The sequence below is a fragment of the Cynocephalus volans genome, chromosome 2 (assembly GCF_027409185.1).
Source record: "Cynocephalus volans isolate mCynVol1 chromosome 2, mCynVol1.pri, whole genome shotgun sequence".
Classification (NCBI taxonomy): Eukaryota; Metazoa; Chordata; class Mammalia; order Dermoptera; family Cynocephalidae; genus Cynocephalus; species Cynocephalus volans.
Window position 1 is genome coordinate 193,687,217 of NC_084461.1, and position 254,080 is coordinate 193,941,296.

A 254,080-nucleotide genomic window follows, 5' to 3' on the forward strand; every position below is an offset into this window, starting at 1 on the left:
GGGGAGGTGGGTGGATTTAAAATCTTATGGAAAAGCCAGATGCAATCCAACTTGCCTCATTTCAGGTCTGTCTAGGCACCTGTAGGCTTCGGGCTTGAACACACCAGCACAGGCCCCCACCTCCCTCCGGACTTCGCAGCCTGACCCTAAACGCGCCCCCAGGGCGCTGCTAGAAACCTAGACGGAGGCGGAGTGGGGGCTTGGAGGGGGCGCGGCCGCACACATTCGTGGCGCACACCACCTGCACGCGAAAGACCCTCGTAAGGGGCTTTCTAGAAAGGAACTTCTGTTTGTCATTTTTCTTTGTGATTATTATTTTTCTGCTGGGTTTACAGTTTCTAGCAGCGATCCCAACTTAATGCGCAATGGACACCCTAAGGGGCAGGCGGGAGGTGGGGGTGGGGTGGGTGGGATGGCGGGGGAAACTTTAGCCCCCCTCTTTCCAAACTGATAGCAACTCCTCTGCTCCTCCAGACTAGAAAGTCTGTAATTGTCACTGCTGGTGAAGATATAGATGGGCGAAGGGGCTCTCAGGATTCTTTGGGGGAGGAGAGCTTCTGCTATCTTAAATCAACTGGGATTCAGACAACTTTGGGATTTAGACACCTGAAGAAGCCCGGAGGTGGCTCCAAGCCGGTGGTCTAGGACCTGATGAGGAAGCTTCCATTCTCTCCTTCCCACCAGCAGAGTATTCCCAAGGCCTGATGCGTTCTTTGGTGCCTTGGAAAAGATTCTTCAAGTCTATGACATTAGTTTTGATCTGGATTTACGAGAGCAACGAGATACTTTCCTTGGCCTGCAGCATGGTGAAATGACAAAGTCAAGGCTCAGCTCGGCTATGTGATCTTGGTCGTCCTTACTCCGACCCAGCCTCAATTATACTACCCTTAACAATGGCCAACACTTACTGAGCACCTTCTACGTCAGTTACTGGGCCAAGGCCCTTGCCTGTGCTTCTTAAAGTAAATCTCCCAACAATTCTACATTTTGGGGGAAGAAAGGTGCGCTATTACTATCCTATTTTACAAATGAGGAAGCCGAGGCACAGGTAGCTGGTAAGGCCTTTTGCCCAAGCTCACAGAGTTAGTAAAGAGTGAAGCCTGGTTCTAAACTAGGGCAGTCTGCAGCAGGCTCTAAGGTCCTAACGACCGTTTTATACTGCCCCCTGTAATCTGGGAAATAATACCTCCCTCCCAGGATTGGGGCAGAGATTAAATGAGAGAAATGTATGCCAAGCACCTGGCATGCAGTGGGCCCTGGATAAACCTTGGTTCCCTTTGCTTCTGGCTAGAATCACTTCCCTATTCTCCTGGGACTCACCTCCTTAATCCCCCCTAGTCTTTGCAGAGGGGACCTGATCCATTGCCCGGGTGTAGCGTTCCAAGAATGAAGATACAGTGTCTATTTAAAAAGCCCTTCAGATTTAAATTGAACAACCCCCCCCCCTTTAATCTGCACGCTTTTAACGGCTCACTTCATGGACATTAATTTTAATGGGACGATTATTACCCTGTTTGGAAGCCTGCCCCTCGAAATGCTGGGCTCACAAGGTGGTGCTGGGTTGGGTCCCAGCAGCTTGGATGTTTTCTGTAGCAAAGTGCAGCCTTGGCCATGGGGGCATGTCAATCAGCAGAAGGAGAAGAGAAGGGGGTGATGGAAAAGGGGGGGGAAAGGGAAGAAGACCTCTCTCTCCCTGGCACTCTGAATCTGGGAGTCCTTAATTTGCTCACACTGGAATTGTCCTGCCCCATACTACCATTTACTAACTGGAGAACTTGGCCTTGAGATGAGACTTTTTGGATCCTTCATTTCCTCAGCTGTCAAGTGGGACTAATAATAGTACCTACGTCACATAGTAAATAAAGGTAAAACCCTTAGCACAGTGCCCAGCACATTGTTAGCAATTAATAAATGTTGACTGTTAATATTTTAAAGTCGATCATGTAGTTGTTAAATTATACACTTTGAAGAATGTTGGGGACGTGTGCCTTCAAATATATATGGTTCCTCTACTGTGAATTGGTGATTATATAACTGATGTTAAGCATTGTCCAGAAAAGGCAAATTGGGGGGGAGAGTAATGTAACATTCTCCCAACATTTTGGTAAAAATCAGTTTTTGTCTTAATGTATAATTTAATAAATACTTATGTAGTGCTTACTCTGTGCCAGGCACTGTTCTAAATGCCTTAGACATATTAAGTCATTTAGTCATCTAATAACCCTGTGAGACGGGTACTTAACAGCTAAACACAGCTGTTTAACCCCAAAGTTTGTGCTGTTTAGCATTATGTCACCACTGGGGACTTGGAAAGAGGGAGGGAGGCTGTTATGGTCTGAATTGTGTCCCTTCCAAATTCATATGTTGAAGTTCTAGCCCCCAGAACCTCTGAATGTGACTATATTTGGAGACAGGGTCTTTGAAGAGGCGATTTAATTAAAGTGAGGTCATTAGGGTGGGCCCTAATTCAATATGATCGGTGTCTTTATCAGAAGAGGAAATCAGAACACAGACACACACAGGAGCAAGACTACGTGAAGACAAAGGGAAAAGACAGCCATCTGTAAGTTGAGGAGAAAGGCCTGGTCCAGATCCTTCCCTTACGACTCTCAGAAGGAACCAACTATGCCAAATCGTTAATCCTCGACTTCCAGCCTCCAGAACTGTTAGAAAATAAATTTCTGTTGTTCAAGCCACCATTCTCTGGTACTTCACTATGGCAGCCCTAGAAAACAAATATAGAGAACAATGTCCTAAACGGGAAGCTACAAGCAGATATTTCAACACCAGACTGTGGCTGCTTTTGCTGCTGGACGTGTGCTTGGACATTTTTCTGGGTTCTTGGGAAGGAATGAGTTCTAGGACTGTTTGTCTGTTTCCCTTCTTCCTCTTCTATGTCCTGCTGGAGACCTTTAGGGAGGAGGAGTTTTAGGAGATTATTTTGGAAAACATTTTACAGAAGTCTAATTGATCATTCAGAGAAAAACTTTCGCTACCAGTTACAAGGAAGGGCGACCTCTCATAAAGTGAAGAAATGTAAGGTTTTTTAATCCATGAAGGTTTTCTATGGTGTCCCAGTTGCTTAAAACTGGGCACAGAGCAGGCACTCAGCCCTAATTTGTCTTTGTCTCTTTCAAACATACACAGTGATGTATGTAGAATTGTTATAATCCTATATATATATATATATATATATATATATATATGAAATTCTTGCCCCAAATCATTCCCTTGCCTCCTACAGAAATCAATACTCAAATGTGTTGAGCAGGAAGGAGTTGGATATTTCTTTTCTTTAATTAAAACAATAATTACCCATGCTGGTGTTTGAGACCAAGTGAGCCTTACCTTATGATATTTTAATTCATATGGCTTGGTGGAGTGGTAAATGAATGAACAGCTGTTGCCTCCTCCAAACAGCTGTGTTTCCTGAAGCCATGTATTAATGCCAGGGCTAGGTTTGGTGCCAGGAGTCTGCTTGGTGAACAACAGAGTTCTTGAATGGAAGTCAGAGTTACAGCAGAGTGGTTTGACACTCTGAGCCAGAGAGACATGGGTTTGAACCCAAGCCCCACAACGCAGTAGCTGTGTACCTTGGGCATATTTTTCACCTCTCTGAGCCTCCACCTTCCCATTTGTAAAATGGGAATAATCGTCCTAGTACCTGCCTCGTTGGGTTGTTGTGAGAATTAAAAGAGTGAATTATGTTAAGTGTTTAGCAAAGTGCTTGGCACTCAATAAATATTAGTTATGCTCTTTGTTGATGTATCAGGATTATTAAGCATCCACTTAAGAAACAGAATAAGGACGCTGACCCAAACCCACTGGGAAAACAGGAGGATTCATATTTCAGTGAGTCCAATATTCAATTACTTCATATTTATTCCCAGGAAAGTCCCCTCCACCGAATAGACCCAAATCAGGACAGTTCTCATGTCTCATCTCTTTTCCTATTAACCCTCCCATACCTAAAAAGATGGGGTAACCCCTTCTCCAGGGACCTCCTAATGATTCATTTGATACCTCTCCCTTAAGGACCTTGTTGTTGTGAGTAAAGAGGGAACAGCAGATGAATGTCCACAGCAGGGGAGAAAAAAATTAACCAGCCCATAATTATAGTCTCGTCAATACTTTAAGTGTAAAGGGTAAAACCTCACTTAAATAAAACCTAATTCTTTGATTACCGGAGTCACAAGAGATAGGGTTGATTAAATCTGTATCCCTGCTGTGAAAATTCAGACATATTGTCCTTTGCTCAGACAATAATCACTTTATTGAAGGCAACTGAGCTTAGTTCAAACAAGCAATGCACTAGACTTGAAATTATACTGATGAGAGTGTAAATGAGGATAAATGCTGGAGAACAATTTGGCAGACCTAGAAAAACTGAAAATGCATATGCCCTGTGACCTGATGATTCCATTTCTAGCTATTTACACTAGACCGTGGTTCTCAACTGGGGCCAATTTTGCTCCCAAGGAGACATTTGGCAATGTCTAGAGAGACATTTTTGATTGTCAAAACTGAGGGGCATTATTGGCATCTGGTGGGTGGAAGCCAGGGATGCTGCTAAATATCCTGCAATGCACAGACAACAAAGAATTATCTTGCCCAAAATGTCAATAGTGCTGAGTGTGAGAAACCTTGTCCTAGATATATCAGTTAGTATGCATTTGGTGCAAGTAACAGAAAATCCAACTGGTAGAGCCTTAAATCATAAGAAGTTTTATTGTTTACTTGACAAGTCCAGAGTAAGGGTTTGCAAACTATAGCCCGTGGGCCAACCTGGTTGTATCAGTACGTTTGTGTTGCTATACCAGAATACTTGAGACTGGGTAATTTATAAAGAACAGAGGTTTATTTGGCTTACAATTCTGGGACAGCTGCATCTGGCACGGGCCTCAGGCTGCTTCTACTCATGGTGGAAAGCGGCAGGCAGCCAGCGGGTACAAGCAGATCACATGGCGAAAGGAAGCAAGAGAGAGAGAGGGGAGGTGTCAGGGTCGTTTAAACAACCAGCTCTCATGGGAACTAATAGAGCAAGAACTCACTCATTAATCCCCCCACTTAGGGAGAGTATTAATCCATTCATGAGGGATCCACCCCCTGTGGAATATACTAAAAAGCATATGTACTTCACAGGGCCTGGTTTCCCAAAGCCTTGCAGTTTCAAATATTGACCTTGGGGAGGACTGGGAATTTTCCTCAGGATATAAGTCTCTGGTGTAAGATAAAGATTTGTGGCACAGCAAGGTTGCTGGCTCAAGGACAGTCTACTGATTGTTATGTAAAGATACTGAGAAATTGCTGTAAGAAGGAATGTTTGCTAAGATCAAGCTTTCGTTAATTGCCTTACTGGAATGTCATCTGACTTGTTTCACTGAAAGTTACCAGCCTATATTGTTAAACTATAACCCCACCTGTGTTCTCTTCCTGTAACTTCCTGGTCTGGAAAACAAATGCAGGAAGAGAACCCCAATTCAGCATTAATTTTCCCAAGGAAGGGATCCCTCTCGCTGGAGGGTCCCAGGGAAGTTAACCACTTCGGGGTCTCTCACTGCTCAGAAGAGATGGGCTTTGAGTAATCCTTTGCATTTCCATCACCCAGGGGAAGAGGGGTGACAAATCCGTGGGGGGCTAAGCAACACAAAGCAACAACCCCCATGACTCAAACAGCTTCCAGCACTGCCACATTGGGGATCAGATTTCCACATGAGTTTTGGTGGGGACAACACATACAAACTCTATCACTGGTCTACTGCCTTGTTTTTATAACAGTTTTATTGGAACACAGTAGTGCTTATTCATCTACGTATTATATTCAGATGCTTTTGTGCTGCAACAGCAGAATCAAATAGTTGTGACAGAGACGGTAGCCTAAAATACTTACTATCTGGCTCTTTACAGAAAAAGTGTGCTGATGCTTGGTCCAGAGGAAGGCAGGCTCAGGGTTGGGTTTGGGGAGCAAATATTTCATCCAGGATCAGGCTATGCTTGTGCTTTCATTCCATCATCCTTAGCATGTTGGTTTTAGTCCTCAAGGTTAGTGCCTGATGGCAACAAGACAGCTGCCACAGCTCCAGATATCACATTCTCAGTGACAACATCCAAAGCAGAAAGAGGGAAAGAGGGGCAAAGATCTCCTTGTGCAGGTCTCTTGTTCAGGGGGAAAAAACCTTTCTTAGAAGACTCCCAGCAGACTTCCTTTTATCTCATTGGTCAGCAGTAGGTCACATGCTCACCTCCAAACCAATGGCTGGCAAAAGATAAAGTAATTGCCCATGTCCCCCAAAAGTTCATCTCCACCTGGAACCCATGAATATGACCTTATTTGGAAATAGGGTCTTTGCAGCTATAACCAAGTTAAGATGAGGTCTTACTAGGTTAGGGTGGGTCCTAATCCAATGACTGGTATCCTTATAAGAAGTGAGAAATGTGGGCACAGATATACACAGAGGGATGATGGCTACATGAAGATGGAGGCAGAGATTGGAGTTATGCTGCCTCAAGCCAATGAACACCAAAGATTGCTGGCAATTACCAGAAGGTAGAGGAAGCAAAAAAGGATGGTCCCGTAGAGACTTTGGAAGGAACATGGCTCTGCTGACATCTAGATTTGAGACTTCTAGCCTCTGGAACTGTGAGAGAATAAATTTATGTTGTTTTAAGCCACCCAGTTTGTGGTAATTTGTATGGCAGCCTAGGAAATTAATACAACATGTGTATCAGTTAGAATTAGGCTATGAATAACCAAAAACACCCCAAATCACAGTGGCTTAAATGAAATAGAAATGTACTGCCCCTTCATATATAAGAAGCCTGAGGAAGATGGTGTGCGTCTGGTGTTGCAGCTGTACAGACATCAGGGTCACAGACTCCTTAAATCTTGCTCTGCCACTAAACTTTCACACTCTCTCATGATCCAAGATGGCTGCTTGAATTCCTAACACACTTTTTTTCTTATTTTGGCAGCTGGCCAGTAAGGAAATTTGAACCCCTGACCTTGATGTTATCAGCACCATGATCTAACTGAGCTAACCAGCCAGGCCCCACCACATTTCCACACTCCCAGAACTACCAGTAATTCTTTTACTTACATTTTATTGGTCAGAACTTAGTTATGTGGCCACACCTAGCTACATGGAATGTTGGGAAATGTAGTCTTTTGGCTAGGCATCAATGTGCCTACCTAACACATATGAGAGTTCTGTTACCAAAAGAGAGGAGAAAAACAGATGTTAACAGGTAACCCCAAGGTCTCTGCCTCACCATGATTGCCTTAGACCAGAGATTGGCAAGCCATAACCTGTGGGCCAAATTTGGCCTTCCATCTGTTTGCTTGTTTGTTTTAATTTTGAACTTTTTATTGAGATAATTATAGATTCACATGAAATTTTAGAATTAATAGAGAGAGAGTCCTCCACACTTTGTCGAATTTTTCCCAATGGTAATATTTTGCAAAACTATAGTATAACATAACCAGGATACTGACATTGATACAATCCACTGATTTTATTCAGATTTCCCTTGTTTTAGTTATACCTATGTATGTGTGTGTGCACGTTTGTGTGTGTGTGTGAAGTTCTATACAATCGTATTGCCTGTGTAGGTTCATGTATCCACCACACAGTAAAGATACTGGACGATAGTTTGTTTAGCCATTATTGAAGAATATATGGCTTGTTTCCAGTTTTGGGCTTTGAAAAATAAAACTGCTATGAACATTTGTGTACAGGTTTTTGTATGAGCATAAGTTTTCATTTTTCTGGGATAACTGCCCAGGAATGCAATTGTTAGGTCATATGGTAGTTGCATGTTTTGTTTTGTAAAAAACTGCCAAATTGTTTTCCAGAGAGGCTGCACCATTTTACATTCCCACAAGCAATGTATGAGTAATCTCATTTCCTCTCCACATCTCCTCCAGCATTTGGTTTTGTCACTATTTTTTATTGTAGACATTCTGATAGGTGTATATTGATATCTGATTGCAATTTTAATTCGGTTTTGCCTAATAAATGGCTAATGATGTTGACTATCTTTTCATGTGCTTATTTGCAATCTGTATGTATGCTTTGGTGAATCCTACTTTTGTAAATAAAGTTTTATTGGAACACACTCACACCTGTTTATTTATGTATCATCTCTGTCTGCCTTTACAGCAGCAGAGTTGAGCACTTGTGACAGAAACTATATGGTCTGCATGCCTGAAATATTTACTATCTTGCTGTATTAGTCTGTTTTTGTTGTTTATAACAAAATACCTGGAACTGGGTGATTTATAAAGAAAAACAAAATTTATTGCTTACAGTTTCTGAGGCTGAGAAGTCCAAAGTCCATCTGGTGGTGGCAACAGTGACCCAAGGGTCTCACATTGCAAGATGGTGGAGGCAGAGAGAGCAGAGAGAGAGAGACAGACTCTCCTCTTCTTTTAAAGCCCTCAAAACCACACCCCTGACCACCATTGTTAATCAATTTACTACTGCACGGTCCTACAATCCAATCACCTCTTCAAGGCTCCACCTTTCAACTACCATAATAGGATTTCCCACCCTCTTAACAGTTACAGTGGGGGCCAAGTTTCCAATACATAAAACTTGGGGGACACAATTCAAGCTTTGGGTAGTTTTGGGGGGACATAATTCGATCCACTACACTTGCCCTTTTCAGAGAAATTCTGCTGATTGCTGCCTTAAACAAATCATGATTTATTCCTTGAGGCTGAGCACAAGGCTGTCCAAACAAAATCGGGGATTATTAGCAAGGTAGAAGAGAGGAAATGATGGTATCTGCAGCACCAGACAAACTCCCCCAGTGGTGCTCCAAGATGTTCACTGCAGCACTGTTTGAAATAACCAAAATTTGGAAGCAATAAAAATATCCATCAAGAGGAGAGTGGGTAAACAAAATGTGGTATATTTATATTATGAAATTCTATAATGAATTACAAGGAATGAACTAGATCTATAGATAGATGTATTTCAAAAACAGTGTTAAGTAAAATAAGGCATTTGTAAAATAAGGCAATTATTTGTACGGTTTGATACTGTTTATGTAAATTTGAAATACACACGAAACAATATTATAAATTATTCATGGACACATATTTCTTTAAAGTATGCTGGCAGGATACACATGAAATTCACGGTGGTAGTTTTGTTTTTGTCCTCGGGAACTGGAGGTAGCAATAGCACCAGGGTAGTTGACAAAGGAAACTTTGGAAAGATATACATGCATTTATTAAGAGCTGAAATGCATTTTCCATATATTTCAATTTCAGGAATTCGATGACAAGGTTTTTAATAGTAAAGATCAGCTGTACCTTTAGGTGTCATCTTTGCATTTTCCCATTTTACTTTGAGGGAAAGTACACAGATAAGGAGATCTCAGAACTCCCTGGTTTCCTGGTTATTATGGTGTGCTGAGGGGGTAGCAGACACTTATCATTTAAGCCTGCTCAGCATTCACACCCTCCCTGTAGGGAATTGTTCCCACTACTCTAATCCTGTGATTCTGATAGAGGCCACCAGCCTTAGAAGCTTCAGCATATCCTTGGCCACAGAGGGAGGCAGCTGACCCACAGTGGTCCATTACACCTCCCTGCCTCAGTGTTTGCTTGGACATGGACATATGGCCAGCTTCCTTCTTGGTGCAGAAGCAAGCCCCCTTCCAAGGTGTGGCCTTTGGAATTGTTCCTGAGAGCTCAACATATTAGTGTCTGTTTCTTCAGACCTCTCAACAAGCTTGCAAGCAATTTAACCCAGCGTGATATTCCTTTTCTGCTTATTAGAGATTCTCTCCCATACAGCTGAACTCCGACTGTTACGCAAAGAATAGGCAAATTAAAAGCTGGGGCCTTACAGAGGGTATGTTCCCAGAGCCTCTCTTAAGAAGTAAAACAGTAAGTGACTCCATGGTTGGGGACATGGCCAGAAAAGAACAGAATAACTGATTAAGTGCAATTGAATAACTCTGGCATACACTTTGATGCTCTACCCAGAACCCCTTCAGCAGTGATTCTTATTTTTTGCTGCAGGTTAGAATGACCTGGGGAGCTTTAAAATATCTGGATGCCCAGGACATACCCTAGACCATGGAAATTAGAATGTCTGGGGTAGGAGCCAGACAGCAGTATTTTTTAGAGATTCCCCAGGTGATTCCAGTGTGCAGCCAAGTTTGAGAGGCACTGTCCTTCAGGAAGGAAGGATGTATTCCTCCAGGTGCTGTGAATATTGCAAGAAGGCCACCCTCAACTGTCAGTCCCCTATAAGGATTGCCCCAGTTGAAGAAACTGCCTTACTTGACATTATATTTTATTCCAGGGCAGCTGATATCTACTGACTAACCAATAAGGTGGTATAAGACTTAGTCCTTTTGCCACAACTTGAGACAACTCTAAGGTACAGAGCTGCTTGTCACAGGGACTGCGTGGTAGCTCAGCTTCACCCTGTGCCAAATCCTGCTTCCTTCTCCTCCCTTCAATAGGTAGTAATCCCAAGGGTGTCCCTAGAAACATGTCTGCATGCCAATCTCCCATCTCAGATTCTGTTGCCTGGGAAACCCAACCTGTGACAATAACCATGTCAGATCTTCCACCTTTGTCCAAATGTAAGTCCTGACAAGGAAGCCAAAGAATAACACAGGGGAGGTCATCGATTGGCCAGCAGAGAGCACCTGATCTGAGGAAGCCCATGCAATAAGCCAACCTGACTTGCTCCCTCTGGAGGTGGGACTCCAAGCATCAGAGAGGACTTGTCAGTCAGCAGTGAGGAGCAAATGCAGCAAACACAGTTCTGCCACCTGATATTCCAGTCCTTGGGTCTGTCTTGGATCCTAGTTGTTTTCAGTTCTAACTTGATGCATGAATTCTTCCTCCATTCGTTCTTGAACGGCTGAGTTCAAGAAAGAGGGATCTTTTCAGTCTTGCCTCTACTTAACTCTTTTCCAGTCACTAACTGCTTAGATCAAGATTCCTGATCCAAGTTGCCAAGCCTCTGGCCCATTCCTTCATCTCTGAATTGCTCCAAATCCAAAGCCTTCCATTTCAGGTATACCTGTTCCCCAATGTTCATTGCAGCACTATTTAAAATAGCCAAGAGTTGGAACCAGCCCAAATGTCCATCATCAGATGAGTGGATACGGAAAATGTGGTACATCTACACAATGGAATACTACTCAGCTATAAAAACGAATGAAATACTGCCATTTGCAACAACATGGATGGACCTTGAGAGAATTATATTAAGTGAAACAAGTCAGGCACAGAAAAAGAAATACCACATGTTCTCACTTATTCGTGGGAGATAAAAATAAATAAATAAATTCACACACACACAAAAGAAAAAAAAACGGTGGGGAGAAGAAGACAGAACAATTACAATTCCTTGAAGTTGACATGACAAGCAAACAGAAAGGACATTGTTGGGTGGGAGGGGGGAGAGGGAGGAGGGAGGGAGGTTTCAGTAATGGGCCACAATAATCAACCACATTGTATATCGACAAAATATTTTTAAAAATAAATAAATAAAAATAAATGTAGTCATACTATAAAAAAAAAAAAAACAAAGCCTTCCATTTCTGTTGCTACACTGTACTGTTATTTTTCTTTTAATGCATGTGATCTGCCCTCCCAGCTAGATAGGAAACTCCTTAAGGAAGGTACAAGGAATCTTTGCATGAGGGTGTTTCAAAAAGCTCACAGAAAGATTCATATTTCTATTTTTCCACAAACTTTCTGAAGTACCCAATAAACATATGCTGATAATGTGGGGTTTGATACTAGAAATGAGAAGGAGAAAGATAAAGTTGAAGAAGAGGGGGATAGAATGTGGGGCCTATACTATTAATTAGCACTTGACATTCATTCATTCTTTCATGCCATAGATATTTACTGAACACTTTACTAAGTGCTGAATGCTGGGGCGCAGCTATTTTCCTCCACATTCCCATTCCTCTACAGAACTGTTTCTCATTCCACATGGTTCTGATGGGGTTAACAGTATAGGACATATGTGTACAGTGTCTACACAGGGCACAAATATGATCATGCCTGGCCAATCACAGTACCACAGCCACTGGATGACTCAAGATGGACCAATCAGAATCCTTCTGAGAGAGAGAGAGAGAGAGAGAGAGAGAGAGGAGAGAGGGAGGGGGGGAGAGAGAGAGAGAGAGAGAGAGAGAGAGAGAGAACCGGGAACCCCTGAAGTCTGGTTTGAGAGCCTGAGTATACTTCTATCCTTGAACTTCTCAGAGCAAAAATAAATTATCTTTTTAACTAAAGTAATTTTGAGTTGGGTTTCTCTTTCTTTCAATCTAGGAGTCTTAAGTAATATAAACCTAACCCAGTCTGGAGAAGAAAGAAGGCAGGGAAGGCTTCTTGGAGGAGGTGATCTCTAGCATGAAACCTGGTAAGAGTTCAGCAGGTGCAGGCTAGTGGGGATGAGAGTTTCAGGCAGGAGAGGGCATGACAGGGTGGAAAGCTTATAGAAACTGAGATGAGTAGAGGTTGGAGACTGAGGCGGAAAAGTGTTGAGAGATCACGCTATGAAGGTGGGCTAGAGTTAGACCTCAAAAGGTCTTACATGGCATCCGCCTTGGAGAAATCTCTAGAAAATGGACATTAAGATTCACAACACTGATACATCTTCACAGACCTCAGGCACCTTGCAGACATTCCTGACTTCATCCTCATGACAGCCTCGTGATGTCCATCTGAAAAGTGCTTTGAGGAAATTCTAAGTGGCTTAGGGTACTTTGCTGCCATTAAGTGCCCATATAAATCCCAACTTATTGGCTCAAATGTTTGATTTCCTATTTTTCTTTCCATTTGTGTGTCACCTGTAATTAGGGTCTCAAAGTGCTCAGTGCACCAAAGTGCTCAGAGTGATTTTTCCATTAAAACAGAAAGAAGATTCACCTCTTCAGCTGATTGCAGAGTGGAATAGACCAAACAACTCTTTCTATCTCCTGCATGGTCATGTGTGTTCAGATTTATGAAGTTTATAATGACACCCCTCACTTCTTTCTTAAAGGAGTAAATTAATCTTTCTCTCTTCAATTCTGTGTGTGTGTGTGTGTGTGTGTGTGGTTGCGTATACTTTTATTACTTGGAGCCTCATCAGCAACACAAATATTTATTGAGCACCTGCTATGTATGGACACAAGTCTCAGGAAAACCTGCTCTCTCTGAGCTCCATCATGTATTGATTTGTTCATTCATTCATTCATTCATTCATTCATTCATTTAACCAACCAAGATTTATCGAGCACATCCTAGGAACCAGGTTCTGTGCGAGGGGCTGAGAATACAGGATGAACAAGATAAACACGGTCCCCAACCTCAGAAAGCGCACATTCTAATGGGGAACATGGCAACAAACTATTTGCCCATTGAAGTAAGGGTCTGTTTCAGTGATAGGGAAAATTGTGTGTGGAAGTGTTATTTACATGGGGTGGCCAGGGATAACCTGTCTGGGTGGGTCACACCTGAACTGAGAGCTGAAGGGTGAAAGAGGCAGCCTCATTGAGGAGTGACACAGGAAGAGTGTTTTAGGAAGATGTAAGTATGCGCAAAGGCCCTGAGATGGAAGTGGCCTTAGCTTCTTCAGACCACTGATAGTTTTAGTGGCAAGATGTAAAATACACACCAGAACCCTCACACACTGCTGGTGGGGATGTAAAGTGGTGTAGCCACTTTGAAAAACAGGGCGGCAGGTCCTCAAATGATTAATCATGATTAAAAATGATTTAACTTAACAATTCCACTCCTAAGTATATACCCAAGTGTAAAGAAAACATACATTTACACAAAAACTTGTAAATCAATGTTCATAGAAGCATTATTCTTAACAGCCAAAAGATGGAAACAACTCAAATGTCCATCAACAGATGAATTAAAAAACAAATTTTGGCCTACCCATACAATGGAATATTATTCAGTCATAAAAAGGAATAAAGCGGTGCTCCATGTTACAACATGGATGAACCTTGAAAACATTAAGCTAAGTGAAAAAAAAAAAGCCAATCACAAGGGACTACATATTATATGATTCCATTTATATGAAATGTCCAGAATAGAAAAATCTATAGAGACAGCAAGTACAATTACAATTGCCAGGGGAGGATTGAAAGTGATGGCTCAATAGAGTGGGGTTTCTTTGGCGGATGATGAAAATGTTCTAAAATTGTAGTGATGTGACATATCTATGCATATTCTAGAAGTCATTGAATTATACACTTTAAATGGTTGAATTGTACAGTATGTGAATTATATCTCAATAAAGCTGTTTTAAAAACTATTTGTTTGTTATCTCAAGAACAGTGGAGGCACCTTGAGGTGTTTTAAATAGGGGAGTGTCCTATTTAAAGTGATCTGATTCACTTTTTCAAAAGCTCCCTGCCAGCTGTGTGATTTGTTGGCAGCAGCAAAAGTGGAGGCAGGGAGACTAGTGAGGAGATTCAATACTGGTCCAGACTCGATGATGGTGCCTTGGATTTCGGGTTGCCAGATTTAGCATGTAAAAATACAGGACAGCCAGTTAAATTTGAATTTCAGACAAGCAAGGAATATTTTTTAGTATTAGTATATCCCAAATGTAGCATAGGCTATACTTATACTAGAAAGTTATTCTTTGCTTATCTGAAATTCAAATTTTGCATGGGTACGCTTATACAAAAAAAATTCATTGTCTATTTGAAATTCATTTTTAACTGGTGTCCTGTATTTTACCTGGCAGCCCTACTTGGACTCGGATGGTGGTGGGGGGAGATGGAGAGAAGTGGACAGATTCAAGATATTTTCTGAAGGTAGAATTGTTCAAACTTGCTGACGTGAGAGGTGGGGGAGAGGGAGAATTCAGATTCCAAAGTGAGGCATCAGGACAGTGTTGTCATGTGCTGAGATGGGAAAAGCTTGGTTGGGGCTGCAAAGTAAGATGGGAAGGATAATTTGGAATAAAGAAATACAGTAGTCCCTCTTTATCCACGGTTCACTTTCCCCGGTTTTAGTTACCCATGGTCAATGCATGGTCTGAAAATATTAAATAGAAAATTCCAGGACTAAACAATTCCTAAGTTTTAAATTGTGTGCCATTCTGAGTAGTGTGCTGAAATCTCTCCCTGTCCAGCTTTGGCGGGATGTGAATCATTTGTCCAGTGGCTCCATGCTGAAGATGCTACCTGCCCTCAGTCACTTAGTAGCGGTCTGTTATCAATCGCCTGTCGTGGTATTACAGTGCTGGTGTTCAGGTCACCCTTATTTTACTTAGTGAAAGAGCAGTGATGCTGGCATATTGTTATAACTGTTCTATTTTATTATTATTGTTAATCTCTACTGTGTCTAATTTATAAATTAAACTTTATCATAGGTATGTACGTATAGGAAAAAACAGTACATATAGGGTTCGGTACTATCCACGGTTTCAGGCATCTACTGGGGGGGCGTGAAACATCTACCCTGCAGATATGGGGAGGACTACTGTACTGTTGGGGTTCTTGTTTCATAGGAGTCAGGGTCAAAGTCATGCTAAGGACAAGAATATCTTCTCTTCTTGTGAGTCCAGGCTGGGATGGCTTTGCATGCTTGCCTTGGTGCGTTGCTTCATGAGTAGACACCCAAGGAAATCAGCTCTTCCTGTCCCAGAATCTGAGCTGGAGTGTGAGCACCTGTCCTGCAGACCAAAGCCATCACCTCCACCTACTGTGCCAGCAGTGGCTGAACAAGGCATCTCTGGTGAGCATCAGGCTGGAGCTGGGATCCCAGGACACAAGCTGTTCTTTCTCTGGGGGAGGGTAACACTTTCAGAGGAAGAGACTTTGGAACCAGGCTGGGGAGATAAAGAAGTAGGGGACTTCGATAAAAGCAGGAAGGGATTGAGGAGAGAAAAAGAGGTGGGAAGGGAGTGGTGTCCATATGAGACAACCTTTTTTGAATGACTAAGTCTGTAAGTGGCAGCTGACACTGAATCCCATCTATACAACATTTTTTAAAAAATGAAATTATTGATGGGAAAGTTCTCAAGAACAAGCAAATTGTTTCTTGCTACAGATAGTTTTTCTTCTTTTTTTTCACAGAAGCTTATATTTTGCTAATATGAAAGCATAAGACAGCAACAAAGAGCAATAATGCCTATAGCAATGAATACATCAGGGTAATGTTGATATTCAAAGTGGCTTGTATCATTCTGATGTTTTTGTTCACGTTTCTAAACAATGTAATTTGAAATCCTCACCATTTCTTACACTTGTTTTCCTATTAATCTCCTGGTGTTCTTCACACATTAGTGACCCCAAATGAGGTGAGATTCTCTAGTCTCTGCTCGCAGGAGCTAAGGAGGTATCAATGGAAGTTGAAGGGAGCTTTGACTTAACTCATGGATTGTTCAAGAACGAATTACCATTGGGTTTGAAGCTACTGAATGCAATGTACACTTTTTAATACAAATCTTTATTTTTAAAAAATAGAATTTGTTACTAATAATACTTTTTAATAATTAAAAATCAAGACATTGATTTTTGGAAGATCTGGGCTAAGATCCAACAGTTAGGTAAAGCAGAGTGTTGGTTTCCTACCCTAGATAGGCATCCACTCTCCAGTTTGCTGCAGCCCACACCTGGCCCACTTGCCCCACTTTCGTTTCCTGGGGTGATTAAAGGTATTTGAGTCTGTGGTCACTTAAGTCCTTCTTTGGTAGGCTGAATAATGGTGCCCCAAAGATATCCAAGTCCTAATCCATGGAAGCTGTATCACCTTAAATGGCAAAAAGGGTTTTGCAGATGTTACTAAATTAAGGCTCTAGAGATAGGAAGATTATCCTGGATTACCAAATGGGTCCTTCTAACCACAAATATCCTTGTAAGAAGAGGCGAAGGGAGATCTGAACAGAGAGAAAGCAACGTGACCACTGAAGCAAGATGCTTTGCTACTGTCTTTGAAGACAGAGGAAAGGGCCACAAACCAAGGAATGTTATGCTAAAAGCTGGAAAAGGAAAGGGAACAGATTCCTTCCTAGAGGAAGGAAGGGAGGAAGCAGGGCCCTGACAACACCTTACTTTCAGCCCAGTGAAACTGATTTTGCACTTCTGACCCCTAGAACTGTAAGAGAGTAATTGTGTGTTGTTTTAAGCCACTTAATTTGTTACAGCAGCAATGAGACTGATACACCTTCTTATCTTGTTTATGAGAATGAAAAAAAAATTAATAATCTCTGCTCGTCTCCCACCCTAACTACTTTATTGAGACCTACCTAACTCTGAAGTAAAGAAGTTCTTGCACCTCTGTAATCCAAGGTGTAACTGTTCTGAGGGAGACAGGTGACATAGGAGGTATTTGGGGAAGGATAATGGCCATGTTTCAGCCATCTTTCTGGGGCTCCAGCAGAAGCTCAGATGGGGTTCCTAGGGGAACATACCATATATCAACAATGGGCAGAGAAGACACTGGTAGCATGGGAGACAAAAAGATTGAATTCCCAGAGTCCCCCTCCTACAATAGCCTTCTAGATGTTTTTGTTTGGCCCAGAATTCCTTCCTCCTTCTTCTGTTTTGGGGAGCTCTGCCTCTTCCCTTTCATGTGGTCCTGAAGATCCAGTCCCTGGTAACCCCCGTCTCCCCAGTCAAAAGTTGGGAATATGACTCAATTAGTTCAGACGATCCTCTGGAAGAGTGATTCTCAAACTGGATTGTACATCAGAACCACCTGGAGGGATTGTTAAAATACAGATTGCTGGGGTCACACCCTCAGAGTTTCTGATTAGTGGTCTGGGCTGAGAATTTGCATTCCAAACAAGTTCCCAGGTGTTGCTGGTCCAGCGGCCACACTCAAAGAATCTATGTTCTGGGAATTTGAATCCCAGAAGATGGAAGACGGGCCGTGAGCACATCCTACAGAGACGGTACATGAGTTTATGATGAAATCCCTGAGTCTGACCTGGTTCTTGACATTCCAAGGGGCTGGTTATTCCTCCTTTCAGTTAACTTTGTGAGCCATCCTCCAAGTTCAATTCCATTTTGCCTAGGGTAGCAAGACTTGGTGTCTGTTGGTTGCAACCAAATAACTTTAAGGGATTGAGCTTGCAAGGAACACCTGTGATATGAAAAAATTGGGGCCCATGGAATACAAGACCAATAGGGCATAGGTTAGACAGAATCTCTATATGCTGAGACCATGTTAATATGGATCATAGCCATCATTTATTGAATGCCTACTATGTCTCTCATGAATGCTATGAGTTTTACAGGCATTTTATCAGCTTTACAGTCACTCCAAAGAAGGGAAGATCTGTATCTTTTCCATTTGAGGAAATGGAGGCCCAGGAATTTACTAATGCGAAGATATAAAATCAACATAGATATTAATAGTGAGTGCTAAGCAATACTGAGAACAGGGCAATATTTTCCTTCCTCTTAGCATGTTTCTTTTTCTTTTTTTTCTATTTCATTTTATCTGGGGGACTAATGGCCCCATTTGTCTGCCTGCACTGACCCTGTAAAAATTCTTTTAAAGTGGTAAGAGGAAACACTGATCTCGACCAGCATAATAATTAAGTGTTTAAAAATTTCCAGTTTGCTTTTTGTTTTAAATGTTAGATAATCCATAAGTTGTTAAAATATCAGAATAGCCATAATTGGCTTTTGACTCTTGTTAAAATATCAGAATAGCCATAATTGGCTTTTGACTCAAGAAGACAAAGTAAATTTGACCCTTGGATTTCATATAGAAGGTATGTAGGCTGAATTGGGATGTTAGCTAAATGCTTGGGGGAGAATAGCTCATTGTTTCTATTTTTATTACAAAAAGATTACCTATGTGGCAGCAGCCATTGAAGAGCAGCTGCCATAGCTCTGCACTGCCGCATGGCTATGGGCCTCAACAAGGGCCACAAGGTGACCAAGAATGTGAGCAAGTCAAGATACAGCCGCCACCATGGTGGGTGCCTCACCAAACACACAAAGTTCCTGTGGGACATAATCCAAGGTGTGTGTGGCTTTGTCCCGTATGAGTGGCATACCTTAGAGCTGCTCAAGGTCTCCAAGGACAAGTGGGTCACTTCATCAAGGGTGGGGACACACACCTGCACCCAGAGGAGTTGTCCTGACCTCCAGGAGGAAAGCGGCTGCCAAGAACCGAGTCCCCTCCTCCTTCTGTGTATAATAAAATCTTTACAGAGAAAAAATAAAAGAACACATTTATATTGGATACTTATGCCTCATCTTACATCTTGCCGACTCACATTTCAGTCATTGCTGTAGCAACTGGCTTTGTGCACAGGTAACCTGTCCTTCCTGTTAACTGCACAGGATATCTCTTGCTTATTGCCCCAGGGCATCTCTGCGGCCTTGGTATGGGACATCAGTGGAAATCCATTTACTTGTATCCAACCTAGAAGTGGGAGGTTGTTAAAATCCTGGCTTACCCTTTCTCTAATGGGGGATGAGAGTCAGTGGATACATGCTCCCCTCTTCTGGCCTTCCCTTCCCTCTTGGGAAGACAATTCTGAGGTGTGCTCATGAGGTTCCTTAGAACATCCCAGGGGGATGAAGCCTAAATTGCCTACAGCAGGACCAACTCAAGAATGCTCTTTGGATTAGCTGTCCCTCCTTCCCTGTTTCACTCTTTTTCAATCCCTGACTCCTGTTCCTTGGAATCACTTCCCCAGGTAAGCTAGTCTCCTGCAAGCCCAGGTCTCAAGCTCTGCTTTCGAGGGGAACCCAGGCTAGGACAACATTTACTGTAGAAAATTAGAATATACAGATAAAGAAAAAGAACACTAAAATCACCCATAATCTTGCCCTCTCTAGAAGTCTTTTCTGTTCAGATTTGGGTATATATTCTTACTTTTAAAATGCATATGCATACTTTTTTTTTTAAAGGCACAACAGGGATCTACTATATATATGGTTACGTGTCCTGACTTTTTCACTGGCTACATTGTGAAAAGCTTTTCATGTGATTAATTTTTCTTCTACAATGTAATATTTAATAGCTGTAAAGTAGTTCATATATTTATTATTTATTGAGCAGCTACTATGCCCTAGGTACTGTTTCAGGTGCTGAAACAGCAAAGAACAAAATTGATCAGGCCTCTGTTCTCATGGAGCTCACATTCTAGTTATGATCAATCTTACATGCTAATGGGCATAATTTATTTAATCTATGTCCTATTATAGGCTATTTAGATTGCTTCTGATTTTCAGTACTATAATAAATGCTTTAGTGAACATACTCATAAGTATTCTTTGACCTCATCCTCAATATTCTTCTCTTAGGATAAATTCCTAGAACTGAAATTATTGGAAGAAAGGGGATTTGAGTAAATGAAGGTGCTGGGATTCCCACCTAAATCTGCCCGTCTGATTCTGGAGCCTTGATGTTAATTAACTATGCCATTAATATCATAAAATCATGATATGAATAAAAATCATGGTAGCTAGAGGCAGCCATGTGGTTTCCAGCTGGCTTAGGCATGTGGGCTGTATGTCTTAATGATTAACAGGTCAGGTCCAGAGTTAAAAAAAAAAAAAAAAAAAATTAGAGTCATGGGTCTGCAAATTATCAGCTGTGTGATTTTCAACAATTTTCTCAAATATTTATGCCTCAGTTTCCTCATCTGTTAAGTGGGGACAATAATTCTCATCTTAAAGTGTTATTTATTCAGTAAATATTTATCCAGCTCCTACTACTCACTGGCCTCCAAGCTAAGAGTTGACAATCTAGAAAGGAAGGGAGATTATTAATAAATAATCACATGAATACAAAATTACAAATTGTGTTAGGATGAGAAGCATAGGATGCTGTGAGAATGAGTAACGGAGATCTGATATTTTTTGAGTGAGGAAGATTAAGTGAGGTGTGAGTTGAGATATGAAAGATTTGTAGGAGTTAACCAGGTTAAGGTGGGGGGTAGGGGGCCTTCCCGTGGAGGGAACAACAGGTACAAAAAAAGGCCTTTTGAAGATGGAATGCCATCGTATCCCACTTTCCTTCTCACCTCACTGCCCTTGAACTTCTGGACATCTCTATCCTGAGATCTGATCTTCCGCCTTGGTTTCTCTCCTCATTTGGCTCTTAGTTTAAATGACCATCTCTCAGTTGGTTAGAGCGTAGCCTTATAACACCAAGGTCAGGATTTGGATCCCCATACAGACCGCCAAAAAAAAAAAAACATTTCCTTAGGCCTTCACTTATGATTCTTAATCCTAAATCACCGTCCCTTGCCAATCGCTTTATACCTTACCTTATTTTATTTTCTTCATAACACCTACCGCTGATTCAAAAGTTCATATTCATTTGTTTAAAGTCTCTGAATGTAAGCTCCAAGTGGGCAGAAATGTATTTATTTTCATTCTTGCAGATTTAAATGCTGAATTCTCAGTGCCCAGCACACCGAAGTCGTCCAATGCATGCTTGTTTAAAGGAACTGTGCTTGGCGCAAGGTCTGCGCTTGGCAAAAGCTACAAGCGAGAGCCGAGAAGCTGGGTGCGGAGGCGGGGCACAGACCTCAGCCTCAGGGCGCAGCAAGCAGAGCGGTCACGTGCGCACCGGGCCAGCGCAGGGAGCGTGGCGGGGCCTGGCCGTCCACCCGGAACCCAAGAGCTGCGCCTGCGTGGTTTCCGGCTGTGCCGGACACTTCCCGCGGAGGGACTGTGCCGTGGCACCCGGCGGGACCAAGGAGGACGTGGAGGCCTGGGAGCAGCGGCGATGGACGACCACAGCCTGGAGGAGTTTCGCCGGCGCTGGCAGGAGGAGCTGGCGCAGGCCCAGGCGCAGAGGAAGCGGAGGCGGCCCGAGGCTGCCGAGCGGAGGCCGCGGCGGCTAGAGGTGGCCCCCGGGCGCGGCGAGCAGGCCTCGGGGTACCTGGCGCTAGCCCAGGGTCTTCTGGAGGGCGCGGGGCGGCCCCCGGCGGCGCGGGCAACTCGGGCCGAGAGGCAGGACGCAGCGAGCCGTTCCCGCTCTCCTCCAGCCCGCGAGAGCGCGGGGGGCGGGGAGCAGCTGGTGGACCAGCTCATCCGCGACCTGGTGAGTGGCGGTCGCCCCCTGCCGAGGCTCAGGCCGGCCCCCGCCCGCGGAACAAACCCACAATGAGTTAGAAAGTAACTCTGCCTGTGTGCCGCCAGTTGTTGAAAGAAAAGAGTAGACGTACACACACCTCTGTTTGTGCATACGTAGGGTCTCTCTGGAAGCAGCCGTTCTCAACCGGGAGCGATTTTGTCTCCCATATTTGGCAGTCTGCAGACATTTTGGGGTTCCTCAGCGCGGGTGTATGTGTGCGCTAATGGACATATAGTGGGTAGAGGCCTGGGATGCTCGTGAACATCCTATAATGCAAAGGACAGCACTCACAAAAAATTCAATAAATATGAACTTGAGAAATCCCGCCCTTGGAAGATACCTAAACTTTTAACAAAGGTTGCCTTTGGAGAGGAGGACCCAGGAAATGGAAGAAATTTTAACTTTTCTCTGTATACTCTTTGTACTATTTAACTTTTTAAACTGTGCATGTATTACTTAAAAAAAAAAAATGAAGCAGAAAAAAAAAGGGAGGAGTTCTTTGGACCCTACCATTAGGATAGATAGATACTTTTTTGTGGGGCATGGGTCCCTTGGAGAATCTGGAGGAGTTTTTTTTTTGGTGGCTGGCCGGTTTGGGGATCTGAACCCATGACCTTGGTATTACAGGGCTGCACTCTGACCAGCTGAGCTAACTGGCCAGCCTTTGGAAGAGTCTTTATCCTTAAAAATAGTCCCGTTCACAAAGATGGGAGAATCAAGATCACCAGAATGAATCCATGGCCCCCAGGTTGAGTTAGGACAAGACAGCAGATTTTAATGGTTTAATTTAAATTAGGCTCCAAGGAAACCCCTACAGCTTTCAGTTGGGAATAATTCTTCAATAATGGCTAATTTTATGTAATATGTAGTTTTATTCAACTAACAATAATTACTATTTGAGTTTTTACCAAGTATCTGGTCCTGTGCTCTGCATTAATTCTAGTACATCAGTCCTGTGAGGTAATTATTATCTCTCCTTTTACAAGCGAAGACACTCAGATTTTCTGTAATTTTCCAAGGGTTACCCAGCTGATAAATTCTGGGAATTGAATTTGGATCCAGGTCTTTTGGATGCTAAATTTTACCAGGTGAAACTTGAGTTGGTATAAGAATCACCGAAGGCCTTTGTTGAAATACTGGTACAGGTTCTGACCCTCCTCTCCAGACCTGCTGAATCAACCTCCAGGGGAGAACCCTGAAAGCTGATGATTGGAATGATCAGGCAAGTTTAAGACATTGTACTCTAGTGTATGGCCTTCTTCGGTTTAAAGTCCTGATTCTCAAGGCTTTCCAGCCCCAACACTTCTGAGGGACAGTCATTGGTACCAAAAATCATGGAGAAGTAAATCAAATATAGTATTCCAAAAATGGAAGGGACGAAGGGACCTGCCTTCCAGGATCCAGGGGGCACATCTGTTAGATTTGGTGAAACGGAGAAAAGAGAGACCTGAGTCAGGAACCATTTCAGCCAAAAGGTTTATTCCACTAATATGGAGGGGAGACTGAACCAGATCAGTTCCCGCAAACTAAGGAAAGCATGGGGTTTATAAGACTTTTAGGGAGGGTTCAGACAGAGTAATGGGCAGTTTCAAAATCAGTGGTATACAAGGTGACACAGCCCTTGTGGTCAAATGACATCTGGTAGGTTTAGTCATAGGCTCTTGATTAGCCACTATCTCAGTACAAAGCATTCCAGCCCGAAGAGGAGGGGGAGAAGAGGCAAAGTTTCTTAACCTGGCTGTGCTGATGTTAAACTAGCCGTGAGGCCTAATAACATCAGAATCTAAGTTTCGTACTAGTAGGGAAAAGCCTATACTGTCTTCCCTGGAATACTTGACTGTGGTCTCTGCCCCCTTCAGAATCACCACTTTAGGTACTACTAGGCTGGCTGTACTATGAACAGCATCCAACATTCAGGCCACCTCTAATTTTTAAAAATACTTTGCAATCATCATTAACAGTACTATAAATAAAGTAATGATTCATAGTATGTTTACATACTGTCTCACTGATACTGTCTTAAGGGTTCAGAGACATTATCTTCAGTTCTCCTAACAACCCTCTCCAGTGGCTATTTTCAACCCTATTTGGTAGATGAGCATTAGGAAAGTAACTGATTTGTTAAAGGACTAGAAACCCACCCAATGTCTTCAGTCCGCTAAACAATGGTTAACGTTTATAGAAAAGGCTTGCATTCCTACATCAGTGGTTTCAAGCTCCAAAGCCCACAGGGGTCAGGCAGGTAATGCAAATGACTGAGGTAGGCTAGGCATTGCATATGTGTTTCCTAGCTCATCAGGTGATTTGTTATGCATCTTTTCCAGATTCAGTCATAGTTTTGTAACGATTTGTTTCATAGTGGCAACTGTTCTTTTTGTCATATTAAACATGTCAGGTAGTATAGGAATTGTCTGTATTAAAACATGGCCATCTTGGTCTTGTTTTCCCACTTTTTAAAGTTTTTTTTTAAAAAATCAAACTGTGTTGAAGCATACAAATCATAAATGCGCAGCTCAATGAATTTTCAAGAGTGTACACATCCAGATCATAGAACGGCATTACCAGCATTTCAGACACTGCCCCCTCCCATTCTCTTCCACCTGAGAGTAACCACTTCTCTGACTTCTAACACCACATTTTAATTTCTGTTTTTGAACTATGTATAAGTGGAATAATATAGCATATATTCTTTTGTGTCTGGGTTTTGGTGCACAGCATTATGCATGAAGTTGATTCCTTTGAATATATCACATTTATTCATCCTGTTAATGGGCATTATTGATAACTAGTTTAACAGCCAGTTTGAGGCTACCAAGAATAGTGCCGCAGTGAACATTTTGATCATCTTTTGGTACATACACACATTATCTTGGATAGTTATGTAGGAGTGGAATTGCTGGGTCATAAGGTACGTATATCTCAGCCTTAGTAGATATTGACAGTTTTCCAAAGTGGTTGTAGTGGTTTTCTCATTTGTGATAGTAACCTGAGTATGTGGAATATATTTCACTGTCGTCTTTACTGTAGATAAAACAACACCCAACTAAGATGACATGGCAACTGAACTTGACCCCAGCATGGGTGAGATGATAGTGACAAACTGGGAAATACATGCCACGGCTGGGCCAAAGGTGGTAGCCACTGCTCATGTCAGTTGGTGGTTGCCATGTAGGAATGTGGTTCTAGTGTTGAAAGGTCCTTTAGATTTTTTTTGATTGAGAATATTCATTTTTATGTGAACTCTGTCAGTTTTTGCTGCATTATACAATTACCTCAAAACTTTGGCTTAAAACAACCACCATTTATTTAGCTCACTATTTTGTATGGTGGCAGTTTGGTCTGGGCATGGGTGGGCTGACTCATGCATCTGAGGTTAGCTGCTGGTCACCTAGGCAGCTCTGCTTCTGGGGGTTGGCTGGTTGTTGGATGTGTGCATGTGCATGGGTATATGTGTGTATCTGAATTATACGTTTCATCATCCAGCAGCTTAGCCCCAGGTAGGCTTTCTCAGAGTCATGAGAGCAGCAAGCGGGCAAGCCCCAATGCCAAGTGCTTTTGAAGTCTGCCTAGATCGTGTTTGTTATTGTCACAATGGCCAAAGCATATGGTGAAGCCCAGAGTCAGTGTGGACTTACCCAAGTGCCTGGATACAGGGAGGCATGTACAAATGAGGGGTCATTACTACAACAATCTTCCCCACAAACTCTTTCCATTTTTAATTGTTGGTAACTAATACAAAAAAATAATGTTTTAGGTGCTAACACTGCAGGTTAAACAAAACCTGTCTGTGGGCTAGATCTGCCTTGAGTCACCAAGTTTGTGATCTTTGTCTTGTGCCTTCCCAAGAATCCTTGCTTGATCCATGGGTGACTCCTGAAAAGGAATATTTGGTTCCATTTGGGCCTCCTCAGAAACTCTACGAGGTTGATCCAGTTGACATGAAAGGGATATTTTTTTAAAAAATCTGATACTACTTTCTAACACCTCCCCCCGTCACCTTTCCTCCACCCTTTGACACACACTGTTATATTGGTGCATTCAATTGTATTTTTGGTGCAATTTCTTTCACTTCACAGTCAGTCTCATCGCTAGAGTGAGAACAACTAATAAGTTAGCAATCAAGAGTGAAGTTGTCTATTGATGGGTAGGTGAACAGTGCTGCCTTGGATTGTCAATGGCTGGGTATAGGCCAGATCCTTTGATGGACAAGCACAGCGGAAAAGAAAACTTAGAAATGCCTCCTTCTGAACCTCATCTTCTCTTAAAGCTTTTAATAATAGTTCTTAGAACCCATCTCTTTTTAGGTGATGAGTTGAGAGTAACTAAATTGGCACTTGACAGTCCTCTCAGTATGTGGTTAAACTAGTAAATGAGATGACACACCCCTGGTCAGAATTTCAGAGGTAGCAGGCACTTTCTCTCGTCTTGCATTCCCCTCTCACTATAAACTCAAGCTTGGAGATAGTGGAGCCACCTGAGTATAATTCCAAGTTTGCTTCTTTCTTCATTGTGGTGTTTGTGATATCCAGTTGCTTGTTCTCATTTTTATTTAGGTGGTGTTTCAGGACTCTGGGCTGTGAGCAACAAGTACCCAACTCAAACTGGCTTAGAAAACCAAAACTGGAATCTATGTTTCATGTTATTGAAAATTCCAGGTGGTAATGCTTGTTTTGGGTGCTTATGTAATGTAACCAGAAATTTCTCTCTTAAGTTCTGCTTTCCTTTTGTTGGCTTTATTCATAGGTAGGCTCTCCCCTCTTGGGGGCAAAATGACTCAGCAACTCCAATCTTACATTTTATCAGCTTTAGCAACTCTGGGGCAAAGAAAGTATCTGTTTTTTGTTTCACGCGGCAAAAGCTATATGCAGCTCAGTTCTTACTGGCCCACACTGGGTCATGTGTTAGTCTTTGAGCCAATCACTGATTCAAATGGCCAGACTTCTATCTAGTGCTTACTCCTGAAACTAAGTGTGGGGTCAGCCCCACCTAAATCATGTTGACTAAGAATGAGAGCAGGATAGTTTCCTAGAAGAAAAGAAGAGGGGATGGATATCAGGCAGGAAATAACAGCAACAACAGATGTCCACTTTAAGTGGGTGTTTGAAGTAGCACTAGCTATAGGAATACGTGTTTTCTGTTCATCCATCATATATTTATTAATCAGTTAGGTTCTGGGGTATCAGCAGTAAATAGAACAGACATAGTCCCTGTCCTCAGAGAGCCTAGAATCTTGTTTCTTTTTACTAAAAGAATGGCAATAATGGAGACAGGATAATCCCTGGTTGTTGGTTTGGGTTCTGGAGGTGGGTAGACCCCAGTTCACATTCAGGCTCTGCTACTAACCAGCTGTTTAACCTTGGGCAAGTTAACTTACTCTGCCTTATCTGTCAAATGAGGATGATGTTAGTACCTCTCTTGTGAAGAGGCAATGAAATAGGACAAGGAGCATACTTAGCATCAAGCCTTGCCTATGGTAAGTGGCCAATAAATTTAAGCTGGTACTATTATGATCATTGTATTATGTAACTTCCCCTTTCCCAAAACTTATCACTGATAAATCCCTAGCTTCCCTCCCTCTTGGACTGGGAATCCCTGGAGTGCAAGATCTGTTGTCTCACCCACTCTTTTACCCCTACCTATCCTCCTCAGTGCAGTATTCATCTACATTTGAGTTGAAGTAACATGGGCAGAATTGGTAACTGCTTGTTACCCATGGGTAACTGCTTCTAACAGCAACCTTATAAAGAGGCTCCAGGGTTGTTAGAACCCTTGTGAACATTCAAAGCATTCTTCAAGCTTAAGATTTGGGTTTTCAGATCTGCTAAAAGTTTTGATACTGCTGGCCAATATTTATTACTCACTATGTCAATATTTAACCTGTCATAGTCTGCATCTGTGTTGCCAACAAGATTGAGTTAATGGCTTAACTTTCTTCTGTTTTTAAATTAGAAACAATCAGGAAGCTCCCTAATGTGAACACTCCTGCTCTGGCTAATATGAAATGAGATGGCACATCGAATCCAATGTGAACTAATGAATTGGCTTACCTGGAATAAGTTCCCTTCCTCTTTGCTGTCTTTTGCCTTCCTTGTGAGGCTCATCTTGAATTCCATCTCCTATGTTAATTCTTCCCTGATTCCTCAGCCTAATTTTTCCCTTTCCCCCAACTAAAAAGTTCTTATTGTTAGTGCCATTCATGTTTTCATGTTATTCCTGAATTAGCAGTCTCTACTTGGGTACATTTTGAAATGGTCTCTGTGTATACTAGAACAACTTGTAACTTAGGTCATGTCTTCGATGGAAGGTTCTGCTGCTTGAAGCAGCTTGGGCTTCATTGATTTCATTCCACAAATATTCATTAAGTGGCTTCTTAGTACCAGGCACTGTGCTAGGCACTGAAGATATAGCAGTGAACAAGACAAAAAAAGTCTATGCACTTATATAACTTACATTCTGGGGCAGAGGGAGTTAGACAGTGGACAGATAATTATCAGGTAATAAATGCTCTGGAGACAAAGCAGGTAGAGGGCATAACGTGCGTCTGTGTTGGGGGAGGGTCTATAATTTTAAATAGTGCTATCCATGAAGGCCTTTCTGGGAAGATCACTTTCCATGGAAGACATATAGGAGGTGAGGGAGCAAGCATATAGAGGTCTGGGTGAAGGGATTCTAGGTTTCTAGGCAGAGACTATCAAGTGCAAAGATGCTATGGGGGCCAGGGCCAGCCAGCCTCATGGGCATGTGACCTGTGTGGTCACACCGACCCCCATGCTCAGAAGGTGCCTGCACTTGGTTTAATGCTCTGTCTTGAAATTCTTCATTTTTGACCAAGGGTCCCCACATTTTTGTTTCACACTGAGCCCCACAAATTATGTTGCTGATCCTGATGGTGGGAATGGCTTGAAGTGTTTGGGACCCTTGATGTGAAAATCTTTATTTACTCTTTACACAAACAAATGCACACCCATACCTAGTACCCCTTTGGCACCTGGAGCTTGTGAAGAGGGAGCTCCTCCTCCTCCTGCCTTCTCTCCTGGCTGCAGCATTAAGCTAAGTTTAACACTAAAAGGGGCCTTTGAAAGCACAGGCCCAGGCTGTCTTGCTTCACACTGACTTCTTTCATTGCCACACCCAGCCTCCTGGGATTCCCCCTAGCACTCGCCGCCGTCCCACCTCAAGTTCTGTGTTGGTGTTTTCTACCTCCTTCCCTTGTCAGTGTCCCTAGGGGAATTATTCCAGTAGGTGGTGAATGAGAATGTAACTTGAAGTTGTAAAGCTTATTCTCATAAAAAAATGATAAATCCCATGGGCATTTATTGTGCATCTACTATGTGCCAGGCACTGGGCTGTTTAGATTCTGTTGTGTTACAGTTCAGTTATATCGTGTAAATGCAATCAGCAAATATTTATTGAGTACCTTTTGCTCTTCCTCATAGCTAGCCATGAGGATTAGGTTAAATGTTGAGAGAAATTGGCTTTTTTGTGGACTGCTTGGGAGCTTAACCACTCTTTATAGCATTGTTTCTTTGGAGAAATGATTTCCAAGTTCTATATAGCTGACTTACTAATGAACTTGGGAATACCTTAGGGGATTATCTATATTGCCTTTTGTAGTCTCCTGTATTTATTCCATTTTACAGGATGATGATTTATGTTTATAAAAGATTTTAGCTCTTTCTTACACATTTGCTAACAGTGCCTCCCCTCACCCCCAGCACCTGGCATGGCCTTGAATTCAGATAGTGTTTTGAACATAAATTACCTTATTTTAAAAATGTATTGCTTTTCCATGTCTGAAAATGTTGTGTGCTCACTGTAGAAATATTTAAGAAATTCAGAAGAATAGTGTTGTGAGGCACCCTTCTGCAAGAATGCACTTAGACGCCACTCATGCAGAAAAGGGTAGTTTATTCACTCTGGCTGGCCAGCGACCATCTCCCAAGGAGCAACCAAGGAAGAGCGGCCTCGGGCCTTGGTGTTTTTAAAGGCAAAAACTACATCCTGGGCTGAGCCTGTGGCGCACTCAGTAGCGTGCTGCGCTAGCAGCGCGGCGACGCTCCCGCCGCGGGTTCGGATCCTATATAGGAATGACCGGTGCACTCCCTGGCTGAGCGCCGGTCACGGGGGGAAAAAAAAAAAAAAAAACTACATCCTGTTGGCACACAGGTTTGTCCAGGTGCACAAAGCAAGCTAGGGAGCTAGGTTAAGCCAAGAATGAGCCGTTAGAGCAATCAAGCACCCAACTTTTCATTGTGTATGTTCCCATGTAATAATTCACTGTGTAGGGTTCCTGTTCCCATGTAATAGTTTACTGTGTATGGCTCCTGTTTCTATGCAATGGCTTTTGTTTCTATGAGAAGGTTAACGGTTTCTCATGCAGAAGGCAGGGGTAGTCTGCAGGTCAGACGGGGTAAAATGGAGTTCCTTAGGTTAAGCAAGCAATTCTACAGAAGCAGATAGCATACTGTAGGGAGCTCTATTTTAATAGAAAGAAGGAAACAAATTTCTCAATGTCATTGCTCAGAGGCTACCACTGTTAACATGTTGGTGTACTTTTTAAAAAATTATGTATTTAAAAAATTTTTAATTGTACATATTTATAGGAGTACTGTGTGTTGTTTCAATATGTGTGTATATTGTAAAATGGTTCACTTAAAGTAGATAACATATCCACCATCTAAACATTTATCTTTTCTTTGTGATAATTACATTCAAGATCCTCTTTTCTAACTATTTAGAAATATACAATACAATATTATTAGTCAGCCTAGAATGCCAGAATTTGTTTTTCCTATCTACCTGTAACTTTGTACTAGTTAATCCACTGCTTTCCCTTCCACTTTGCCCTGCTTCCCCTCCCAGCCTCTGGTAACCATTATTCTACTCTCTACTTCTATGAGAACCACTTTTTTTTTTTTATTCCACATATGAGTGAGATCATGTGGTATTTTTGGCATACTTCTGACATCCTTTTTTCCTTTGTGTATGTAAGAATATGTATTTTGAGACAAATTGAGGATTATAAATTATTGCCTATTTATCTTAACAGTGTTTCTGACTTTATTTTTCCAACCAATTTTTTCCTTCTCAAAGATGACGCAGGTGAAACTGGAACTCATCCATTCCTGATTGAGATTGTGCATGTTGGCTCTGCTCAGCTTTTGCAGTATGGGGAAAGTTGAGATGACCTCTTTTAGAAAATAGTCTCAGTCACAGATTTACTAGAAATGTTATTACAAATCTCTTACTTGAACTGGAGGTGATTTTTTCAGTGTCTTAAAACACTGCCTAGAGAGATCTTTCGTATTCTGTTTGACCTGGAGATGTACATTGGGAACAAAAGTCTTAAGTTAGTTTCTTCACTTTTTCCTGATTTGGCTCTTAGTAATTATTCATTCTTTTATTAAACAAGGGAAGACATTAAATTTTTAACAGTAAGGCACAAAACCAATCCATTTACAGAATTAGTCTTATATTAGCACATAGGAGAACAAATCAGCCTCCCTGGCACATGGGAGAACAAATCAGCCTCCCTGGGGATGGATCTATTTGCAATTTCTCTTAGCATTTTTGGAGTAAGTCCAGTAAGCTTTGGGAAAATGTAGAATTCACTGACTTTAAATTAACAAAGTAATATGACCCCTTTGTGGGTTTTTTTTTCCTCCTTAATTGAGAAAGAGGGGATGGATTGATTTTTATATCTGCCTATGATTTAAGGTTGTGGTTTTCAACTTTTAGTGTGCATGAGGATCCCCTGAGAAAGAGGCACTTGAGGCCCACCCCTGGAAATTCAGGGCAGTAAGTATGGGTGGGACCCTGGGCTGGCTTGCTTGCTTTTTTTAAAAATACTCCACAGGTGATTTTAATGTATAATACAGGACAAGAGTCACCAGTAGTGGAGAATCAATATCTGAGCCATTGTCAAACAATTCAAAGCCAGGTTGCATGTTATCAAAAAGATGCTTTCTCTTAAATTTGAAGGAATGTAAATACTTTGAATTTATCAGTCTTCTGTAGCATAAATTTGGCCAGTCTCACATTGCTGGGTGCTATTAAATTAATGCAAAATTATTCTCTCTCTCTCTAAACATTGTTGTCACATTGATTTTTCTACGTTGGACCAAGTTTCCCTGTATTAATATTGCCACTGTCTTTGATTTCTTCCTTCTGGAAATATCTTTGTTTTTGAAATGCCAAGTTGTCTGTTTTTATGGTTTTATATTTATTTATTTTTGGCAGCTGGATAGTACAGGGATCAAACCTGGGACCTTGGTGTTATCAGCATCATATTCTAACCAACTGAGCTAACTGGCCAGCCCCATTTTTATGTTTTTAAGTCAGTATAGATATAGAGTTGGGTTAATGTGGCCCATTACTTTTTGGATGGCTGTGTGCTTCATAATAGTCTAGGTGGAAGTCTGATAGCATTTTTTAGATGACAAGGTATTTCACTGCACACTAGAAGCAAGTAGTATTTTTTTACCTACATTTATGAACTGTGGGAAGTACCAGATCAGAGTGCTTAAGACATTCTGTTGCTGTTAGGATTTACTAATGATTATTTGTCTACAGCTTTTATCCAGAATGTTGCTTCATATCCTTGTCAAATCATGCATACCTATGAAAGAATTGTGTTTTCAACCACAGGTCAGACATGCTTGTAACTCTCAATCTTTTGTAAGGTGTTCCCAAATGCTATCTTATTAATTACAACAAACCGAAGTTTGTGAATCATTTACTCAACTTTGAAGTTACTCTAGTTGGTTGCTTGGTTGGGATAATAATAATGTCACTCTCACTTATCTGCATTGCATATGCCTCCTTGAATAGAGGAGAGGGAAGGAGATTACCTAGACTAATGTTGCTGGAGTTGTGCATAAGAACCCTTGGGAATGTATTGAACACAGGACTGTCATGGGTCACATCTGTTGCTTTGGAAAAAAAAGATAGGACTTTACACAAAACAGACTCTGAGATGGGGATTTGCGGTAGGTGGATTAGTAGGTCAGCCTTTCAGAAAGGTCCCGAATTGAGGTAAGAGGGCCTGGCTTTTCCTGCCAGGCATTGCCTAATCAATGGATGCCAACTGCCCTCCAGGAGAGCATGTAACTTGGGTGAGGTGGCTCATTTGGCCAAGGGTGGTGCCTAGGAAGGGACTCAGCTGTGAGCCAGCAGCAGGCAGATTCTCATCAGGGGATATGAGTGTCTTGGGCCCAAAGGGACAACCTGTGTGACCCACCACAGCATCCACTACCAGAGCCACTGATAGAATGTCTTGCCAAATTTATTCCAAGCGTGCAGAATGAAACCACCATTTGTTCTCCTGACCTTGTGGGTCTGCATATTTCTTAAGATGTGGGCCTTCATTTAGTGCATTGTTTTTTGTTTTTTCTCTGCCATTTCCCAACCAGCAGTAGCAACTGGGAAGGTCATCTACAGGAAAGTCTGGTGCTTGATCTGTTTTGGATTGTCCAGCCTGGGGGTCTCTGATTTTTGGTGCAGTGGCCATAACACCACTGATTTGTCATTTGCAGCCTGCTGGGTTACATCCTTTGTATCTGCTGTGCACCAGAGCAAAGCTTTCTTGAGTTATTACTGTGGCATAACCTTTTAAAATTGATGATTTTTAAAAAGTCCTCTTGGAAAAGTTCTGTTGTGTGGATATTTCCAGTGTTCGGATTCCTGAGTAATTTAGCCTCTGCTCTACTGTCCCCTTTCTGCTACTGTTATAGGCTGTCATCTGCTCCTAGTATGACAAGGGGAGACAATTTTTTCTGAGTAAACAACAAGCTGGTTTAGGAGTACCATGGAATGTGGACCAAATCAACAAATATTTGTTTGAAAAAAAAAAAAGGGGGAGCTGGAGTTGCTCCAAGGAAAGAAAATAGCAATATTATCAATCATTTATTACATGCTTAGCCCTGGTACTTTTGCAAAGCTCTTTTCATGTATTATTTCATTTTATTCTTATAACATACCTATTTCATAGGATAGTTTTATCTGTTTTACAAATGAGGAAGCTCAGATGCACTTAGCCTGGTCACTTGGCTAGTAAGGTGGCAAAACTGGGCTTATCAGTTTGAATCTTTGCTCTGAGCCTCAATGCTATGCTGCATCCTGGAGGCTATGGTCGTTGGAGTCAAGGAGGATGGGGGCAGGGTTGGGATTATACTAAGATAGAGGCCCTGTCTTCCAGGATGAGAATGCTAACTGAATAGGCAAAAGACGGAAGGCTCTTGCCACCAGATGTGTGGCTTTTCTGCATCAGAATAAGTAAAAAAAGAAAATGACGTCTGGTGCCTCATCAGGGAGAGGAGTGTCAAGTCCAGAAACTAGTTCGAGAATGGGACCGAATTGCATCCTGAGTGGACTGATTAAAGAAAGGAATGCCTGACAAGTCTCTAACAGTGGAAGGCTAAATGAGCCTTCAGTTTGAATGAGTGCAGGATTTTCTTTGCTTTTGTTCTGGTTGTGTGCAGATGAGGAACATTATTTTCTTGTTTCTTTACCAAATGGGTAAAGTAGGCTTCTCCACTACACCATAGTCAAAATAATCTAAAAGAGAAAGTAGGAGGAATTCCATCGAGGTTGCAGATGATAGTCTCGGCTTGTGTGTAGCTTTCCCGGACTGGCAGTAACTCCCTCCAGTGTTGTGTTTGAGACTCAAGTGGTATCTGGGCCAAGAGAGGAAGTGATGCATCTTTTTCTTAATGAGGGAAGCTGATCAGTAGTGGGAGGGGACCTAGCCTGACACTGAACCAATGCCTTTATTTTTTTAGGCAAGGACCCCTCTGCCTTCCAATTACATTTGCAGATTTTTTCCTGTTTTTTCTTTTTTTTTTTTTTTTTTTTGGTATGGCCAACATTTCTCTCCTGATTTAACATTTTGTCCCCTCTTTGCCCACAGAGAACTGTCAACTCTTACTCTTCTTTCCTCTAGAGACCTTCTTGGCCCTTGTACTTAGCTTTGCACTGTTTTTGCAGTTGAATACCACATTTCCTTCTTATGCTCCGGATTATGTTTTAGTCTCAGACTCCTAAATGAGCAGAAACATGATTCCAGAAAAATTTTGACCCTGAATCTCAGTAGGGTCTAAATCAGTGCTCATATTCTCTTAAAAATGCTGAGACTATTTTCTATTTTGAGTCTGCAGTCTTGCAGTACATAGACTGCTGTATTTGAGTGATTTGCTTGCAACCAATAAGTCAGTGATGTCAGCCAAAGCTTATTAAAAATGAATTTTATTAAGCAAGTTCTATTGGGATAGAGTGTAGCTTTCCCTAGCTTTGCAGAGGTACATACCAAAATGGGCTTTGGCACGTGGATTTGGGAACAGGCAGAGGGGTACCTGTGCACACTTGGCTTTTTTCTGTCTCACTCTCATATTTCTTTGTGCTACCAGGATTGTCATGACAGCTTTATCTCTCAAATAAAGCCTGTTACCTCATCTCTAATTGCTTATCCAAAGGCAGGCGAGCTCTAATTTCTCTGCATTAATAAATGACACCGAAGAAGAACTGCTTTGTTTGCACTGGCTCACTCAGGTTAACCAGCGTAAGCCCCTGAGAGCATTAGGAAACCTTACGCTTCTCCAGCAGCCAAGGAGAGGTGGTGTTCGCCTCAATCAAGAGCAGCGTTCCATTTATTTACTTTTTGCTCATGTTCACGGCCCAATTCTCTTCCTGATGAAAGCACTTGAGTGACCTAGGTTGGCATTACTCCAGCTGTGGGTGCTCACTCCCCTCCGAGTTGGGGTGGTAGCAATTGTCCTGGGAGGAGGGGTGGCCTCCTGATTTCAAGGCTCACCTTCTTGGCTGCCTGCTGTTTATTTTTCCTCAGAAGCTGAGAGGCTTTCTACAGACCTTTACACTGATTCCTGTGGCATACCCCAGGATGTAAGATGGCACCCTGGCTTCTCCTTTTTGAAGCATTATAGGAAATGGTCATGTGGACTTCATAAGTAAATGTGAGGAGGTAGATTCTTGGGGGTCAGAGAATTGAAAGTGGCTGGCAAGTTCTGAATAGTTCTATGACTGTTTTGTGAAGTAGAACGCTTGCCTCTTGGGAAACAGCCTCATCTCTCTTGTAATCACCTAAGAATATATCTAGTAATTTAAAGGACCTGTAAATATGAGTTATTTTCATATATTGGAATTGTGAGCTTATTTCCTTTCTTTTTTCCTCCTCAGAATGAGATGGATGATGTGCCCTTCTTTGATATCCAACTGCCTTATGAATTGGCAATCAATATATTTCAGTATCTGAACAGGAAAGAACTGGGAAGGTGTGCACAGGTAAGCTGTCATTAACAGATGTTCAGGATTCTCCTAAATGTATGATTAAAGTATAGGAAACTCCTGGGTAACAAAAATTTACAGAATTGCAAACTTTACAGAGTTAATGGATTGGATAGCCAGTTTAGTTGAAGGAGAGCAACCTTGACCTTAAAGGATTGTGTTCCACATCACCACTTGGTGTTTATCTCTTTGTGACCGTCTACTTGAGCTCTCTACTCCCTGCCGTCTGAGTTACGGCTGACCTTGACAGTGTGCTCAAGGCTGTCGGCTCTGTGCCTTTATTGAGCTAGCCTGTGCTGTTAATGTAACACAGTTTTTAATGCAAATAAATGAGCCCTTCGTTAAATCATGCCAGTTGTTAGGTTGGTAGCTGAGTGTCAGCCCTTGGACAGAACAATGAAGTCATGTTTCAGGTGTGTAGTCCAAATTAGCCTTTAAGCACCAGAACCCCACTCAGTGAGGTGCAAGGCATGTGAGAACTGAGGCCCACTGAGGGAATTGCAGATCAGTGTCACCCGTCTCATGCTTACTCTGGGACATGCGCCTATGGCGTGGAATGGTGGAAGATATCGTTTAGGCCAAATTTCATTGTGTGTACAAATCATGGGGGAAACTTGATAACATGCAACTTTGGATTCAGGAGCTCTGGGGTGGAGCCTGATATTCTACATTTCTAACCAAGTGACACCACTGTTGCTTTGGCCATGTTTTGAGAGGCAAGGGTTTATGCTTTTGAAACTGTTCACTTATTCTTGTCTTTTTGGTTGAGACTGTATACGTGATTTTTCTTTTTTTAAAATTTTAAAATTTTTTTAGATTGACAAATAAAAATTATATATGTTTATCATGTATAACATGATACTTTGAAATATGTATACATCATGGAATGGCTCAATCAAGCTAATTAACACATGTATTACCTCACATACTTTTTATGGCAAGAAATCTACTCTCAGTGATTTTCAAGTATAGAATACATTATTAACTATAGCAAACATGTTGCCAATAGATCTCTTGAACTTATTCTTCCTATCTAACTGAAATTTTGTATCCTTTGTCCAACACCTCCCCAGTCCCCTGCTTCTAGTAACTACTATTCTATTGTTTACTTCTGTGAGTTCAAGTAAGGTCACGTATGATATTTGTCTTTCTGTGCCTGGCTTATTTCACTTAACATAAAGTCCTCTAGGTTCATCCATGCAGTTACAAATGACAGGATTTCCTTCTTTTTTTTAAGAATGAATAGTATTCCTTTGTGTATATATGCCACATTTTCTTTGTCCATTTATATGTTGATTCTGTATCTCGGTTATTGTGAATAGTGTTGCAGTGAATATGGGAGTACAGATATCTCTTTGACATACTGATTTTCTTTCCTTTGGCTATATACCCAGTAGTGGGATTGCTTGATCATATGATAGTTCTATTTTTGATTTTTTTGAGGAATCTTCATACTGTTTTCCATAATGCCTGTACTGTACTAATAAATATTACCACCAAGAGTGCACCTGTGTTCCCTTTTCTCCACGATCCTTTCCAACACTTATCTTTCACCTTTTTGTTAATAGTCATTCTAACAGGTGTGAGGTGATATCTCATTGTAATGGGTTTTAATTTGCATTTCTCTGATTAGTGATGTTGAACATTTTTTCATATACCTGTTGGCCATTTGTATGTCTTCTTTTAAGAAATGTCTGTTCAGGTCCTTTGCTCATTTTTTAATCAGGTTATTCTCTTGTTATGGAGTTGAGTTCCTTACATATTTTGGATATTACTCATTTTCATATGTATGGCTTGCAAATGTTTTCTCCCATTGTGTAGATTATCTCTTCACTCTGTGGATTATTTCCTTTGCTGTGCAGAAGCTTTTTAGTTTGACGTAATCCTATATGTCTGTTTTCGCTTTTGTTGCCTGTTTTTTGGGGGTCATGTCCAAAAAGTCATTGCCCAGACCAGTGGCATAGAGTGTTCTCCCCATGTTTTCTTCTAGTAGTTTTACAGTTTCAAGTCTTACGTTTAAGACTTTAATCCATTTTGAGTTGATTTTTGTATATGGTGTGAGATGAGGGTCTAATTTTATTCTTTTGCATGTGAATATCCAGTTTTCCCAATACTGTTTATTGAAGAGACTGTCCTCTCCACATTGTGCGTTCTTGGCACCTTTGTCGAAAATCAATTGACCATAAATGTGTGGATTTACTTCTGGGCTCTCTGTTCCATTGGTCTGTGTGTCTTTTTTTAATGCCAGTACCATGCTGTTTTGATTAGTATTGCTTTGTAGTATATTTTGAAGTCAGGTGGTGTGATGCCTCCAACATTGTTCTTTTTGCTCAAGATTGCTTTTGCTATTTGGGATATTTTGTGGTTCCATTTGAATTTTATACTTATTTTCTCTATTTCTGTGAAAAATGTCTTTGGAATTTTGATAGGGAGTGCCTTGAATCTGTAGGTCACTTTGGGTGGTATGGGTACTGTAACAATATTAATTCTTCCAATCCATGAACACAGGATATCTCTCCATTTATTTATGTCTTCAATCTCTTTCATCAATATTTTATAGTTTTCAGTGTATTAGTCTTTCACCTCCTTGGTTGAATTTATTCCTAAGTATTTTATTTTTTGTAGCTGTTGTGAATGGGTTTGTTTTCTTGATTTTTCTTTGGATAGTTCATGGTTAGTGTATAGAAACGCTACTGACTTTTCTATGTTGATTTTTTATCCTGCAGCTTTACTGAATTCATTTATTATTTCTAACAGTTTTTTGGATATAGTCTTTAGGGTTTTCTATATATAAGATCATGTCATCTGCAAACAGAGATGACATGATCTTATTTTCCTTTCTAATTTGTATGCCTTTTATTTCTTTTCCTTGCCTAATTGCTCTGGCTAAGACTTCCAGTACTGTATTGAATAAAAGTGGCAGGAGTGGGCATCTTGTCTTCTTCCTGCTTTTAGAAGAAAAACTTTCAACTTTTCACCATTGAGTATGATGTTAGCTGTGGGTTTGTCACATGTGGTCTTTATTGTGTTGAGGTACATTCCTTCTATATCTAATTTGTTAAGAGTTTTTATCATGAAAGGATGTTGAATTTTGTCAAATGCTTTTTCTGCATCTATTGAGATGATCATATGGTTTTTGTCTTTCATTCTGTTAATGCTTATTTATAGATTTACATTGATTTTTTAAAATAAGTTAAATGTATGATTGCTGACCATTTGGCTCTTCATGGACAACTGTGTTCCCTAGAAGATAGTGGAATATCTATTCTCCATAACTGCCAAAAATTTTGTTTAGAGGATACCATTTTCATCTCTGAATTCTATAATGCATTTTATAAAGGTGTCTACACCTTCAGTAGAAAGGGTTCAGTAAAATTGAGTGGTAGAAGAACTATGCATTAAAATCCAAAGCACCAGGGCTGGCCTGTGGCTCACTTGGGAGAGCATGGTGCTGACAACACCAAGTCAAGGGTTAAGATCCCCTTACTGGTCATCTTTAAAAAAAAAAAAAAAAAAATCTAAAGCACCACCAGGAATTTGAAGTTCAAAATACTAGGGCAATTTGAGAGTGGTGAAAACTGTAGCCAAATTTAGACTCTAGAGCTTGCTAGCTCTCTGGCAGTTCAGTGAAATCACACATGATACAGGACAGTTTATAGAGTTTTTGGTGTTACACTATGTCTTCTTCTTCTTTTTTTTTTTTTTTTTGGTGGCTGGCTGGCTGATATAGGGAATTGAACCCTGGACCTTGATGTTATCAGCACCATACTCTAACCAAATGAGCTAACTGGCCAGCCATACACTATTTCTTTATGAAGCATTTTGCTTAATCAAAATTATTTTTCTACGTAAATATGAACTTGAAAAGGTTTTCGGTATTCTTGATTGTCACTATATTACTTAAGTGGGGTTGCTGGCAAATATTTTTTTGATGCCGAGTGTGTGTCTTTAGGAAATGATGGGAATTACTTAAAGGCTAAAATTCACTAAAAACATTTGCTGAAGTGTAAACTGTGCCCAGAGCCTATCAGTTGCATTAAGAGTACCTATATTGTCTTTCCCCTTGGAAATTTGGTTTGTTATATTTTAACTTTACACATTGGCCCTGCTCCCATGAGTTGAAAACAAGAGTGTAGCTAAATGAGTCCAGCTTCTGGATATGAGCCTGATGCTGTTAGCTGAAGTCTTGGAACAGGGTCTAAAGCCTAGCTGCTTTACACAAAGTCAGCCTTAGACGATAAAATCTTCATTCTTGATAGTGAGCTGCTGTTTAAGGAAATCACTCTTTTAACATTGCTTTTTGCTCTCTTTCTTTGTAGAGAGCCATGTGGCTTTCACATCTGCTGTTGGTTGTCTCTTCCAAAGAGTTTATCAGTGAAAGATAGAATCTAGTGGAAGAAAAGATCCCCCTTTTGGTACAATGGGGCTGCCTTTCAGGGTAGATTGGTTATGCTGGTGAGATTATTCTGCAGGTGTGAACAGTTTAATTTGCAACACAGTAGTTCAATTGTCCACCAGAATTCTTTCTTCATCAGCCAGTTGGGTTTGTTTTTTTCATTGTTGTTAACCTAGTTTTTAGAGCACACGTATAAGAACAGAAAATATTCTTAAACAGAACTACTTTAATGTACGACTAAGAGGGCTGTGATCTATGAAGCCAGGATTTTTATAGAGCTTTTACATGAAGATGACAGTGGATGACCAGTAGTGTGTAGAATTGGCTTTGTTTCTTCAATCGTTAAATCAAAAACCACAAAGTAATAAAAATAAGTAGCATTTTCATTTGTTTCTCATGGTGGTTTTATTTTCAAAACGGAAAAAGTCCTTCTGTTGAATGGAATGTCCTGCTGCTTTATGATTTTATTTTAGAGGGGGCTCACTCTGTCTCTCTCCATCTCTCTTTTTCTCTCTTTTAATCTAGGCGCTTTGGGATTTGAGTGAAATTGGTCTGGTTATGTGGAATTGGCACCATGAACTATATGTATGCCCTTGGAGAAAACTTGTTTGCTTAGATGTTTATGCCAAATTGGTAACTGACTAACAGTAAGGAACCCTGATAAGAGAAGCCTTTTGAGATTTAATTATGCCACAAACTGCTGGAGGACTAATTTTGCTTTGACTTTGCCTACTACATTACTTTGTGATCCTTGTGTAGTTCTGGTGCTGATGTCTCTAGCTCCTTGCTATCAGTAGTTGCCCCTTGAGGGACTTAGTATCTCTGTGGGAGTGTTTCACGCTGAAATGTCTTAAAACAGTGTGGCTTTTAGCAAGCAAACTTATTTTTTGGACAGTTTACTGAACGGCTTTATCATTTTGCTATTTATAATGTTAGTTAATCCTCATTGTGCCCACAGGATTCCTGGCACTTTAAAGGATAATATTTCTAAGTGGATAACAATGATAAAATTGCTGATTTCAAAATTATAAAATTGTTCATTTTTTATGAGAAATGTAAGGCTGCTGTTATATCACAACATGAATAATTGAGGAGTGATGGTTTTTAGGTGTTTACCAACTTTCCTTTTCTTAACTTTTAAAGTAATGTAAGTTCACAGGAAGTTGCAAAAAATAGCACAGAGAGGGTCTGTGTACCCTTTTCCTGTGGTAATATCTTGCGTAATTACAGAACAATATCAAAGCCAGGAAATTGACATTGATACAATCCACAAATCTTATTCAGATTTCACCAGTTTTACATGCACTTATTTATGAATTTAGTTCCCTGGAACTTTATCATAGGTGTAGATTTTTGTGTGATCACTAACACAGTCAGCATACACAACATTCATCACAAAGATGTCTCACACTACCCCTTTATTGCCACACTGATCTCAAACTGCTGTCCCCCACCCCGGCACTAACCCCTGGCAACCACAGATTTGTTCCCCATCTCTATAATTTTGTCTTTTTTGTTTTCAGGTTTTTAACGTGTATTTCCTCATGTGTAATTTTAGAAATTTAGCTGCATAGGTAGCAGTCATTTTTTTTTTTTTTTTAAGTAAAAGGCAGAACAATGTGCATAAAGAAAGTAGTAAAGAAAAAGAAGGAAGATGCAGCAGTTAAAAACTTAAAATTTGTGATAAAATTGATGAACACGAAGTAGATGATACCAAAATAAATAAATAATTCTGGAACTAAAGCCCAATATATTAGATTATGGTATTTCAGGTTTCAAGAAAAACGTGATCTTATGCTCTTACCAGATGTCCACACAGGAGAAAGTAAAATCTGAGTGTTTAAAGCTAAAGATCTATAATCTTAATGAGGTCTTATGAGGTCTTTGAAAGTAGGGAATCCATTGTCAAGTGGGGCTGAATTGATTTTCATGGCAGAAATGACTCTGTAGACCTGTAGTTGCTGGCAGGGTTCCCTTAGTTATTAACTTTTGCCAGGAAGATAGATTTGTGGAAGTTTCCTTATATGCCCAAAACCCAGACACCCCCAGGAATTCCTTTTTATCCACCTGGTTGCAGTAGCTGCCTCCTTTAAGCAGGGGGTTAGGAAAAGGCGAAGCAACTCTAGAAAACAGATCAGGAACCAGATGAAACAAAAAGGGCAAAATATTGATAATTGTTGAACTGAGTAGTGGGCACTTGGGAGTTCTTTAGGCTGTTCACTTTGTGTGTTTGAAATTTTTTTAATTAAAAAGTTTAAAAGAAAAAAAAGCAAGAGAATTCACTTGAATAAGAAAGTTGGAGCTTCCTAGGGGCAGCACATGCCAGGAGCTGAACTGTTTATACAACCCTTGAAAATAAAAGCAATTCCATTTTTTTAAGAAGTTGAGTTTCTAAAAAGTTGTACTTATTTCATGTCATTCAGTTATTTACAGAGGGCTTACTGTGTACCAGGTGTCATTTTAGGTAGTGAGTACAGCAGTGAACAAAACAGATTTAAAGCACACTGCTTTTTAGAGAGCTTACATTATATGCAATAAACACATAATTCAATAAAGAGTATATCAAATGGTGATAAGTGCTATGGCTGAAAACAAGACAGCAGAAGTGATGTTAGGGGTGTACTTTCAAGTGGCTAGGGAAGACTTCACGGAGAAGGTGACCTTTGAGCAAAGACCGGAGGGAGGGAAGAAGGAAGCTGTGCAGGTGTCTGGCAGAGGGGAACAGCAAGTGCAAAGGCCTTGGGGCAGGTGCAGCTGAGGCTCATCTGAGGCAGAGGCCACCTCTTATGTTTGAGGAACAACAGGAAGGTCTAAGTGGGTGGGTTGTGGTATGCTGAATAATGGTCCTCCCAAATATGTTCACATCTTAATCCCTGGATCCCATGAATATGTTAACTTTCATGGTGAAAGGGCCTTTGCAGATGTGATTAAGTTAAGGATCTTGAGATGGGGTGATTATTTTGGATTATCTAGGTGGGCTCAATATAATTACAAGGCCCCTTATAAGAAGGAAGCAGGAGATCAGAGAGAAGATGCTATGTTGCTGGCTTTGAAGATGAAGGAAGGGGCCACAAGCTGAGGAATGTAGGTGACTCCTAGAAGCTGGGGAACATAAGGAAACAGAGTTTCCCCTGAAGCCTCTAGAAAGAATGCAGCCCTGACCACACCTTGATCTTAGACTTCTGGCCTCCAGACTGTAAGATAATAAACCTTAGTTTTAAGCCACTAAGTTTGTGGTAGTTTGTTAGAGCAACAATAGGAAACTAATACAGGGGTGTAGTGAGCAGAAGAGAGTAAAAGGAGATGTGGTCAGAATGTGAAAGGCATTTAATCCATTCAAGGAACTTGAAGTTTTAAAGTTTTGTTCTGAATGAGAAGCCGTTGGAGTGTTTTGAGCAGAGGAGTGACATGGTCTGACTTATATTTTAAAAGGGATCATTTTGGCTACCCTGAGGAGAACAAGCTGTAGGGGGACAAGAATGGCAGCAAGGAGACCAGTTAGAAGGCTGCTGAAATCAAGAGAAAAGAACATGGTGGTTGGGACCAGGATTGAACCAGTAGAAGTGGACAAAGTCAGGATTGCTGATTGGTTGGATGTGGGAAGAGAAAGAGACAACAGGGACTCCATGGCGTTTGGCCTGAGCAGTTGGAAGGACGAGGTTACCATTTACTGACAAGGAGAAGTCTGTATGATGAGCATGTTTGGGGGGAATATCAGTAGTTGGATGTGCGGCTGAAGATGAGTTCTTGGTTGAGCTCTGGGCTGGAGATATAAATTTGGAAGCCACCAGCACATCGATGGTATTTAAAGCCGGGAAACCAAATTAGAACATTAAAACAGTGAATTTAGGTAGAGGAGAGGTTCAAGGATTGGGCCCTGGCACACCGTAGCGATTAGAGGCTAAGAGGATGATGAGGGGCCAGCAAAGGAGGCTGAGGAGGAATTACCTGTGAGGTGGGAGGAAAGCTCAGAGTGCATAGTCCCTTGGAACCAAGGGATAAAAGTTTTCAAGGAGGAGAAAATGATCAAAGGTGTTAAATGCTGCTGTTTGTCAAGAGGAGGACTGAGAAGTGACCATTGGCAACTTGGAGGTTATTGGTGACCTTGACCAGAATCAGAGGTGTAGTGGGGGAAATGCTAATGGGTTCAAGGGCAAATGGGGAGAGAGGAAATTGAGATAATGAGTACACATAGAGCTGTCTATACATGAGGTGTTTTCAAAAAGTTCATAGAAGGATTCATATTATCTTTTAATTCCATTTTTCCACGAACTTTTTGAAGTATTCTCATATGGCATGTCCTCCTCAAGTAGAGTTGGTATGTGAACCTGTGAATATTTTCTATTTCTAATAGAAAAGTTTAGAGACTTGTCCCTGTTGTGAGCCTCACTGGTAACCTTAATCCAGGCAGAGCTAATAAAGCTAATTTTTGAGCCAAGAGCTTTTTTCCCCCCTCTTCCTTAATGCTGCAACTCACAGTGGTGCTATAAAGCAAAATGCTGGAGACACTTTTATTAGCAAGTTCTTGCAGCTGAGGCTCACTCAGTGGGGCTCTTACTGAGTAGGGCCATTCCAATTCTGGTGTATTGAAGAAAGACCATTAGACTTTGGAAAATTCAGGCTCGTAAACCTGCTAAATTTAATATAGCTTAAGAAATCAAAACAAGTAGAAAGATTTTCTCTTGGTGAGGCCCTTTAAAATTTGCTTGTGAAAGTTTAACTAGGTCTTTTCCTTCTTGATTTTTCCTTCAGAATTAAAAGAAATTCTTAAAACCTGTCATTTTTGTTCTCTAAAAGAAGAAAAAAATCACTCATCCTTTATACTTTGCTAAAGAAATTGAGGACACATTTCTTTCTTTCTTTTTTTTTTTTTGTCTTTTTCGTGACCGGCACTCAGCCAGTGAGTGCACCAGCCATTCCTATATAGGATCCGAACCGCGGCGGGAGCGTTGCCGCGCTCCCAGCGCCGCACTCTCCCGAGTGCGCCACGGGCTTGGCCCGAGGACACATTTCTGTTTTTAATACCTAATTGTAGATACAATCCTGATCCATTTTTGGAAGTAATTCTCACCTCTACTTTTTATAAGTCCCTCAAAGAGATTTTTTGTTATCCAGGACTTAAACTTTATCCTGAGTATTATTTTCTACAGATTAAGCACTGTGATCTGGGGTTAGTGATGTGAATGCTACATCAAAACATCAACTTTTTGTTCTCAGTTTTCCATCCCATAACCCTGTTGTACAAATTTCAGGCTGTGTTATTTAAAACGACTTGGCATTCCTTGAAGCTCATATGAAAATCTGTTTTCAGCTTCCAAAGTTTTTAAGGTCTAATATATTTGAGACTTTCTAAAAGTCCCACTGAAAAGTTTCTTCATTTTAAAGTGGCTGAAATTTGTATGGTTTAGTTCTCATGAAAACCCATCCAGAATGTTTAATTTAATTGGGATTTTCTAGTTTAGTACTGGATTTGTATTTTCCTGAAATGCTGATTCGGAGGCTTTGTCTATCAAAAAGTAGCCTTGTAGCTAATTTTTGGACTATAGAATTAAAGAGATTGTTCCCCTGCTTCCCCGCTTGCCCTTATAGTCAGGTGATCCAACCTGACTATAAGGGCAGGGACCAAAACTTTTCCCTATAGCTTCCCAACAATGGGGAAGAAGTTCCCAATCTCGGCATACACATGGGATGTCTCTCACATGTAAAAAATTATCTATTCGTTTGGCAGATTGAGATGGAAAGGCAAGAATTGCTGACCTTAGTGCCTAGCACGTAGTTAGTAGCCAACACATTTCTTAACCGATTGACCTATAACCCATATCAGTGTTCTATATAAAGTGAATTCTGCCGAGCCCTGAGCTTTTCAGATACTCCTTGCAAGAAGGGGTCAGGAACCAAATAAGTTCAGGAGACATAGCTTCCTATATCCCCTTCTTAGAGATATATAATACGTCAGTCTGTTAAAAGCTCTCAGAAGTCCTGCAGCAAAGAATCACGCTTTGTTTTGTTTCAGCCAGTGTTCCGTAAACCCATTTGACCATGGAATCTTTGTTTAAGTAATTTATCAATACCCGAGGAGCTGTTGTTCTACTAAACATGCTTTGGGAAGTGCTGGTCTGTGTAATGACATTATGACTACGTGTATATGATCTCTTAGCCTCTCTGAGTCTTTTGTTCATAGTTATTAATCATTTTTACAAAATTTTATGTTTTATGTTTTTTACAAAAAAGGCTCACGTATCCCAAAGATCAGAGTAAAGTTGTCCTGTGTTTAGTTAGCATTTTCTGCCTTTGACAACCCGTGAGGGTCTCTGTATATTACTCTTTATCTTCTACCTTATTTAATCCTGACTTCCAGGGGTTTGTTAGGGGATGTACTCTGCTCTGGAACTGCTTGAATTGTGGCCTGGTTCCATCACAGCTGATGTTGGTCTACCCTATCTATGCTTCATGATTGCCTAGTGCTCAGGCTTGCCCTGGCACAGATAGATGGACAGACACCACCCGGGTGTCATAGGTAGGCTCAGCTGTGGACCAATCATGCCAAGAACAAAACTATGGTGTTCTGTCTAGTCAAAACTGGAGCTCCAGTGTTATTGAGTCATTATCCCATTCTTTATTGCCTGACCACTTATGATCAGATGAGGGTTTGTTTCCCTGAGCCCTTAAGGCTAAGATGGAAAAGAGTAGACAGCGTGGTTAAGTAGACTTGTAACTGATGCTGTGGCCATGCCCAGGGTGGCTGCTTAATGGATTCATGTCAGCCGGGGAGGTGGGCTCCAGTGGTTTGCCACAGGGCTTTGTCCTCAGCCCCATCCTGGTTAACTTTAAAAAAAAAATTAAGATATGAAGGCCATAGACCATATTTTGCAGATTAATTGTGAATGGGAGAAGTAGCTAATGCAATGGATGACAGAATTGGAATTCAAAGTTGATCTGAAGCAGCTAAAATGCTGGGGTATGGAGCAGGCAGTGAGGTGGGATTTAAAATTAATAGAAAGTTTAGAATTGACATGTAAAAAAAAAAAAACGCCGTGGAAGAAAGAAGTTGGGACTTTTTTTTTCTTCTAATTGCAGTTTGTGTTTATAAAAACCCTGAAGAATGATAAACACCACATTCAGCTTACCATTGGGGGGAAGAGAATGTGGAGAGTGACAGATATGCAGGAGTTTTAAGCTTATTAGCAGCATTTTATTTCTTAGTGATTAGTGAGTCTATGGGTATTCACAATATTCTTTACACCTCTTTTGTCTGCCTTAAATATTTAATCAATTAAACAGACTCCAGAAGCTTTAGTGGACCATTAGTTGAGTATCCATGATAACATATCTACAACAAGTGAAGCAGCAAACTAATGTCTGATAAGAGTTTTCTGTTATGGCACTTGACAGCCCATATTTGGGGTATTGTTCAGTCCTAAAGAGTACCACATTTGAAGAGGTACAGCATAGATGTACAAATGTTAGGTATATTCGGAGAGTGATGGGTTTGGAAACTTGTTATATGACAAATAGTTGAAGGAAATGGATAATATTTAGACCTATGAAGAAATTACTAAGGGGAAATGTGATGGCTGTTTTCAGCTGTTTGAGGGACTGTTAGGAGTAAGAGGGAATAGATGTCTTCTTCAAAAGGGCCATAGGTGGAGTTAGTTTTCTGCAGTGGAAGGGAATACTTTCCAATAGGCACACTGCCTTGTGGTAGATCAGGCTGATTTGGGAGGCCAGCCCTCCACCAGAGCATTCCGGGATTGTTGTGACCTCCATCAGCCAGCAATGCTGGGAGGAGCTTTCTTGCAATGAGGAAATGTGCCTGGTTGATCTCCAAGACCCCTCTGAATTCTTCAGTTTCCAAACCATTGAAGACTTGAGCCAGTGTAACGTTTTGGTTCAGAAAAATGATGGAAGACTTGCTACTTATTTATGCCATGTGGTTTAACTTCTGATGCTATGCATTCCATGCAAAGTGTCCATGTCTACAGAGAAAGTGACTTAGGTGGTCTGTTTGTCACACGTGGAACAGAAGTGTAATTTAAGGAAACCAGAACTGTAATGTGCCATCAGAGTGTTATGTCGGTCAGTATTGCTTTGACATGCTTTTGGTTAAATAAGATACTTTAGTAATGATTATTTTTGGTACAGTTTGCTTGAGATGGAAAATCGGAAATTTTGAGACTGAGACAAGCTGGGTTGTTAAATTCTAATTTTCACTTTGCAAATTTTAGCCTCTTTCTGTGTGTCTTACGTCTCCTTTGTTCCTCTGTTTCTTCATTACTGCCTTCTTTTGTGTTAAATAGATATTTTCTAGTATGCCCATTTTAATTCCCTTGTTTCTTTTTTTGAATTATTTTGTTAATGGTTGCCCTAAGGATTATAATGAACATCTTAACTTAAAACAATGTAGTTTGGATTAATACCCACTTAATTCTAATAGTATACCCAAACTTTTCCAATATAGCTTCATTTTGCATATGTTGGTACAGTTGGGTGGTATTCCACAGGTCTCTGAGGCTCTGTCCATTTTTTTCATTTTTTTGGTTTTTGTTTTGTTGTTTTGGAGTTTTTTCTTTATTTTTTTTTTCCCCTGGGCTGGGTACTTTCAGCTGATCTGTCTTTAAGTTTGCTGATTTTTCTGCCAGTTAAATTTGTTGTTGAGCCCCTCTAGTGAATTTTTTGTTTCAGTTACTGTATTTTTCAACTCCAGAACTCCTATTTGGTTCTTTTTTATAATTTCTATCTCTTTGTTAATATTTTTCATTGACGTGACATTGTTCTTATATTTTCCTTTATTTCTTCAGACATGTTTTCCTTTAGTATTTTGAACACATGTATAATAGCTGATATAAAGTCTCTGTTTAGTAAGTCTGATGTCTGGACTTCTGCAGGGACATTTTCTGTTGACTGCTTTTTTTCCCTATGTATGGATTCTACTTTTCTGTTTCTTTGCACATCTCATAATTTTTCATTAAAAACTGAACATTTTAAATAATATAATGTAGCAACTCTAGAAATCAGATTCTCCTTTCTCTGCAGATTTTTTATTGCTGTTTGTTGTTGCTGCAGTTTGTTTAGTGGCTTTTCTGGACTAATTAGTTTGTATTCTTTGTCATTTGTGGCCACTGAAGTTTCTGCTCAGTTAGCTTACTGGTTAGCTAATGATTAGACAGAGATTTCCTTAAATCCATCAAATCAATAAGTCTCCCAGCCTTTGCTGAGGTGCTATCTGTATGTTGGGTTGTTACTTCACTGTTCCAGCCGTTTACAGCTCTGCCTTAGCCTTCATTTCCTGCCTGTGCAGAGCCTCACGGTCAGCCAGAATGGAGAGATCAGGTCCTTCTCAGGTCTTTCCTGGGCACATGCACATGGCATTTGAGACTCCCAGGAAGATATCAGAGCCTTTCAAAGCCCCACATGGAATCCCACTTCCCAGTTTTTCTGCTTAAGCTTTTTTGGTCAGCTTCTTGTTAACCTAAACTGGAAGTGCCACCTCAGGCAGCTGCAGTGTCAAACAGTTGTCTTTATTGTACTGGACAAATGCCCTGGAGATAGGACAGAGGAAGAGCTCAGTTAGTTCAGATAAAGACAAGCCTGGAGGGTAGAGCTTTCCAGCAAGCTGCCAGACAGGTCAAATGGTAACAGTTTTCTGGGGAATATATTTTGGAGGAGCTCAGAAACCATCTGGCCCCTCCAGTGGCAGCTAGGCTGCTGGTTTTCACAGCTACCATAGTTGCAAGGCTATTAGTTTTTAAGACTACTATGGAGCTGGAGGAGATGGGATTAGTACAAGTTAAAATGACCCAGAGGTCATTGTTCTTACTGAGACTCAGCCATTTTTCTTGAATAAAATGTATCTCATAATGTTGCAAACCTTTCATAAATTTTCAGAGTTCTGAAAAAGTTGATTGTGACTATTTTGGACAGTATTCTTGTTGCTTTTATGGAGAAGCAGATTCTCGGAGCTCTTTACTCAGTCAGCCTGAGCTTTAACTCTCTTTTGATACTTTATCAGCCAAGGCACCATGTGCAGCAAGAGCCTGCTGTGCATATGCTGTGCATTCTTACTTTGTCTCATGCTCTTTCTTCTTGTCTCTGTCTTTGATGTCTTGAAGTGGACCCAAGGGAGTGCTAAAGAGCACAGTTTACTGTAAACCAGTGGTCACCACTCTCACTTTATTAGAAGTGAGTTTCAACCTTAGGATGGGCAGAAAACTTGAGCACTTGTTCCTTCTTTACCAGAATGTGCCTCCGACCCCAGATTATGTTGACCTCCTGGATCAGTTTCTCATCTGGCCAGCAGAGTCCATCTTTTGCAATCTGGCCAACTTTTCACATTATCCCATGAAGTAAATCCATTGTTTCCCTAAATTAGGGTTGGAAAATAAAACGCTAATGGCTAAAATGGCCATTTCCTCTGGATACTGTTGGGAGTTGAAATTCAGGCCAGACATAACATTAATTTCTCTCTATCGGATCTTATAATCCTAGTTAACAGCTTGAGTTTTTTGTTAAACTTTTAAAAATATATATATGCATTTAAAATCTAAATTCTTACGTGTAATATAAATTTGGATTTCTTATACAATCAGAAGTTCTGAGTTACAGGTATTTATTTTATTATAGCCTTTCATTTCAGAGGCCATCAATCTCCAGTTCTGTAAGATGGAAATACAAGTGCTATTGGTAAAAAGTAAAGCAAGTCTGTTCTGAAAAGCCGTGTATGATTGTGTAGGTAATTACCGTGTTAAAGTTTGTATTTTTGCATTAATTATATTTGTGCATTTTTTCTCTTGTTAGATAATAATTTAACTGAGTAGTCTATAATGTGTATTACATGGTGGTACAACAATTTCGAAATCTTGAAAGATAAAGCTGGAAACATTTGCTCGTATTTTTTTTCACCTCAGAGTGTTTTGTTAATGAGACATTTTATACTGCCATAAACCCAGGGCAGTAATATAGGTGTTGATTGATTTTTGGATGGCAAGGGGCTTCTCTAATTGCAGAATTTGACATTTGTGTCACTTGTGCTGTACTAGGTGAGCAAGACGTGGAAGGTGATTGCAGAAGATGAAGTGCTGTGGTACAGGCTGTGCCAGCAGGAAGGGCACCTTCCAGAGAGCAGCATCTCTGACTATTCTTGCTGGAAGCTCATCTTCCAAGAGTGCCTCGCCAGGGAACACATGTTAAGAACCAACTGGAAGGTAGGCAGTGGCCAATATCGTTACCTGTACAAGAATACCCTACAAGGACATGGGAATCCAAGCCTTTGAATACAACCTGAAATTAATTTCCAAAAGTGAAGGGAGAGAAGGATGCTGAGCAGCCCCTTCAGCTGTGGTGACTTGTTGCCCATCTTGTTCTCCATTAAAATATCTGCTCCTATTTTCAACCACAAGATTTGGGAGCATCCTCTTGCTCTCCAGAGAGGAAGGGTGAGGTTGGGTTATCAGTGACTTCCCCTCTGATGGGTAGGGTCGTTGGAGGAGTGCCCAGTGCAGCCCCCTTTCACTTTCATCAACCCTCTGGAGGGACCAAGGAAGCAAAAGCACCACTTGCATGCAAAAGAGTAGCTGAAAATGTCATTTCCAGTAAATGTAAGAGAGATTATTAAACATTTCTAAGCACTGTCTTCTCTTCCCTCATATAACCTATTGGCTTCCTTCCATAACATTTATCACTTCAAAGTCTCTACAGAAATATTAGATCACAGCTAAGAGAATTTGCACAGGGAAGTGTTTCTATAGGAGATAACTGTCAAGAACTGTGTTACATAAAGTGGTTTGGGGCATGACACAGCAGCATTGTGGTGGCATTGTTTCTTTTCCACCTGGGAAGCTGGATATTCAGCTGCAGAGAAGGGATAGAATTATACTCTTTCCTCTCCTGTACAGGTCAATTCTAATAGACTTTGAGATTTACAAGCTTTTGCTCATTACTGATGGTGACATATTGCCTATGTGCATGTCTGTCCCTAGTCACCTCTTAACCTGATTAGTGACCAATATGCTTGATCTGGGCAACCTCACACAGTTTCTAGCAGAACTCATAAGAGCAGTGTTTTTCTAATTCAGGGTTTCTCAACCCCAGCACTAGTGACATTTAGGCCCAGATAATTCTTTGTTGTGGGGGGCTGTCCTGTGCATTGCGGGTTGTTGAGCCACATTCCTGGCCTCTACTCACTAAATGTCAGTAATATTTTCCTCCTCCCCCCAGTTGTGACAACCAAAAATGTCTCCAGGCATTGCCAGATGTTCCCTGGGGGGAAAACTTGCCCCTGGTTGAGAACCACCATTCTGAGGAGAATTAGGGTAGCTATTCTTTCTTAGGCTATTAAGAAAATGACCTAAGAAAGTCACTAAGGCAAGCCACACTGGCCCCACAGATTCTGTTTGCATTCAGATAAATAATAAAGTCATCTGGTGGGGCCTCCCAGCCCTCTTGCCTGTGTGCCTGGTTAGGTCTCTGTAATGGACATAGGTGAAAGACAGGCAGAAAAGGTTTGACAAAGAAAGCTGCTCAGGCAAACTGTGGCCAGAAAAGCAGAGGAGGGGCTGCAATTTGAAGAAAGCTTGAGAGTTGGGTGTTAATTGGGGCCTTTCTGTCCAGCAAGGAGGGATATTTCTGAGATCTGTGAGAGTGAGAGCTGGAGATATTCAGGGTCCCCTGGCTCGAATTCAGAGATGTCAGACTGTGACAGAGAAAGTAGCAGCCAAGTTTTTTTGCTTCCTCTTTGGTGATAGAGAAAGCAAGGAGGAAGGCAGGTATATCCACATTTGGTCTGGCAGAAGTGAAAGCGTTTACAGACCTCACCTCATAGTGTTTGGCACTTAATAACAGTATACAAGCTATGTAAAATTGAACAGAATTTGTGTTTATTGTTTTTGTCTAATAAGCACAAACCCCATATGTTTGGTAAGTGCTTTATAAATGGTTGTTGGCTGAGTGAACTGGAGTAGAACTGCGGGCAGAATGTGTACTTCTATTTGCAGTGTCTCAGGCACAGTTCTTGACACTATTAACAGTGAAGACTACATCACTGAAATTTTATTTTTTATTTATGTAATTTTTCTTTTTGGCAGCTGGGTGGTATGGGGATCCAAACCCTTGACCTTGGTGTTATGAGCACCACACTCTACCAAGTGAGCTAACTGGCCAGCTGAGTGAAATTTTAAATAACTGTTTCATTAAATGTAATGATGGGATTATTATTATTATAATTCTAGAATGAAAGAAAGCCTTATCAAAACATGAAAGATCATGTCAGAGAAAATTGCTTTACCTTTGTAGGCTTCCGTTTCTCATTTCTGGAGAGGGGCTAAGAGTGGCATCACTCACAGCATGTTGCAGGAATGTCTGTAGAAGTACGTCTTACACTTCTGCTGTGGAGCCTGGCCCATGCTCAGTGCTTGGGCAGAATGGGCTGTCGGAGCTCTGAGGCCTTTGCACACAGATACAGTGGTGCCATACTGTTTGTGGTCCCCTTCAGGATGGTTGGGCAGGTGATTTGGTTTGGTATCTCCTAGGTCAGTGTCCGGGGAAGCCCCAGAAGGGACCTCAGAGTTCTCAGGTATCTCCACATGGGGATGACCTGTAAATGCAAGAACTTACCTGGACCTGCAGTTAAGAGCCAATCTGGAAACGATTTGATAAACTGGTTGTGTTGGCCATAGTATTCCTTTTCCTGGTGTATGCATACACTCTTTTTAACTCTGGCATTCTAGGACGTCTCTACGACTAGAATTCCAGTGTGGGGTTAAAGCCCATGAGGGAGAGGGCAACCACCTGACAGAAATTAGTAAATTCCATAAGCACCAGGTGTTTTTCTCAAGCCCTCTTTTTCTTTCAATATGTTTTCCCTCAAAAGAGCTTTTCTGTTCCTGTAACTTTGGCTGTGGCCCTCACAGAGATGATTCCCAAATCCTTCCCTTCCCTCCCTATATCTCCATAGTAGAATAACTCCATTTGGATGTGTCCAGTTTTGTCCCTCAGCCCTTAGACTTGGCCCTCAGATAGGTTAAGGTCATTGTGCAAGTTATCTTGCATGGTTTCTGGAGTCTAGCTGCTTAATGAATGTAGATCTTCATGGAATGGCTGTCATCATCTTTTTCCTGAGAATGTAAATAATAATAACAGCAGCTACCTACCACTTGTTGAACTTTGGTGTATGTTAAGAATTGTGCTTGGCACTTACACACACTATTTCTAATTCTTCTGCTAGTCTGGCAAAGTTGAAATTCTTGATTACTTGACATTCTTGAATACCTTTAATCATGCCTGCTTTTTGGCTTAACTGTCTTTTTCTTCCTAACCTCTCACATGTAAATACTTTATATCCTTTCAGATTCCCTTTATTTTTACTTAAAAAATAATTGTTTTTTAAATATATTTTCTGAATCAATAATAAATAATCATGGTAAAGTAATTCAAAAGTCACAGAAGGGCATAAAGTGGAAAATACATCTCCCTCTCACCATGTTCCACCCACCACCTAGTTCTCTTCCTCAGGAGCAACCCATGTTTAGGCTTTAGGGTTTCCTTTAAATACTGTTTCCAAAACACCTCTGACCTCTCAATAAGAAATAATGTCATTTCTAATTATTACATGTCAGTTAAAAGAAAGAAAAAGAATTTCTTCTCTTCTCTTCCTTTTCCCCATCCTGATCTTTATGTATTTGTATGTCATTTTTCATTTTATTCTGAGAGTTCTTGTAAGAGTTTTTACAGGTAAAGTATCTTTAAAACTTTTTAATATATTTTACAAACTTCTTCAGATATCTCCCTCTACCAGCAGATACTTACCAGCCTACTGTGGATTGTAGCAATTTGTGTGCACATATTGCCTTTGTATTCTATAACCTCCTTGTGGACAGGACAGTGTCTCACACATCCCCTGCCCTCTCTCGTTCAGTGCCTTTGTGTATGTGGTAACTCATACACACTTACTAGCTTAATGTGTTGTCATCTTTGCCCTTTTGAATACCCAGATAACTTTGAATGTCGTAGATGCCGTGGAAAATTGCTATGGGATGTAGGTGAAAGCGAAATGTTTTGTCTTCTGGCTGCCCCAAGAACAGTATAAACTGCATCCCCCATTTCCTTATGCAGAATCGCAAAGGTGCCGTGAGCGAGCTGGAACACGTTCCTGATGCAGTTTTATGTGATGTGCATTCTCACGATGGCGTTGTCATTGCTGGGTAAGCAAAACTGTTTTCACTTAATGCTCTTCATCTTCATGTCTTTCATTTTTTATGTGCTGCCCTGAGTACCAGCGACCTTATCTTCCCTCAAGAGTATGTCCCTTCCTCAATGATAGCCCATGTTTAAAATGGAAAGTCTCCAGGATTCTGTTCTCTGGTATTCGAGAGCTCGGGAGCAATAGGTGAGAGCGAGTGGTGTCGCACAGATCTGTAACCCATTCATCTTAATATGTCTTTCCCAGCTTGTGAATTACTCTTGTGGCATGTTGTGTGAGATGTCATTAAGGCCAATGGTTTGTATTTTATGAAGACATAAAATAAAAGTCAAGCAAGAATAATAAGTGTTGGCACAAACAGGTTCTGTTCTGGAGGCTTTATTGTGAGGAAGGGCTGTGGCCACACATCCTTCTTCCCCACCATGTAGTACATATTAACTAATTAAGTTGTCCTGAAATGGGCTTTTTATTTGTCTCCATGGCCAAGAAATTTAATTTTTTTTTTTTTTTTTTTTTGTCGTTTTTCGTGACCGGCACTCAGCCAGTGAGTGCACCGGTCATTCCTATATAGGATCTGAACCGGCGGCGGGAGCGTCACTGCGCTCCCAGCGCCGCACTCTCCTGAGTGAGCCACGGGCCCGGCCCAAGAAATTTAATTTTAACCTCTGTAAATTCCTTTGGCTTCTGTTTGAAAAATCACTTTCATGAATTCTTCATGTTTTGCTACAGAGGTGCATTTATGTATTTCTTTAATGTACAATAAGAAGCTCAAGTTTAATTTTGGATTAGAAAGGTGTCTTGAATTACAGTCTCAAATTGTATACTTAATGCCATAAAGTAGAGGCCAGAACACTTAAACTTCTGAGTCTGGATCTACTTTGGAATGAGCCACCTCAGGGAAGTCTTGCCTGTAGGAAAATAAAAACAAAAACCAACTTTGGACTTACAAACTAGCAGTAGCTAAGTCTTTTTCTTTAAAGAAAAATCTTTCCTTAAGTCGCATTCCTCAATGAGCACCATTTAAGTTGAAATGCCAAACAGTCGGATTATTTTAATATTTTGTGATATGCAGTGCCTATTGAAAAGTATTTTTGCTTTAAACAAGATATGCCTAGGAGGAACACTTTTCTTTAGCCTCTGTTTTACAGGCTGTAATTTAGAGTTTAATGCCTTTGTTGAGAGTGCTGTAGAACTATTATTTTTAGAAAGATTAATGGACCAGAAATCTGGAATTCCATCCATCCAGTTGTATGACATTGGGCTTTTGCACCTCAATGCTAAAATGTGGGTCTAAAAGCTCATGAAATGCAAGGTCCTTTCCACCCACTAATTCTGAGAATCAGCAGTAACTCCAAAAGGTACTTGTATCACTCTAGCTTAAAGGGGTCTCCACCTAGTGTGTCAGAAGACACTGAAGGACAGAATGCTGAGACTGGACTGAAAGAATCATAAAAGAAACTAGAAACAAAGGAGAAACTTTAATCTTGAAAGCCAGTTACAAATTTCTTATCTGGATGTGGAACTCCCAAAAGGCAGGTTGACTATGAGTCCAGATGCCAGTCCTTTCCCTGCCTCTCGGTTCCCTGGAGGTCTGTTCAACATTACAGATTATGCCAGCACAAAGCAAAGCAATGGCAGAGTTTTTGGATCGATAAGATGAAACTTGATCTGTGGGTCAGAGAGGCTCCTCACGGCTCCTCTTTCTAAGAGAACCTTACATTTATAGCTGAGCATGAGATATTTCAATCTTGCTTATATGCAGAGCATCTTGTGTTTATCATTAAAATTTTATCTGGTGGTTACGATGCTTGTTTTCTGGGTCAGATCTTGAATCCCTTTTCATTTGAGACAGCGGTGTTTGTGGTTACCTCATTCCCAATCAATGTTGTATTCACCAGGCTTTGTACAGTTATGTATCTCCAAGGAGCTTCTTAAAGAGACAGTGGCCACCTCACCATTTCTTTCTCTTATACTTACCTTGTGTTTCTCTTATTTTTCTTCTTCCCCTCCTTTTTCTCTTTCTTTTACACAAGTGGCTGTTCAGAGGTTTAGTCTTACGTATCTAGAGCTAAACTATAAAACATTTTTGCATTTAAACCTATTAAATATATTTCATATCATGGATGGGTAACAAAGACTTGTGAAATGTCTTTCTTCTCCTACTTTCCAACTCTCTGTAAATGTTCCTGGTTTAGGGTGATGTTGCCTAGTCCTAGACTAATATTTATTGCAGTTAGCCTCACAATTGACCCAGTCTTGGTTCTTCTTTACTCTTCTTTTCACACAAAACCAGAGTAACCTTAAAATAGTCATTCACTCATAAACTTAACATGATGGACACTTGAGTCCCTATCATGTAAATAGATGTGGCCTCTGCTTAACAGAGCCTTGCTTTTCCAGCAGGGAAACAGACATTATTCTCAAAGCTTTTGATAGTTCACTCTTCTGTCCATGAGTTTTTGCTTTCCTTACTATCATGTGAATAATTTCCAGTTCCCTTTTCCTGATGCTCAGAGTTCTTTGAAATTTGTTTCCAACCTTCCTTTTTCCTCATTAATCTCCTCAACTATACCTTTGGTTTTTTCTACACTGTTCTATTTAGTCATCTCTGACCACATCCTTTTTTTTTTCAATTGAAACATAATTCACATACCATAAAATTCACCCTTTTAAAGTGTACAATTCAGTGATTTTTTTTTTTTTTTTTTAGTAGATGCACAAGGTGGTGCAACCAGCACCACTAATTCCAGAATGTTTTCATCACCTTGAAAAGAAACCCAGTACTCATTCTTTAAGGTCAATCCAGTCCTGTCTCTTCCCATAGGTTTCTGTAGCATCCTAGCCCAATAACCTCTCCCTCTCCCCATATCTGCTCTTCTCATAACTCCTGGAGAAGTGATTACCTGAAGCTTATAGGGCAGCTAATCATGTGGCCTCTCAGCTTCACCTGAACATTTTTGTTTTATATTGTTCTTTTACTTAGAAATCATTTTTAATTTTACAGCCATGTATTTTTTTTTCCAGTTAATTTGTAAGCATCTTTTAAAATTAAGGGTGGTATGTAATATTTCAAAGTTCTATAGTGCTTGTCTATGTTTTGTACGGAGTGAGCATTAAGATTTAATACAGGCTTCCCCTTCCCCTACCACCTGTATACTACATGTAATGTGGGAAACTGGAGAAATGCCTACTTTCTCCTGTCTGTTCTCTAATTTCTTAGTTTTTCAACTTAGAATCATAGGATTTTAAACTTGGAAGGAGCTTTAGAGATCATCTGTTCCACAACCCCATTTTGTGTAGGGTGATGGAGGCTGGGCACGCGTGTACTGCACCATCCTGCCGCGCTTCTGTAATGCCCACATGTAGAGCTGGGCACCAGAGCTGCCTGTGCCAGCCCTCATTTGCTGCTCTGAAGCCTTGTCTATCATAGCATCATGTTGCTTTTTTTGTGTGTGTGGCATGCATCTTTCTTTTCTTTTTAAAAATAGAAGTGGTTAGTAAAACCGTGTTTTTGCAAAAGTGTTAGAAAGTGGACAAGAGAAAGCCACTTAAATCCTAGCATGTAACACAACCCCTGTTATGGTTTTTGGTGTGTATGGTTTGGTTTTCAGTCTGTATTTCTATACGTATTTTTACATAATATATTTATAGCCTACATTACATTTTTGGCCTTTTCTCAAAAAAAAAAAAAAAAAAAAAAAAACTAAACTTATGAGATTTCCCCCACATGTTATTACATACTTTTCATTACTTTTTTTGATTTGTTGCAAAAACTCCTTGAAGAATTACATCTTAATTTTTTTATTCATTTCCCTAGTAGTGGATATTAAAGTTATTTCTTGTGTTTTATTATAGAATGTTATGAATATTTCATATACAGAGGTTTGCAGGTTTTTTTCCTTTCTGTACTACAAATCTTCTTTATTTAAAAATTATAATACACGTGCTAATGTAGAAACCTTAAATTCCATATAAGTGTGTAGACTAAAGAGTTAAAGTTCTTCCATTACCCTCGCATTCCTGATTATTTTCCTAGGCTAGAGTCCCATAAGTAGAATTATTGGATTTAGGGGAATGCATTTTTATGACATTTTTAGATTAAGAAATGATTTTAGAGTGCTTTCACATCCCTCAACAACTTCTCTCCAATTTAACTTTTTGGTTTGAAGTCTCCAAACCAGTCCTCCAGCCTGCTGCTGAACATACCTCCTCCCTTCTTCCCGTCAGTGCCATAAATAATGGGAGAGTTCGCGTCCCTTCTTTCCTCTCCACCTCTAACCTCCTGAGAGCTGGCTTCTGTCCCAGCCCTTCCACTGCACTGTACTCTCAGAGGTCACCAGTGACCTATTGGTCAGTGAACCAATGGCCTTTTCCTAGCCCATCCTCTTTAGCCTCTTGGCAGTGCTTGATCCTATTGACAGTACCCCTCTTGAAGTCATGGGGACCATGTATTAGGCATCTTTGCTCCCTTAGAGTCTAACACCAGTCCCAGCGCCAATAAACTAAGGAAAGTGTGTATGGAATAAAGTGTCCTCACACTCCTGTGACTCCACACTCACTGAGCTTCCTTTACGTACCACTTGCCTCCCTGGCCCTTTCTCTTGCCTTTCTGTGGTCTCAGTTGGCCGCTTAGCAGTGATATGCAGCATCCCAGAAAATACCTGAACCAGTTGTTTTCTTTGCTGATTAGATAAGAGAAAGTTCCTTTAACTGTGACTAAGCAATTCAGAAACAACATTTACTTCAGTTTTTCTGGCTAAAATCTCACATTTTTTTAACGAGAAAAATTTGTGTTCAGAAGTCACCAATCTCTACAGAATAAGCTACCTTACATTCTCTCAACATTCAGCCTTTGAGTGCATTTTTTTCTGTAATCTGTTGTCAATCCTGAAATGCTAGTGAAGTTTAGTGTATGCTTTCCTTGTATTTTAAAAAAGATGTTATGTGGAAAATTTATTGATAATAAGTGATCAGGAAATGTGTCATTTGTCTGTTTTGTGTTTTGTGGTGACAGCTCTTCGAATTTTAGAATTTTTAAAAATTATATGTTTATCATTGAGGAAAAAGAATGGAAGAAAAGGAGATATGGAAACATCCCCGTTCTGTTTTTTGACACTTGGACTGTTCTTCTCCCTGGCTGCACTCCGGAAGTTAAGACTGTTGCAAACAGATGACATCATGAGTTCAGAAAGGTTGCAGTATACACCTGAGGTGTAGGGCTAGGTGTAATTTGCCATAAGTGGTGAAGGAGAGCCATCTAGTGAAGGAGAACATCTCAGATAAAACGTGGAGTTCCTTGGAGGCCCCAGTGCCATCTCTGCTAACCATTAAGCCATTAGCTTACCAAAAGCTTTTATCAGAAGCCCAGGAGTATGGTGGTATTTTCCAATAAACTCCCTCCTCCATGTTACTTAAGATTCATAAGTCTGAAGCATTTCAGTTTGCATAAGAAAGCACACTTTCTATTCACATTAGAGGGCCATTTTTTCCTTCTAAGGTTTAAGCATCTTTACTGTGTCAAGGTTTTTTTCAGTACTCCTAAATGTTTTTCTGCCCTATTTTCTGCTGATGTGATCTGCCTTTTTAGCACACAGTTCCTGCCTTTACTAGAAGGAATAGCAACTGTGTATCCATGTTTCTCTGCCAAAGTGGTTAGAGGGAAAACTGTATCATTTAATGTAAAATATTAGCTCTTGTCTTTCCCTAAAAATATTCAGTTGACCCATACTATCTCATTCCCTTTGAGGCATGTTGTCCAAGTAGATATATAGCAAAACTGCCCACACCTCTCTCTAGCAACCATGTCAACTCTGGCTGTTGCTTCAGCTGCCAGTTATGACCTGATTCAAATTTGTTTTTATCCTTATTACCTCTGTCTACACAACCTGGACATCAGAGTTGGAAGGATTTCCAGTCTTCTGTATACATGAAGCAAAATTTGGAGCTTCCAGTTAATATATATAAAATTTGGTGTCTGCATCTCTGGGTCGTTTTTCTATTAGCACTTCAGTGGAATTTTATCATTGTTTTATAATGAAAAACTATTGGAAAAATGTTTAAACATAGTCATCTAAGGTAATATGAACTATTTGGCTTTAGTCATTTTTTTTTTCTCCACTTTTCCCAGTAATTAAAAATGTACCTTTCTATTGATTGTGTGCCATGCCAAAATATTAACAGTGGTACTGATTCGAAATAGTATATATTTGCCCTGAATTTTAAAATATTTGCTATTTAGGAATTGAAGTCCACAAGGATGGTATTTCTAATACTCTGCTAGTTTCATGTGAATGTATAGGAAACAGATATACCTATGGATTACTTTGAGGCTCTCGAGATAACAGATGCTTTGTAAATACAGATTGGTGATAAAGTTGTGTTAGATAAATGTCACCCATACTTGTACTTACTCAGGACATGCTTTTCATCTTTCTCCTTTTCAGAAAACTTCTCTTGACAGTTTTCCTTTCAACCTTGTTTTGTGTACATTTTGTGCTGCTTATTATAACATCGGGCTGTTTCCCATAAGGAATTTGATCATTACCCGTTAGGGACCCCTTTTTTAAAATACTTTTAAATTTATTTATTTATTTTCTGCTGTGAGGTATACATGCTCTTCTGGTAAATAAGTCTGAGGTAAGATATTGATAAGTATCTAGAGGAGAGCATTACATTTATTATATCTTTAATGAAGGATCTTCAGAATGTCCTTAATAAATACTGGTGAACTCATGACTGCATTTATCCATCTCTGGTTCTCTAAGGAATAATGAGAAGGGCCACAGCTACAATAACTCTGCATAATCATCATTGACTCTGGCTCTATTGATTGTGATTAACCAAGATGTATGGAAAACAGTTTTAAGTGTGTAGTGCATGTATCTCGTAAGGTCCATTAAGATGTTCATTATTTTTCAATTGATGCATCTTAAGCTCCACTTGATGTTTGTAGTAGTGCATTTCCACAGAAAGACTCTGCACCGTGGGATTGAGTTCATTTTGTTAATTGCATAATACAACACAGTCATGTTTCATAGAAAATAGTAAATACTCTTGCTTTTATTGATTTGTTATCTTTCGTATTTCTGAACAAAGTATAGAGCAAGTGAATAATTCTTAAAACCTCAGCATCTTAAGGGCATAAATGTTTATTGAAATGTAGGCACTGCATTTTGGGGGGCCTCTGCTTAATCACTCAGTAGGCTTTAAACCATTTCTGTTTTCTAGGTTTAAACCAGTAGATTCATCCATTCAGCCAACATTCACTAAGCATGGATGAATACTACACACACATCCCTTGCTGACAGGAGTTTACAGGCTGACAAGGGACGGTTACTGGCAGTTACACTAGCATCTCCCACAGTGTATTGTAAAGGAAGAGCAGAGCACCACAACAGACTGGGGTGAGGCATCTCCTATAGGCTTAGCATCAGGCTGGGTTCCTCCTGGGAAGTGACCTTTCATCTGAATCTGGAAGGATGACTAGGCCTTGGACAGGTAGAGTTTTGTATTGGGCAGAGATGCTGCCCTTTCTCACTCCTGCATCAGCAGTGGTCATTAATAATCCATTACAGTATTTATTTTTCTGATGAGTTGGATGGAGTACAGCTTCAGAATCCTTCTCAACACAGCGCTCTAGGCAGCCACTACCAACTTACTGGATTTGACACACAAATAAAACCATTTGCTGTTCCTGGTGTAAGTCCTTATAACAAGGCTCCTCTTGGCTGCTGTGGGTGCCTGATCAGAATAGAATTGTGACCTTGTTTAGGGGTAGCTGCAAGAGTATGACCCTATAGAGGGTGAAGTTTCACTAGCCATTCTATATGTTCTTCCACAGCACCTGTGAAGCAGGTATGGGAGGCTCAGATTGTATTTGCCCAGCCTCACACTCCTGCTGCCAGCATATTGAGCTTTTCTGTTGGCTTCTTGCCTTCCAGTTGAGATATAGTGATACAATTGATAGGTTAGGGGCAGGGGCTCTGTCCTGCAAGCCTGAGTCACAATATTGAAAACAATAAATTCCTTATATTGCACTTAAATGGGGATGGTTTTTAAAAGCAGTATTTGTTTAAAGATACTGTCATCTGAGGAGGCAGAGTGGCTTGTTGGCTAAGCAGCAGATTGAGAAAAACCCGGGACACATTTTGATCCCAGCTGTGCCACTAAAATGTTTCTTATGACCTTGGGTAAGTCACTTAACCCTACTTCTCAGCCTTCTTAAAACAGCCCCCCAGGTTGTTATGAAGAGCCTTGAAAAAAATTTCTTTTAGCAAATAAGAGCTGGCACTGTGGAGCAAAATGGAACCCCTGCTGGATGTTTATACAAGAGAAAAGGTTAAAGGTTGCTTTTAGCTACCGCATTTCTTCCTTCTTTTTTTCTGGTCTCTTAGTCCAAGTAAGTAGTCTGCTTATTGGAAATTTACTAGTTAATGAAAGCTCTTTGGTAGTAAATCATTCTAAATTGGCAATTGCTCTGGCTTGCCGAGCTTGAGAGATTCTATTCCCATTCTTTCAACAAAAAATCAGCTGTGGTCTCTGACCTATTTAGAGGTAAACTCAACCTTGCCAAGCAAAAAAAGACCGGGCAAGCATTCAGTTTCACTGGTACATGGCCTGGGCTGGGGCACATCCTTACTCATTTGGAAAAGGCTTCTTTCTTCCGTTTTTCTTTAGTGTTCTTACATCAGTTAATAGATTACTTGCAGTTGTACTTTACACACACACTAATTAGAGAGCCATCAACATTGGGGTCCAGAGGCTTACTGACAGTGCACCTGTCATAGTAGAGTCTTAATTGGTTGAGTGTAATTGTCATTAGACAGCAATAAAGACATCTGGAGCTCTGGAGAAAAATCAGCCTTTTTCCTATCTCCATTCAATATCTGTTCTTGCTTTTCCTGGCCAATGTTGTTAAGCACTTTTAGATCACAGTTAGGGTTTGGTCCAGGCCTCTCTGCCCCAACCAGTGTCTTCCCCACATGAAAATGTCTGTTTCTTTAGTGTGAGATCACTAGCACTGAGTCTAACTCCCATTGCTATGATTGCTTTCACTTGTGTTAGATTTTAGAGCCTGCTGCTGAGTCATCACGCATTACCTGCTGAAATAGGATATTTATTCTCTGTTCCTATCAATAAAGGAGACAGGGGGCTGGCTGGTTAGCTCAGTTGGCTAGAGTGCGGCCTTATAAACCCAAGGTCACAAATTCAGATCTCTGTACCGGCCAGCCACAAGAAAAAAAAAAAAGAGTCTTTTATATTTTACCTCTGGAGTCATTTGGCAGCAAAACTTTTGTGTTGCTATCATGCTCTTTGGCCATGAAGAACACAGTTAATGTAAATAGATATCTATGGAAAATTTCATGTTTGCAGAAGTAACTTAGCTTGTCCCATGTTTTACAGAGTTATATTTTAATCAGTTTGGAAGTAAATGCAAGAAGTCTAATGCATATTGATGTGTGCATTATTGGTGTTTTGCTAATCATTAGCACTGGAAGGTGAGCTGTGGGAATGGAAGAGGTGCCACTCAACCAGTCAGGTTGTTCCTTGTGACACCCTCCTCTCAATCACCATTTATTTATTAACAGCTGTGTGTAAGGCTCTGTGATGGAGGCTATGGCATTTCAATAGGGTCTTCTTCTCAAGGACTTCACAGTCAAGTTGAGGAGACATGATCTATACATATGGAATGTAGCAATGAACACTGATTCTTCAGATAAAGGACATAGTAGTAGAGTCAGAAAAGGCTTCATGGAGGCGGGGAGGGCCTGTGCTATAGAACTTGAAGGTTGGTAGGATGGGGCTGGGTCAGTAATTCTTAATTTGGCTGCACCTTGGAAGCACGCCTCTGGTCCCACCCCAGACAGTCAGATTTAATTAGTCTAGGGTGTCCTTGGGTATCTGGAGTTTTAAAAGCATTCCAGGTTACTCTACCGTACAGCCAAGGTTGAGCCCCACTGGCTGAGTCATGATGAGGGAAAGGCTCTGGAAAGGTGGATAATGGAGCCAAGGTTCAGATGCAAGAGTGTTTGGAAGCTTGTCTGCTAAGGAAGAGCAGAATGAGGCTGGGGAGAGTGGTGGAAGCAGGCATGTGGAGGGTTTTTGGCAGGCCCTGTAATTGAAACTTCATTCAATAAGGCGTTGAGAGTTAAGTATTTACAGAGGGATTCCTAGGTGTCAGGCTGTTCTCTTCTGGCTGTGAACAAGATCTCTCTCTCTCTCTCTCTCTCTCTCTCTCTCTCTGTCAGGGAAATGTTCCGGCTGCTTTCAAGGTAAATCGTAGTGAGGGGCCATGGTCTCCTGTGGAGGGCAGGGAGAAAGGGAGCGTTTCCAGAATGATTCAGTTGATCAGATATTTTGAAGGGCTTGGCTTGTGCAGGGTTGATTGAAGGTGGCAGAGGCTCAGAAGCAGGGAGACTGTAACAGTCAGGATGGGAGGTGAAAGGACGAGTCAACACCAGTTGATGATCCACCGGAGAGAGCTCGTTTTATTAGGCAGCACACACACATATATATAGGGCTTTAAGGGAAAGCTGATTGGTTTAAAATACAATCCCTATTTAGCATACTGCATGGGGCTTGGGGGGGAGCTGATTGGCCTGCAATTCGCGCAGGCGGGAAGGAGAATGCGGAAGAGAAGGGCAACCAGCGCCATGATGGGGTGTGGCCGAGAAGGGCTTATGTGATCAGGGTGTGATCCCTTGGGGCATTTGGGTTCTTACAGGAGGTGCTGAGGGATTTAGACCAGCGTGGCATCTCTAGGAATGAGAACAGAAAGAGCTTGGTGACCTGAACATACATAGCAGTGTGGGTGGTGGGCAAGGGAGGTATTGAAATGTCCCTCCGTTTTTGTACCAGAGATCGGGGACTGATGATACCATTGACAAAAATAAGGAATTCAGAAGCAGGCTAGTTGGTCGTTGAGCTGAAGCTTTTTAAGGAGAGAATGTGTCTAATTTTAGACGTGTGGAGGTGCAGTGTGAGTGGGACAACTTCCTTTATGGAAGAAAAGACTTACCAGGAACCTTTTAGATATTAATAGAGTGCTATTCTCCCTGGGATCCCTGCCCTCCCTCTATCCTCTTCCCCCGAAATAAGGAAAGAGATCAACAGTTTGTATTTCGTAGTTCACTTTTGTCTGGCTCTGCAGTTAAAGCACCTTTTCTTCAAGTTTTGTTGTTTATGTTGTTGCTTTGCCCCATAACTCTTCATGTAAAGGGGCTGGGAGCTGGAGCTCAGGCCACTAAAATTCTCTCTGTTCCTGTCTCTTCCCCACTGTGGCCCTAAGGGGGCACCACGAAGAACTGCATGAAGACTACCAGTGTGGTGTATGTATAGTTAACAAAACACAGAGTGCCCGAGACAGGCAGGAAGTGATACATTTCCTGCTTTGTGCACTTCTTTTCCTCAAAGTTCCTTAGCTCTCCGATCTCCCAAATTCCCTTTTTTCTTTCACTTACCTTTTCTGTATTTCTGAAAGATTTTGCTGTCTTTCTCATCCTTTCTGAATTGGCTAGTTCCTTTTACATGTAATCTAACCATAAGAATCTAATCTCACACAATCTAGAAACTTACATGTTATCTCTGTTAATTCTCTCTGTAGCTGAGCAGTGGCCTTCCTCTAGGGAGAGGACTGAGTCGTTTTGGGGGTAGCAAGTTGAGCCTGGTAGTTTTGGTGCAGCAGGATATGAGGTATGTGTGCTGGTATGGAGTTCCTCATTGAGAAGGGGGATCCAGACTGCTGCCCGGGAGCCAGTGGCCATGGTTTGGCTGGGGCAATATCAATTGCACATTGTTAGGCTTAAGGAAACTTGTGTTGTGAGCATTTCTATGTACTAGAGGATCAATGGTCAAACAGGTATAGCAGTCCAATTTTAGAAAGCACTTCTTGGGAACACTCCTACACTATTACTGGGACTGTAAATTAGTACAACCACTATGGAAAACAGTATAGAGGTTTCTCACACAACTACAGATAGATCTTCCATATGATCCAGCAATCCCTCTTCTGGGTATTTATCTAGAGGAATGGAAATCATTGTGTTGAAGGGATACCTGCACTCCCATGTTTATCGCAGCTCTGTTTACAATAGCCAAGATATGGAACCAACCTAAATGTCCATCAGTGGATGATTGGATAAGGAAACTGTGATATACATAAGCCATGGAATACTACTCTGCCATAAAAGAATGAAATACTCCCATTTGCAACAACATGGATGAGCCTAGAGAAACTTATTGAGTGAAATAAGCAAAGCACAGAGGGATAAATACCTCATTTGCTCACTTATATGTGGGAGCTAAGAGAGAAAGAAGGAAGAAAAGAAAGACCACAGTAGCAACGTGATCCAACAGAGGGAGGGAACATTCCTAGGGCTACAAAGTGGAGTTGAGGGGAGAGGGGGAAGGGGAGGGAGGTTGGTGGATAATTGGGTGGGGACAAAGGGTACAAAAGTAATTTCTGGTGATGGGTATGCCCCCAGTAGGAATCTGGCCCTCACATCATGGACGGAGGGGTGACAGTTATCTTTGTATCTCATGAATATTCATAATAAATAAATTTTAAAGGAAAAAAGAAAGCACTTCTCTCCTATTTGGCCCTTTATACCACAGGCACAGTCTCCAAGCACTGTCCTGTAGGTAGGGAGCCGAGTTCTTCAACCTAGGAAATTGGTGTGGCAGAATGACCTGTGGGTTATGTAATGTATGTATTTACTGTAGATTAACAATTTGAGGGAAATACTGCCACATGTAGTAAATGAAGCTCTCGTGAATCAACATATTCTTAGTTTCTTTACCTCACCTGAGATTGTTCTTCTATAGCTACTTCATTAAGATGTCATGTCATAGACTTCAGTGATTAAATAGATCTCAGAGGTTATCCTGTTCAACTCTACAAAGAAATCCTGAAGGAACTATGGCTGGGACCTCAGGAAGACTGTGAACCCCCCTTAAAATTGCCTGCAATCTATGTTTGTATGGGGACATCATGAGGCACTTGAAAGCATTTCTAACCACTCCACCCCCAGGACACACAGTTGCTTTACACATGGAATGAAACCCTCTGTAGTAGATGTTAAGAAACTTAGCTTGAATACTTCAATGGCAGGCAGCACCCCATCTCAGCATCTGGTCATTCCATCATCCTAGGGGCCTTGCCTCTGAGCAGGTCTGGCTCTGCATCAGCTTTGTTGGAGAGAGCCGTTTGCTGGAGTGGCAGTAGTAGGAGGAGAGAGTGAGTACTCCTATTTTCTAAGAGAGCAAGACCAGGGAGTGTCTTGCATTTAAGCAAGAGTTTTTCACAAGAAGGCAGCATTGTCTGGCTGCTAAAGGCAAGATTTAATTGTTTCAGCAAATCAATTAGTCTTTAGGGACTTTAATCAGTCAAATCTGATGCATGGATGAGCTATTAGAAAGCTTGTGCCTGTAAGACTAGTAGTTCTTAATATTTCTGCAGCATCTCTGTCTTTGTGTGTGTGTGTGTGTGTGTGTGTGTGTGTGTGTAAATAGTGCTGCTTATACACATTTCTGCTAGTGATCCCTTTAATGGGAGAACTCAGGGTAGCAGATTGGCTATAACAATGTAAAAGGAAAGGAAAGGCATTCTTGATACCCCATTCCTTCTAATTGTTTTCTCATTTGAAATTGTCACCATGTGAAACTGTTCACAGCCTTCTGTCATCTAGTTGACGTTCTCTCCTGTCGGAGTTACTCATCTAAACAGTGCCACAGGAGTGGTTCCACCTAGACCAAATCTTACTACTCTGTTGTTTTAATTAAGCTCCTCTCATTTTCTGCACCACAGCCCTGCTCTTCAATCCCTTTTTGGAACCAAGTGTGTCCTTCTTTTCCAGATATACGTCAGGGGATGTGAGGGTGTGGGACACCCGCACCTGGGACTATGTAGCCCCCTTCCTGGAATCAGAGTATGAGGACGACGATGAACCTGGAATGCAGCCATATGTCTCCTTTGTGAGGATAAACAGCTCGCTGGCGGTAGCAGCTTATGAGGACGGTAAGTAACTGCAATCCTCCTCCCTATTAAGGAAAAAAAAAGCCTTTCAAAAATTAAGCAGCTGTGGCTGGCTCCCCCCTGTAATCCCTCCATACGTACATGTGGGCACACACACATGTTCACACACGTACACTCACTCTTGCCTTTATGTGAAGGAGTTGGCCAGTAACCCTCAATGCATTAGAAGGCATTGGAACATAGCACCCATTAAAACTGGTGTTTAATTCATATTGGAACTGTCAGGCTGGGTGTTAGTGCCAGACACGAGGCTGGCCAAATTATCTTAAGCAAATAACTTGTTTGGTGTAAAATATTAAGTATTTTTGGCTTACTTTTCCTTTAGCCTCTGCTCAGTCCAAAAGGAATAGTGAAAAGGGGATAGATGTAGATAATCTATTGACAAATATGAAAATAGAAAAAATAAAAATCAGTGCCTACCCTTTCCTGGCACTTACATCCCATTCAAGATAATTGATAGTAATATGTTGTCCCTCTGACACTGAAAGAATTCTTTTTGTGTGTGAGCAACTGTGAATGTGCATAAATAGGTAAGAATAGTGTAAAATTAGTTTTACCAAGTAAAGAAACACTTGACAGTTTATAGCTAATAGGAATAATAACTTTAATGGCCGTGATGTCCTATATGACTACCTCTCATGCTCCTGACCTCCATGATGTTGTAAAGTTTGAATCTCCAAAAGTTTTGTTTTCCCCATTTGCCTCAAAATTGAACCACACCTATTTCAGAATGTTAGCGTTCATGTCATAGCACTATTGCAAATCTTCAGAGTCAGTGTAACATTATCGGTTGGCTCAGGGGGACAAAACTATAATTAAGTAGCTAATGGGGAATTTTATACCCATATGCCACTTAAAAGTAAAAATTAGGGCTGAAATCTTGAAAGTATTTTTACCTTATTACTTTAACCATGTGAACTATGTTCTTTTGGCTTGATGGTAGTAGACACCATTGATGGATTATTTTCTTTTCAGCCTATAGGAGTTCAGCTAAGCTGTTTCTGTGGTATAATTATTAATATTTTATGTATGTTTATTGAGATTCTGGGTAAGTAGCCTAAGAGCAGCTTGAGCGTGTTTGCTACTTTCCAAATTAGTGAGTTTTTTCTTTTTCCAAAACACCTATGCAAAGGTTGCAGTACTTTTAAGTTAGAACCATACAGTTTTAGAATCATCTCATAGCCTCCCCCCACACATGCACATGCACATACACATTCTTCTACAAATGGGGAAACTGAGGTCCAAAGAAGCCAGCTAAATAATTTGCTTGAGGTAGAAGTCAGTAGTGAATCCAGAACTATGATTGCGTCTCTGGACCATGCTGTGATTGTAGTCCTGTTCATGTAACACTACACATAGAGGCTCTTGTAGAAATGTGCACCTGATTAATTTGCAACCCTGTGACTTGTATCTTGTAGCTTGAAAATACAGCTTGAGGTGATGTGGAAGTGTCCTGCTGGTTTTACATTGTTGGTTAGAACCATCTGTGTTGCCCTCATTCCTATTGTACAGAAATACAAGGGTACTTCAAAAAGTTCATGGAAAAATAGAATTAAAAGGATACGAATCTTTTCATGAACTTTTTCAAGTATCTTCATATTGAAGAACAATGTAGTTATGATAAAGTATCTACGTTCCTTGGTAAATATTTGGCAAATGATTGCCAAAATATATTTTAAATACATGATTTTTAAAAATTTCATGGTTAAAATTCAGAGCAGAAATGTATATAAAATGTAAAAGAAAATGTATCAAAAAAGAAGTTGAAGTGTTCTTCTCTGTTCCCCCGTTTCTAGGTCCTCTCACATTTTATGTATAGGTTCTACTTTATATACTTTTCTGCACCTTGCTTTTTTTCACCTAATGACATACCTTGGTGACCTTCCATATTAGCACTTATAGGTAAACTTTACTCTTTTTGATGCCTGTGTAATATTGCATTATATAGCTGAACTATATTTATTAGGGCCCTTATTGATGCACATTTGAGTTGTTTGTTTTGTTAAAAACAGTGCTGCAAGCAGTGTCATTGAACAAATATCATGATGGATTTGTGCAAGTATATCCATGGGCTAAATTATTAGTAATTGGTGGGTGAAGGCTATGAATGCTTTATGTTTTGATAAATATTGCCAGATTGCCCTCCAAAAAGGTTTCACCAGTTTATAGTCTTACCAAACATATGAGGGTACTTCAGAAAGTTCATGGAAAAATAGAATTGAAATAAAATACAAATCTTTCCCTGAGCTTTTTGCAGTACCCTGGTATATGACAGTGGCTGTTTTGTAATGCATCTGGTAGGTAAAAATGGTATTGTTGTTTACCTTTCTTTAATTATAAGTATATATTAATATCTTTTCATTGTGTTTTTAGTTGTTTCTATTTCTTCCTCTGCAAATTTCTTGTTCCTGTCTTTTCCCATTTTTCTTTTGGGTTGTTATCTTTTCTGGTTGAAAGGAAAGGGCTAAGGAAATAACCCTTGACATATGTATTCAGATATTTTTTCAGTTCATCATTTATTATTCAATCGACTTTTTTATGGCTTGTTTTTCTAGAAAGTGGTTTTAATTTTCATTCCATTTTAATTTTTATATCCAAGTAAGCTGGTTTTATTTCGTAATTTGATATTTTTGACTAAGTAGTATGTTTTTAGAGTTCAAAGATGAAAATAATATAAACAGTTATACATTGGGAAGTCTTGCTTCCACTCACTTCTGTTCACTACATTCTAAAGTAAGTATGTTTTAGTCTCTTATATAACCTTCTAGTACTTCAGTATTACAAATACTAGCAAATATGAATATCTATTCTTATTCCTACCCCCCCCACTTTTTTTTTTAACAAAAGGTAGCATACTACTTAACATTATTCCAAATTTGTTTTTTTTATTTAATAACATAAGTTGAAAGATTGTCCCTGTTGGTGTAGAGAGAGTTTCCTCCCTTTTCACACCTGCATAGTATTCCATTGTGTGCAAATACTATGGTTTATTGAAAAACAATTGTGTTGTGTCTGGTGTTTTGCTATTACAAGCAGTGTTGTAGTGAAAAACCTTGTACAGATGACATTTCATGTGAGTACAGGAGGGGTAGTTTTCTGTAAAAGGGATTTCTGGGACAAAGGGTAAATGCAAAAAGGGGTTATACTGTTTTGTACTCTTATCAGCAAGGTATGAGGGTGTGCCTATTTCCCCATGGTTTTACCAGCAAAGAATGTTTCAAACTTTTTGGTGTTTGTTAATTTTCATAGGTAAGAAATGGTATCTGAATGTGGTTTTAATTTATATTTCTTTTAGTGTGAGAATGGTTGAATTTTTTTCATATGAATACCTCCTACTTGTAGTTATTTTTCTTCTGTTACTGTTATAGCTTATTTTTTAGATTTAAATCTTGATAAATATAGAGTTCATCCTAGATTAGCATGATCTGAGTATATATTTTTTTTCCAGCAGCTCTCATCAGAGAGCTCATCTCTACCTCACTGGTTTGAGGTGCTGCCTTTATAAGCTTTTAGATATGAAACTCTTTTTGTATTTGGGTCTTTTTCTGGACTTCCTGTTCTGTTTCAGTCAATCTATGTGGTAGTTTACATTTACATCATTAAGTTTGTCAGTCTTGTCGTTTGGGTTTCACATCATGTGTGGAAAGATGATTACTGTAAGTTAGGTAAAATCTGTAGTATGGTACTTCCAAGGCTACAGTGTTTACATTGATGTCTTTGATATGTACCAAGTTCATTTTGGTATTAAGGGCTATTTCTTTTATAAGAGCTCTTGTGTTTTCTTGCTCTTCTCTCATACCGAGCTTGTTTTATCAGTCTGGTTGGGTTGTAAACTATTTCTGTGATAAACAGCAACTTCTCATTCTTTCCCCAGACCTCAGGTGGCATTGTCTTTGGTCTCACTTCAGTCTAACAGATTGGCAGGATGATATTTATACCAACATATTCATGAATAGCTACTTCTGGGCAGAGACAGATTCAAATTATCAAATGCACATTTTTATATAGCTCCTTTCCAAGAGCAGCTAACTAGCACTTCTTAGGCAAAAACATGGCAAAAAGGAAATTTACCTTTTGGGATCTGCTGTATAAAATTTGTGACAGTGCCCCACAGAAAAGAAGAATAAGATAATAAAATGAGTTAATGAGCTTCAGCTCTCTGGTTATGCCAAAGTGAAGCTCTGTAGCCGTTGAGACCACCTTGATGTTCTACACACATTATTCTCCATAGAAGGAATCATATCCAGAGGGGGAGATGGAAACTGCTTTGGGAGAAAGTAAGTCATCCCTACATCATTTTCAGCCTCCTTGCCTTGTGGGAACTCTGTACACACACCTGGGGTGTTGAGATTTGGCAAAGGTGATCCACAGTTGTGATTTTTTGAATTCCAACCCATTGGCCTCATATTTCTTCTGCCTTGTTTCCGATTGTCAGCGCTGGCCGTCCTCCAGTTTGATTTTACCACTAATTGTGCTGTGCGTTACCGTACCGAAATGAATCAAATCAAAATGCTTTTCCTGGAGCATTAGATAAAGCAGGCGAAGGTTCTGAGTAATGAGCAGATGCTGCTAATGCAGGGACAGCGGAGACCTTGCCAGGACTCCATCTGCTCCATGCTTGCCTGCCTTTGGCCTCGAGCCACGGCATTAGGGAATGGCAGTGTGCTCGAAACCCACTCCCTACTCGCAGAGTTGGTCTTGAAAGCTCACTCTCTGGTCAGAAATGAGATTACACACTTCTTAGGTGCAAAGAAGTTCTTATTTGTCCCCCTTACGTGGGGAGAGACAAGACCCCGTACATATTAGCATGTAGAAACCTAGATGGGACAGCCAACAGTCCTCTTTATATGGTGCCATCAAGCAAGGCAAGTGGCTTATCCACTTCTGCAGCACTCCCAGTGCAATTGTCTGAACACACACACAATCCATTGTCCAGGACTGCCTGCTCTGGGCTGAAGTGACTATGATTTCTCATTTACTGACGTATTAACAATGGATGGGAGTGGGTCTCTCCGAGCTTCTTTTTAGTAGTGAACAGTAGGACCATGTTTTAGTTAGATGGCTGTGGAGACTAGGTGCTTCTGAAGTTTTATTTATAGTTTTATGTTTGATAAAAATCAGTTCTTTGATAGCTTTGCTTATGTTTCTTGTTTGTATGTTGATGATGACATTTGGATGTAAGGACATGACCTTCAAATGCATATACAGTTTGCCCCTCCTCCCTTTGATTAACATTGAAGTTTTAGAAGTGGATTATTAACATGCTGAAGCATTACTTGGGTGATGGTTAGGAAAATTGACTATAGACTATGGAGAATTTTGTTTTTTCCCAAGGCCTTTCTAATACCTTTACCCACCCTTAGGTCTAGGAGTCTTCTTATTCGGACACTGGGCAAACAAAACAAAATGAAACAACTTTCTTACAAAAACAAAAAAATACCAGATGTAGTCTTTTTAAAAGATAGGGTACATTTACAAGTTTAGACAATGTTCTTAATGGTAAGAATGCTCACATTTTAAAGATATCCAGAGGAGAATTTAAAACTTTAAATGCAGAGTTCTGAACTGAGGTGGTTTTGGTGTTTAGGAAGTCTTTGTTAGAGCATTGAACTTTAAAGTTGACTACCACCTGGCATATTCTAGGGTGTTAGTTTTTGTTTCATAGACAAGTCATAGAGACTATATTATGTGATGGAGCCAAATAAAAATGTTCTTTTAAAGATTTTTCTATTCAGTGAGAAGAGCTTGAAGTTATACTTATATATGCTTTGGACTGAATATCCATTATAACTGAATAATGGGGCAGTATTCCTCAAATGGGAGTCCACAGATATGATCTTGGGTGGGGATTTGTGAGGTCTCTAGAAAAATTTTTTTTAATCTGTGTTTTTATTTTTATGGTAATCTAAAAAAAGATAATCTAGATCTTTTGACCTCGTAACTGAACTGTGGTGTGAGATCTTAGTATCTGAATTTGTATTTTGTGTTTACAGGCTATTGGTACCAAGTGAGCACCTACATGCCTGTGTTGACCTTGTAATGGATTGTTTTTTATGCTGAGGGACCCACAGATGAATTCTTAGGGATTTGTAAACTCTAAAATTTCAGAAACACTGGAAAGGAAGGTTTTCATGCTAGTAGGCACAGACTAGCAAATGACTAATATCTAGGATAACTATCAATTTTTGGAATTACTAGTGAAAATAATTTGAAATAATTTTTCTCATGCAGAAAAAATGTGGCACATTGAATTTATGATAGAAGATTTAATCCTTTGGTTTATTGGGGGTGGTTTTACTGAAAACTGATTTTTAATAATACTCATTATGGTGCATAAATTCAAAGTTCTGTTCTGACATTACAGTTGAAGCTAAAAACTGAAAGGAGCAATAAATAGCACAAGGTAACTTTTGGGAGATAGTTTAGTCTAGAGAAATAAATTGTCCAAGTTCTAAAATGTACCTAATGACACCTGAGCATGGATTTGCTTTTTGAGGAAGATAAATCAAATTTTAAGTGAGAGAGTTTAATTTTCCTTTCAATACTTGCAATTTTGGTTGTAGCGTTTATTTCATTCTAAACACTAGGGCTTTATTAAAAGCAGAAATAAGTACATTTGTGGAATAAATGTATTTTTGTTTTGAAAGCAAAATGCATCTGCTTGCCTGCATTTTCATTCAAAAAACTACTAGGCCAGCCCAAGTGGAGTAGGAAGGTAGCCAGTGGGAACAGGGTCAGCATGGAGAGGAAGTAGGGAAGCAACAGCCTGGCTAGGAGTTTGGCAGCATGTAGGAGATTGAGCAGGTGAGTGTACTGAAGATTATGGGAGCCAGTTTTCTCACTATGGGAGAAGGAAGGGACAAGTATGGAAAGGGGATAGCCAGAATGAATTCTGTGGGACTGGATTGGAATAGGAGGCATCCATGTGGAGTTTATGGCTTTCAATATAGATAGAGAAGTAAATAGAGTTGTATATGTTTGTATGTATATGTGTTCATGTATGTCCTAGCTTTGTTTGCCGAAAAGGGATGGAAGCAGCAACAGCCCAGTAGCAATGAGCACACCTAGTGCCCAGCTCTTGAAAATATCACTCTTCACTGAAATGAACCAGGACTGCTTGGAGAAATGGCTGACTCCAGGGCTGGATCAGGGAAAGAATAAAATAAGCTTGGACATCTGATGTACCAGGAAGTAAAGAGGTGCTTAAGAATGATGGTGACATGTCAGAAGAACACCAAAGCTATCTTGAAGCTGCTGCCACTGGCCTAAGCTGGGACAAATCTGAATGCCCAAGTGTAACATTAGACTATCTGTGCTTTCAGTTTTCTCATTCTCATTTGGTATTTGGTAACTCAAAACTGGCTGCAGTTTTGCCATAATCTAAATCTTTATGTAGGTTTTTTACCCACTGCTTTTTGTTTGAGCCGTTTATTACGTTTATTGCGAGGGAATTAACTGGTTAGTATGGTTTCAAGGTCTTTTGAGTGACTGTCACATGTTGCACACAGGTATTGATAATGCTGTATCCTACAGATATGAACAATCAATTATGTTAAAATAAAAATTTTTTTTTAATTTAAAAGAAGATTTTTTGAGGACTTATAATGGGATTACCAAATGCTGCCTAATGTCATCACTGGAATTTTCACTGTAAATCTGAGAAGACGATTGCAGTGTGACTATTGAAAACATTTGTAAAATACAAGTTAATATACTTCTTTTAGTGACAGCCTTTCAAATTATTATTTTTTAAAATCTTTTTATTAAAAAATCAAAACATACAAATATGGAGTAAATAGCATGATAACCCTTAAGTTAAAGGAAAAGAAACACTGTATTATCTGGCAAATAGTTTGGGAGAAGGGCCATAAGGAAATAGCAGTATTCAATAGTTAACAGCATTATTTTTAAATTACATGTTGCTAAATATTATATAGTTATGTCACTTAACATGTGGGTGGAAATGTTTTTTATGATATACATATTTTCCTTTTGGCGATAAACAGTATTTTAAAGAGAGAAGGAACAAGGAGCATAAGACTTACTGAATGCCTGGTCTGGGTCAGGCCACATGCTGGGCTGTCCCGCACCTATCTGATCCAGTGGAGGAGGTGGCAGTGTCATCGGCTACTTTGAAGTTTAATTCACCAGAATGTGAAAGGGCCTATTCATTGTGGCTCCCACATATGCAATACTGCTATTTCTGTATGGCCCTTCTCCCAAAACATTTGCTAGATAATATAGTGTTTCTTTTCCTTTAACTTAAGAATTTTTTGGCTATAGTGATTGAGAGAAGAAAGTTCTGAAAGAATGCAGGTTTAAAAAAAGAATCTGAGTTTTTATTTTGTACATTAGAATTAAATATTGACTATAAAATCATGCAGATTATGATTGGAAAACATATTTCATCATTAATTAGATTACTTATAAAGATGTGTATATAAATTATAACTTTTTAATATAGTATTACACGTAGAAAAAATTCTTATAAGATGTGTATACAAATTATAACTTTTTAATGTAGTATTACATGTAGAAAAAATTCAAATAGTATCAAGGAGTATATAGCAAAAAATAAATCCTCTTTTTTTCACCTACAGCCACCTGGTCTCCTGATATCCTGGTATCCTAAGTCTTCTCCCTAGAGGCATCTATAGTACAGTGTCTGGTGTACTCTTCCAGATATATTCTGTATTCTGTTTCTATCACTCAGTTATATTGTATGGGAAAATTGGCTGGAATCAGTGGCTGCATGCACAGTGATATGTCTTTCACATTTTCTCCTTCTTGGTGCTTTCCCTTATAGAAGAGCTGGTCCACATTCTTGGCTTCTCCATCGATCTGTTTTTCCTTTGACTTTGTTATTTTTAAATTCTTTTATTTAATCACATTACCATAGTCTTACAATATACTATTTGCCTCCTTTTCAATTTGCTGTCTCTTCATTTTGATTCTCCTTTTTCAAATGTTCTTTCCTTTCTGCTTTAATCTTGATAGCTACTAATATGTTCAGCCTTACTTCCTCTCTTCTTGACTCAGTTTCTGCTTTGGTGATCTCATGTCTGGTTGCTGCTTTGCTTATGCCCTAATTAGCCACTTCATTGGTCAGTAAGCCCAGTTATATTCTTTTACTTGTCATCTAAAATACAGTTTCCAGAATGTTTCCTATTCGTGTTTTGCTGCCTCAGGCAAGTGTTCAGCTTTAGAGCTATGGTCAGCTGGAGTGTTGAGGGTGACATGCAGCAGCATCCAGGTGAAGAGTGAACCTCACTCAGCCCCATTTTTTTTAAGCCCCTCCATGATTTCACCCTTCTTTTGGCCCGTGTTTGCACTGTTATTAATCTTCCACTGATGCCTCTTCCATAAGAACAAAACTTCTTTTGTCCCTTTAAACTTTATGCTACTGTACTTCTCTGGCCTGCATTTCAGAGTGATGCTGTGTGGACCTAATGAATGCAGAGGTACGTGTTTATTGAGTGCTGTGGGTGTATTTTACGTTTTTGTTAAAATGCTTTTTCCCTTATTGCAGAATTTCTTTTGACTCCTCCTTAATAACTCTGATAGGCAAGTGTTTATTTATGTGGTGGAAAGTGAGATTGCCAACTGTCTTTATAAACAGTCAGTTTCATTCAGTGTCTCTGAACACAGTTAATTGATCCTGCCTGCTTAACTATTATGAAGCTGATACCAAGCTTCAGGTGTTTATTGTGCAAGCTTAAAATGATAGGAGCTCATGGCTAAAATAAGTTCTAATCAGGAGATCGCTAAAGGCCCCGAGACAAATTCTGTAGTTCAAGTGACCAGTGTATGACTATCTAAACTATTAACCTGTTATAAATTTTATGGAGCACAGAAAAGATCAAAGGGGAGGGGCAATACCAATTGTGTTTTTTTCCAAAACCAATTCAGTGGTTATTTACCTTTCATGTAATTAACATAATTACCATTATGCTAAAAAGTAATTTTGGGAAGTTCTGCCTTGAGCTCTTATGACTCCACAGAGACAGTTTTAGTTGGGACTTATCTTTTTGATGGAAGCCTAATTGCAATTTTGGCTTTGTGCACACAAACAGAAGCAGCTAATTGTTTAGGCAAATAGCAGATTAATTTAAATATGCATCCCTAATAAAACAAAAATGGTATCCATTATGGTCCTTGTTCCCATGACGAGGAATATAAATATTCCATGCAAGTACCATTAGATGGAGGTCTTAAGGATTGTCGACATTATTTCACAGTGGTAGCACTTTCCAGATATCGAGTAATCTTTACAAAAGCTAACATAAATCAGTTTAAACTCATTTAGATCCCATTTCTACTATGAGCAGTTTCATTACCACACTCTGGCTGGCCTCCTTTGGGAGGTGGGAGGGGTGTGCTGTGAACTGGCATAGGTGCCCATCCACAGCTGCTGAGCAGGCTTTATGACTCTTCAAAACCCTGGCCATCGTTACTCATGTCATTGTTAATGACTGTTCCTGGTCTAGGATGAACTCAGAGTTCCTTCAGCCCGGCTGCTACCTGTCAAGGTGGAGGGTCCTGAGCCCAGGGAGCAGATGGGACTATCTACTTTATTGAGCTGATGGCCCTCACTTGTGTTCTTCCAGATTTTTCGAGAGACTCAATTTCTTCTTTTGTCTGCATCCTTTTCGTATTTATCGTGTTGGAACAGTAATGTTGTAATCCAGCATTATCTCAGAATTAAACATTTTTTATTCAGCTATTGAGGTTTTGTCAGGGAGAAAGAAAGAAACCGACCTGCTCTACTTTCTGTTTTCCTGGCATGGGGCAAAATCCATAAGCTCCATCTCTTAGGGATCATGCCTGGTGCAGGGAATGGCAACAAAGGCCTGCTTTTAAAGTCGCTGCTAAGAAACTGCTCAGAACCTCCCTTTGCATTTGCTGAGAATTGTTCTTTTGTTTTACTTTGACCTGATATTCAAGATAAATGTAGTAGACATCTTTTGGGATGTTTTCTTGCTCTGAGGCTCTTCCCCAGCCCTCCAGAGCTGGCATGTTCATAGTATTTGAGTTAGTCTTTGACCTCAGCTGCTTGGGCAAGAGATGGTGTTTTAGTCAGTTTTCTGTTGTTTATAACAGAATACTTGAAACAGGGTAATTTATAAAGAAACGGAATTTATTTCTTACAGTTTTGGAGGGAAGTCCAAAGTCGAAGGGGTATATCTGGTGAGGGCCTTCTTGGTGGGGACTCTCTACAGAGTCCCATGTCAACACAGGGTTTCACATAGCAAGGGGTGGGCAGAAGCTTGCATTAACATGCTCACTTGCTCTCCTTTATAAAGCTACTAGTGCCCCTCCCGTGATAACCCACTCATTCATTAACCCATTAACACATGAGTGTGTTAATCTATTCATGAAGGCATGGTCCTCATGATCCAATCACCTCTCAAAGGTGCCCCACCTCTCAACACTGCCACATCAGGAATCAAGCTTCCACATGAGCTTTGGAGGGGACAACCATTAAGACCGCAGCGTATGAGGATCCCCTTCCTGGGGGAAGGTAATTCACAGACCGGGACTCAGACTTTGTTGTGTGCTTGGAGTAGGAGACCTTATGGAGTGTGAATGGCCACTTTGTCCATGTACTCAGAGATGAGACAAAGCTGGTGTGTAGAGAAAGAAGAACGAAGCAGTTGCAGAGAGAAGCAAAGACAAGATCTATGGTGTACCCTAGAGACATGCACTGCCTTGGTTCTGAATGTCTGGTTCTGATTCTGACCCTTTATAATCTCCAGCTGTACCTCCTGCCCTTGGGCTCCATGAAATAGCTCCATTCCTTTCCAGTCAGTTTCCCATTTGTGTTTAAGACAGTTTCAGTGAGTTTTCTGTTTCTTACAACCAAAAACATTTGCTGAAACGTACGACAAGCATTCAGCAAACCTTTATTGATGTTTAGCCATGTTCAGCACTCTGAATTCACTCCTGTGGGGAATACAGAAGGAAAAGGACACAATCTTGCCTCTAAGTCCACATGGTGTCAGGAGCCCAATCCATTTTATTGCTGGGTCTGCAGTATGATAAAACTTGGTCTTTCAAATGAATTCACATCAGATTTTTAAAAATCATACCTATTTGAGAAGTGAACTTTTTGGCTCTGACAGTCTTGTCTACTTCTTCCTTAATAGTCTTTCAATGAATGTGGACCCAGTTTGACTTGAAATATCTGGAAAAGTTAGCTGCTCCTTTTTTGGGATTTTAAAATAGTGTGACAGCATCACAAAAATTAATCTTATCCATCGTTCCATTGCACTTTGTATATATTTCTCTGTTGTGGGTTTTTTTTTTTTTTAGTTATTAAAATGTTTCTCTTCAGTGTGTATTTTGTAAGAACAGGGGTCATATCCTTTCATTCCTTACATGCTCCCAAACAAGATGCTTGGTAGATGCCACTGGAATGTCAGCTGCATGCAGTCAGGGACTTTTTTATTTTATCTTACTCAGTGTGGTATCCCCGGTGCTTAGAATACTGCCTTGGTACAGAGCAGGAGCTCAATAAATAATTGTTGAACATATTATTGCATTGATTCCTTTTTGGCTAAATAATGGTTAACATGCATGATAATTAGCTACAACATTATAGAATAGTCTTATAATTCTAGTATTCATTGTGCAAGTCCCTGCAGTTTTGAGATTGAAAAAGTAGCCATGACAAACTATCTTAACTGATAAATTGACCATTTATAAATTTAGTTTTCCATCCTTCCCTGTTAGCTGCTGTGTCTATTCCTGTTTATCCTACCACGTGCTTTTGGGTCACATATCCAACAATACAGTTCAAAGTATAATTGCAAACCTTACAGAAGCTGCAGGATTCAATATTTTTGTTTAAAGTAGATATTGGAAGAACACCAGAAGTGGCAATTATGTGGGTAAATAGAAATGGCTTCTTTTTCTTATTATTTAAATCTCTTTAAAAGATAATTGCCTGCTTATGCAAAAATAATAACAGTGTTTGTAGGGTTTATAACATATGTAGAAATACAGAGTAGGACAACTTTAGCACAAAGGCTGGGAGGGAAGAAATGGAAGTGTGCTGCTGTAAAGTTCTGATACTGTGTGGGTGAAGTGGTATGATACCACCTGAAAGTACATTAAAGAGGTATGTTAAAATCCCGGGCCGAGCCCGTGGCGCACTCGCGAGAGTGCAGCACTGGGAGCGCGGCAACGCTCCCGCCGCGGGTTCGGGTCCTATATAGGAATGGCCGGTGCACTCACTGGCTGAGTGCCGGTCACGAAAAAGACAAAAAAAAAAAAAAAAAAATCCTAAAGCAGCCACTAAAATAGCATAACAAAGAGTATTGGCTAATAAGCCAACAAAGGAATTAAAATGGAGTAAACACATATTCAATTGACCCAAATAGTCAATCCAAAGAAAAAAGAGGGGAAAGAAGTAGCAAAAAATAGATGGGACAAATAGAAAACAAATAGCAAAATGGCAGATTAAACCCAACCTTATCAATAATCACATTAAATATAGTCTAAACACTCCAGTTAAAACCAAGACCAAATATAAGCTGTGTACAAGAAATCTATTTTAGATATAAAGACACAAGGCAAAGTGAGAGGATGGAAAAAGATCTTCCTGCCAACGCTAATCAAAAGAAAGCCGAGTGGCTGTGTCAGTATCAGACAAAGTGTATTTCAGAGCAAAGATTATAATCAGGGATAAAGAGAGACGTTGCATATGATAAGGGGTCAGTTTGTCAAGAGGACATAACAATCCTAAATGTTTAGGTACCTACAAGTGGTGATTAATGACTGCAAATGACACCGGCCCCACTGACAAGTGAGGACCTGAGCAAGTGAGACTCTTCCTAATTGAAGTAGAGGAAACTGAAAAAGATGACGACACAACAGACATTCAGAAGAGAAGGATTTGACCATTAAATTGATGGAGCCCTAGAGTATTTTTTTCCAAAAGGAACCTTCTTAGCATAGCTCTGTGAAACTCAACCTTGTGGTGAAGGGTATTTTACTGCATACAGTTCTGTTGAAAAATGATGCCAGCAAAACAACTACTTGATTAGTAATGAAAAATGTGTTTATAGATAAACTCCATGTGTGCTTAGAGTAAGTTGTGGTTAAATAGTTTCCATGCTTGGCAGAACACGGGGTGAGCTTGGTGGTGTACATCAGTTACTCATCGAGCTTATAGTTATTTTATACACTTGTAAATGCAGCCGCTCATCCTGCACTTTTCTAGCTGAATTCCAGCCCAACCACATCATGTACCAAGTGGCTTTGGACCAGTTGTGTCCAACATGGCGCCTCTGTTACTCCTCTTCTGTGAGATGAGTCTAATGATACTCTTCCCAAGATGGAAGTGAGCACTCAGCAAGAGGAGACAGATGAAAGGGTCAGAACCTCCAAAAGCTCTACGCAAACAGCAGTTTTTATCTCTTTACTGTTTACTGTGATGTCTCAAAGAATGCAACCACATACAATGTGTAGTATTTAGAGGAGGCACATGTTGAGACAAGACATCTCAGAGAGGGAGATCCTGTCTCCTAAATAATGTGTAGAGCCAGTAGCATTTTCTGCAGCCTATCTTTTCCTTCTGAGTCAGAATGGAAGGAATTTGCCAAGATATTTGCCAGGGGTATGTTGTAGAGACTTTTGTGATCTGCTTATCTCCCAAGTTTATCATAATTCTTAGAAGAGTACTTACTCTGTGTTTTACATTTGAAGCCACATTTAACTTGAAGAAGGCTGTATTTTTGTTTGTAATTGCTTATTTAGCCTACTGACAGTTTGAAAGTCTTTCAGAGTAGCGCAAATGTTTTATTTCTTCTAACTCTATATTTATTTAGTGCTGAATGATACTTTATAGTCAGATCCTAAATTCAAACATGTTTAAAGACAGTACAAGGCAAGAAAAAAGATAGGAAGATGGATTGCAAAGGGAAGAAAAGTGAAAAGCTCTATCTGTTCTAGGTAAGGAAGTTATAAGAAATAGGACTGGATTTATGGATGAGCAGTAGTGAGGACGTTTGCATTATTGATAAATATGCTTTATAACATGGCAGGCACTATAGAACACATAAAAATAAAAAGAATGGCACATCTTTAGCACTTTATATGGTTGATCTCCTTTCATCCTCCCAACAGTCCTGTGCAGTAGGTGATGTTACCTGCAGTTTTACAAATGAGGAAATAGGCCCACAGCTGTTAAGTTAGTCCCCCAAGTCCTTCAGCTAGCAAGGGGTAAAGCTGGATTTGAACTCAAATACAAATACATAACCACAGGCTGTGTTATCTCCACAGTTATTTCAAGATGAATTTTGAAAAATAAAATCAGTTGAAATTGTAACATAGCATTATCCAGCCTAATGTAAAAAGTGATTATTTTCTTGGGTAAATCTTTGAGAGGAAAGAAGTAGCTTAGTGGGTGGGAATGATAAAAAGAAATTATTTGGTGAGGAAAGAATCATCAATGGCATTTCAAATAGAGAAAAGTTTATATTTCTGATAGAAAAGTATAAGTTCCAGTACACCACCGGTTCTCAATCTCGAGCATATATCCCCAGAGTTTCTGGTGCCTGAGAATTTGCATTTCTTACAAGTCATCAGGTAATGCTGATGCTGCTGGTCTGGGGGACCACTTTGGAGATCACTGCTGTGGACAATTCAAGAAAAGGGTGACATGGTCAGTGTGTGTGTAAGAGGAATTGATCTGGGTAGCAACATTCAAGGTGCTGGGGAGAAAGGCTTTTAGTAAAATCAGCATTTTTTTTTTTTTTTTTTTTAATTTTATTTTGTCGATATACATTGTAGCTGATTAATGCTCCCCATCACCAAAACCTCCCTCCCTTCTCCCTCCCCCCCTCCCCCCCAACCATGTCCTTTCTGTTTGTTTGTTGTATCAACTTCAAATAATTGTGGTTGTTATATCTTCTTCCCCCCCCCCCCCCGGTTTGTGTGTGTATGTGTGTATGTGTGTGTGTGAATTTATATATTAATTTTTAGCTCCCACCAATAAGTGAGAACATGTGGTATTTCTCTGTAAAATCAGCATTTTTAACAAGTGTTTTAGAGCTGTGCAGCTGCTAACAGCAGCTGGAAGAGGGTGGTGGTATAGAAGGATGTACAATACTTGTAAGAACCCTTACAGTGTAGGTTATGACCATTTTGGGGGGAATGCTATCATCTAGAACAGTGCCTGGCGTATAATAGATGTGCAGTAATTATTTGTTGCATGAACAAAGGGATAAATAGAAGAATGGATTAAGAACTCCACATATTGAAACTGCTTGGCAATTAATATATGTACTCCCATTCTTCTTAGGTCACTCTCATGAACCATTTTCTTAATTTATCTTTTCAGCAAAGATAATTTTTGGAAAATGTTACAGAATACACAAGGAGATATACAATAAATTTCCCTCCTACACTTGTTCCTTTTTCTGGGTTTCTTTCCTTAGAGGCCAATCATTGTTAATGGTTTCTTGTGTATCCTCCTGGGATATTCCGTGTGTGTGTGCGTGTAAATTTTTTAAACACAAAAGTGATATTAAACACTATGCCACTATTCCATAGGTTACATATAAGGCTGACTCTCTCTTTTTTAGCTGCTCGTGTTATTCCAAATTCCAAACTTTGGAGGTGCCATTATTTAAGCAGTTCTCTGATGATAGACATTTAGATAGCTTCTAATCTTTTGACATAATTAAAAACACTACGGTGACTGTCCTTGTACATACTTTTTTGTGGAGAGAGACTTCCTCTTCCTTTTCGGGTCTCACCTGGTGACTCTCCTGTGTCAGTGCAGTTAACTGGGCAGTGGGCCATCAGCACAGTGGCTGTGGCTGCTGCTGTGGTGGCAGTGGCTGTGGTGGACCACCCACACAGAAGTGTTTTCAGCTTTCTCCAGCCTTCTGCTGGGTGGTGGGGGCTGCCCCTCTTTGTGTATATGAGTAAATATACAGTTGGATTAAAGAGGATGTACATTTGTAATTTGATAAATATAATCAAATTGCCTCCAAAGTGGGTGAATTAGTTTACATTCTCAAGAGAAATTTAGGATAGAGCCTATTTTTCCATGTCCTCAACACAGAATGTTTTATGAAATTTTTTATTTTGGTCAATTTGGTGAAAAGTGAAATGATATTGCAATTTTTATTTGTATTTTTCTAACTGTGAGTGAATTTTTACATATTTTCTTATGTTTAAAAGTCCATTGTATTTCTTTTTCTGTGAATAGCATTCTCATGACCTTTGCTTACTTCAGTTGTTTTTTATTTATTGAACCGCAGAAGCCCTTTATATATTAAGGAAATTGGCCCTTTGTTATACGTGATGCAATGTTTTTTACCAATATATCTTTTTTTAAAGATTTTCTTTATATTGTATGATTGTTGTTTTATACTTGCACATATGAGTGAGTTTAAAATTGTTTCTTTCTACATAGGATTTCTTTATATTTGGGATCTAAGGACTGGAAGGTATCCTATTCATCGTTTTGAACATGATGCAAGAATACAGGCACTGGCCCTGAGCCAGGACGATGTGACTGTCGCCACTGCTTCTGCTTTTGATGTCGTAATGTTATACCCTAATGAAGAGGGATACTGGCAAATATCTGCAGAATTTGAAGTTCAGAAACTGGTGAGCTTTTAGTGCTGGTCATTTTATTTACCATTCTTAGAATTTCTGGATCTAATACGAACAATAGTAATGATGTTGGCAGCTCCCATTCACTCAGGGCTTCCTGTGGGCCTTACGTCCACAACTCTCATGACAGCATTGTGAAATGGGTACATTATTTTGCCCACTTACGAAGAAAGCAGCAGAGGCCCAGAGCAGTTTATTGACTTGCCCCAGTTCTGAGAGCTGACTTTGGAGCCAGAGTTTCTTACCCTTATGGTCCTTGCCTCCTTCAGACTACATGGTAGGCTCACCCCTGGAAATCTGAGATTAGTTTCTGGCCTGATATAGAAGTGAAAATGAGTTTGGTGGTGTCATCCCAGTTCAAGTGTAGGTTTTCATCCTACACTTTCTTCATCCCAAGATTGTCTCATGTGGAATTAAGAGTAACTTTTAAGTGAAAATAGATTTAAGTCAGCAATAATTGAGCAGCCATGTTCCAGGATGTCATGCATGAAGATGAGCCAGCTTTCAGAACCTGTCATGTAGAGCTTCTTTCAGAGTTCAGTTGTATATTAATCTCTGTATCTGTATAGTGAGGGGTGATTTGGTGGTAAGAAGGAAGCATTCAAATCCATCTATACTGAATTTAGATTTTATTGACCGAAACTTGAAATTGGCATTGGTGGGAGAATGAATGGAAAAGCCAACACTCAATAATGAATTGATGGCCTGACCTGGACCCAGTCCTTATTCTTCTCTCCTTTCTCCCTGGTGGAAATCTTGTTACACTAGAATAACTTAAGCCATGGCATCACCACTTTACCTCCATAAGCTTCTGTCGTTTAAGTATCAGATCTCTGAAGTTTGGATGTAGTGTCCCCCCTAAAATGCCTGAAGCTGTCCTCTCATCTTGGGGTTTTATTAGAAGAACATGAAGGTATCATATTTCTGTATGTTCTCAAAACTAGCATAGTGCTTATTAATTGGTCTCTGACTAAAGAACACTGTAGACTGGTAATAATTGTATGAACTTAGACAATTACTTAAGATGAAAGTACCTCAACAAAGTGTAAATCCAACCTTGGTGATAAGGTGGCATCCTGGCATAGACTGAAAGCTTTTTGAAGTAGTTTATAGCTCCCAGCAAATGGCACAACCACTGTCAATCTGAGCCTTTTGGTCTGTGAAAAATCCAACATAAAGATGAAGTTAAATGGCTAGATGGAGGATGTCAGTTTTAGGAAAATAAGAAGTGATTTTTAGGAGCAAGAGGAAGCAAGCAGCCACTGCTGGAAGCGTGTTTTTTAACACTTTTTATGTATTATTTCTCTGAGTGAGGGGTTGCCACAGAATGTGCCAAGTATCCCTGGAAAAGGTGGTACCCCCTGGCCCGTAGAGCTTGGCTATTTTTGTCTTCTCCAGATATGCTCCCAGAATAGTGATGGCAGTGTTCCCAGGGGTGTGATGCTAGCCTGGAGTGTTCGTCCTTTGTGATGGACCCACGGCTTGGAACATTGGGCCATCACTCACACTTTTGGGCCCAAGGATTAGCAGAGTCACCCAGACACTTACTCTCTCAAGCTCCTCTGGACAGTTGTCAGGATTCAGGCCTTTGAATTCATTTGCGTATTGTCAGGGCAATGCTGTTCTTACACTGTGGGTTTTCATAATTACAAAGCGTGGATCACCTTCACATCTGTACTCTTGTAATTTACTCAAGGAGGTGAAAACCTGCTGTCACTTGCACTAGGGAGAAATGTGCCACTTATGGATGGAGAAAAGCAAATTGTTCTCAAAGTCTCCTCATACCTGTGCAAATTAGAGAAAATGCTAGCAAAAATGCAGTCAGGAGTACTGTGGTAGTAGCGGACTTCCTACCCTCTGATGGCACACCAGTGGTAAGTGGGATCTATAAATTGGTTGTCTGCCCTTCACTTCCAGCCCAGTGTGTCATCAGACTTCCTAATCTCTACCAATATGATAGGTGAAAAATGGTATCTCACCGAATTTTTACTTTGTATTTCTCTTTGTTGGAGTGTGTTGTGTTTATCTTACTATGAGCATATTTTCATTTGTGTAAGAGCTGTTTGTGTTTCATTTCCTGTTAACAGTCCCTTTGCTCAACTTTTTCTGTTGGGTTGCTGGTCTTCTCATTGATGTGTAGGAGGAATTGCATATTTTTGACCAAGTTAGTATGAATTTGTAGGACTAAACAACTCTTATCCTTTAACAGGTTGACTACCTTGAAATAGTCCCAGATACTGGAAGGTACCCTGTGGCAGTAGCTACTGCTGGGGATCTGGTATACCTGCTAAAAGCTGAAGACTCTGCCAGAACTCTCCATTACGTCTACGGCCAGCCCGTCACATGTCTAGATGTCTCAGCCAACCACGTTGCTTTTGGCGTAAAGAGTCTGGGATGGGTGTATGAAGGAAACAAGGTACAAAATGGGCAAGATGTACAATGAACAAAAAAGAACATAGACTTTATTTTTTTAGAAGGCAGTTGAAAAATTAAAGCTCTGATTTTTTTCTTTTCATGGCCTGTATTAGGGCAGTATATCATCATGGTTAAAAAAAAAAAAGGGGCAAGCACTTCAAAAGGATATAAAATGAAAAATAATTGTTTCCTTTCTCCTCCCTTCCCCAAGCCCCACTGCACAGAAGAAACTGAACAATTTTTAGGTAGCTGTCTAGAAAAATTCAATGCATATATAGGTACATTTGTATACTATAACCTTATCTTTGTAGAAATGGGATCATAGTATACATAATGTTCTGTACCCAGCGTTTTTACTCCATAATATACCTTAGAGAGCATTCCATGTCAGCATATACCAAGCTCCCTCTCCCTAGGGTTCCAATGTGTGCTTACAGCTCATAGCCTGTTTCGCCAGTCCCCTCACTGGTGGGCATTTAGGTTGCCTCCACTCTTTTGACTATTATAAGCAACGCTACAATACATATTGCAACTCTCACAGGTTCTTGTGTAGTATATCTCCAGGATGTGCATTTGAGAGGTTGATGGGCATTGCCAAATTACCCTCTGTAAAGGTTGCATCAAAATTTACGTTCTCACCAACAGTGCATAAAAGTGCCTTCTTGTACTCTTTGAGCTCAATCAGGGAGACAAGTTTTTAATTGAAATTCTTTGAATGATGACAAAATTTTATCACTCCCTAGTATTTTACTATCCTGACTGTAGGCCAAGTACTTAGTCTTAAAGCTGATTTATAGAACTCTCTTTTCCTTCCAGCAGGATCAGAGGAGGGAGAGAGGGATGAAGTTTTTGTTTTGTTTTGTGTTTTTTCCAATTTGTCCTGACCCTGGCAGTTGGTGGGATTCCTGGGAAGGCACATCTCTGAGCCAGGAGCTGCTTTGGCCACATCCTTCTCCTTAGGAAGGAGGCCCCTTTTCCACGTAGCAGTATTGCGAACTGGAGAAGAACCAGGTTCTGGACACACATTGCCTGCCTTTAAATCCCAGCCCTAGTACCTTTAACCCTGTGTAGTCTTAGGCAGGTTGCTTAGCACTCTTATGTCTCAGTTTCCTCATTTGTGAAATGGAGTTCACAGTAGTAGCTACTTCATAGAGCTGTAGTGTTGGACAATAGGATGTGACGCTTGAGGCACAGGGCCTGGCACATTACAGTTAGCTATCATCATGTGCTTCCTGCTGTTTCCACACTCATAGTTTGACTCAAGCTGCTGATGGTGATTTTTACATCTTATTTCCCCTAGGTGTTTGATCTGTAAGGTCAGATCTCATTTATGTAGGTGTCACTGGTTTTGCAACCTAATAAGTGCTCAAGAATTGAAGCCTCCTGGATTCCAATTATATGTTCTTCATCCAGGAAGGCAGATCAAAAAGTACTGAGTGGTGTAGTGTAATCTGTGTGCTTGAGTCAGCCTATTTTGTAGGAGCATATCCAGAGTATTTTAGCTGCAAAATCTCTGATGGTATAACTTCTGAGTTTTGTTTTCCCAGGAAGTGGGGGAAGGGGCAGAAATTGGTTTCCTAAGGCAGTTTCCCTTCTGGAGCTCTGAAAAAAACTTTCTTTCTGATCCTTGATGAGTTCCTTTGTTGAGAAAGGAAGGACTATGGGCTTTCTAATTTTTCATCGGTTATATGTTCAAGTTTTTGTTATCTCATTTACTTTTAGAATTCTTAGTGTAGTGAGGTAACAGTTATGTTTCATACTAGTCAGGTTTAAATTTTTCATATTTTTAATATAGTTTTCATCTGGTAGGTCTCATTTCTCTTTGACTTATCTGAATGGATTTATTTCTGTATTAATACAATCACAGTGGATATATTTGAGAAGCTAGTTTAAAGGGATAGTTCAGCACAAAATTAGACTGGAAGGATCTTTAGATACAGATGTAAGAAGACATTTTTTTAGATGCCTCTCAAAAGTTCCAACTCAATTAAAAGCATTAATTATAAGAATCAGCTGATTAATACATTAATTTTATGAAAATTCACATTTAAAAATGTGTAATCCCTAAAATAACTTGTTACCTGGTATATTTCATTGATGTTTTAAAATTAGGAATGGAAGTAAATTTGCTATAAGAATGTTTCTAAATATCTCTTTGAAAGCTGACAGTAGCATTTAGTCATCCAAATGTTTTGTGAGAATGACACCAAACCTCCAAACACTTGTGTGGGTGAATGGCTGGTTGTTAGCAGAGCTGGTAATAACTTTGCATTGAGATGTTTCTCCAACATGAATGCCACCCACTCAAAAGTAAGATGAATGCCAAGCTTCAGCTATGTAACTTTTCTTATTTTTTTGCATAGGCGAGACTTTCCATCTGATTATGTTTAATGGATTTTCTGCTTCCTCAGAAAAACCTGCATTTTTAAGAAATGTAATTGTCATGTAATATTTCCATGTGAATTAAGCCATGTCATGGGTAGTTCTGTGAGATTTCAGTATCATCCTGCTATGCTATAATGTGATGTCATAATTCCCAAATAGCCTCATGTGACAGTCTCAGTGTCCCTTTACCTACTAATACCATGTTTTGGCTATATCTGTGCATCAGCCTGGTGGCAGCATGTGTCCCAGCACATTTTATTAGGTTGGTGTGAGTCTATTAGCAGTGGAGTTTGCCTGGAGCTATATACACACTGGGATTTGTGTCTGTGCCTCTGGCCTGTGTATACAGGATTCAGATGAAGGCTTTATGAGAACAGAGAGTTTGGATTATCTTCGTTTGTACCTGATACAGAACTGAGGTTTAGCTATAGTTCATTATTGATTAACTGTGATAAAAGCAGACAGTGAAGTCCAAATATTGAAATAGAATTTTAGTCAGGAACTTAAATCTCTCTAACCTGTAGAAGTATTCTAGGGGTGTTATTTTTTGTTTAGTTGGAGAATATCCTTGCACCATATGATGACCACATTAGCGTTTTATAGGTACCACAGCTGCATGAGAATCGAGTAATAATGGATCAAATTCACCCACTCATGTACATAGCTAGCCAGCCTGTCTTGTATTCATCACAAATAGTTTACTGAGCACCAGTTGTGTTCCTGTCATTAGAGTGTTAAAACAGCATTACACACAGATTTCAGAAAACGTACTTGTCAAGTAACCTGGCTCTGTTAATAAATATAATTTTCTAAGGAAACAAAACCAAGTAATTTAGCAAAAGCTTATCTACTTAATCTTTTTTTAAAAAAGGGTTTGGGGATATAGCTGGCTGATTAGTCACCTCTAGCTCAGCTAGGAAGGAATCAGAGAGAGTTAGTGCTCTGGAATGTCTTGGTTTGCCTCTGGGGCAGGGTTTCCCAGACTTGGATTTCAGAGGTCAGAATTAGGAGCCACACTTGGTTTTGCCAGCATTTTCTTTGGCCACATAAAGTCATAGAAAATGACTGTTACTGTCACCCTTTCTTAAAAGATCAGATTTTTAATCATCTTAAAAAAGCATTTTTTGACTAGGTAATGCATTCACTTGATTCAGAAATCAAAAGATAGGATGGAAAGGTGTTCAGAGGGCAGATGCCCCATGCCTTTCAACTTGCCACCCAGCTTCTCATTCTGGAGCCAAATCAATGTTGCCAATTTCTTGTGCATCCTTTTCAAATAGTTTATGCACTTTTGTTTTTTGCTGCTGGCCAGTATGGGATCCAAACCCTTGACCTTGGTGTTACAACACCATGCTCTAACCAACTGAGCTAACCAGCCAGCTCCAAACAGTTTATGCACTTTTCAGCAAATTACCATATCTGCTCTCAACCCCCTCTTTTTTAAAATGTAAATGGTAAAGTACTATATTATTGTTTTGCACCTGTTTCTTGCAACAAAATCTCCTGGAGATTATTTCTTGTGATATAATAAAGAACTTCCTGGTGTTTTTGGTTTTTTGCAGCTTTATAATATTGCACATTGTGGATGTGCCTTAATTAATTTGGCTAGCCCCCTATTGATGGTTGTTAGATTGCTCCCAATCCTTTGCTATTATAAACAACACTTGGTCCACAAGAATGTATTTGTAGGATTAGTTCATCAAAGTAGACTTGCTCAGTCCAGGGTATATGTGCCTTCATAATTCTGATAGATATTGCCCTCCATAGACATTGAACCTTTGGCAGTGGTGGATGACAATACGTTTCATTCCCCTAGCAGTTCCTTGACATCTTTTCTCATAGGCTTTACAGCAAGATCACAACAAAAATGAGGCCAGGAGGGACATACAGAGATCTGAGTGATCTTGCCTTTCATTTTAATTATTTTGCAGCTGTCTGCTTTTAGGATGAATGACTAGACCACATGGCTTCACCTAGAATCAGTGCAGTGGGATTGACAGCACTATCAGAACTTTGTTATGGTGGCAAGAGATACAGCATACACTAATATGTGCCGTTTCTTGGCTTATTGGTACCCATTTGAGGGAGGGAGAGTTTGTGATTTTTTTAAGATGGTAACCTGATCTGCCTCTTTTATCTTCTGTAAAATGCAGAGAATTAGACACATGACCTTTGGGCTCCTGTCCAGCACCCACATTTCTGGATTCTTTAAGTGATCAGGTGGTTTAAACTTTTTCTGTTACCTGTGGAGTCGTGTTGAGCTGATCTACTATTGGAGGATGCTGAGTAGGTGAGAGCTGCAGAAATGGGTTGAGGAATCCATTGCTCTACCATTTCTTCTCTAACAAGATCCCCAAAGGGCCATGCTTATTGCTGGCAGAAATGATTGAGCAGGAAATTAGTATTTTTTTCATCAGTTCCTGTGTCTTGCTAGATAAGCGGTATGTGGTGTGAAGGGCTACTTGAAGGTTTTTTACTTTTAGATGAAAATGTATTTCTAAGTTTTGAAGTTGCATTATTGGGTTCTCAGACATCAGTCGCATAAATGACCTTAAAGGTAGCCATTGCTAAGTGGCATATGATTGAAAAGAAAATAGATGTAAAAGTAATTACTCTATCCTCATCTCTTCATCATGCCGCAGTGCAAAACTCAGTGTGAGCTCTGTTAGTGTGGCCCTTTGTGCCCAAACATCCCTTTAAAATTTGTTTTTATAGTCTCATAGTCTCATAGTTCCTGAATCTGTCGAAAATACTTTCATCTGTGAGACACATTTATGATACCATATCATCTTTATCAATTCTTTTGCTGCCTGAATTAAATTTTGCTCTCAGAGGTGGAGGGTTAGAAGATAGAATTGCCTTGTTTAAGTGCATCATGTTGATGATGAGTCTCATGCCTCATAAAGGAAGAGAGAGATTCATTTAGGGCTCTTAGCATCATTCTATGTATTTGGACATATTTTCTAATTTAGTTCTGAAGTACTTGGCATTTGATGGCAGATTGTATTAAGCAGCACATGGCCTGCATCCTAATCAGGGAGAAGTGAGTGAAGTAATCCAGAAGGCTGCAATGTGTGTGACAGAGACGCTTGCTTGGCGCTGCTGCCTCAGCTTACATCACAGTGGAAAATAATTGCTAACGTCTCTTATGATAATCATTCCCCATACATGGACGTGAAGAGACTCTGGATTGGTTGCCTGCAATCGTCACAAGTTGAAATATCTGTCTGAGAGAGCCTTTGGAATCAGAATTTGCAGTGCTCGTAGATTGTGGCCACCTTCTCCCACATCTACACCTAAATAGGAAACCCATCTTTTCTTTTGTTCGGGGTCCCATTCCAGAGAATAAAAACTTGGTATTTTATAAGTAGGATGAATAATTTAACATAGGAAGTTCACAAAGTAAATGCCAAATCTTATTTTCATTTTTCACTGTAAACCTTTAAAAATGTTTTATATTTACTTTCTTCATGGAGTTTAGAAAAATAGCTCTTGTAGACCAGTTTTCTGGGTTATTGAGTGATACTGACCACCAAAAGGATCCATTGTTGTTGTTAAGGTTGCTATCATTGTTAATGAATACTTATTGAACACATATTATATGCTCGATACACGACTGGCACTGGAAACATAGAAATGAATCAAACATCACAGTTGCCTCTTGTGGTCCTTAACAGTGACTTATCGATATAAAGGTGTTTTTCTCTATGTTGAGATGAACACGAGGCTGTAAGATCTTCACAGAGACTTGTCGAATTCCAGAGTGATGAAAAATTATATAGATAAATGATGAATGAACATTCAAATGCATTTTATACATGTTTTAGTATTAAAATGATATCAATAATTGTTATAATTGCTAGTATATTGTTAATAATGATAATAAATAAAATCTCCTCACCTGTGAAAACCTTGAAACACCTCCACAGAGCCTGAGGGCTTCCCAAGACAGCAAGAAACCTGTGACTTAGAGGCCTTTGAAGTCTCAACCATCTCTGACATTCTAAACAACCATGATGGGTTAGTCTGTGGAAAGTATCTCTTGAAATGTTGCTTGTTCTTATAGAAGCATATCTTAAGATCCCTAGTGATCCTAGAAAGAGTGACAAAAGTTATAGAAAGTAAACATAGGGAAAAGTTACTTTCAGCTACAGTCAAGGTAGTAGGTGTGTCACCACTGGGGATGAAGCAAGGGTTTTGGTGTCAGATAAACCTTAGGAAAGTTATTCGCCTCAGTTTCCCCATTTGGAAATTTGGTAGGTAAACCAAATTTATCTAGTAAACGTAGGTAATGTGTTTGGCACGTGGCTGGTGCTCAGTACTCGTTAGATTCCTTCTTTACCTCCTGTCCCCACCAGCTTTGGGGCCAGGTAGGAGTTCATCAGCAGGCCTCAGAGAGGGAGTTTCCATGGGGGTAGGAGCAGTGTTGGGGTGGACCAGGCTGGCTGGAGCACTGGTAGCTCCTGGGCTGGTGTGAGAGCTGTGCTAAAGCCATCCTGTGGATGTAACCATACGTGTTTCTTCACAAGAGTCATTTTCCCAAGAATCGTTTTGAAAGAATGCATTTAGAATAGGAAGAGATGGGTCTATTTAGCTTCTGGGCAGAGCTAATGCAATGAGCTAATGTGAATGCTGAGTCATTTTGCATAAAAGCGTTAGAGACGCGAAACCTTGTCGGAGAGGGCTGGCACCAGTGTCTTAAATTTCTTTTGTCTTTATTCACACTTGCATAGTTTTTGTTTGCTAATGATATTTTATCATTTTCTAATTTTTTAAGAAATTAATTGGTATTCTTGAGGCTCTGAGCAAGTTACAAAACTGTCACACTGAAATACATGCCATTCATTGCCTTTCTTCTCTTTTGGCTTTTGAATTAAGCTTCGAATTTTATTTAGGGCTTCATTTTTCTAATGGCTTCCCTGGTTATTTACGGGGAATTTCCATTCCAGTTCAACATCCCACACCCATGGTAGAGTATGAACTTGGAGTTGATTATCGCGTTTATTTCACTTTCACAGATCAGTATGGGTTTGGTTTCTTTGTGCCAGTCTCGGAGTAAATACTGCCCAGGCAGTAGCTAGGTTAGTGTTAAAAATCAGCTTGTTTTTCAGTTAATGATGATCTAAGGAAGACCTATTAGAAACATTTGCCTTTGCTCCAGAAGTAAAAACGTAACACTATAGAACAGGCTGCATGTTTTCCTTGTATACACCGACGGTTGAGACTGACGCTGTTGGTTTGGGGGAGAGCAGGAGAATGAGGGCACACAGAAAATGGCCTCTGTGAGTCTGGATTTCAGACTGTTTCAAACATTTTACTGTTTTCAAATACACATAGCTGTTTAGACTAACAAAATAACAGAAAGTAGAGGATGTTTGCTTTTTATTTCAGTACATAGAGAAATATGATTTATTAATTTGCTGAACACTTCAATCTTCTGTAAGGCCCTACATTAGAGAGTGGGTTCATAATTAACTTATCAATTATTGAGTTGCAGATAGTCCTTCTAATGGAGGCAAAGTTACTCTTTAAAGCATTCCCTCAGAGTGTTATTAATTCACAAGGTAAATCCCCTTTGTAGATAGGCTAAGGAAAACTCCAGCTCAGCCCACATTTGAGCAATCACATTCCAAATTAAGTGACTTTGGAGGAGTGATGAGGTTTACAGTGTTAAAACGAGGCCACAACTTGTGTGAAGCATACTGCATGCAGAAAGCAGCTCTACTGTGACCTGGCTTCCCGCCTTGGCTCACCTCTCCTGCTCGAGAACTGTGCCAGTGATGTGGCATAACTGGCTGGACCCGAACCGAATTTCATACCTAGATTTCTTTGGATCATTGCAGGGTAGAACATCTGGCCCAGACTCTACCCACCTCCCAAGTGACTTGTTTACACTCTGATGTTTCCTTGGGTTGTGAACTCTTGCCTCATGTTCACAATAAGTTTCAAAATGTATGTTGAAAATGACATGAAAATAATACCTCTCCAGGCTGCATTCCCCTCCTTTGCTTGCCCCTGCCTTTTCCCCACCTTTGCTCTTTGCAGAACCTGTTGGCACCCCTCCTTGTGGTCCATTTCAGGTTTCCTCAGCGCAGTGGCTGCTTGCTGCAGACTACTGGTCAGGCTCTGGTGCCCATCTTCAGCCTGGCCTTCAAGACTGTGGGGAGTCGGGCCCCAACTTAGCTCCCAGCTCTCTAGTCCCATGCCTCTAAAGCCAGCCCCTCGTTCCAGCCAGGCTGGTGCAGTCCTTGACCCGGAATTAGCAATAGTATTCCCTCTTCACCTCCTGTCTCTCCATGTCCTGTTGGGAGAGGTCCATTCAGAGTTCCACTTAGAAGAAACCTTGCCAACTGTTGTGGCTCTTACTGAACATCCTTCTTCTCTGAGCTCTTATAGAACACAGTGCCTTCAATCTCACATTTTGTTACTGTTACTGCCCAGCACTGTTGCTTAACCAGACTGGCAGCGACCGGGAGGCAGGAAGTGAGCATTTATAGCTAGTAGCGCTTACCTCTTTAATGGCTGAAATTCCTTTTTGGCCTGGAAGGCAATATAGGTGTGTGAAGGGGTCTCATAGGCCAGCGGGCATCAGAATCCAAAGTAGGCCCAATTACAATATTGATCACCAGCCCCAGCCACAGAGCTTCTGATTCTGTGAGTCTGGGGTGGAGCTTGAGAATTTGCTTGTGCAGTGAGAGTCCAGTGGTTCTGATGCTGCTAATCCTGGGATCTCACTTTGAGGACCCTCTGGTAGAGGGTTAAAGAGATGAGCTTTGAAGCCCACCCACCTGGGTTTAAATTCCGGTTCCAAAACTTCATAACCGGGTGAGAGGTTTGACCTCTCTAAAGCTCAATTTCTGTATAGGTAAATTGAGTAAAATTGTGGTACTTACCTTATGGAATTGTGGGGATCAGGTGAGATGATAATGTGTTGTAGCAGTGTTTTGGCCTAAGAGAACACTTTAAGTATTAGCTGTTCTTAATAACCATTTTTGACATGAATCAGGAAAAGACGTTGTTATGGTAGCAAACTGACGTAGGATTGAGAATAGGCTTCTCCTACTTTAGTTACATGTGTAGTTTATAGCAAGTTTTTGAAAATTATTTAAACCTCAGTTTCTTGATGCATACAATGTACACAGTAGTATTTGTCTTATCTTCTTCTTGGTAGTTGTGAGAATCAAGTAGAATGATATTCTGAAAGGATTTGTGTGAAAGGCATATCCTGGATATATGAACAGCTAGTATGTTTAGTGTTCGCTTGTGAGCAAAACACTGCTAAGCAGTCTGTGCCAACGCCATCGTGTACCATGTAGTGTGATTAGAGGTGGCCTTAGGGGAATGAAGGGGAGCCCGTGGGTGGACTGTCTGCTCTGCACCAAAGGCCTTGATTATTCACTGCAATTTTCCAGTTTCCCCCTTCAGCTCTCATTTGTTTCAGTGATCTGACTTAAGCAACATTCTGCCTGTCTACCCTCTTCTAAGCCTTTCTCCAGTCCAACTTGGGGCCAAACTGAAGTTGCCAGGCTAGTCAAAAGAAAATTGATAATCAAGCTAATATAATATCCTGAATTTCATGTACAATGTTAATTAAGTCTATAGGCTTACAGATAGTTTTACATTACAAGCATCTCACTTGTAATCTTTCCATTTAAAAAATACCCAAGTTGCCTTAAATTTTGAAGAATTCAAGTCATAGTTTGTAGTTTCAGTTATCTCCCTGTAAAATAGATCCAATAATAATTTTCTTTCTCTTAGGGACCATGATTAGTTACATGTGATTAATGTTTATGAAGTGTTTTGAAACTGTCCATGGTCTTTATTATGACAAGGCATGTTGGGAGCATAAAGGAGGATTTTCAGCTCTCAGTTATACATATTCCACACTAATTATAACATTTCTTGTTCATTTTATGTAATCATTAACCAGTTCTTCATGTTCACATCTTTTACCCTTATTTTAGCACTAGGACAAAGATTATTGAAAGGGATCCCTGAAGGAAAGAAGAGCACCATATTCTGTTTACCCTACAGAGTGTACCTGGTCTTCCTTTATTATTCCCAGCAACTATGGACATGTTAAGAGAAAGAGTTTTGGATGATTTTTGCCCAGATTTTTTCTCGAATGTACTCTTGCTCTCTGGGTTCCTTTCAGGCTTAGGTCACAATAGGTGTTGGTTTAGCCTTGCTGTGGTCCTTTGTAGACATCTGCCCACATCACAAAGCCCCCACATTTGGCACAGCCTGCGGTGATTGGCACTGCCTCCCAGGAAGAGTCCAGTCCTGGAACAGCGGGGGTTGCAGGTGCATTGGCACGTGGTGGTGGGGAGCACGCCTGGCGACACTCAGCAGCACCGTCCCATCCCTGAAATATCTCGGCCTCATGGGCTTGTCACTCCAATTAAAACTTAAACATGAAAGCAGCCCAGGCTTCTTCTCCCTTTGTGCTGAATTTGAGTGTGATCTGTGCCAGAAGATGTCATGGAAACTGTTAAGGGGTGCCACATTTCTGGAAGCTGTGCTCATGTTAGGGATCCATTTCCTCAAGCTCTGCATCTTGCTGGTTGCTGCTGCTAAGTGCACCTGAGAGGCAAGTTTCTGTTTGCCAACAGAAAGTCACCTTTGGGACGGTGGTGAAAGTCGTTTTCCACATGTTCACAGATATGGCCGTGTTACCAAGCCTCATGCTATGACTTATCTCTGGCAAGGACTTACAAAATAGTCTCTCTGGCTGATTGTCAAAAATTACATCATATCGGAGTAAACTGCTTTTAAATCAGACATCCATTATTCATATATATTAACTGCTTTTTTATTTTTTTATTGGCTGTTTTGTGTATGATTTACTCTTTTCTCACTAGCTCCCCCTCCCACCCCAATTGTCTTTCTCATCCCTTTTTTTCAAACCTTAGCTCATCTGTGAATTTATAGAGGCTGTACACTTAGCTTTGTGTGTGAACACCAATATGCAGACCCTGCATTTCTTGTAGTTAAATTTCACATTTCTGTGGGCTGTATGTATGTTGGGTCATGATAGCAGCTTGGTTTGTTTAAATGAGTAAAGTCTATCCCAAGTATTTATAGGCTTTTTTCCTTTGTGTCTTTTTTTAAAAACGAGCATTACTAGTCTTATTCTTCAGGATCCTGTACTGAATGAAACTGTACCTGCCACTTAGGAAACAGCTAAATATGTTGCTGTTGGTAGACAGCACACTGACTTAATGTACTCATTTGTATTTGTGAAGCCTGGCTTTACTGTAAGACCAGCGTAGCATTTGCCTTTGATCGGTAGGTATATACAGAGCGTTTGTTCATCTGTTCATTCTTTCACCAAATATATACTAAGCCCCTCCTATGTGCCAAATACTATACAAATATCCAGAGAAGCATCTATTCAGACCACAACACGGGAACGTACCCTTTGCCTCTGGCATCGTTGTGGTTATGGTACATTTTCCTAATTCATGGCATTTGACTATTTGGAATAATAATGACTAGATACAGTTTATTCTATTTATTTAGCCCCAAATCAGCATTCTTATTGTTGTATATAGTCAATGTTTGCATACTTTTATGCACATTTACTTGATTCTTCATTCACTATTCCTTTCAGCATCCCAGACCTTTTTTCTGGAATGATTTTCTGTCTACCCAAAGTACATTCTTTGTAAGTTCCTTTAGTGAGGCTCTGTCAGCCACAAGTGCTGTCCGTGTTTCTATCTAAAAACATCTTTATTTCATCCTCATTCTTGAAAGGTAGTTTTGCTAGTCTTTTACAATTCCAGGTTGACAGTTATTTGCTCTCAGCCCTTCAAAGATATTATTGGTTTTAACTTTCATTGATGCTGCTGAGAAGTTGGCTGTCAGTCTAATTGTAATTTCCTTTTAGGACTCTTTCTGTCCTTTTGTCCACCTTTAAAATTTACTCCTTGTCTTTAATTTTCTGTGGTTTTACTCCATTGTCTCTATGTGTAGCATTATTCTTATTTATCCTGTTTGGGATTTCTCGTGCTTCCTTCATTTCAGCTGTAGGAGATTCTCAGCCATTATCTTGTTGAAAATTTCTATTTTTTCTGTCTGGAACTCAGGTTACATGGATATTAGACCAACTTATTCTCCCCTCTGTGCTGTTCACGGCTCATTCACGTTTTCCATCTCCCTCTGTGTTAAATTTTGAATAATTCTTCAAGTAAATCTCCAGTTCACACATTGTCTCCTGGAGTCCTTATTTCTTGTTTATCTCACCCATGACTTTGAATTTTTAGAAATTTTGTTTTGTTTTTCAAATCTGCTTATTGTTTTGCTACTTTTCACTCACTCTTTTATCTGTAAACATTTTTAGCATGCTTATTTTGTATTCTTTATGTGATATACTTGGAAGTCTAATTCTACCTGTTTATCTTTCTCTCACTTATGATAAATCATTTCTTTCTGTATTTGTATTTTTTTTTTTTTTATCGTAAGCAAATATTTGGCTGATCTTGATTTGTAGGTCTCATAAGGGGCCTGTGTTGAGATTGTCTTCCTCCTGGGAATATTCTGCAAGGTATCAGGAGGCATGTTACCAACCTGAAAAATACTTTAATTACTAGACTTGGGTTCTTTTGGCCTTGCAGATATGTAAATGCAAACCCTGAACTTGTGCGAGGGCAGCTGTGTGACTGCAGATTGTGTCTCCCTTTCAGCCCCAACCCCCACCTCACCAAACTCAACCTGAGGTAGACAAGTTTCTGGGTAGGTTCTCTTCACCAATGAATAAATTTTTTCCCCCTAGCTCGCTTTTTAGTGAGCATATGTAGCCTACAAGGGCCCAGGTTTATGCAGAGATCTCAATTTTGATCCTCTGCTTTGTGCCAGCCAGATACTTGGTTTCCTGTTTCCCCAGCTCTCTAGGCTCCTGACATTGGCAGGTGTCCCCAGCCTAGCCCCTGGCTTGAATGCTCACTTATGTTTCTGGTTTTAGTGTTCCCTTCATTTTTGACTCCTGTGAATTTCTCTTTCTTATGAGTTAAGCAGAATATTTGAAGGACTGTTTGATACTAGACTGAAACTTACCCAGCATTTTCAGTGTTTGTAAATAGGAGGGTTTTCAGAGATGGAACCTTAGGACTGGGTGAAGTTTGGGTATTCTAGAATCTGGGTATTATGAAGAGATCTGTGGAACCTTCTGTTTTGAGTAGGATGAAGTGGTTCCTACTTAAGAAACCTACAAGCCAGCCTCAAGATCAGATATTGAGGACTGTAGGAATCTGTTAAGCAAGAAAAGGTATATCTGAGTATTATTGGGCCCCAGATTGTGGTAAACTCTGGGTTTGCCTGGTATCATGAGCCAGTTCATCTCCAAACACAAATGTGAACACTTAGCAAGACACGGTGAATGTGTAACTAACACAGTAACTGGCACATGATAGGATTTCTGCCCCAAGGAACTAATAGCCTTAAATCTAGGAGAGTGTTTTACATGTGGTGTGATTCTTGGTAACAGAGCTTGACAAATGACCTGCTAAATTCAGACTCTTCAGAGACCCTCCTATCCTCCAGCGTTTGAGAACCACAGGTCTGGGAGATAGAGGAGATAACTCACAGTTCAAGGTGGCCCCGTGGGATCACCAGATGAGGTGGGTACAGTAAGTACCTTCAGCACTGATGAGAGGGAATGAACTTGTATGCTGAGAACTTCGTGGAGAAGGGAACACAAAATAAACTTGAGTGCATGGAAGAGGGGAGAGCAGGAGGTTTATTTGTTTTACTCTCTAGAGTTTGGTTTCTTATCATGACTTCCCTGCCCACCTCCCCTTCAGAAGAGCAAAATATATGTGGTAGTGAAGGAGGTAGGTTATCAGGGATCAGAAAAGAAAGCAGGTAGACTTTGTGACCTCCGTGAATTTCAGTTAGCTCTGCCTCTTCACTCTGCCTCGGGCCACTGCAGCATCTCCTGCCTTTTGCTCTCTTTGTCACTTCCCTTTTTTAAATGGTGGCAAATAATCACAAAGCTTTTAAAAGGCTGTAGTCTTGTAAGGAAGCCTTCTGACCACTCATGACCATTCTGGAAGGCAGTGCTAGGGTTCTGAGGAGGCAAGTCAGCTGCTCAGGGTGTTATTGTTGCTGGCTTAATGCCTTTGGCAGATATTGAGTGTGAGGAAGATTCACTATTTTGGTAAACTTAAAGAAAACACATGTGGCATTCCTTTCCTCCTTCCTCAGTACATGACCAGAATTCTGGGACAGAAAGACTCTACAATCTCTTCATAGCAATTTCTGTATGCAAGTACTTCATCTTTAACTTTGAGTAGTATCAGTCCCAGATTTAGGAAAAGTTTACAGTGCTAAATCCAGTTCTTATTGGGTGAAGGAGGAAGTGGGCCTGGCTTGTGCTCACTCCACTATAGGGACAATGGCCGTGCCTCAGCTTTTTCCTTCACGGTGTGGTTGGAAAGCCAGTCCTGGGCACCTAAATGGTCCAGGTCACACAGGGCCTGTCTGCCCTAGGGCAGTTGCTGATGCTACCCAGATGTTGGGCGTGTATTGCTGCCCCTGCTGCTTAAGACACCAGCCACTAGGACATGGCTGTGAGATGGGTCAGCAGGTCTCCTCAGAGAGGCAGGTCCCATGTATGGAGGAGCAGGACAGCTGGTGGCCGGGCACCAGCTGGTGAGGAGGCGGTCTCTCAGCTGGCAGCAGGCTGAGGCTTCACACATCATCCTCTGTCCCTGTTCATTCCAGTGCCTAGTGCCTAGAAAATGACTAATAAATTGTGGTTGACTGGCTATTGAATGAATTACAGCATTATTTCTTTTATCTAAAAAATTAGAAACCACCCAAACATCCATCAGTGTGGAATTACATATCCACAGAGAAATTCTAGACAGCTATTAATAAGAACAAGATCTATCTATAGGTATGTACTGACAAGTGGGAAAAACAAGTTGTAGAATAACAATCTGATTCAGGAAATAAAATTTTATACACACATGTGCATAGAGACAGACAGACATGCATAAAAAAGTCTAGAAGTACATACAACAAACTGTTAAAAGTGATTATTCCTGAGAGATGGATAAACAGAAGAGGACTACCACTTTCTTTGTTATGTAATTCTATTATGTTAGAATTTGTTATAAGATATACTGTATTTGAAATCAGGAAAAACAAAGATTTTTTAGAAATAGATTTCAGAGAAATCAGAATAATTGGCAAAATTGAAAATTAAGATTCTAAGAGTAGGATTTATGGAAATTATTTAAGATCTTGAAGAAAGAAAAATAGAGAACTTTCTGCTAAAGTTCTTTTTAAAAGACAATGCTTGCTTCTACTTAGTGCCTTTGGATCTACCTAGAAGCCAAAGAGAAAGGAAAACCACCCAGTGTCATGTGACTACACACTACATTTCCTGCTGTTACCATTGTAAAACATACACCAGTCCTAACAAGGTTTAGCTGTTTTAGACAATTCTTAAAGAAACCTCTTAATGCTCATAAAAATTTGCTCTGTAATCACTGTTTAAGCTCCTCTATAATATGCACTTGGTACTTAGAAAAAATCTCCAGTATCTATTGACTTGGCCATCACATTAGTGTCGAACATTTTCTCCAAGATTGTAGCTATGGGTAGTTTTTTTCTTCTTTCTAGCATATCCGTACACCTCTGAGAATGAGTCAAGTGGCCATGGGTTGAGACTCACCCAACTAGGGCAATAAAGAGAAAAATTAGTCTAATGCATGGTCTTAACAAGAGGGAGAGTGTGAGCATGAATAATTAATCTTTCTAGTCTGTGGCAATCAGATAAAATGAAGTCCCATTTGCTCAACCTTATTAAAAGAGAGAGAGTGCGGGAGGGAGGGAGGGAGAAATGGTAAAGGTTGTTAAGGGACTTGTAACATGGAAAGAACCGCCTTCGAGATGGGTAATGTGTTTTCTAATCTCTGTGGTCTTTAACTAAATGTAATGGTAAAGGTACTCTTCAGATAGTTCTGATTCTTTGAATTATTAAACATTTTAGAAAAGACTTGTCTCTTGACTACTAACTTAGATGTCTTTATGATGAATTTGCAGAGAGTCTTCTTGGAGAGGGATTAGATCTCTCTACATCCCTTACAAATGATTGATCCACTTGTCAAAAAATAACTTGTAGAAAAAGTAAATATGTACGAACTGATTTCAATTCTTATATTTACTACGGATGTTTTACTGATTTAAGGCCTACCTTCCTGCTATAGAAGTTGAAGTATTTTAAAAACAAAATATTGAAAGCTCTATAATGATGGGTTACTGCAGAATATATTACTTTTATAATAGACTGTGAGGTTGCTGTTTTTAATTTTTTTCTCTCTCTTCAGGTGCTGATTTTATATCATTTTTAGAATATTCACTGAAGATAGAAGATTAAATTCTTTCTGTATTCTTACAGAATAATCTTATTTTGGATATTTTAGAATTGTTGAAATTTTCTGAGTCAGGAACTTTTATTTTCAGCTGCATCTTAGCTTGTTCCCTAAGGTCTTCATGGATTACGAGGGCATTTTAAGTTTTGAATTTGTCCTCTTTCCTTTCATATATTGTTAGTAATAGTTAGTTAACATTATAGTGTTGTTTGACTGTTAGGAATTTCCAAAGATTCGCTTGTTAGAAATGTATGTTGACAATGTGATTGATGATTTTCAAGGTGGATACTGTTTGAGTTATTATTAACTTTTCAATAGGAAAGTAAAAACCTGTAGACTGATAAATGATAAATACATGGATTACAAGAAGAAAACACATCATTTCCATGTGTGTGCTGAGAGGAGAAATCTGTACAAAATATTAAAACTTTTGAGTTCAGTGATTAATTTAAAAATATTAACCACATGATCAACAGAATAGATAAACAGTATTTTCAGAACTAAATGTGTGTTCATGTTAAAGAAGAGGCTTTTAAACTGTGAATTTGGGGGCAGACTGTGTCTTCAGCAGCTACAATGACTGATCCACAGCCAGCACTTAATGTTAATTGAATTAAGATTTGTTTTTAGTAAAAGACTTAATCTTCAGAAAGATTCCTTATGAATCAGCCTTTTTTTTTCTTTTTGCTGGAGAGAAGGCACAGAAGTGTTCTAATATAACAAATGCATCGCCTAGAGATCAGGGGTACCTTCTTTGTGGCTTTGCTACCTTATGGAGCAGCACTTTCTAAAAGTGGAGAATGACCAACAGGAGAAATATTTGAGAATAAGAGTTTGTGTTTTGATTCATTGTTTAGTACAAAAGAATCATCTAATGATTCACTAGGCAAGTTCCACCTTCTTGGATACTTGTACTATTCTTTCTTTTACCTTCCGTGGTATGTATACAAAAAGAGAGCCCACGCTGGCTCATCTGCAAGCTTCCTGATCTTTTGTTAGCTCTGCCATTAATTCCAAAACAGATGTAGTCAGTGACCCTTAGTTTCCTACCTCTTTTTCTGTGTTAAGAAATTAGGTTACCTATTTTCTCCATTTGGCATTTCCCTTTGGGCCCTATGAGTTTGTTTGTGCCTTGGCCTAAGGAACTTTTGGATTTTCCTCTTTTTAGCATCTCCTTTTGTCATTCTAATAGCCATATTCTTACCTACCAGTAACCTGGAAGAGGTCAGGAAATTAAGGGGCAGAGCATCTTAACAGGGGCTGAGTGGTAAGCATTGTGCTCGGGACAATGGTGAGATGGTGATGGAGGTCAGTCTGGCATATGGAACTGTGCATTCACACACTTCTCTTCCTCTCTCAGATCCTGGTGTATAGCCTGGAAGCAGAACGCTGCCTCTCAAAGCTGGGGAATGCACTTGGTGACTTCACTTGTGTCAACCTCAGGGACAGCCCTCCCAACCTGATGGTCAGTGGCAACATGGACAGAAGGTATGTCTGAGTTGAAAAGCAGCATTGTGTAGCCACCACAGCTTCTGCCAAGGCCTGGCCACTCAGCTCCACTGCACTTGCCAATTTCCTCTATGGCTCCCACTCCTTGGTTCTCAATCTACAGCTTTGCCCACCTGAGTTCAGCCCTGATCCCACAACACTCTGCACTTGGAGAACAAAGTCTCATATTAGGTAATAGTTGGATATAGCTATGTCTCTGCTTCATTTCTGAAGCACCACGGGAAGGTTTTCTTTTCAGCCATTTGGTGGACACAGTTGGTGGAAGGTCCAGGGAGACCACTTGGAATATCTTTTGTCCCCTGCTGCAAAATTTGTTTGGCATTTAAAAGCTCACTTTCTAATATTAAAAACAATAACCTAACGGATGAATCATGTTCAACAAAATAGGGTTCCCTGCCAACTGATGTCAAGAGTGTATTTCAGAACACTATGGTGTCCCTCTGGTGATGGAGGAAAAAAGAGACTTCATGTGAACAGATTCCAGTTTCTATTTAGCTGATTAACAGTCTTCTCTTTAATGCATTGGCTTCGGGAGCTGGATTTTCCCGGTGTAGGGTCCAGTGCTAGCCACAGACACTCCAGGAACCATCAGCACGAAAGGATTAAAGTGTTTGAAAAGACCTGCCGAGTCCAAATTTTAGGTCCCCCCACCCTCACCCCTTCTCCCCCTCGTCTCTTCTTTTTCTTTCTTTCTTTTTTTGGCTGGTTGTCTGCTGTGTCTGATCCAGTGCCCCTAAGAGAGGTAGCATGGCTGGAGGCCAGGGTCTGCTGGTGCCCCCTCCCCTGGGCCTGGCCCCGTGCTGCAGGTGGTGGGCTGCTCAGTGGTGGGTATCAGATTGTGAGGCGGGGACTCCTCCGTGCCAAGTCCCAGACCTCTGTCCCGCCAGTGCAGCAGCTTGCAAAAATAATTATTTTGTCAAATAGTATTTCCAACTCCTGACCTTCACCCCTCTAGCTACCCACCCCCCACTTAGAGCAAAAAGAAGACCTCCTAAAATAGACTATATTCCAACGCTTGAGTATTGAATTCCTCATTGTGTTGCAGGCACATGTAAGGCTGTTTCTCTTTAAAAACTAGACTGATAAGTGGCCCCACATGTGGCACAACAAATGAAACAAATCAGTTTGTAGTTTTACTCCCACATATTAGTTTCCAGACTGAGCTATACAAAGGCTCCAAGCTTATCTGAGAGGATCTCCAATGTGGAGGGCACTTTGGGGACATCCAGATGGAAAGGTTTGAGGCTGTTGATTATGAGTTTGTTTGCAGTGTGAGCATTTAGGTGGTCAGTTCATTAGTTTAGTCACAGCTAGGCTTATAGGAAACCAAAACGGTGGTCCAGAGAAGAGACCTCTGCTTTCTGCACAACTTTGCCCAGCCAGCCCTAGAACAGTTAAAAGCGAGAGTGTTAAGACCACTGTCAGCCGTACATCCTACTTTTAGTTAGGAGACCTATACAGCCTTCCCTTGGTATCCATGGGGGATTGGTTGCAGGACTCCCCAAGGATACCAAAATCTTCAGATGCTCAAGTCCCTGATATAAAATGGCATCATAATATAGGCACATCCTCCTGCATACTTTAAATCATCTCTAGATTACTTGAAATACCTAACGCAATGTAAATGCTGTGTAAATAGTTGTTATACTATATTGTTTAAGGAATAGTGAAGAGAAAAAAAGTCTGTACATGTTTAGTACAGATGCAACCATCTTTGTCCTAACTATAGTACGTTTTTGATCCGCATTTGGTAGAATATGCAGATGCAGAACCCATTGATATGGGAGGGACGACTGTATGTACTCAGTAAAGCTGACTTTTTCCTCTGGAGCAGGGCTGCTTAATTATGTACCCATTGCCAGAAGAGGAGCTCCATGCCCTGTGTAAAAGGGCTCTCTGGTCAGTTTGAAGTCCAAATTTGACCATGTTCCTTCCACTTTATTAGTAAGCCAATGTTATGTTTTTTAAAAACACTCTGTCTCTGTGGATGAAAAGAACAGACTAGTGACTTAGAGTTGGGGGTGGGGTCTCCAAAGTGGCATTTAATCAGGGCTACTCCTAGAGTTGGGTGCCAGCTGTTTGACCACTGCGCACCTAGGGGCTGACCATCATCTATAAGAATGTTCTTTATGACTCAAAATAGCAGAGTCAGTAATATGCACTTGAGATACAGGGGTTAAAAATCTGTTGTTTTTAATAAAAACTATACATCTGGAAAAAGGGATGAGAAATCTAGACTTTTTAATGTGGTAGAGGGAAGTCTTCTGTTTTTTTTTCCCCCAAAAGGCTTAATAGCTACGAGTAAGATCTCATTAGAGATGCACGCTCAAGCTTGTACAACTTATGTTTTATTTCAAAAGTGGGAGTAAGAGGTCAAATACTTTGAAGAGAAATGTGGATTTGGCTGTCACTTAATGACTGATGCAATTTTTAAAAACCCTGGGGCCTCTGTATTTTATTTAAAAAACTTAACTTCCAGTGTATTCTCTTAGTGCTTTATAAATAACTTGAGAATGAAATGGACTCTAAAGATACATAAAACTGTCCCAGGTTAAGACAAAAATAAAGTAATTTATCCTTAAAGGAAGAAAGTCAGTATGAGGAGTTTGCAAACATGGTTGGAATTTTGTGAGTAGCTTTATTTTTGCAGGGAAAAAGTCTTAAATTAAAAATGAAAAAATACCTAGCCTTTCATTCTTTCAAGAAAAATAATAGAGTTTGAAGAATAGAGAATGATTAGGATGGAAATTTAGTTACTGTTAGATTATGTTTTTCCCTTGCCGTAGGGAAGGCTTGTAAAGTGCAGAGAGAGAGACAGGTGGGATTTTGCAGGAGAGTTTTATCAATATAGAGCAATGAGTTTTTCTAAATGCATATTTTGTCTTTTCTTGCTAAGACCAAGCAAGAAGAAAGAGCAATGAGTAATGTTACAAGAGGAATGATATATATCAGATGTCAGAACTAGATGCTTGTGTCCATTCTATTTACCACACTATCTGTGTAGTACTCAGAGGGTGCTTATTCTAAGATGCTTTTTTTTAAAAAAAAACATTTTCATATCTGTCAAGTCAGAACTTGTCTTTTATAATGGCATTATAAAATTATTTGGGAGCATTTTTAAATGTTACATAAAATAATTGTGCTTCTTAAAATCAATAGCGTTTTCAATGAATTGAAAGTATATATTTATTCACTGAAGGCAAAAATGAATTAATAGCTTAGGAATCATGACATTTATGAGAAGCTTGAATAGGTTACCAAGAAAAAGTCTGCTGGAAATAGATCCCTTTGTTTTTTTGTTTAAACTCTGGGTTCATTGGGCATTTAGAATCTATCAACTTATGTCTCCCATCAAATTTATGAAGTTTTCAGCCATTATTATTATTTTTTTTTATCAATATACAATATAGTTGAGTTTCATGTCCCTCCACCAGTTCCTCCTTTTCCTGCCTCCCTGCCCCCCTCCCCCCATCAACACCATCATATCTGTTCACTTGTCTTAAGTTAAAGGAATTGTTGTGATTGCTGTGTCTTCTCCCCTCCCCCCCCGTTTATTTGTTTGTATATTTATTTATTTTTATTGGCTCCCACAGATAAGTGAGAACATGCGGTATTTCTCTTTCTGTGTCTGGCTTATCTCAATATAATTTTCTCTAAGTCCATCTTGCTGCAAATGGTAGTATTTCATTTTTTTTTTTTTTTTATAACAGAGTAGTATTCCATTGTGTAGATATACCACATTTTCCTTATCCACTCATCTGATGATGGGCATTTTAGGCTGGTTCCAACTCTTGGCTATTGTAAATAGCATTCAGCTATTATTTCTTCAGATAGCTTTCTTCACTAATCCCTTTCTCCTCTCCTTAGACTTCAATGATGTGAATGGTAGACCTTTTCATATTGCCCAGCAGGTCACTGAAGTCAAACCTTCTGTTCTCGTCCGTTTTGTATTGCTATAACGGAAATACCTGAGACTGGATAATTTATAAAGGAAAGAGGTTTATTTGGCTTACGATTCTGGGACAGGTGCATCTGGCACAGGCCTCAGGCTGCTTCTACTCATGGCGGAAAAGCAGCAGGCAGCTAGCAGGTACAAGCACATCACATGGCGAGAGAGGAAGCAAGAGGGAGAGAGTAAGAGAGAAGGTGCCAGGGTCCTTTAAACAATCAGCTCTCACGGGAACTCAGAGAGCGAGAACTCACTCACTACCCCTCCACCCCCAGAGAGAGCATTAATCCATTCATGAGGGATCCACCCCCATGACTCAATCAGTTTCCAACACTGCCACATTGGAGATCAAATTTCCACATGAGTTTTGGAGGGGACAACACATCCAAACTCCATCATTCCGCCCCTGGCCCCCAAAATTCAGGTCACTCTCACATATGAAATACAGTCATTCTATCCCAACAGTCCCAAAAGTCTTAGCTTGCTCCAGCACCAAATTAAAAGTCCAAAGTCTAATCTGAGACCAAAGTCCAGTCTTTCCAGCTGTGAACCTGTAAAAATCAAAACCAAATTTATCTACTGCCAAGATACACTGGTGGAACAGACATTGGGTACACGTTCCCATTCCAAAAGAGAGGAATAGGCCAGAAGAAAGGAGAAACGGGCCCCAAACAAATCCAAAACCCAGCAGGGTAGACATTATGTCTTAAAGCTCCAAAATAATCTTCTTTGACTCCAAGTCCTGCATCTTGGGCACAGTGGGGCATCTGGGCCCCCAAAGCATCAGGCAGCCTCACTCCTGCAGCTCCACCAGGCATAGCCCATAGGGCCACACTGGTGCCTGTGGCTTTTCCAGGCCTGCGTTGCACGTTACCAGTGGCCCCGGAGTTCAGGGGTCCTGGCAGCAGCCCTGCTGCATTGGCTGTACTAGACATTTCCCTGGTGGGGGCTCCTTGTGGGGGCTCCAACCCCACTTTCCTGCTTGGCATTACTCTAGTAGATGTCCTCTGCAGTGGCTCTGCCCCTGTGCCAGGTCTCTGCCTGGGCCCTCAGGCTTTTCCATACATCCCCTGGAATCTGGGTGGAGGCTGCCATGACTCCACTGCTGTCATGTCCTGCCGGCCTGCAGACTTAACACAACGTGGATGCCACCGAGGTTTCAGGCCTCTACTCTGCAGAGCTGCTGCACAAACCACACTGGCGTGGGAGTTGGGTCCCCAAGTCCTTGGGCAGGTCCACTTCTATGGCTTTCCTGGTCTCAGGCCACACTTCACCTCTCCCAGGCTGGTGTTCCACTCTGGTAGCTCCACAGGTCTGGGGGGGGACTACACATCCAAACTCCATCACCTTACTTTCTGTTCTCCAGATTGCATAATTCCTATTGATCTAAATTCAGGTACACGGACTCTTGCCTCTGTCACCTCCATTCTGCTATTGAGCCCATCCCGTGAATTTTTTATTTCAGATTGTATATTTTTTGGTTTGAAATTTCCATTCAGTTCTTTTTTATAGTTTCTGTTTCTCTGTTGAGAATGTCACTTTTTCTACTCATTTTGCATTTACCTCATGGAATATGGTTACAATAGGCGCTTTAAAGTTGTCAATGTGTCCCTAAAGCTGTGTTATCTTAGAGTTGACATCTGTTAATTATTTCCTTTCCCTTGAAAATGGGTCACATTTTCCTGTTAGTTTTTTGTTTTGGGGTATATCAAGTAATTTTGGATTATATCCTGGACATTGTGAATGTTATGTTGTGTAACACTTTGTATCCTGTTTTATAATCGTCTGAAAAAGGTTGATTTTAAAAAAAACCTTAAACCTTGGTTAGGTTCAGACCACTAGTTCTGTCTTGCCTTCTGTGGGTGGTGATTTCAATATCATTTCTATTTCTAAAGCTTTGCTGTGCTGTTTTCAGTCTGTCCTGCACTTATGCCATGCAAGGTTTAGTCTGAGAGTTGGCGGTGGTTTAAGTCTCAATTGAGTTCTCAGAGTCTTTGCTATACTGCTTTGGATCTGTCCTTCACAGCTCAGAGATGAGCCTGGGATTTGTGTGGGTTTATACATGGTATTATGGATTCCCTTCTTCAGTTTCCTTCTCTCTTAATCCTTCTACCTTGCCAGCCTTCAGGGGCTCCTTTTCCTGGTCTCCACAATCCATCAGCTTGTGTTTACTCTCCAGAGTCTCAGGCATTTGTTTTCTGTATTTTGTCCCTAGGTGTTGGTGGTAGTCAGCAGGAGAGAGGCAGTAGTGAGCTTACTCCACCTGAGCCAGAATCAGAACTCATATTTTCTTTTAAATGATTTAAGTAAACACTGTAGATGGCAGTAGTGGGCTATATTAAATGAGGTCCCTTCCTGTTTGGTTACTCTCAGTCTTCTCATATGTGATATTATCCTCACCAATAAAATCGGGGATCTCATTAGAATGGAGAAGCTTATCATTGCTCTGCTAGGGAGAATCAAAATAAGAGTTGGTGCTAAGAGCAAATGTCAGGCTGTTATCAGGTTGCTAAGGCAACATTCATTGAACCAACAAATCGCACAGCCTTCCCCCCGCCCCATATTCTCAAGGTTTTCTTTTTTAACAGCTTTGAGATATTAAATTGTACAATTTAAATTGGTGATTATGCTTTTAGTAATTTCACAAGGTTGTGTAACCATCGCCACAGTCAACTTTAGAACATTTTTATCACCCTAAATAGAAATCCTGTACCCCTTAATGGTCACTCCCCATTTTCCTCCAACCCCTCCACTTCTGAGTAGCCACTAATCTACTGTATTTCTCTATGGATTTGCCTGTCCTGGACATTTGTATAAATGGAATGATATAACATATGACCTTTTGTGACTGGCTTCTTTCATTTAGCATGTTTCCAAGATAAACCTGTGTTGCAGCATGTATCAGTACATCATTCCTTTTATGGCCAAATAATAGTCCATTGTATTGTTATACCACATTTTGTTTATCCATTCATCAGTCAGTGTAAGTTTTTGTGTGGACATATGTTTTCATTTCTCTTGAGTATATATCTGGGAGTGGAATTGCTGGCTTATAGGGTAATTCTTTGTTTAACTGTTTGAAGAACTGCCAAACTCTTTTCTTAAGTAGCAGAATCATTTTACATTCCCACTAGCACTGTATGAGGGTTCAAATTTCTTCATATCCTCACCAACACTTGCTGTTGTCTCTGATTATAGTTATCCTAATGGACGTGAAGTGGTATCTTATTGTGGTTTTGGTCTGCATTTCCCTGATAGCTAATAGTATTGAACATCCTTTCATGTGTCCATTTGCATATCTTCTTTGGAGAGATATCTATCCAAATTCTTGGCCCACTTTTAATTGGGTTATCTTTTTATTGAGTTGTTAAGAGTTTTAGTCTTTTTCTTTTTTTTTTTTTTCCTTGAGATTTTTTAATTTATTTTTTTGGTGGCTGGCCAATACAGGAATCTGAATCCATGACCTTGGGAGTTATAAGGATACGCTCTAACCAAGAGAGCTAACTGGCCAGTCCTCAATAGTTTTAATACATTCTAGCTATAAGTCCCTTATTGTAGATAGGATTTGCAGATATTTTCTCCATTCTATGGGCTGTCTTTTCATTTTCTTGATAGTGTCCTTTGAAGCACAAAAGTTTCTGATTTTTGTGGTTTTGTTTTCATCACTGTGCTGTTGGTGTCATATTTAAGAAGCCATTTCCTAACCCAGGTTAACAAAGATTTACTCCTGTGTTTTCTTCAAAAAGTTTTATAGTTTTGGCTCCTGCACTGAGGTCTATGATCCATTTAATTAATGTCTGTATATGGTGTGAGGCAGAGGTGCAGCTTCATTCTTTTACATGTGGATATCCAGTTGTGCTAGCACTGTCTGTTGAAAAGACTATTCTTTTCCCATTGAATTGTCTTGGCACCATTGTTGAAAATCAATTGACTATAAATTTGACAGTTCATTCTGAACTCTCAATTCTATTTCATTGATCTGTATCTGTGTTTTGACAGTATCAAACTGTCTTGATTACCTACAGCTTTTTGTTTAAAATATTTCATCCCTTTTTTACTAAGTAATATACATTCAGCTTCCAAACATCAGGCATGTTGAACAGTTTCATTGCATATGAAAATAAAAAACTTGTGTTGGCATTTTTATGTGCAGTATGGATATATAAAATATTCATATGATTAAAATTTTAAATATTAAAGTTAACTAAAAGTTTTGGTATTTCCAACTTGAGATCATGTCCCCTTTCTTCTGACATTAAATACACTATAATCATTGTCCACAGGTAGTATCATGGGCTGGCTCGTTATGGATCACAGAGTTTTGGGTTTAGCAGAGCTCTTCAAGACCATCTAATGCTGGCCCAGCTGAGGAAACAGATCCAGAAAGGTTCAGTGATTGGTCCATAGGGCTTTAAACTCTTGACCATGTTGAGTTTATGTTCTACATACAGAAAACTTTAAACTTCAGAGATACAGCTTTAAAATACAGAGAGTGCTAAGCTTAGCTTAGTTGGATTAAACCAGGCAGTTCTACCTGAAAATACATGTCTTTCTAGTTGCTGTTTGTAACAAATCATTCACCAAGGGCCATCATTAGTGCTATGTAGATAAAGCTATTGATTTTGGGATATAAGGTTATATTTAAAATCCTCTTTAATAGCCCAGGTTCAATGAGACCAAACCAGAATCATGTACTGATTTCTTTTTTTTAAAAAATGAGTTTTCTTGATTAATTTGGTCATTAAAGAAGCCTACATTTTAACGCCTTATTGCTTGTTCCTTTTCTGGATAGAAATATAGCTGGAGGTCAGCTCCTTCTTAATGAAACTGCCAAGTGAGAGTCTGAATAGGCTTCAGATTTGCCATCAAATACAGTCTGCCTTATTATCATAGGCCTCTTTAATCCACACCAATAGGAAGTGAGCCCTAAGCTGCAACCCCCAATTAAAGAGTCTCAGGGCTTACTTCTTGCGCTAACAAATATAAAGTTGTGGTGTGCTTGTAGTACTGCTGCCTGCTGTTAGAGAGAGAGTGAGTAGGGCATCAATGTTGCGTTTGCTCTATCTGCAAATGTTATAATAAGTTATTCAAAGCTCTTCACATAGGACCAACCAGAGCGTGCCTCCCTCTCAGTTCCAGCACGTTTTCCTGCCCATCAGATGGATGCTCCTCTGCTGGAGTCTTTGGAAGGTTCTGGTGTCTTTTGTTTTAATTGGCAGGCTAGAGCCGACTCCTACGGTGTGATTTTCATTAGAGGGGCTGGAGAGAGGGAGCATTGGAACAGTCGTCCAAGCCCAACCATGAATATTAAACATAACACAATTACAGCCTTCAGACCAATTATTTTTCTTTTCAACAGGCAAAGTTGATGAAATACTCGCTAAATAGGGATTCGCAATATCTACCATTGGCTTCTTTTTGTCCATGGAATCAGTTGTCTTGGCATATTTTGGTGCCCATTTGCTGTGCTACCTGTTTCCCAGTGTCTAGCATTTGATTTGAGTGCTGAGGTTACAGGCTCTGCCAAGGTACACTGCATTTCAGGTTGGTGCTGCACACTGTCAGATGTTTGAGGCAGGTATCTATTTCTTAATGTGCATTTGAATGGCTTGTGTAGACCTAGCACACCGTGGTGTTTGCTATTTCTGTCAACAAGAAGCCATAGTGATGCCTCTAAGGGGAGGTCAGAAAAATGCTTTTCCTTTTTTCCTGTGGGGAGTTCAGGGCTGTTTTGGCCCATTTTTGTTTTCCTTAGTGATCTAAAATACACTAATGCTCTATCTTTTGGTGTATTTGTTTATTTTATTTGGAGTCATCCATGCTGGTATCTAAATACAATAGGAAAACAGATGGCAAACTTTGAACTTCTGGACCAAATTTGTGTTTGCCTTTGTCTCCTTAACAGCCAAACTGTAAATTATGGAGTATAAATATTCAACAGAGGAGCTCTTTATGGAAATCACCACAGCAAAATAGACCCTTATTAACCAATATGCGCTGGAAAGTAGTTAGGCTAAAAATTTCTACCCTCCCCACAAATCCTTTTCAAGTTCCCATTATAGCCCAGAGGCAGGGTTCTTTTTAAAGTAAATACACTTTTTCTCTTCTCTGGCCAAACAGCCTTGTTCTCTTATCTGCAGATGCCTAAAGAATAGGTGTCTCTAAATGCTAACAGAGAGAGACCTTTGTTCTCGAAGTATACATCCTGTTTTCTCTGTGTCTGTCTAATCCCAGATCCCTTCCTGGAAAGTGGGGAATTGAACGGCATTCCATAGCCACAGACCTCTTTATTATTCTGCATCACTTGTTGTGTACATGGCCTAGCCAGGAGGAACTGATGGATCTCTCCTCTGTGTCCTAAGACCATATATCTTTAAAATCCTATTTTATTTGACATTACGTAATAGGTGAATAGACTACCTTTAAAATTATGAAACAAAGCATACATACGGGAGTGCATATAAGGTGTGTGTACCGTTTCAATAATCACAGAGAATGCTGTGCATCCACCGCAGAGCATGACCAGTACCCGGGAAAACCTCCAGGTGCCCCTCCCAGTCACGAATGAGTTCTTACTTTTGAAAAAACACAGCAGAGTCTAGAATAAAAAGGAAGAACCTCCTTTATCACACTCGTTCTTCCATTACCACTCTTCCTCTCCAAGGTAACTGCTGTTAACATTTCAAGTATGTCCTTCCAGGATTTTATTTTTCATTTTACTTAAACAGGTAACAAGCACATTCAAAATTGAATTTAAGAGGGCTGCCCAGTTCACTCAGTTGGTTAAAGCATGGTTTGTAACACCAAGGTCGAGGGTTCAGATCCTCATACTGGCCAGCCACCAAAAAAAACAAAACAAAACAAAAGTGAATTTCAAAGCACAAAGTAGTATAGGAGAATTCACTCTTCTGTGCACTCCTCTTCCCAAGCTGCCTAGTCAGCTGCAACTCCGTGACAGTTAGCGTGTCCAGGGGTTGTCTGCCCACATGCAGACTTGTATATCCCCTTTCCCCCAACATGCACCTGTTCACAGCGGTGGGCATTGACACACTGGAGACCACTGCCTGTCGGCAGGTATACATCTGCCTCTTCCTTTGATGACTGCACCGTGTTCTACTGTGTGGATGCACCAGAATTGCTTTAACTAGCACTCAGTTGATGGGCTAGTTAAGGGTGCCATCCATATCGAGTCATAGGAATTCCTGACAACTTAAATGTAGTTTCTCATTGTCCTGTCAGTCTGATTATTGTTCCCTTAATAGGTAATGTTCTTTTTCCTTCAGGTTGCTTTTAAGACTTGTCTTTGGTATCTTTTTTTTTTTTTTTTTTCATTATACTCTTATGTATGTATCTCTTTTTATTCTTATTAATGTTATATGAGTCTGAGGATGCATGTCTTTAATTCTGGGAAAATGCCAGCCGTTATTTTGAATATTGCTTCTTTGCCATATACTCTGTCTCCTCTTTGTGGAACTTTCTTTGGACATATGTTGAAACTGTCTATCCTTCTTGTCTCTTAACTCCTCATTCACACATTTTTCATCTGTTTATCTCTCTGTGTTCCATCCTTGATAATTCCTTCAGACTTATCTTCTAATTCACAAATTCTTTAATCTGCTTCTAGCCTATCTCATGAATTTAATTTCAGGGAACATTTTCATTTATAGAAGTTTTATATGGATTTCTTAAAAAGCAGGAGTCTCAGTACTCCCCTCCCCCTTTGGGTGGGCCCAAGTCTTATAATCATGCCCCTGCCTGTGTTGAGATCCAGACCTGTTGGTCTTGAGGTTGGCTCCTGCAAATGGCCTTATCCCTCCACACTGCAACTTGAGTTGCAGCTCAAGTTCTCCAGTCTGGTTTTCAGCTGGGGCCCTGGGGAAGTCACTTACTTTGTGAGCTCAGCAATGGATTTGAAAGGATGTTATATTTCATCCAGCATTATTAAGTGACTTGCAGTAGAAGGGTCAAGTTGTCTAAAGCAGGAGCCCCATCTTTTGCTATTAAAAACAGTACTGTGGCTAGTGGCCTTGTGTGTATCTGTACACATGTGAACATGTATCCTAGATAATTCCTAGAAGTGGAATTGCTGGGTTAAAAGTGAAGTACATTTGTTATTTGGTTGGATATTGCCAAATCACACCCTAAAGAGCTATTTGTGCTCGTATCAGCCGTGTATAAGTACCTACCTATCCATGTTTCACTACCCTAGAGTGCCTCATAGGGTGTGTCACCATGCCTGATCTTGGCTGGGTAGATAAGTGACAAGTGGTACTGCATTGTAGTTTTATTGCATCCTTTCTCTTAAAATGAGCAAACTTGAACATCTTACACATGTTTAAAGCCATTAATATTTCTTTTTCTGTGAATTGTGTTTTGTCTCATTTTAATATTGGGTTGTCAGTCTTTACTATTAATCTGAAGGAATTTATTATAAGAAATGAGTCCCTTCTGCTGCAGACATTTTCCCCAGTTTATCATTTGCCTTGACTTTGATTTTTCCCCCACATGGAAAAAAGTTAAACACTTTTGTATATGGTTATAAATCTTTTCTTTTTTTGGCTTCTGGGTTTTGTTATGTTTAGAAAGGCCTTCCCTATTCTGAATATTTTTATAGTTTGTTTAACTCTTTGAGCCCTCTGTAATTTATTTTGGTGTAATGTATATGGTAGAGCTCCAAGCTGAGAAAATTATTACAGATAATTTTGCCTATAATTGCTATTGTAAGTGGGGTCTTTGATTACATTTTTAAAACTAGTGGTTGTTTATACATAAGACAGCTATTGATTTTGGCAATTAATTTATATTTGATTCTGAATTATTGAACTCTCTTGGATTGTCATCTCTAATGATAAATTTGCCCACTTCTTTCCAGTTTTTATACCTTTCATTTTTTTCTAATTGTATCTAATTTTTTAAAAAACAATGTGAACTAATAGTGGTGATAGTGCATTATTCTTTTTTTTAAAGACTTTTTGTTAAGAACGGGTGTTACATTTCATCAGATTTCTTTTTAACATCCATGGAAATGACCATGTGGTTTTCTAAGGCTCCACTTGTTTGTAGCATATTGCTGTGGAGTCTATTAGTTGATACTGTATTCAGATGTGTGGTTTTCTTTTATCTTGCTCGCACTGTCAGGTTTTTGGTAATAGAATGCTGGCTTCATATAAAGAGTTTGGACGCTTTCCATCTTTTTGTAGGCTGTGGAGCAATTTAAATAACCCTGCAGATGTTCCTTACAGGTGTCAATGTCACTTGTTCTTTTTGTGCAGGAACTGTTGCTCCTTGATAGCTTTCCCAGTTTGCTCTTTGTTACTTTATCTATTTGGATCTTCTATCTCCTAGGGGGCAGTTTTGGTAATTGTTATTTTCCTAGAAAGTCATTTTGTTCATCTAAGTTTTCAAATTTGGAAGTTTAAAAAATTAAGAAATAGAAAACCTGAATAGATTATAATAAGAAACTTTTTATTGAAACATAATTGATTATACATATTTGCAGGGTACAGAACTCTCAGTATTTGTGTACAATATGTGATGATCATATCAGGATAATTAGCATATTCATCATTACAAAATGTATTCATTCTTTGTGTCCTTTAACCAATTTCTCCCTAACACCCCACCCCTCCCCCAGCCACTACAGTTCTGTTCTCTCCTTCTGAAAGTTCAACGTATTATTGTGATTGTTCTTTCTCTTCTTTCTTAGCTCCTACTTATGAGTAATAATGTGGTATTTTCTCTATGCTTGGCTTATCTCACTTAGCATAATTTTCTCCAAGCTCATCTATGTTGCTACGAATGGCAGAATTTCTTTTTCTTTTTCTTTTTTTTTTTTTTTTATGGCTGAGTAGTCCATTGTGCATATATACCACATTTTAAAAACAAAAAAACCTACCAAAAAGAAATTAGGTCCAGGCAAGTTTTACTAAGCACTTAGTAAACTGTGCTCTTATCTAATGTGTTTTGCCCTGAAATATACCTTTTCAAGTATTAAAATTGTCATCTCTCTTCCTTGGCATTTGCAAATATGCTTTTCATGTGTAAGGTATTTTTTCTTTGTGATGCATTTGAAGCTCTTCTTGTTAATAGTCAGATGTGTCCTGTATGCATCTCTTTGACCTGACAAGTCAGGTCTTACTTAAGCCATGGGTCTTCTTGGGCTATGTTTTAGTGTTTATTTAATAATTGACTATATGGCCTGTGTGTGGGCTCCTCGCATTCCTTCTGATATTTTGCTATATCATTTTCTTTCAGAGAGTATCCCCAGGTAATTCACTGAGTTCTTTTCTGTTTTTTAAAAAAAGTCTTCATTATGCCTTCAAACCCGATAGGTAAGCTAGGTGTAGAATTTCGGGTTCAAAATAATTTTCCATCAGAACTTTGAAAATAAGTGTGTGTTTGCATGCTCACGTAGCTAAAGAATCAGGGGCATAAAACACGTTTCAGATAATCTTGTCTTACCCTATTTTTCATGTCAAACATATACATATGATCACATCAAACATATTATATATTTGTCCAACTCCTCTGCTAGATGATGGTGTCTTTCAGGCAGTGGTTGTCTTTTCCTTTTTTGACTTGTATCATAGGATCTGTTATACTCATCTTTATACTCATCAAATTTAATTATGCCCTATTCAATTTTAGCTCTTGTGGCTTATTTCAGGAATTAAGTATGGTTACATTTGTAGCGGATAAGAAAGTTCTGTCTTATCTAATTTATCCTCATGTGAAAATCCATATAGAGTTATATTATATAAAAAATAGTTTTTAAGGAGATTCTAAAGGAAATTCAGATTATCACACAGTAAGTATATCCAGGCTTTAGATAAATGACTGCCAAGTGTCCACATACTCTTATGATCTTGCTGTGCTAAGTCAAGGATAAAAGCATTCGCTTTTTGAAATTTCAACAAGATGGTGATGAACTTAATAAAGTTGAGTTAAATTAAATACCCAAAAAGTGTTGTTTTCCTAACCAGGGAAGGATTCGGTTGCAGACAAGTGTAGCTGATTTACCTCTTGCCCCTAACAGGGTATTATACCACCCACAAAATGACTGCGCTGGGTAGTAACTTTACCATGGGACAGGCTTCTCAGACCAACACCCACATGGAGTCACAATGCCAGGCAGACCTCAGCTCCCTTCTATGTGCATGAGTGCCCTGCACGGGTGTCTTTTCCCTATGAAACAGATAAAGTGGGCAGCAGGGCTTCTCCTGGACCTTTCCTGTTCCATATGTTTTTAAGTCAAACTGATTAAACAGTGGCAGGTTCTCTATAAACTATGACAGTGTCCTGAGTAGGAGATAAAAGTTTTCTATCATTATTGTAGACGTTTGCAACCAAAGGAGTTTTACGTAGGAACACTGTGCAAAGACCGGCACATCTGGGGAGGAATTTGTACTTTCAATCTTTAATCTCTTTCTCTGTGCTCTTCTTGGGTCTTCCAGGGTGAGGATCCATGACCTCCGCTCCGATAAAATCGCCCTGTCTCTCTCTGCCCACCAGCTTGGGGTCTCTGCAGTCCAGATGGATGAATGGAAAATTGTCAGCGGAGGTGAAGAAGGCCTGGTCTCTGTGTGGGATTACCGGATGAACCAAAAGCTGTGGGAGGTGCATTCTAGGTAATAGCAGTAAGAGCACTGATCGTACTAGTCCCTCTTGGAGCCAGGCACTGTGCTAAATGCTTCCCATGCTCCACTGTAGGAGCCTCACCATAACCTGACAAGCCAGCCGTGGCTCCTGGCTCCCTTTATCAGATGAGGAAGCTGAGGCTTGAAAATGGTGCTGGTCGGTGGAGATGTAGTTCCTCCCTCTTACCTCATTAAAACTGCCACAATTCACACCCACCCATTATTAATCTGGCCCAGGTTTCTCTGAAGAAACTAATTTCTTGTAAGCGTTGTTCTCGTTATTTTAGGATTTTATCTTAATAAAAGAGAAGGTAACCCAAAAATGTAGGAAGCCAGATAGCTAGACCATGATGTGACTCCCCCACTGAGGTGCAGGTGCACCACCCCGTCTGACCACAGGCGGGAGGGAGGGCTGGCCCCGGCACAGCATCCTCCACTCCAGTGTCATCATGTGCACAGCCGTGATCTTCTGCCTCTGTCACATGGACTTTCCTCACACTGTTCAGATGGGCCCTTAGGACTGAAAGTTTTCAGGATTCAACTAATGAGGAATTTCAACCTTTAACGCTAATATTTGAGACATAAATAGATATTATTACAAGCACAGGCCAATGGCTTCACAGGTGCATTTGTACTAATGAGGCCTAACTGGTTAAACATTTTCAAGTAAGCCTGCTTCTAATCTTGAAAGCAGAGGCAGCCTCACCTGGAGCAGGGACATCCAGAGCCAACTTAATGCTGTCCCCACCTCGGCCAAGGAATGGGTGCTCCTTTTACCCCACCCACATCTACTGGTCCACATGCCTCTACTGGGAGCCCCTGCTTTTGAGGCAGGTGGAAAGACAGGCAACTGGCCACCTCTCATCTGCGCCTCAATACTGCGGACGGTGATCATGATAATAAAAGCAAGCGAGCATAGACACCAAGGCCTCCAACTATGAACTGATGGTTGTTCCCCACAACTGCAAAGCAATACAAACTAGACCTGGGAGAAGCAGTGTGGTCTTCAGTGCAAGGTCAACAACTTCACAGATGCCTAGGAGAGGCGGTTAAGTGAGGAATTGGTTTCTTCCTTGGAGGACAGTGTTGGTGGGTGCTGCAGCTGCAGCTCTGATCAGGCTGGTGCCCTGTCTATCCATCCCCATCCTTTCTTGGCAATCAGGTGCATAGGCCCTTTTTCTGATTTCCATGGTGATGTGCTGAGTTGCCACCAGGTGGTGCCAAAAGGCAACTAAAACTCCCACACTAGAATCCCAGAAGCATTTGCTTTAAAGGAAAATCTGGTGTTTGTTTTGAAGAGCTGGCTGGGCCTGCCTCTAGAACAGCTCCCTCTGCCATCCTGGGTCCCCAGGCTTTTCACAGCAGCTTCGATTAGTTCCCTAGGTTTGCACTCCAGCAGATTTCATTCTTCTCTCTGAAAAGCTCTCTCGGATGGCTATTCACATGAAGCCTCAGGTAAGTGAGGTCTTCCCCAGAGAAGTGGTCTTGGCCCAGCATTTGCCTTTGTACCTGCACGCCCAGTGGTTTCCACCCAGACAAGGCTGATGCCTCCCTCTCTACACAGTCTCCTGTCCAGAGTTCACTGCCATGCTCAAATTCACATCCTGCTCCCTGACCACTTCAGTCAGCCGGACTGCAAGCCTTACCGTCCCTTCTCTTCCCAGCACCGCCACATCTCTCACATCCTCCCTGATCTTTGCGTTCCCCTGGTCTGGGCCCCCATCACCACCTGCCTTACTGGGTCTGAGTGAAGTGAAGTCCTCCAACCAGACCTTCCTCCAATTGGTGCCCCAGACCCTGGACTAACAGGGCAAGGCTCCAACTCCTCCTCAACTTTCATTACTCTCAAGAGAATCCTCTGCTCTAGCCAAGAAGCCTGCCTCTGCCCATCCTAGGAGCAGGCCTCTCCTTTGTCCCCTCCCATGCCACTCTCTGCCATTCTGAGAGGGCCTGGCAGACCCTTTCAGCCGATGCTGAAGGAATTTCTCCTGAGAGCTTAATGCCGTGCCCCATTCTTTGTAGCTTCTAACATCTCCCATGCTGTGGAAGCATTGCTATATTCTGTGGGAAGGTATCTTTCTTAATTAGGTTCTTCTCTGAGGGCAGGCACAGCATCAAAGTTTTTAGAATGCACCAAAGCCTATGTTAAACAGACTAGAAGCTGCTTTGTTCCGAGATTTTCTGAATGTGTTTTTACAACCCAGAATATAGGTGTACCTTGTAGCCCTCTGAGTTTAGGATTGGGGTGGGGAGCCTTTCTGGCCAGGCCAGCAGTGGGGCGGGTCTCCACTACATGGTGCTGATCTCTCTCAGGCTGAGTTGGTCCTTTATGTCCAAACCCCACCCGATGGCTGGGGCAGTCAGCCAGAATGGATCAGGGCATTTGGATCTGTTTATAAAGAAGGGTCCAGAGTGTAGTCTTGCTCTCACTAGCTTTGGGAACTGAGGCGGGCACTGCCCCTGTGGGGGCCCCATTTCCTTCTCTATAAAGAGAAGCCTGGCTTAGAGGGTTCTAGAGTCCCTTGCAGCTCTCAACTCCTGAGTCTGCAACTGTAGACTGTGGACTGTGGACTGTGCTCAGCTCCCGTGGGACTTACCCTCACAAGCGCCCTCTCTCCTGCTGTCTTTCAGACACCCTGTCCGCCACATCTCGTTCAACAGCCACAGCCTCATCACAGCCAATGTGCCCTACGAGAGGGTGGTGCGCAATGCCGACCTGGACACCTTCACCACGCACCGGAGGTCAGTCAGGGGCACGGGGTGGGCCAGCTCTGTACATGTTCAGAAAAGACCACCTTCATTTGACTTTTTAAAATCCAAACCCCTGTGCCATGTTGCCCCCACACTATGCCCTCAGGCACGGCCATGCTTTTATAAGAATTGGGGACACAGTCAAGGTCACCGATAAGCTGCACTGAGCGCTGTTGGAAGCGCTTCCCCGCTACAGCACACAGGGCAGGAACACTCTTTTTTCAGAGGGGGCAGTTCACAGCATTGAGGGGGCCTGCTTGTGGTTAGAGTTACGGGGCAAGGCCCAGTCCCCTGAGTTCAGTCCCCATATACAGCCTGCTGGGTGAGGCCCTGCAGGTGGGCTCAGGGGCCGCTCTCATATTAGCCCCTTAGCACTCCAGGCACCTTGCCTCCTGGCATTTAGTACACCCCTTCAAACTCCTCTGCCTCCCTGTTTAGCTCTAGTCCCAGGACCATGAGTGGGCCAAAGGATGTATTTGTTAAAATGAGTCACTCTCCTGTCTGTCTGAGGCGAACACCTCCTGCAAAGACAGCGGCTGTCAGGGGCAAGGGCCGTCACACAGTTCTGACCTGTCCTTATCTCTGTGCTCTCTCTAGACACCGGGGGCTGATCCACGCCTATGAGTTTGCAGTGGACCAGCTGACCTTCCAGAGCCCTCTTCCCATCTGCCGCTCCCCCTGTGACACCATGGCCGGTTACAACTATGACCTTGCACTGGCTTTTCCCTATGACCATAGTTAGGGAATTGCCTTCTTTGGGAGCAGGGAGAAATTATGGGAATAACCAATTCGCTGCATCTTAAAACGACAGGGAGGCACTGCCTAGGGTGCACATGAGCAACAGCACACATTCCCACACTGCCTTCACTGTTCTCTGCCCGACTCTAGAAGCTGGAGTTTGCCGTGGCTGATTTCACCGTCCTCTATTCTCTCTCCCCTGGCTTTGAGTACATACATGGATGACTCAGATTTAACCTCCTTCCTCTGTGCACTCCCACCCTGATACCTTTTCCAGCTCAGTTCAGCCTGTCTCAGGAGTGACACCCTACCCATCTTGCCAGGCTACTGTAGTTGCAGGACTTTGCTGCAGCTCTTCCGATGAGCTCCAGGAGGATCCCTGTTCAGCAAAGCTCCTGCCCTGCTGGCCATCTTCCCAGTCTTCAAACTCTTCCCTCTTTAGGAGCCTTTTGGTGTGTTGGTCTCTGGGCCTACAAGGCCCCAACACGCACCTGTCCTCTGGATCACAGATCAAGTATTTACTCAGGGTAGACTTCTTTGGCACCCCCACCCCTGGCATGACCCAATATAAACCTGGTAGAACAGTAGTACTTTTTCTTCATAGCTTTTACCCTGGTTTATAATCACAGTAGCCCCCCTTATCCACAGGGATACTTTTCCTGAAACCATGGCTAGTAGTGAACCCTGTATCTACTGTTTTCCTGTACATACATACTGTACAGCGTGGATATGCTAGACAGAGGGATGATTCACATCCCAGGCTATTCATGCTACTGCTCAGAACGGCACGCAACTTAAAACTTAAATTGTTTTTTTCTGGAATGTTCCATGTAATATTTTCAGGCCACGGAAAGAGACCATGGGTAAGTGAAACTGCAGATAAGGGAGGAGGACTACTGTGTATATTTACACAAATATTTCAGTTATTTTGCTTACTACTGTTGGGTCCACAATATGTGATACAAAGTAATTATTTTCTAAATACTCATCAACTAAATAGCCATCTTCCATATGGGATGGAAGGTGATTGATTCTACAGGAGGAATCATGATCTTAAACCACTAAGAGAAAACAGGACAACATGCAAGAACTGTTCAGCTTGATAAATAGCTTACATTTCCAAAGTATTAAGAAAGCAAGCCATTGCATTACTGTTGATTAAACAGCACCATCCACCTAATATATCCTCAAAACATAAAAAGCAAAAAGTGGGGCTGGCCGGTTAGCTCAGTTGGTTATAGAGGTAACACCAAGGTCTAGGGTTCCATCCCTGTACCAACCAGCTGTCAAAAAAAGAAAGAAAAAAAAATACTGATAGAACTTCCAAGGAGAAACAAAATCCATACTTACTTCATGGTGGGTGATCAACAGATCAAATCAGGAGAAAATAATATTTGTAGGATCTACTTAGTATAATTAGCAAGCTAGATCCAATAGATGTGTATGGAATTTTGTACCTTTTCAAATACCCATAGACCATGCTCAAAAAGACCATGTATAAAGACCACAAAGAAAATCTCAGACTGCACAAAGAGTGATACCACACAGGCCAAATTCACTGACCCCTGTGCGGTATAACTAGAAACAAGCAAAAAGCAAAGTAATGAAATAAAACCATACACCTGGGAATTGCATACACTCCTGAATTAACTTGGATTTAAAGAGGGGAGTAAAAACAGAGAGTTTAAACTTTGGAGACCAGGATGACAAATGAAAGTACTGAATATCCAAACCCAGGGGAGGAGGCAAGAAGGGGACAGAGTTGTGCCTTCAAGAGAAAACAAGGCAGACAGAAGATAGATGAACTCAGCTTTCTACTAAAAGGTAACATGATCCCAAAGAAAGAAGGAGTTAAATAAGAGCAAAAGCAGATGTTAATGAAATAGAAAACAACAAAGTTAATATAAAGCCAAAAGCCATTTTTTGAAAAGACAGAATATACAACTCTTAATAAAAAAGGCACAAGGGACTATTAGGAACAGAGAAGGCCACAGAATAAGTACCTTCAGTGTGGGAATAGTTTGCCCACACTAATCCAATAGTTGAAAAACAAGGCTTTTCTGCACCCAAGTGAATATCGTTGGGAAGTGCCTGCCCTTACTCAAAGGCCTAGAACCTTTGAGTCATGGGGGTCTGGGGAGTTTTTTCAGATTGCTTCAGATACTCAGTCATTAAACAGCAATCTCCAACTAGATAGGAAAGCGGAGCCAGATGAAGAGCCGCGACTGGGAAATGTCACTTCCCACACAGAGAGTGCTGCTTTCTTTCAGACTGCCTTCCTGTTGAGGCAGCTTGTCCAGATGGGTTTTTACTTCCTTTCAACCAAATGACTTCATGAGTGAGCCAGCCTGCAGTTAGCACACAAAGTATTTTATTGACTCCCATTGTCATGTGATGGTCTGACCCCGTTACCTTGCTTTGTAAGGTTTTCATCAAGCCTGTACCCTTTTTCTCTTATGGTCTTAATGCAGCTGGACCACTGGGGAAAAAAACTTTTAGTTTCAAGAAGTGGCCCCTTCCAGTTTGACTTCACAGTTCATTTTGCAGATACATTCTTCCTTCCTGGCTTTGCAGAATTAGACCCAGAAAATTTTACTATGATTAAAAATAGTTTTAAACTATTGTTTTTCACTACCAACAGTTGGTCCAGTGTAAAAACATTACAAGCACAGTTTTCCCCCAAACCGTTTATAGCATATCTCCCATTCATGAAAATTGCCTGGGTTTGGGGAAGTTTATTAGACCCAAACTATAATCTTCAAGCATGCTAGCCTTAATCAGTGTTTTCTGCTATAAACCTGAACATCCTGGAATAAGTCACCATTTACCCAATGATTAAAAAAAAATCTTGGCCCATGTCTATCCCCTTCTGCTCACCCACCTTTATTCCCATTGGCTTTTTGAGGGAGCTTCTTTGTGAGTTCTGAGTTTTTAGTGAATTTTTATCACCTACTTTTTCTTCTTTAGCTCTTATACTCTTCCACCTGTGGTCTCCCCTTAAGTAAGAAGAGACTCATATGCTGCCAGGTGAGCCTGCAGGCAAAACACTAGAAGCTCTATGTCTTATTTCAAAATGTTGTATGACTTGCTTTCTACTTCATGTATCCATAATTGTTCTAATATTAAATTTTGGAATTTACTTACTGCTCATTATTTTAATAGTCTGGCAAGGTGCACAGCGATAGCCCATGGGCGTATCACTTTACCAGCTCTACCCCCACCCCCTTTAGGTCTTACATCATATGATGCCTTGTTTTGCAGCCCATAGTTGAGTAGTTTCCCCCAGGACCTCCACTACCAGGGGTTCCTAGACCAATACCTAAGACACCCACAACGTTACATGCGAAATTGTGCACAAGTGCACTTTCTGGGAGAAAGTGTGGTTTTTCATTAGAGTCTCAAAGGGACTGCAACCCCTCCCCCCCCCCGTGAATTTCCTGCCACTAGATTGTGTTATTCAATCCAAGCCACATGCTGCCTTGATACTGCTGTTGCCCAAGCAATAATTCACGTTTAAAAGATATTCTAGGGATGGCATCACCTTCTCCCATCAAGTAGAAATCTCACCCTGGATGACTGCTTGGATTTCAGGTGATCAAAGGAAAAAACTGAATTTCCCTAAGTCCTTTCTGAAAGGGAAAGCTGACGACCCTGCCCCCAAGATGAAGTCCTTTACTCCTATACACATCCCGCTGCCAACCCTCCTTGAGAACTAGAGGCCAAACTTAAGGTGATGGTGGCTTTCCACTCCACTTGTTAAACACCAAACACTGGCCACTGCAAACCAACGTGCCTCTTAGATGTAGAGAAACAGCTTCCCTGCTGAGAGTACAGCCTTCTTGTGACAACTGTCCGGTGGCTACTGTGACAGCCAGGCCTATGGCAGTGGGCTCAGAAAGGGCTGTCCCTCCTTCCTGACCGAGGCCTTTGCTGGGGCAGCAGTGAGCTTCCAGTGCTGGCCAGCCTGGCCCGCATCACCCTAGGCAGCCAGGCCAGATGGTTACCTGGCTCCTGCTGCAGGAGCCTGCGGTGACTTGGACAGGGGCTGCCTCTAATGTGCGATGGCAGATTCCCTCTTGCTGGGCTCCAGCAGGCGCCATGTGGGTGCCAGCCTGCTTTCGGCCTCTGATGTTGAATTTGGGCTTCCAGAAGCAGCTATTTGCTCTGCTTCAGGGATCATTTCTCTCCCTGGGAAGGGAGGAAAAAGTCCCCCGCATCCCCCCGGCTGAGCCTGTCATGTTGTCTCTTTTTCCCTTGCTCAGTGCTAGGACAAATGCTGCCTTGTTTCTCTAAGATGGAGGTGGCAGCGAGCTGCTTCTCAGCATGTCCCCCGACTCACTGCTGCCCCATTAGAGCCACTTGTGGGGTGCCCACACTTTCTCTGACCGGAACCTGCCTGTTGCTGGCCTGGTAAACAAAGCAGATCAAGAAAGCCAAGCAGCCACCACTGTCCATACTCTCATCAGAGTCCTGAGTCCTCCTGAGGATGGCTTCATCTGCCACCAAACCCTTGCTGGCACTTGTTCACATCCTGGGGAGCTGTGGTGACAACCCTGGTTCCTCCCACTGAGCTCTGCCCGGCTTGCCCAAGGTCGAGTGTGGGAGGACAGCCTGCAAGGCAAGTGTTTGCAAAACCCTTGCCAAGGCTACTTGTATTTTTAACTCTCCATCAGCCTACTTAAGTCACACAGTGTGGTTTCTAGTGCTGAGTTCAGCTTCAGCCTCGTTAACTGCAGGCAGGTGGGACAGGTTCAACTGCTCAGTGACAAACATCTGATCCATAGCTGACCTGTCTCCCTCCCTTCAGCGAAGCACAAAAATCTTTCCAGTCCCTTGAGCCAGAAAATAATAGGATTGCTTTGTTAAAATCTAGCAATAATTCGTTCCCTAAGAGCACAGTGCTTGGCCAAAATTGGAAGCTGTTGTAATCTTACTTTGTTCCCTTATCCATAATTCATGTTTAACATGGCTGCAGAATGTTTCCCCTGAGTTGCTTATCTTAGATTTCCATTACACAGCCCTTTTGTAAACCTACCAAATTAATATTTTTGTTGAATCGCCATATTCTTTTAACATCCAAAAGCCAGCTTTTCTTTCCCATTGGTAATAGGGCAGTATAGGACTAGGTCCCACTTTCCACTTGATTCCTGGCAAATGGCTGAAGAATATGGAGAGAGAGAGAAGTGACCTGCCCTGGCCGTCCAGCAGGCTGCAGATACCACCTGCTCAGTCTTCTCCACCCATAGCCTCTAGCCCACAAAGCATGAACTCTCCAGCTCCCTTCAAATAGTTGACTTAGTACTGATTTCTGCCTAGTTCCTTTTAGTCACTGGTATAATTTCTGATAAAAGGAAGGCTGTTAACCAGTGTACTTGTTTATCACTTGCCTGCTTTAGAATAAATCTCAGAGTAAACATCACCTGCTACAGCTGAGTTGCCCCAGTCATCCAGGTCATGTTTCCACCCAGGGGCAAGGGGGCCTCGCTGTACTTGTGTGAATCCATGCAGTCAGAAATCCCCTCCTGGGCACACCCGACAGTCCAGCAGGGAAGAGGTGCCATTTCCAAGCCACCTGCCTCCATCCTGCCACACACACAGCACTGCCTAGATGGCGGGCCATCCCAGACCCATACCTGAAGCTGTGACCCTCAGTCTCTGTTGATCAAATGTCCCAGCCCCACAAGACACTAGGGAATCAGCCTGCCCCTCCTGGGAGTAGTTTTGCACCAATAGCCATCCCTGATCCCTCCCTGATTGACACAGCACTCTGGGAGCCAAGCAGGGAGCTCCAGGTGAATTCTGCAGCCCCCAGTCTGGGGGAAATGAGTCCTAACCCTACCAATTAGAGGACACCCTCAGTGATTAGGAACAAACACACTTGCTTCCTAGCAGCATGGACTGGGCTCACAGTAAGTCAATTTCATTTTAATAGCTATTTAGATAAGCACAGCCCAAAGCTTCAAAGACATTAGGCCAAACTGGACACGTTTGATGCATGCCCATTGTGGCCACGATTCCTGAACTAAAACTCAGGCCACAGGGGCTGATAGAAGAGTATTTATTATTTATAAAAGCAGTTTACATTAATGAACTGCCTTTGTGGAAAAGAGCAAATCCAAAGCAAACTGGGAGAGGTCCAGAAAATCCAGGCCCATGATACCCAGGCCAGTGCTCCCAGCTGCTCAATGACACGATGGATCCATGTCATTCACACACATGGGTAGGGAAGGGCAAGGTGCATGGGGAGGCTGGAGGAGCGTGGCTCTTCCTGGACAAGTGCTAAATCGTAAAGCCAATTTCCCCACCAGGCTGTCCTCGTGACTTTCCAGATTCCTTCTACTGACAGCCAGGAAACCAAGAGGACCCCAAGTAGCAGGGGAGGGCAGGGTGTGGGTGAGGGAGACCACATAGCTCTTCCCTCCCCAGAGACTGCCTGGGTTCGACTTCCTACCCGTATGGGGGGAGGTGGAGGCCGAAGTCTCAGCCTCAGGATAGTGGGCATGGCTCCTGCCGCATTCACCAGGCACAACAAGTGCTCGCTTATGACAAGGCACCTACCAAGGACCTCTCAGCCTCAGCCTGCACACATGTCAAAGGATGAGAGTTTCCCAAACGCCACTGATGTCATGGTACACCCACCCCCTACTCTGTGCTGTGCACACATATGTCCCTTTCCCTCCCTGCACTGCTCTGCCGTGTTTTTAAAATTACCCATGGACTCCCTGCTGTGCTGTGAGGTTACATCTTTCTCACACATATTGAAATAGGAACACACCTGTTGAAGTAACTGTTCATCCACCTAGAATCATCCTGGGCACCTCGCTTGAGGGTATGTGCACAGAGGGAACACATGGGAGAGCCTTTGTACACAGCACAGCACAGCACCCTGGGAACACGCACGGCAACAGAACTTCTGCCTCCTGGGCCTGCATTACCCCGACTGTGACAACTATCTTGAGGCAGGCGGCCGGGTCCCTGGTCCCTGGCAGAGAGGAGGCTCCATTGGCAGCCATGCCCTCTGACCAGGGTCCCACTGAGACCAGCCCAGGGCCCACAACAGGGTGACCATGCCATGACCCAACCCCACTCTGGGCTCAGAGTGTCCTTAGCTATGAGTGCAAGTTGCCATCTACTAGGACAGCATCAGCATGGTCATGTGTATTGTGGGTTGCACTAACAGAACCCCTGACCCTCTAAAATAACAGGGTCATGCTGAGGGTGACAGAAAAGCAGAGATGTCCCTGGGCTCATGTCCTCTCATGTATGAGTTTCCAACTGGAACCTCACAAAGCTGATGTTTAAGCCTCAGGTTTTAACCATTTATGAAAAGTTGGGGGGAACTTACACAAGTTTTGCTTACACGAGTATAGTCAAGGGCCGCATAACGACATTTTGGTCAGCAATGGATGGCATATACGGCGGTGGCCCCTTAACGATCATATTGGCTATAGCAGAGCGTAGGTGTGCAGTCAGCTGTACCATCTAGGTGTTGTAATTACACTCTGTGATGTTCACACGACGAAATCGCCTAACAACGCACTTCTCAGAATGTATCCCCATCATTAGGTGACTGTCGTATGACTGTTTATGTGTGAAATTGCTCTGGAAAGATGTCTAAGAAAGGCTCTGACATGCCCGCCTCTGGGAATGGAGAATGGGGGTGCCGGGTGTGGGATGAAGACCATGGCCTGCCTTTCTTTACTTTTTACATTCTGGACCCAATATGTAGGTATAAATAAATAAGATAAAGCATTAAACTATGAATGAAAAATTCAAGAACACAAATACTAATAGTTATCAGTTATCTAGAGAACTTTCTTGGAAGGCTAAAGAGGTACCTCCCCAGGAGTGTCAACAGAAGGAGCTGAGCATATCATAAATGTAACTACCAGAAAAAGGCCTGCCTGGAAAATAGACACTCACTAACCAGGAACAGCAATGGCAACACTCCACCCGGTGCCATTGGCGCCACCTTCGTGCAAAGGAGTGGGAGAATGTCCCAGCACCGCCTGAGCTGGCCCTCTGCCCACTCACGGGCCGCCCACAACCAAAATGAAAACCTTTGTTTCCTTGCCCTTCACTACAGTGCATCCCTGAATCAGAACGTGACACATGGAGTTGTCAGAGATGCTTACCTGGAGCAGACACCTCCCTGCCTCCACTGCTGCTGGGGACCATAGAGTCCAGGGCCTTGCAGCTGGCCTCTTCCAGAAAGAGCCCCAGTGGCCCCAGCTGGCAGATCCCATGGTCAGGAGCTAGGGGCATGAGTCAGCCGACAGGCCTTGAACCCCAGAGCTCACTAGTGAGAGAGAGCTAAGGCAGATCCCTGCAGGGGGCACAGGCTGAGGGATCCAAACCTTTTCTGTCAGTCCAAACATGTAGTCAAGACCGTGGAAAGGCCACGTGGAGGAGCTGCTGCTGCTTATTCTACTGTCTAGCACTGAGAAGGCAGATAGATTCCTGGTTAGATTCCTTACCCAGAAAACAGCAGACATTTTACCCAAAATAAAAAAAAAAAGAAAAGAAAAATCTTTCCAAAGCAGCTAAATAACTACATAACTTAAAATTACTTAGCTGCTGCTTGCTCCTCATATTCAGTCTTGACCCAGCCACTTTAATGGACGTGAGGAACTGACAGAAGCCACGTTCACTAGCAAACCTTTTTTTAAAAAATTTTTTATTAGAGATAAAAACAGCAAAGTCCCACATAGCATACCCGCTACAGGATGCGAGATGGGTGGAAGAGCTTTGGTTATTTACAGGAGCCATAGCGAAAGGACAAAGGACGTCCCCAGCCTCGCTGCCCCAGGCCATGCAGGGAAGCTGCCCCGCTGCAAAAGGCAGTTTGTCTGTGGAAGGGACAGCAGGTCAGTGGCAGAGGGCTATGGTTTCCATGTTAAGGAAGCGGACGTGCATCTTGGTCTCAATGTCGATCCCCTGCCAGATCTGGAATGGACGCAGCCACATTAAAGGGTGTCCCCACTGCTGCCTGGCTCCTGCCCCCAACCACCTCCCACCTCTTGCCCTCCCCCACTACCAACTGAGATGTTCTGGGCAGGTGAGGACCAGAAGGCTGAGTTTCAAGACTGAGCTAAGTAAGGAAGAAACACTCCCATCTGTCTTTTTGCTGGTTAATTTGGCTCTGACATTTGGATACTTTCTGGGATTGTCACAGCAAGTTATTATTAAGTACTGAATCCAAGCTCTTAGCTCATCTCACCCACCACTTCAGGCTTTGTGAGTTTCATGCACATTATGTAACTCCCTTAAACCCCCTTTCCATTGGTACAATGTGGGGACCACCCCACCTCCGTGCTGCCCACTTCACAGAATGTTGTGGGGGGCTCAGATGGAATCATCCTCACCATGGAAGCATCTGGACGCTGTTAGGGGCTGTGCAACTGTAAGGTTTCATCAAGCCATCATCGTTAATTAAAAGACCACAGACATTTGGTCTTTATAGAATCCCAGGGAGACAGACGGACTTATGCCCAGGAAAGGTAATTCTACTCAAAGATCACGTCCATGGCCACGTGCCCGGTATTGGTACTGCCATTACAGTCCACCCTGGCCAGGGCCCTAATGGACATTGGGGCCAAAAGGCTGTCTACCCACACTAAAAAGCCCCACTGCATCCACGAATGTGCTCTTTTTTGTCAGCTCCTTGGCAACTCAGGGCCCATGGGTCCACAGATGGAGAGACTGCGGGGGACACAAACAGGAATGGAGGGACATGGTAGGCAGGTGACTTCTGTCTCCCTGCTTATGCAAGAACTTTAAACTCTCAGCACCTCCAAAGACAGCCACGAGGCTGGAAATGGGGAAAGTCAGAGCCCCATGGGCACCCAGGTGACAGGGAGGCCACTGTCCCACTGCCTGCAGTCCTGCAGGTGCTTCCTAGTGTCCTGCACCTGTTCGGGGTGCTGTAGAGGACACACAGAACACAGATCTGGTTCTAGTGGAGGGGCTCTGACCCTTGTTGGGTGGACGCAATGTTCTCGGGGACATACCTAGACACCCAGGGTGGTTTCTGCTAAATGTCAGGTGGCAACTGGGTCGCCAAGGGTACTGGAAGGGACCAGGGAGGGCCAGCTGGTTAGAAAAGTCCCCCATGGGTACAGAGATGGGCTTGGGAGCACCAGGGGTGTGGTGGAGACCAACCTTCAGGGTAAGGTGGTTGGTTTCTGAGGCAAAAAAGAAATTTGTTCTGTCTTCTGGCTTAAAGCAGCAATCCCTGCCTCCCAGTCCTCCCTCGCCTCCTCCAGTCTTTTTTTTTTTTTAATTTTTTATTTTATTTATTTTATTTTTTAAATTTTTTTAACATTATAGGAAAGGCCTCCTCCAGTCTTCTAACTCCTCATTCTGCTGTTGTCTTGCTGGAGCGTCACTTTCCTGCATGAGCAGGCCCCCTATGCACAGCACAAATCCTGATGACAGGCCAGGTCAGCGGTGCAGACTCAGAAGACAGCCCAGCTGGACTGCACAGCCTCAGCTCCATAGGGCTCAGACCCTTTGGTGCCACCCAGGCCAGATGAAACCTGGACACTGCATGGCTGGACCATGACCCCAATTGACTCTGTTCTCCCCTGAACTCATCTTCCTCAACTCCCAGAAAGGCTTGGGGACACCATCATCAGGATGCTGTGGCCAAAGTACCAGGCAGAGAGGTGGGCTCTCCTCCCTGCCACAGAGTTTCTGACTATCAAAACGGCAAGGAATGGGTCTTATTTCCCAGCCTCAGAGCATGTTTGTAACAGCAAAGGCCCTGCACCAGCCTAAACACCTACTGCAGGGCTGCAGGATCCCTCACAGGAGGATGGACGAGTGGGCAGCCATGTAAAATAACATCCCAAATCACAGCAAGGAAGCAAGGGCTGACCTGTGTGCAGGCTGCTCCCACGTGCGCTCCTGAGAAACACCGCTGCTTGTACAGGCAGAGAGTTCCCAGGATCCCTATTCTGTCAAAAGGGACTGCTTCTGAGAAGGGCCACCAGGGTCCCATGCGGGAAAGAAATTTCTCATTGTATACCCTCTGTACTGCTTACGTTGTATTGACCATGTGTGAATATTACCCTTTCGAAACAAATAAGTGAAACTAGTGTAAATTGTTTTCAAGGCCATGCCCAGGCTTGGCCCCACTGTACTGAGATGCCAGTCACTCAGTACCCTGTCCTTTGCCCCTGCAGGTCAAGGGACAGTCTCCTCCTGACCAGTGGGTGCCATGAGGTCTTCAAGGCTCCCTCTGAAGTCCCCGCCAAGGCCACCAGGCCCAGGTCACTCCCTCTCCTCCTAGACACCCACCTTCAGGAAGTCGTCAAAGGTGATCCCCTCGTAGACCTGATCAGGCTCCTGAGGATGAGAGAACATGGTGGAGTGAGCCCCGGCGTCCTCACCCAGCTTCTGCCAGGAGACGTTCTCCCTCCCTCCACTTCCCTCCCTACCCCCCCACCCCCAGAACACAAATGGTTGGGGCTGTTTAGGCAGAAACACGAGAGAAGAGAGGGATTGTTCTGGATTGTCTGCCTCCAGCACAAGGCCCGTCAACTTGAACCCCCAACGTCCTCACTCACCAGCTGGAGGCTGGGATGGGAGGCTAGGCACAGCAAGCTCAGCGCAGCACTCCCCACCCTCTGCTGAGACCCCCAGGGAGGATACAGGGGACAGAAGCACTGGCTCTTCCCCACACAGCCCCCCTCACTGCCAATCTCCCTCACTGCCAGTCTTCAGCAGCCCGGCCACTAAAAGACACTTCCTGCCACTCTAGGTCCTGCTGCATCATGCCCTGCATTGATAAGAACTATTCTGGGCTAACAGAATCTCACAGACCACTGGGGAAAGGGGAAAGGGAACAACGGGCTGGCCTGTGTGGCCCACCCCCCGTGACCCGTGAGTCACCATGATAATGTCTGGCCACCAGGGAGGTGGGGCTGTGGTGTGGCTGCGAGGTAGCCTCTGCTTTGCCCAGGAGCCTCTTCCCTACACATTTGCCAGCACCAGTCTCCACTTGCGTCCTTCCTGCTCTGGGGACACCACGAAAAATACGTGGGGCTCCTACCCTTCTCACTGCTACTCTCAGGACCGTGCAACCTTCAAAAACCTCACCCTGCAGCACCCTTTGTGACAGTGAAAGCCAGCAGATGTCCCAAGTGTCCATCAATAGAAGGCCAGCTACGTAAATCTTGGTTGTCCACAATATTGATTACAAAGTAGCCATTAAGAAGGGTCGATCTATACATGCTGACATGGAAAAGGCTCTGAGATATGTGCATAGTGGGAAAAGAAACAAAAAAACTGACAAGGAGCAGAAAATGTCTACAGATCCTATGCATGTCTGCAAACATTTTTGCAGACTGCTAACCAAGCCACTGCTGTCTGCCCTGTGGATGTGGGGGATCGGCACAGAGAAGAGGAAAAGCCATGCCAGTTCAATTCCATTTTGTGCAAATCAAAAATAAAAGACATTTCAGCCAACAAGGGACTGCATATGTGACAGTGGCTGGAGCCATAAGCTACACCACATAGCCTAGGTGCATGTTACAATCCACTATCCAGGTGTGTGTAAGTGTGCCCTGTGATGCTCACACATGATGACATCGCCTAACGATGCATTTCCCCGTCGTTAAGCGGCGCCTGAGTGTACATGTATATGATGGTGTATGGGGGGAAAAGGCTCACCAAGGGCATCTCCCTCTCGAGAAGAGGACTGCGGGCAGCAGGGGAGAAGGGCGGGAAGGGACTCGCAGCTCTCTGTGAACCTCTGAAATCCTGGACAATGTGCGTTTTGGAAAACAGCAGTGGGCTCTCCCTGCGTGCCTGCTGTGTGCCAGGTGCGTCCTGAGAGCTTTCTAATTGCTCCTAACATTTGATAGTGCCTGATGCCAGCCTCCCCACAGCCTGGGTGTGGGCTCTGCTCGTACTCCCGTTTTGCTGATGAGGGTTGCAGAGGGCACAGAGGCACGGCTGCTTGTCGGCTGGGAGTAGGCGAGCTCACTCCATGTCACCTAGGGCTGTTTCTGGAGGCAGGAATTTGCAGATTTTTGGTTTCTTCTTTACAGTTAAACAAAAAATTTTATAAAAACCAGCAGCTCTCTTGGGCCGAGCCCGTGGCGCACTCGGTAGAGTGCTGCGCTGGGAGCGCGGCGACGCTCCCGCCGCGGGTTCGGATCCTATATAGGAATGACCAGTGCACTCACTGGCTGAGTGCCGGTCACGAAAAAATGACAAAAAAAAAAAAAAAAAAAAAAACCAGCAGCTCTCCGCTGGCCTGGGACAGCCCCGTCCCTGAAGGCTCCTTTCTCCCTCTCTTCCCACCCATGGACACGGAGAGAAGTGGCTGCCCTCCCCGTGCTGGGCCACCCCAGCTTCCCAGGCTGGCCAAGGGGGGATAATTATAGACAAGGCCCCACTGGCCAGAGACCAGGGCTGGAGGGTGGGTGCACAGTGCCAGGAGAAAGGGCAGAAGGGGTCGGGGGAGGAGAAACACCCTAGGGTGCCACCCCAGCAAAGCAAGCCGCCAGGTCGCTTCCACTGAGCGTGGCCTCTAGAAAAGAAATCAGTGCCCCAGTCAATAACTGGTGTTGGAAGTCCATTAAAGCAGGGAGGATGGATCGTGATGGAGGGTTTGTCTCTGGCAGGTGGCATGGACAGAAATGTTAAGTGTCCTCAGAGGCCAGATGGTACTGAATCAATGGTGCTCGCCCCCAAGCTCAGGCTGTGCACACAGCTCGGTCTGGTCAACGTTTACTCCAGAAAGCATGTAAAGAGCACACAAATATCTGTAAGTAAAGAGAAACGTGTGCATTCTGTGTCACGGCTGCCTTCCTGGCTCCATGGGCCTGTCTCGGCTGGGTTGGGGCCTGTGGGCAGCGGGACCCACACCCAGGAAGCCAGGCCTCAGCCCGAGATTCCTCGCCTTCTGAGGCCGCTTGAATTTTATGCAGATCAGCAGCTGCCAGCTGCCAACAATTTTACTACAGCAAATTAAGAAAACGGTTGCCAATTGAAACTCAACTGGGACAGGGAGCAATTTAAGGAAGGAGAGTGTAATTAAATCAAATGGGAATTTGGCTCGACAAGCCAGCGGGGGATCCCTAGTCCCCCCACTGAGGTCACAAGCCCTTTCCCACAGTAGTTAATTTGCTGAGTGGGGTGGTTTTGTTAAAGCCAGAAGCCTCCCCCTGGGCCCGAGAAGGAGACAGGTAAAATATACAGGCCAGGAAGATTACCACAGCCCCCTGTCCATGGCCTCGGAGCCCCAATGACAGGATTGGGGCATACACAGTAGGACCCGAAATGAAAACGCCTTTCCACTGTGGGCTGCGTGGAACACAAAGCCACCAAGTTGTCTAGAGACGCAGCCATTTTAATAGATGCAAAGAGATGAGACTGTCAGTGGGACCAGCCAAACCCCACAGGGAGCAAAATCCATGGAGATGGTCACCTGCCTGCCTGAGTGGTCCCCAGGGGCTTAAACCCACGGAGTGAGGTGCTGGTAGGCTGTGCCCCACCCTACAAGGAGCCCACCCAGCACGGGAACCATCACGACTCCAGAGAATTCTTTATGCTCTCTGAGCCTCTGTTTCCCCACCAGTAAAACGAGGCTAAAAAATTTCCGAAGCAATGTACATGTGAAAATCAAGCCCCCTCTTCTGGCTCATTTGCACACCGGCCCCCACCGCAGCTCCCCGGCTTGATCCCAGACCAGGTCTCCTCAGCCCCAAAGAGAGCTCTGCAAATTGCCTGATTCATTTGATAACAAATAAATAAATTAAAGCGAGCCTGTATCAACCGCTGAGCAGGCCTGTGCCAAGTGCTGCCCGTGAGTGCCCAACGGAGGCCAGGGAGGCTACATAGTGGGCTCTCTTGGACCGCCAGCCTGGGGCCTTGAGATCTGCGCTTCCCTGGGTCACATGGCTCTCCAGGGTTTGGGACCTACAGTCTCCTGGGAATGGGAAAAGCCGGGAGAGGTTTCTGAGCTCTGCTTCCAGCCAGGCTCTGGTTAGACTGGCGAGCCCTAGCCCCAAGGCCTTGCACAAACACAGACCATAACCAAAGTGGTGTGGATTGGGAGTTTCTGGCTCCCCAGCCCGCCCCTACCCCCATGTCGCTCACCATCTGCCCCACACACATGCTGGCCGCCTCCATCATTGCCCCGTCGGCGATGGAACGCGCTGACTCCTTCTCAATGTGTGGGTTTCCTGAGAGCAGCTCCTCTACCACCTGCCGGGTGGGGCAGAGACAAATGTTCACTTTGGGCTTCCATCGAGGTCACAGGGCAGGGGAGGCACCAGGAACTCAGGACAGGGCAGAGAAGCATACTTTACATTTCGATATTCTTCCAGGGTGATGCGGCCATCGCTGTCCGAGTCATACATGTGGAACAGAACTGGGGGCAGCAGGGGAGAGAGAGGGGCTCAGTCAAGGGAGCCCCAGATCCTCCTGTTCCACTGGGCTTCCTCACTCTGAAATCTCCAAATGGAGCAAAAGACACCATGATTGGTGTCCTCAATGCCAAAGCCATAGGGTAAAGGGAGTAACTGTAGGGCCAGACTGGCCACTTCGTGGTGGGTAACCTTGGGCAAGTGACCTAACTTCTCTGAGCCTCAGTTTACCCATCTGTAAAATGGGAACAAGAGTGTCTACCTCATGGTCTTAGAAGGGCTGGGTGAGCTAGAGCTAGTGGAGTTAGCATTGCCTGGTACACTGTGAGGGTAGATAATGCAACATAAGCATCATTAACACGGGGCCACATGGCTACTATTTCAAAATATCATTCCTGACAGACCCAAGACGGTGCAATCATTTTAGCCCTATGGCAGGTCATGGACCACAGTGCCTGCATCCTGGCTCCTGGCTGATCTGAGCTGACCACCAAAGGGTAGGCAGGGACATTAGCATCTCCTCTGGCTTGTAACTCTGACATGGCATCCCACGGCCCAGCAGACGTGAGGAGCCCACAGGGAGGTGAACTACCCCCGCCTCCGCCAGCTCTGCCTCAGGGAGCCTCGCCTTGTCCTCTGCACTGGCACTTATCAGTGCAAAGTGCTTCACAAACGTCTCCTCCTCTAATCCCTGCCCGACCCCATGGGATCAGGGCTGCCTGTTAATGCTCACAGAAGTTAAGATACTTGCCCATAGCCACCCTACTAAGGGACAGGAAACCACGGGTTTGTACCCAAGTCCATCCAATTCCATGGCCCCCAAGACCCCCAACCTGGCCCTTGGAGCAAATAGGCAGCTGGAGGAATGCCAGGCACCCGCCTGGTCCAGAGCGCCATAGGAGGGCCTCAGGACACCCAGCCCCGGCAGTTCCCACCAGCCCCCACGTGCACATTCCAGAGCTAAACATAGCTAAGCCCCCATGTTGACATTTCCCTGATGAGGAGGCTTAGCCTCGGGGTAAGGCAGAAAGGGACATCAGGAGTCATGGGAAAGTCCACAGAGAACAAAGGAGATGTGACTAAGGCCACATCTTGGGACCCCATGCTGCTGCTGGCCAAGATCACAACTAACCACACTTGGAGCCAGGACACGGTGGAGGCTGAGCCGAGGAACTACCACAGCACAGCCCGTGCAGGAGAGAGCAGAGGGACCAGCTTCAGGGTGCACCACTCACGCGCAGAGGGCTCTGTCCCGGTGATCTTACCGAATCCTCAGAACCACAAGCGTGTTCATACTGAGCACAGCCAATTTCTAGTTCAAGATCACATGGCCGCGAAGTGTAAGGGGCCGAATCGGAGCCCAGGTCCATTGGAACCAAGGACCTTGTCCTTCCACATCCACCCCACAACCCTCTTCTAGCCCCAGAAAGCCACAAAGTGCTGAGAAATGATGACAAGCCTGCTGAGGTGCAACTCAGGAGAGAGAAACACTGGGACACGGGCTGGTGACCCCTCGCTCCCTCCTGCTGCAGGGGCACCCCGCCTTCCAAGGACTTGGGGAGCCACAGCCCAGGCCCATGTGTGCTGGGGGTGCTCAGAGGCACGCACATCTCAGCTTCTCTTTCCGGGATAGCTCCACCTGCTCCTCGTCCAGGGTGGTATCAATGGGCCGGAAGTAGGACATGATGGTCAGGAAGTCCTCGAAGTCGATCTCGTCGGCCAGGCCGCTGGGCCCCTTGCGCAGGTTCCTGAGGCAGCAACGAGGGGGATGTTGGAAATAAACTGAAAACTGGATCTTGTCCTTCTGCTACGGACAGCTCACAAAAACTCAGCCCTTCTGGACACATGCTTCTCCCATGATGGCTGTTCTCGCTTTGGGTTCTGTTTCCCAAGAACCTGCTCCGCGGGGACACTGGGGTCCCCAGAAGCTTAAAGCCCAGCCCCCACCCTGCCCTCACAGAGCTCACCCTCTGGGCGGTTCGGGGGAGACAGACAACTGCACAGCTATTGATGAGGGCTCAGGCAGAGGAATGCGTGGGTATATTATGGCACATACAGGTGGGCACTCATTATCGGGAAACTGAGGCACCAAGCAATTCAATAACTTACCCAAGGAACATCTCCTGATAGTTTCCTTTAACTCAGGGTCTGCAAAGTACAGCCCACAAGCCTAATCCAGCCTGTTGCTGCCTGTTTTTGTACAGCCCACATACTAAGAAGGGTTTTCACATTTTTTAATGGTTGAAAAAAAGATTTCGGGGGGAAAAAAAAGTGTTTTACGACTAGTGAAAACTATATGATATTCACATTTCAGTGTCCGTTAATAAAATTTTATTGGAATACAGCCATGCCCATTCATTTACACATTGTCTTCTGCTGCTTTTGTGCCACAACAGCAGAGTTGAGTAGTTGCGACAGAGACCATGAGGCCATGTATGCCGCAGGCAAAGTCTAAAATATTACTCTCCCACCCTTTTTTCTGGGGGGGAAAAAAAAAAGTTTACAAGCCCCTGATCTCTATCAGTGGTTCAAAATTTTAGTACAGTGATCAGCTGCAGGCAGGTCTGAGTAATTTGTTTACAACCAAAGTGCAAAGTCTGCCAACGATCGAAAGTTTTTAATACATTAATGCAGGCTCAAAGTGGTCCCTGTCAATGTGCTTTTTTGGAGGGGACAAGAAAGTGCTCTGTTCCAGGTGGGGCTCAGGGATGTAAGTAATGCTGGGTCCACCCCATGCCCAGCAGAGTGCCTGGCACACAGTGGGTGCTCAGAGATGTGCAGGAGCATACTAACAAGCTGTCCGGCCTGGGTCCTGACAGAGAAAAACAGTAGTTGATAAAATGGCTTGGAGATGACCCTAAACACAAGCTCCTGACCCACTGTCACCAAACGCTTATCAGTATCTGACTTCATCCACGAGAGTCTGATGGCTGCTGGGGCGGGTTGCCATCTGGCTGGCAGGCTGAGGGTTCCCCAGCTTCTCACCATGGGCCTTGAAAAGGGACAGTTCTCCAGCAGGCCCAGGACGGCTAACAACTCATGGCTAGTGTTCGGATAATTTACTTGGGTTCTACCTGGGGGCCCATGAAGTGTCTGCCACACTTTCCAGATCTTTCTATTCCCAATTTTCTCTTCTAGGAGATTTTCTAGAAAGAGGTGGATCAGAAGCCTGGATTAGGGAAGGTGGATCATAAAACTACAAATCTGAAAGATGAGGCGAGGAAATCCTCCCCCAGACTCAGGAAGCCCAGTCTCGAAAAGTATTCAGTCTCCGGTTAACTCTTCTATGTTACAAAGCTTCCCACTGCTCTTCCCGACAGACTGCTTAACAATCTCAAAGTTCTTGCTGTTGGGCATAGACCAAATTTACAGAGCATAAAAATAGCCCCTCGTCTTACTGGGCTCCAGGGCACTTTTCGCTGTGGTTGGCTCACACATCCTTCCCAAGCAGTTTAGGCTGCAGCAGGAGGGATGAAGATTAGGACCGGGCAAAGTGTGAAAGGCCCCAGAAGGCAGGGCATGTGTCCTTCGCTGAGAAGGTCAAGACACGAGAAGCTTCAGCACCTGGAGCAAGACCCACCTGCAACCCAGGCCAAGAGCACGGCAGCTTCGTTCTTCTTGCAAAGACGCCTGATCTAGAGCAGTACTTTTGCTCTGCTAACTTTCTGATCATCCTGTAAGGAGTGGAGCCCCTAAACGTGGGTCGAACCCTTCTCAAAATGCCTCCCACGACCAGCTTCTCAGTTCACAGTCCTGTTCCCAAAGAGTCTTAAAAACAAAGGTTAGGCTATTTCTTGAAAAGAAAATTCCGTTTCCAGCCCCTCCTCTGAAATGCTCCTTCACCCCCCTCTCGGAATGTACAGGAAATGACTGAAGCCCTTCTCCAGTATTCACAGCTCCCAGCTGCGGCCTCTGAGTTGTTCTGGGTCCAGGATAGGGCGAGCCCTCTCCTTAACTTCCCTCCTCGATCACTTCTGGGCCACTTGTGAAGTCACTGGCACCTCCCTTTCTCCCCACCTGGTTTCTCTAAGCAGCTTCTGGAGGATGAGGTCCCAGGACCTACAGGGGAGGCTCTGACTACCCCACCCCTGGCCACTGCCCTCCACTTCCTGCTAGGCCCAAGAGGTCCCTGGACGTCTTCCCATGCTGGCTCCATAAAGCAGGCCCACCGTGAGCGGCCCTCAGCCCCAGACCCGGGAGTCGCCATGGCTCCCCCGTGCCCCCCTCATATCCAGTCAGTCACCAGCTTCCCTCCTCCCATCTCTCTGGGATCCTTCCTCTTCTATCCTGGCCCTGCAGCTGCCTGGTCCAGCCGCCCCCATCCCCCGCACGCCACATGCAGCCATAATGAGCTTTGCAAAACACAAACCAGAGCCTGTCAACCCCCATGCTTAACACCCTTCTGAAGAGCCACCACCCCACCCCCCAACTCTCTGGGAAACCCCTAAGCCCTACCCGGTCTCCCAGGCCCCAGAGGACCAGTCCCAGCCACCCGCTCCAGCCCAGCCCCTGCCACCCCTTCCTGCCTCCCTCCCCTCCTCAGGGTCCCCGCAAGCTTGTCCCTGCCTTGGGTCCTCCTCAGACACAGGTACTTGTTTCAATGCCCACCTTCTGGACACTCAACATTCCCTATCGACTGATGTCCCTTCCTCTATCGTTCAGGGAGCATCACACCTATGCCAGCCCTCCCATGGCTCTGTCCTAACCTCAGACTCTCCAAGTACGGAGGAGGCTGCTACCTCCAACTACCCAAAGTCTGGCAGCTGAAGGCTCAGGGCGTGCCCCCTCGTCCTCTGACCAGAGGATGGTACCAGTCCAGCCCCTTCTCCCACACCCTGTCCCCTCAACAGAGGCAGCCGGCAAGCAGCCACTCATGGAGAACAGCCCAGCAGACACCAGAATTCTACCCTAAGCACGAAAAACACAACTCCTGGATCTGTCTGGGATCTCAAGGCAGACAGACCCAAGTTGGAACCCAGCCCCCATCAGGATACAGAATGTTCTCATCCACCCAGAAGTGCCCTTGTGCCCCTATCCAGTCTGACCGCACTCCCTCCCAGTCCTGGCAAGGCCCGAGCTCCAGGCTGGCTCACGCAGCCCCTGGGGAAGCAGGTTCGCCGGTATCATTACCGTCACTGTTATCCTAAGCCTCAGATTCCCTAGGGCTGCTGGGAGACATGGGTCCTGCTCCTACTCCAGCTCTGCTCCACAGAGGGCTGGGTCCCCAATGCTGACCTGGTGTCTGCCCCTGGCTGCCCGGCAGCCCCCCAACCAGCTCTGGCTCACTCGGGCCCTGGCTTCTGAACACTGCCCACCTCTGAGATACCTCAGGCAAAAGCAGGATTGATAGGGAGGTGGCAGGCTGGCTGGTTAGCTCAGTTGGTTAGAGTGTAGCTGATAACACCAAGGTCCAGGATTCCATCCCTGCACCGGCCAGCCACCCAGAAAAAAGGATGTGGGTGAGGGCACTGAATTCCACTCCTGTCTTTGCCACTGACTATGTGACTTCACACAAATCACTTAAGCTCCACAGACCTTCACTGGCAAGTGTGACTTGTTAAGATTCGTCTGGTGCCAGGTCTCTCACCTCCACCTCCACTTCCAGATCCAGACCAACCCTTCCTCACTATCTCCTCCCAAGGATCTCAAATGTGTGCACTTCTTCCCACCTCCACTTGGCAGCCCTGGCCCAAGCCTGGGCGACCGGAATCCACGATATGCCCTTTGGTTCTGTTCCCCATTTCTGCCCCTACAACCCACTGGCAGCCACAGCAACATCTGCAAAGTACAAACCTGGTTCACCTCCAACACCCTCAACTTGAAACCCATCAGTGCCTCCAACTCCACTCCTAGGCTACAGTCAAGACCCCTCCTGATGGTCTACAGGTGCTGTACAACACAGCCTTGCCTTCCCCACACCTGTCCCCATGCCCAGCCTCTCTGTGCTCCAGCCAGGCCTCCCCCTCTGCCACTCATGCTTCCCAAGCTCCATGTGCCACAGGGCCTTTGCACATGCAGTTCTGTTCCCCTGGAGCACCTTCTCTCCCTGCTTTGCCTGCTTAATCTTGGTCACTCCCTCCTCGGGCCTCACCCTCAGGACCTGGAAGAAGGCCTCTGCATCTTTTGGGGCAGCCTGAGTATCCCCCACCCCATCACCAGCAGTCACAGTCCCAGGTGAGGCCCAGTATCTTGCCCAGGGTCCCACAGCCCTAACAGAACCAGAGCTGAGTGGAACATGCTTGCACAACTCAAAACCATCAAGAAGTCCCCATCAGTCTAATTGTCACAACAGGCCTGTCCCCTTTCTTCCTCTTTCTGCCTATCCTCCGTTTCTCAGCATTTCTGCAGACATGGGAACACCAGAGCAGACAGATTGGCCATGGTGTGTCTATCCACAGAGCCTGGCAGCCTGGGTAGGGCATACCCACCCTCACCCCCTCCATGGAACCTCAGACACTGAGTCTCCATCCCGGTCACATGAGTCTTTCAACTTAAACAGCAATGGACATTTGGGGGCATAAGCTCTGGGATGCTGGCCAAGGTGCATATTTCTCTGTAAGCCCCCAGAGCTCTAACATACATCATCTCAGTGCACCCTCATGGCAACCCTGTGAGGCAGGTGCTATTATTATCTCCATGTTATGGACAGGGAAACTGAGGCAGTCCCCAACATGGTCCCAATGATCCCTGCCTCCTGATAGTCATGCCCCTGTGTTGTCCCCTCACCAACTGTGGGGTGACCTAGTAACTCACTTCTAAAAGTGATGGGATATCACTTCTGAGATATAGCTACAAAAAGATGGTGACTACCACACCTTGGGCCCCCACCCTTCTATTCAGTTGTCCCACTCTGAAGGAAGCCAGCTGCCATGCTGTGATCAGCCCTGCAGAGAGGCTCATGAGATACCTGAGCACAGAAGCAGAGCCTCCCCCAGTCGAACCTTGGGATGAGAACTCAGCTCCAGCTGACACCTTGGTTGAAGCTTATGAGAGACCCTGAGCCCAAGACCCCAGCTAGTTTGCACCTGGATTCCTGAACTACAGAAATGGTGATAATGTTTATTGTTTTAAACTGCTAAGTTTTGTAATAATTTGTTATGCAGCCACAGATAACTAATATTGAAGCCTAGAGAGCTCTAGTGAGCGGCCCAAGGTCACCCAGTTATGAATCCAGAACTGTCTGACCCCAAACATGTGCTCATAACCCCTACCTGACACCATCCCCTCTTATCTGCATTTACTTAAAGGGCTGTTCGGAGCACATGTGCACCATAAGAAGTTACAAAACACAAAGTTGCCTGCTACCAGGACAGTTCAGGGAAAAGAGCCCACCTGTTGTCGAAAAAGGCACGGATGATTTTGGATCGGATCGGGTTGAGCTCCAGATCAGGGACATTGTTGAAGTTCTCCTTGCTGCTTTCCAAAGAGAAACACCAGGAAAAGAGTAAGAAAAGACAGCAGCTGTCAGATGGCATCACATATCAAGCTGTATTTTCATCCCTAATAAGTCCCACGAGAATAGTTCAGAGTTAAGAGACAGAGCTGAAATATACCTCATTTATCTGTCTCCTCCTCTAACCTGTAGACTGGGCAGGAGGATTTGGGGGCTCGAGGTATTTTTGAGAATCCAGGAGATGTACTGGGCATTTGTTTCTAAAACAGAGACATGGGATTTGTATCCCATTCTGGGGGGTCAGAGTCTGTCTGAGGTCCATCCCCCAACCCCAGGCAAGGAAACCCTGGTCTGGCTGTTCTGGATTGAGGGCAGTAGGCTGCTGGCTTGGCGCTTTGCAAAAGAGTCTGGCAGGTCCTCAAAAGGTTCAAGGCAGAGTTACCACATGACCCAGCAATACCACTCCTGGGTATATACTCAAGAGAACTGAAAACCTATGAATGAATTGCATAGCAGCATTAGTCATAACAGCCACAGAGTAGAAACAACCCAAATGTTTGTCAACTGATGCATGGATAAGTGAAATGTGGTATATCCATACAGTGGAATATTATTTGGCCATAAAAAGAAATGAAGTACTGAAACATGCCACAATATGGATGAACCTTGAAACATTAAGTGAAGTAAAAAAGCAGCCAGATACAAAAGGCCAGTATTGTATGATGTCATTTACATGAAATGTCCAGGATAGGCAGATCCACAGAGACACAAAGTAAGTAGAGTAGCAGTTGCAGGGGTGGGGGGTGGGGGTGGGGGAGATGGCTAATGGGTGTATTTCTTTTTGAGGTATTCTAGAATTGACTACATATTTTAAATGGGGGCTGTATAATATGAGAATAACATCTCCATAAAGCTGTTAAAAATTTTCCTTACTATAAAGAACAAAAAGTGCCGACACCAGCCTGAGCAGCAGGATGACGGCTAATGACCCCTACGGGTGGTGACCAGGAGGGAGCATGGGGGCTGGGAATGTTCTGCTCTGGATCTGGGCACAGGACCAGGGGTGGACTTGTGACACTCCCTCCCTCTGCGACACGTGCTTTTCTCTACACACGTCATACCCCCGCTGCACTAGAAGAGCATGGCTGTCCTCCCCTTTCTCCTCCTTGGCAGGAGGCAATCACAGGAGGAAACAGAACAGACAGACCAGAGTCCTCTAGCTGGGAACGAGGCAAGGTTACCAGGGGAGATGATCAAATTCTATGAAATCACGAAAGGACAATGACAGCTACAGCTCGTATTACTGCACAAATGACTTGGCCTGTGCAATCTCATTTATTCATGCACCACCCTGACAGCTCCTATTATCCCTGACATATCAGGCTCCACACAGAGATGTTTGGCGACCTGCTGAGGCTGGCCCAGCCGGGGTGTGGGGGTGTCAAACCTGGGCAGGGCAGAGCCAAGCTCTTACCCCCAACACTGTTGCCCTACTCTCCTTGGCTGAACAGGATCCGTTCCCCAAAGTCCAGATCCCTGATGGATGAAGGGACCACGTGGAGTTGGAGAGATTTGAGAGAAAGGAAAAGCAGCCAGCTGCTATGTGGCTAGTTAGCATGTGAGAAATGAAACCAAACCCTTTCTGGTTTTCATTGGCCAGTGGTGGGGTAGGGGGGTTGTGAATCTTGGCTACTGCTAACCTCCATTTTCTCATCTGTGAAGTGGGCACACTAATGCTTACTGAGGGGTGAAGGGCACAGCCTCTGGACTCAGCCTTGAGTTCTACCCTGCTCTGCCACCCAGGACAAATGACCCCGCCTCTCTCAGCCTGTTTGCTCCTCTGGAAACTGGAACTTCACAGAGTTGTTGTACAGCTCCATGAGATAAAACCTGTAACATGCTTATCACAGTGTCCTGAGAACAGTGCATGCTCCACAGAAGGCAGCTCTTGGGCCATGGGACGAGGCAGATGCCCAAACTGCTGGGAACTGAGCTGGGGGCATAATGTCCCTAGATCCTGGCCTCATGACCTCTTTAGGCCTGTGTAGATGTCTTCGAACCCCAGCTGCCTTTGCTCTTTCTCTCCATAGAGACCTGCTAGACCCTCCCCCTCACCATGGCCACCTTACTCTCGGGGCCTCAGTTTCCTCATCTGCGAGATGGGCACATATTTAACCCTTTCTGTATCAAAGGCGGTAGTGCAGAGTCCAGCACACGGGGTAGGCGGGCTGCTGACCCAGCCTCTGCCCCCTACTGGGCATGAGGTCTTGGGTGAGCCACAGCACATCTTGAAGCCTCTGTTTCCTCCTCTCTGAGATGAGGATCGTAGGACTATCCAGGTAGCATCATGGGGTTAAGGAGATGAGTAACTTAGATATACCTATGTAAGGTTTTCAGCATACTGCCTGACACACAGTGAGCTCTTAATTTTAAAATAAAGATAACAGTAATAGCAGTAGCAGCAGTAGCAGTAGTAACCACAATAGCAGCAGCAGTTTAATACGAGTAGCAGCAGCAATAATAACAACAGGAGCAGCTTACTTTCTATGTACTCCCAAGGTGTAAGGTACTGTTCTGAGAGCTTTACATTATTATTTAGGGCTCAGGACAACCATAAAAGGTAGGTACTTTTCTCCATTTTAAAGATGGAGAAACTGAGGCAGAGAGAATACACTTCTTGTTGCTAAGAATGATACTGACTGGCTCAGGTAGTGGCATGGAAGCCCCGGCCCTGGAGCAGCTGCCCATGAGAGTGAGATCTGGCTGTCTGGTCCTCAGGGACACACCCTGACACCTGCCAACCTTCCTTTTCAACAAAGAGAGCCCAGGTCTTGAGCCCAGAGCCTGGGACGGCTAAGAGGAGTATCCTCGTGGTTTAATGCGCCACAGGTGCTAGTTTTGGTCCTATTCTCCTTCTTCCCCACCTGCCAACAGGGACCCGCTGGGCTGGTTGAACCAGCTCAGCTGAAGGTGTCTCTGCCCAGGTGGCAGCTGTGGGAGTGGCCTCTCCTTTACCCCAGTGACCAGGGCTGGGCACATCACTGCCCTTGGGTGGAGCTGACTCACGGTGGCCAGTGGTCCAGCAATTCTGTCCCAGTAACCGTGGAGATCTGCCCACAAGGGCTCTAGGGCACACACCTTCCATACCTCCTCCAGGGGAGCTCGAGCCCCAGGGTTTTTTTTTTTTTAAGATGACCGGTAAGGGGATCTTAAACCTTGACTTGGTGTTGTCAACATCACACTCTCCCAAGTGAGCTAACTGGCCATCCCTATATAGGGATTTGAACCCATGGCCTTGCTGTTATCAGCACCGCCCTCTCCCAAGTGAGCCATGGGCCAGCCCTAGCCCCGGGGGGGTTTAATGTCCCTCTCAAGCCCCAAAGGGCTCTCACTGTGCCAGGCTGTGCTAAGCACTGCAATGTTCATCACCCCCATGTGCCCTTGAAGGGCAACACAGATGATCCCATTTTACAGGCAAGAATGAGAGGCCCAGAGAGGCAAATGGCCAAGCCACAGTCACGCAGCTAGCAGAGGAGCTTTGAGTGCACTGTCCTCCCCGGCCCACAACTCCTCACGCCCGTCACTTCCTTCCTTCACGTCATGCGTCTCTACTTTAGAGAGAGAGCTCTTCACTGGACTTCACTGGGCATCTGCTCCCGCCCAGCCCCCAGCCCAGGAGGCCCCATCCAGACCCAGGAAGAGGGCAGGACGAGCATCCAGCCCACAAAGGAAGGACAAAACTGAAAAAACCTCGTGGGCTGGGCTGGGTTTTTCCACAAGCCTCGTGGTGTAGGTTGATTTCCGGCACCTTTTGAGGCCCAGCTCAACTGCAAAGTTCTCTCTGCAGGTTTTGGGCTTAGGGCTCCCCCCAACCACCACCAAGGCATATTGACCTCTGAGCTGAGAATAGGGCGAGGCTCCAGGTTCTCCGCCTGCAGTTCTGCTTCCCTGCTGGTCAGGGGCTCCCTCAATGGAGTCCACTCAGTCTTTCCTCTGCAAGCCAGCACCCCTCCCCATACTCATTGGGTAGCATTTGATGTTTCCCAGAGAGGAAACTGAGGCCCCATGGGGACTCCTGAAGGCAGGGACTGCATCTCATTAAGCATGTATCTTCCTAGGCAATGCTGAACTACTCAAAGTGTGGTCCCTGGGCAGGCAGCATCAGTACCACCTGGGAGCTTGTTAGAGATGCGTCATCTCGACCCCACCACAGAAAACCAAATCAGAACCTGCATTTTAACACCATCCCCAGGGACTCATGTGCACATGAATGTTTGAGAATTGCTGACCTCTTAATCTCCAAATGTTTCAAAGTGCTTGGAATTGCCCAAATGCACCAGGGTTTCCTGTCCACATACTTTTGCACAAGATTCTGGCAAAAAAGCCCTGGTCCCCCTGCCCCCACAAACTCCTCTCTCAAAAGCTGGGCAGCATCACCAAGTTTGCTCCTCCTGGGCACACACCTCACCCTTGTGCTTGCTCCATGCCAGGCCTATGCGTCCCTCCTGACACCTGGCATTTACTTATTACAGCAGAGCATCACAGCACCTTCTATGTGCCAGCACTGTGCCAAGTGCAGGCCACAGCAGCAAACAAGACAGACATGACCCCTCATGGGATCCAGGGGAGCAACACAATAAAGACGGAAAATGGTATCGCAGACAATGATGAGTACTTCACAAATAAATTAAGCAGAGAAAGGGGATGGAGACCACGGAGGCTGGTACAAGTTTAAATGGGGTTGTTAGGAAAGGCCTCACAGAACAGATGACATTTGACCAGGGACCTGAAGAAGGGGAGGTTCTTAACCCACCAGGGGACATTTGAGAATGTCTGGGGACACTTTTGGTTGTCACAACTGGGGGTTGGTGCTACTGGCATCTAGTGGGAAGAGGCCAGGGACACCACTCACCGTCTTACAATGCACAGGACAGTCCCCACCACATAGAATGATCCAGCCCCAAGTGTCTATAGTGCTGAGATTGAGAAACCCTGCTCTAGGGGAAAAACATTCTAGGAAGAAGGAATAGTGTGAAGGAACAGTTCTGAGCGGGGAGGGGAATGGCAAGAAAATCCACATGGCCGGAGAAGGAACGGGGAGACCAGGCAGGTCAGCGAGGTCCCAACTGTGCAGGGACCCGGAGGACACGGAGCAGCCTTGGGCTTTCACTGGGTGAGATGGAACGTCCTCAGTGGAGAAGCGACATTTTCATAGGATCCTTCTGCAGGTTCCTGTGAGCAGACAGGGAGGCTGTTGGAGTAACCCAGGCCAGAGATGCCGGTGGCGGGAGGGTTGGCGTGGGGCAGTGGAAGAGGGAGAAGTAGCCAGCCCTGGACTCGTGCTGGAGAGAGAAACAGCAGTGCTTGCTGATGAGCGTGAGACAGACCAAGGACAACGCCAGGGAACCGGGCCTGAGTGGCTGGAAAGGTGAGACCGTCGTTCACCTTGAACAAATGGGACGTCTGGGAGGGACGATGAGGGGCTCAGTGCAGACATGTTAAGCATGACATGTGTCCTGGACATCAAGCGGACGGCAGTTGCTACATGAGTCTGGAGTTCAGGGGAGAGATCCCGGGCGGGGGCACAAATGTAAGCTTAACAAGGGTGGTGTTTCAAGCCATGGGTGCGTATTTCATTCCAAGGGCAACAGGATGTGTGACCTGCTCCCAACGCTCCGATTCCCCTCCCACCACCCATCACCCAGGCTGACAAAGCCCGGGGCCGTCCCCCAGCCCTGCCACTTCTGTTCCCTCTGCCTAGAGCTCCAGTCCCTCTCCCCTTCACACAGCAGCTCCTTCTCTCCATTCTGGTCTCAGCCCAATATGGTGTGGCCTCCTCTGTCCTCCCTGATCGCCTGTCCCATGGCCCCTCTCCCAACTAGGGTCCCAAGGGAGGCATCCTTTCTGCCCTGTTTCCTTTTAACCCCACGTCTCATGACATACTTGTATAATGAGCTTGCTTATATGCTAGTTTACTTCCTGGCTCCGCCCCCCCACCCCCCACGGGAAAGGAAGCCCCCCCCCCCACAGCGAGGAGGGAGCCTCACCTTCCCGTTCACCCCAGCACCGTCGGCGCTAGAATCTGCCCCAGAAGGCCCAGAACACCTGCCTGTTTGTAAGCGAGGGGTGCATCAGGATCAAACATCCTGGGAAAGGAATCTCTATAAAACATTTTATATGCCAGCATGCACTATAAAACTAAGGCCATTTAGAAAGCTGCTTCCTGTGTCACCTCTGCACCCTTTTCACACCAAAGTGACTGTGTGGGGCTCCCCTCCTCACAACTATCCTAACACTGTCACCTACAGATGGGACATCCCTCACCGCCTCACACCTGCTTTCTTTTTGGGCAGTTTTACAAGCAACTGCAGATATTTCTTTTGAAATAAATGTGCAGCATCGTACAGAAGCTTTAAAGGGAGGACTGAACACGTAGAATTAAGTACTGACACTGAAACAGCTTCACTGTTGTACCACAAAAAAAAAGGTCACATTTTAGACAGGTTAGAAGCAAATGACTGGGTGAAAAGGGACTTAATTCTGGAGAAGAATGATACAGTAGCAGCGGTTTGGGGCTCCTGTTCTTGCGCCAGCCAGCTTCGCTTTTGAATGGCCCTGCCATGTGATCTTCACCCCTTCAGCCTCAGTTTCTCAATCTGTAAAGTGGGGATGATGGTGGGAACTTCAGAAGGTTCTGAGACCCCTGGGACCACACAAGCACTGAGCCCAGTGCCTGGTACTCAGTAACGGCAGCTGGAGCTCCTGTTTATGCATGTGATCCTGCACTGTCTTCTAAGGCGACAAAGCCACCGTAAGCGCTACTGAGGGTCGCAAAACAGGACCTAGAGCTAGGACGCTCTGCCAAAGCCCTGCCATCTGGCCTACCAGAATGCGGCTCTGCACTTTGTGGCGTTCAACAACGAACGCACAGTCCCTTCTCCTTCCCCGTGTGTGTCTGTGGTTGTGTTTATCCCAGGAATCACTCCACACTTGATGGCTTGATGAATCTAAAAATACTTTTGTAACATGGCTCTATCTAATCAGACCTCCTAAGGCCCATAAGTACTTTTGAAATATTCCTAGGTCTATTTCTGGGTGTCTGTAAACCTGCCTGAGTGCTATCAGGAAGTTAAAAGTTGCTGTTTAAGATAGTCACCAGTTAAGTGGGCCAACTAGAGAAAGAAAAAGTGCAAGAAGCCATTACTGTATTTTCTTCACTATCTAAAATTATTACCTTTTAACAGGTTTACATATGGAGGGTCTCCCCTGCTAGGAGGAAAGCTTCTGAGGACAGAGGAAGAGAATCTGCATAGTAGATGCTCAATAAACATGTTAGATAAACATTTTTCTATTCAAGCATTTCACCAGGAAGCTGCAGAACTCAGTGCTTTGCAGTCAGGGTGGATTCAGGTTTTGAGGGTTCTGAAGCATCTACAATTTTGGGGGAGAAGCCCTCTGAAAGAAAAGGGATGCAACATTATGCATTTTTTAAAAATCAGGTACTGGGCTTTGTAAAGAACCCACATAAAAGTGGTGCCCTCGAGTGGGGCTTTAAAGGCCTCAAGGTAATCCCATCCCTGCATGACCTGAGATGATTTTTGGAAGGAGAGGGGACCAGACTGAACATAGATAGAAAATGGTGGGTTAAAATTAAAAGCAATTTTGGTAGTTTTTATCTCATGGGGTTTTTGAGAGCTATATTCAATTTATTAAGTTTCTTCTTTTTAAGCTTTTAAATGCAGTTTACAAATCTCATACAGCCTGCAGTTTTGAATGATCACTTTTAAGGTGTCTTTTGCACTCAAGGTAATCTAAAGCCTCCTTGTGAGATCCTAATAAGCTCATGGTCATGTTCTCTCTCTGAGAGGGTGGCGGAAAAGGGAGCTGCACCCCCACACCCATCACAGACTGGACTGGGATGCTGGGGGCCTCAGTTAGGGAACCCCAATCAATGCCTTTCTCATGGGGTGGAACATCCCCACAACCAGGCCCGCTTTCCTGAACAGCCCCCTAAACACTAAAGAAATGAACCCCTTCTGTGCTCAGAAACCCCAGCACAGCTCAGGACTTCCCGCACAGTAACCCAGATGTGCCCGAGGATCACAGAGGTTGAAGGCCCAGCCTGGGCTCTCTCAGGAAATCCCTGGCAGAGTGGGGACAGGGCTGTGGACCAGATCCCAGCCCAGGGGAGGACAGCCAGGAGGAACCCAATCTTCCTTCTCCAGGCCATGGAGGGTAGATCAGGATTAGGCAAAGCATTTCCAGGAGGCTGGGAGGAGGCCCTTCCTGCAGGTTTGTTTGCATAAGAAGCTGTGGTCAATCACTTCCTTCCGGCAGGCTGGGCTGGGGCTATCACCATGTGCAGCTGACAAGACTACAAGGCTCTGAGGCAGACTCCAAGGCTCTGAGACCAGGGCCTGCAATGACTGGAATTTTAACACCCCCCACCACCACCACCCAATGTCAGAACAGGGAAACTGAGGACCTCAGAGGTCACTTGCAAGTCAAGGCAAGGCCCACAGCTTCCTTACAGCAGGATCTCAGCACCAGGTCCAACTCCCAGCTCCCCCACTTATAAGCTATATGACCCAGGGACATACTTGGCTTCTCTGAACCTTATTTCCTCATCTGTAAGGTGGGAAGAACAGGTGTCTCTGCCACTACTTCCTACGGGGTTTTGTAAGACTGAAGCAACATATTCCTGCTGCGCAGTGCATAAAACAGGCTCAAATAATAACAGTGTACATTTGTGAACGTTTTCCATGTGCCAGATCCCTGGCTAAATTTTGACCTGGAATATGTAAACCCTACGAGGAAAGTACTATTACTAACAATAGGTCTCATATACACCCTTTATGGTATAAACATTTTTAGTCATTATAATCACTTGTCCTCACTTCTTCGCTCTCATTCATTCATTCAACTACTCCCAGAGCATCTCCTGTGTTACAAGTCCCAGACTCCACTAGAGCCAAGGAAAAAGACAGACCCAGTTCCTGCCCCCCCAAGGGGTCAACAGTCTATAAGAGGAGGTAGATAAAGGGGTCAGTTACAATTCTGTGCTATAAAGGTCGAGATGGGGCATACCCAGGAGGAAGCTGTGGAGGTTCAGGGGGCAGGAGAGGCATCTTGGAGGAAGTGGTCTACACTGAGCCCTCAGCAAAGCACAGACCAGCACCCGCAGACCTTTATGGGCCCCAGCTAAAGAGCATGGAGATGACCTTAAGGGTACTGGGGGAGCCACTGAGGGCTAGTGAGCAGGGGCTGCTCACTAGGTCCCCAAAATGACCCCACCCACCAGGTAAACACACTCAGGGCTTGTGCGAGGGCAGGTGTGGCAAGGGTGGTGCATATGGTGGTCCCAGGGGTGAGTGTGCAGGAGAGGAGCATACAGGGTCGGGGGTGAGCGGGCAGGGCCAAAGACTCACATTTCGGATCCCTATGAGGACTAGGAGGTAGAAGCCTGACGTCATCAGCACAGAGAGGCTGAGAATGCTCAGTGCCTGCAGGAGAAGGAACCTCTACCCATCCAACCACAGAGAACTTACTCTGCACTGTCCTCTGCTGAGCCACCAACTCACTTGTTAGAAATGCAGAGTCCCAGACCCCTCCCCAGATGTGCAGAAGAAAAACCTGCATTGTAGCAAGATTTCCAGGTGATTCACTGCACACACTAGAATTGGAAAAGAACTGGTCTAGGGCATGATATTTCAGTATGTCCTCCTGAAGGCCTGTGATGGGGTGCTGGGTGACACAGTCAAGGGCCTGGATGCTGGAACCTTAAAGAGGGAGGGCCTCTAATGGCATCGCCTCCTCCTCCTCCTCGCACAGCACCTGGGTCCCTTCTCCACCTTCCATCCCAAGATTAGATTAGACAACCTGCTTGAGTATCTCAGGACAGGGTGGAATGACCACAACCTCATTTGCCAAATGAACCCAGCTCAGAGCTAAATCGTCCTGAATGCATCTTGCTTGTCTTTAATGTGCAAATCAAATCCCAAACCACCATGCTTACTTTATGGATGAGGAGACAAACTCAGAGAAACAAAGTGACTAGCCCAAAGTCACAAAGCCAATGGCATGAAGGAGGTCACTTGCAAGTGGAGTTGCCATTCAGTGAGATGAGGAAAACTAAAGGATGATCAGGACTAGGAGAGAGGGACTTGAAAGTTTGCCTCCGAATTCTGGTTTTTTGCTTCTGCATCCCTCAAGTCTGAAGAATTAAACACACATGGAAGTGGAACCTAAAGCCTCTCAGCAGCCGAGGCCGGATCTGAGCCCAGACCCGGAACAATAAGTCCAAGGCAGCTTGGGAGCTCGGCTTGCTGGAAAATTATCTTGAGGAGAAAGGGGCTCTGCCTTCACACATCCTCCACTATGAGCTCCTCGGAGGCTGTGTCCACCAGTGTAGGTACTGAGCACCCAGCACAGAGCAGATGCTTGTGAACTTCTGAAGGAACGAGCGAAGCATGCCCTTGACCCTCCACTTTTCAATATCCAGTGTGCATGTGTGCCAGCTCCATGTTAGGCCTCGGTGCCCGGCTGAGCTGTTCCCACCCTGCACCCACTCCTCAACCTACGGCCCCAGGAGGCTCCACCTTGACCTGGGGAAACCACCACCTTCCAGCCCTATGTCTGGAGGAAGCCGACCCTGGTCCCCACTCCCTCATAGCTCTGGGAAAAAGCAATTTGTATTTCTGGGCCCTGGCCACGGTGATTGGCTCAGACCTGGGCACCTGACTCCATTATAGCCAATGAGAAGCCAAGTGACTTTTCGCTGGGCTCAGGCACACTCTCCTCTACTGGGCTTGGTAATAAGCAAGATATGTAGAAACAGGTGTAAATCCTAATTGCCTTTAATTCTGCCTTAGGTACAATTAAATTGAGACCAGAGGGAGGCCATAACAACCGTGAGACCATCGGAATCTCAGCTCTTGTAATTGATGCTTTGAGATGACAATGCAGTGGATTAACAATATGCCTCTGTGTAGACAGACAAGAGAGAGTGGATATTTACACGTCAGTTCCCATAAAATGTAGGTGAAATTTAAGTCTGCTTACTAAGAAGGAAGGTTTGCCTGGACCATTAAAAAATTTGCTTTAAAGTTCCAGCTGTAACCTCGAGACCCTAAATGTTTATTTCAGGAAACTACATCCATGAGTTTGTGATAGAAATCTGCTCACTTGTTGCAAACTCTGCTTGGTATGGTTCAACCTGAAGCTTCCTCACCAACTCTGTGAGGATCAACTCACTTACAGGGTCCTCGTTAATCTAGTCTGAAATAACTCGACCATCACCTACAACAGAACACAGTTCAAGACATTCTTCCTCATAAAGAAGTAACCTAGATGGCATCTAAAAGATTAATGTTTAGAACATGACGTAGAATGTCAATTCCTAGATAGAAATTTGAGGTTGCCACCCCCATCTTGCCTGAGGCTGGAACTAACCCAGAGGAAGTGGGGTCAAAAGACAGGGAGCCCCCTGTCAATACCCGCACCCCTGAATTGGGCTGCACCACAACTGATTCACCTTTGTGCCCCAGCAATGGGCATGACTGACCCTGGCATTTAACACGTCCTTGATGTGTGTCTGGGATTCCAAGCCCAAGTCCAGGAGAACATTCCACTTGAGGGAGTCAGAGTAAGGTAGAGGGTGGCTGCATAGCTCCTCCTCCTCTCCCCGTCTCCACTCTAGTTAATTTTCTGATCCCAATAGAAACAGATGTGGCTCTTTCCTTCCTATTAGGGAACATCTTGTCTTAGAAGAGGCCAGAAAAATTAAAACTACAGGTTTGCTTCAGAAATTGGAGTAACCAAGGGCCTCTCCCAGAGTCACAGAGCATTCAGGGAAAGAGAGAGATGGAAAGAAAATTCCCAAAAGCTGTGGACCCACTCAACGCCCAAACCCAGCTGAGATCTTACCGAATGGTGGGTTGGTCTCCACTCAGCTGCTTAAATCTCCGGTGGAGCTGCTCGATCTGGTCCGATGAGACTGAGAAGTAGGGGAAAGAAAGAAAAACAAGACAGAGAGAAAAAGATCACTGACTGCTGAAATCGGGGCTATCAGCGGGAGGCTGCAGACACTCTGCTCTGTCCCTACCTGGCTGGTGCGATCATTCTTGGAACACCTCCCACCATGGCAAAACTGCCTGCTGGAAGAAGCAGCAGAGAAAGGATTTCCCATCCTGCTTGGTAATGCAGCTCTGGGGTTAGTAGTCCCCACTGTCTTAGTAATAATACAACTATTACTAGTAACACCTCCTGGGACAGGACCAGCGTGATCCAGGCCATTCTCCCAGCTGTGTCCTTCCCCAGCGCACTAAAGCAGATGCAATATCTCTTCTTATCAGACGTCCTCTTCTTCCACTCCTGAAGATGGCCTGTTTCCGAGCTGAGAAAGCGGCTTTGTTTAGTCACAGATTAAGAGATAACTGAGTAGGGAAGGGGAGGAAGGGATTCAGGCTGGTGCTAGGAGTGATTTGGGAGACCTGTAGTGAGAAACGTACAGAGAACCTGGTGGCGCAAGGGGAATGGAAGGAGAAGACATCAAGTGTTGATCGCTCTCGCTCTGGATGGTATACCTGGAGTCCCCTGACAGGTTTAGAATACCCAAGTACAGGAGTTTTGCTTATTATTATGTTTTTTTGCTCTTGAGCCTTGCTCAAAGCCACTTCTAAAGACTGGACCTCTAGGTTCTAGGCTTTGTAAGAGTTACACCCGCATGTGAGTGCTTATTTTATGAAAATCACATTTATAATTATTATGCACAATATTCAACACTTACATATGCACATCTCACTTCATCCTCAGGACAACCTGATACGTGAGTAGATACTATTACCTTGGTTTTATAATTTGAAAACTGCAGCTCAGAGGGTGCTTAAGATCACACAATGGGTAAGTGGTAGAGCTGGGACTCGGTTCCAAGTCTACCCAACTCCAAAGCCTGACCTTCACCACTGCGCAATACAGTGGTCTTCCTTTATTCCCAGTTTCGCTTTCCGCAGTTTCAGTTACCTCAACCATGGTCTGAAAACACTAAATGGAAAACTCCAGAAATAAACAATAAGTTCTGAATCGCACGCCGTTCTGCGCAGCATCATTAAATCTCACATCCTCCTGCTCTGTCCCACCCTCCGTGTGAATCATCCCTTCGTCCAGGGTGTCCATACTGCACGTGCTCCCTGCCTGTCAGTCACTTAGTAGCCGTCTTGGTTGTCAGATCAACTGTCGCGGTACCGCACTGCTTGTGTTCAAGTCATCCTTATTTTAATGGCCCCAGAGCCCAAGAAGAATAATGCTAGCATACTGTTACAGTTTTTCTGTTTTATTGTTAGTGATTGTTGTTAATCTCTTACTGTGCCTAATTTATAAGTTAAACTTTATCACAGACATGTATGTATAGGAAAAAAAAGCGTACATAGGATTTGGTACTATCCGAGGATTCAGGCATTCACTGGGCGACTTGGAACCTTTCCCCCATGGATAAGGGGGATTACTGTATTTTCCGTCTGCCAAGAATATCCTGGTGTTCAAGGCCTTTGGGGCTGGTTCCTGAGGACTACATACAGTTCAGGCAAACCTTTCTGAAACAGTGGTGGGGCTGGGGAGCTGCTATCTCCCACCACAATCCTTTCAGCACACCCCACCCCTCAAGCACCTTTTCTCCTCTTGTAGAAGCAGCTAGTTTCTGGGGCCAACTGGTCACCTCACTCATTTTTTTTTTTTTTTTTGGCCTGAGGCTCAAGCTGTGATCTCTTCAAGATTCTATAGCTCAGAATTCTCAAGTGTCCCTAGCAGTCGATGTTTGTTAGAAAATATTAATTAGGGCTGCCAACCCAGACCAAGGGCTCACCATATGCTGTGGGCATGTCTCCACGTTAGCTCATCTCCTCCTCATGACGCCCTGGGAGGGGCTGCATCTCCAGGTTACAGATTAAACACCAACACTCAAAGGTTAGGTAACCAGTGGAGGCAATTTCCATCTTTCTAGAGGAAAATACGGCCATATTTCACAGGTATATCAGCAAGGACTTTGGTCTACTTGATGGCCCTAGCAGCAATTCCGCTTCTAGGTATGCACCCAACAGGAATGCATACTTCTGCTAACTCAAGCATGTGTACAAGGATGTTCAGGGCAGTACTATTTGAATCGCCCTGAACTGGAAACTACCCACATGTCCAGCAATGGCAGAATAGCTACAGTGTTAAAGTGTGGTATAGTCAAACAATGGAACAGTATACAGCAACAAAAAAGAACACACATAATAATGAGGAAAAGAAGCCAGATGTGAGAGAGTACCTACTTTATGATTCCATTTTCATAAAATTCAAAAACAAGCAAAACTCACTTATAGTGTGAGAAGTCAGGATATTGGCTGGCCTGAAAGAGAGAAATAATTTGAATGGGGCATCAGGGGGGCTTCTGGGTGCTGGGAATGTTCTATTTCTTAATCTGGGTATAGGTTACATGGGTGCATTCTTAGAAAATTCATGGAGCTGTACAGTTATGAGTGACGCACTTTTCTGTATGTGTGTTATATCACCATAAAAAGGTTACTGAAAAATTTCAGTAAATCCACTTGGCAGGAATTCCAAAAAAATTCAACAGGTACAAAAAGATGAATGCGTAAATGTGTTCACTTTTGCATTCCTTATAATGGCTTAAAATTGGACTCAACCTAAGTGCCCATCAAAAGCAGACAGGTCGTGCTCGCTTCGGCAGCACATATACTAAAAGCAGACAGGTCAAATTTATGGCATATGCTTAGCCAAATTTTTAAAAAGAAGTATGCTGCCTTCAAAATGACAGTTGTATATCTAACATGAAAATACATTCCACATATAATGTTGTCTAAAAACAGCTTGCTACAAAAAGAGCATGACACCATGTTGGAGAAAATATATAAATACATACAAATGTATACAAGTAATAAAACCCTAGAATTATTTTCCCCAAAATAATAGCAATTATCTCTCATCTCAATACTGGGATTAAAGACTTTGTTTTGCTTTTGATTCATCTATATTTTCTAATTTTTCTCTAATGTACAATGTATATGTATTAGTCATATAAAAACATTTTTTTTTTTTAAATTTTATTTTGTCGATATACATTGTGGCTGATTATTGCTCCCCATCACCAAAACCTCCCTCCCTTCTCCCTCCCCCCCTCCCCCCCAAAATGTCCTTTCTGTTTGCTTGTCGTATCAACTTCAAATAATTGTGGTTGTTATATCTTCTCCCCCCCCCCCCCCCGGTTTGTGTGTGTGTGTGTGTGTGTGAATTTATATATTAATTTTTAGCTCCCACCAATAAGTGAGAACATGTGATATATAAAAACATTTTTAAGCACACAACATGGTCCCATATGGGACAGCCGAGGGATCTCAAAAATACTGTTAGTAATGAGTCATTCAGTGGCTGAGTACATGTCCCAGGCACTCTTGTCCTTATTTAATTGTTTTCCATGACCCTATTATTGACACACACTTCCCATTTTACAGAAGAGCAAACTGAGGCTTAGAGGGGATGTAACTCGCTCAATGTCACTAAACTTTAAAGAGGCAGACCCACAATTGAACTCTGTCTGGCAGAAAACATGTGGTTCTGCATTGTATTTGTTTTTATTTACTGCCGCTCCACACTGCTTCTCTTTGTGTGACCACAGGAAGTTCCTAGCCCCAACCTAAAAAATACACTGATCTGATGAGAAATAATGATCAGAAATTATAGCTAAACACGTACACCTAAACCACTATTAAAGATGAGCTACTTTGAAAATATCATGGTGAGTGAAAAAGGCCAGTCACAAAGGCCACACATGGTAGGATTCTATTTATATGAAATGTTCAGATAAGCAAATCCATAGAGACAGAAAGTAGACCAGTGGTCAGCAGGGTACTGGGGAGGGGTTGGGGAAGGAGAACAGAGAGTCACTGCTAATGGGACCGGGTTTCTTTTGGGGGGGATTAAAATGTTCTAAAATTAGATTGTGTTTATGGTTGCACAACTCTGTGATTATACTAAAAACTATTAAGTATGCTTTAAATGGGTGAATTTGATGGTGTGTGAATTATACCTCAATAAAGCCATTAAAAAAATAAGTTACATGCATAATCATGACAAGAGCAGACATTAACTGAGCATTTAGTATGTCTTTAGTACTGTGCTCAACTCTACTCTTGATAAGCCTTGGCTTGCATAACCTTCTCATTGATCCTATCAGGTAGGTACGATTCTATCCCCATTCTAGAGATGGCAACACTGAAACTTGCCCAAGGTCCCACAGCTAGGAAGAGGTGTATACGTCATCACAGACAAGGTTTGTCTAGTGAAGTTTCCAGCTAATGGCATCCAAAGTGCATGCACACACACACACACCCCTCTATCCTGCCCAACTGGAAGCAGAGGATTCCAATCAGACTGCCACCTCTGGGTCCCCTTTTTTGGGCACCCAAATCCCGGGAGCCAAGAGCTCAGCCCGCAGCTTAGGTGAACCTCCTCAGCCACAATAACTGGGAGAGAGAATGATTTCTGAGGCCTCACGAACTGCCTTTCAAAACACCCCAGGCCCTGGCAGGTTGATCTGGTTTGAGTCCACACACCCTGGCGAGCTGCCATCCACTTTGGCCCCTGGGCTGAACCTGGGCCCCGACAGGGTCTGCCTCACGAGCACCTGATGCACCTCTGCTACATCACACACCCGAGGACCATGGGAGTCCCTTGTCTGTCGTTCCCCTCAAGGACTCCTGGGGCTAGAGCTTTTCCAGTGTCCTTGCTTCTCCCTCACGTGTGAGCCCTGCTTCAGGGCCCTGTGAGGTCACAGTGGCCATGGGGAAGATGGGCAGAGTTCCCAGCAGCTCATTATTTTTGGTTTTCGATTTCAGCCTGAGGGAAATGCACACCTTTCCACATGGCTGGTGGGAGTTCAACTGACCCAACCTTTGCCCAGGTGTGTGGGGGGTGTGTGTGACTTGTCATTTTCTATCAAAAAGTCCACAAAAAATAGACCTGTGCTGTCCAATATGGTAGCCACCAGCTACATGTGACTACTCAGCCCTTGAAATGTGGCGAGTCCAAACTGAGATGTGCCAAAGTATATAATACACACTGGCTTTCATGGACTTCGTACAAAAGATAATGTAAACATCTCAATGATTTTTTTATGGGTTATATGTTGAAATTATAAGGTATAATGTGCTAAGTAAAATATATTATTAAAATTAATTTCACTTGTTTACTTTTTTTTCCCATAACATGGCTACTAGAAAATTTGGAATTATTCTGCCTCACATTATAGGAACGATTCCTGAAGAATTAAGTGTACAAAGATGGGCAGATAAGAGTAACCATTGTTGACTATTTAGAACAGTAAAAAATTGGGGAAAGTGCTCAGCCACAGAAAAAAAATCAAATAAATCCTGATACATCCAGAATACTACAGGTCTTAAATAATATTTTAAAAATATTACGGGATATAGAAAAATGTTCACGGCATGTCATTAAGTGGAAAATTCAACAGGCTAAAAGATCTCACTTACACATGAAAGTTCATATTGATATATTTGCATGTGTGTACAGGAAAAAGAACAGGAAAAGTTATACAACAAAGCAGCAGTAGAAAATTGTTTCCAGATGGTAGAATTACTGAACATTTCTCTCCTTTCCTCCCCTTGACCTTTATTTTTGCTTATCTGTCCTTGACTTTTCTGCAATTAACAAGGATTACTTGCATAATTTTACTTGAGTTAAAAATGTTTAATCTTAACTATAATGAAATATACAATGGAAAACAAGAGTTGGGGGGCTGTGGAGAAACTAGAACTCTCAAATGTTGCTGGCAGGGATGTGAAGGATGCGGTTGCTGAGGAAAACTGCTTGGTGGTTTCTCAATAAATTAAATGTAGAATGAACATGTGACCCAGTAATGCCATTCCAAAGTATCTAGCCAAGATAAATAAAACAGATGTCCATGCAAAAACCTGTAAACCAATTTTTACAGCAGCTGAAAGGTGGAGACAACCCAAATGTCCACCGTCTAATGAATGGATCAACAAAATGTGGTCTATCCATACAATGGAATATAATCCGGCCATAAAAAGAAATGAAGTTTTGACACATGTTACAACATAGATGAACTTTAAAAACATATTCAAAGTAGAAGAAGCCAGTCACACAAGGCCATACATTGTATGATTCAACTTATAGGAAATGTTCAGTACAGGCAAATCCAGAGACTCAAAGTAGATTAGTGGCTAGCAGGGGCTGGAGTGTATTGGAAGAGTGGGAAGTGGCTGCTAACGGGTATGGGGCTTCTTTTGGGGGTGATAAAATGTTTTAGAATTAGATAGTGGTGATGTTGGCAAAGTTTTGCAAATATACCGAAAGCCACTGAATTGGTGAACTTTATGGAATGTGAATTAGATCTCAATTTTTTAAATGGGGCAATTGAAGCCAACGCCTTCCTCAGTCGCTCTCAAGGTAGGGGTTGAGAACTTCAGGGACTCTAGGCCTAGAAAGACAGAAAGTGGGAGAAGGGACCCATGCAGGAATGAACTGGAGCCCCCACCCTGTCTCAGGGACTGCCACCGTTTCAACCGGCCAATTGCTGCTATTTGGGGCGAGATGCTCCCATTTATTAAGAGGAAGCAGAAATCTGCTGGTTTTTAAAATATTGGCAACTAACTGCAAAAGGGTTTAAATACTGTGGGCCAAGCTCAGCATGTTGCCTGCCTGGCACTGGCCTTGTCCATCAGGCTGTGGGGACTGGCTGGCAGCCCTGCTGTGCCCAGCTAGGGGTCACCCAGGGGGAGGATAGGATGGTGGTGAGAGGCAAGTAAAACATCGCTTGCTCTTTCCAGAATCCGTGCTCTCAGGAGTGTAGGAGGCCTGATGGACTCCCCCATGGCCCTCCTGTGCTTGCACGACCCTCCAACAGAGACCACCACTGTTCATGCCGAGACATTTACTGAGCGCCTCTGGTTTGCTAGGCACCTGCTAGATGCTGGGGAAGCAGACGCAGAAGGCAGAGCCCGGGTCTACTGGAAATACATGTCACCTCGCTGTGATGCAGGATGATAAATGCTGTGTCTGCTGGCCAGGGAGCACCAAGGTTGGAGCGGAGCTTCCAGTCCACAAGGATGGGGCAGGAGGTTATGCCCGACAGGATCCCGGAGGCCGAGGGGGGACAGGAAGGGCAGGGCTGGCAGAGGCAGAGCAGGCAGAGCTCAGGGTGCCATGAGTTCCTCTGCAGGTGGAAGGCAGGCGAGGAGCAGGCAGCAGGGGGGTGGCAGGGGTGGGTCAGGAAGGCCCTCGCCCATCAGGCCGAGGCATTTAGATGTCCCCCTGCATTTACAGAGGATGCCAAACCAGGGAACAACAAGCTCCAAAGTGCCTGGCAGAAGATGAGACTGGGAACCTGCTGAGAGGCCGGCAGGTGCAGCAGTCCAGATGATGGGGATGGGGTGCAAAGAGGGCAGGTGGAGGGGCTCAAGACCCAGCTGGGAGAAGCAAGGACAGCAGAGAGCCTGCTTGCCACCTCTTCAGGACTCCTGAAGCCACCCTGCCTCCCACTGTCTCCACCAGCTGCACCAGCCTGGACACAGACCCCAGAACAGTGAGGGGCAGCATCAGGAAGGTCTTGGTGACCTCTCAAGTCCCCAGAGCTCTCCTGCTTGCTGTCTCTCCACAGACTGGCCAGGACTCCACCCAAACATCAGCAGAAGTCCCAGTACACAGAGGTGAGCCAGGCCAGACAGAAAGGCGAGCTATTGGCATTGCCGCCAAGAGACGCAGGTCTGAATCCACAGCTTTGTGTCCTACTAAACTGTCTCCCTGAGCACGCCCCCCAGCTCCTGAGGCTGCCTCCTCCTCCGTACTGCAGAGATCGTCACAGCACCTCCCTCGTGAAGCTGCTCATACGACAAAACACAACAAAATCACACACAATTCACAATCGCCAAAAGGTGGTAACAACCCAAATGTCCATCAGTTAGTGAACAGATAAACCAAATGGTATGTCCATACAATGAAATAGTCAGTAATCAAAAGGAATGAAGTTCTGACATGTGCTATGACACGAATGAACCTGGGAAGCGTTATGTGACACGAAGGAAGACACACAAGGCCACACATTATATCCTTCCACTTACTATGAATAAAATGTCCAAAACAGGCAAATCCATAGAGACGCGAAGTGGACTCGTGGTTGCCAGGGGCCGGGGGAAGAGGGGTTTCTTTTAGGGGTGGGGTTTCTTTTGGGGGTGATGAAAGTGTTCTGAAAATAGAGGTGGTGATGTTTGCACATCATTCTGAATGCACTTAATGCCAATGCATTTTTCAATTTACCATTTTAAACATTTTAAAGTGTATGTTACGTGAATTCTGCCCCAATTTTTAAAAAAATCACATATACACTTAGCACTGGATCTGCTGGAAGGAGCAGGAGACCCTGGATTTGCCGTGACTGCTATCACCATGCCCCTAAGTAATCCCCATGATACCATCCTGGCTGTTCGGCTGGCTCCCGGCTCAGGAGGGAAGTGGCAATTTGCTGTGTGCCGCCTGCAGCTACAGCCAAAGCAATGACTAATACTGGGCTTTGGGAGGGTGAGGGAAGGCCTGGCCTCTTACTCCATGGGGGCCGCACTCTCACACCTGGCACACACAGGATGCTTCATTAGGCTGGATGCTGGCTTCTCTCCTTCACCTGTCCTCGCCTTGGAAGCCACATGCCAAATACGTACACATCTTAAAACGCACCTCGCTGCTGGGATGTTAAAATAAACCAGAGGTGCACTTGGGTGCACTTGGCCTTGAGAAGTAAGTTCTCAAACCCAATTCTGTTCTCCAAAGCAGCAGCATGAAGGTTAATTGCTGGCTTTTATCCAGCCCCTTAAAACCCATTTCATCAAACTTCAACCCACGTTGTAAGTGTGAGAGCCAAAGAATTCCTGGTAAGAGCTGCCCCAGGCCCACGTCAACATGGAAACAGCATTTATTTTAATCTCAGGTACCAAGGGCCTTGTTAGGGTCTCTGTGGGTTTTACCGACACAGAATAAATCCTCCAATTCTCAGGATTGGAGGGGAAGTGGCGCCAGAGGGAATTAACTTTAGAATATATTCTCCTCTCAAGAGCAATGCAACAACTTGGAAAGCTGTCAGAGTGAGTGATCACGACTATGAAAATCACACAATCTGCTTTGCTCATCTAGCTAACCTTCCTACAGCTATGCTCTGTTCTTTACCACTTGCCTTATAGCAGTAATAATCACTAACATGTGTTAACATTTACTGCAAGGCAGGTACTAAGGCAAATCTTGGCATCTTAGTGGTGCCTACCTAGTAGGGCGGTCATCACACCCATTTTACAGATAAGGAAACTGAGTCTCAGAGAGGTTAAGTCACTTGCAGAAGGTCACACCGCTATGAACTGCAGAACTGGGATTTAAACCCAGGTCTGTAACTGCAGAAATCTGTTCTTATACCATTTGCAATGCTGTATGCTAAAACTGAGAAGTGACAGGAACAGTGAATACGTATCATTTATGTAATTAAAGGACAAAAATGTCTTCATTTTAATAAAAAGACTAAAGATGAGGAAGGGAAAAAAGCAACAGTGAATCAGTAGAGATTTGGAGAGTGGGCGTCTTTCAGAGCATTTAAGAAACTGTTTTTCACATCCTTCCAGAACTATCTTCAGCTCCAGATTTATTCTGTGGCCGAATCAAGTGGAGATGGGCTTATCTAAAGTACAAGGGCTTATTGTGGTAGGACATTTAGATAAACAACTCCAGATCCTGCTACTTGGAGCTAATAAGGACTCTCCCTTCCACTACAAACAATGAAACACTAGATAAAACAAGAAAAAATGTTAACACACTGCTAAGCTTGAAAGAAAGGGAAATCTCCAGATGCCAGAAACAAGGAGGAAACTTAAACCCAGCAGGGCAGGAGGGGCAGATACTGCTGAGGTAGCCCAGGGGCATTAGAATGGTTACAGGCTCTCACAGCTCCAGGTGCAGCTCAAGTCCACAAGTGACAGAGTGGCCTTAGGTCTGTATGAGCTAGAACTGGGACCCCTATTAAAAGCTGAAACACAAAAAGGCACATAAGATAGGGCAGAAAAAACATTCCCCACTGGCCAGGGAATAACAAGGAAGCTATCTCCACTGGGAGGTGGCAGGGCACAAAGAAAAGTAGACTTTCGTGGTGAGTCACCACCCAAGCTTGTGCCATTCACGGGTGAAAATCCAAACTTCTGTGGTGCAGGAAACGCAAATTATGGAGCTAATATATAAAAAGTGTTTCGAGACTGGTGAAGACCCTGAGGTACCTAGCACAGCAAGTGCAAAAGCACCATGTAAAGCATTTTTATAACCCAGGGCACACAGGAGTCCTGTGAGGGACGGGGAGGGGAGAGGAGCAGGCAGGTGGAGGGAGCCCAGAGGAAGATGAGTTCACAATCAAAAACCAAACCACACAAGCAAATAAATCACCATCTGGTAGAATCAGCAGACACAATTAACCAAAGGAATAGCACCCCCAAAAAGGCAAAACAGAAGAGACTGTAGAGTAGGCTTCAAATTATTACAAATAATGGAAGAACAGTACCCTATGAAAAAAGGTGAATTTTTAAACTATACAGAACTTATAAACATTTTTTTTAAATCACTGGAATTTAAAAACTTAAGAGTCAGGTTAAGGGACCACAGGTGTAATAGCTGAAGAGAGAATTAGTGAACTGGAAGATAGATCTAAAGGAATGACCCAGAATATGGCACAGGGCAATAAAAAAAGAAAAAACAGAAAAGTTAAGAAGCATTCAGGACAGAATGAGATAGTCCAACATATTTTTAACAGGAATTACTGAGGAAGAGGAAAAAAGAGGGAGAGAGAATATTTTCACAATGAAAGACATGAGTCTTCTGTAGAATAAAACAGCATAAACCATTCCCCAGCAGGATAAAGATAAATCCACACCTAATCACAGCATGTATACACCACCACCAACAAAACGTTTTTTAAACAGAGGAAAAAAGACAGGTTTCTACAAAGAAATATCAGTTAGACAAACAGCTGATTTCTCAACAAGACCAAGAGACCAAAAAGAAGGTGCTGAGAGAAATTATCCAGCAACCTCAAATTTTATACTCAGCCAAATGACCATTCACGTATGCTGGCAAAACAAAGACATTTTCAGACAAAGTTTACAACCCACACAGCCTTGCTGAAAAATCTACAGAAACATGTAGAATAAAAACGAATAAGAAGAAAACTAAATCCATAAGGAAGAGTGGTTGCAAGAATTAATAGTGTCTGCATAAAATGATAATAATAACGAATAACATGTAGGGTATAAAAATAAAGAAAAATACTACAGAATGATACAAATTAAAGCATGTTAAGGTCTCTGATCCTCAGCATAGGGCAGAGATCATCATTAACTTTGAGCATCACAAAGATGGCAGATGTCAAAAATGAAATGAATTACTAAAGAAAGTTATAGAATGCCCTTCCAAAAAAAGGTAAACAATCAAAATGATTAGTACCTGCCAACAACTATTGAGCACTTTAGCCAAGAGCTTTAGACAAATTCTCATTTAATCCTCAAAACAACCCCATGACACAGGTTTTACTTTTACTCCTGTTTTACTTAGACAGTAAGAGGCAATGCTGTGATTCAAACCCACATCTCTGCTGGTAAAGACCAAAGTGGTGGGAGGCCAGTCTGTGTGTCATCTAGGGACCCTGGCTGAGGTCCTGGGGATAAGGTGAGAACGTCACAAGGGAACCCCTTAGAACTTCAGATTCTAAGTTCTAAGAACTTAGGTGGGAGAGGCGCATGGATCTTTGATCAATGGGACCCTGGTCGTAGTGCTCAGGAGGAGCTTAGAGAAGCCCCTTCCAACCTCTGCACATGGAGAAAGTTGTTCACAGTAGCCCAGCTTCGGGTATGACCAGCCCTCTCTTCCATCAGCTGTCTGCAATTCAGCCACACCAACAGTGCTAGTGTCTCCTGCCCGGTCACCTGCCCTCCCTCCTGGAGGCACCTGGGCCCCAAAACCTCCTCTGCCCGTTCCCTCTCACTTCCCGGGAAGCTGTGCCAAGAACGGCTTTGCCAGGCCTGCTCCTGACAGTGTGCCCATCTGCAAAGGTCACAGTGCAGGGACAACAAAGGCCCTTTTTGTCCTAGAGCTTAAGGTGGCCGTCACTACCAGCGGAAATCATCTTCTCGACCTTCTGGTTTTATGAATTAATAATGAGTTTGGAGCAGGTGACAGGATGGCTGGCAGGACCAGGGTGCCAGGCACTTCCCCCGCAGTCCCTCACGGTACACAGTCACACCAGCAGAGGCAAAAGAGGGCCCCGGCTTTTGTTCCCAGAGCAGTGGGGCCCTTCTGAGCTGAAAACACTCATCCACTCAGCTTGAGATAACAGACACTAGCGTGCTCTGCAGAAGCATCTCATCAACACAGAAGGTAGGCTGTCTGTATCACTGGGCCTTGTGGCGCGTCTGAGCGTTGATTAAATTCCATGCTGCATTCTGGGGGCCATTAACTCACAGAAAAATATCCTGCCACAGTGGGGGTGGGGGAAGTGAGAAAGAAAGATGCATAAGGGATCTAATTACCACTAATCCACCGAGCTGGAAAGTCTTGGAGGGGATTGCCAGTTGCTTTCACACAGAGAAAACACAAATTCTTCTTCTGGAATAGACGTGGGCCACCCAGGAAGACCCTAGGAAACGGAGGCGATGCATTCCTGCCTCTTCCTTCTAGCCTTGGTCCCCTCTCCTCTCACACTGCCCACCACCAAGGTTGCCCTTCTGGGGGGTGGTGGGGGTAGCCCACAATTCTAGAACTTTCCACATCACCTGAACCAATCCTATCTGCCTTGAGGTCCAATTCTCCACTTGCCAACTTAGTGAACAAGTGTGTGGAACTCTATTAACGAGGTTATGGCGTAACACCATCACCTCTCCCAGATCATATGGACTGGCAGACTCTTACAGTTTCCATCTACATCACATGGGGTTTCTATCATGTGGGAGAGGTGGTGAACCCACTTGAAAAACCCACTAGAAGGCCTGGTTTTGAATTTGGTTTCCACACTCAGCATCTAAGTGACCTTGGGCAGTCACTTCGTGTGTCTGAGCCTCAGTTTCCTAATCTGTAAACTGGCAACAGTAACAGTCCCACCTTCGATGGGCTCTTATGAGGATCAAAAGATGATTGGTGTAAGGTCCCCAAGAAAGAACAGCTGCTTTCTTGTTCACAGCTTGCTGAAGGCGCCAGAAACCATCTGGTCAACCATCACATCTTCAAAGGGGTGGAATCAGTGGCACATAGAGGGATGCTGCCTGGTCGAGGGGTCTCAGCAAGGCAGCACAGAGCAGGTTCCTAGTGTCAGCCCAGCCCACACAGCCCGACGACCACCAGCCTCTGGGGCCCGTGGCTACTGCTGACGGTGAGATGATTGGGCCCAGATGAACAGAGTTAATAAACCATCAGCGTGTACCAAAACAGGAGGTGCTTTTGGGCCCCAGTAATTAAGTTCACTTGCTCCCCAGCCCTTTGGAAAGCGTCCACATTGTGAGCACCCAGGGAGGTGAGCAGGGGAGGTCAGGAGACTCCCCACCTTACCCATGTGGAAAGGGTTCCTTCCAGAGGGCTGGAGTCTCTTGGGTATCCGTCCCATGGTCTTGACCCAGTGCCCATGATCCAGAACTGGTGGCACCCCCAACCCCAAGAGCTCAGTCTGCAGGAGGACTAGTCCTCTCCAAACCTCATGGATATGTGTGCCTCCTTAGCAGAGGGGACAAACATGTTCATTTTTCTAAAAAAAAAAAAAAGTAATTGTTTTAATGATTGTTTTCTTAATGAGATATGATTGGCATATAATAAAATATATCTTCACAGTTTTGAGGACCTGATGAGAGCCATGGGGTCCCTGCCCAGAGATACCCAGACAATTCTGCACCCTATCTCATGGGGCTCACAGACTCCCTGAGGATCCCAGGTTGAAAGCCACAGTCTACCCCCAAAGGAAAGGAAAAAGAACCAGGTGGCTTTGGTTGGTGGGCTGTTCAGCTTAGCATGCCTTTTTTAAAAATTTTTTTTTTTTTTTTTTTTTATCTCTAAAGATAACTTATTAAACTCTTGCTTTTGAGATGGTGCTTTTTCAAAGGTTGATTTCTGCCAAAATATGAATCCTAGTCCATTTTATGCTCACCATAATCTCCTTTTCTCAAGATTTTACATTACTAGGTTTTGTAAAAATGCTGTTGGAGAGGTTTTCTTCAGTTCCCTGGAGATGTATGCATTCATGATAAAATGCTTTTTCGGAAAGCGAAATTAAACCAGAAAGCAGAGTTTTTCCAAAAATTAGACCACAGATGTGTGGATTTGTTTACCTGAATCAGAATCTCCTGGAGCTCCAGCCTAATGTACTTTGATGAACAACAGAGCCAAAGTGGGACTGGCCCCAGCCCCGGCCCCCATCAGAGCTTTCTCCCGCTATGCTACGGTCATCAGGATGCTCCCCTGCCTGCCTGAGTCCTGAGCTTCCAGAGGACAGGGGACATGAGGTCCACCCTGGTACCCACTACCTAGAACACAGCTGGAATACAGCATGTGGTCTGGGGCCACTTGAAGACTTTATAACCCAGGGGTGAGAATCCAGTGGAAAAACTAGTGCCACTCCCTGTCCCCACCACCTGGCCTTGGCCACACAGCCCTCCCACCTCCTCTGGGTCTCTCCGCAAATGATGAGGTTCAAGGTTAGGCCAAGAATGGAATCCCAACTCTACTTCCCATTAGCCAGTAAGTTGCCTTGGGCAGTCACTTTGTCTCTTGAGCCTCCATTTCCTCATCTGTAAAATGGGAAACCAGCAGTCTTCCTGGGAGGATTCTAGTAGCTACTGAGAATAAACTGCTTGGCTCACTCAACACTTGGCAGATGACAAGTGCCTGATGAACATTAGCAATTACCATCATGAGGTCCAAACTCTAGATCTAGATTTTTTTTTTTTTTTTCCTTTTCCCTTCTGGCAGCTTCTTGGCATCTACACAGACGTGCCTGTGGAGCTGTTTTGGAGCCTGAAGGAAAAAATAGACCCTCCACCTTTCCCAGAATCCTCTTCTTATTTCCTTTCAGACTCCAGGAGCGGGCACAGATTGGGGGGGACAGGAAGTGGGACCACCTCCAGGCCAGCTCAAGGTAGTGATGGGGAACCGACCCTGGGGGATGATTCCTGAGGAGCCTTTCTTCCCGTCAGGGCCCATTTCACACCGCGGTACACACACTGGTTCTGCCGCTGTGGGAAAATCAAGCCCAACACACAACCTCATATGCACCACTGGGACGCCTTCACTGGGGTATTTCACGTGCATTTTAACAATCTAAGGAGTGAGCTTTCTTGGCTTGGAAAAGATACCTGGGAATACTTGTTTATGTTTCAAATCAATAAGCGAGACTAACGTTGAGGCAGGGAGAAGGGAAGCGGGCGTGTAGACCCATGATACCTCAGCGTGGGCAAGCTTGTGCTCAGGCCTATTTTGGGGAGCACTGGCTCAGGGCTGAAGTCAAGGGGATTCACCGCATGGGGAGAGAATTGAAAATGCAGAGAGGGCTGGCGTAGCCCAGGCCAGCTGGTGAGGGTGGCACAAGGTTTTCCACCGGATGCAGGCTCCTGGGCAATCCTCCTGGGGTTATAAAGTCCCCAGGGACCTTGCTCCTTGAACGTGAACCTCTGTGTCCTCACTGCATACCACAAAGTGCATACAAAGGTGAACAAGGCATATTCTCTCTGCTCTCAGGGAGCTCCAAGTTTTGAGGGGGTGGCAGGTGACAATGCCAACGATTATAACACAGTCTGATGCCTGCTATTACGGAAGGGAATGCAGGAGTTACAGATGCCCTGACTATGGCATTCAACCCATAAAGGTTGGGTGGAGGGTGGTCAGGGATGGCTTTCTGGAAGAGAGCAGCAGCTCAGCTTAGCCCTGAACGATGTAGAGCATTAGCTTCGTAAGGAAACAGAGTTAAGAGGAAATGTTTGAAATCTTAACCTGGATGGTGGTGACAGAAGGGTCTCTGTGTGTAAACACTGAGTTATGCACATTAAAATGAACAGAGCGCTCCAGGCACAGCAAATGGCTGGTGCCATGGGTTGAGGGTGAGAAAAGATACAGGCGGCCTTTTCCTACCCCTTCTGGGTTCCTGCAAATCCAAGAGGCAACTAAGCATAAGGAAGGCTCAGCAGTGGTAAGAAAGTGGACTTGGGACTCCTATGATCTGTTGTTCCTAACTTCCCAGCTGTGAGACTAGTTGCTTTACCTCTCTGAGCCTCAGTTTCCTCACCTGTAAAATGGCAATATGATCACCTTCCCTGGAGATTATAAAAATCCCATGAGATTGCATGCAGAGTGCTCAGCGTGCAGCCTGCATCCATCGAGAACCCAAGGGACGATGACACTGGCCATCAGCATGCTCAGCTTGCCCTTCCCATTTCTGGATGGCACCCTCAGGAAGGGACGGAGATGATTCTTCACCAGGAAATCAGGGATCATCTTGGTCCTCACAGAGACCAGGACAGCCAGCAACCCTAGGGGAATAGCCTCAGGCTGTTCCCCCTTCTTCTCAGGCTCAGAGATGTAAAATGACTTGCTCAAGGTCACGTGGCTAGAAAGAGGTGGGACCAAGACTTAATCCTTAACTGTGACTCAAGGACATACAAATGTGTTTAAAACACAGTCAAGAATATAAACACTCGTGTTTATTCTAAGTACATTACACGTATTAAGTCACTTAATCCTTCCCAATAACTCCAAGGAAGTTACTATCACTACACTCATTTTGCAGTAGATAAAACTGAGGCACAGAAGGGCAGGCCTGTGGCTCACTTGGGAGAATGTGGTGCTGACAACACCAAGGCCACGGGTTTGGATCCCTATATAGGGATGGCTGGTTAGTTCACTTGGGAGAGCGTGGTGCTGACAAGACCAAGTCAAGGATTAAGATCCTCTTACCGGTCATCTTAAAAAAAAACCAAACAAACAAAAAAACCTGAGGCTCAGAGAACATATGTGACTTGCCCAAGGCCACACACCTAGCAAGACCCCTGAAGTTGGGCTCCTGCCTCAACCTGAGCCCTGACAACTGTGGTGTACTCACCTCATACAATTTTCATTCACTAACGCAACCCTGTTCCCACTACAGAGCCTTTGCATGTGCAGTTTCCTCTGCCAGAAATGCCCTTCCCGCTGATATTCACATTGATGGCTTCTCTTATTTGTGTTTCTGTTCCATTATCACCTCATCTGAGAGGCCCTTACAGCCCACCCTAAAAAAAAGTTTGCTTCTCTGCCCCTCCTCCCACTCATGCCAGCCTGTTGTATCTTGTTCACAGAGCTTAACACCTGTGGGTTGATCTGTTTACTTTGTGTCCCCCTTCAGGAAAAACAGCCTCTCTGGGTCACCTCTAAATCCCCAGACCCCGGTCTATAAATATTTGCTAAATGGGTAAAGTTTGCACCAGTCCTTTTCGGAGGACTAGCAAGAACTTTCCACCTACCTAAAGTTCAGAGAACTGAAGGCATTCATTCTCTCCTCTGGTCTAACCTCAGGACCTCCTCCCTGACCCTCTCCAGCCCCATCTAGGGAAGCTCCAGAGCAGGAACACAGCATTTGTCATCCCTGTGGGAGGCGGAACTCAGGAAACTGACAAGACTCCCAGCATGTTCCATCTCCTGTAAACCCACAACCAGGCGGAATTCACCCAGACTGCCTGGGTGCTGCAGGAGAGATGGGCCCACCCTTCCAGTGGGGATGCCAGCTACAAAGAAGCCCCATGTCCATCCATCCAGATATGATGCAGCCAGAGGCAACAAGAGGGCACTAGAGAAAAAAGAAAAACAGGGGAAACCAAAAAAGTAAGGGCTAGGGGAATCCCTCCCTCCTCTCTGGCATTAGCCTTGGGATTGAATCAAACTTTTTAAAACTTTAAAAATAACTAAAATAGGGCTGACCCCGGGGCGCACTCGGGAGAGTGCGGCGCTGGGGAGCGCAGCAGCGCTCCCACCGCGGGTTCGGATCCTATATAGGGATGGCCGGTGCGCTCACTGGCTGAGTGTGAGCGCGGTGCGGCCGGTCACACACACACAAAAAAGACAAAAATAAATAAATAAATAAAATAACTAAAATAGTCACATAGTTCAAAATGAAAATATAAAAGTTTAGGGTGAAAAGCTCACTCCCCTTCATCCCTTCCACCAAATCCCCCAAGCATCCATTATTCTTACTTCCTTGTGAGTCCTTCCAGGCTTTGTTGCAAATAAAACAATTATATACTCTGATTCTTGCCCCCCTTTTTGTTAACTTTTTAAAGGGTACCATATTATATATGCTGCACCCCACCTTTTTTTCTCTGGTTGGACATAATTCTATATTTGCACACAGAAAGATAAAAGAGTACTTTAAAAATTTGCAGAAAAACAGAAAAAGACTATGAATCTTTCCATGAACTTTTTGAAGTACCCTTGTACATACGTTGTTAAGTTATTAAGAGCTTTCTGTAATTTCCATCCAGTTCTCCTGGAAAGGGGTGTTTAGATTGTGGGTCAGCAGGGATCCCTTTCATCTGCCACACAAATGGCTGGGCCACGCTCTCCCAGTGGTTTTCTGCACTCAAGTGCCAGCAGCCAGCTCTTCCCCAGAAATATCAGCAGTGCCCATTTCTTGAGCATCTACCAGGAAGTAGCAGAACTCTCATCCCCCAGAGAAGGAAAACGGAGAATCAGAGGTAGAGTGACTAGCCCAAGGTCACACAGCCAGGAAGTGGAGCTGGCACGGTTCACACCAGGTCTGTTCAAAGCCAGTGTGCCCACACAGCTCGCCTCCCGTGGTCCTCAATCTACAGCCCCCTTCAGAGGCGGTGGCGGAACCGGGCGCCCCGAGCTCAGGGCCCAGGGTCAAGTCCCCAGCCCGGCTGGACTTGGGCGGACAAGAGCTTCCTCCGTCGCTTCCCTGCGGGGCGCGCAGCCTCTGCGGGTCCCGGGGGTCCGGGCGAGCTTGGGGGAGGCCGCCGGGCTCCGGGCAAAGTGCCCCGCGGGCGCTTCCTCGCTCAAGCCTCCCAGCTCCCCGCGGGCGTGGGCCCGCCGGCTCCCATCTGATGATGCGAGGACGAAGCGGGGCGCAGAGAGACGGACTCTCCAGCCGAAGCTCATAAGGCCAGGGAGAACCCGAGCCCGTCTCCCACCCAGGTGCGGCGACTTCAAAACTTTCCGCCCCTGCGCATCGCGCAGCCAAAGGACCTCCAGGTGCAGGGCGCGCACACCAGCCAAGCGGGCCCGGGCGTTCGCCCTCCCGGCCGGGGGCGCCTGCCCCGCTCTGCCTTGGGGGAGCCCGCGCCCTGCTTCCTCCTCCGGCCACAGTCCCCAGGCCTGGGGGTTCCCGGCCAACTCGGAGGCTGAGCGGCCGTGGCACTTAGCATCTCCGCGGAGCTCCTCGCCGCAGCCAGCAAAGTAGCTGGCGGGGACCCATTTCAAGGAGGAGGAGACTGAGGCGCAGAGAGGGCCAGCCACTAGCCCAAGGTCACACAGCGCGGCGGCGCTAAGCCGGGCTGGCGGCGGTAAACTGGGGGCTCCCGTGGCAGCTGGCCGGAGGTCCCCGCGCCTGTCCCCGTGTCGCCTCCCCGCGGGGTACTCACAGCCGGTCTTGCCCTCGAGCTCCCGCACCTCCTCGGACGCGGAGTGGGCAGCGCCCATGGTGCCCGCGGCGGGGGCCCCGGGCTGGCCTCGTCTGCGCAGCGGCCGACCCGGCCTCGGGTCCAAGGCGAGTCGGGACGGCTGGAAGCCGCGGGTTCCGCGTGGGGCCGGAGCGCGGCCTCTTATAGCGGCGGAGGGCGGCGCGCCGCGGTCCTAGCGCTCGCCGGCTTCGCGCACCGCGGGGCGGAGAGAGCACCGCGCCCGGGCCGGAAACGACGAGAGGGGCACCGGCGAGCCCACCGCCAAGGGTCCTCAGTACCCCCAGCGGCGGCCACGCCTGTCGCACCCCGCCCCTGCTGCACCCCTGCAGGGTCTGAAAAGAAGCAGGTGTAAGCAAAGTGTTTAGAAGGGGTCAGACCCCTGGAAGGTTCCATCCCCAGCCCCACCTACATCCCATCCCACCACTCATCCTCCCAGATCTCATCAGGAAAACTCCACTGGGACGGTGAAGGAAGTCAGCGAGCATGAATTAGCTCTATGGCGAACAACCGTAACAGTAATAATGACCCAATTTGAAAGCGCACCTGGTGCCTTGCTTGGCGTATTCCAGGAAAGCTCTAGCTCCCTCCCCAGCACGCGTCTGGGGTGGACACACTCACGTACCAGGCCCGGCTGGCCCTCACAGCCCGAGTTAGGGATGGCTCAAACTTTGAGAGCAGGGAGCTCCGCCCGTGCAGATTTCGGCTCAGGCTGGCCCACGAAGCTGCATTTCAGATGAACTGCAGGAGAGAATGCGATGTGGTAGTCCCCATGCCCACTGGAGAAAGTTCTGGGTTAAGACAGCTTAAGGGGTTGTGCTCTGCAGCCAGACAGGGTGACCCAAACCAGTCCTGCTACCTAATATGATTTCTTCTCCTTGAAATAGGGATAAGTTAATGAGGTGTCCACCAAGGGGCCTGGAACAGGCATGGAACAAGGTGACAGAGGCTGGTGGTCGTAAGGTGGAATCATGTCCACCTTATGAGCGAGGAACTGATGCTCAGAGAGGTCACACAGCCAGGGCAGAACTTCAAAGTCAAGATTTTCCTGTTCTAAAGACCACTGTGCTCTATAGTGCTTGGGGACACGGCCATCCATCAATGACTGTCAGGTATTCAATGTCTGTCCAGGCCACCAGTCTCAGTGATAAGTGCTGGGGCAGGGGGGTGCACTAGGCTTTGGTTACTCACAGACACTTGGGCGGACCCACCTCCATCAGCTTCACAGGACACTGGGGAGGGGGCTGCTGAGAACCACTGTCCATTCCTGCAGACCACAGGCCCAAACCAAAGGTTGCCGATCTTCCCAGGGGCAGGGGTCCCTTTAAGAGCCACCAGGAGGCTCCTGAAACCTTCCAGAGCAGCAGAATCATCCCCCTCCTGGTTGAAAATGCAGCTTCCCAATACACTCTCTGTAGGCATTCTTAGAACTAGGGTAGCACCTGGCATCTGCATTTTAAGCACCCTCAATGGGGCTGACACCTGGCCAGGCTGGGGAAATGTTGGCTGTGTGCCATCAGCTGGTCTGAGCAGGCTGGACAGCTGATCTGCAGATTGCATTTCAGGTCGAAAGGATTCTAGAAACCCAGTCTGGCATCTGGGGTCAGAATAGGGGTCCTTGGGCCCCTATTATTTACAACTGCTAGGAACAATTTTATTCCAACTTAAAATATCAGTTCCTGGAATTTTATTCTATTAAATCCATCTTCAAGGATGAAATAAATGGTGGGGCTTTCTGTTGGGGAGGTAGGAAGTAGTGTTCTCGGCTCTGCACCCCCTCCCCCTTGGCACAGTTGATCCCAGAGCTGGAGACAGTGCAGGATGGTGGGGATAAAAGCCCTGGGACAGTGAATGGGGCAGAGAGAAGCCATGTGATCTCAGGGAGGCCCCCAGCGTATAGGGGGAAGGGAGCCATCCTTATTCTATCACCTGTCTACCCTGGCCGCTGTGAGCTCCTAGACAATCACTTGCGCTTGTTCCTCCTGCGTGGAACTCCCTTCCCCTCCCTCTTCCTATGGCCAGGGCTTCCTCTTCAGATCTCAGAGTAAACATCACTCCTCAGAGAGCCCTTCTCAAGGTCCGCATCCACTCTCCTGAGTCTGCTGCCAAACAAGCCAACTTTGCCAGCCAGCAGGGAGCTGGGAGAGAGGAAGGCTTGGAGATGATGACCAAGGAAAATTTGTTCCTAATTGCAGGGCTTGGAGAAATAATCAGGAGCTCCTTGTGGCAAGAAGGTACAAAAGGCCAAGGCACAATTTGTACGTTCACTCATTCATTCATTCATTCATTCATTTATTCATTGCACATTCATTGAGTGCCTACAATGTTCAGGGTCCTGGCTGGGTCTTGGAACCACTACCAGGAATAAGATGCTGCCTTTGCTCCTAAGAAACTCCTGGTGGGGTGGGAAACAGACACTCATGCAACAACAAAACAGAGGGGTAAACAGTAGGCTCTCGTGGGACCCACAGAGATCTGGGATGTTCAAGCCAGAATGGCCCCTAGAGAGATTATGTCATCCCTTAAGCCGAACTTCAGGGAGTCCATGATTGTTCCTATCTGTAGTCCCAAAGGGACATACCAAAGCCAAATACTGGGTGAACAGCCATCTTTGTGAGGCCCCCGCAGTGGCACCCACCATCTGCCGGGCTCTGCCTCCTCCTCTGATAAGAATGCACACACCTGGCAGTGTCCCTGCACACAAAGCCTGCTGCTACCTGTTGCAGGACGCCACAGCTTTCACTTAACCCTACCAGTGGCTCTGCTGGCGTCAACAGAGCAAGAGTGAGATCTGGAGCTTCACATGAGGTCTGGCCGGGGCTGACTGGATTTGATGTATGGAGCCCTGGCAGAGGGGCACCCCATGGGGTGAGCATTATCCTTCCATAGCACAGCACAATCTTCCGAGGACTGGGAAACGCTGTAGTCACGAGGCAGTGCCTCTCTTCTCCCAGAGGAGCTGATTAAAAGCAGTGACTGTTGGGCCGGCCCGTGGCTCACTCGGGAGAGTGCGGTGCTGATAACACCAAGGCCCCGGGTTCGGATCCCATATACGGATGGCCGGTTCGCTCACTGTCTGAGCGTGGTGCTCACAACACCAAGTCAAGGGTTAAGATCCCCTTACCGGTCATCTTTTAAAAAAAAATAAAAAAATAAAAAAATAAAAGCAGTGACTGCTATTTGAATGGCTGGTGCCTGTGAAGCCACAAAGGGCAGCTGAGCCCAAAGACGGCCAGGACCATGTCACTCGGCTCCCCACCTGCCCGGCTATGGAACCATACTTGGGCAAGTGACTTACCTCCCTGAGCCTCATCTGTAGAATGGTAATAACAATGGTGCCTTCCCCACAGGGTGGTTGCAAAAGTTACATGTGGATTCAGATATGTAAAGTGCTTAAAGCAGTACCTGACATGGTAAGTGCTACTCAGCAGGTGCTGGTAAATGGGCTCCCTGAAAAGGCCTGGAGGGGAGGAAGTCCTAATCTGTAGTATTTGCATTTCCATGTGTAAATACTCTCACCACTGTCAATTTCAAGCTCCCAATGATTTAACAATGGGCTTGCAAAATTCCTGATTATTAAAATTTACTCTCACAAGCCAGTATGAGACAACTCCAGCACACTGCTACACAGTAGGGTGTTATCAGTATTCCTATGTGCAGTTCGGTTCGTTCATCCATGCGTTCACTATTGGGTTCCAGGAATTTGGACACTGCAGTGAAGGAGACAGACCCTGACCTCAGGGATCCCAGAGTCTGGTAGGAAAGAGATGTGCACAGACCATCATGGTACACTAGTGGGTACCATCTGTTGCGGGGGGGCCCAGAGAAGAAACACCCAACACATCCTCATTTTATTGATGGGAAAACCAACATGTTCAGAGTGGACTGTAAACCAGAATCAGACTTGAAGTTTTCTAAATAGAAGTTTCTATAATTCACTCGTCCCCTCTAATCACTTAGCGTGGGGTAACTCCCAAAGCTTGGCAATGTTCTAGAAGCCACGAGACAGTTTTCTGAATCTTTGGGACACTGACTCCAAGAAATGTATAGGGACTCCAAGTCCCTCCTTGCTTGGCCTGTGACAAAGAGAAGACCACGCCTAAACCACATCAAACAAGCCATGTTAGTGATGCTCTCGTAAAATACGTCCAGGGATGGAGTCTTGCAGGTGGCCTATGCCAGTGTTTCAGCTCTGACAGGAATAGTTTTTGTTCTGAATTCATCCAAGCTCCTGATGCTGGCCTCATATGTTTTGGTCTCTTGGTTTTAGTGTTAGTAACATCAGAGAATCATCATCCCCAATTTCTTTTAAAGTTGTCCTTTTGCTTATCTTATAAACAATCCTTTCTCCCCTGAGGCGCCCTGATCTTTTCAGCTCATCTTGGATGACAGTGTGCTTTAGGAGACAGATTCAGATCTGGGCTGGATCCCGGCTCTGCCACTCCCCAGTTGTGCACCCTTGGGTTGGTTACATTGCTGCTCGATGTCCTCATCTGTATAATGGGCCCTACAATCCCATCTTTACAGAGTTGGTGAAAGAATTTGGCAAGGGTAAAATGACTAGTGTAGAGCACACCCTTCCCAACTGTCTGTTCCTACTCTTGGGGGGCAATAGTTGGGTTTTTGTAGCCAGCCCGACCCTCCACTTTCTGCTAACTATCCGTCCCTCTTGCCCCCACGATTCCTAGTGAGACAAATATACAGAATTGAGACTCGAACCTCTGTTCAGCCCCACTTCTTACTAAATCATGTGCATTCTTGGGAGAGTGATCTCAGCAAGGAGGTTTTAGAGCAGTTGCCCCTTCTTTTCACTCTCTAAGAGCTTTAAACTGAACCCTGAGTGGAAAAATCACGTGTTCTTGATTGCCTGGGATAGGGACCCTTCTGAGTGTCTACTACCCTAGATTCTTTGGCTCCCAGTGATGTGCCCTCTGCCCCCACCCCCACCCCACCACCATGACAGCTACTGCCACCAGCATCTTCTTCTCAACCCCTGGCCACAGCCGAGTGCCCAGACCTCAGAAGGAGGTGGCTCCATGGGAGGGCAGCTGACTGCCTAAAAATAGGAGACTGGGGCTCTTTGTGGGGGTGGCTTGAGCATGTTTTTCTATTATTTATATAATTATAAATAGGGACCAATTACTGGAACTCGCAGGGGTCAAATGGAAGCTTGTCCCTGGATGGGCTTCAAACTCCACATCGTTGTCCGAGAAGCAAACTTACTAGAGAAGCAGAAAGAGGTGGCAGGGGCCCAAAATCTATTCTAACTTCATCATCACTTCATACCGAGCTGTGGGGCAGGCTTGGCAGCAGGGTGGGGGCCCTCTAAGTAGCCTGTGATAATCCATCTGCTAGAACCTCTTCTCAGATTGAAAGGAGGGGACTCCAAGTGGGATGTTTTTATTTATTCATTATCTGTGGTGTTGGAAGATGCATCCTACGTCCTTAAACAGGAGGACTGTGTAGTAGGCTTCAGAATGACAACCGCCAAAGATGTCCACATCCTAATGCCCAGAACCTGTGAATATGTGAGGTTACACAGCAAGACAGAATTAAAGGAGCAGAGAATTAAGGTTGCTAATCAGTTGGCCTTAAGATGGGGGAGATAACCCTGGATTATCCAACTGGGCTCAGTGTAATCAAAAGGGTCCTTATATGTGAAAAAGGGAGGTGGCAGGATTAGAAGCAAGAGCAACATGATGTGATGTGTGAAAGACTTGACCAGCCATCGCTGGTTTTGAAGATGAAGGAAGGGGCCATAAGGCAAGGGATGCAGGCCGCCTGTAAACACTGTAAAATGCAAGAAAACAGATTCTTCCCTAGAGTCCCTACAAGGAGTGCAGCCCTGCTGACACCTTGATTTTAGCCCAGTGAGACCCATTTTGGACTTCTGACCCCCAAGACTGTAAAAGAATACATTTTTGTTGTTTTAAGTCATCAAGTCAGTAGTAAATCATTATTACAGCAGCAACAGGAAACTAATACAGACTGGGTTTGCACTTGCAAGACCCCAGAGCCAAGAAAACAGTGTTGGCCAGACTATCTTCTTGGAGGGATAATTCTTGAAGTTCTGTGTGCATGCAAATCACCTGGGATTCTTATTTAAATTCAGATTCCTGGGTCCAGGGGTTCTAGCTCAGGAGGCCCAGGAATGCATGTTAAATGAGAACTCCAGGTGATTTTAATGTAGACGATTTTTTTTTTTGATGGCTCTATTGAGATATTACTCACATACCATACAATTCCCCTACTTAAAGTGTACAATTCAATGGTTTTTAGTATCTTTGTGGAGTTGTGCAACCATCACTACAATCAATTTTAAAACATTTTCATTACCCCCAAAACAACCCCAGATGCTTAACCTATCACTTCTCAATCCCCTCATCCTCTCCAGGCCTCTGGCAACCACTAATCTACTCTCTGTCTCTATGGATTTGCCTATTCTGGACGTTTCATATAAATGGAATCATACACTATGTGGCTTTTGTGTCTTTCTTTCACTTGGCATAAGTTTTCAAGGTTCATCTATGTTGTAGCATTATCAATACTTCATTCCTTTTTCTGGCTGAATAATATTTCATTGCATGGATATACCAAATTTTGTTTACCTATTCATGAATTGATGGACACTTGGGTTGTTTCCACCTTTTGGCTACTGTGAATAGTGCTGCTGTGAACATTGGCATACAAGGATCTGTTCGAGTCTCTGTGAAGGCCACATTTTGAGACACAGAACACAGTGGCCGGGGTGTTGTTCTCCCTTGTGTACATAGTGCTTCCAAAGCAGGGGCAGTGGGTGGTGAGCACGGGGAGCTGCCAGACAAGGAAGGCCCATATGTGCCAGCAACTGCACAGCTTTCCTGAACGTACCTCACTTAACCATCATAGCTGAATGATAGGAGTTTGGGCAACGTATCATTCCCATGTTGTAGATGTGGAAACTGAGACCCAAGGAAGGGTCTGATCACGTGTGAGTTCACACAGTTAGCAAGCGCTGGTGCCCTGATGGGTTGAAGCCCCTGATCTATGAACCAGTAATACTTTGTGCAGGTGCCTATCTCACCGAAGGTTACCTGGCTGGCAAGAAAAAAAGGAAGAAAATGGAAAATCCACTTTTTCCATCTGCTGAGTTGGTTTGCTGAAATTTAGCTTTGAGTAATGACCAAGTAGTTGCCCTTTGCTGAGTACTCTGCACGTTCTTTATTACACTATCATGGTTGGAACCTAAGACAACCCTATGGGATGTGTGTTTCTCATGCCTCCATCATAAGCATGAGGAACTGACGCTGGGAGAAGTGATACCAGAGTCAAAGCTCTTGGCTGCCACATCAGTGGCACGTAGTTTTGTGCCTTGGGGTTCCTATGTACAAGGGGCCCCAGGAATCTGTATCTTAACAAGGGTCTCCATTGATTCTGATGCAAGCCCTCTCAGGACCATGCATGAAGAAACTCTGCACCACCCCAAACTTCTGGGGCAGAAAATAGGGGACTGGGTGTACTCACCTGAGACCCCTCAGGGACTCCCCCAAAATCCTTTCATGAAACATGTGGCAGACTGGTGTCCAGGACTGCGCAGGGAGGGATTGAGGGCCCCCTTGGGCCAAGGCACTGTCCCCGGGCCCCTGCAGGAACAGACCCCACACTCAGCTGCAGGGAGGGAGACTTCTTCTCAAAGGGCCACCTCTGTGGCCACAAATGGGCACAAACCATGGGGAGAAGCCAGGTTCTGGCACATTCTCTGCTACCACTGACTATCTTCTCAGCTGTCTGGCCTTCGGGCAAGCTCCTGCCTCCAGTGTGCTAGTAAGTGTCAGGGCTGGGGTTAGACGCTGAGCCGGCCACCCCTGGGGACCACAAGCTGCCCCACCGGTTGCTGCCACTGACTGTGAACAGTGTGGAGCAGCAGGGGCGGACCCTGCCACCTCATCCGTCTCAGCAGCTCCCCAGACAGGGGTGCAGAGGGGGCTGCGGTGGGGGTAGGGACACGGCAGGCTCAGCCACCTGCCCCCACCCCCCTTCTCTCCTGGGATGACTGCAGTACCAGTGAGACCAGCTGAGTGCCTGGGAGGCGGGGATGATAAATATATGTTGGGGTTCAGAGTTGGCAGAGTCAATAATTTGGGGCTTATTTGGGAGAGGAGTCAGCAAGCACCTACCATTTGGACCAGCTCAGGCAGATGGCGGGGAGGCCGGGGATGGGGTAAGAGGTGGGATCGGCCCTGAGGCAGCCCCCGGCCCTGCCGGCCACACTGACTCAGCAGAGCCCAGGGCCTGCTCTCCGCTGACGAGGCAACTCGCTCTCCCCAGCTGTCCACGCTCAGCTGTGTCTTAACCCTCCTGGGGCTAGCTGCGAACAGCAGACGTGGGAACCAGACCCCGCTCTACGCTCCGCGAAGGCAGGAAGAAGTGGGGTGGGAATACAAGGCAGGGGCTTCCCAGCTGCTCCTTCAAGGCCTTTTAAATAGAAGGAACTTTACCTCTGCCAAGGAGACTCCATGTGGTCAGTGGGTGGGAGAAAGGTGCTTCGGGGGCCTCTGGGTCCCCAGTTGCATGCAGAGGCAAGTAAAAATCCCAGATAGGGTTGCTTTGAGCTGATGGCGGGCATGCTGGAGGAAGAAACCTGGAGAAGCCCTCCTATCCCACTTCAGGTACGAGCTGAGTTGGGGACTTGAGGCAAGGTGGACGAACCCCTTGGAATTGGATAGTTGAACTCTCATTTTCACAGAGGAAGAAACAGATGATCAGAGTGGTCACCCAGCAAGGACACGACTGGGTAGACCTAGAGCAGATCCTGAGACTAAGAGCAGGGTGTGGGAGGTGGAGTGGGCAGGACTCTCCAAGGGCAGTGGCTGGGCCACTGAGGTCAGGTTCTCTTTCATTCTTGTATATAAATGCGGGTTCCTGGGACCTACCGAGGGGGAATCACTGGGGGGATTTTTATGTACACTCAAATCTCACAGCCTCTGCCCTACAGGCTGGGAGTGGGGGTGGGAGTCCAATAGATCTGGGTTCAAGTCTTGTCTTTGGCCTTAGGCAAGTGACTTAACTGCTCAAATCCTTGGTTTCCATCCACAAAATGGGTATAGAGATTTTACGTTAAGTGCTGACACAGTGCTGGCACATCCAAGGTGCTTAGTAACAGGCAGGTGTGACTCTGGTCGTCTGGCTCACTCGGGGAATGTTGCTCCGGATACAGTTGCTGGGCCTGGTTGAGTCTCAGTGGGGGCCTCTCACAAATTTCCCTGCACAAGCTGACGTGTAGGGTGGAGAGACAGTTGGGCTTGAGTTGGGTGTTGCTAGAGATAGTGAGGGCAATTTGGTGCCTGTCCTCAATCTGTCCCCTGGGGGCAGGTCTAAGCATGCACAAGTCTAAAGAGGCTGTGCCTCATGGATTTCATGAAACCTGGGGCTCCAGCCCAGCCACCAGATGTCACAGAGTGAAGAGAGGGCCTGTCAACTTCTGGGTAGGGGGAGGTGGGTGCAGACAGGAGTAAACCCAGCACCGTGGGGCCCCTGTGGGTTTGCAAGTGTATGGCTAGGGCGGTTGTCAGTATCCTGCCGATGTAGCCAATCGTATTTGCTAGGGCTAGAGCCCACAGACCCTTCAAACCCATTGTACAGATTGGGTCTGTTGAGAAAGTGAAAGAAAATGGTCAGGTCCCCGCAGATGTTCAGAATCTTGCTGAGCATTTGATGTAAATATGCACGTGTTGTGCCCAGGTGTTCCTTGGTTATTGTCTAATGTAATTGAGCACAGGCACCAAGGTGTTGTGGGTTATGGACTTAAATATAAAGAATGCGTGGCTCTGATCCACGGTACCCCCCACCCCCAGGATGCCCCGGGGGGCCATGGAGAGGCCACTACTGCTGCTGGAGGCTGTTGCTGCCAGGGTCCCCAGGACCCTCTGCAAGACCACCACCACTGCTGAACCTGTAAGCTGCTGTTGCCGTTGCTGAGGACTGAGCTTGTGTCATCTGCTAATGGCTCCTGGGATCTTTCCCAATTACCTAGCATGGACCTGCGTGTGAGGGGTCTGGGGACCCAGTCTGTACAATGGGTTTGAAGGGTCTGAGCCCTAGCTCTGACAATATAAATGGAAACTTAGTATAACTAAAATAATGAAACATTTTTGGCTTTCGTTACGATTTGCCTTACTCGACAACTGGCATAGTCATGTAGCTTTACAGGGTCACAGACCCCTCACACACAGGTCAACAAGCTAGGTAATTGGGAAAGATCCCGGAAGCCATTGGCTGAGGATTTGTTTTATCACGAGCTCAGTCCTCAGCTTCCTCAGCAGCAGTAGCAGCAGCATGCAGATGCAGATTCAGCAGCAGCGGCAGCAGTGGAAGCCTCTTGGGGCATCCCTGACAGCAACAGCCTCCAGCAGCAGCAATGGCCTCCCTCTGGGCCCCCCCGGGGGCGCCCGGGGCAGGGGGCCCTGTGGATCAGAGCCACTAGTCGTTTATACTTAAGCCCAATAACCCAGGACACGTGGGTGCACGTGCAATTACATTAGACAATACGCAAGGAACACCTGGGTGCACATCAAATGCTCCACAAGACTCTGAACCCCCGAGGGACCCTGATCATTTATCTTCACTTTCCCTACAGCAGGTCAGCAGGAACAAGAGAATGCATGCTGGGGAGGGCCCCAGGATATCCAGAGAGTAGTATCCTTCCCAGGGGACCTCAGTCAGAGGGGCCAGGCAGAACTGAAGGCACAAGTGAGATGGCTGTGGGATTTACAGCAAAGGTCCCCTTCCCTCTGTCTCTGTCCACAAAGCATGGTGGAACGGGGGCGAGGCTTCATATCGCTCACACTGAGGGTTTGTTTCCTTTTCAGGAGGCTGTAGACAGAAGACCCATTGCTTTGGATTAGCTTGACATTCAGAAGTCAAGGAGAACAGAGTTTTGTTCAAGACGCATATATATTTAGAAGCAGCAATGACTAAAGTCTCTTTTTGGAGGACTTGGGAAGTGAGAGGCAGCCCTCTGCCTGCTGCGGGGGCTGAGAGCTCAGGTACAGAATGAAGTGGAGCAGCGGTTCCCAAACTTGGCTGTACCTGAGGAGTGTTTAAATCTCCCCATGCTCAGGCCACACCCCAGGACCCAATTAAATCAGGCTGGGGACAGGGAGGGTGGCATCGGTATATTCTAAATCCCCCAGGTGACTCCCACACACTGTCAAGCTTGAGAACAACCGTCTCTACCCTAGTGTAAATGCGACCCACCTGGGGAGCCCTAATCCCAGGCAGATGGAATCAGAATCTCTGGGGTGGGAGCCCAAGGTGGTGGTGTTTTCAAAAGGTACAACCAGGAGGCAAAATCACAAATCGCAAGTCAAATTGACCTGGTGTGTGATTTTTGCACCACCTGGTACCGCGCATGCATGCGCGCACACGTGTGTGTGTGTGTGTGTGTGTGTGTGTGTGTGTGTGTGTGTGTGAGAGAGAGAGAGAGAGAGAGAGAGAGAGCGAGAGAGAGAGAGAGCACTACAGTGTTTCTTTGGAGAGTTCTGGTGGTGTGACCTTGTGATCACATGCTTGGCAACTGTGCTGGGAGCGGTACATCAGCCTTGAAGTGCACCCAGGAACGGCTCACGGGTGGCACCTGTGTAACTGCTACTCCATGGCTGGGCTGCCTGTAGCCTCTTTCAACTCAGGATGCATTTGGGTCCCTAGAGAAGATGGATTCCCACCCCTGTGAAAATTGTTCTGGAGCCGCTCTCTTTGGGGAAAACCCCGGTAAAGGTGGTGTTAGGAAATTGCGGTGAATGTCTGCATGACCTTGGGCTAATTTCCTGTGTTAAAAAAAAATAAAAAGGATGAATGTCCCTTTGTCTTTCCTTGATGACAAAGCACGTGGGTAAATGTGTTCAGCTCTCCAAAAGTCGGGTGTGATGAGTTTTTAAAAGATGACTTATCAAGCTCCCACTAGATGTCAGAAGGTAAAACCCCACTGTAGAAAGAGGGAAACTGGCTCAGGGGGCTAAGTTTAGTGGAGCCAGCGTGCAAGGTCAAAATCATGGGCAGCACCAGCTATTCTTGAAAATCTCCTATAGTGACCATAAAGTATGGAACCCATGGCTTTATCTGCATGTAGGGAAAATGAAGGAAAATGGTCAGGGCCACTCAGATGTTCAGAATCTTGCCGAGCATTTGATGTAAATATGCATGTGTGCCCAGGTCTTCCTTGGTTATTGTCTAATGTAATTGTGCATGTGCACCCAGGTGTCCTGGGTTATGGACTTAAGTATAAAAGACAAGCAGCTCTGATCCACGGTGCCCCCCACCGCCTCCGGGGGTGGAGGGTGCCCCAGGGAGGCCGCTGCTGCTGCAGGCTGTTGCTGCCAGTGCCCCTGGGATGCCCCAAGAGACCAGTGCCACCACTGCTGCTTCTGCTGCTACTGCTGAGGACTGAGCTTGTGTCATCTGCCAATGGCTCCCAGGATCTTTCCCAATTACCTAGCATGGACCTGCATGTGAGGGATCTGGTGAACCAGCCTGGCGTTTGAGGGGTCTGTGACCCTGTCTGTACAATGGGTTTGAAGGGTTTGAGCCCTAGCCCTGATAATACAAATGGAAACTTAGTATAACTAAAATAATGAAACGTTTTGGCTTTAGTTATTTGCCTACCCTACAACTGGCACAACCCCGTACAGGAAATACATATAATATGTATGTGCAAACATCCAGGAATGTATTGTGCACAAGAGCTTGCACATGGCAAGTGATAACTGAAACAGTACTGTTTATTGACTTCACATATTTATTTTTCCAGCTTTATTGAGGTATGATTGACAAATAAAAATTATATATATAGGCGTGTAGCACACAAGGACGTTTCGGTCAATGATGGACTGCATATACAACAGTGGACCCACAAGATTATAATGGCTATACCATACAGCCTAGGTGTGTAGGAGGCTACACCATCTAGGTTTGTGTAAGTATAATGTTCCCACAATGATGAAATGCCTACTGACGAACTTCTCAGAATGTGTATCTGTCATTAAGCAATGCATAACTGTATTTAGGGTGTATAATGTGATATTTAAATATATGTATATATTGTGAAATGATGATCACTAGCTAATTAACATATCCATCACCTCACATAGGTTACCTTTTTTTTTTTTGCAGTGAGAACACTTGGGGTCTATTTTCTTAGCAAATTGTGAGTATACATTATTCCTAACCGTAGTCTCCATGCTGTACATTAGTTCTCTAGTAGTTATTCAAATTATAGCTGAAGGTTTGTACCCTTTGACCAATATCTCCCCTCTCCTCCCTGCCCCAGCCCCTGGTAACCACCATTCTACTCTCTGCTTCAATGAGTTCGACTTGTTTAGATTCCACATATAAGTGAAATCAGGCAGGATCTGTCTTTCTCTGGCTTAGTTCACTTAGCATGCTGTCCTCCAGATTTACCCATGTTGTTGCAGATGGCAGTATCTCCTCCTTTTTTAAAGCTGAATAATATTCCCGTGTGTGTGTGCGTGTGTGTGCGCGCGCGCGCACCACCTTTTCTTTATCCATTCATCAGTCAATGGACATGGGTAATTTCCATATCTTGCTATTGTGAATGATGTTGCAGTGAACATGGGAGCGCAGATATCTCTTCAAGATCCAGTACTGATTTCATTTCCTTTGGGTGTATACCCAGAAGTGGGATTGCTGGGTCATATGGCAGTTCTATTTTTAATCTTTTGAGGAACCTCCATAGTGTTTTCCATAGCTATGCCAATTTGAAACTTGTCTCCTTTAAACTGTTCCCCTTCTCTTTCCCCCACCCCCATCTCTCCAAAACCTGCACTAAAAGCTCACAGCTTCTGGTGGCGACCAGGATTTAACCTTGGTTTGATTTAATCTTAGTATTCTATCCCCAGAATTCATTTCAACTCTGGAAAAAGGCAATGGTCACCTGTAGGGATTTTGAACAAGTACCAGATTGATGTTCTCCTTTTCTTAGATTGCAAGAGTTCTTAAACTCTGGTGTACGAGGGCCGGCCCATGGCTCACTTGGGAGAGCGTGGTGCTGACAACACCAAGTCAAGGGTTACGATCCCCTTACCAGTCAACTTTAAAAATAAAATAAGTAAATAAAATAAAACTCTGGTGTACGTAAGAATCCCCGGAGGGTCTGGTACAGCGGGCAGGGGTGGGGGTCTGGGGTCCGTACTTGTGAGAAGTCCCCCAGGGGAAGCTAAGGCAGAGGTAAGCAGGATGGAGGCTCCTCTGCCCCTTTCCACACTGCTAGGAAAGAGGCTGAAATCCAAGGGCTGGCCAAGGGCCCACCCCAACCCCTCCCCTGCTGACCTCTGCTCTTTGTCCCTATCCTACTGGTCAAGACAGATGGCCAGTGTCAGCAAACAGTGGGATGATGGAGAGGAAGGAAGTGACAGATTAGAAACCTCCAGACTCGAGCTAAAGCCCCTTTCCTACACCTGCTCAGTGCAGCCCTCCTGGGAGGAACAGGATGAGCCTCCAGGGGCAGCTGTTGCAGAGCTGGAAGAAAACCCACCTTCCCTCCAAGCTGCTGCTGCTGCTGCTGCTGCTGCCGCGGGCTGCTGAGAAGGGAGATGCTCCGTTCTGATGTCACCAGAAAGTATCTCCTGTCAGGCCTCAGACACTATTCTTAGCCTCAAGAACACCTCCGCCTGTTACAAGACTCCCGACTTCAGCAGCTTTTTATAAATAACTTAGGAACTTGTAGTGTGCAGGGGCTGCTGGTTAAGTCCTTTTTTTATGCAAGATATTCAAAGAGCCTCAGCGGTGGGCACACCCTCCCTCCCCAGGGAGCCTTGTAAATATCATTATAATATCGGTAAAGGCCGCTTCCATCCACTGACCTGATGGGCTGCCCTTGACTGAGGCTGGTTCGGTAATGATTGCTAACAGTGGAGCAGGCGCTGTGGCCAAGCTGTGTGCTAAGAGCTGAACGGTCTCACAGGCAGTGAAAGTGCCGTGGGACGAGTGGGTTCAAATCCCAACCATATGACCTTGGGGAAGTCACTTTGCTTCTCTTTGCCTCCTACTCTGCATCTGCAAAACCAGGGCAGTGATGGTTGCTACAGCACTGGGTTATGGTGAAGGTGAAAAGAACTGAAACACACCAAGTGCTTAGAACAGCACAGGGACGCCCCCTGGGTGTCTGCCACTCTCACTGTTGCTGCTGATGCCATTAGAGGGCACTGTCCCAGGAAGTGGTGTTATCTTCATTTGGCCCAAGAAACGGAGTGGGACCCCCGCCCTCAGGTTAAGTGGCTGCTGCATTCACCCACCTGGTTAGTAGCAGAAGCAGGAGCTGAACCTGAGTCTGTTCCGTGCAAAGCTCAAGGTCACTCATAAAACTCTGCTGCCCTCTAGGGCACGGGATGGGGGAAATCAAACAAAACAAGTGGGGCTTCCACCTCTCTGAATTTGTGACCCGTGGGAAAACAGCCCCACTGGACCCTGCTGGGGGAGCCATCTGTTTCTTTTTACTCGGGCCTTGGGCAACTCAGTGCCCACTCGCTGAGCCTCAGTTTCTTCATCTATGAAATAGGTTTATATGAACAGCATCCACTCTGCAGAGCAGTGAGGACTAAAGGACATAAGCTCGTATAAAGCACCCTCCCCCACCTCTTCTCTGGCCCTAGAGGGTGGGTACCATCTGTAGCCTCCTGGATAAGGCGCCCACCCCCAAGACTGGCTGGTCTCTGAGATGTGCAAGCGGCTGGCTGGCTGGGGAGGCTCACATCTTCCTTCAGATCACTCAGCAGATCTCTCTGAACTTCCTCTTTGGTGCAGATCCTCTGGTGATCCGAGTTGGCTGTTTATGTGTGTAAATGTCCCCCGTGATGGGCTTTAGGGTTCGGCTGAGGTCCTTGGAAAAACCAATCCCTCCTTCTTGGCCACACAGCAATTTGCAGCATTCCGCACTTGGTGGGCAGTGCCAACTTGCCCGGGCTGTGACTTGCTCTTAGTCGGGATGTGTAATCCCCAGGAGGTGTAGCATTAAATACAGAAAGGATGAAGTCAAGCAAAGCCACAGTTCCTTTTTGGAGGGCGGGGGGAGGATTCTGTGTCATACTGAAAAGTAATCTATGTATAGTTGTATATTTTATATTTTAAGGGTTTGAAATGTTGAAGAGAATTTGGCATCATCTAATAGACAGGGCTTGTGATTCCAATTTTAAATGAATTATCAATTATGGCCAGATCTTTCTTTTTAAATTATAGTAAAATATACATAACGTAAAATTTATGGTCTTAACCATTTTTAAGTGTACATACAATTAAGTAGTGTTAAGTACATTCACATTGCTGTGTCAGCTAGATTTTAACTTAAGTTATAATTGTATTAAGTCTATAACACGGAATGCTACTATTTAAGGGAACTTAAGATTTCCCATATTTGAAAGTTCAATTTATTAGATGTATAGAATTTACAACGAAGTACTTGGGAAGGTTTTGAAAAGTACTTAAGAAGTAATCAAATATATTAAATTCATTAGTGCAGTTATAGTATTTAAGGGAATTTAAGTAAGTGGTTAAAAAAAACTCTTAAAATGATTGTAAAATACAGTTAATTTATAAGCAAAATAGTGATATTCACAAATTCAACACAAAATCTTGGGGAAGAGCTAGTGTTTTGAATTTATATTTGTAATAAATAGAATATTAATTTTTAAAAAAACAACAAAAGTATCCCTTCAATAACCTTTCACGAAAGACTTTAAGGACATCAAAAATCCCACGATGACAAATAAGTGCTTTACAGTCTTCAAACCATTTGTATGTGAAACACCTCACTACTCAGTGGTTCCCAAACTTGAATGTGAATCAGAAGGCCTTGGAGAGCTTGTTAAAGCCCAGATCGCTGGGCCCCAGCTCCAGAGTTCCTGATTCCGTGGGTCTGGGGCCCAAGAATCACACTTCTGACAATTCCTGGGTGATGCTGATGCAGCTGGTCTGGGGACCTGACTTTGAGAACCACCGTACTAGCGCCATAAAGGCCACATGCTACCACTGTCCTCTGCTGTTAGCTAGTTACTGCTGTTCATTGAGCCTTAATTCCTGTCTCTAACACGAGAACAACATAACAGCACCTACCTTGCAGGTTTGCTGTATGCTCAGTGTTGGGCACATGGTGGGCTCACAGTATATGGCACATATGATTGTATTACTGTCATAGCCCAACATGTTACAGAGTCTGGGTGCCTTCTATATCGCCCATGCAGCCAGCATAGTGCTATGCACACAGTAGGTGCTCAAAAAATACTGGTGACTGTACCTTCCCCATTTACTATGAATAACCAAGGGTTGGTTATAATGAGCAATATTTATGTGTTACTCCAGGTGGCCTCACTAAGAGCAGAAGATAGTGAGCCTGTCTCGTGTGCTGCTGCTCCCCAGTTGAGGCTGGTTTTGACTTGAGATGAACTACCTGCTGCATAGTTCCAGTGAGCCAGAAGGCATGGTAGTGTTCAGGAGAGCAGAGTGGTTGGCCTGGGTAAGCGGGCCGAGCGCCCCCTGCAGGATGGGAGCGATCAGGTCCACCTCCCAGGCTGCCGTGAGGAGTCAAGGAGAAGGGGTGTGGTGTTATAGAGAATACAATGCAGAAGAACCACCTGCTCATCATCCCAGGCAAGAGCCCCTTTGAATACAGCCTGGTGACTCTTTAAACACGTGCTGTTAAGGTGCCTCGTTAGCGCAGTAGGTAGCGCTCAGTCTCATCATAAACACGGGCTGTTGGATTGGGGACTCCTGTTCTTGGGCTTGGCTGCATCACCCTGGTGACGACATGGGCCTGGTGGGTTCCAATGCCCACTCTCATTTACTCAGAAGAGACACACGTTGTTCCCTGTTGGTGCTTGTGTGAGAACGTCCTGTCATCCCTCCCATCGCCCCTGCCTACTTTGTTCAGCTGCTTCTTGGATCTAAAACACAGAGGGAGTACACAAGCTGGGCTTCTCTAAGATAACATGAGGGGGCAGATGACTCTCCAGCTGGGGCTTCTCAGGGCGTTGGTTTCCTGTTATCTGTGTTTTCACCACCAAATTTCTCAAGGATTCTACACACTTGATTAGAAAGTGAACAGGGAAAGATTCAAGACTGGGAAGCCACAGAGGGAGAAAATATATTAAGCTGCCTTCTCTTTGTGCTAATGAGCATTTATTTACAAAATAATATAATTATATATATATAATATATAATAATATAATGTATATAGCATTATTTAGTTTATTTAGGACCTGTTAGATTGCAAATGAAGAATACATGCTGTAAATGTCACAGTTGTTTATCATCCCTCTTATCAAAAAGTTTCAGAAGGGCATTTCCAGGGTTGGGACAGAAACTCAGCAAAGTCAGGCCTCTGGGCTGACATTTTTATAATCCTTTGGGCCTTCCCCTCATGGCTGCAATGTGGCTGCAGCAGCACCAGGCATCAAGTCCTCTCTGGCTAGGACTCATATCAGGAAGAGAGGAGGAAGAACAGAAAGGTCCTCTCCTTTCATCAGGGAGCAAATCTTACCAAACTCTCTGCAGACATAGCACATGCCAGAATGAGTTGCACAACCTCTGCCAGGGCAATTGCTGGCATACTGGGCTAATCACACTTGGCTTCAACCACTCATGGTTCATTCATATCCTGAGGTCAGGTGCCTTGCTGCCAGAACACAGGTAGGACTAGAAACAGTCCACATGACCAAGTGTCTCACTGTTGCAGGGTAGGCAAACGATGGCTGACCCTTATTTTTGTAAATAAAGTTTTATTGAAACACAGCCACGACCATTCATTTAGGCGTTGTCTGTGGCTACTTTTGTGCTACAACAGCAGAGCTGAGTAGATATGACAGAGACTGTCTTACAAAGCCTAAAATATTTATTATCTAGCCCTTTACAGAAAAAGTTTGTCAACTCCTACCTTATTATGATGAGCCCCATTGTTTAAAAGATGGAAAACACGGTGTCTGTCCTCAGGTTGGCAATACTCTTGCTGGGAAGATGACACACACAAAAAAGAAAATATAGACACCCCATCACTGGGGACTATGTGTCTGGAACAGTTTTGGGTCAATTCTTGAAAGACTGGCTACTTCCCTTTTCCTTCTAAATTTGTTTCTTCGACTTGATGCCAGCTTCTTTCAAAATGTGATGAAGGCACTCTCCGTTCAGTTTAGCAAATACCAGGCACTCCATAGGTGCAGGAAATACGCATATAATGGTGATCCAGCCCCCATGCCTGCCCTTAAGGAGCTCAAAGTGCTCTGAGCACACAGGCAGGAAATGGGCAAGGGCTGTCACAGGGGATGAAAAAGGACTGAACCCTGCCAGGGAGGGGGCTGTGAGGTAATGTGGGGCAGAGTCAGGCAGCTTCCAGGACAAGGTGAGGTTGAAGCTGTGCCACATGCAGGGCAGTGGTGAGGAGGGTAGAGGCTTCTAGGTGCATGGAACAGCCTGTGCAATGGCCCAGAGGTAGGAGTGTGGAGGTAAGTCAGGGAACCTCTAATTTGTGGCTGAAGCAGAGTTTGCGTGTGGGAGAGTGGTAAGTTGTGCTTAGGAGTTTAGAATTCATCCTGAGGGCAACGAAAAGCCATCAAGCAAGGAAATAACTACAGGAGATACACATTCTAGAAAGTCCGGGTAGAAGGCAGGTGCACTTGTCTAGGCAAGGGGCAATGTGGCCTGGACCAGGGTGGTGGCAGCAGGGATCCAGAGGCCCACAGTGGGCCCCACAGCAGGACATGGTGATGGATGAAGCTGAGGAGTGAGAGATGGGGGAGCCCCAGGGCTCAGCACCTGGACTTGGGCGCCATTCATTCATTCTGGTGGTGGAAGAGGAGGAGTTTTAGCTGCATTCAGGAATCAGCAGACCTCTCTTGAGAATGCTTGCCAACCACAGGGTGTGAGGCCACAGAAACACATTCCCTCCTAAGACCCCTCTCTCTGATTTACTCAGAGTCAACCTTTTCCTCAAGTCTGAGACAGCCACCAATGGGGACATGGCAAGTTGCTCCAGCTGGTTCTAGGCCTATATGGGAAGTAGCTGGTCCTGGTATGTGGGTATGGGCAGAGAGGAACTCCTGTTTCCCTGAGTCACTTACTGGAGCCGAGGAAATCCAGGTTTGGTTTATGAATGATGTCGCCAAGACTATTTCTGAGGGCATGGCCTCTCTCATGTGACTTTTCCCAGACTGCAGTGTTCTTGTGGATTTGCGGCACATTCTGTGGAGGCAGCGAGGTATGACCAAACACCTCACATCCCAGCCTCCTGCACCCCGTGTCACTGGGCCACCAAGAGACAGCAGCATTCTAATTGAAAATAAAAGGACAACAGAGAGATAGCCCCTCCAGGCATAAGGGTGGGCTCCTGGCAGATCCAAGGCTTCTGAAGGGGGTGAAGGAAGTCGATTGTGAAAAGAACTCACGAGCAGGAGGCAGGGAGCGGGTAGACACATCCCTCCCAGCCTTTGATCTGTGCAACTCAGCAGCAACAGAAGTAGTAAAATGAAGGTGGGAGCATATTTCGCTTTCTTCTGAGTCACCCAGGGAAGGAAAATGGAAAATTACCACTCTCTCTCTTTCAGATAGGAACACAGGTTCTTGGAGGGGCAGCAGAGCCCAGGGGGTGCAACCAGCTGGCAGGATACCCGGGCCACCTTGCCCAGCCACTGGCTCCTTCCTGATGCTCTCGGTGCTCTCTGTTCAACAGTCTTCTCTCGGCAGGTCACACAGTGCCAGAAGCTTAATGAGCTTTTGAGGTTAGTGGTGCTGTTTGCCTTGGGGTGCTGTGAGCCTATTCTGGGGGGTGACTCAGGCAGAATGTACCTTGCCTAGACAGTGATGATTAGCAGAGTCGATCACTAAGTTAAACTACAAAACATTTGCCTGTATCCTCTCAACCCCCCTCACCCTGGAACCATCTGTTTGTCTTGTGCACAATGCTGCCTGGGGACTTCTGCCCACTCCTGCGTGGCTCACTTCGGGACTGCTGCTCCACACATCACAATCCCACATGTCTCAGACCCGGAACTAGCCCTTCTGTTCAGCAGCCATGTGTCCACCCCCAGCTCGAAGCAGAGCATGAAACCAAACTGGAATAACAAATGGTGAATGGCGCTCGGATGGCTTCAGTGAGTTAGTTAAGAGAAAAGGACAGTGGAAGACCTAACAGAAAAAAAATCTTAGCTGTTGATAAATAACACACACACACATACACACACACACAAAACGGTAGCTCTCGGTATCTGCGGGTTCCACATCTGTGGATTCAACCAAGCACAGAACAAAAATATTTTTAAAAATTGCATCTGTACTGAATACGTACAGACTTTTTGTCTTGTCATTACCCCCTAAACCATACAGTATAACACTATTTACAAAATATTTATATTGTATTAGATATTATAAGTAATCTAGAGATGATCTAAAGTATACGGGAAGATGTGTAAGTTATAAGCAAATGCTGTGCCATTTTACATCAGGAACTTGATCATCTGTGAATTTTGGTATCCATGGGAGGTCCTGGAGCCAATCCCCCAAGGGATACTGAAGGATGACTGTATATATGACTAAATCACCATCTTGAGAAACCAAGAAATCAGCAGACGGGCCTCAGAACATCTTTGCCGGCAGCTTCTAACCCCTTGGACAGGCAAAATGATGATGTGCCCACAAATAACTGTGCTTTGGCAAAAGGCCACAAGTGCGCCCTGAGTCTACCCTCTGAGTTTCACTAACTCGACCAAACTGTATTTGCTGTAGCTTTGTCACAAGCAAGATCACTAAAGACCACATGCATCTTTACAGGGGAGCATTGCCTTATTCTAGCTGTTTCCAGCAGATAAGGAGTTAAAACAAACTTGACCAGGACAGTTGTGAAGAGCAGCTCTGGTTTTGGAGTCAGGCAGAGCTGGGCTGGCTACCATTACTTAGGAGCTGTGCCATCTTGGGCAAGTTACTCATATTCTCTGAGCCTTAGTTTCCTTGTGTGTAAAACTAGGAGAATTCCAAGTATATCCAAGGCTGGAGCAGAATAAAGGCTCAGAACAGTGTGAGCTACAACACAGTGTTTGTGCTTTTTGGCAGAGAGTGTACTGTCACAGGAAGATAAAGTGACTTCATCTAACGTTCTCGAAGCATTCGCCTGTCTCTTGTGTCAGCTGCTCTGATCAGACAGGAGTAAGGTATGAACGATGAGCCCCTTGCTCCCCAGAACAGTTGTGGTCTAAACAGCTGCTCCATTACACCTGTGGCCACCTTGATTCTAAATCACCCACACATCTGAACCAGATTATTTCAGGGTTCAGAGGAGAGTCAATGTATTACTCCATTTCTGTTGCTTATAAAACCACACATAGAACTGGATATTTTATAAAGAAAACAAAATTTGTTGCTTACAGTTTCTGAGGCTAGGAAGTCCAAAGTCCAGGGGACACATCTGATGAAGGCTTTCCTTGGTGGTGACTTCAGTGGTGGCAGATTATCACATTGTGAAAACGGTGGAGCAGGGAGAGAGAGAGCAGAGAGCAAGAGGCCAACTTCCTCAGTCACTCTCCTTTTAAAGCCCTCCAAACCCCATCCATGACCACCATTTTTAATCCATTCACTACTGCACGGTCCTACAATCTAGTCATCTCTTCAAGGTGCCACCTTTCAATTACCACAATAGGATTTCCTGCCCTCAACAGTTACAGTGGGGATTAAGCTTCTAATATACGAAACTTGGGGGACACAATTCAGGCTTCAGTGAGGTTTGGGGGGACATAATTCAACCCACTATAGTCAACTTGGTTCTAAACTTGTTGAGTATGTTTTCCACATTATGAGGTATAGGCCTGAAGGCAGAGAAGAGACCTGCCCCAGTAGAGGAAAAACCACGGCCCAAAGCCCAGCAACCCACACCAAGCTAAGAGACAACAGGTCCCTCTGGATTCAAATGCGAATGGGCCAAGGCGAAGTTTTCTGGAACAATATCAGCTAAGCAAAGGGACTTGGCTGAGCCCCAGCAGGCAGTATCTCCAGTCCTCACAAGACTCTGGGTGAGGCCTCTCAAGATGATGCTTTGAAGTCTCTAAAATCTGCAACTCTTTGAGGAGAGTAACCTCTTGCATAAGAACGTTACCAATTACACGCTCAGCAAAACAAAACCCCCATGGGAGGAGAGGAGAAGGGTGTGAAAAAGCATTAAAGGCAGGAAGATAGAACCAGTTGGCTTCATTCTTACTGTTATGGCCATACCAATGACATCCAGAGTGGGCCAAGATGAGCAGAAGCTTAAAGGATGGACGAGGGGTGGGGGTGGGGCAAGAGGCACAGGCATCAGTGCCTCACTGGGTCCTTCACACCATGAGGCAGACTCACAAGAACAGAGTCGGTGACGTTCTCTGCAGTGGGAATTGCTGAGAACCACTCTGTCCCACCCGGACATAAATTACAGCCCCCAGACCAACCTTAGATGGGTGGTAGTTACACCTCAGTCCAAATCATTTCCCTTAGCCAACACAGTAGATTGAATTAAGGTCTTAGATGGAACTAATTGAAAAAATAAGGGAACCACAGATTGTATACGGGCCCTTACAAGTGAACTGCACTTTCCCCCAAGTCTGCACAGCTTCATGAGGGTAGAGGCTGAAGGACACAGTACCGGGTCTAAGGAAGACAGGGACACAGTGCTTATTCTGTGGGCTCACACAAACTTTGATTAGAAATGCAACCAGCCCATTCCTTCAAGGATGGCACACCTCCCTGCTAAGGCAGATGCTTTAAAAAAAAATTGTTTCCAACAAAAAAACCCAACAAAAATTGTTTCCACTGAATTTCATGACTGTACTAAAAGTATAATTCAGTACCTAAGTTTACCTGAAATAGCAGTTTTATTGTTAGGCAATTACCGGGTTCACCCTGGGCAAAGAAATTTAGTGCTGGGTGATTTTTAACTGTCTTTTTCTTTGACAATTTCTACCCTGTCAATTCAAGCAATAGACCAGGGTATTATTCAGAAAACTGAAGGGGTATAAAATTCAATGATCAAACTGGCTGACACTAAACACCCAATTTCATCATATTTAAGATGCGCTTTCTGAATCACTATTAATTTTCTTAGGTATGACTGGCACTGTGCTTATGTATGAATGTGTCCTTATTCTTAGCACACGCATGCTGAAGTATTTGGGGAGAAGTTTCAGGTTGTTTGAGACACTGACAAATGGTTCAGGAAAAAAGTGCACATACATTGAGGGAGATCAAGAAAAGACAGCAAATGTCCAATCTTGGTGCAGGGTATCTGGATGCCCATTACACTGTTTTTTCAACTTTTTGATGTTGCTTAGACTTCTGTTAAAACAACAACATTCAAGTGGACTTACAGTAAGGGTTGGCAGCCTATACCTGGGGGGCCTAACCCAGCTCAAAGCCTGTTTTTGTAAATAAAGGTTTATTGGAACACAGCCACGCTCACTCATGTATGCGTTGTCTCTGGCAGCTTTCCTGCGACAGTGGCAGAGCTGAGTAATCCAGACAGAAACCATATGGCCCACAAAGCCAAAAATATGTACTATTTGGCCCTACACAGAAAAAAATCTGCCAATCCCTGCTTTAGAGAAAATCATATTTTCAGAAGCAATTTCCTTTAAAAAGTCTTTGTAGGCTTGGAATAGGGTTTTCCCAAATTTCATGAGCACAAATTGCTGAGATGGCGAGGGACAGCACTTCGTCGTCTTCCTTCAACCAAGTAAATGTGACTGAAATAGGAGAATGGTTGAAGATGGCCGGGAAGTTGCAACAGTCCAGTTAGTGATAAAGAAATAACAAGGATTTGAATCCCAAATAATAAGGGATGATATTATTAGCAAGATGTTTTCTGTAGGGCAAGAAAACCCTAGAGAGGAAGCAATTTGGGGGCAGGAGAAATATCACTGTGGTCAAATCCAAGGGCCCCGGCTCAAGTCCCAGCTCTGTGACATTTGGCCAAATCAAGGTCACTTAACCTCTATGGGCCTCTTTATTTTTATTTTTAAAATATCAGAAGCAGACGGCCTAGCAACTGATTGTTAAGGGGTCTTTAAGCTTTCAAATTCTCTAACCCTGTGGAAACTATTTTGGAAGTAGTTTTGTTCAAAGGTAGTCGTTACCCAGAAAGTCTTGCAACTGCACTTTCTTTTATTCCACTTTTATAAAAGACAAACTCTCAAACTAATCAGGGTATTTTTTCTTTAAGTAGTAAATTTCAGGAGATCTGGGGTGGGTGAATATACTAAGCAAAGAAGATTACGCAATGCATACCAGAAAAGGTCTTTAGAATATATGCCTATGTCACCTTACAGGTGACAGAAATGTAATTCTCCTGTATTCACTACAGTTCCTGGCACAAAGAAGGGTGGGAACATTAAAGACACTCAAAGACAAGACACCAACTGTCAATCAGAAGAAGGGATAGACAGCAGCTGTGCCCAACGCTAACCTTCCAGGTGGGGCTTGTATTCTCGATGCAGCGAGATTGCCGGGCAAGAGTTTGTTCTTGGGGGGAATAAAAAAATATTACTCTTAAGGTATACAGCATAGATATACATATAATATACAAGCAGACATACAGTTTATCTGTGGTATTAAAAATTTCATTGGTGGGAGGGGATGGCCAATTAGCTCAGTTGGTTAGAGTGTGGTGTTATAACAACAAGGTCAAGGATTCAGATCCCTGTACAGGCCAGATGCCAGAAAAAAAAAAAAAAAAAAAACTTCATAGGAAGTTCACAGCAGCACTGTTCACAATAGCTAAAAGGTGGAAATAACCTAAATGTCCACCAATAGCTGAATGGACAAAGAAAATGTGCTATGCCCATAAATGGAATGTTGTTTGGCCATAAAAAGCAATGATGTGCTGACACATGCTACAAAGAGGATGAACCTTGAAAATACGCTAAGTGAAAGAAACAAGATGAGAAAGACCACATATTGTATGATTCTATTTGTGTAAAATGTCCAGAACAAACAAATCCATAGAGATAAAATAGATTAGTGGTTGCAGGGGCTGAAAGAGAGGAGACTGGGGAGTGACTGCTTAATGGGTACAGAGTTTCATTCTGGGAATGATGAAAATGTTTTGGAACTAGGTAGAGGTAGTGTTTTCATGACATTGTGCATGGACTAAATGCCACTGATTTATACACTTTAAAGTGGTTAATTTTTGTGTTATATAAATTCCACCTCAATTAAAAAAAGGTTTTTATAGGCGGAAATAGTAAGTCTAAAAAGGAAAAATAGTCTAAAAATGCTCCTGTATGGGAGCCATACTAAAAACAGGTTGAGAAATCCTGGGGTAGAAGATTGTACACGACACTGTGTGTACAGCTCTTTGCACAGCAACAGACACAGCTGAGAAAACCATCCTATAATAAATGGTAGGTTATTAAATAATCCTAAAACCTTGACATTACAGTGTTTTGGAGATAGGAAAACAATAACTTTCATTCAAAGTGCTGTCTGGTTTCCCCCAAATTCAATGACTTGAATATGAAAATTTCCATTAAGAATTCTGTCATTTGAAGAGAAGCAGCTGGAAATTCTAACTATGCAAGAGTTCTATAATGCAGTGTCCAGCTCATTCTCCCAAAATTTCTTTTCTGTATTCTGCACAACTTCCTTTCCTAAGTTCACTAAACAACTTGTTGTAGCTCTTTCCACTCCCAAAGAGACGTGACATCACTGTCCTTAGTCCTTCTGCACAGCCAAACAGGAAGGAGAACTTCCTATGGAAACATTCGCCAACTTTAAACAAGAAAAAACATAGAACCACTAAAAAACTGACAAACACCTAAACTATATGGCGTTAGCTTAGTAGTCAGGAGACAAGGGAACCCCAGGAGCAGGCTGGGAGGTTGAGAGCTGTGCTCAGGGTAATACCTGGTAATGTGGACAATTACAATTTGCAGGGAGGAATCGCTGGCATTGTAGCTGGTCTAGGAAGTAAGTAGCCAGAAAGAGACAGAACACAGTTTGTGTTGGTTGCTTTTTGCTGCTTATGAGAAAAAAGATAGGAGGTCAGGCAAAAATGTGCTCGTTTGACAACTAAAATGGGAAGAGACGAGAGTCAGAAACCCCACGCTCCCTCTGTTGAAAACGGCAACTGCTTTTGCACACCAGCAAGAGATGAGAATGAAAATCACTGAGCAGCAGAGGCCCCTTAAACATTTTTCGGTTAAACAACAATGAGACTCAGCTTTGGTTTCTATCAGATTAAGGCGGCCGCCATTAAGTCAGGGGGAGAGAGCAGCCTGGAAGGTTCTGGAAATGAACTTTGGGTATGATTACTGGCCCAAATGGGTTAGTCAGCAGCCTATGAAGTTTTTGAGGGAATCATTGCCAGAGGAACCACATGCTTATCGTAAAAATCAATAACGAAAGTCTTGGACTGGTCCCCAAACTTGCACTAGGCAGGAAGCAGATCACGAAAATTTTGTAGCTCCCAGGGAGGATGCGCCCCCAACACCCACTTGTGATGAAACCAGGAAGATTAGACTTGAGAAAGAACCTCCCAGAGGGCAGTCAGAGTTTACTGAAGACGGTGAGTCCCCCACATCCAGGGCAAGGGGTCTTCAAAAGGCCTCCCAGCAGGGCTTCATCACTGCTGACCAGTAACTTCTGTGTCTCATTCTTTTGGAAACGGGAGTTTTGAACGCAGTTGTCCCGTCTCTAGTCAACTGGAATTGAGGAGTGGAGGTCAGATAACTGCTTTTAGTTCATTGGTCCCAGGTCCCCAAGGAGTCCCACTGGGCTGATGGGGAGAACTCACATGGCCTGCAGAGAACAGAGTAGGATGCAGGGACTGGGAAGGACACTATGGTGTCTACCAAATCTTTCACCTTCCTCCTGGGCTGGGCCCACAGGCAGCTATCTCTCAGCTTCCTGTGGAGTTAGGGTGTGGCCATGACTTGAGCCTGGCTTTTGGGGCAGAGGTAAGGGATGTGACCTGCCCCATGAGACCTCCTCTCCTTCCCTCCCACAGCCATCGGCTATGGGGACTGAATTTACAATAGGAGCACGAGCTGTGAGGGGTACCCCCGTCTGCTATGCCACTGTGGTGGGGCAACCAAGCCAGAGACTGACAGTGCTTGTCACCACCGAGAGCCCGACTTAGGCAGGCTGTCTCCTGCCGTGGGCAGAGCACACCAGTGTGTGTGCGGCAGCGGCCTGGGCTACCCATGTTTCCTTCACTCCTGTCCACTGGAACGTGACTCCCATGCGGAGTGAGAAGACGCAGAAAGTGCCTCTCCAGCCCCGACTCGTGGAAACCTCCCGGACATGTCCCTCCACGCTCGCTTACTTCAGCTTGGACAGCAGGAAATGGCCCCAGGGTGCTCTTGGAAACCACATCCTCAGTAAGCCCGGGTCTCTAATTGACAGCGTGAGGGCTACCTTGCCAGCCCGTTCCCCTGCCCAGTATTATGTCAGCAAGAAAGCTCTCCTGTGTTAGAGCCATAGTATCTTTTTGGGTCTATTTATTACAGAACTAGCATTACCCTAATACAATCATTGCTAAGTGGCCATAATACATTTGTTCTATAATTGCACATAATTTTGTTTATTGAAGGAATGTCCCTTATCTTCAAGATTCTAACTTTTCAGAATTGAAGCGTTAAAGGTTAAAGTTGCTGCAAGACAAAGGTAAAAACACAGCGAGGTAGTTGCTTACACTCTCGATAGTGTGGTTGTAAAGAGCTGGCACTCAGTGGTCCCTGGAGGCTCAAGGACCACCTAGGTTCCACATGCTGGCTTCCCACCCTCCTACAAGCATATGAGCTGATTTCCCCATCTGCAGTGGGGAAATCAGGCCTGCCTACACCTTAGCAGAGGTCAGTGAGCTACGGCCCACAGGCCTAATCCAGCCTGCAGACTTTGTGTACAGCCCTTAAGCCAAGAATGTTCTTTACATTTTTAAAAACAAAGGACATGCGACAGAGACTGTATGTAGCCCACAAAGCCTAAAATATTTACTATCTGGCCCTGCTTTATAGGGTTGCTGGAAGGATTACAAAGAGTTTAGGCCAGTGCCTGGCTCAGTTAGCACGTAATACAAAGTAATACATACAATACAGCCACTAATGTCACCCCCCCCCCCCAAATAAATCATCACAGAGCAAAATTCTGCATTTTGTCCAGGTGAACAGAATCTTCTTCCCTCCAAAAAAAAAAAACCAAGACAAAATAAACAAAAATCATGAAGAGCTACATCTTGATTATTACAGCCACAGATACTTTTAAATTAAAAATTTGCTGGTAGTCCCATTTCACTTACTTGAAGTATGGACTAAGGTAAACAACAAACACTATATAGCAAAGGGACCCGACGGTAGCAAATGAAACCCTGGAACATGGCAGCTTGGCTCAATTTAATAAGTTAAGAAAGACCAAAACATTTTAAAATTAGAACAGGACTTTAAGTCAATAGTGTAAAATGTAAATCTGAGTTAGCAACAGTACCGTTCAATAAATAAACTTTTTGTTGTTCTCAATAAAACAACTTTGCTATGTTCATGCACTTATAATGGAGATCTACTATGAGTATCGGGCAGAAAGCCAGCCTTTCAAAATCTGATTAGGTGGATAATGTTTGCAAACACGAGGCTTGGCAAAACTGGTCTGATTCAGGTAGACTAGTTTTGGACATAACTGATGTCTCACTGAGACAGTGTCTCTCAAAGTTTGTCTGCAAACACTGGTCCCTATGGACGGTGCGTCTGTGTCAGGGGGAGGGAAGTTCTAGGGTCCAGGGCACACTGTACTCTCCTCTTGGAAAGTCACAATGCACAGCAGTATATTAAGGTTTTGAGATACACTACCACAGGAAACTGACTTCACTTACCCATAACCTTTTTCCCCATATAGCATATATATGGTACCATGACAGAATCAGTGCTCTGAAGGACATTTTGGACACACTGTATGCAGCGGGGCTACTCAAGTCAATAGTAACAAAACATACCAAGAACCTGGTTTTCTCTCAAGGCATCTTGTTTCATAGTTCTCGTTTCATAACATGTATCTTCACATAATTAAAAAGGTGCAATCTTTGCAATGACCAGATACAAAGATTATTAGTAATCTTATAAAATTAATGTTTGGCACAGAAATCATAGTATAAAGGTACCCTGTTCACTCACCAACGTTAAGAAAAATTCAATAGAGCAAATATTTCATATTTAGATTAGGAGAGGTGGCAGACCTACTCTTGTCATGGCTGGGTTTTTTGTTTGAAACGAAATTGGGCAGGCCATTTGTGTGGTTTCTCTGGATAAGTTCCATTTACTAATCATTGTACAAAAAAATCTTGGCATTCATTTGAAGAGAGAAGTTACTATACCCAAGTATTTAATATTTTAACATTGTGAAAGCTCTACTTTTATAACTGGGCTTTTTAAAATGGAGAAAACTTTTGGAAAAAATTTTTAAAAGAAACTTATGATTTATTAGAGTACAGGATCCAAAACACATTTTTAGAAAAATATAAAGTGCCCAAATACCAACTTACACAGGTGATACAGGCTTCCTGGAGCCAAATGAAGCATTCATGAAGAAACACATTTAAAAAGTCTAGATACATATTTACAATTAATTGGGTCAGTAAAGGTAAAACCATCTTTCTTGGCTTTGATGTTACTCTAAGAAAAAGGAAATCAAACCAAAAACCCAACTATTATAACTCTTGGCATGCTCCACAGTTTCTTCGTAATGCATCTCATTAATATTAATTCCATATTATCTAATTTTCACCTTTAAATGAGAGTAGTGTAAAATTCCCCCCACCTCAGGCAGGTTAGGTGCTGTGAGTGGTCACATTTTCAAATGCAAGTTCAAATCTTTCTGACTTTGGATTTGACTGATGAGGAACATGGACACTGGACAATAGCTAACATAGGCTGGAAGGAACCAGCTGGCCAAGTCCCCATCTCTCTCTAATAACTGCTTAATAGCCTTCACTTGCTATGAAGTGGTCTCAGGCGGCTTCCCCAAACCTCGGTCATGCCAGGGTTTCCAAAGGGTAAATACGAAGCAGTCATTCAGCATGGTGTGAGAATACTGCATGCAATGACAGACAGGCCTCGAGGCTGCCTGGTTCACAGTCCCCTACAGCCTCAACTCACTATGGTATTACTTGAAAGGTAGAGAGCAAAATAACCTGGTCCTAACTCCAGAAGGTAGCTTCTACTGGTAATTACAAGATTATCTTGCTGGAGAACTGGCAGGTCGAGAGTGGTGGGAGTTCCAGAGCTGCATAAAGACTTGGTACCTTCACGCTCAGTTACTGAGGACATGGAAAAGGAGCCAGTGGTGTCTGAATACAATGCTGGACTTCCCTGTGAGGCTTGGGAACAGGCTTCATCCTGGGGCCTCCAGGGCACTGGTGGCTTGGGAAGGCAGATCACTCCCATGCCTCCTTTCCCACTAATCCAACACTCTTAGAATTAAAAACATTCTATTTGTTTCTACCCCGCCACATTCTAAAAAGTCTTGAAGTGATTTGAAGGAATGACGAGGGGCATGAAACTTCTTTAAAAAAAAAAAGATTAAGGTCATTATTTCTTCTTTTTTTTCTGATTACAAAAGTGAAATTTCATTTGTTTGGTCTTCGGAGACCATGAAGTGTGATTTCTAAGAGCAAACATTTTAACATCAGATTTGTAAATCTCACTACAAAAAGAACCCATCATTGATTTAAGATCTACTCATGATACTGGCGCAGATTTTTAAAATAAAAAAGTAGTCATTTTAGAGGGAGAAATAGTAGGTGAATGTGGAAAAACCCATTCACAAAGGCCATTATGCATTTTCTTAAAGAATGTTATGTAATAAAATAGAAAACTAAGGATTTGTAGAGATGTGCATAAATCCAAAAGAGGAATTTGAAAGAATAACTGTGTTATTCTCCCAATTTTAATTTAAAAAAGGACAAACACGTGAAATCTCTGTTTCACATACTAGAAAAGAATAAGTTCAAAAGATTCTAATTACCATTAGCTTGTTACTATCTCCATCTCCACGATGCTGCCAAGATAGAGTACAACTTCACCTCTGAATATGCGACTAAATTCAGGGTGAAAACACCAACAATCCTGACTTAGGATTGCACATGTTCCATTGAGAAATCAGAAATTATTGCAAATGTATAACCCCATGTATCCAACAAATGAAATGCTCTGAGACAAATGCAGACAGACATGAGAATGGAAAGTGAATAAAAAGGATGATTATAAGAGTGTGTCGACTGTGAGACCTCATGAAGACAGAATGTCACTAACTGTCACCACAGGACAAGCATACAAGCCATGCCACTGAACACAGTGCCTTTCAAATTAATTCACTAGTGTAGGCGGAGAGCAACATTGTCTTTGCAGCTGGAGGAGAGCACACGTTATTTAAACTGAGTAGGAGGCAACCAGCACTACTGGTTAAGTGGCTTTCCCGGTGGTGTGAATCCAGAGGGATCCGTGCAGACGTCTTCTTCCGGAACCCTGTTCTCCTGGAAGACAGCAGCAGCAGCAAAGGTACAATGGCCTCTACTCGGCTCTACTCGTCTACACTCTCTTTCTTTGCACTGTAAATATTCTGCACCGTTTCATAGACAAACTCCAGATCCTCTGGATATCGAATTTCTAGCTCTGCGTTTGGGATGTAGTGAGTGCCAGTAAACTCTGAGAAATAGCGTCCAACATCAGGGTGCGAGATTTCTTGAGGCTCCACGTTATATTCCAAGTTTTCTGTTAGTAAAGAGGCACAGGGACATTCTCGTTAAAATGGAAATTTCTGTGGTATCTTTTGTCCTGAGAACTTTCTATCACCCCTTTCAAGTGGCATTTTTGAGGTACAAGAAAAGGAGACTGAAGATGTGTATGGACTTAGGAGGAGGTGACAAGAAAAAGGCACGAGGGTGATCAGGGGAGGGAGGGCTGCTGGTGGTATGAGTCCTCCAAGAGTGACACACCCAACAGCCTATTTTCCTATTCTCTAAGCAAGCTGTTGGGCTCCAGCAAAACTCCAACAGTCTCTTGGGGACCAGCAAGCTAGAGACTCACCACCTTCCTTGGATTTGACCTAACAAGCAGCTGAGAGGACAGGACAAGATTATCCTCGCCTGCTCACTTCCCACCAGTGGTTGAGCTTCGGAAGTTGCCCTGTCACCTGGGGACACGTCTTGTACCTGCTGTCCTTCTCGGCTACTGATGGGAGCCCTCCCGTACACATCACACTTTCCCCCCGAGCTCCTTTCGACAGTGGCCTGTGCTCCCCAAGGCCAGCAGCCACTTCACAGGGCTGTTTGCTATTACTATTTGAATAATCTCTGGGAGAACCAAGCTACCTCCTTCTTCCTTCTCTCTATCTTACCACTAGAGAAAGAAATAGAAAATAAGACTTTAACAGTGGAATAATAAAAAAAGATAGTACAGGCAAAGTATTTAAAAAGCTGAAATCCTTTCACATGGATCATCCCTCAAAAAAATATTTGAAACACGGCTCTTCCACAGGCCCAATGAAAGGACGGCGTCCTGTGTGCCCTTCCTGACCCAAGACTAGGTGTGGCCCTTGATCCAAGAGATGCCCAGCCACATCCTCCATGACCAGGCACCAGGAAGGAGCTGGGCTGGGCAGATTCCCCCATCACCCCTATGTCCCCAGGGTGATCTCAGTTCCGATTAGTATGAAGCCACACTGTATGCACAGCCTATCACTTGAATTACTTCAAGTGAGTCTCTCAGCAAGGCTATCTGATGGGCTAACACATTCCCCACCACGTGTTAGTTCTTAAATAGCTTAGTTATATGTCCTGAAAGGGCACTCAGGCCCTGCACCCCCACAACACATAGGGTAAACATGGGCAGCTTTCTGAAGCACTGACATTAACTGATATTTGTCTTTGGGGAGGGGGAAGAGCTGAATACCCAATCTACAATTTTTTTTTAAAAAAACCACAAAACGGGAGGATCTAAAGAAATCCTCCCATATTTGTGATAATATATGTTGTTTTAGGTTGTTTCTTCAGCCTGTGGTTAGGGACACACCAGTTTAAGAGTCAATACTGTTGAGGAAATCCCATACAAATAATGTGAAAACATGAACATACGGAGGTTATCTTAATAGTACTTATGATAGCAAAACAAAAAGTGTCCAACTGTAGGTCCCGGTGTAAATAAGTGATGGCACATTAACTCAGCAAAATACTAGGAAACCATGAAAACGTGCAACTTGTTCTCAAGATCCTGGGGACATGTGTATAAAAAATACGTACTACTTACAAAAAGCCTGGAAGGCCCTATATCAGGGGTTGCTACATTACATGGCGTGGCTACATATTTTAAATGGATTCTTTCGAATTGGGCACTGACAGTGTGCCGGGCACTGTGGCAGTTTTGCAGGCACTGCCCCATGTAATCATTCTAGAAGGAACCCCTCATGATTCCCTTTTGCAGCTGGGAGAGCTGTGCTGCAGAGTGAAGGACCGCCCAGGACAGTCCAGCTCCAGAGCTGAAGAAGCAGACGCAAGAGAAACATGACAGGGAAAGAGTAAGGCAGGCAGAGTAACTGCCACGTCCGTCAAGAGAGACCAGGGAGGGACAGGGGCTGCACAAACTCCTGAGCCCACTGCCTCCCGGAAAGGGGAAGGTCCAGATGGTGCCACTGGGCAGAAACAGGAGCTCTGGTTTCAGGATCTTCCAGTTTTTCCAAAAGGAAACTGGGTAGTCTGCTAACCCTGATATCTCTCTACGGTTACCATGAGATTGCTATTGCTGATTTTATTTTCTTCTTTATATTTCCCATTTTTCAAATGTTGGAAATGGGAAAAAAATATACATATATACATAAATATATATATATTAAAAACCCACCAAGTTTCAAAATGCCACTGGCTGAGAAAATGCCCTTTCCTGCCCACCCACTGCTGCCACCTGTCTCCCAACATCCAGTAACAGGAGAAACCAATTAGTGAAGCGTCACAGGTGTATTTTCCTTGGGGAGCTTAGGTGACGTAACCGTGGCCTGGTACCTTAACCCGGCCAGCTGCTGGGAGCCTCAGGTTTGGATTTGCTTTCAGAGCTGCACAGAAATATTAGAAGGAGGGTAAAGAATCTGGAAATACCACCAAGATGTAAAATCCCTTTTGCTGTAAATGGACCACTGTTGCTGTCACTGGTAGGCAGAACAGAGATGTTTAAAGTAAAAAGAATTCAAGTGGGTAATTTAGAACAACTGCTTTGTTCTCAGTTTGTCTAGAGCAGTTGATTTCAACTGGGGGCTATTCTGCTCACAAAGGGACATTTGGCAATGTCTGAAGACATTTTTGGTGTCATAAGGAGGGGCTGCTATGGACATCTAGTGGGCAGAGGCCAGGGATGCCGCTGCCATCCTGCAATGCACAGGACAGTTCTCACAACAAAGAATTATCTGGACCAAAATGTCGACAGTGCCAAGGTTGAGAAACCCTGCTCTAAAAAAATTCAGACAAATGTTTCAGTATTGTTTCTCTCTCCCCTGTCTTTTTCTTTCACTCTATGCATTATTAAGTAGCAGCTTAGTGTTGGTAATACCTAGCTTCTGAGTGGTGGGAGGAGGGAAGAAAGGTTAAACGCTGGTTAACATCCACGTGTCTGTCAGGATAACATGACCAGGCAGCTGCTGCACAGGATCCTAAATGCAGGCCCAAAACAAGAGTGTGAAAAGTCCAGGGAGGAATGCTAGGAAACCACATAGAGGTAACAATCCACTCCTGGCTGTTCAAAGAGGCAGGAGGACTGGATTCAGTGCATTTACTTGCCTGGCTCCTAGGCTGCTAAGGAACAAAACAGGAAAGAATGAAAAACACTTTTAAAGGATAAAACAGGATAATTAGGTTGGCAACTGCGTATTATGATTGGAAAATAAATACCAATCCACTAAAAAAGGTTTTCAAAAAATTAAGAGGAATGATAAATCTAAATAATAGAAATGTGTTTGATTAGTTTATTTAAAATTTTCAGCTACCCAAACTCGTATGAATACATTCCTTATAAAACTATGGAGACATTACCTATGAGCCCTCTGTGGACACCAGAGCTGTCCTGGTCCCCTCCTCCCCTACCCATAGGAAACCACGTCACTGTGATAGTGTTTCTTTCTAGTCCTTCTTCTATGAACATATATATATGTATCTAAATAGCCTATATACTTAAAGAAAATCTGGTATTGTTTTATGTGTGTTTATTTATACAAACATACTCTAAGCATTTACCTGCAACTGGTTAGTTAATTGTAGCTTGGTATTCCATAGTCTGGAAAGACCCCAATTTACCAGGCAAGTCCTTATGAATGACAACTGTTTTGCTATTTTAACAAGAGCACCACAGGCCTCCTTGTACATATGTGTGAACATGTCTCTAGTCAAGGGACCAGGGGTGGAACTGCTAGGTCTGAGGAGAATGAGCGTTTGGAACTTTTACAATTTCAAAGAGAGGCCAAACCACCCTCTGACACAGTTGTCACTTCACACTCCACCCCCATTTCACCACACTTGCCATTGTGCAGACTGCTGTAGACTGTGTGTGGGGGGAGGGGTGGAAAGTTTAGTTTGGAAGTGTAAGACAAATGATGGAAAAGGGAACTAACGTTTGGCAAGGGCATGCCATGTACCAAGCACTCTATGAGGTGCATTGTCACTACAGGCAAAACACAGCGAAGAACTAGATTTTCACAGGGCAGCTGAATTCCTGACTTTCCAATTGGATGGCCGACCTAAATTCAGAGCACCTGATACTCACTTTTCTTAGTATGTAAGAAGCACATATGGAAGGTGGGACAGGAGTTGCTGTTCTCCTACCCAGTGCTAAGACAGTATTAAAGCACACCCCCTAGTGGGAACAAAAAATTACAAATATGCAAGATGCTGTATACCCTTCATTAGGATTTAGGTGAAATCTAACATGCTGAGGAAAAAATCCTCTTAATTGTGCAGACTGAAACTGTGTGAACATGTCCTACATGTATGTGGTTTATAATTCACTCTTCAACTCTGTGGAGAGCTAATAATTACAAAAGCGTTTTTAATAGGTTCTACCCAGGTTAATAGGATCACTGCAGCCAAAGGTTGAAAACTTAGATCAAGCAAAGTTTAAAAACAAGATAAATTTAATGCATTAACCCAGAAATGTTCGAAAATTTATTTCAATAAGTGTTTTTTAAAATTTAGCCTCTCAAGATCTCTCACTGGCTAAATGTGGGCTAATCTGAGCACAAAATGGTCCCAAATGATAACATTTTGAATAAATAAAAATCCAGGAATCTACGGTAGGGAGTGCAGCAGGGGAGAAGGGGAGAAGAGGGAGAGGGAAGGGAGAGGAAAGCTCTTGTACACAGAAGCAGAGTAAATGATAGCAGAAGAAAATCACCATTTTGCAATTCTTGAATAATAATTTAGGCAAGGCTACTCAATAGGTGCTAGAACAAATCATACTGTTAAAGGCCATTGGGGAACAAGATATTCACAGGATGCCACAGTGTGACCCCGGGGATTTCTTGTTAATTGCAAAGGGAAAACTACCCTATTGTGAGTCACTATCTTAGCCAAGTGACCAAACTCAGCATCACTAATAGAGGGACACTGAACAGTGTGGCCTCTGGACGAGAGGCCATGTGAAGCAGACAGCATCCATCTGATACTAAGTACACCTGGCAAAAAATATTTAACCCAATCTAATCAAGCCTCAGTCTTAACTCCCAGTTTCTAGGCAATACACAAACAAGGAAACAGTAAGACAAATCCAGAATGTTAGACAATTTGCAAGACAACCAGCCTGGATTCTTCAAAAAGTCAAAGTCATATGAAGAAGGAAAAAAAAAGGATGACAAATAAGGAACTGTTCTTTAACAAGGCAGACTACAGAGAAATAACCAAATGCAGTACAGGAATTCTGGTTGGATCCTGACTTTTTAAAAAATTACAACTCTTCCAGTTAGCAGCCTAAGGTGATCTTTGAAAATGGTTGGCTATTTGCTTAACCCAGAAAAGCCCACAAAATCATGTAAATCAAGAGGTTCAAATCTTTGTGTTCACTTTAAGAACACCCGTGAAACTGTGAGGCCATCAAGGGTATGCATATCTGTAAGTCTACCAAGTATCATAAGGATGTCACCTTACAGAAGCAATATGTACCATTCAGGCGTTACAATGGTGGAGTTGGTAGGTGTGCCCAGGCCAAACAGTGGGGCTGGACACAGGGTCAGTGGCCCAAAAAGAGTTCTGAGGTTTTGTGCACGTTTAAAAATGCAGAGAGTAATGCTGAACCGTAAGGGTTTAGATGTAGATTCTCTGGTCACTGAGCACATCCAGGTGAATAAAGCACCTAGGACACACCGCCCCACTTATAGAGCTCACGGTCGGATTCACCCACACATGAGCTCCCCCTGCTGCATCGAGATGATCCTTACTGAAAAGGAAGAAACTGTTTCTAAACCAGAAGAGGAGGTTGCACAGAACAAAAAGATATCCCAGAAGAAACTGAAGAAACAAAAACTTATGGCTTGAGAATAAATTCAGCATAAAATAAATATAAATAAAAGTAAGGAAAAAATAAAAATTAAGAAAAAAAATTACAACTAAAAACACCTATAAAAGTTATTGTGGCAACTGGGAAATCTGAATCCTGACTGAATATTAGCTATTATAAAATAGTTGTTATTTGTTAGGTGTGACAGTGTAATAAGTGCAGTAATGCAGAGAAATGCCCTTACTCTTAGAAGATGCATGACTATACATTTAGGTCATGTCATCTGCAGTACTCTTTCAAGTAGTGCAGCAGGACACTGAAATATATATCTATAGATACAACAAATATGGTAACTGAACTGCTGACTCTACTGGAGGGCAAAAGGAGTATTCGATATATTCTTTTAACTGTTTCATGTGTTTGAAAATGCCCTTACTCCAAAGTTGTAATAAGGAAATTAGCCTCTATTTCCTACACTCTGCCTCTCATGTCTCTGTCTTGCACTTCTGTTCACAGGCTGCCTCTCCCTCTGGGCCTCCTCCCAGCCTAGTCTAAGTGTCTCATAGGGATGCAGAATGATCCAAGGAGCAGGTACATCCTCTGAGTGAACAGGGCAGACTCCGTCACTGCGCACACAGCTCATGACGGGTGAGGGGGGCGCTGACAAGGACAGGGCACTCAGGGCAGTGCAGAGCAGGGATGAGTGACCTGATCTGAGGGTAGCCAGGGAGGGGCAGAGGTGAGCAAAGTTTCTGGATGGAAGTGACATTAAACAGCACCTGAAGCAGTTGAGGGGGACAGAGCCATCTGTGTGTGGCAGCCACCTGCGTGAAAACCTGAAGGCCAGCAAGAGGGGCAGCTTCAAGGAACAAAATGTTTGACCCAGCTGGAGTATGATGGGGGCAGGAACAGAGATTAATTATATGGGAGGGTCTAGAGGCCTCAGGCTCCTAAAGCAGTCTGGACTGCTAAGGACAAACTCCTGACGGTTAGCTTAAGCACTGACAGACCTGATCCAAGCTACGTCCTGGGAAGACCCTCTGCAGGGGGCAGACTGGAGGCAGATGCCAGTAAGGAAATGGTGCAGTAACATAGGCAAGAAATGCTCGTGGCAAGTAGAGGGCAGGACTACAGCAGTGGAACCACAAGATAGGCAGGAGACAGAGGCAGCATGATGTTGCACTGGCTGGATGTATGAGGAAGGTACGGACATACAGAAGTAAGAGACTGCCCTGTATAGGGCCATTCAGTGAGATGGGACGTGCAGGAGCAGCTTGGGGTGGCGGCAGCATGCAGAGTTTGGGGTTAAGAACACTGGAGACATGCTGGAAGAACCCCTGAGAGCCCTCCAAGTGCAGGTGCTCAGAGACTGTTAGAGAGGAGGGCATGCAGCCCAGCCAAGGGCTTAGGTGGAGATACGGCTTTGAATCCCCAGCATATAAACAGTTAACGAGGCCATGAAAGTGACAGATGGCCCAGGAAAGCCCCACGGAAAGAGAAGAGCCCTGGGGAGTGTCCCACGAGGAGCATGTCTGTAAAGGAGCTTCTCTTCATCTCTGAACCCTCCAGCCCCACATGCAACACACCCTGAGGAAACACTGACCGAGTGCCCATGGAACCGCTAGCAGAAAAGATGGAAATGATCACAGCATGGCAGCAGCTTTTCAGTTCTACGAATTTTCTAAGTTGCAAAACTTAAAATTTAAAAAGGCAATTTGCTAACATTACCCACAATCATTTAGTTCAATCTCAATTTTAGAGATGGTAAAACCACACATTAATTTTTTTCAGTCATTACAATATTATGACTGTAAACCTTACATTACATGTTTAGTTAGATATGATTACAGATCAACTCCTGAATCTTCAACATGGACACTGGACAAACTCAGAACATCTAAAACTAAGTGTCCACTTTTACTTATTCTAAAAAAGCCCATTTTAAAGTCAATATAAATGTTTCTAGAAACCCAAATGTTTTAAATATTGAAAGTTTTAATTCCAACCCTATACAATTGACAGTAATTGCACCTGGGGAAGCTATAGACAATGGCCCACAGTGTTGATGAAAACAAAATTCTCCTTTATTCTTTATTCCTTTATTCTTTATACTAGGTGATGTATAGTATAAAATGCTTACCAAGTGATCAGTGGTGGTGTAAATGATCCAGCAAATCATTCAACAATTTCCAAATCATTTGTTGATTTTTAGAAATTGTTAGTGAATTTTTAATTTGACACACCTTCTCAAATTAAATACCATCACTTCTCAAACTAAATAACATCAGCCTCCACCTGACACAGGGAGCACATCAAACCCCTTATTCCTTCCCCGCCCTACTGAGATCTCAGAAACCTGCAGTCTCAATAAACAGATTTCTCTTGATATTGCTGTTAAGGAGGATCCTCTCTCACCTTCAGATGAACAAACAATAATTAAAGTAAAAGCTTTTTCTACCCTTTTTGACACTTTTGAGATTTTTATACATCTGTTATTTCTACGATTGGATTTATCACTGTATAATGAGGGTAATTAAAAGTTCGGAAAGAATTGTATTATCTTTCAATTCCATTTTTCCGCAAACTTTTTGAAGTACTTTTGTATTTAGTTAGGTCAAACCTGATGTCTTAGGCAAGACACGAAAAGATGTAGCATGATGGTTAAGGATAAGACTCTCTGCCAATCTGCCTGGCTTCAATTCCTACTCTGTAAGTTGAAATTTACATCACTTCCATGTGCTTCAGCCTCCTCATCTATAAAATGATGAGAATGGTGATAATGACGGTTCTCAAATGGAGTTAACCAGAACACTGCCTGTCACACGGCAGCACTACGTTAGCATTTATAAACTTAATGCGAATGCCTTGACAGTCAGGCATACAATAAACGCATAAATAGAAGTAAAGTTCAACAGGGACAAAGGAAAGAGAAATACACTGAAGGCATTTTTGTCTCTAACCTACCTCCACAGGCTCCATCAGTCCCCAGCTCAGATTAGCTCAGGGTTTGCACCTGTCAGGGGCTGGCAGGGGCTCCAGCGCCTACCAAACACCTATTGGCGCTGCTCTCAGGTGCTCGGCGAGCCAGTGCTGTGGACTGCAGTACCCACAAGTGGCCACACGAGGGCGTCTCCAGGGAAGCATAGTTAGCAGCCCGCATCGTGAGCCCAGAGGGCACGAGGGTGGCTCCCCCAAGTGTCCACTTGGTGCACTCCAGTCCAGGCAGGTGGTCCCGGTAGGGGCATGGCTGCCTCTGCTTGTCTGGGGGGAGCCAATGGCAGGGTCCAGGAGGCAGGATTTTGGGGAATTTGACTGGCAAAGGCAGTAACCAGATCAGAGATAGCCTGCTGCATTGGAAAAGGGTCCTGGATGTGGGAGGGGCAGACCCTGGAAGGGGTGTTTGTGTGTGTGACTAACCCTTGGTATGGCTGCACCAGTGCATACCCACCCATGTTTAGCTGAATATCAGTCCTAATTAGGTTAGCCATGGACAACTGGAATCTCTGGATACACTAATGACCCATGCCCACAGTGTCTGAGTGCTCAAATGTGTGCTTAAAATATGCCTGGGTGTGCCAAAGGCATAAACAGAACTAGAGACTTACCTTGGGCTGCATATCTACAAGAACCATCCTCCACCAGAACATTATAGAATGGCTGATGATGGCCATGCGGCAGGCTATGGACATTCATGTTCCGGATCCATTCGTGTCCCATCATGCAGGTGGGGTCCCAACCATAGATCACACAGTTATAGCCATACCTAATTAACATGAGAGGAATGGCAAATCAATCTCCTGGGACCCTGCCACGGCAACTATGAAATATACAGATAATGGCTTGGCTTCTCTTAAGCTCATGTTCTCACAAATCTACCTGCTTTTACTCCATGTTTAATCATTTTTCAGGACACTCCTGCCCCTCTTTATAAACCCCTCTTATTATCACATAGCACTTTGGAAAAGAATATTTTTCAGCAAAGAGTGATGGGACAACAACTGGTCATCCAAATGCAACAAAGTATCAGGACCCTGGCCCGACAACAGCACACCAAAATGAACTCTTAGTAAAACAAAGACCTAGATGTGAAACACAGAAAGTTATTTATTTATTTATTTTTACCAGTAAGGGGATCGCAACCCTCGGCACAGTGTGGTCTGCACCACGCACAGCCAGTGAGCACACCGGCCATCCCCATTTAGGATCTGAACCCGCAGCCTCAGCGCCACCAGCACCGCACTCTCCTGAGTGAGCCATGGGGCCGGCCTTGAAGGTTATTTTAAAATATAAACTATCTTCATGACTCCAGACAGGGAAAGATTTCTTACACAAGGCACTAAAAGAGAATCCATAAAGGAAAAGATTAAACAGTTTGATAGCATTAAAATTAAGAAACTAAAAGGGCCCCAATTCAAACAAACTATATAAAAAAAATAGTACAAATGGGGAAACATGAACTCTGACTAGATATTTGATGAGTAAATAATTGTTTTTTTTTTTTTTTGGATGTGATAACAGGATGGTAAATGTATTTTTAAAGAAAGAAAGAGAGAGAGAGGCGCCCTTACCTTTTAACCATGTATACTGAAATAACTCCAGATAAAATGACATCTGGTATTTGCTTCAATTAATCCAGGGAGGAGGCTACAGAAGGTGGAGATGAAACAATGGAGATCGACCCTATTGAGGTAACTGCTGAAGCTGGATGATGGGAACATCACCTTGTCCATTATACTCATCTCTCTCTACTTCTATACGAGGGTACTTCAAAAAGTTTGTGGGGAAAAAACTGATAATACGAATCATTCCGTGAACTTTTTGAACTACCCTCATTTAAGTTTGAAAATTTCCATAAGATAGTTTAAGAAAAAAAAAAAAAAAAAAAAGAATGCAATGAAAGAATTAAAAACACCAGCCAAGAACTGGGAAAAGATATCTGCAACTAATACTCACATAGAGACCAGAACATGGAATAAAAAACTACAAATCAATAAGGAAGAATAACTCAATAGATAAAAATAAGCTAAATACATGAAGAGGTGCTTAATAAAAAGAAAACCTGGATGGCTAGTAAACATATGAAAGGAACTTCACCCTGTTTAGTTATCAGGGAAATGTAAATTAAAACCACAATTAAACACCATTTGCCATTTTCTGCATAAGTACACTTTTAAAGGTCTGGCAGAAATACTTGTCGAGAATAGGAACTCTCAGCTCCTGGTCTGCTGGTGGGATGTAAATTAGTTCAATCACTTTGGAGACAATTTATAGTCTAGCAAATGGACCGTGCACATACCCCTGCCCACAACTCAGATTTGAAGAGATGGAGATTAAAGGAGAAGAGAGTAAGAACAAGGAAGAAATGAGAGGAAAAGCTCTTTGCTTACAGGGTTGCTTCCATCTTCCCGCACAGAGATGGGCCAAACATCTGAAGGTCATTAAAAACATTAGAAGATCTCTTAGGAAAGTAAGTCGCTGCTTAAATAACCAACAGGTTAAAAACATGACTCAGCTTTCTGACTGTCCTGTGGCAGGCACTGAGTAAATAATCGCTTGAAGGTGCACAGCCACTGCTTCAAGAGTCACATACTCCTCCACCTGTGTTGCTGCCAGCTTGCCAGGCACACGGTGTCCCCCGCAGTCCCATGTAGAATGGATGCTGTGGTCCAGAACAAGCAATTGCACTCACCTCTTATGCTTCATAATGAGCCCGATCGAGTAGCAGACATCTCTGTGCTTCTCATCGGAACGGAGCTTAACCTCCACTCCCACCTCCTCCTTCTTGCGCTCAATATGCTCTAACGTGTGCTGCACCAGATAGCCCACCGCCCCGTGCTGCCCGGGGTCTAGGGTCTGGATGTGCTGGAGGATGTCAAGCACCTTCAAGACAAGACAGAAAGACTAGGAGATAATATTTTCAGCTAGGCCTTTTCTTTTTCGCAGCTTGGGATTTAGGCCTACCTACGTAACCTGACAAAGGACGGCAAGGTGGCAGCATCTCCTGTTGGCCCAGGTTTGTGACCATCACTCTCACCAAGTCAGTACTGCAGATACCAAGAGTTGAGCTCACTTCTGATACTGAGAGCTGGCCCACCACACCCCTCTCCCGTGTAAATGTAAGGAATTATTCAGAAATTTGTGTACTGGAATAAGCACTGGGTAAGCGGGCAAGGGTCTGCCATCTATGGTCACATTTGGATTAGGTGGACTCTAAAAGGATCTTGATCACTGACAGTCTTTGCATGGGAATTGTGGGAATCCCAATTTTTTAATATACACTAAGGAAACTATTTAACTGTCACTCATGAATTGGGAGGGAAAAAAATGCTAAGCTGCTTTAATCAAGACGAAGAGGCCATTTTGACACAACTGCCTCAGTGCTGTATAAGACAGAAAGGGTCAAAGAGAGGACACTAAAGAGATGAATTTATCTAGTTTATGATGTTATACTTCAAGAAGGAAGCCATGCGTACCAGAGTTCTAAAATCCTGCTGGTCACTTCAATTATCTTAACTCATAATAGAACTCAGTATTCAAGTGGGCAGTGGGAGAAACCACATCTATGCAGATCTTAAGCTAACAGCTGTAGGAGCAGAACTGTCTGACTCCACTGTAACATTCCTTCTACTGAAATGGTGCCTGTACAGAAAATAAAAATTCAAATAAAGTTTAAAAAAACATATACACAATCACTTAGGATTCATGATGCTTACAACACTGAATACAGGGTCTCTGATAAGCTTTGTCTTCCAGTTTACTGAGTCCTAAATTACAGCCTGCTTAGTGGATAAAGCAAGCTGATTTTAGCCCCAGATCTGTCAAACCAACTGTTTTTACCTTTGAATTCATTTATTTGCTTATCAAATAATGATTAATCACTGTCCTACCTATTTCCTAATACATTTTGGGCCTATGAAAGTGTTATGAAAACTACAGTTTTATGCCCCTTACATATACTATTATTCCAAAACCCAATCTTGCCTTCCAGATTGAGGTCTGCAGGTTCTCAATATTTACTGAACACTCATTCTCTGCTGGTCACTGTGCCAAGCCCCTTGTATTTTTTAATTCACTTAATCTTCCCAAATTGAAGGTCAGCAATTTCCAGACCTTTGGAGGATTAAGGGAAATAAAAATGACCTTTAGTCACTTGCCTGAGGTCACGAGGTTATGGAATGAGGATATGGCCCCGGGTCTCATGGTCAACCTAGGTCTCAACCACCATTAAATGAGGGCAAGAATAGGAGAATTTTAATGAACTATTATGAAAAGTTTTAAACACATAAAAATGGACTTAAGTATCCCAGACCCAGTTTCAACAAGTACTGACAGAGAGCCAATATCCATCCCCTTCCCACCTCCAGTTGGGTGTTTTTAATCTGGGGACACTAGCAGCATTGATTGTAGCTAAATGCATCCTGCTTAAACAATAAGCATCTCCTCACTGTGCTTGCACAATGGCTATCTGGTGTGCCCTATGCAGTTGCACCGAGTTACTTTCACTAATCTTCTGCTACACTCCACATCCACAGCTTCCCCTCCTTTCCCAGCGTTCCTGCCCTCCAGATAAGGAAAATGGACAGAACTTGGAATCTTCAGGGCATAAAGGAAATCCTGCATTCTGAATATCAGAGCTTTGGAGACAAAGTTCCAAGGTAGTTATCCCTCTCCTTCTCTGGATGTGTGGTTGGGGGTGAAGAAAGAGGGCAGAAATGGACTAGATACTGTGCCACAGGGCCTAATGTGACTGCAAAGGACAGTGTTGACAGCTGGGCACCATGCTGTCCCCAACCAAAAGCTCTAGGCCTAGAATCTCCAGTGTGCACAACTTGTGGGGTAGAGGTATTGGAATAGCGGGTCTGTCACCCACGAGGCATCTCCCCACACTGCTCCTCTTCCTCTAGCCCTGAGGTTGGCAAACGTTTTCTGGAAAGGGCCAGAGAGTAAATATTTTAGGCTTTGTGGACCATACAGTCTCTGGCTGAACTACTCAACTCTGCTGTTCTAGCTTGAAAGCAGCTAGAGACAGTAAGTAAATAAAACTTATTCATGACACCAGCAGCTTTTGTCCAATGGCCACAGTTTGCTGACCCCTATGCTGTGATCTGAATTCCAGGGTCCCCCGAAGGCTTCCTCTGAAGCTGTTGGCTCTTATTTCCTTGATATCCACTTGCCTGTGGGATCATCTACTGTTAGAACTTCAGCTGCCTGATGCTCATGCTGGGAGCTCCTGACAAAGGCTACCGGACACCTGCACTTAATGGTTCCAGATCAGAACAAATTCACACACCTCCAGTTGGACACTTTACCTCAAAACAGGCCTAGTCTCCAGATACCCACTTTTAGAGTGCTACAAACTCTCCCCTCGTTGAAAAATCTCTATATCCTCTTTAAGAGTGTTCTCCTTCTTATCTAATAAAGTTTGGTCATTTCATATTCATTAAAATCAATCTGAGTACCTACCACGTGCCAGGAATTATATCAAGAGAATGGGAAATGGCTACAGTAAGGAAAAACAAAGATGTGGTCCACGTCCTTAAAGCACATGGTCTAGTGGAGAAGGATGACCAAACAGCAGCTACCATAGACTGAGAAAATGTTCCGGGAAGGGCAAGCCAAGGCAGGCTGGGAGAACTTGACCTCGTGAGAAGGGGTTTCAGAGAAGCCAGAAGTATAAGCTGAATCTGGCTCAGTAGAAGGGAGCTGGCAAACAGAGCCGAGGAATCAGCAAAGGCATCTGGGCAGACACAGCACATGCAAAGGACCGAAGCAAGACAGTGCAGATGATCAGAGCTGGTGGCCAGTGCAGCACGGAGTACCCAGGGGGCAGCTGCAAGAGACAGGAAGGGCAGACAGGCAGGGCCAGACCCAAAAACCTGCAAGCCACACTGAAGAGTATGAGTCTGACCTTTGATCAATGGGGGAGCCCCTCAGGGAGTATATGCTGTGAAGGGACATAGTGACATTTTATTAAGATTGCTCTGGCTACTGTGTATGAGGCTCAGAGGATCTCAGAGTCAAGGGAAGGAGACCAAGCAGAAGGCCTGGGCACTAATCAAGGCTGGAGAAGTGCATTTTCAATGGACCAATTTCCACCAGCCTGGGAGACAGAGCCATGAGTAAGTGCGTAGGAGATGTTTGGCTATGTGGGTCTGGAGTTGAGGGTCCAGGCAGGAAACCAATGATTTGGGAGTGGTCAGCATACAGATGGTAACTAAAGCAAGGAGAAGAGGGAGATCACCTAGAGAAAGGGCAGAGTCAAAGAAGTTTAGAAACTATATTCCAGTCTGGGACCTCGGTGGGAGAGACAGAGGACAGGGAACTAGCAAGAACCTGAGAATCAGAGACCACAGAGCCAAGGGAACAGAGTGTTTTGAGGGGAGAGTGGCCCGCAGTGGTCAAAAAAGATAAGGAGAGAAAAGTATCTACTGGGATTTAGCAACAAGGAGAACAGTTTGAGCAAAAAGGAGTCACCAGCTTCCTTGGCCAGAACAGCACCATGGAGGAGGGGTGGGAACAGACCCCCACATTCCGGGGAGCGAGAGGGAGGTGCAGCGGGCAGCCACTGTACAGCACGAGAACGTTAGCTGTGCAGGGAGGAGGGAGAGGAGGTGGTGGCCACAGGCAAACACTAGGGGACTGTTTTGCTTTTCTTTCCAAAAATGGAAAGGGATTTTGCCTTGGAAAATTAGAGAGGCACTTTTCCACTGAGATGTAGAGAAAGAGGGAAAGGATAACTAAGGATCAAAATAAGGATACACGTTAGGCAGCAGAAAGTGCCTGTCTGCTGGCTTCCCCAGAAACCATCTTGCCTTATTTAGCCCCCTGTGACACAGGGTGGAGCAGGGCTGGGGTGGGATGGGGGGCTGGAGAGTTTCGGTGACACCTTGCCCAGATTGAACTCCTGGTGTCAACAATGGATGTGCAGACTCGGCAAGTTACTTAACTTCTCAGTGCCTCAATTTCATTATTTGTAAAATGGCAAAAATAAACCCAGTATCTACCCCATAGAGTTACCGAGAAGACAGAGGAAGGAGTTCAGTGTTAGTGACTATTTTAGTGACTATTTAAAATCTGATCATCCTGCCCTCTCTTATTCCCATCACAGCCATGGTAACCCTACATTACTGTGACAAATACTGGGTAGGCTCCCATTTCTTAGTTCTTCCTGACTTAATTCCATTGAAAAGGCAGCAAACTCAGGTCTTTTCAGCCTGTCATGACCCTTTTACCTACTAAAGTCAATGCCTTCAACGAATTGATCTCATCCCACTCTCCCCCAAAATTTATATGCACATGTTCACATACTGACACGCAAACATGTATATATGCACTTGTATATACGGACATACACATTTGCATCAGGCTGACCTCTGCAGATGCCCTGCTCTCCTGTCTCTGTGCCACGCGCAGGCTGTTCCTGCCTACTGGAGTAACCTACTCTTCTGCCCTCTCACATTATTTGTCATTTTTCAAGGTCCGCCTCGAACCCTTGCGCTGGACAGGAACCTTTCTCATTACTTTGGCATCCCCTGAATTCTTCCTCATTAGGAGTCGCAGTTTCCCTTCACTGTCTTGGGTGTCGTTTCTCTGGTGAGGGAATCAGTTTATTAAGAGGAGGGAGTCGAGGACGCACTGGGAATGAGCTACTTCTCTTTCCTGATCTCCCAGTGACAGGCATGGCCAAGGGCTCAATCCCACTGGAAAATGCCATGAAGAAAATGCTGGAACTTGCTTTAATGACATCTGCTTGGCAGGAAGGCCAACATGATCATTCAAAGGAAGGTCCTGACGTAATTCCCCAGTAGGTGGGGTAAAGTTGTAGAAGGTAAGGGCACCAGAGCTTCATCACCAAAAGGGCATGTTAAAAGTACTACTTCGCAGGCTGACCCAGAATTTACATTTAAAGAACCTTGCTTTACTCTGCATTTCACAAATCATCATGAAATTCCTTAAGAAATCTAAAGCAAAAAGTGATAGGAATTAGTTATGCATATCCTGGTATCAAAAATAAATAAACAAAATGAAAACACAAACAGAAACCATGAAATCCTGGGTAAAAGAGCTGTACGAAGTAGGTGGTGACTTTGATAGAGTCACTTTTCCAATAACTCTTCTACCACATTACGTGATGTTCTGGGAGGACACTTGCTATCTGGGCTACAGATGACATCTTTTCTGAAGACAGGAGCCTAGGGATTTTCCCATTGATGCGTCTTTTCTTAAAGCTGTTTTAGATCTTTGAAGTTGTGAATTAACTAGACAATTTAAATCTAAGTAATGCAGAGTCAGTTAGAATACTTACTTTCTTAAGGAAGATTTTACCCTCTCTACTAACAGTGGGAGAAGAGTTTACGGTGACGTCCCTGTGAGAGCCCAGAATTAAATTCTCTCCTCAAGCTGCTCTAAACACACGAAATGGGTTATTAACATGCTCCCAGAGAGAAGCAAGGGTGTGATGGGGATGCGTGACTGGCTCCTGCCCTGTGATGCACAGCTGCACCTATATGTGTGCTGCCTCCATAGCTCACTAAGAGCAGTTCTGATCTCAGCACTGACGCCTGCTGACAGTGCTTGCTGCTGGCCAAAGGGGGCCATTATAAAACTAAGAAAATTCAAGTGGAACAGGATCAAAATTCAACAATTTTCAGACATAACCAGTCCTTGACTAGTTCAGTGGCTGGACCTGAACATATCTGAGATCCAATGCTCCTATGCCAAATAGGGGTATTCATCTGTGGTCAATTTAGCTGCTACCAGCATGGTTGGAGATTGACCGTTTACAGTTTTGCTTCCCCTTGCTGAGTGAGGATGACTTGGGGAAAACACATCTTGGGCCATTGGTGGGTGATGCCAGGGGCAGAGGCTTTGTGGTTCTGGGATTTAAAGGGGCTCACCACAGAGAGAATAGGCAATTCCTGGCAACAGAACTAACTTTCCTTAGAATGGAGACCAAAAAAACATAACTGGTGGGTCAAGACCAGGAGACTTTGAATACATTTGTGTTTAACAGCCGTCTTTTAATCTAAGTCTTCCCTCTCTAAGGTAAGCGCAAAGCATCAAAGTAAAATAATTACCTTCTCTGGCCAAATTCCCAGGTGGAAGTAAAGCCTGGCTTGGAGGAGGAGAAGCTGCACCTGGTCCGGGTACATTGCCAGATACAGATCCAACGAGTCCCTCAGGAGCTGGTATGACTGGTCAATGCCTTCTCTGTCAGAGGAGAAATAATTTTTTTCTTACCCTGTTTGCTTCTTAGCTAAGCCCCTCGTTTTCAAGGCCCAGGTTTTAAAAATAATTGACATAAATCCCTAATTAGTTTTCTGATCCTGGTATTTCCTCTCTGTCCAGCAAAAAGTTAACAATGCTCTTAACAAAATAAATACATAATAAATACAAATCTTGTAGTCCACTTTGGTGATAAGCACTAAATTAAAATCATAAGGGGCCGAGCCTGTGGCGCACTCCGTAGAGTGCGGAGCTGGGAGCGCTGCAACGCTCCCACTGCGGGTTCGGATCCTATATAGGAATGACCGGTGCACTCACTGGCTGAGTGCCGGTCACGAAAATGACAAAAAAAAAAAAAAAAAAAAAAAATCATAAGCATTTTTATTAAGTAGTCACCTCAGTAACACTGTATACAACTAAAGATGAATTCTAAACAGTCAGAGTACAGAGAATTTTGGGGGGCAGTGAAAACATTCAGTATGATATTATAATGGTGGATAGATGTCATTATGTATTTGTCCAAACCACAAGCAGAATATATACCAAGAATGAACCCTAATGTAAGCCATGGACTTTGGGTGATAATGATGTGTGAAAACAGGTTCACGACCGTAACAAATGTACCACTCTCGTGGTGGGTGCTGATGGTAGTGGAAGTTGTGCGTGTATGGGAGCAGGCGGGTATATGGGAACTCTGTGCTTTCTGCTTAATTTTACTGTCAACCTAAAACTGCCCTAAAAAATAAATATTTAAAAAGCAATTCTGCCATCAGGAAGAAAACTATTACTATAACATACAATCTACAACTTTCTATTTTCCCTGTAGGACAAATTTCCTTGGACTCAGAAGCATTATAATTTCAGACTTCTGTTTGTTTTCCTAAGTGATAGCATAAATTAAAAGATGGCAAAGCACTTGGACATGAGAACATCTTGCCTCTGATAATAATCTTTGCCAGTCTAAGATATTTTTGTTACTGAAGAATGCCTTCAGTATTTACAAAGAGAACTTGTTGAAGTCCACTGCAAAGATGTCAAAGAAAAGTCACTTAGCATATTTCAACTCTGTGTAGCATCATCACAGGAACTAGTTATTCTCCATGGTGGACAGACAGCAGTAGACATCACATCCACTGTTTTGCTGTATTACAGGTAGGTTCATTATACAAGATAATTCAAGCCTTTAAAGACATGCGCTCTGCAGAAATAGTAGAAAACCAAGGAAACCTTACCGTTTCCCCAGGCTTAACAGGTTTCCCACCATTCTCTGTAACACCTTCTTGACATTGACCACCCCATACAGTGCTGCAGTCACGTGCTGGCCGATCAAGTATTCACATTCTTTCACCGTCAGCTGCTTGCCTTTCCCAAAAGCGTCTATGTAGATGTAGTCGAAGATGTCCAGGGTCGCCCTAAACAAAGAGCCAAATCTCATGTGAGAGCAGAACAATTCAAAACTTTAAAACCCCACAATAAGTAACTCACATCAGAGGCTGAATAAAACAGTAACATTTCTACTTATAATATCAAGGCCTTATTCATTAAGCTCTGCTGTGTCAAGACCACAGTCCACTGATATTTAAGAAACAGCAGTAATGTACGCCATCTAATAGAGCTTTTTAGGAAGATTAACCTTATCACTCATTGCCAGGAATATCTATCAGAGTTCGGCTGGGAGAAAGATTTATGGAATGCCAAGGCAGTCCATTAATCCCACAAGATTAGCAGGAGCGACAGCCTGTGGATCCTGGGCCCTGGAGGATCTGATGAAAGTTATGGCACTTCACACCAGCAGGAGTCAGCCCTCAGTTGTGCGACAGGCTCGGGAGGTCAGAGACCTGCTGAGTCCACCCTGGCTTCAGACTGGGAATCCTGTCCTAGAGGACAGAGCTGTGCACTCGGACATGATCACATGGCTCCCTACGCAGAACTGCCTTCTGTGAGCCATGCTCTTGTACACTGCGGCTGGCCCACACTGAGCAGAGTGGGTGAGCTGCGGTCACAGGACACGAGTTCTCACTGCACTGCCAAGTACACTCTCTAGAAGGGCTCATGGAGGGATTTATGTGCTCTTTGTGTCAGGGATAGATATTTCTCTTAAACAATTGTTTCATCTTGATCTTATGCCTAGTGCAAATCATGCAATGGATTTTCTCTTTGCCTGCTAACAGGCCCAGTAGGATTTTTTCTTTGAGTCATATTTATAGCCCACCTTCAGCAGGGATATAAGATTTATATAAAAGTTCTAGAAACAAGGAACTCTTCAACTCTTTTTATAAGGCTAGAACCTCCTAAGGACAAACACAAAAATTTATAGGCCAAGATCATTTATAAGCATAAATGCAAAAATCCTGTATAAAATATGAGCAAATCAAATGTAGCAATGTATTTAATGTATCATAAAAATTTATGATTAAGTTAGATGTATCTCAAGAATGAAAGGAGAGTTGAACATTTAAAAATCAACTTCTGCACATAATACACTAAAAGAAAAAAACCATATGGTCACACAAATAGACAGCTATTCAAAATAATTTTCAAAAAACTCCCCCAAATACTTAGTTATTAATAACACGCTTAGAAAACTAGGAATTTAGAAGGTAGTTCTGATAATCTCAACCAAAGGAATTGTCCCCAACCATCATGCTTGACTGTGAAATCTTAAAAGCAAGTCATACCCAAGTCAAGGGTGCTTGCTAACATTGTTTCAACTTTGTTCTAAAGCTATCTAGCCAGCAGAGTAAGATAAGAAAAAGAAACAAATATATAAGGGCTAGAAAAAAAGAAGGAACAAAACTGCCACTATTCACAGACAACATGGTTATCTACATAGAAAAGCCAAGAGCTGACAAATTATTAGCACTAATAATTTATTTAGCAAAGACACTATCAGACTTATATCTAAATATCAACCACATCCCTGTATACCAATCAATACTTAGAAAATATAATTTTAAAAACTGCTATTCATAATAGCAAAAAAATTGTAAGGCACCTTTAAGAATAAACCTAACGAGAAGTCAAAGAGCTCGATGAAGAAAAGCATAAAATCTTTTTAAGCACACTAAAGGAGACCTAAATAAATGGAAGGGACCATGTTCATACATGGAAAGACTCAAAAGTGAAACACTGGCAATATTTCCCATAATAATCTAGAAATCTCATCCAAACTAACCTCTGGTTCCAATCAATATACAGACAGGGTTTTTAAGAAATCTGATAAACTGATTCTAATCTATATGGAAGAGCAAAAGCTAAGAAGAGCCAAGGCATTTTTGAAGAGTTTGATGGGGGTTTCATCCTACCAGGTACCGTGGCTAATTACAAAGTTACACTACTTGAGACAATGCAGTCTTTGTGCAGGAACAGCAGAGAAGAGAGTGAAGGCAGAGAGCTGAAAGGAGTCCAGAGCAAGGGGGCAGGTGGCCCGCAGCCCAGCTGCTGGGTCACATGCTGTGCACTCTCCCTGCTGCCTGAGTCCTTTATGGGTCTATGGGTCTAGGTGCTTGTTTATGCCACACGGCTGGGGGAAGTAACAAATTATTCCATTGTTCATTCGTATCATAATACATGTTCATCATAGCCTAAGAATGGAAAATGATAACTGTTACTGCACACCCTGTAATAAGTTACTGTGGTAAATAATATGGTAATCGGTGTTTTAAATGCTTTATGTTATGTAGAAATCCTTGGTGGATTATTATATAGGCATTTAAGAATATTTTAAAGATATTTGGGGAGATTGGTTGGGTTATTTGGGGAGAAAGAATGGGCTGAAAAATAATTTTGGGTGCCCACTATCCAAAAATTAAACTATCCAGTACAATTTTAGGAACGTATATTTGGAAAACAAGGAAAGACTATAGTTATTTAAGGAAACATACACACATAATGAACTATAAAATGTTCATGGCAATAACAAACACTTTCAAACTACCTGGCAGTTACCTCTGGAGAGGAGAGGAGAAAGAATACCCAGGAGGCTTCTACTACATATATAATGTTTAATTTCTTCAACCAGGAGGCAAGCCTACAGAGACCAACTGTACTTTTTTTTTCTATGTAGCATCAGAACCTCTACTAGGTGTGTAAATCATTGTGTTATCTCATTTAATCTTCCAAACCATTTTAACCCCATTTTACAGAGGAAGAAACTGAGGCTCAGAAGAAGTGAAGGGTTGAACCCAGTCTGAATCCAAAGCTCAGGTACTTTCTATTATACTGTTCATAAATTCACCAAAGGGTATCATAGTTAATCATTAAGAAGTAGTTTTAAAGAACAGGATATACTTAAGTAACTTGTTTTTTTTCCCTTTAAATGGCAGATTTAATGATAAGATATTTCTACCTATTTGATGAGCTATTTCTTTCAGAAAAGCTAAACTGTAACTGGAAAGGAGCTTTTTGCCCATTAGGACACCAAGTTTAAAAAAAAGAACAAAGCAGAACTTATTAGCGTGGTCTCTAAAGTTAACATCAGTCACTAACCTTGCCTAAAGGGGAACTTGGCTACCCTGTTCTCCTTCCCTCCACCCCCCACACGCATTCATGTGGGAGAGGGGAGCAGATTTTATAAAAGAATGGAAAGTAAGAGTTTCTTTAAGAACTCTTTTTGTCTGATTTGCTTTGGAACAAAGGGACTCTGACAGCCATATGAGATCTTGAAGTCCCAGTCTTATTTAATATTAAACTTTTTATTTTGAGATATTTGTAGATTCATACATGCAGTTGTAAGAAATACAAAAAGATCAAGAGTACCCTTCACCCAGTCTCCCCCAATGGCAACATCTTGTGTGACTATAGTCCAATAACAAGGCTAGAACACTAACACTGAGGCAGTCAAGCACACAAAACAGTTCCACTACCACCCTCCTCCTGTTTTTAACCTGTTTGGTTACACCTAATTTAACTTTGAAAACCGGGCTTCCTCTCAGCACAGAGGGCCTGAACCTTCAGGACCAATTACAATGTGTCACAGATGACTTACCCTTCTGCGCCTTGGCACCACCTTAATAAGAAGTGACTTGGGAAGTTGACAGGTTCCAGTGGGACTCCCAACTGCCGGGCAATTGTCAAATAGAGAAGAGACATGCTGATTGGGATTCCCGTTCTGCGGATCAAAACCTAAAGGAGAAAATATGCTTTCAGTACACCGAGATGAACTATATATTCTCATTCTTTCAAAAAACATTTTTATTAGGTACCTGCTATGCATCAGGCATGATACTAGTTTTTGAGGCATAAGTGGATGAATCTTTTATTTATTTAGGTCGGGGCTTGGTAAACTACGCCCATGGACCAAATCCAGTCCACCAACTATTTTTGTACAGCCAGTGTGAATGAAGTCTTTAGAGATTTCAATGTTTGAGAAAACAAAACACTATTTTGTGACATATGAAAATTATATGAAATCCAAATTTCAATGTCCATATATAAAGTTTTGTTGGAACGCAGTCATACTCATTTCTTTCTGTATTGTCTGTGCCTCTCACTCTACAATGGCAGATCTGACTGCAAAGCTAAAATAATTTACTGCCTGGCCTTTTACAGAAAGTTTGCTGACCAACTCCTGATTTAAACCTTCCTTCCAGAAAGAATTTAAAACGATTTCAAGGAAAAGTGTGCTAAGATATGAAAAAATAAAATGAAAGTAGAAGACACAGCAACAGAATAAATGTGAAAATGGAGCCAAGCAGGAAGCAACTAAAAAGTAAATATCAAAGACGTGTAAACCCGATGCAGCTGGCCCACAGGTTTCCTCCAATCTCCCTAGAGGACAATGCAAAAAGAGAGCCCTGGTTAGTTTCATAGTTTAGTGTTCACAAGATACAAACTGACCAAACTGAGTTAGCGAAATACCTATTTCTAGTCGGAATTTATCTCAAGAGTTTGTACACAGAGGACACTCCATGAAGAAACAGGTAAAATCCACAGCAATATCCTTATAGTAGAGGAAAAAATGAGTTTCACTGAGCATTCAGAGATAGAGAAGACATAATGCTTGCTCTCAAGAAATGTACAGTCTATCAGAGATGAGCTTAAAAATAGATACATACGTATATTTTTACTATTACCGTATTTACCTGGTGCATGTATAAGTTTAGGGCATTATAGTAATCCATTCGATTCCCCTTGAACTTCAGTTGGTCATAAAGGACATAGTTCATGGCATCCAGCACCTGGCTCTGGAGTTCTATCTCCATTATCATGGAGGATTCACCTGAAACACAGAGATCTACTCTGGTACACAAGCACAAATAAGGTCATGACCAGGAGGGCCCCCAAACAACCCCTAACACACAGACATTGGCAATGGCCTAACAATATTAATCAGGTGTTTCCAATCTAGGCAGCAGAAGAGAATGTGCACTAAAAAGTCTTTTACATTATCCATGTAAACATGTGGTCATGCCATTTATCACTTTTTCATGATATAATGGGAGCACACTGCTGAACTTCCCAAATCACCCAACTCCTCTATGTTCTCTTTTGCAAATACAGCTGGATCCAAAGCAATTCCACACCTGCCTTGAAGGCCAAGCTGGGATGGCGACTGTTTATGCCTCGGAGGGTTTTGCAAACAAGCTCTACAATGCTGTCAATCTGGGCCTGGATGTCTTTGAGGCTGATGTCAGAAAGAGGATTGCAGTACTGGTCAATATATACAGCACCTGAAAATGAACAAGAATTACTGAATAAATACTTACTTTTACCCAGTTCTTATTAGTTTGTCATTTTACCCCAGATATTCTGGGCCACGGCTTTTCACACCATCCCACTAGATAAGCTTCATATTTTGGATGCCAGGCCTTGCTGCCAAGGCATTGAGAAGGAGAAATGCACATTTTCATAACAAAGGAGCTTACACTTCACTCTATTTTTTTTAGTAAACCAAACCTCTCTGAGAAGCCGTGGACTCAGAAAACTGCAATATGTGGCATATTCTATTACAATGAGAAATAAATGCTAGAAAGGAGATCTTTTCAAGCTACTTCTCTCTCCCTCTCTAACTCTTATAGGATCAAAATACAATAGCTCTGAAAACAGTATAAGACAGTTCCTTTATTTAAAAAAAAAAAAAAAAAATCGAAAGCCCTCAATGACAGTTATGCCATTTCAACTAATTACACCTCTCAAGGATGAACAGTAAATGGACTTTGGAGATAACCCTACTTTCAAATTAGATAAACAGTTACGTTCAGGGAACCCGCAGCTAAAAAGTTTTACAGAGCACACTGGAGACAATGTCTCTTAAAAATCACCACTCTTCCCAGCCTTAGGTAATTTTTTAACCAGAAACTGAAAAGCTAACCTCATCGTTTGGTTTTATAGCATATTTTCACCTGGGAAGCCCTAGAGCCATCTTAAATTCAAGAGATCTCAAACCAGCTCACAATCTTGACTTCCCAACCAATTCCCCAAGGAACTGAAAGCAGGTAAATGGACATCAAGAGACCTGGACCTAGTCCCAGTGTTGCCACTAGCAAGGGACTGAGCACACCTACCTGTAGGCAGAAGGAATTTATGCTGCACTTCTCCAAACTCCATTCTACCCTAACGCTATGATTCTGACTTTGCCAATGGCATCAAAATTATTGTAATCAGTAACCAAGGATCAAAACCCTGGAGCCAGCTTCCATTCACTCAACTACTTAAAAACCTTCCATGGCTTCCCAATGCCTACACCACTGATTTGGATGGGTTATTTGAAAATTATAATGTTATATGTGGAAGATGAAAAGGTATTTTTCATACATAAGCTACCAAAAATTAAGCTTGTCTCGCTATTTTTAACTGTGAAATAAACAGAAGACAGGATGACTCTTAACTCCAAGACACATATGAGAAGATTCCAGGGGGGTGAGGATATTTTATTTCCATCAACTAAAACAGATTTTTCATTTCCTTTTGGATGATATCAGACTTTGATACAATCAACAAGCATCTGCAGTAGGCACTGTGGGGCACACAGTGATCCTAACACAAGGACCTGGATCATATGAAAGTTAGTGACTAGTTGGAGAAACAAAATATATACACAGGAAATAGAAGGATGCAAGACAGTTTACTATTAAATGTTACTGCGGTAGTTTTGAGGCAAGTAAAATCTGCATTTAGTCAGTGGAAATTTGATGGAAGTGAGAACTGAGCTGAACTTTGCAGAGTGAGTAGTATTTCCAAGAGAGTTGTAAGAAAGAGGTGTACCGTGAATGAGGGAGTAAAGCCAGGTGCATTTGTAGGGCACCAGTCAGGACAATGGACTGGCTGGAGCAAATGGGACATTCTCCGGGGAAAGGTTTGGAATTAGGGGGAGGATCAGACTATGGAGGGTACTGGAAAGCAGACAGAGATTTTAAAAAAGAAATCAGTTGTCCATATTGCAGGTTTCACATAGAGAGGTGAAAAGGCAGGGTTTCAGAATGGTCTGGCACAGACAGACAGACTGACTGACTTGAGGGCAGGAGAGGGTGATGCTCATGAAAGCAAGTGATACTTAAAAAGCTGTTGCTGGGAGAGGTGGTGATAGCCCCATGAGAATAGCAACAGAATGGGGACATGAATATGAGAAACACTGGGAAGGAAAAAAAATTAAATCGGGTAAATCACCAGTAGGGAATAAAGTGAACAGACAATCATATCTGTATTTCACAACCATAATTTATGGGAGTGTTTGTGTAATATTCTAGGAATTAAAAGTGTTTTTTAAAAAATCAAATCACATTTTGTTCGCATTCAACTTAGTAAGAACAAACAGTTACTCCCTTCATCTCACCTGTCCACTGGACTTCCTTCTCTTCACTTCTCATTATGGTCGGGCAGGCTCACTGATGCACAAGAACATTTTGTCCCTCAATAAGCTCCAACCAGAGAGGTTAAGGGATTTGCTCAAGATCACATGGAGACACAAGTGGATACATTTATTTCTGATTTGGAAATGATGCTTTAAAGTTTAGATTAACAGGGTATTCATCTCACTAGCTAAAATATCAATCTTGCACTTTGAACCAATGACGGATCTTTATTTTATTTATTTATTTATTTATTTTGTCTTTTTCGTGACCGGCACTCAGCCAGTGAGTGCACCGGCCATTCCTATATAGGATCCGAACCCGCGGCGGGAGCATCGCTGCTCTCCCAGCGCTGCACTCTCCCGAGTGTGCCACGGGCTCAGCCCTCAATGATGGATCTTTAGAAAACACTCTCTCTTGGGCCGGCCCATGGCTCACTTGGGAGAGTGTGGTGCTGATAACACCAAGGCCACAGGTTCAGATCCCTATATAGGGATGGCTGGTTAGCTCACTTGGGATATCGTGGTGCTGACAACACCAAGTCAAGGGTTAAGATCCCCTTACTGGTCATCTTGGAAAAAAAAAAGAAAACACTCTCTCTTTAGCTGACAGCTAAAGATTTTGACAAAATCTTAGCTCTAAATTTAATTGTTTCATTTACCTCTCTGGTCAGATCATATAATCCCTGCTTTACCACCATGGACATTTCCACTGCTGCTCCTAAAGACTACTCAGCTCCCCATTGAAATCCCACTGCCCACAGGTATGGCAAAAGACTTACCTTCAAGATATGATTCATAGTCATCAGGCTGCTGAAGAAAAGCCTTAAGATTATTTAAAATTTTCTGTTGCCGTAGGTAGTAAAGAATTTTTTTTGCATAGTATTTCCAGGTCAAAGCTTTTCTGGAAAAAATAACAAAGTCACTAAGAATTAAGATTTTAAAACTTTTTTCAATTACCTATTTTTTACTTCATACTAATCATATCATGTAATCTACTTGACAAGAAAATTATAATTGGTTCATGATCTTACAGCACATTATCATGGAAACAGATTGCATTTGTAACATAATACTAAATAGGTTGTGCTAAAATCTGAAAAACTGTTATCTGTCTGGCTTCAGATTTACTTGCCTGTATCTTTGGTAAAAGGAAAGGAAAGAGCAGCCTGAACAGTGAGTTGAGCTGGGTGAGTTTGGGGATGCGGAGCAGCATCTGGAATCCTTTGCTGGTCCCCGGCACCTGTCTCAGGGCACTCAGGCCTCAGGCTGCTGCTTTTCTCTTCCACTCACTGCCCTGATGAGCTCATACAGTCTCATTGCCTCGGATACATGCACATTGACAACCCCATTTCCTTTTCCAAAACAGAGTTCTCCTCTCAACTCCAGACCAGTATATCCAAAAGTTATTCCACATCCCCACTTGGATAGCTGGTGAGCACCTTATACTGTCTTCCCTCCCAGAGTCACCCTCATCTCAGACAAAGGCGACTCTGTCACTCCAGGGAATCATCCTGGACTCCTTGCTTTTTCTCATAAGCTACAATCAATCAATCAGTCAATGTTAACAGTTCTATCTTCAAAATATTCCCCAAATGTAAACACTGCCCACTAACTCATCCAAACCACCATTATCTTCTATCTGTATGAAAGCAACATCCTCCAAATTGAGCTTCCTGTTTCGAACTTTGCCCCTCTACAGTCAATCCTCAATTGCAGAGTGCTCCAATTAAAATGTTCAGCCACGTCACCACAATCCTCTACCCCATTCTCCAGTGGTTTTCTACCTTGCTCAAAGTAAAAGCCCAAGTTCTAATGAGGACAAAAAAGGTCCCTCACACTCTTGCCCCATTACCTCCCTACCTCAACTCCTACTGCTGCCCCCTCAGGCGTGCCACCCAGGCTCCCTGCTGTTCCTTTACCATGCCTGGCTGATGCTCACCTGAGTACTCTTTGTTCCTTCTGATTGGAATATTCTTTCTCTGGATATCTACAGGCTGTTCTCTCACCTCCTCTTAGGTTTTGATTCAAATGTTCCTTTGAGTAAGGCCTTCTCCCCCCACCCTATTTAAAATACTATCCCCCATACCACTTCCTTGCCCTCTTCCCTGATTAATATTTCTCTACAGTACCTTTCATTTTCTAATATAATGTTTCACTTAACTTTTAGCACCCATATCCTTCTCTACAGCATAAGCTCCACAAAGGCAGGGTGTTTTGTGTGTGTTGTTCACAGCTGTATCCCCAGAGTGTAGAATAGTGTCTGGCACACAGTTGATGCTCAATTAATCTGGTTGAGTAAATAAAATTCTTTACTCGATCTCCCAAATATACACGGGGATTATAAGTAGGAGAGAGACAGTGACTAACTTATCTGGCTGACTTCAAGAAGAAACAAAGGAATCACTGATCTTAAGGGAGGTAAATGAAAATCAGCAGAACTGTCTTATCTGCTTTTTAACCTTTGAGTCGTACAATATATCAATCTAGAAAATCGTGTGTAACAAATGAGTAGTTTGATGAATCATTAATAGGTAAACACTCTTGTATCCACTACTCAGGCCAAGAACTAGAATTTTGCAGATGCCCCAGAAGCTCTACATGGGTTCCCTCCTCCCCCTCAACAATAATCACAATCCACACCTCTACACATTTCCCTGCTTTTCTCTGTAGTATTACCACCAAATGTGCATTACTAATCTATTTTGATGTCTTTTAAATCTCTTAATCTACAGGATCCCCCTCCATCTTTTTTCTCCTTGCATTTTATTTGTTGAAGAAATGGGATGTTTGACCTGTAGTTTCCTATAGTCTGGAATTTAATGACTGCACCTATGGTTAACATGTTCTGTCTTCTGAATTTACTGTAAATTGGATATAGGGGCTCAATCAGATTCAGATGCCATTTGTTTGGCAAGATGACTTCCTAGGAGGCAGTGCATTTTTCCAGCAGGAGGCAATAACACTTGACTGTCTTTGGTGATGCTGGCATCCACTGCTACTAACATTGCTCAATGCCTGGATCTGTTGATTCATTAGCGGTTACAAAGTGGTAATATTCTAATGCAATCATTCCTCCTTCTTCTATTAGCTGGAATAAAGAAAAATTCCCCCTCATCTACTATTTGGTCCCCCAATGGTACAATATATAGGAAAGGCAGGATAAATGCTCGCGTCTTTCCTTTTATTTATGTTTCCTTCCCTTTTTTTTCAGCTGTGACTCCAGACAGAATCCAAAGAGGAGTTTTACAATGTCTACTCTGGGTTTTACGGAGACTTACTTTACTCTTCTGTTTTAACCTCTTAAAGCACTGTATCAACCTCAAAAGGGTACAGGAAAAGGCACTTTTATTATTTACAGTTTTTCAAAACAATGATTTGGGTTCCTATTGTTATCCAAAGGTGATCAAATAGTTGTTGTTTTTGAGTATTATTATGAACTCATAGAGCTAAACATATCTGATGTGTTTCAATCCATTCCAGTTATTATCCACACTGATGCTCAAATCACCACATCTTTGGCCAATGGAAGCCTCTTCACATGTTGGCCCCTGAATACTTCTGATGTGAGTTGTCAGTTTTCTTGCTATCTGGTTCCAGGCTTCCAAGATGCTCCAGGAGCACCTTTTACATTTCCTGCACTAGATCAAGAATCGGTCATTTCTCCAAAAACCTAGCTTCTTTTGGTGGGAAATGGTATATCAAGATCACAATCTGGATACAAAGGAAAATTGTTTCTACTGGATTGGTTCTTTCTAGACCTTTTCAATGGACAGAGCTAGTAAATACACACATATAAAAACACACACTCGCACACACACGGGTGTGCACACACACCCCTATGCATATTTAAATGTAAAACACCTTGTGAGTTCATACTGACACTTCTAATTCAAATTCAGAAATATATGGTTTTGACATTCTTCAATCTTCTATCTCTATCTTCTTTATTCCAGGAGAATTATGTTTCTCCAGGATACCAGACAGAATTAGAATACCACATAGTTATTAATTCGCTTTATTCCATATTTCTCTCTCTCTCTCACACACGCCTCAGAATAACAAGACCAATATTCATCACTTTTATGAGTACTGAAAACAGGGAAATATTTGCCTATGTTCTCCCCCACTGTCTGTCTATTTTTTAAAACAGCTGCACTGTGTCTACACGGTCAAGGCTTATGGCCACTACGCATGCAGTATTTTCTCCCCTGCAGCCTTCATTTAGATTTAATTCTATAATTAAATACATATTTAATGCTCACCACCAGTCCTTATGTCAGTGTCTCTGTTTTTTGGTTGTTTGAAGCTCATTTTCTAGATTTGTCAGGAAGGGCTCAAAAGTCCCCGAGTTCTTGTAAGTTGAGAAGTACGTCTGCAGCTTTTATATTTGGAAGTCAGTTTGGCTGGATATAAAAATCCTTGACTAACATTTTCTTTCAATCCTTGAAACATGTTACTCTTTTTTTCCTTTGGCATAAAGCATTGTTTTTGAAAGTCTGATGATATCATGACTTTCTTTATCCTTATAAGTGATTTAATGTTTTTTGCTTGGATGCCCAAAGGACTTTTCCGTCTTTAAAATGTAATAATTTTACTAAAATATATCTCAGTGCTGGTCACTCTGGGTCAATTTTTTCAAGTACAGTCTATGCCCTTTTAATATGTTGTTTCAAATAATTTTTGCAGGATGTAATCTTTTTAAGGACCACATAGAACACCATAATGCAAACTGTTTTCAAATATCCAGGGACTGGTACTTTTGCATTGACAGAAACTACCCTATGCATTCCATATCCAAACAACAAGCATTTGCCAGAAATGAATACAAACAGGGTCCCCCATGAAAACTGGCATCCCGAGATATTTTAAAATGTGGAGTATTTCCTGTCATTTCAAAGCAATCCTATTTTAGTCTCAAAATATACATGTCAGGACAAGGGGTAATATAGTTATGATCATTTATTTATTTATTTATTTATTTGTCTTTTTCGTGACCGGCACTCAGCCAGTGAGTGCACTGGCCATTCCTATATAGGATCCGAACCCACGGCGGGAGTGTCGCTGAGCTACCAGCGCTGCACTCTCCCGAGTGTGACACGGGCTCGGCCCTATGATCATTTATTTCTAAAAGGATTGTAACAATATACATTTTTCCTGTTGATATATTTTCAACCTTTTTTCCCAATCTGATAAGTAAGAGATCAAGCATTTCATTGTTATTTTATTTAAGATTTCTTTGAACAGTGAAGTTAAAGGTTTTTTACATGACTGTCAGCTGCTTGGATTTGATCTTCTGTGAATCTTGTCCTCCTGTTCACTGGATATTTTTCAGTTTGTTTTTAGAAATTCATAAGCATTCTACTGACTTTGTTTATGGTTTCTTTGGTCATACAGAAGTCTTTTTTTTTTAATCACAAAATCACCCGTTTTCTTTTATTGCTTCTGTATGTGTTATCAGTCTTGGTTAAAGAGGTTTCCCTAGATTGTACACAAGGACTCCTATTTTCTTGAGGGATTTTAACAGTGATCATTTTAAAATTTCAGTTGTTTAATCCTTTGGAATTTATTTTTTTTATATGATGCAAGTTTTACTTTCTTTCAGATGAGAACACTCAGTTACATCCAGTACCATTTAATAAATCTATTTTTTTCCCCTAAGAGTTTAAATATATTATCTTTTATTCTGGGACATGTTTCTAAATTATCCTTTGCTACTGACGTGCTATTTTTTATTTAAACACTGTATTTTTTTATTACAAGCAGTTTTACAATGTGTTTTAATAACTAGTGATATAAGTTTCCCATTCTGATTATTTAAAAATGTTTTCTTCTAGGGCCGGCCCATGGCTCACTTGGGAGAGTGTGGTGCTGATAACACCAAGGCCACGGGTTTGGATCCCTATATAGGGATGGCTGGTTAGCTCACTTCAGAGAGCCTGGTGCTGACAACACCAAGTCAAGGGTTGAGATCCCCTTACTGGTCATCTTTTAAAAAAAATAAAAGTTAAAAAAATTAAATAAAATAAAGTTTTAAAAAATATTTTCTTCTGGCTCTTCTTGTGAATTTATTCTTCTGTACATATTTTATGACAATATGACAAAACTAAACAAAAACCTCCCCTCTCCCAAAACCTTGTTTGGATACTAATTAGAATTGCACTAGGTTTATATATTAATTTTGAGAGAGGTGAAATTTCTGATATAGTAAATCCTCCCGTTCAAGGGCATGCTATCTCTTATTTTATGTTTTTCAATAATATTCTATAGTCTGACCTAGAAAACCCATTTCCATGAATCTATTGCTTAGAAATGAAACCGACAGAAATATCACTCTTCACAATGACAAAATGGAGAAGAAAATTGTTGCCCATGAATAGGGGAATGGATGAATAAATTACCGTACATACTACAAAATAGGTAGCCATTAACAAAAGCAATTCTATCTTTACCAGTTGATTAGGACAGATTTCCATAAGGTAATGCTGAATGAGGGAAAAAAAGATATTTTATGAAATAATGATTCCCCTCCCTACTCCCCCATGTGTATCACTATGAGCATGGAAGAATACAACCTAGGTTGTTACTAAGAATTATGGGGTGGGGGCAGGGAAGGCCAATCCAAGTGGAGGGAGTAGAGGGGAAGAAGGAAACAGCATAGATAAGAAAAAACAAAGTCTGTACTAAACATCAAACTAAAACAACCAATAAAGTATGTTATGAGATCATATTTATGTATATAAAAGTATATATGTACATGTGTAAAAAACACAGGTCAGCTTTTATTTTTAAGGCTGCACAATACTGACTATTAGATCATACTTCAATTCATTTATAGATAAACCAAAATAGAAACAGAAAAATGACCTCTGCATCTGAACTCATCCAAGGCCTAGAATAGTGACACATCTTACCTCTCCCCACAGTTGTTCCACTGATAGATACTTCTCTCTCCTAAATTCCCTTAAAAACAACAAAAATATTTTATGCCTTATTTGTCAGATAGTTCACAATGATTTTTCTTAGGGAAGATACCAAATTAGCATTCTAATCTTCCATCACTAGCAATGTTTTCAGAACTTTTAGAGGAGATAATCTGTTCCACAGGAAAGTTAGGCTGGAAGCCAAGTCATCTTTCAGGTAAACTGGAAATTAATCTTTACAGCAGAAAATATAAGGCATAAAAAATTTTAAGCAACAACCAAGAGATAATGGACTCTTCTTAATCAGGAGAGTACACATGTAACAGTCTGCTGACTGGGAGATAAAAGGAAGGTTCAACCAAATATCTACAATATTCAAGACCAAAGAAAGACTATTTTGTACCAAAATTTAGAAATTATATTTAAAAAAAAAAGCATCCATTAAAATAAGACATGCCATTGGCAAATTTGGTAGTGGTAGGTGGAGAGGTGATAACAAAGGAAACATAATTTGTATTACCGGGAGGTTTCTAAATGATATAATAGATACAAGTGCCTAGAGAACAGTGTTTGACCCGTAACAGGGCTAATCATTAATTCCCTCTTCTTTCCAAAAGGATTTTTGCAAGGCTTCTTTATATATCAATTGTCTTGGTGTATTTACCTGATATTCACAGAACTTTTCAAAACTATAACTATGGCTGGCAAGACCTAAAATATTGGAAACACACATTCCACAGTTTAGCCACATACAAATCACAGCAATTTATTCTGGGGTTATTATTAAAATAAACAAACAATCTCTGCTAAAACTATGTGTGGCTTACCTTCCTTCCATGTTGAGGATACACACCAGTTCATCCTCAAAAAATATCTCTGGTCCCTCAAGGTTCTCAATGTCACTGAAGCCGTTACAGGGAACCTACGAAGACATATGCAAGTAGGCCTCAGTTATGAGTATTAATGCCGCTGTCACTCTCATACACAAATCTGAGTTGCAAGCAAAGATGCCCACTTTTATGGACAGTGGGAATAAGCTATCCTATACTACCTTGCCTTCCCATCACGGGTGGAAAGCAACATGGAAAACAACAATAATTTGTTCAGATCTTGTTGTTACTTGTAAATTAACCATGTTTTCATAAACTGGAATTTCTGAAACTGATAATTCAGAGTTCTAATATGAAGAAAAATAGCTTGAAGCAAGGACTAGAACTGCAAAATCTCCTAATTCACCCTATCTATCTCATGCAATCCACATTGTACTGAACCAGGAGAGGAGGGCCAGAAAAATAAGACTAGTACATTAGGCATCTCCTTTAACCTACCAGGCATGTTTTCTCCTCTGTAAATTGAGGCTGTGGTACAAATGCGCTTTAAGATCCTCTCAGTTTAAAATTCTATGACTTCTCCCACTTTGCTTTTTAAAAGTAGCAAAAACATTTTTGGTCAACCTGTGTGCATGCCAAGAACACAGGAACTACAAGGGTTCTGGGCTAAAGCAATCACCCACCCACAGACCAATTTTAAGTATGCTCTGCTATATTCAAAGTTCTTAGCATACTTCTAATTAAGCAGTGGTACAGGGAAAGAGGGAGCTAAGGAAAAAAACACAACAATTCATCATTATTAGACAAAGGCACACACTGTTAAAAATGCACACAAAACCAGCTGGACTAGAAGTAGAGGTTACAAACCAGTAAGCCATGACCAACTGCATCCAACATATCTAGAGCCAAAATATATGTGTGTACAAACATATTTAAACCAGTATTTATGATTTGTGATTATGAATGTTTTTAGCCATGGCACGGCTTCTCCAAAGGAGAACATAAACTTTGTTCATTGTAACACTAATATACATTTACAGAAACAAATTACACTAGGGAATGTCTTTTTATTACCCATAGAGAAGTAAGTTCAAATCTGTCCAAAGTTAAAATTTTCCCTTTCAAAACTTAAAAAGACTTGAAAACATTGCAAATATATGCACTCCATTAACTCAGTAATTAAAATTAGAAAATGGGAAGTAATCTTCAGTAAGCCAGGATAGTTTAAAAAAAAAAAAATCAGATTGGCTCTATTTCTAGACCCCCAATCAGAAAGAAGTATCTAATAGTTGATGAATTTAAAATGTTACAGTGGACTATTTTCCAGAGTTACAAAAAGTTAGAAATCAGGAGTGGATACAGAAACTTCCATGAGACATTCTGGGGAAGGAAAAAAAAAACACTAAGGATTTCAGCAACATTAAAAAAAAAAAAACTTTCAAGGATACTAAATGCAGTACAATTTTATTTGAGGAAGTAGTAATTCTGATTTATAGCTAGCTTTTAATCCTGTTACCTTAACAAATAATGTAGTTCACTACTGGGTAGAACCTGCAAAGCCAGAGAGAAGGACATTAGTTTCCATCAACCCTTCTGGAAAAACAACTGGGAGAAATTTACAGTGTTCAATCATTGATGATTCCTCAAATCATGTGGAGCTTGCAAAAAATACGTTTAACCCACTTAAAGAGAAATAATTCTGATCTGGATTCGGATTCACTCTAAACTGTGCTGCGTGTCAGTCCCTACTCTCTCCATTCCCATCCCCCATTCTCTCTCTGGCTTTACAAAAGTAAAGCTGGCAGGGACAAATGGCTTCATGTTGTTGTATAGGAGGAGAAGGACACAATGACTCTCGCTGCCATGTGAGTGAGTTAAGGATTGTGAGAGCACTGAAAAGGGAGATATCAAAAAGAGCTGGATGAGCTAATGCCTACAGACCCAGCGCATACACTACCAGGCCAAAGCTTAGAGCTACACCAACAGATCCTTACGTGCTCTGAAAAGAACCTCTTTGAGAACGAGGCTACAATCTTCCGGGCTTCTAACCCAGCTTTTTGCCGAACTTTATATTCTTCCAACCAATTGACGTAGTCGGTGGGGCTGTAGTGTTTCATAAGAGAAGGCCACCTACAAGGAGAGAAACACCCCCTCAGCTTCACAGAGACTCAAAGGCAGGCAGACACGAATCACAGACGGCCTTGGAAAACAGGGACAGCATTATGGTCTGGTGGCAAGCGGGGCCCTGGCGATGGACCTAGTTCCAATCTCCACCCGACACACACGCACGCACTCACGGTGTGACCTTGGCGTGGCGACATGAATGCTGTCTCTTCATTCCCCATCTATAAAATGGGGACAGCTGTGGCAACAGTAATAATAATGATGACAATGACTGTTAACATTGACTGCGCGCCTCCTAAGAGCAGGGCCCTGAGTAACAACTGCTCCCCGCACATCATCTCATTAAAAAACCACGGTAAAAGGCAGGTCTGATTATCACCACCGTTCAAAGTGGATGAATGAGGCTCCGAAAAGGGAAGTCGTTACCCACAAGGTCATACAGGGAGTACGCAGGGCCAGATTTTATCCCGGCTCCAACACCGAAGAAATCTGTGCTGTCCACAGCCTACCGAGGGATGCTGCGCCCGCCCGAACACTGCATCGCTCGATCCATGTAAACATCTTAGCACCGAGTCGCGCACAAAAGAAGCGCGCAAAACGGATTAGCGGCGATGCTACCTTCGTCCTCCTTGACAGAGGGCCCGCCAGCTGGGCGCTCCCAGATGCGCCATTTGGGCACCCGAGGGTCCGCACGGCGTGGCCCCGCGCGGCCGGGAGCCGGCGGCCTGGAGGCCTTTGTCTGCCGACCCGCGGGAAGGGGTCCGGGGGTGGGGTGAGCGCGCCGGGCGATCGCGGGGCGCCAGGGGACGGCGGCTACGGCCGGGCGGGCGGGCCCCCGGGGGGCGCAGAGCCGGGAGCGGGGCGGTTGGCTCACCTCACCCGGAACTGCTCCTTCCACACCTTCCCGCTGCTCTGGCACAGCTCGCGCAGCCGCCGGCAGGTGCTGGAGACGCGGCCGATGTCGCCGGCCGTCAGCGAGCCGCTGCACAGGATGTACTCCAGCACCTCGCCCGGCAGGTTGACGAGGCAGCTGAGGCCCGCCGCCTCGGGCGCGGCCTCCTCCGCCAGCGCCGGCACCACTTCCATCGCGCTGTCGACCGCTGCCGCCGCCATCTTGTCCGCGTACCTGGGGCCGCCGCACGCGCGCGCGCGCGCGCCGGGGAGCCCCACTTCTCCCCGCCCACTTGCCTCGGGGGCGGGTCCAACGGCCGTCCCGCCCACTCAGAGGCCACACCCCCTCGGGCCCAGGCCGCGAGGGGCTGTAAATACCTGCGCTCTGTGCTCTGTAGCCTGCAAAGGACGACACCTCTTATCGGGGACAATAGTAGCACCCATCCTTTTTTTAAAAAAATTAATTTTTTAACTTGATAAAGTCTGCATATATTCTCGTGTGTGCCAAGCGCTTTCTGTGGGTTAGCTCATCGCAGCTTCCCAATCACTGTCCCCAAATTACAGATAGGGAAACCGAGACTTAAGGAAGCGAGAAGACTTGCTCAGGGTCCCTCGTCTTAAATCCCCTTTTGGGGGGCGGGGGGGGCAGGGGGCGGGAATAGGCGGCTGGCGGGCACGGAGATCTAAATCCGTGAACTTGCTGTTACAAGGCGGCACTCTAACCAACTGACCTAAACAGCCCTCCTTGGCCTACCTTCTAATCCAGACTCACTTGACTTCTGCTTGGCTGCGCTCTTAACCGTATGCTTTAAGAATAACAAACAATACTTTTGAGCGGGAGCTGTGCCAAGCACTCGACATAGGTTTTTCAAGGATTTCTCATTCTAGTCCTCTATGATAGTGTAGGGGAGTAATAATAACCCCCAAGTATATGTCCTGTTTTTAGGCAAACAGAGAGAGGGCAGAGAGCTTTCCTGTATCCATTTCTTCTTAATTTTCTTTAGCTCAGCAATCCTTCATATTTTAGGGGGGCATATTCTGGTCTCCCACAGTAGGTACCATAATTGTAGTCATTCCACAGATAAGGAAAACAAGCCTCCTCAAGGTGAGAGTCACTGGTTAAAAGAGGCAAAAGTGGTAGAGCCTGGATTTGACCCCTCAAAGCGGGAGTTACCACTCAGGTGTGGGTGGGTATTCTCGGTGCCTGAACATTTTTTTTTTTGCCAGGTCCTGTGCTGTGTGTCCTGGGATACAGAGGTAAGAAGTCTTTGTCTCCCTGCCGCCCACCGCCTAAAGGAGCTCAAGCCCAATTAGGGTTAGAATGATCTGTTGTCAGTACATGGAGGCTGCGATAAAATGCTCCCCCCAACTTGGAAATCAGGATGTCCTGAGAGAGTTGAGCTAGTAGAGTTACTCTCATGCATGGTGACTCTCATGCCCTAGAATAAATCTGAATTAGCCTTAAGTTGACAAAGAGACAAACCTGTCTCTCAAGAGCTAAGCTCTGTCTCTCTCCTCTAAACAGTCTCACCCTCACCAGCCACGCCCAGCCAAGCTGATTTTCTCTTTCCTCCCACTTCTGGCCTTAACTTGTACACTATTCTCACAGCCTGGAACACACTTCATGCCACTAATCCCTCCTTCCAGCTGTTCCTCTTCTTCCTCCAGGGCTCTTTTTTTTTTTTTTATTTAATACATTTTATTGTGTATAATTAAGGTATACAACACGATGTTATGGGATACATATAGATAGTGGAAAGGTTACTACAGTGAAGAAGCAAGTATATCCATCATCTCACATAGCTACCCAATTTTTAAATTATTATTATTATTATTTACATTCTAAGATGGTGTGGAGCAGTTGTGGGGGAGGGGGAGAGAGAAAAGGGGAGGGGGATATGGTGGGAGCAGAAGG

General features: G+C 43.4%; 3 protein-coding genes, 1 non-coding gene and 1 pseudogene across 9 annotated transcripts; 2 read left to right on the plus strand and 3 right to left on the minus strand.

The window, feature by feature from the left end:
• The first annotated feature begins 21,624 nt into the window (after positions 1–21,624).
• FBXW8 (F-box and WD repeat domain containing 8) lies at positions 21,625–130,501 on the plus strand. The gene is made up of 11 exons (XM_063085616.1): positions 21,625–22,015; positions 36,239–36,343; positions 51,779–51,943; positions 55,848–55,936; positions 69,789–69,949; positions 87,396–87,592; positions 89,808–90,014; positions 108,140–108,267; positions 123,691–123,864; positions 126,505–126,615; positions 127,222–130,501. The coding sequence occupies exons 1-11, from the start codon at positions 21,698–21,700 to the stop codon at positions 127,364–127,366; spliced, it is 1,800 nt and encodes a 599-aa protein (XP_062941686.1). The 5' UTR covers positions 21,625–21,697; the 3' UTR covers positions 127,367–130,501.
• A 5,586-nt stretch (positions 130,502–136,087) lies between these two features.
• On the minus strand, positions 136,088–163,308 carry TESC (tescalcin). The gene is made up of 8 exons (XM_063087732.1): positions 163,272–163,308; positions 162,061–162,130; positions 150,075–150,155; positions 144,351–144,490; positions 142,686–142,747; positions 142,474–142,581; positions 138,664–138,711; positions 136,088–136,308 (listed from the first exon to the last, which is right to left on the minus strand). Exons 1-8 carry the CDS (start codon positions 163,306–163,308, stop codon positions 136,231–136,233), a joined length of 624 nt encoding a protein of 207 aa, XP_062943802.1. The 3' UTR covers positions 136,088–136,230.
• A 38,378-nt stretch (positions 163,309–201,686) lies between these two features.
• Positions 201,687–252,440, minus strand: FBXO21 (F-box protein 21). Of its 6 annotated transcripts, none has more exons than XM_063085911.1 (13): positions 252,149–252,440; positions 251,145–251,280; positions 249,148–249,242; positions 242,180–242,301; positions 239,134–239,280; positions 238,693–238,829; positions 237,597–237,733; positions 233,842–234,021; positions 232,462–232,594; positions 226,074–226,285; positions 223,990–224,147; positions 204,279–204,344; positions 201,687–201,703 (listed from the first exon to the last, which is right to left on the minus strand). In XM_063085911.1, coding segments are annotated over exons 1-13 (1,764 nt in total). In that variant the 5' UTR covers positions 252,388–252,440; the 3' UTR covers positions 201,687–201,701. The 6 variants fall into 6 exon arrangements, with proteins under 6 accessions (XP_062941981.1, XP_062941979.1, XP_062941982.1 ...); XM_063085909.1 differs by lacking the exon at positions 201,687–201,703 and adding an exon at positions 203,002–203,045; XM_063085912.1 differs by lacking the exons at positions 201,687–201,703; positions 204,279–204,344 and adding an exon at positions 209,509–209,575.
• LOC134370882 (large ribosomal subunit protein uL22-like) lies at positions 219,877–220,422 on the plus strand (annotated as a pseudogene).
• On the minus strand, positions 244,610–244,731 carry LOC134371402 (small nucleolar RNA SNORA26). Its single transcript, XR_010022826.1, has one exon. It is a non-coding gene; the product is annotated as a small nucleolar RNA SNORA26 (small nucleolar RNA).
• Positions 252,441–254,080: the final 1,640 nt, after the last annotated feature.

Excerpts from the sequence above, each read along its gene's own strand:
- FBXW8 (XM_063085616.1), top strand. The coding sequence starts at position 21,698 with ATGGACGACCACAGCCTGGAGGAGTTTCGCCGGCGCTGGCAGGAGGAG. Across the intron at positions 123,865-126,504 it reads CTGTGGGAGGTGCATTCTAG|ACACCCTGTCCGCCACATCT; the intron begins GTAATAGCAGTA and ends GCTGTCTTTCAG. Across the intron at positions 126,616-127,221 it reads ACCTTCACCACGCACCGGAG|ACACCGGGGGCTGATCCACG; the intron begins GTCAGTCAGGGG and ends TGCTCTCTCTAG.
- TESC (XM_063087732.1), bottom strand. The coding sequence starts at position 163,308 with ATGGACACCCTGGACGAAGGGATGATTCACACGGAGG. Across the intron at positions 162,131-163,271 it reads AGGGATGATTCACACGGAGG|TCTCATCGGACCAGATCGAG; the intron begins GTGGGACAGAGC and ends CCTACTTCTCAG. Across the intron at positions 136,309-138,663 it reads CCTTTGACGACTTCCTGAAG|ATCTGGCAGGGGATCGACAT; the intron begins GTGGGTGTCTAG and ends CGTCCATTCCAG.
- FBXO21 (XM_063085907.1), bottom strand. The coding sequence starts at position 252,387 with ATGGCGGCGGCAGCGGTCGACAGCGCGATGGAAGTGGTGCCGGCGCTG. Across the intron at positions 238,830-239,133 it reads CAGCTTGGCCTTCAAGGCAG|GTGAATCCTCCATGATAATG; the intron begins GTGTGGAATTGC and ends TCTGTGTTTCAG. Across the intron at positions 214,631-223,989 it reads TTGTAGATATGCAGCCCAAG|AAAACTTGGAATATAACGTG; the intron begins GTAAGTCTCTAG and ends CTTTACTAACAG.